At 32.7% G+C, this 204,333-nt stretch overlaps 18 protein-coding genes, 1 non-coding gene and 1 pseudogene across 20 annotated transcripts; 9 read left to right on the top strand and 11 right to left on the bottom strand.

Annotated features, from left to right (window-relative positions):
• Positions 1-8,733: 8,733 nt before the first annotated feature.
• On the top strand, positions 8,734-10,378 carry LOC100242922 (probable disease resistance protein At5g63020; annotated as a pseudogene).
• A 19,800-nt stretch (positions 10,379-30,178) lies between these two features.
• Positions 30,179-34,566, top strand: LOC100258314 (probable disease resistance protein At5g63020). The gene is made up of 2 exons (XM_002278531.4): positions 30,179-33,193; positions 34,430-34,566. The coding sequence occupies exon 1, from the start codon at positions 30,386-30,388 to the stop codon at positions 33,113-33,115; it is 2,730 nt and encodes a 909-aa protein (XP_002278567.1). The 5' UTR covers positions 30,179-30,385; the 3' UTR covers positions 33,116-33,193; positions 34,430-34,566.
• A 25,735-nt stretch (positions 34,567-60,301) lies between these two features.
• Positions 60,302-62,563, top strand: LOC109121553 (probable disease resistance protein At5g63020). The gene is made up of 2 exons (XM_019222060.2): positions 60,302-61,807; positions 62,440-62,563. Exons 1-2 carry the CDS (start codon positions 60,933-60,935, stop codon positions 62,561-62,563), a joined length of 999 nt encoding a protein of 332 aa, XP_019077605.1. The 5' UTR covers positions 60,302-60,932.
• Positions 62,564-71,684: 9,121 nt separating this feature from the next.
• LOC100261679 (probable disease resistance protein At1g52660) lies at positions 71,685-75,656 on the top strand. The gene is made up of 2 exons (XM_019222214.2): positions 71,685-72,929; positions 75,347-75,656. The coding sequence occupies exons 1-2, from the start codon at positions 71,786-71,788 to the stop codon at positions 75,349-75,351; spliced, it is 1,149 nt and encodes a 382-aa protein (XP_019077759.1). The 5' UTR covers positions 71,685-71,785; the 3' UTR covers positions 75,352-75,656.
• A 4,426-nt stretch (positions 75,657-80,082) lies between these two features.
• LOC104880301 (probable disease resistance protein At5g63020) lies at positions 80,083-84,508 on the top strand. The gene is made up of 3 exons (XM_019222213.2): positions 80,083-81,308; positions 81,408-82,978; positions 84,201-84,508. The coding sequence occupies exons 1-2, from the start codon at positions 80,168-80,170 to the stop codon at positions 82,880-82,882; spliced, it is 2,616 nt and encodes an 871-aa protein (XP_019077758.1). The 5' UTR covers positions 80,083-80,167; the 3' UTR covers positions 82,883-82,978; positions 84,201-84,508.
• Positions 84,509-86,043: 1,535 nt separating this feature from the next.
• Positions 86,044-88,070, top strand: LOC100249694 (probable disease resistance protein At5g63020). Its single transcript, XM_059739489.1, has one exon. The coding sequence runs from the start codon at positions 86,334-86,336 to the stop codon at positions 87,432-87,434; it is 1,101 nt and encodes a 366-aa protein (XP_059595472.1). The 5' UTR covers positions 86,044-86,333; the 3' UTR covers positions 87,435-88,070.
• A 1,689-nt stretch (positions 88,071-89,759) lies between these two features.
• On the bottom strand, positions 89,760-92,848 carry LOC100267002 (UPF0497 membrane protein 14). The gene is made up of 3 exons (NM_001397832.1): positions 92,352-92,848; positions 91,089-91,224; positions 89,760-90,304 (listed from the first exon to the last, which is right to left on the bottom strand). The coding sequence occupies exons 1-3, from the start codon at positions 92,630-92,632 to the stop codon at positions 90,089-90,091; spliced, it is 633 nt and encodes a 210-aa protein (NP_001384761.1). The 5' UTR covers positions 92,633-92,848; the 3' UTR covers positions 89,760-90,088.
• Positions 92,849-102,878: 10,030 nt separating this feature from the next.
• On the bottom strand, positions 102,879-108,408 carry LOC100244686 (nuclear pore complex protein NUP35). Its single transcript, XM_002283998.4, has 4 exons — positions 108,272-108,408; positions 106,726-107,293; positions 104,680-104,791; positions 102,879-103,566 (listed from the first exon to the last, which is right to left on the bottom strand). Exons 2-4 carry the CDS (start codon positions 107,259-107,261, stop codon positions 103,261-103,263), a joined length of 954 nt encoding a protein of 317 aa, XP_002284034.1. The 5' UTR covers positions 107,262-107,293; positions 108,272-108,408; the 3' UTR covers positions 102,879-103,260.
• A 902-nt stretch (positions 108,409-109,310) lies between these two features.
• On the bottom strand, positions 109,311-110,940 carry LOC100249817 (uncharacterized). The gene is made up of 3 exons (XM_002283996.4): positions 110,523-110,940; positions 109,816-109,878; positions 109,311-109,740 (listed from the first exon to the last, which is right to left on the bottom strand). The coding sequence occupies exons 1-3, from the start codon at positions 110,592-110,594 to the stop codon at positions 109,543-109,545; spliced, it is 333 nt and encodes a 110-aa protein (XP_002284032.1). The 5' UTR covers positions 110,595-110,940; the 3' UTR covers positions 109,311-109,542.
• A 7,534-nt stretch (positions 110,941-118,474) lies between these two features.
• Positions 118,475-120,091, bottom strand: LOC100254963 (GATA transcription factor 9). The gene is made up of 2 exons (XM_002283992.4): positions 119,673-120,091; positions 118,475-119,377 (listed from the first exon to the last, which is right to left on the bottom strand). The coding sequence occupies exons 1-2, from the start codon at positions 119,979-119,981 to the stop codon at positions 118,697-118,699; spliced, it is 990 nt and encodes a 329-aa protein (XP_002284028.1). The 5' UTR covers positions 119,982-120,091; the 3' UTR covers positions 118,475-118,696.
• A 13,795-nt stretch (positions 120,092-133,886) lies between these two features.
• LOC100260057 (homeobox-leucine zipper protein ATHB-15) lies at positions 133,887-144,392 on the top strand. Its single transcript, XM_002283967.4, has 18 exons — positions 133,887-135,024; positions 135,428-135,587; positions 135,971-136,071; positions 136,170-136,260; positions 136,490-136,585; positions 136,661-136,774; positions 136,861-136,944; positions 137,059-137,214; positions 137,374-137,448; positions 137,668-137,774; positions 137,850-138,042; positions 139,303-139,488; positions 139,594-139,674; positions 140,549-140,683; positions 140,780-141,105; positions 141,847-141,952; positions 143,300-143,449; positions 143,953-144,392. Exons 1-18 carry the CDS (start codon positions 134,816-134,818, stop codon positions 144,097-144,099), a joined length of 2,517 nt encoding a protein of 838 aa, XP_002284003.2. The 5' UTR covers positions 133,887-134,815; the 3' UTR covers positions 144,100-144,392.
• Positions 144,393-144,744: 352 nt separating this feature from the next.
• On the bottom strand, positions 144,745-145,725 carry LOC104880235 (uncharacterized). Its single transcript, XM_010656329.3, has 2 exons — positions 145,302-145,725; positions 144,745-145,207 (listed from the first exon to the last, which is right to left on the bottom strand). The coding sequence occupies exons 1-2, from the start codon at positions 145,302-145,304 to the stop codon at positions 144,770-144,772; spliced, it is 441 nt and encodes a 146-aa protein (XP_010654631.1). The 5' UTR covers positions 145,305-145,725; the 3' UTR covers positions 144,745-144,769.
• Positions 145,726-149,408: 3,683 nt separating this feature from the next.
• LOC100242973 (uncharacterized) lies at positions 149,409-150,481 on the bottom strand. Its single transcript, XM_002283953.4, has 2 exons — positions 150,066-150,481; positions 149,409-149,971 (listed from the first exon to the last, which is right to left on the bottom strand). The coding sequence occupies exons 1-2, from the start codon at positions 150,066-150,068 to the stop codon at positions 149,531-149,533; spliced, it is 444 nt and encodes a 147-aa protein (XP_002283989.1). The 5' UTR covers positions 150,069-150,481; the 3' UTR covers positions 149,409-149,530.
• Positions 150,482-153,130: 2,649 nt separating this feature from the next.
• On the bottom strand, positions 153,131-154,475 carry LOC100254824 (uncharacterized). Its single transcript, XM_010656327.3, has one exon. It carries the CDS (start codon positions 154,334-154,336, stop codon positions 153,758-153,760), a length of 579 nt encoding a protein of 192 aa, XP_010654629.1. The 5' UTR covers positions 154,337-154,475; the 3' UTR covers positions 153,131-153,757.
• Positions 154,476-160,884: 6,409 nt separating this feature from the next.
• LOC104880234 (uncharacterized) lies at positions 160,885-161,921 on the bottom strand. Its single transcript, XM_010656326.3, has 2 exons — positions 161,740-161,921; positions 160,885-161,474 (listed from the first exon to the last, which is right to left on the bottom strand). Exon 2 carries the CDS (start codon positions 161,466-161,468, stop codon positions 161,004-161,006), a length of 465 nt encoding a protein of 154 aa, XP_010654628.1. The 5' UTR covers positions 161,469-161,474; positions 161,740-161,921; the 3' UTR covers positions 160,885-161,003.
• Positions 161,922-164,922: 3,001 nt separating this feature from the next.
• On the top strand, positions 164,923-166,040 carry LOC100248099 (uncharacterized). Its single transcript, XM_002283940.4, has one exon. It carries the CDS (start codon positions 165,224-165,226, stop codon positions 165,848-165,850), a length of 627 nt encoding a protein of 208 aa, XP_002283976.1. The 5' UTR covers positions 164,923-165,223; the 3' UTR covers positions 165,851-166,040.
• Positions 166,041-177,286: 11,246 nt separating this feature from the next.
• Positions 177,287-177,359, bottom strand: TRNAK-CUU (transfer RNA lysine (anticodon CUU)). The gene has a single exon. It is a non-coding gene; the product is annotated as a tRNA-Lys (tRNA).
• Positions 177,360-178,976: 1,617 nt separating this feature from the next.
• Positions 178,977-186,993, top strand: LOC100253221 (casein kinase 1-like protein HD16). 2 transcript variants are annotated; one of them, XM_059739487.1, is made up of 17 exons: positions 178,977-179,208; positions 179,345-179,776; positions 182,273-182,407; positions 182,495-182,568; positions 182,656-182,725; positions 182,846-182,901; positions 183,013-183,084; positions 183,937-184,031; positions 184,123-184,189; positions 184,313-184,442; positions 184,572-184,790; positions 184,915-185,057; positions 185,296-185,470; positions 185,646-185,736; positions 185,818-185,975; positions 186,061-186,249; positions 186,378-186,993. In XM_059739487.1, the coding sequence occupies exons 2-17, from the start codon at positions 179,396-179,398 to the stop codon at positions 186,435-186,437; spliced, it is 2,115 nt and encodes a 704-aa protein (XP_059595470.1). In that variant the 5' UTR covers positions 178,977-179,208; positions 179,345-179,395; the 3' UTR covers positions 186,438-186,993. The 2 variants fall into 2 exon arrangements, with proteins under 2 accessions (XP_059595470.1, XP_059595471.1); XM_059739488.1 differs by having other exon boundaries at positions 178,987-179,189.
• Positions 186,994-189,472: 2,479 nt separating this feature from the next.
• On the bottom strand, positions 189,473-194,777 carry LOC100258357 (protein SAWADEE HOMEODOMAIN HOMOLOG 1). The gene is made up of 9 exons (XM_002283912.5): positions 194,626-194,777; positions 193,189-193,274; positions 192,982-193,027; positions 192,751-192,889; positions 191,677-191,743; positions 191,158-191,209; positions 190,737-190,880; positions 190,470-190,589; positions 189,473-189,656 (listed from the first exon to the last, which is right to left on the bottom strand). The coding sequence occupies exons 1-9, from the start codon at positions 194,668-194,670 to the stop codon at positions 189,612-189,614; spliced, it is 744 nt and encodes a 247-aa protein (XP_002283948.1). The 5' UTR covers positions 194,671-194,777; the 3' UTR covers positions 189,473-189,611.
• Positions 194,778-198,351: 3,574 nt separating this feature from the next.
• On the bottom strand, positions 198,352-200,700 carry LOC100243014 (1-aminocyclopropane-1-carboxylate oxidase). The gene is made up of 3 exons (XM_002278295.4): positions 200,104-200,700; positions 199,655-200,015; positions 198,352-198,725 (listed from the first exon to the last, which is right to left on the bottom strand). Exons 1-3 carry the CDS (start codon positions 200,634-200,636, stop codon positions 198,498-198,500), a joined length of 1,122 nt encoding a protein of 373 aa, XP_002278331.1. The 5' UTR covers positions 200,637-200,700; the 3' UTR covers positions 198,352-198,497.
• Positions 200,701-204,333: the final 3,633 nt, after the last annotated feature.

Genomic DNA, 204,333 nt, shown 5'->3' with positions numbered 1-204,333 from the left:
TCTAATTTTTTCCAAAACCAAATATTAAGGGTCTGTTTGGTTGTTGTTTTCAATAATTGTTTTACATTCTTGAAAACAGAAAACACTAAAAACATGTTTGAGAATGGGGTATGTTTTTGTTTTTTGCATTTTTCTTATTCTCAAAAACCATTGTTTTATAATAATAAAAATATATTTTTTATTGTTTTTTCATTGTTTAAATAATAGATGGCTCTCTGTGTTTTCTCTTTCTTCTTTCTATGTTTTCCTAATTGCTTTTTGTGTTTCCACAGAAGTGAGCTACACTCAACCACCACACTCCCACCCACAAGCCCTTTCTTCTTTCTTAAATTATTAAAATTAATATACTTACACATGGTTACAAAGTTATGATTTGTTTAAAAAAATTATAATTTGTGTAAAAATTTCAAAATAGAATATTTTTTTTAATTTAAATTAATTGTGCATATAAAAATTATTTATATATTTATAATATCAAGTTAATGGAATAAAATATTTTATTAATTAAAAAAAAACTACATTGAAACATGTTTTTTGTTTTACTTATTTTAAAAAACTTTTTATTAACTCAACCAAACATTTTTTTTTTTAGAATAAAAACTATTTTCCTCAATTTAGTTCCTAAACACAATTTGTTTATGAAAATACTAAAATATGTTGTCAAAATTTGTTTTCCAGAACAGTTTTCAAAAACAGCAATCAAATAGACCCTAATTTTTTTGTCTCTTGAATTTTTCAATAAAAAATTTTCAAAATTGTTTCATATATGTTTATTTTCAAAATTATTTTACACAAAGGAACTTAAACTGTGAAAAAGTATTACAATTTTTTTTTTAATTTAGTCATAAAGTCGTTAATAATGAATTTATTTTAAAAGTTAACTTCACTTACCTCCCATTGGATTTTGGCTTAATACACATAAATGTCATTTGTTTAGAATTTCATTAAATACCTCTTTTATTCTTAGTAAAAGAGGAGGCGAATAAAAATAGATATTTGATAAAATTTCAGATCAATGAGAGTTAAGTGTATTTATCTAAAACTTCATGAAAGGCAAATGAACTTAACTTTTTATTTTAAACTTCATTTATATTATTTTAGCTCCAGCATTCAACTCCGACCAACAAATTTAGATTAATTCTTTGTTTATGGCCTAATTATAAATATCAAATCAAATTTAACTTAATTTCTTTACATTTCCATATCTATTGCAATGATTGAGAAAAAATTTTGGTTGATGATGTTAATAAAATATTGTTCATGACAATTTTTAGATTAACTTCATTATTGTATAAATTTAAGAAAGAAATGAAGTTCTTTCTCATATTCATAGAAGCAAATTTGTTCTATGATTTAAATAGTAGACAAATGTCCCAATTGATTTGCTCTCTTGCTTTTGTAGGACAAGTTTTTGATGAACATTTGACTCAACTGAAACTTCTTGTAAATGTTGAATTATTGGACGCTACATGTGCATAGGATGGATTGCAAAATAATCATCTAAAAAGAAAAAGAAAAAGAAAATCCTTTCATGCTTGTATTGTGTGTAAAGTTGAGTGAGAAAATCTCTTGTATATTTGTTACACTCATTAGTTTTTGAAACAAATTTTTGGTAATACTTTCCTAAACCTGTTTTTAAAATAAAATAATTTAGACGGGTTTTAGTCTATGTTCTCAAAAAATATGAATTAGTACAGTAGATCAAAAGTTTTAGATCGAGAGATGAAGCAGAATAGCTTGTGGAAGAGAGAAGTCAAAACCTTAACAAGAATATGTCGTCCATGAAAATAAGTAGATAGAGATTTGAGCAAACCTCCCTTGACAACTCATCACTTATTCTATTCTCTTTGTAAGGAGCAAAGAAAAAGAAATGGAAACATAAAACCAATGATATTTTTTACTGGCCATGACAGATTGTAGCCCGTCACCCAGACTGTCCAAATAGTGATGCTCGTTCGGAGCATTCACCAAAGTATAACAATTCATACACAAAGGAAAAAAAAAAAAAAGCACCAAAATTTACTATAATTTTTTACTTTCTTATATAAAAATTTTAAAAAATGTAAAAACTTTTTTCAAAATTTAAAAAATTGGGGAATACTTTCCTAAATTTTTAAAAATATTTTCAGCTACTCTAGCTATGTACTTACGTTTTATATAAAACTTTCTATTCAAAAAATAAAAAATAAAAATGATAAATACATCTTAACATGCACTAATTTTTTAATGGGTTAAATACATTTTACCACAGACTTTAAAGTGTTCTACACTCCATCACGTATAAAACTTAATACTTTGTTTATAAAACTTATTATAGAATAATACTTTACTCTTCAAACTTGTTAAGAATTCAATAAACAACTTGTTAAATAAAGAAACAAGGCTAAAATGTAAAAATAAAAGTAAAAAAAAAAATACATTCTATCCAAAATTTCAAGTTGTTATACTTCGCAAATGCATACAAAAATGACAAATAATCATACTAACATTTCTCAAAATAAAAAATCAAAATTAGTCGCAATCATATTTTTAAAGTGTTTCAAAAATTCCATTTTATAGTTGTTAATTGAAAATTGGTTCAATTTAAGATTGTACTTATGGTCGAAATAGGGTGCAAAAAAGATTAATCTCTTTTCTAATTTTATAGAGTCATTAATTTGGGGCAAACTGTTACTCTTTAACAAATTTAGGAGTAAAGTATTGGATTTTGAACATAAGAAAACAAAGTGAAAAACGCGACAACAGGGTAAAGCATATTTAACCTTTTCTTAATTCTTTTCATTTGGTTTGATTTTGATTTTGATTATGCTTCTTCATGTTCATTTCCTTCTTGATTTGATTCTCATTCTCCTTTCTAATTATTCCATCAGTTTTGATTCTCTTTCTTCTTTTTGATTACTTCATCGGTTTTGATTATCTTTCTTCTTGTCCATTTCCTTTTCAATTTGATTCTCTCTTTCTTCCTTTTGGATTCCCCCACCCATGAGATGACTAGGTCATGTTTAAACATTTATATTATTTTTGTCTCTCTCGTTCCCTCTTTGCATATTCTTAAGAAGATTCCAAAGTGATTTCCAGCATTATCTCCTCTGCATTTGGGTTGCAAGCAAGATTCTTCCATTAGACAGCAAAAACAAGGGGTAATTTCGGAAGCATTCATAAATTCTCTCATCCAAAGCTGAAGTTTTCTTTCTACTTGGATTATGTTAAAAATTTCAATATATTCTATATATTTGCAAATTAATTTTGAATTTAAAGCCATAAGCAAGTTAACCAATTCCTAATTGAAATGTTAAAACCCAGACTAATCGCAACCAAAATGTGAAGGGGAAGCAGTGGCCAAATGACTTTAATCGTGTGTAGACTGCCTATTATAATCTCATGTTTGTCCTGTTTGAATTTCATCTCTCAACACAGGGAATGGACTGTGTGAGCCCAATCTTGGATGTTGTCACTCGCGTATGGAATTGCACAGCCAAGCATGTCAGCTACATCCAGGATCTACAGGAAAATATGAACTCTTTGAGAAATGCAATGCAGGAGCTGAAGAATGTACATGAAGATGTGAAGGGAAGAGTCGATCTTGAAGAGCAACGACAAATGAGGCGCACCAATGAAGTGGATGGCTGGCTTCATAGTGTACAAGTCATGGAAATAGAAGTCAACGAGATCCTACAAAAAGGCTATCAGGAAATCCAGAAGAAATGCCCTGGAACTTGTTGCCCTAGAAATGGACGGTCTAGCTACAAGCTCGGGGAGAAAGCGAGTAAAAAGCTGGGTGTTGTGACTGAATTAAGGAACAAAGGACGCTTTGATGTTGTGGCAGAGAGGTTAGCTCAAGCTCCAGTGGATGAGAGGCCGGTGAAGAAGACTGTGGGCCTAGATCTGATGTATGTGTAGAGAATTAAACTGAATTCTCAATCTATGAGAAACAAAAAATAGAGAAAAACACACGCCAAAGAAAAACAATCACACGCATAAGACAATATTTACATGGTTCGGCAATATGCCTACGTCCACGGAGTTACAGGGATATCACTATTATCAGGGAAGAATACAGAGTACAACCATGACGGCTACAATATTTTCTCTCTATATATAATACGACAACCACACCACACTAAAAAACCCTAATTACAAAAGGTGGTTCCACAATGGGCTAAACAGGCCCAACAGGCCTCAGTAAATCTCCCATTAAAAAGTCATGCAATATTATTTGGGTCGGGTCGTCAAACCGGATCAAACAAAACTAGGCTCCACAAAGCCCAACAAATCTCCCACTTGGAGACTAGTTCAATCACCAACATCAAACCGCTATCCTCCAAGAAACAATCCCTCATCCCTGCAACTTATGCTCCTGTCCTCAAGCTAGAAGACCAATTGAAGTTGCGCACAGCTTCAACTTCTCAATAGTGACACCCTTAGTCAACATGTCTGCCGGGTTCTTAGATCCATAAATCTTCTCAAGTATTACCAGTTTATCTTCAATAAGATAACGAATAAAGTGGTATTTTGTTTGTATATGCTTCGACTTTGAATGAAAAGCTGAATTTTTGGCATGAAAAATTGCACTCTGACTGTCACTATGTAAAATGCCCATCTCCTACTTCTTACCCAATTCATCTAAGAAACCATGCAGCCAAATCATCTCCTTTCCAGCTTCAGTTGTTGCAACATACTCAGCTTCTGTAGTAGACAAAGTAACAATCTTCTGTAGATTTGAAGCCCATGATATAGTTGTACCACCTAGAGTAAAAACAAACCCAGTAGTACTCTTTCTATTATCAATATCACCAACAAAATCAACATCTACATAACCCTGCAATTTCAAACTTGCACCTGTGAAGCAAAAACATGTATCTAATGAACCCTTCAGATATCTTAGAATCTACTTGACTGCCTCCCAATGCTGCTTTCCAGGCCTACTCATGAATCTGCTCACAACTCCCACTGTATGTGCAATGTCTGGCCTTGTACACACCATAACATACATCAAGCTGCCAATAGCTGAGGCATAGGGCACCTTGCTCATACGATCCCTTTCTTCTTCTGTCTTTGGTGACTGTTCTTTGCTTAGTTTGAAATGACTACCCAAGGGTGTGCTCACTGGTTTAGCTTCATTCATGTTGAACCTGCTGAGAACTTTCTTCACATACTTTGACTGTGAAAGCTTCAATGTACCATTAGTCTTGTCTCTAACGATTCTCATATCAAGGATTTGCTTTGCAGCTCCCAAATCTTTCATTGCAAACTGTTTGGACAATTGCTTCTTTAGATTATTAATCTTCTCAATGTCAAACCCTACAATAAACATATCATCCACATACAACAGTAATATGATGTAAGAATTGTCAAAGGACTTAACATAGCAACAGTGATCAGCTTCACATTTCTTGAACCCAATTCTATGCATAAAATTGTCAAACTTCTTGTATCACTGTCTAGGAGCTTGTTTAAGGCCATACAAGCTCTTTCTTAGTTTGCAGACTAGATTCTCTTGTCCCTGAACAATGAACCCTTCTGGCTGAATCATGTAAAGGTCTTCCTCTAAGTCACCATGAAGGAATGCTGTCTTCACATCTAACTGCTTAGGATGTAAGTTTTCTGCAGCCACCATTCCAAGTACAAGTCTAATTGTTGACATCTTCACAACTGGAGAAAATACCTCTGTGTAGTCAATGCTCTCCTTCTGTTGGAACCCTTTAACAACTAATCTGGCCTTGTAATGCTTGCTACCATCATGCTCATTCTTTATTCTGTATACCCACTTGTTGTGCAAAGCCTTCTTTCCTACTGGCAATTCAGTCAGTTCCCATGTCTGATTCCCCAATAAGGAATCCATCTCATCCTTCATGGCTAACTCCAATTTGCTTGAATTCTCATCTTGCAAGGCTTCATCATAACACTCTGGCTCACCACCATCAGTCAACAGGAGATAATTTAAAACAGGTGAATAACGTTGCGGAGGTATAATGTTCCTGGAAGATCTGCGAACTTCAGCTACAGGTGTACTTAGATCTACCTGTGAATTTACATTCTCCTTATCTTCTTCATCCCATTTTTGGACAGTACTTTCAGTCAATTCATCTAAGTTGACAAACTCAGATTTCTTTTGATTTATTTTTGTAACATCTGACACTACAGTTGACCTATCCTTGTACATAACGTGTTCATTAAATATCACATTTCTACTTCTGATGATTTTCCTATTTTGTTCATCCCAAAACCTATAGCCAAATTTCTCATCACCATAGCCAATGAAAAAACATATTTTTGACTTTGCATCAAGTTTACTACGAGCATCAGAATCAATATGAACATAAGAAACACAACAAAAAACTTTTAAATGTGAAAACTTCACCTCTTTACCGCTCCAAACCTCCTCAGGAAGTCTGAACTCCATGAGAACTAATAGTCCTCAGTTTATCAGGTAAGTTGTAGTGCTAACAGCATCAGCCCAAAAAGTTTTTGGTAATCCAACATGCAACCTCATATTTCTAGCACGCTCATTGAGAGTTCTGTTCATGCGCTCAGCCACACCATTTTGTTGTGGTGTCCTAGGAATGGTCTTCTCCATCCTAATTCCTTGTGCAGCACAATACTCACTGAACCTTCCATCTATGTACTCTCCTCCATTATCTGACCTCAAACATTTTACTTTCAAACATGTTTCTGTCTCAACCATGGCCTTCCACTTCTTAAAAGTTTCAAATACATCAGATTTATTTTTCAGAAAATAAACCCATACCTTTCTACTTGAGTCATCAATAAAAGTGATGTAGTACCTTGAACCTCCTAGGGATGTAACCGGAGAAGGCCCCCACAAATCAGTGTGTACTAATTCCAATTTTTCAGCCTTCGGTGTCCTGCCAGTTTTCAAGAAGCTCACCTTTTTTTGCTTTCCTAAGATGCAACTTTCACACATGTCAAAATCAATGGACTTCAATTCTAGTAGTTTTTCTTTTGACAGCAACATCTTCATCCCTTTCTCACTCATGTGACCAAGTCTGCGGTGCCATAGGCTTGTATCAGTACTTGTATCAGCAACTGCAATTGTGTCTCTTGGACATGAGGTTATGTACAGAGTACCAGTCTTCTTTCCACGAGCCAATACCCTAGCTCCCTTTGTAACCTTCCAAGTACCACCAACAAATAGTATTGCATGTCCTTCATCAAGTTGTCCAATAGAAATCAGATTCCTCCTCAGGTCAGGAATATGTCGAAACTTCTCCAGTAACCAAACAGACTCATTGGGCAACGATATCCGAACGTCTCCCAGACCCACAACATCCAAGGCTGAACCATCAGCCAAATGCACCTTACCAAAATCACCTGCAACATAATTCTGTATGATTTCTCGGTGTGGAGTGGTATGAAACGAAGCTCCTACATCCAAAACCCAATCATCAAGTGAACTATCTATTGCAATAAGTAATGCATCTTGTACCTCTTCTGTTACAGCATTAGCAGAATCATCTCCATTCTTCTTCTTAGGACTTTTGCATTGCCTTCTAAAGTGACCTATTTTCCCACAATTCCAGCATTGTACTTGTTGGCATGATCTAGATTTGCTTCTGTTCCGATTAGAATTTCTAGAATTTGATCTACCCCGATTTGAATTTCTATCATTACCTTTGCCTCTTGTCTCAAGGTTTAGGGCAGAACTAGATCCTGAGGTTTCACCTGCATCTCTTCGGCGAATCTCCTCAGCCAGAATTAAATCTCGTATATCATTGTACTTGAGCTTTTCCTTTCCCGTAGAATTGCTTACTGCCATCCTCATTGCCTCCCAACTGTTTGGCAAAGAAGCCAAAATGATCAGAGCACGAATCTCATCATCAAAATCAATTTCTACAGACGACAATTGATTTGTGATTATATTAAATCCATTCAGATGTTGTGCTACTGATGTATTCTCTACCATCTTCAAATGGAACAATTTCTTCATTAGATGCACCTTATTGTTTACGGACGGCTTTTCATACATACCGGACAAAGCCTTGATCAAATCTGTTGTGGTCTTCTCCTTTACAACATTATGTGCAACAGACCTAGACAGAGTTAACCTAATAACTCCTAGAACCTGTCTATCAAGAAGCGCCCATTCCTTAGCCTTCATACTCTCAAGTTTTGTCCCCAAAAGAGGTAGATGCAATTTCCTCCTATAGAGATAATCTTCAATTTGCATCCTCCAATACGCAAAGTCTGTGCCATCAAACTTTTCTATTCCAGACGCCTTTCCTGCTTCCTCTGCCATTGCTCCCACTCAAACCTAACCCTAGGCTCTAATACCAGTTGTAGAGAATTAAACTGAATTCCCAACCTGTGAGAAACAAAAAATAGAGAAAAACACACGCCAAAGAAAAACAATCACACGCATAAGATAGTATTACGTGGTTCGGCAATATGCCTACATTCACAGAGTTGCAGGGATATCACTATTATCAGGGAAGAATACAAAGTACAACCACGACGACTACAATATTTTCTCTCTATATATAACACGGCAACCACACCACACTAAAAAACCCTAATTACAAAAGATGGTTCCACAATGGGTTAAATGGACCCAACAGGCCTCAGTAAATCTCCCATTAAAAAGCCATGCAATATTATTCGGGTCGGGTCGTCAAATCGGATCAAATAAAACTAGGCTCCACAAAGCTCAACATTATACAGAGGTTTGCAGATGCATCCAATATGAACAACTGGGAATTATTTGGGTTGTATGGTATGGGTGGTGACGGGAAAACTACCCTTATGACCAAAGTGAATAATGAATTCATCAGAGCAAGCAAGGGCTTTGAAATCACCATTTGGGTTGTAGTGTCCAGGCTCGCAAGTGTGGGAAAAGTACAGGAAGTCATTCGCAACAAATTAGACATCCCGGATAATAGATGGAGAAATAGAAGTGAGGACGAGAAAGCAGTAGAAATTTTCAATGTCTTGAAGGCGAAAAGGTTTGTGTTGTTGTTAGATGATGTATGGGAACGACTTGATCTCCAAAAGTTGGGGGTTCCTTCTCCTAATTCCCAAAACAAGTCTGAAGTAATATTAACAACCCGATCTCTGGATGTTTGTCGTGATATATATGGAAGCTCAAAAAAGTATTAAGGTGGAGTGTTTGACACAAGGGGAGGCTATTAATTTGTTCAAGAAGAAGGTTGGAGAGACTACTCTAAATTCACATCCAGATATACCACAACTCGCTGAAATTTCTGCTAAAGAGTGCAAAGGTCTACCACTTGCACTCGTTACAATTGGGCGAGCTATGACCGGCAAGAACACACCACGAGAATGGGAGCGAGCAATACAAATATTGAAGACTTATCCATCAAAGTTTTCAGGTATGGGAGATCATGTATTTCCGGTCCTGAAATTCAGTTATGATAACTTGCCAAATGACACCATCAGGGCTTGTTTTTTATATCTTGCCATATTCCTAGAGGACTATGAAATTATAGATGATGATCTTATATTTCTTTGGATTGGAGAAGGGTTTTTGGATGAATTCAACAACATAGCTGAAGCATATAACCAAGGGCACGATATCATTGAGCATCTAAAGACAACATGTTTATTGGAGAGCGTTGGATTTGATCAAGTCAAGATGCATGATGTTATTCGTGCTATGGCTTTGTGGTTAGCTACAGTATATAGTGGCAACAAGAACAAAATTTTGGTAGAAGAAAATGATATCATGGAAGCTCACCAAGTTTCAAAGTGGAAAGAGGCACAATGTATATCCTTGTCGATGAGTAGCTTGAAAGAACTCATCATACCACCATCTTTTCCCAATCTCTTGACTTTAATTGTTAGGAGAACACCCTGGAGACTTTTCCAAGTGGATTCTTCCATTTCATTTATAAAAGTTTTGGATTTGTCATTTACTCAAATAACTGAATTACCTGTTGGAATTGGTAAATTAGTAACACTACAATATCTCGATTTGTCAGGGACAAATCTAAGAGAATTGTCTGCTGAGCTTAAGACTTTGAAAAGAATAAGATATTTGCTATTACATAGCATGTCATATCTCAAAATAATTTCCAAGGAAGTGATATCGAATCTCTTAATAATGAGATATTTTAGCATGGGACTTAATCATTTACTGGAGGAAGAAAAAGGCAATCATTCACCCAAGGAGGAGGAACCCAATTATTCAGAGGAGAATTCTAAAGCTATTTATTTATGGGAGGATAATAAAGCATTATTAGAAGATCTGGAAGGGTTGGAATACATATTTAAATTGGGTATCTTTTCCAATCGTAGGTCCTCTGTCCTTTCAAAAGTTACGAAGCTCTCAAAAATTGCAAAATGCTATAAGGCGTTTAGGCCTTGGGAACTTGGAAGATATGAGCTTTCTCCAATTGCCTAGAATGAAACATCTACAACTCCTTGGAATATCTAGATGTGGAGAATTGCAAGAGATAAAAGTAGATCTAGAAAAGAAGGGAACAGGGCAAGGGTTTGTAGTTGATCTAATCCCAAACTCAAACTTTCAGAGCCTTCGCGTGGTAATTGTTTATCAACTTCCAAAGTTGTTGGACTTGGCATGGCTTATTTACATCCCAAGACTTGAATTTCTTGTAGCAAGCACATGTGAATCCATGGAAGAAGTGATAGGTGATGCAAGTGGAATCTCAAAAAACATTGGCATATTCTCAAGACTCAAAAGTTTGAACTTGAATTATCTACCAAATCTAAAGAGTATCAGTGGTCGTGCCTTGTCATTTCCTTCCTTGACGTACCTATCAGTGGAAGAATGCCCAAACCTAAGGAAGTTGCCATTAGATTCAAACAGTGCAAGAAACAGTTTAAAGACCATTATAGGGGAATCAGAGTGGTGGGAGGGGTTGAAGTGGGAAAATGAAACCATTCAGCACACTTTCACTCCTTACTTCATTATCTGGTGAAGAAACGAGAGGATGGTAGAGAAGTTGCTCCAGCTCCTTCTCCCACCTCAATACCCTCTTCTCCCATGCTCTCTCAGGCACTCTCTAGTTTTTTCTTCTTTCTTTTTTGTCTTTCTCTCTTTTTACTTGTCTGGACAAGTTTTCGAATGTCTCCTGGGTGTTCATGTTCATATATATTTTTTTTTCTTGCCTCAAGCATTACTCATCTCAATAAATTTATTTATACTTTTAAAAAATGTATTCATAAAACTTGATATTGAGACCAAAACTCCAACAAATAATTAATAATTAATAATTAATTAAATATGATAGTTGAAGCAGAATCCGTAATTAGAAATAATAAATTTGAAATAGAGACTTAATGAATCTGCAAATGGCCATATAAAAAGGAACCTTTAGTGGATTGAAATTTGGGCAAACCATCGCTCGAGCAACTCATCACTTATTCTATTATCTTTTCTTCTTTCTGTGTCTTGGACAGCAAAAAAGATTTCTTTTTTAGTTCCATGACAGATTGTGGCGCCAATACCCAAGACTACCCACGTGATTTTTATTTATTTTTAAAATATTCTTTAAAAAATATATCTTTAAAATATAATTATTTAAAAAATAAATATACAAATATAATATTTTTCATTATTTCTTTTATTTTTGCACTAAACTCTTTTTTTTTCTTTTTAAAAGACAAATTCACTTTTTGTACCGAATTCGTTTTTTCAAAACACGAATTCTGTTTTTACCTTAAAACTTTTTATATTAAATTCGTTTTTTGAAAAAATGAGTTCATTTATATTGAACTTATTTTTTGAAAGACGAGTTCACTTTTACACTAAATTCGTCTGTGTAAAAGACGAAGCCTACTTGAAATTAAAAAATGTTGTAATTTTAAAATTACTTTTTATGTTATGGTTTTTCTCCTATAAAAAAACCCCCAAATTGTAAGTATTGATTGGTTTAGAGCATTCATTAGATACACTTTTTATTCTTTACTTTTAAAACCAATAATTCTTATATAAAATATTTACCATTTTGTTGTTCAAAAAATTTCTCAAAATTTAAAATGTGAAAAATTTTTACTTTCTTAAATTTAAAAAAAATATTTTCAACTACACAAGCTATGTACCTACTTTTTATAAAATGAAAAATAAAATTGTTTTTAAAAATTAAAATGAGAAATGTATCCATGCATTAATTTCTTAACCCTTTTTATTCAGCTTTGATGAATAAGAAATTAAATACTAATATTATTGCTGTCCCTCTCACGATATATATTCTGTCACGATTCCTCCCTTTGTAAAATCAAATAGACGGTCTTGATTGGATTTACTTATCCAACGGTGGGAATTCACGCTTCGGTACCTACCGCGTGCATGGAACCATAGAAGTCTCCTCATTGAGAGAGAGAACTGTTTTGACACAAAAAAAAAAAAAAAAGTCTGCTGCTCTCCCACAAAACCCATCCCTCCATTTTCTGTTTTTTCGTTGAATTTCATCTCTCAAGACAAGGAATGGATTGTGTGAGCCCAATCTTGGATGTTGTCACTCGCGTATGGAACTGCACAGCCAAGCATGCAGTCTACATCAGGGATCTGCAGGAAAATATGGACTCGTTAAGAAACGCAACGCAGGAGCTGAAGAGCGCATACCAGGATGTGAAGGGAAGAGTTGAACTTGAAGATCAACGGCAAATGAAGCGCACAAATGAAGTGGACGGCTGGCTCCATAGCGTACTAGCCATGGAACTAGAAGTCAACGAGATCCTGGAGAAAGGCGATCAGGAAATCCAGAAGAAATGCCCTAGAACTTGTTGTCCCAGAAACTGCTGGTCCAGCTACAAGGTTGGGAAGAAAGCGAGTAAAAAGCTGGGTGCTGTGACTGAATTAAGGAACAAGGGACGCTTTGATGTTGTGGCTGATAAGTTACCTCAAGCTCCGGTGGATGAGAGGCCGATGGAGAAGACTGTGGGCTTAGATATGATGTTTACAGAGGTTTGCAGATGCATCCAAGACGAGGAGCTGGGAATTATTGGGTTGTACGGAATGGGGGGTGCCGGGAAAACTACCCTCATGACCAAAGTCAATAATGAGTTCATCAGAGTGAGCAAGATCTTTGAAATCGCCATTTGGGTAGTAGTATCCAGGCCAGCAAGTATGGAAAAAGTACAAGAAGTCATTCACAACAAGTTAGACATTCCTGAAGACAGATGGAGAAACAGAACCGAGGATGAAAAAGCAGTAGAAATTTTCAATGTCTTGAAGGCAAAAAGATTTGTGATGCTGCTAGATGATGTATGGGAGCGGCTTGATCTCCAAAAAGTGGGGGTTCCTTCTCCTAATTCCCAAAACAAGTCCTAAGTAATATTAACAACCCGTTCTCTGGATGTTTGTCGGGATATGGAAGCTCAAAAAAGCCTTAAGGTGGAGTGTTTGACAGAAGATGAGGCTATTAATTTGTTCAAGAAGAAGGTTGGAGAGACTACTCTAAATTCACATTCGGATATACCCCAACTTGCTGAAATTGCTGCTAAAGAATGCCAAGGCTTACCACTTGCAATCGTCACTATTGGGCGAGCTATGGCTGACAAGAAGACTCCACAAGAATGGGAGCGAGCAATCCAAATGTTGAAGACTTATCCATCAAAGTTTTCAGGTATGGGAGCTCATGTATTTCCGGTCCTCAAATTCAGTTACGATAACTTGCCAAATGACACCATCAAGACTTGTTTTTTATATCTTGCTATATTCCCAGAGGACCATGAAATTTGGGATGAGGATCTTATATTCCTTTGGATTGGAGAAGGGTTTTTGGATGGATTTGTTAGCATAGATGAAGCATTAAACCATGGGCACCACATCATTGAGCATCTAAAGACAGTATGTCTATTCGAGAATGCTGAATTTGATAGGGTTAAAATGCATGATGTCATTCGTGATATGGCTTTATGGTTAGCTTCAGAATATAGGGGCAATAAGAACATAATCTTGGTAGAAGAAGTTGATACTATGGAAGTTCACCAAGTTTCAAAGGCGAAAGAGGCACAACGGATATACCTGTCGACAAGTAGTTTGGAAGAACTCACTATACCACCATCTTTTCCCAATCTCTTGACTTTAATTGTTAGGAGTAGAGGCCTGGGAACATTTCCGAGTGGATTCTTTCATTTCACGCCGGTTATAAAAGTTCTGGATTTGTCAAATGCTAGAATAACTAAATTACCTACTGGAATTGGTAAATTAGTTACATTGCAATATCTCAATTTGTTAAATACAGATCTAAGAGAATTGTCTCCGGAGCTTGCAACTTTGAAAAGACTAAGATATCTGTTATTAGAAGGTAGTCTTGAAATAATTTTTAAGGAAGTAATATCACATCTCTCACTGTTGAGAGTTTTTAGTATAAGAGTTAAATATATGTTGTCAAAAAGAAATTATATTTCGTCATCCACAGAGGAGGAAGTCAATTATTCAAGGAAGGCTGATAAGGCTATTTATTTACATGAGGATAATAAAGCATTATTAGAGGAGTTAGAAGGGTTGGAGCACATAAATTGGGTCTCTTTGCCCATTGTAGGTACTTTGTCTTTCCAAAAGTTATTGAACTCCCAAAAATTGCAGAATGCTATGAGGCGTTTACACCTTTGGAACTTGGAAGGTATAAGCATACTCCAATTGCCAAGAATCAACCATCTACATAGCCTTGCAATATATAGATGTGGGGAGCTACAAGACATAAAAGTCAATCTAGAAAATGAGAGGGGTAAACGGGGATTTGTAGCAGATTATATCCCAAACTCAATTTTCTACAACCTCCGCTCGGTACATGTTAATCAACTTCCAAAGTTGCTGGACTTGACATGGCTTATTTACATCCCAAGTCTTGAACATCTTAGTGTATATCACTGTGAATCCATGGAAGAAGTGATAGGTGATGCAAGTAGGGTCCCTGAAAATCTTGGCATATTCTCAAGACTTGAAAGTATGAACTTTTATCACCTACCAAATCTAAGGAGCATAAGTAGACGAGCCTTGCCATTTCCTTCCTTGAAAACCATCAGCGTGATGGAATGCCCAAACCTAAGGAAGCTGCCATTGGATTCAAACAGTGCAAGAAACGGTTTAAAGAGGATTCGAGGGGAATCAGAGTGGTGGCAAGGGTTGCAGTGGAAGGATGAAACCATTCAACTCACTTTCACTCCCTACTTTAAAGAGTGGTAGTGAAGATATGAGAAGATGACATTCTCCCATGCTCTCTCAGGTACTGCCTTCTTTTTTGGGACAAAGTTTCAAATGTCTCATGTGTCTTCATGTTCACATTTTTCTGTTATAAATTTCTTTTGTTTTATTTTTTTTCCTTACCTCACCCATTACTCAGCCCAATGAATTTAGTTATAATTTAAAAAGAAACTATTAATAAAACTCCAAACAAAATAACTTTTCTTAATGTTGATCCTATTTTCTTTTTCCATATCCTAAAATACATGTTTGTAAAACAGATTGAGGCATAACTTTTGGATCCAATAACATACTTGATGCATCACTACTATTATCTCAATCTTTTTATTTATTATTTGTTCTAGAGATAAGGACCTAATATTTCTGTACGTCTCTTGATTTTTTATTTTTACAATGAAACTTAATTAAAACCATCTCTTACATGCATGTTTATTTTCAAAATTATTTTACTCTTGAGAAATTTAGAACCTGAAAATACCTACTTTGGAGAATTATTATGAAAATGCTAAAAATGAACTTATTTTACACTTTGTCTACATTATCTTAACTAGGGCTTACAATTCTAAAGAATTTGGATTAGTTGTTTGTTTATGGATACGTATTTTTAAATATTACTTCAAATTTGAATTAATTTGTTTACATTTTCATTATATAAATTGTAAATAACTCTAGTTTATACTTATCCTTTGCAGCTACTTATTATAATTTGTTATGATTGATAACATTAATGAATTGTTGTTCGCATAAGTTAAATATTCAAATTCACTTTTTTTTTTTTTTTTAGATTATAGGCCAATGATCCAACTGATTTGTGTTTTTATTTTTGTAGGATAAGATTTTGAAGAATGCTCGAACTCAACTGAAACTTCTTGCAAATGTTTGAATTTCTGGATGCTAAGTGTGCACAGGGTGGATTGCAGAAATAAACATCCAAAGAGACAAAAAAAATAAAAAAAAATAATCCTTTGTGCTTATATTGTGTGTAAAGATGAGTGAAAACAGCTCTTGTATATTTGGATTGTATGTAAGGTGCCATACCATGAAGCTACTGTAATTTTTATTCGCTTTAATTGATTGGAGTGCTTGTATTAAGAATGACAATTTCTCAACTTGGGATTTGAAATAAATTTTAGGTAATACTTCACCAATCGAGTTTTTAAAAGCACATACATTAAAGAGGTTCGAGCTTTTGTCCTGCCATCTCACGATATATTTAGAGAATTTCTAGTTTATATTATAACACCTTAAGAAATGAGCATGCCTCAGTACTCTTGCCCTTAAACAAAGTGTTGTCAACATTTTCAATTATCATTTAAAATGCATGGGCCCACGGGTTGATTTGATTTTTTCTTTTTTCCTTTTTTTTTTTTTTAATAAAATTCAAACAAGCAGAGGATGAAGACCATAACCATTTATGCCATGTTGACTTTGATTATGCTTATATATACACATATTTATGTCAACACCAAACAACAAAATCATAAAGCTATAAATTTAATAAAATGTGAATAAAAATTGTAAAATATAAAGTTAATAAAGAAAAAATAAAAAAATAAAAAATTATATTTCACTCTTTAATATATAATTGATCTTTTTTAATAATAACATATTAATAACTTTTTACTTCATAAAATACAAAATATTGATACATTTGTATTTTATCATTTGTTCACTATGATATTATTAAAGATAAAACGATGAAACATTTTACGTTTTTTTAATTATTTATATATAATATTTTACTTCTTTTAACTATTTTTAGTTGTATTTATTGATGATGGAATGTCAGAATTTTATTTCACTCATACTAATTTATTATTCTTTTAAGAGAAATTAAGGTTATATGATGATACATGTTAGAAAAATTAGGCTAATCCAACTTATGGTAATCACCATAAAGGGAGAGGAGGTGAAAAGGGTGATGATTTATTTTTCCAAATTTAAACTACGTGAATATAAGAGACAATCATATACAAGTATATAATAAAACAATATAAAGACAATTGAATATAAAGTAAAAGAATAGGGAAGAGAGAATGCAAACGCAAGATTTTATAGTAGTTCTACGCAACTCGGCCTACATCCACTCTCCTTTAACTTTAATCCCAAACTTGAGATTCCACTAATTTAAGGCTTGCAAACCAAGACTTCAAGCAATACAATTGGATTATGGTTCCAATCCACCCTCTTGGACTTTTGACTCCAAGCATCCTTTACACTTCTCAAGAGATACCCCACTTTTAGACAACCCCTCAAGTGATACTTCTCACTTGAGAATTCCTAAGTGATACCTTATACTTAGATTCTTCCTCTCAAAGTATACAAATAATTTCACAAACTCCTAGTATAAAACTTTAGGCTCAAAGATTGAATGATGCACAAAAGATATGCAAGTTTTAGAACAATGGTGCACTAAAAAACACTCTTCCAAAACTCAAATATATTCAAGAAAGGTTTGGGAAGGTTAAACTCATAAAAAATGAAGATTTGGAGCCTTTTTATAAAGGAAAAAAACCAAACTAGTCGTTGGGGGTTCGACCGATCAAGCCAGAGGTCGACTAGTTGACTAGCTGTTAGCATTTAATGCTTAACAGGTGACCGTTTGATCTCAACTGGTTAATGGTCACACATTGACCGGTTGAACAACTGTTCTGGAAGAGAGAGAAGATTTTTTGCACCTCTCGATCGGTTGAGTTGAGGGGTCGACTGGTTCCTCATCCGGTTCAACTGGTTGAGCCATTTTTTGCTCAACAACCAACTTTTTCAACTTAAAACATTTTAAACAAGTTTGAAAAATATTTGACAAGGTTTTAATTGATAACATGAAATCATCCAATTTAAAACAAAATAACTCTTGGATAATTTTGGTGGATAAGTAAAGAATGTAATGCATGAAAATTCTAGTGCACCAACAACCTTACAAAAAAATCTTATGAAGCTTGGGTCTTTGAGGTCGTCTTCTTCTTCATGATTTTTATTTGGCTTGATTTGTCTTTATGATTGTCATTTTGGAAATCTTTTTGCTTAATCACACTTGAAATATAATCATTAGTTCTAAATCTTATTTTGTTATCATCAAAATCAAAATTAACCAAACCTTGGTTTTACAATATATAATTTAGAAAATTAGATGATTTTAGATATAGATTATTGATCTTGTTAATACCGATCATGATATGATTTTTTTTTTTTAAATTGACTTCATACATAGATCATAGAAATTTTATTTACTTTTTAATTTTATTAAATAAATATAGGTGAATCAGAATAAAACCCAAACAAGCATATTATATCTTTAATCTATAAAATATCCTTGAATATTTCATAAATGCCATGGAGAAGATGAAAAACATAATTGAATCTTTCTATCACTTCTTTACAAGAGTACAGTTGACTACACATTCAACTAAAATTTCTTTTATTATTGTTTTGTGTTTTTGTGTTCCTTTTTACCTTTTCACAAATTTTAACCTGGGCTCAGGGACAATTCAATGAAGGTATCAAAGTAAACATATTAATGAAAATAAATAAATAAATAAAGCAATCCAAACGCAAAAGGAATTTGAAGCGCTTCCCAATAATAAATGTTGGGAAGTATCTAAAGTTCGACTATTGAATGTGTATGGTAAGATCAAGGTCATCAAATGAGAGTATAAACAGATGAGACCAAGGTATAAAGATACAAATAAATGTGATTAGAATATGAAATAAAATAAAAAATATTTGAAGATGTATATGTGTCACCACCTAATTGATGATGTCTTTCGATACCTATAGAAAAAAATACACTTTAATACGATAGATGGATCCCTAAAAATATTCTCCAACTTATTTTCTATTTTTTTAAAATAAAAATAGAAAACATCTTAAACAAAAAGACTTAATATTTATGTCTCCTTATTTTTTTTTCCCAATGAAAAATAATTACAACTATATGGGTCCCATGCATGTTTATTTTCAAAATTATTTCATATAAATATGAAAAATTGCTAGCTTTAAAGAATCATTATGAAAATATTAATTTTCATTCTTGATTGAAGATGGTAATGGTGAATCCATTTTCAACTTTGTTTACATTCTTTTACCTTGGACATTTACTCCAATAAATTTGGATTAGTTTTTGTTTACAGGTACCTATTTCTAAAGATCAATTCAAATTTCACTTGATATGTTCACATTTCATTGTAGAAATCTCTTGGTAATTTCAGTTTTCTATCATATTTCTTCATCCATCATAATATGATATGGAGATCATAAATGAAACAAATAATTAATAATTTGATTTTAAATTATTAAATACTTGATTAAATATGATAGTTGAAGCGGAGTAGGTAAGGGGAAATAATAGATTTGGAATAGAAGCTTAATGAAACTGGTGAGTAGTGGAGTACTCGTTACTTTCCATTATTGAAGTAATGTGGGACAGGAGAATGGTAGTGGCCTTATCTCTTTCGCCACCATTAATCAAGATTGTGGGCCACTAATCACCATTATCAGATGTCATTGCACAGCACAACGCCTTCCAAAGGATTGCATATTCAGCTCCATTAATAACCAATAGCCTCCCTTGATCAATCACTTCAAAGGGATGAGGAGCAGTCTGATATATTGAAATGCTAAAGCCCAGACTAGTCAGATCCATAATGTGATCAGGGACTCAAAATAAGAAACACTCTGGAATCTTGACATCAAACTTTTTTTTTCGTTTTGGAAAGTAAAGTCCACACTGCGAATTGGAATTCCTTCATCAGGGAGATTGATCTGTTTTTGACAACCACAAGTGAAGAGCTAAAACTCTGACTAATTAATCACACCCAGAATGTGACCAGGGACTCATAACAGGAAACACTATGGGATCTTGATATGAAACGTCCTTGTCTTTTCAGAAAGTAAAGTCGACACTCAGAAAAGAAAATGAAATGCGTGGAAAAGCAGCCTTTGAATAAAATTATTGAAGTTATGTCGGAGGTGGGGTCAGGGGTGTCTTCCAACAGTGTAACTAGCAATAATGCGATCACCCATATTGGAATTCCTTAATCGGAGAGATTGAACTGTTTTCGACAACCACAAATCGTCTCTGCTCTCCCACTTTCTCTTCTTTTCTTGAATCTCACCTCTTGTTTCTTTCATCTCTCAAGATATTCTTTTCTTTTCGACAACCACTTTCTCTAAGCTAGCTGAAATTGCTGCTAAAGATTACAACAATTTCATATTGGGCGATATTCCTTTTTCTCCTAACAGATATTTATTAACCATAGGAGTAGAGGAGTAATGTTCATCACCTCTTTTGTTCTTTTCTTTCTTGTTGAGCTCACACGCTTAGCTCAAATCTGAATCCACTACAGGGTCTTTCTTTTATATTATCATTTGCAACTTCATTAAGCCTCTATGTCATATTTTATTATTTCCCATTACTTATTCTGTTTTAACTATGATATTAAATTAATTATTTAATAATTTAAAATCTAATTATTAATTGCTTGGTTGATTTAAAATGCATGGCCCCATGGGTTGATTTGATTTTTTCTTTTTTAAAATAAAATTCAAACAAGCAAAGCATTAATACCTTGACCATTTATGCCACATTGATTTTGATCACTAAACAACAAAATCATAAAACTATAAATTTAATGAATGTTAATAAAAATTGTAAAATACAAAGTTAATAAAGCAAAAAATGAAATAAATAAAAAAATTATATTTCACTCTATGATATATGATTTATCTTTTCTAATAATGAAATATTAATTAACTTTTTCATTTGATAAATTTTAGGTTTTATTATAGATGTTTTTGAAAGTATATACTTTAGACGGGGTTCTAATTTATGGTCACTAAAAATATGAGTATAGCATAGTAATTCAAAAGATTTAGGGCATGAGCATACCTCAAAACCTATGCCTTAAAATGTGTAATAATTGAAATCAAAATATAGGTGAAGTACAATACCTTATGGAAGAAGAAGTCAAAATCCTAACAAAAATGTATTTTGGTTTCCATGAAAATAAATATTTTGCTCCTATTCTCATTTCTAATTAGTTCAAACACATTAACTTATAAGAAAAAATTATAGTTTGTCTGTAACTGTTTTTTAAAATAAAATAGTTTTTTAAAATTATTTTATAATGTTTTATAAAATAAAATTTTGTTTTAAAATCTGAAATATTTTAAACATATTTTAAGAGTTTGAATATGTTTTAAAAATAATTTTTTTTTATATAATACTTTATTTTTAATTATTATCTATATTTGTATAATTAATTTTAAAAGCAATTACGAGATAGGTGAATGAATTTAACTTTTTATTTTAAATTTTGTTTACATTATCTCAGGTGCAACAATTAACACCAATAAGTTTGGATTAGTTCTTCGTTTATGGCCTAATTCTAAGTAAGGTTCAAATTCAATTAAAAAATTTTACATTTCCATTATAGAATCGCTAAATAATTAGATTCACTTCATTATTGTATAAATTTAAGAAAGAAATGAAGTTCTTTCTCATATTCAGAGAAGTAAATTTGTTCTTTGATTTATATTGTCGGCCAATGACGATCCAGTTGATTTGCTCTCTTGTCTTGGTGCAATGGTTTCTAAGTAATTTCGGCTGTATATTATATTTCTTTTGGGTTGGCATCCTTATCCATCATGGTATTGAAACCAAAAGTCCAACAAATAATTAATAATTTGATTTTAAATGATTAAATAATTAATTAAATATGATAGTTGAAGCGGTGATGGGAAATAATATATTGAAATCGAGGCTTAATGAAACTGCAAATGGCCATATAAAATAACCTTTAGGAGATAGAGATTTGAGCAAACCTCCCTTGACAACTCATCACCTACTATTCTATTCTATTCTCTTATCATCTTTCTATGTTGAATTTCGGGGTCTTATTTTTACAATGATTTCTTATTATTTTCTCAGTGGACTAAAAAACAAGGATCAAAGAAAAAGAATGGAAACATGCATAAAACTAATGATATTTTTTAGAGACCATGACAGATTGTGGCCCAAGACGCCTAGACTGTCCTAATAGTGGGTGCTGTTTTTGAGCATTCAGACAAAATATAAGAAGTCTTGGTATATTCGTAAAAGATTCCAAAGTGATTTACAACATTATCTCCTCTTCATTTGGGTTGCAAGCAAGATTCTTCTATAAACAAGGGGTAATTTTGGATAAGAGTTTTCATAGATTTTCTCTTCCAAAGTTGAAGTTTTCTTTCTACTTAGATTTTGTTAAAAATCTCAATATGTTCTATATATATATATTTGCAAATTTTAATTTAAAGCCATAAAAAAGTTAACTACTTCCAAAAGGAGAATGATACGAAGAATCCCCAATTCAAATGTTAAAACTTTTCATTTTTTGAAACATTTACATGCAAAGTGAGTTGTACAAAAATATTTGAACAAATTTACTTAGATTATGTTTGGTTCAGCACCAAGGCAAAAAATATTTAAAAAAAAAAGTTTTATTATATTTGATTTCACTATAAGAAATAGGAAAAAAAATCAAATATAACTAAATTTAATTAAAAATTTATGAATTTTAAAATTATTTAATATTTATATAATGAAAGAAAATAAGTAAAATTAATTTGAAGAAGTATATAAAATAATTTATTGATTTTGAATTTATTTTTCTTGTTTTTTATTTTTCTCATATTTTTTTTATTTTCTTTTTCTCACATTTTCTCTTAAATTTTTCGAGAAATAAACATAACATTAAAGTATAAGCAATTTTCGTTCAAATTAGTGGATTGAGATTCGGGCAAACCACTCTCAAGCAACTCATCACTTATTCTGTTATCTTTTCTTCTTGCTATGTTGAATTTCTATATCTTGGACCGCAAAAAAAAGATTTTTTTTTTTAGAGCCCATGACAGATTGTGGCGCCAATAACCAAGACTACCGACGTGATTTTTTTTTTTTTAATATTATTTTTTAAAAATATATATATTATTAAAATATAATATTTAAAAAATAAATACAAAAATACAGATTTTTTCATCATTTCTTTTATTTTTGCACTAAACTCATCTTCTAAAAAAAATAAGTTCACTTTTTTATATTGAATTCAACTTTTCAAATGATAAATTCTTTTTCTATTTGAAAACATTTTACATTAAACTCGTCTTTTTAAAAGATGAGATTTACTTGAAATTGAAAAGCATCATAATTTTAAAATTATTTTTTATGTTACGAGTTTTTTAAAAGTACTCTACTCCCATAAAAAATAAAAATAAAAAAACCCTCAAATAATGGGTGTTAGTTTAAAGCATTCATTGGATATACTTCTTATTCTTTACTTTTAAAATTAAAAATTCTTATATAAAATATAACAGCCTTATAAAAAAATAAAAATAAATAAATCATTAAAATAAAAAAGGAAATTTATCACCATGTCGTTAAAAACTTTTTTAAAATTTTAAAAAATAAAAAAAATTACTTTCTTAAATTTTAAAAAATACACTTTAGTACTTACTATTGATGGATCCCTACAAATATTCTCCAACTTATTTTCTATTTTATTTGAAAATAAAAATATAAAATATATTAAACAAAAAGACTTGGTTCCTGATTTTTTTTTTCAATGAAACTTAATTACAACTATATGGGTCCCATGTTTATTTTCAGAATTATTTCATACAACTATGAAAAATTGCTTACTTTAAAGAATCACTATGAAATTTAAATTTTCATTTTTGAAGCCTTGACGATGTTAATGGTTAATCCATTTTCAACTTTGTTTACATTATTTTACCTTGGACATTTGCTCCAATAAATTTGGATGAGTTATTTATTCATGAGTACCTAATTTCAAATATCATTTCAAATTTCACTTAATTTGTTAACGTTTCATAGTAGAAATCTCTTAACAATTTCAGTTTTCTATCATATTTCTTCCTTTTGATCCCTCATAATATGATATGAAGACCATAAATGAAACAAATAATTAATAATTTGATTTTAAATTATTAAATACTTGATTAAATATGAAAGTTGAAGCATAATAGGTAAAGGGAAATAATAGATTTGGGATAGAAGCTTAATGAAAACTAGGAATACTAGAGCCTTCACTTTGCATTGTTGAAGTAATGTGGGACAGGAGAATGGTATGGGCTTGTCTCTTTCGGCCACTATTGATAAAGGTTGTTAGTCACTAATCACCATTATCAAATGTTATTACACAACACAATGACACCATCCATCTTATTTATTTATATCTATTCAAATCCCTATTTAAAAAAACAAAACTAAATATTGCGGGGGTAGGATGGGTGTAGAAATTCTTATATTTGTCCTACTCATTTAATTTTTTTTATTTAAAAAATTTTAAATATATTAAAAATAAATACAAGTTATAAATAATAAATATTTATGACTTATTTTTATAAAAAGTAAATTTTCTATGTTATATATGTCAAAAAAATTTGAGAAATAAAAAATCAAATCAAATAAAACAAAATTTTGATTTAATATATATAATTGGGATGAGACATGATAAAGTCATACCCATCACAAATCTCATTTATAGTTATCATAAATTTATTCTATAAGGAGTGAGATGGGAAACAAAAAAAACCCATCTTATTCACATCCCTATACAATACAACACCTTCCATAATATTGAGTTGTGTGCATTCTAAACACATTAACTAAATTCTTTATTCTTTTCATTTCATTTCATCCTCTTATATTTCTCCTTGTCCATTTTCTTCTCAATTTGATTCTCTTTCTCTCTTTTCAATTGCCTTACACATAGAATGACCAACATTTACACTCTATTTGGAAAGTGTTTTCGAAAATAATGCTAAAAACTATAAGAAAACTCAACAGAGAAAGGAATTTTTCATTACCCAAGAATGAATGATTACAGCAAGGTATAAATACCCTTCTTAGTCAACTAACTGACTCTGTTTTATACTAACAAAAACAACCAACTAATTCTGTTTTATTCTAACTAAGCTATACACGTGGACAACAACCATTAACCACTATTCCTAACATCTCCCTTCAAACTCAAAGTTGTAAGGCCTTCCACTTTGAGTTTGTTCCTCATTTGATTAAACTGTCCACTGGAGATTGCTTTAGTTAGAATATCAACCACTTGTTCATTTACTGGTACATGTCTTATATCCATGTCTTTCTTCAAAACTTTTTCCCTTACAAAGTAAATATCCAATTCTATGTGCTTTGTTCGAGCATGAAGAATGGGATTGGTAGATAACAAAACTGTGCTGAGATTATCACACCATAGAACCGGTATTCTAGGTGTCTTGCACTGCAATTCAGATAGTAAGGATTGAATCCAGGTTACTTCAACAACTAATTCAGCCAAACTTCTATATTCTGCCTCTATGCTGGAACGGGAAACTGTTTGTTGTTTTCTGGAATGCCAAGACACAATATTATTGCCAAAGAAGACACAGTGACCTAAAACCGATCGTCTATCATCAGGGTTTGAACCCCAATCAGCATAAGAAAATCCAATTGAACTCAACTCAACAACTTTCTTTAAATGAATGCCATAATCCATGGTTGCTCTTAAGTACCTTAGAATGCGTTTTACAACCTTCCAATGCTCATCCGTAGGCCTTTGCATAAATTGACAAACTTTATTGACACTATATGCCAATTTAGGTCTAGTTACGGTAACATATTGTAAAGCTCCTACTGTACTTCTGTATAGCTGAGCATTTTCAATTGGTACTCCATCTTGGGAACTAATCTTTAAGCCACTAGTAATGGGAGTGGGAAAACCCTTGGCCTGCAACATTTTAGTTTTCACCAAAAGATCCCTTATATACTTTTGTTGAGAGAGATGAAACCCATTTACTGTACGAGTAACCTGAATGCCCAAAAAATAGGTTATTTCTCCTAGATCTTTCAAAGAGAACTCAACATCCAATTGTTTAATAAGAGTAGTTACTACCTCTGCATTGCTTCCAGTTACCAAAATATCATCTACATAGACAATAATGTAGGTGGTATGAGTTGATGTAATCCTGAAAAAGAGAGATTGATCTGCCTTGGAAGAGACAAATCCAAACTACAGAAGTGCTTTGTGAAGTCTCTCAAACCAAGCCCGTGGTGCCTGTTTGAGTCCATAGAGAGCTTTATGTAGTCTACAAACATATTCAGGGTGTTTCTCATCCACAAAGCCTTGAGGTTGTGACATAAACACTTCTTCTTGTAAAATACCATTCAAAAAGGCATTATTTATATCCAATTGCCTAACACTCCAACCTCTAGATAAGGCAATGGTGAGTACAATCCTGATAGTTGTTGGTTTCACAACTGGGCTAAAAGTCTCATTAAAATCAAATCCAGCTTATTGATGGAAGCCCTTGGCTACTAACCTAGCTTTGTATTTTCCGACACTACCATCAGGATTTTCTTTGACCTTATAGACACATCTACAAGCAATAGGTATTCTTTCTTCAAGCAAGGGTACTAAAGACCAAGTGTTGTTTCTTTGCAAAGCTTCAAACTTAGATATCATGGCTTGTTTCCACTCATCCTTTTGTAAAGCTAACTCAACTGTCTCTGGTTCCTTTACTGCTGCAATATACACTTTAGGTTTGGCAATGCCCTTTTTTCTTCTTGTTGTCATGACATGAGTGTTCCCTTGAACTCTTGGTTGACCTGTCATTCTATTCAAATTAGTATTACCAGAAGAACAATATCCTGCACAACAACATCAGTTACTAGAGAAATAGAATGTACATCAGGAACAGAAGGTAAATCAACCTCATTGATTGGCCTGTCAATGGGGACTGTGAGAATAGGATGAGAATGAGTTTGAGAGGGGATTGTGAGAATAGGTGGACTAGCAGATGGAGTAGAATTGGACAATGAAGAGGAATTATGGATAGAATAGGAAGATTGATCAGTTTGAGCAAATGGAAATGTTATTTCATCAAATATAACATCTCTAGAAATATATAGCTTTCCATTTGAATCCAAGCACTTATTTCCCTTGTGGTTTAAGATGTATTCCATAAAAATGCAAATAATGCTCCTAAATTCCAATTTATGTTTGTTAAAAGGACAAGTGTTAGGATAGCATGCACAACCAAACACTTTTAGAAAAAAATAGTTGGGTTTGGTTTTGAAGAGAAGTTCTAAAGGACATTTTTGTTTCAGGATAGGAGTTGGAAGTCTATTATGAAGAAACACAGCAGTTCTAAAAGCTTCATTCCAATATTTGAGAGGAATTGAAGATTTAGCTAACAAGGCTAAACCATTTTCAACAATGTGCCGATGTTTTCTTTCAGCCACTCCATTTTGTTCTTGAGTATGAGGGCAAGACACTCTATGAATGATACCATGTTGAGTAAGGATGACTGAAAAGATCTAAATTCACCACCCCAATCAGATTGAAAAGCTTTTATTTTGGAGTCAAGTTGAAATTCAACTTGAGTTTTGAAATTGATAAAGGTTTGGACGACATCAGATTTATTTTTAAGAAGATATAACCAGGTGAATTTAGAATAGGCATCCACAAAATGAACATAGTATCTATAACCACTACTTGAAGGGACAGGAGCTGGACCCCATAGATCAAAATGAATCAATTGTAGAGGAGCGGTATAAACTGTTTCAGATTTGGAAAATGGAAATTTATGAATTTTGCTTAAACAACATGATGAACAAAATGAAGGTGTCATTTTATTGATATTAGGGACATTACACTGTGAAAGAATTGTTTTTACAACTTGAATAGAAGGATGACCTAATCTGGCATGCCAAAGATCAAAGACATTTGGCTTTATTGAATCACAAGGATTTGAAACAGTACAGGTTTGAACATTGCAGCTTTTTACAATAGAGGATGATTGACAAATGTTGAAGGCAGCTTCTGGATGAGCAAGACACAAATTTGATGAATCAAACGAGTATAGACCATCTTTAACTTTCCCGGTAAGAAGAACGGTTTGAGAATCCTGATCCTTAACAAAACAAGCATCGGAATGGAATTCAAAGAAGACATTATTATCTTTTGCAAATCTGGAAACACTAAGAAGATTCTTTGTAATAGAAGGAACCAAAAGCATATGATTTAAGGAGAGCACTTTAGGAGTAAGAGAGGAAAGTAAAGAAGAATGACCAATTCGTGAAATTGACAAACCTGAACCATCACCAATGTGTACTTTGTCTTCACCAGTAAATTCAGTGTTGTGCTGAAGATTATAGCATTTGGTGTGACATGATTTGAAGCACCAGAATCAAGGTACCAAGAGTTATCATTGAACACCTCAGGTGTTGTAAACAAAGTTGAGGAATGAGGAGAGGCTTGGCTGAAATAAGCACGAGGACCACGACTATTTTGAGAAGAAGAGGTTGGACTAACAAAACTTGGATCAAGCCTGTAGTAACACCTCTTAACTTCATGTCCAAACCTTCGACAAAGTTGGCACTGAGGTTTGCCAGTATTATTCCAGTTGTTATTCCAGCCAGATCTGCCACCATTTCCTCTGCCTCCATTAAAATTTCTATCTCTACCAAAGTTTCCAGCATTGAAACGACCTCCATTACCTTGACCTCTTCCAGGACCAAAGTTGGTAGAGAAATTGCTTCTGCCACGACCTCCAAAACCATTATTAGTAAAAGACGAGGCAAAACTGACACTTGATGCAGAATCAAGAGATTTAGCATTCTTTTCAATTCTAGTTTCTTATGCCATAATCAAAGACTCAACTTCTTCTATTGTATATGATTCAGATCTAGTAAGGATGGAGGTGATGAAAGCATCATACTCATCAATGAGGCCATCTAGAATAGCATCAATATGGTCCTTATCTGTAAGTATGTGACCAACCGAGGTTAAAGAATCAACACAACTCTTGATTTTGGATAGATATTCAACAACATTCAAAGATCCCTTTTTCGTAGTCTTAAGTTGATCCTTAAACTGTCCGATTTTAGCCCTGGTTTGAGATGCAAAATATTGCTCTAATTTCACCCAAAAAGGACATTGTTAAAAAGCATATCAAATCTCTAATTACTATTGATTTATTTTTGTAAAGAATATTGTATAAAATATATTCCAAATAAATATGTTATAATATTATATTTCCTTATAGAATAAAGAAAATATTAGGAATATCTCCATGAATATTTTAAGTCATAAGTGGAAAAAGTTATGAGATTACATGGGTTTGAAGAGATCATACGAGATGGATAGAAAGATGAAGAAGAATGGGAGATATTCGTAAAGTGAGGGGACTCTTGGTTTTGGGCATAAATATAAGGAGTTGGGAAATATAAAATGTTTTGGAAACTCAATAATTATATTTAATTCTGTTATCGATAATATTCTTTATGAGATAATGAAATAATTTCTCTTATATATGGATGTATACTTGTTTAACATAATTATGTTAAAATTTCATATATCTTTATTTTATTTTTACATTCTTGAACTAACAATGTTTATATTAAAGCTTTCAGTAGCAAAACAACCACAACCGAGAAGACATTTGAAAACAATTAAAAAGTGTTTTTTAAAAACACTCTTGAATTTTTTTCTTGTTTTCAAAAAATAGAAAACTGTTTTTAAAAATTGATGCCAAACATAACCTTATATTCTCTCCATGTGTCTCACAACATATATCCTAACATGATTCCCTACATTCTAAAAAGTTTTCCGAAGTGATTTAAAACATCATCTTCCATTCATTTGGTTGCAAGCAAGATTCTCCTATTAGACAGCAAAAACGAGGGGTAATTTCTGATCAGAGAGTTCACAAACTTTCTCATCCAGAGCAAAAGGTTTTGCCAGTCAGATTCTTCAAAAATTTAATTAATTTATTCATACTTGCAAATTTTAAGTTAAACCATGATAAAGTTAACCAATTTCTGTAGAAGAGCTAAAACCCTGACTAATTAATCACACCCAGAATGTGATCAGGGAGTCATAACAGGAAACACTACGGAATCTTAATATGAAACTTCCTTGTCTTTTTAGAAAGTAAAGTCCACACTTGAGAAGAAAATGATAACGGGTGGAAAAGCAGCCTTCGAATAAAATTATCGAAGTTATGTCAGAGGTGGGGTCAGGGGTGTCCTCCAATTGTGTGACTAGCGATAACGCGATCACCCATATCGAAATTCCTTAATCGGAGAGATTGAACTGTTTTTGACCACCAGAAGTCTTCTCTGCTCTCCCACTTTCTCATCTTTCCTTGAATTTCACCCCTTCTTTCTTTCATCTCTCAAGACAAGGAATGGATTGTGTGAGCCCAATCTTGGATGTTGTAACTCGCTTATGGGACTGCACAGCCAAGCACGCAGTCTCCATCAGGGATTTGCAGCAAAATATGGACTCTTTAAGAAACGCAATGCAGGAGCTGAGGGATGTACATGACGATGTAAACAGAAGAGTTGAACGTGAGGAGCAACGACAAATGAGGCGCACAAATGAAGTGAACGGCTGGCTCCATCGTGTACAAGTCATGGAAAAAGAAGTCAATGAGATTCTGCAGAAAGGCGATCAGGAAATCCAGAAGAAATGCATAGGAACTTCTTGTCCCAGAAACTGCCGGTCCAGATACAAGCTCGGGAAGAAAGCAAGTGAAATGTTCGGTGCTCTGACTGACTTAAGGAACAAAGGACGTTTTGATGTTGTGGCTGATAGTTTACCTCAAGCTCCAGTGGATGAGAGGCCGCTGGAGAAGACCGTGGGCTTAGATCTGATGTATGCAGAGGTTTGCAGATGCATCCAAGATGAACAACTGGGAATTATTGGATTGTATGGTATGGGGGGTGCCGGGAAAACTACCCTCATGACCAAAGTGAATAACGAATTCATCAGAGCAAGCAAGGACTTTGAAATTGCCATATGGGTTGTAGTATCCAGGCCTGCAAGTGTGGGAAAAGTACAAGAAGTCATTCGCAACAAGTTAGACATCCCGGATAATAGATGGAGAGACAGAGCTGGGTATGAAAAAGCAGTAGAAATTTTCAATGTCTTGAAGGCAAAAAGGTTCGTGATGTTGCTGGATGATGTATGGGAGCGGCTTGATCTCCATAAGGTGGGTGTTCCTCCTCCTGATTCCCAAAACAAGTCCAAAGTAATATTAACAACCCGATCTCTGGATGTTTGTCGTGATATGGAAGCTCAAAAAAGCATTAAGGTGGAGTGTTTGACAGAACAGGAGGCTATGAATTTGTTCAAGGAGAAGGTTGGAGAGACCACTCTAAATTCACATCCAGATATACCCCAGTTTGCCGAAATTGCTGCTAAAGAGTGCAAAGGTTTACCACTTGCACTCGTCACAATTGGGCGAGCTATGGCCAGGAAGAACACACCACAAGAATGGGAGCGAGCCATACAAATGTTGAAGACTTATCCGTCAAAGTTTTCAGGTATGGGAGATCATGTATTTCCGATCCTAAAATTCAGTTATGATAACTTGTCAGATGACACCATCAAGGCTTGTTTTTTGTATCTTGCTATATTCCGAGAGGACTATGAAATTAGAGATGATGATCTTATATTCCTCTGGATTGGAGAAGGGTTTTTGGATGAATGTGATAACATTGATGAAGCATTTAACCAAGGGCATGACATGATTGAGCATCTAAAGACAGCATGTCTATTTGAGAGTAGTGATGAATATTATCATAAGGTTAAAATGCATGATGTTATTCGTGATATGGCTTTGTGGTTATCTACAACATATAGTGGCAATAAGAACAAAATTTTGGTAGAAGAAAATAATACTGTGAAAGCTCACCGAATTTCAAAGTGGAAAGAAGCGCAAAGGATATCTTTTTGGACTAAAAGCCCTCTAGAACTCACTGTACCATTGTATTTTCCCAAACTCTTGACTTTAATTGTTAGGAGTAAAAGTGGTAACTTCCAAACATTTACTGATAGATTCTTTTCGAGTGGATTCTTCCATTTTATGCCGATTATAAAAGTTTTGGATTTGTCAGGTACCATGATAACTGAGTTACCAACTGGAATTGGTAATTTAGTTACACTAGAGTATCTCAATTTAACAGGTACATTAGTAACAGAATTGTCGGCGGAGCTTAAAACTTTGAAAAGAATAAGATATCTGGTATTAGATGATATGCCATATCTTCAAATAATTCCGAGTGAAGTAATATCAAATCTCTCAATGATGAGAATTTTTCTAGTAGGATTTAGTTATTCATTAGTGGAGGAAAAAGCTAGTCATTCACCCAAAGAGGAGGGACCCGATTATTCAAGGGAGGATTATGAAGCTCTTTACTTGTGGGAGAATAATAAAGCATTATTGGAGGAGTTGGAAGGGTTGGAACACATAAATTGGGTCTATTTTCCCATCGTAGGTGCTTTGTCTTTCCAAAAGTTATTAAGCTCCCAGAAACTACAGAATGTTATGAGGGGTCTAGGCCTTGGGAAATTGGAAGGCATGACCTCACTCCAATTGCCAAGAATGAAACATCTAGATAATCTTAAAATATGTGAATGTCGGGAGTTGCAAAAGATAGAAGTAGATCTGGAAAAGGAGGGAGGACAGGGATTTGTAGCAGATTATATGCCAGACTCGAATTTCTACAGCCTTCGCGAGGTCAATATTGATCAACTTCCAAAGTTGTTGGACTTGACATGGATTATTTACATCCCAAGTCTTGAACAACTTTTTGTACATGAATGTGAATCCATGGAAGAAGTGATAGGTGATGCGAGTGGGGTCCCTCAAAATCTTGGCATATTCTCAAGACTCAAAGGTTTGAACTTGCATAATCTACCAAATCTAAGGAGCATCAGTAGACGGGCCTTGTCATTTCCTTCCTTGAGATACCTCCAGGTGAGAGAATGCCCAAACCTAAGAAAGTTGCCATTAGATTCAAACAGTGCAAGAAACAGTTTAAAGTCAATTAGAGGGGAATCAAAGTGGTGGCAAGGGTTGCAGTGGGAGGATGAAACCTTTCAGCTCACTTTCACTCCCTACTTCAAGTGAAGAAATGACACAATAGTGGAGAAGCTGCACTCCTTCCTTCTCCCACCCCTTTACCTGCTTTCTCCCATGCTCTCTCAGGTACTGTTTTCATTGTTTATTATTTTTTTTTTCTGCTAAGAATTTTATTTAGTTTGGAATTGGTAAGCTATATTTTCTTTTCTTTTCCTTCTTTTGTTTTATTTTTTTTATTGCCTCACCTGTTACTCATCTCAATAAATTTAGTTATGTGTTAAAAAGAAAGTATTCATAAAACATTATCATTTCCTTTTTTTTTACAGAAAAAAAAACAGACAAAATAACCTCTTTTTCTCCTGTGGCCATCTTAGTTTGTATTCTCAGATCCTAAAATTCATATTTGTAAAGCAGGTTAAGGAAGAACTTTTGGGTCCAATGAGATACTTGATGCATCATCAATATTATCTCAGTCTTTTTTCCATTTGCTTATTTTTCTATTTGTTCTCGGAGTCAAAGCCTCTTGATTTCTTTTAGTGAAACCTAATAAAAACTATTTGTTCCATGCATGTTTATTTTTAATATTATTTTACCCGAAGGAACTTAAACTACCAAAAAACTCCTTGATAGAATTATTATAAAAATTTTAAGTTGCATTGGGTTTAGAAAATGTTTTTTAGTTTTATTTTTATATTTTTACTTTTTAAAAAAGTTATCTGTTTCTTATTTTTCTTTTCTTAAAAAATGAGATTATTTAAGAAAACTAAAAATTGTTTTTTTTTAAAAAAGAAAAATGTAAAAGATTGTGAAAATAGATATAACTAAAACTTTATATAATATATATATATATATATATATATATATATATATATATATATATATATATATATATATATTTGTTATGGTTTGAGACATACTATTAATTATAAATGATGATATTACTATTTTTTCTGATGTATATAAATTGATATCATATATATAATAATTTTGTACATGTTATTTGTCACTTTATTATTTTATTGCATTTATTAATTATTATTTTTATTATTTATTTAAAATAGTTTAGAAAAATATTCTAATATGCTTGTAATTATTCAAATAAATTACTACAATATAAATATATGTACCCTCATAATAATTCATAGTTTGCACCTATCTTTTTCAAGGATCGGAAATTTTTATGATCGATAATTCTCATGAATTGTTCCTCCAATTTAATCTAAATATTCAAATTTGCTTCACTATTGTTTAGGTTTTAGAATGAGAAACAGTTTTTTCTCAGATTCATAGAAATATATTTGTCTTCAACTTAGATGATAGGCAAATGATCCAGCTGATTTGCTATATATGTTGTGTTTGTAGGAGAAGTTCCTGAAGAATACTTTGGCTCAGCTGAAACTCCTAGCAATTGTTGAATCACTGGATGCTTTGTGCGCATAGGATGGATGGGTTGCATAAATAGTCATTTAAAATATATATATATATATATATATATATATATATATATATATATATATATATATCTTGTTTGTTTGCATTGTGTAAAGTTGAGTGAAAAATTCTCTATGTGCTAAGTGTGAAGCTACTGCCCCTCAATGAATGTAAGATACCTAATTCTTACATGTTTCAAGTTCAACTGCTTAAGAGTGCTTGTATCAAGAATTGCAATTTGTTGAAGTAGTGATATAAGATCTATACATACTCAATTTTAGATTTTGTATTGGAAACTCTTGTATGTTTGAAAAGGTATCAAAAATTGGTCTAGAAACTATGCTCTAGTAGTATTTAAAAAATGAACAGTCATAAGAAGAAGATGATTTACAAGTGGACTTGGTTTTTAAAACAAATTTTACGTAATATTTTATTATGTGTTTTTGAAAGCATACACTTTGGACAGATTCTAGTTTATGTTCACTAGAAGTATGAGTTTAGCATAATAGGTCAAAAGATTTTTAGGACATGAGCATGCCTATAATTGAAATGGAAATATAGGTGAATTACAATACCTTATGGAAGAAGTCAAAATCCTAATGAGAATGCATTTTGGTTTCCATGAAATTAAATATTTTGTTCTTATTCTCATTTTTAACTAGTTCAAACACATTAACTAGTAAGAAAAAATTATGGTTCGCTTGTAACTGTTGTCTAAAACAAAATAGTTTTTGAAAATTATTTTTTAATATTTTATAAAATAAAAATTTGTTTAAAAATTCAAAATATTTTTAACATGTTTTTAAGGGTTTAAAATATATTTAAAAAATAATTTTTATATGTGATATTTTATTTTTAATTATTATTTATATAATTATTTTTAAAAAATAGTTATGAGAAATAAGTGAAAACAACCTAAAACAGTTTAAAAATATTCTTTGTTTTAACCAAAACTTATAGGGAGGTGAATGAATTTAAGTCTTTATTTTAAATTTTGTTTACATTATCTTAGTTTCAACATTCAATACCAATAAATTTGGATTAGTTCTTTGTTTATAGCCTGATTCTAAATAAGTTTGAATTCAATTAAAATATTTTACATTCCCATTTTAAAACACCTAAATAATCAGATTCACTTCATTATTGAATAAATTTAAGAAAGAAATGAAGTTCTTTCTCAAGCAAATTTGTTCTTTGATTTAGATAGTCAGCGATTGATGATCCAATTGATTTGCTCTCTTGTTTTTACCGGACAAGATTTTGATGAACACTTGACTCAATCGGAAGTTCTTGCAAATGTTGAGTTACTGAATCCTACATGTTGTCGTCTTCTCGCAGTGTTCTCTAAGTAATTTCAGTTGTATATCATAATTCCTTTTGGTTAATTGGTAACCATATCCATCATGATAGTGAGACCAAAAGTTCAACAAGTAATTAATAACTTTATTTTAAATGATTAATTAAATATGACAGTTGAAGCGGTGATGGGAAATAATATATTGAAATCAAGGCTAAATGAAACTGCAAACAGCCATATAAAATAACCTTCAATAGATACGGATTTAATGAGAAATTTATACATTTTAAAATTATTTAATTTTTATATAACAGAAAAATAAGTAAAATAAATTTAAAAAAACATTTAAAATGATTTATTAATTTTGAGTCTATTTTTATTTATTATTTATTTTTTTTCTTTTATCTTTTATTTTTCTCGTATTATTCATCATGAAATGATGTTGAGATGAGAAGTCAAACAAATAATTAATTAATAATTAATAATTAATTAAATGTGATAGTTGAGGCAGAATATATACGTAATTGGAAATGATAAATTTGAAATAGAGCCTGAATGAATCTACAAATGGCCATATAAAAAAGAATCTATTATCTTCTCTCCTTTCTATGTTGAATCTCTGTCTTGGACTGCAAAAAAGGTTTTTTTTAGAGCCCGTGACAGACTGTGGCGCCAATGACCAAGACTGCCCATGTGAATTTTTATTTTTTTTGAAAGATATTATTAAAATATAATTGTTTAAGAAATAAATGCAAAAATCAATATTTTTCATCTTGTCTTTTATTTTTGCACTAAACTTGATATTTCAAAAGACCTTGTCTTTTCAACAAACGAATTCCATTTTTATCCTAAAACCTTTTATATTGAACTCTACTTTTCAAAAAACAAATTTACTTTTTTTTTTATACTAAACTCATCGAAAAGATAAGTTCATTTTTACACTAAACTCGTTTAAAAAAAAATCCACTTAAAATTGAAAAATATCATAATTTTATAATTATTTTTTTTATTACAAATTTTTTTAAAAAATACTCTACTCTAATGGAAAACCCGCAAATAACGGATGTTCATTCGTTTAAAGCATTCATCAGATACACTTTTTATTCTTTACTTTTAAAACTAAAAATTCTTATATAAAATATAACAATTCTTATAAATAAAAATAAAAAATAAAAAAAAAGGGAAATTTACTATTATGTTATTAAAAACATTTTTCAAAATAAAAAAAATGAAAAATTTTAATTTGTTAAATTTTTAAAAATATTTTCAACTACATGAGTTATGTACTTACTTTTTATAAATAAAAAAATAAAAAAATAAATAAAAAAATAAAACTTTTATTTATCCAAACATGCATTAATTTCTTAATCCTTTTTATTCAACTTCGATGAACAAGTAGTTAAACACTTATATTATTTCTGTCCCTCTCACAATATATATTCTGACTAGGGATGGCAACGGGGCGGGTTCGGGACGGGTCGCCCCCATCCCAACCCCGCCCCATTTATTTAAAATAATTCACATCCCCGTCCCATTTAAAAAATTAAACGGGGCGAGGCAGGACAAGACGGGACGGGACGGGTATGATAAATTCTCATACCTGCCCGGCCCCGCCCCGTTTAACTTTTTTTTTGAATTTTAATTTTTTTTAAAAATTACTTTTAAAAGTTTTTACTTGGATATTCGGCGAATGTTTTCTCACTTTTCCTTTGTTTTCCATATGAAATTCGAATATGCCGAATTGGTCCCTTCTCCTTCGTCCCCACAATAGCTCGCCGTTGTTGCTTTTGCTCTGTCACTGATCCATGGCTTAACGTCCATCCAATCTTCTGATTCCTAAAGGCCCTCTGTTTGAAGCTAATTTTTGGATTCTATCATGGGCAAAAACTGAATTTTTTGGGGCAGGATTGGGGTTCAGTTCGATTTCTTCGTCACTAAAATTGAAGCAGTTGAGGACCAATCTCGGGGATGCTTCTGTGATGTAATTGAGGGATGAAGATAATATAAATGGGTATTGCAACAGCTGATTGCAGCTCCACCTTTCAATGGGCTCTCTCCTCAAGCATTTCTCGATAAAATCGCGGCCCAAATCCGATAACTGAGTTGGGAACTTCGGCAGTTCGTCGGAGAACCCAATTCAAAAGAAAGTATCAGCGCCGCAATCTTCCCATGCTGGTTTTTCGGAGACCATCTCGATGGTTGTGCATCCCAGACACCAGATCGACCATCTCGATGATTATCCTTATGAGGATATGAATGGATATGGGAGATGGGGGATGTGTCAGTAGGAATATATATTATATGTTATATATTCATTTATTTATAAACAAGGCGGGGCAGGACGGGACAATACCCAAACCCACCCCAAATCCATCCTGGATTTTAAAAAAAAATCTCAAACCCGTCCCAAACCAGTTTATTAAAATTGAACTTCGTCCCATTAGGGACGGGGCGGGATGGGTACCCTAAAAAACTCGTCCCATTGCCATCCCTAATTCTGACAAGATTCCCCCTCTGCATATTCTTAAAACCCTTTGTAAAATCAAATAGACAGTCTTGATTGGATTGACTTATCCAACGGTGGGAATTCACGCTTTGATACCTACGGCGTGCATGGGACCATAGAAGTCTCCTTATTGGAGGAGAGAGAATTGTTTTGATGAACAAAACCCATCTCTCCATTTTCTGCTTTTTCGTTCAATTTCATCTCTGAAAAACAAGGAATGGATTGTGTGAGCCCAATCTTGGATCTTGTCAGTCGCTTATGGGACTGCACAACCAAGCATGCAGTCTACATCAGGGATCTATAGGAAAATATGGACTTGCTAAGAAACGCAATGCAAGAGCTAAAAAACGTATACCAAGAGGTGAAGGGAAGAGTTGAACTTGAAGAGCAACAACAAATGAGGCGCACAAATGAAGTGGACGGTTGGCTCCATAGTGTACTAGCCATGGAAATACAAATCAACGAGATCCTACAGAAAGGCGATCGGAAAATCCAGAAGAAATGCCCTGGAACTTGTTGCCCCAGAAACTGTCGGTCTAGCTACAAGCTTGGGAAGAAAGCGAGTAAAAAGTTGGGTGTTGTGACTGAATTAAGGAACAAGGGACGCTTTGATGTTGTGGCTGATAGGTTACCTCAATCTCCAGTAGATGAGAGGCCGATGGATAAGATTGTGGGCTTAGAGCGTATGTATGCAGAGGTTTGCAGATGCATCCAAGATGAGGAACTGGGAATCATTGGGTTGTACAGTATGGGGGTGCCGGGAAAACTACGTGTTGAAAACTCCATTATCAACCCCAAAATAGAAATCTCATGTTAAATCATATAAAGAAAAAATGTCGATTATTTTAAAGGATGTAGACAAACATGAATCCATTGGCAATTTTGAAGAAATATGGTTCTTTTAAAGCAATATAGGAAGAAACCACCTTATGTTTTCTCTCTTGTGATGGGAGGCAGGAGAGGGAACGTTCTGTATTTTCAAAAGAAAATTGAATAGACACCAAACTTTTTGATTCCTTATTTATTAACTTCCTCTATGCCTTAAGGACCATACCCATTGGGTTGTTGGGCCACATGTGTCTTAGGCCCATCATGTAAGACACATGTGACTTGGGCTCTACACACAAGGTGGTCCATACTTAATAATAAATATAAATTGAATATATATGAATTGCTTAATCATAAACAATTATTAATATATGTGAGTCCAGAATTATTCTAACAATCTCCCACTTGGACCACATATATTACCGAACAATGTTCATGATAATACTTTGTTGAGCTCATCTTTGCTATCCTATTCAAATATCCTTAAACAATCTCTTCTACTAATTATGTTAACATAGGATTAAAGCGGCCTTCATTAATCATAACTATAACTAGACCCATAAATGATCACAACATTAACAAAATTAGCAACATGGATCAAGTATGGATGTATAGCATGGAAATTACATAAAATGTGATCTTTAATATGTCTATTTCCAATTGGTCCTACTTTATGACTAAAAATAGTCATAAAGTTTGTACAGATAACACAATCATAACAATACATCAAGAAAACAAACACAAAACCCAAATACAAACTCCCACTATACTGGCACATCATTAATATATACAACACACATATGTGTGGCATGATTTGATACCAGTTGTTGAAAACTCCATTATCAACCCAAAAACAGAAATCTCATGTTAAATCATATAAAGAAAACATGTCTATTATTTTAAAGGATGTAGACAAACCCAAATCCATTAGCAATCTTGAAGAAATATGGTTCTTCTAAAGCAATAGAAGAAGAAACCACCTTATATTTTCTCTCTTGTGATGGGAGGTAGAAGAGGGAACGTTCTGTATTTTCAAAAGAAAATTGAATAGATACCAAAATTTTTTATTCTTTATTTATTAACTTCCTCTATGCCTTAGAAACCATGCCTATTGGGCTATTGGGCCACATGTGTCTTAGGCCCATCATGTGAGACACATGTGACTTGGGTTCTACACACAAGGTGGCTCATACTTAATAATAAATATAAATTGAATATATATGAATAGCTTAATCATAAACAATTATTAATATATGAGAGTCCATAATTATTCTAACACTACCCTCATGACCAAAGTGAATAATGAGTTCATTAAAGCAAGTAAGAGCTTTGAAATCGCCATTTGGGTTGTAGTATCTAGACCTACAAGTGTGGAAAAAATACAAGAAGTCATTCGCAACAAGTTAGACATCCCAGATAATAGATGGAGAAACAGAACTGAGGATGAAAAAGCAGTAGAAATTTTCAATGTCTTGAAGGCAAAAAGGTTTGTGATGCTGCTAGATGATGTATGGGAGCGGCTTGATCTCCAAAAAAGTGGGGGTTCCTTCTCCTAATTCCCAAAACAAGTCCAAAGTAATATTAACAACCGCTCTTTGGATGTTTGTTGGGATATGGAAGCTCGAAAAAGCCTTAATGTGGAGTGTTTGATAAAAGATGAGGCTATTTATTTGTTCAAGAAGAAAGTTGGAGAGACTACTCTAAATTCACATCCGATTATACCCCAACTCGCTGAAATTGATGCTAAAGAATGCAAAGGCTTACCTCTTGCACTCATCACTATTGGGCGAGCTATGGCTGGCAAGAATGCTTACCTTCTTTTATTGCGTGAGGGTCTTTTATAGTGTCAGGAGCTTTGTCCCCTTTGATGGTGGGAAGACTTTTTGGCTTGTCATGATGGTGCTAAGATGGTGGTAGAGCCATCATTGTTCTACAGGCGACTGTCAGAAATTATGGGATGGATGACTTGTCGTCATCCCTGTCTTTTCGCTCTGCAGGCGGCGGGGTGCAAGTCGTGACAGGTTGCCTGAAGTGACCCAGGAGGGTCCCATCGAGCATACTTTTAGTAGTATGAATAATGATAGCCCGCGAAACACAGTCAAGACTTTTGTCTAAGACATTGGCATTGGGTCCGGACAGGACGTCCAGACAAGGGAGTGTGGATAGCACACCGGTCCCATGGTCGTCCGGATGAAGAGTTGAGAGTGCCACGTGCCCCATGAGGAAAATCCGGACAGAGGGTTGAATGTGCCATGTGTCCAATGGAGGAGTGTTCTGTGAGGCTGCCACGTGTGCGCTTAGGAGTGCTCCCTACAATAAGAACAATAGGAATAATTCCTAATTGAAATGTTAAAACCCAGAGTAATCACATCCAAAATGTGACGAGGACTCATTGCCCAAATGATTTTTATCATGTATAGAGGTTGTCTATTGCAATCTCATGTTTGCTGGGCATATAGTGCCAGTGCTGAAGAATGTACATGATGATGTGAAAGAAGAGTTGAACTTGAAGAGCAACGACAAATGACGCGCACAAATGAAGTGGACGGATGGCTCCATGGTGTACAAGTCATGGAAATACAAGTCAATGAGATGCTGCAGAATGGGATCAGGAGATCCAGAAGAAATGCCCTGGAATTTGTTGCCCCATAAACTGCTGGTGCAGCTACAAGCTCAGGAAGAAAGCAAGTAAAAAGCACAGTGCAGTGACTGAATTAAGGAAGAAAGGACGTTTTGATGTTGTGGCTCATAGGTTACCTCAAGCTCCAGTGGATGAGAGGCCGATGGAGATGACCTTGGGCTTAGATCTGATGTATGCTGAGGTTTGCAAATGCATCGAAGATGAACAACTCGGAATTATTGATTGTATGGAATGGGGGTGCCAGAAAAACTACCCTCATGAGCAAATTGAATAATGAGTTCATCAGAGCAAGCAAGGACTTTGAAGTCTCCATTGGGGTTGTAGTGTCCAGGCCTGCAAGTGTTACAAGAAGTCATTCGCAACAAGTGAGACATCTTGAATCATAAATGGAGAAACAGAACTGAGGATGAAAAAGCAGTAGAAATTTTCAATGTCTTGAAGGCAAAAAAGTTCGTGATGTTGCTAGATGATGTATGGGAGCAGCTTGATCTCCAAAAGTTGGGGGTTCCTTCTCCAAATTCCCCATGTAAGTCCAAGGTGATATTAACAACCCGGTCTCTAGATGTTTAATCGCCACAATATGGATGCTCACAAAAAGTATTAAGGTGGAGCGTTTGACACCAGATGAGGCTATTAATTTGTTTAAGGAGAAGATTGGAGAGACTACGTACTCTAAATTCACATCCAGATATACTGCAACTCGATGAAATAGCTGCCAGAGAGAGCCAAGTTTTACCACTTGCACTTGTTACTATTGGGCGAGCTATGGCTGGCAAGAACAGAGTACAAGAATGGGAGCAAGCGATACAAATGTTGAAGACTTACCCATCAAAATTTTCAGGTATGGGAGATCATGTATATCTGCTACTGAAATTTAGTTATGATAGCTTGAAAAATGACACCATCAAGACTTGTTTTCTATATCTTGCTGTATTTCAAGAGGATTATGAAATTATGAATGATGATCTTATAAACCTTTGGATCGGAGAGGGGTTTTTCGATGAATTTGACAACATGAAGCATGGGACCAGGGGCACAATATCATTGAGGATCTAAAGGTGGTGTGTCTATTTGAGTGTAGAAGATAATCAATCCTATACCCTAAATTTTATAATACTCTCTTGGATTTAACATTGGATTGTAGAACTCTCCATAACATTATTTTTTTTATTTGATTTATTTCATTAAATATTTTATAAAATCTTTATTCGTTTTTTATCCCTATTTATTTAAATTAGGATTTCATTTACTTTAATAAATAATTAATCATTTTAATCTAAAAACAAATAAACACATTAGAACTTATATTAGAAAACAACAACTTGGAATACCACAAAATTGGGCTAACTTTACCTTTGATTTTTCTTGTCCAAAGTTATCATATATATAGGCTTTAATATTTTAATTATAATAGAAATTTGCATTCAATAACTAAAGATTTTTGTTTACTTTTACGGTTATTAAAATTTTAATTGCCATTTTTTTTTAAAATTGTTCTATCCATATAAGTTTTGTCTGTTTTTTTTTTTAACAAAACTTTGGAAACCTTTTTAATATTTCATTTAAAAGATAAAAATTAAAAATTAAAATTAAAAAAAAAAAAGTGTTTCTTTATTTTTATTTAATTAATAATTTTTTACTTTTCCCTCATGTGTGATAACATAAAAGAAGTTTTAAGTAAAAATATTTTTCCTTTTGAAAAATAGAACCAATGAAGACATATGCTATTATTTTCAATTATTGAGGTGATTGAATTTTTAAAAATGTGGAAAATAATATTTTAATATTTTTTTAAAAAATAACCCATTTTCAAGATATGTTTTTTCAAAAACATGGTAAGGAACTTGTTTTTTGTATTATTTTTATGTTACAATAGAAAATGAGATTTTAATTTTGCTTATATGAAATAAGAGGCATAGATGAGACATAAACATTATGTTTGAGATTGTTTTTTAGAATAAATTTTTTTTCCTAAAATAGGTTTTTGAAAATATGATATTTTTTTAGAATATATTTAAATTATTTTTGTTCTTTCCACTTATTTTTTTCATAACTATTTTAGAAAATAATTTTACAAATATGAGAAATGACCATGGTTTTGAAAACCGGTTCAGCCACTAGTAGTCCCTATATTGAACGTTGCTGCACAGCCCATATTTGTTAGCCCACCTTACCTTAAGCCACTTGAGCCCATCAGGAGGACATGATTTCATGTGGATAAAAATGTTGTATAATAGTCACAAAAAATATTTGTTAGCCCATCAGGAGGATGGATTAGACAATACTCGTAAAAGTCGATGAGATGGATCAGGTGAAGTGGTTTTTATCTACAGAATTACACATGTTGTCTGTAACGTAATCAGTGATGAATCAAATTTTTTTTTATTGAAGTTACTATCTTATTTAAGTCTATATGTTTGTTCTTCATTGTCTATTATAATTATTCCAGATTCTACACTGGTCGGTTCAGTTATTCTATGGTGAAAATTGAGAAAATGATTATGAAAAAAGCAAAAAAAAAGACACAGAATCCATTCCAGAACAATTGTTTACAATCTAAGTAACCAGTAATGAAAAAGAAAAATCTTATTCACTTAAAAATGCACCAATTACCAAATAATGATTAATAATATCAACTCCATAATAAAAAGGAAAAATCTTACTACCTAAACAAAACTTAGATGATGAAACATATGCACATAATGGCATTCGACTAGGAAGAACTTGAAGACCAAATACACACATATTTGAAATTTCTCCAATCGATCAACCAGAAGGAAAACAAAATAAGAGATACCTTTGTGATTGTGAGGGAGAGCATCTCTGGAGAGAGTAATTGGGTGTCAAGGACTACAATCACTCCGTGATATGACTCTAGCAGCTTCAATCACCATGCTGTTAGGCCAGATCAATGTCAAATACAATATACCGAGTGAAAGTTTGGTTTAAGGATTCATCCTCCCACCAGCTTGATTCCCCTGTAATTTGCTTTAAGGTACAGGTTGAGCTGTTGGAATCCAATGGCAGCTTCCTCAGAATTGGGCAACCTATCACATGGATCTGTTTCAAGGAAGGAAATGGCAAGGCCCACACGTAGATGCTCTTTAAGTTTGGTAGATTTCCTCAAAGTTAAGAGCTGTGAGCCTTGAGAATATGCTTTTCTTATCTGCAACTTCGTGGTCATCATGCATAACTTGTTCAATTGATGAGCACCGTCGTACATAAAGCTCCTGATGGCTTGGAGCATAAATAAGCCATGTCAAATCCAACAACTCTGAGTAAAACTGAATTGTTACTCTGAGAAGGTTGTGGAACCTTAAGTATCTGATATTATCTGGGATGGCCCCCTCCCTGCCTTCACTTTCCCGATCAGCTTCTATCTTTTCCAAAGTATTACAAGACACTAATTAAATTCTCCATTCTTTTTAGCGAGGATGATAGTTTGAGTGTGGTCAAACCTTCACAGCATCCAAGTAGTTGAAGGGAATTAAGCCGAATTCCCAACCTGTGAGAAACAAAAAAAATAGAGAAAACACACGCCAAAGAAAAAACAATCACACGCACAAGACAGTATTTACGTGGTTCGGCAATTTGTCTACGTCCACGGAGTTGTAGGGATATCACTATTATCAAAGAAGAATACAAAATACTTCTATCGGCTAGAATATTTGCTCTCTATCTAAAACACGACCGCCACACCACACTAAAAAACCCTAATTACAAAAGACAGTTCCATAATGGGCTTAACGGGCCCAAAAAATATTGCACGTTAAAAAAACCACGCAATATTGTTCGGGTCGAGTCATCAAACTAGATCAAACAAAACTAGGCTCCACAAAGCCCGACAAATCTCCCACTTGGAGACTAGTTCAATCACCAACATCAAACCGCTATCCTCCAAGAAACAATCCCTCATCCCTGTAACTCATCCTCCTGTCCTCAAGCTAGAACACCAATTGAAGTTGCGTACAACTTCAACTTCTCAATAGTGACACCCTTAGTCAACATGTCTGTCAGGTTCTTAGATCCACAAATCTTCTCAAGTATTACCAGTTTATCTTCAACAAGGTAACGAATAAAGTGGTATTTTATTTGTATATGCTTTGACTTTGAATGAAAAGCCGAATTTTTGGCAAGAAAATTTACACTCTGACTGTCACTGTGTAGAATGCCCATCTCTTGCTTCTTACCCAATTCATCTAAGAAACCATGTAGCCAAATCATCTCCTTTCCAGCTTCAGTTGCTGCAACATACTCAGCTTCTGTAGTAGACAAAGTAACAATCTTCTGTAGATTTGAAGCCCATGATATAGTTGTACCACATAGAGTAAAAACAAACATAGTAGTACTCTTTCTACTATCAATATCACCAGCAAAATCAGCATCTACATAACCCTGCAATTTCAAACTTGCACCTGTGAAACAAAGACATGTATCTAATGAACCCTTCAGATATCTTAGAATCCACTTGACTGCCTCCCAGTGCTACTTTCCAGGCCTACTCATGAATCTGCTCACAACTCCCATTGCATGTGCAATGTCTGGCCTTGTACACACCATAGCATACATCATGCTGCCAATAGCTGAGGTATAGGGCACCTTGCTCATATGGTCCCTTTCTTCTTCTATCTTCGGTGACTGTTCTTTACTTAGTTTGAAATGACTACCCAATGATGTGCTCACTGGTTTAGCTTCATTCATGTTGAACCTGCTGAGAACTTTCTTCACATACTCTGACCGTGAAAGCTTCAATGTACCATTAGCCTTGTCTCTAATAATTCTCATACCAAGGATTTGCTTTGCAGCTCCCAAACCCTTCATTGCAAACTGTTTAGATAATTGCTTCTTCAGATTATTAATCTTCTCAATACCAGACCCTGCAATAAGCATATCATCCACATACAACAGTAATATGATGTAAGAATTGTCAAAAGACTTAACATAGCAACAGTGATCAGATTCACATCTCTTGAACCCAATTCTATGCATAAAACTATCAAACTTCTTGTACCACTGTCTAGAAGCTTGTTTAAGGCCATGCAAGCTCTTTCTCAGTTTGCAGACTAGATTCTCTTGTCCCTGAACAATGAACCCTTATGGCTAAATCATGTAAAGGTCTTCCTCCAAGTCACCATGAAGGAATGTTGTCTTCACATCTAACTGCTCAAGATGTAAGTTTTCTGTAGCCACCATTCCCAGTACAAGTCTGATTGTTGACATCTTCACAACTGGAGAAAATATCTTTGTGTAGTCAATGCCCTCCTTCTGTTGGAACCCTTTAACAACTAATCTGGCCTTGTAACGTTTTCTACCATCATGCTCATTCTTTATTCTGTATACCCACTTGTTGTGCAAAGCCTTCTTTCCTACTAGCAATTTAGTCAGTTCCCATGTCTGATTCCCCAACAAAGAATCCATCTCATCCTTCATGGCTAACTCCCACTTGCTTGAATTCTCATCTTGTAAGGCTTCATCATAACACTCTGGCTCACCACCATCAGTCAACAGGAGATAATTTAAAATAGGTGAATAACGCTGTGGAGGTCTAATGTTCCTGGAAGATCTGCGAACTTCAGCTACAGTTGTACTCAAATCTACTTGTGAATTTACATTGTCCTTATCTTCTTTACCCATTTTTTGGACAGTACTTTCAGTCAATTCATCTAAGTTGACAAACTCAGATTTCTTTTGATCTATCTCTGTAACATCTGACACTACAGTTGACATGTCCTTGTACATAACTTGTTCATTAAATATCACATTTCTACTTCTGATGATTTTCCTGTTTTGTTCATCCCAAAACCTATAGCCAAATTTCTCATCACCATAGCCAATGAAAAAACATATTTTAGACTTTGCATCAAGTTTACTACGAGCATCAAAATCAATATGAACATAAGAAACACAACAAAAAACTTTTAAATGTGAAAACTTTACCTCTTTACCGCTCCAAACCTTCTCAGGAAGTCTGAACTCCATGGGAACTGATGATCCTCGGTTTATTAGGTAAGTTGCAGTGCTAACAGCATCAGCCTAAAAAGTTTTTGGTAGTCCAGCATGCAACCTCATACTTCTAGCACGCTCATTGAGAGTTCTGTTCATGCACTCAGCCACACCATTCTACTATGGTGTCCCAAGAAAGGTCTTCTCCATCCTAATTCCCTATGCATCACAATACTCACTGAACCTTCCATCTATGTACTCTCCTCCATTATCTGACCTCAAACATTTTACTTTCAAACCTGTTTATGTCTCAACCATGGCCTTCCACTTCTTAAAAGTTTCAAATACATCAAATTTATTTTTCAGAAAATAAATCCATACCTTTCTACTTGAGTCATCAATAAAAGTGATGTAGTACCTTGAACCTCCAAGGGATGCAACTGAAGAAGGCTCCCACAAATCAGTGTGTACTAGTTCCAATTTTTCAGCCTTCGGTGTCCTGCCAGTTTTCAAGAAGCTCACACTTTTTTGCTTTCCTAAGATGCAACTTTCACACATGTCAAAATCAATGGACTTCAATTCTGGTAGTTTTCCTTTTAACAACAGCATCTTCATCCCTTTCTCACTCATGTGACCAAGTCTACGGTGTCATAGGCTTGTATCAGTACTTGCATCAACAACTGCAATTGTGTCTCTTGGACATGAGGTCATATATAGAGTACCAGTCTTCTTTCCACGAGCCAATACCCTAGCTCCCTTTGTAACCTTCCAAGTACTACCAACAAATAGTATTGCATGTCCTTCATCATCAAGTTGTCCAACAGAAATCAGATTCCTCCTCAGGTCAGGAATATGTCGAACTTTCTCCAGTAACCAAACAAACCCATTGGGCAACGATATCCAAACGTCTCCCAGACCCACAATATCCAAGGCTGAACCATCAACCAAATACATCTTACCAAAATCACCTGCAGCATAATTCTGTATGATTTCTCGGTGTGAAGTGGTATGAAACGAAGCTCCTGAATCCAAAACCCAATCATCAAGTGGACTGTCTACTACAAGAAGTAATGCATCTTGTACCTCTTCTGTTACAGCATTAGCAGAATCATCTTCATTCTTCTTCTTAGGACTTTTGCATTACCTTCTAAAGTGACCTGTTTTCCCACAGTTCCAACATTGTACTTGTTGGCCTGATCTAGATTTGTTTATGTTCCAATTAGAATTTCTGGATTTTGATCTACCCTGGTTTGAATATCTGTCATTACCTCTGCCTCTTATCTTAAGGTTTAGGGCAGAACCAAATCCTGAGGTTTCACCTGCATCTCTTCGGCGAATCTCCTCGGCCAAAATTAAATCTCGTATATCATTGTACTTGAGTTTTTCCTTTCCCGTAGAATTGCTTACTGCCATCCTCATTGTCTCCCAACTGTTTGGCAAAAAAGCCAAGATGATCAGAGCACGAATCTCATCATCAAAATCAATTTCTATAGCCGACAATTGATTTGTGATTGTATTAAATTCATTCAAATGTTATGCTACTGATGCATCTCTGCCATCTTCGAATTGAAAAATTTCTTCATCAGATGCACCTTATTGTTTACAAACAACTTTTCATACATACCAGACAAAGCCTTCATCAGATCTGTTGTGGTCTTCTCCTTTACAACATTGTGTGCAACAGACCTAGACAAAGTTAACCTAATAACTCCTAGAACCTGTCTGTCAAGAAGTGTCAATTCCTTAGGCTTCATACTCTCAGGTTTTGTCCCCAAAAGAGGCAGATGCAATTTCCTCCCATAGAGATAATCTTCAATCTGCATCCTCCAATACGCAAAGTATGTGCCATCAAACTTTTCTATTCCAGACACCTTTCCTGCTTCCTCTGTCATTGCTCCCACTCAAACCTAACCCTAGGCTCTGATACCAATTGAAGGAAATTAAGCTGAATTCGCAACCTATGAGAAACAAAAAAAATAGAGAAAACACACGCCAAAGAAAAAACAATTACACGCACAAGACAATATTTACATAGTTCAGCAATTTGCCTACATCCACAGAGTTGCAGGGATATCACTATTATCAGAGAAGAAAACAGAGTACTTCTATCGGCTAGAATATTTTCTCTCTATCTCAAACACGGCCGCCACACCACACTAAAAAACCCTAATTACAAAATGTGGTTCCATAATGGGCTAAACGGGCCCAAAAAATACTGCACATTAAAAAAACCACACAATATTATTCAGCTCGGGTCATCAAACCAGATCAAACAAAACTAGGCTCCACAAAGCTCGACAGTAGTAGCCATCTTAGACCCCCTTGCAACTTCCAAGAGCTCATTAACTTTTGAATGGATAGAAGACTAGTTATTGTGATGATCTCATCTATGTGTTCTAAGCAATCTAACTCACTTACTGGGTCTTCACCCTGAATATAAGATAAAATTGTCGGTAATACACATACTAAATAATTGCAATGATGAAAGCTTTGATATCAGCTGGGAAAGAATTATTCTTAGTAGAATCAAGTATCAAACACCTTATTCGTCAAATCTTTGAGCTCCATTGGCAATTCCCTTGTACCTGTCTGTAAACTAACTAATTTACCTATCCCCACAGGTAGCATAGTTAGATAAGAATGAGATAAGTCCAGAACTTTTATAACTGGAATGAATCCAGTGGGAAATATCTCTGGCACATCAGATTTGACGAGTAAAGAGATTGGGAAAATGGGGTGAAGTGAGTTTAAAACTGTTATCCCATATCAATATCCTATGCACCTCCTTCAATTTTGTGATTTTAGCAGCACTCAAAATGATGCCTTCTTGTACCAAGATTTCATTCTTCTTACCATCATATTCAGAAGCTATCCACAACGCCGTGTCACGAATCACTTTATGCATATTGACATGATGTTCAAGTTGACCTTCCTCAAATGGACATGCAAACTTTAGACTTACAATGATTCTATATCCTTGCTCTCACAGGCTTCATGTAAGCTGTCAACTTCATCTAAAAACCCTTCTCCAACCCAAAGGTCTATAAGTGTATCATTCCAAATTTGAAAATCCTCTTGGAATATTGAAAGATATTGAAAACAAGATGGGATTGCAAACCATGGCCAATTAAAGTTTTCATGAAGGAAGGAAGGTGATGGAAGAAGTAGAGGTGAAGAAGGTTTCTCTTGGTGGAAGATGCTGGTTTGGAGTTGATTCCAAATCTTTTGAAATTTCGTTGGAGTTTGTAAATGGTAAGAGGGTGGGAAAGATTGTAGAGAGGAGGGGGGGGGGGGGGGGGAGGGGTTGTCGTCGTCTTGGTTTAGATTTGGGGAAAAGAGTCTTCCTAGGTTTTTGGAGGGTGTGGAATTTTGTTATCTAGTGAAGGTGAAGGAGCCTTTTAGAAGGGTGTGGAATGAGGGTGGAAGGGCTACAAGCTGAAGTTGTGCAATAACAAAGCTGGAAGATTCTTATTGTGTTCAACTATGTCCAGAGTAGAAAAGGTTCTCACTTGTTTGTTGGGCATGTAGGGCCAGTGCTCAGGGGAAGGCTGAAGCATCCAAATAGAAACCTGTTATGCCCCTAACAGATGATGGTTGTTTTTTATCTTTTTTTTATTTTTTTTTTTCTTCCTTCTCAAAATCAAATAGACGGTCTTGATTGGATTTACTTATCCAACGGTGGGAATTCACGCTTCGGTACCTACCGCGTGCATGGGACCATAGAAGTCTCCTCATTGGAGAGAGAGAACTGTTTTGACAAACAAAAGTCTTCTGCTCTCCCACAAAACCCATCTCTCCATTTTCTGTTTGAATTTCATCTCTCAAGACAAGGAATGGATTGTGTGAGCCCAATCTTGGATGTTGTCACTCGCGTATGGAACTGCACAGCCAAGCATGCCGGCTACATCCAGGATCTGCAGGAAAATATGAACTCTTTGAGAAATGCAATGCAGGAGCTGAAGAATGTACATGAAGATGTGAAGGGAAGAGTTGATCTTGAAGAGCAACGACAAATGAGGCGCACCAATGAAGTGGATGGCTGGCTTCATAGTGTACAACAAGTCATGGAAATAGAAGTCAACGAGATCCTGCAGAAAACAACCTCTTTTTTATGGTCATCATATAATTTTTTATTCTCATGTACTAAATTTCATAATTGTAAATTGGTATAGAAAGAACTTTAGAATCCAATAACAAATTAACCTGACGCATCATTAATATTAACTCCATCTTTATTTATTTTTCTAATTGTTTCCAAAATCAAGGATTAATATCTGTGTCTCTCGATTTTTTTTTCAATGAAACTTGATCACAATTATACGTTCCATGTGTTTTTATTTCAGAAATTTTTTTTCCAAGGAACTTAAACTACAAAAAATTGCTTGCTTTAGAGAATTATTAAGAAATTTTCTTTTTTCTTCTTGAAGTGGTAAAGTTGATAATGGAGAATTTATTTTAAGGGTTAATTTTAATCACTTCCCTTTAAATTTTAGTTAAATACACCTGATCCTCATTAATTTAAAATTATATCAAATACCTTCCTTATTTTAAGTGAAAGAGAAGATGAATTAAAATAATAAATGAAAATGATATGAGAATTATTTGATAAAATTTCAAACTAATAAAAATTAGGTTTATTTAATCAAAACCTTAGAGGGGACGAATGAAATTAACATTTTATTTTAAACTTTTGTTTACATTATCCTACCTCCCATATTCAACTCAAAAAAATTTGGATTAGTTCTTTGTCTATGGGTACCTTATTCTATATAACTCTAGCTTGCACATATCTTTTCCAATGATGGGGAAATTTTTATGGGTGAATCATGTTCATAAAATATTGTCCTTTAATATTGTATAAATTTAAGAAAGAAATGAAGTTCTTCCTCAAATTCATAGAGGCAAATTTGTTCTTTGATTAGATAGTAGGCAAATGAAACTTCTTGCAAATGTTGAATTAATGAATGCAACATGTGAATAGGATGGATTGCATAAATAATCACCTAAAAAAAAAAAAAATCTTTGTGTGCTTATCTTGTGTTTGAAGTATTGGAAAATGTCTCAAATTCTAATTAAATTCATTTTTGTAAAGAATATTATATAGAATATTTATAATATTCATGTCATTATAATATTAGATTTCCTTATAGAATAAGGAAAATTATTAGGAATATCATTATAAATGTTATTGGTCATAAAAAGAAAAAGTAATGAGATGGAGATGAGTTCATAAAGACTATATGAGGTGGATAGAGATGTGCGGAAGAATGTAATACGAGAAGGTTCATGGTTTAGGGTATAAATAAAAGAAGTGTGAAAATATGTGATGTTTTGTGGAACTCAATAGTTGTATCTAGTTTAATTGTTTGTAATATTATCTATGGTATTAGAATGATTCTCTCTCATCCGTGGATGTAGGCATAGTTGATCAAACCACCTTAAAACCTCGTGTATCTTTGTGCGGGCTATTTTATCTTTGTATTCTTACACTAACATCATTTACATCAAAGCTTCCACTGGCACAACAAACTGGTATCAAAACTTCCTCATACATAACAACTGATATCAAAGCTTAAGACAATGATTTCTAGAAGAGCCAAAGAAAGCAGAGCACACAAAATGATGATAAAAGGAATTTTAGTTGAAGGTATAGTCAATTGTTCTCTTATTGGGATGTGATACAAAATGTGTATCATAGAAATATGGAAGATTGACTTAATGAAATTTGATCCAAGATGGAGATTGTTGGAAAGTGTCCCAAATTCCTAATTAGTATAGATCTCCTTTTGTAAATAATATTATATAGAACATTTCCTACATGTCATTATAATATTAGATTTTCTTATAGAATAAGAAAAGTTATTAGAAATATTTCTATAAACTTTCTAAGTCATGAGGAAAACAAGCTAATTATGAGATGAAGATGAACTTGTAAAGACTATATGATGTAGATAGAGATGTAAAGAAGAATGAGAGACATCCGGTGGAACGAGAGAGCGAGTGGCTCAAGATGTAGATACAAGGAGTGGAGAAATATGAAATGTTTCAAGAACCTAATAGTTATATCTAGTTTTGTCTTTTGTAATATTCTTTATGGTATAATAAAATGATTCTTTCTTATCTATAGATGTAGGCATGATTGGTTGAATCATATTAAAACCTTGTGTACCTTATTGGGAACTTCGAATTACTTTGTTCTTAGGCCTTGGATCATTAGGCCACATGCAATCCTATCCTAAGCTCTTTAGATCTAAGCAAAGCATGAACATGGTATTCAAAAACAAAAATAATACTACAGATCTAGAGAATAATTCCATACCTAAGATCTAAATGTTCTCATATCGATTTTTGTCAATGTATAAAGCTCTAAATCTATAAAAGGTCTCATAAACACAACAATCTTCCACTTAATGACTCTTCCTTAAGTCTAAATACTAAGATGATAGAAATCTCTTAAAGTGTGGAGGTTAGGGTTCTCTCTTTAAGAGGACTAAAGGGAGTGACAACAAGACTAAAACCTTAACCCCCAAGAAAGGGATTTATAGACTTTCTATTGGGCTTAAGTGACTTGAACCCATAATAGAGTTTGAGTCACTTAATATAACTCAAAAAGGTTACTAATTAATTAATTAATTCAATAAGACTCAAATTAATCAATTAGTCCTATTCAAAGATACCGTTCACTCACCCTTGTGCAACCTTACATAATTACCAAAATGTCATTATGCACATAAGTGAACTAAAAATCCATCAAACTCTTATAAACTATGTCATCAAAGAATATGAAGTCGGGCAAGGACCACTAAGACTTATAGGACAATAATAGTTCCCTTAGAATCCAATTCTAAAATTAACTCAACATTTCATCATAGAGAATCAATTGCACTATACTACCCTATGTATATCATAATGAGACACTAAATGATTGAGTTTGTGACTTGCTATCCACTGTATATAGTGTTCCTATGAATTGGTATCCATAATCTAACAAAGTGACAACTATTAGTCTATCAAGATTACCTCTACCATACTTGAATTATAAATCTTCTTATTATGTGATCAAATAACATACTATTACTCACTAAGAGCATGTGTCAAATTTTACTAAATAAATTACTACAACACCACAAATTTCATGATCACGCATCCTTAGAATCACCTAAGGAGACACATAGTCTCAAAGTTCATGAGATATTTTGGTGTCTCTATTAAGAATATCTATTGTTACTGACTTCCATTAGCAATGACCCAATCCATAGGGACTACATGATCACTTCAAGATCTCACCCATAAGTTAAAGTCATGGTAACTTTAACACAAGCTCAATATTCTCTCAAAGTTGAAAGACGATACAGTGTAGCATCTTGGTGAAGTCATGATTACTCGATAGCCTTATGTCTTTACTCATTATAGGTCATGTCCAATATGTAACCATACACACTAGTACACTTACCATGGGAACCCTATTTCGATGACCAAGACCATCCATCCCTCCAATTAAAAGGTGGTGTATTATAGTCTCAATTTCATGAACCAATTATAAGCAAATCAACTATTTGCAAGGAACTTATGACTTGGATCTTTTGTACAACTCCTAATGCACCCAAATCATATACAATGCAAGAGATGATAAAAGAAAATGTTCATAAAATACAATGCATAGAATAAGGATAGATAAAAGTGAAATTGAAATATCATTAAATAAATAATGAATTTCAAATCTATTACATCATGTCATATTTTTGAAGTCTCTATCCTAACATATACTTGTGTGCATTATTTTATTTTTTTTCTTGAACTAATATTTTTACATTAAAGTTTTTGTTACTACAATATAAAGTTGAGCCAAAAAATCTCTTGTATGTTTGTATTGTGTATGAAGTGCAAAGTGAAAAGTTACTACACCTCAAACCAATGTAAGATGTCCAGTAATATGCTTCAACTAGTTTGAGTGCTTGTATCAAGAATGGTTTACAACTGAACTTAGTTTTTGAAATGAACTTTAGATAATATTTTACCAACTCTGTTTTTAAAATAACATACTTTATATAGGTTCTAATATATATTCTCTAAAATTATGAATTTAGTAGAGTAGGTTAGGAGTTTTAGACCAAGAGGTCGAGGGCATTTAAAAGGGCCCCTTTTAATTGGAGAGGGTTGGATCTCAGACATCGAGGTTATTTACATTACCTAGCACCAAACTGAAACATTCTTCATCCTAACACCTTAGGACATAAGCATGCGTCAGTAACCATGTCCTCACAAGGGATTTTAAGAAAAAAAAACTCTAATTTTAAAATAAATAACAAATTGTAGGCGACTACAGTACGATTATGGAGGAAGGACTTGAAAAAATAAATAAATGAATAATTTTATTTATTTTTACTATTATTAAAATTTTAGTTGCCATTTTTTTTAAAACCATTCTATCAAAACAAATTTTGTCTACCTTTTTTTTTCTTAACAAAACTTTGAAAACCTTTCTAATATGTCATTTTAAAAGATAAAAAGAAAAAAAAATGTTTAAGATACTGCTTGAAAAATTATTTGATAGGTTTAGAGAAAAGAAAGTGTTTCTTTATTTTTATTTAATTAATAATTTTTTACTTTTCATCATATTTGTTTGATAACATAAAATAAGTTTTAATTAAAAATATTTTCATTTTGAATAATAGAAGCAATGAAGACATATGCTATTATTTTCGGTTATTGAGGTGCTTGAATTTTTAAAAATGTATTTTAACATTTTAAAAAAAAAAAAAAAAAAAAGCACTTTTCAAGATATGTTTTTAAAAAAACATGGTAAGAAACTTGTTTTTGTATTATTTTTATGTTACAATCGAAAAAATGATTTTATTTTTGCTTATCTAAAATAAGACATTCCTCATGCCATCATAAGAGGCCTAAATGAGACATAAGCATTATGTTTGAGATTGTTTTTCAGAAAAATCAAATTTCCTAAAATAGGCTCTTGAAAATATGATAGTTTTTTTTAGAATATATTTAAATTATTTTTAGTTGTTTTCATTTTGTAATATTTATTTTAAAAAATAATTTTACAAATACAAGAATGACTAAAAATAAAACATTAGAAATAAAAGTTATTTTTAAGAAATATATGGAAATACAAAAAATAAGTTAAGAGTGTTGTATGTTCCCATATAAACTTTTTTAAAAAAAAATATCACAAAATTAATTTTAAAATTTATTTTTCTGAGAATTATTTTAGAAAACCTTTCCCAATAAGCAGAATCTCTTATTATTATCCACAATTACCAACCTTCACTCCATTCAACTTTATTTCTTGTGTTTTTTTTTTCTTATAAATTAGAAATGCAAGGAGAATAATGTTTTTGGATTAAAAATAGTCACATGACTTTTGGATGTGAATGCAAATATTGTAATTTTCCATTACATTAATTTTGTTGTGACTTCTTTTCTATTTCCTTTCCAATTCATGAAATTATTTTTTTTATTTTCAAAGGGCATTTTTTCTCATGCTTGGAATCTTTTCTTTTGCATTTTTTTTTAAAGGCTCATAGATATAAGTAACTTCACTTAAGGGAATTAAGATATTCATCTAATTTAAAATATAAATTCTTAGGATAATGAGTCCACATTATAAGTTCACAATTTTGTTTTAATTATTTTCTTACTTAGAAAACTTTTTAGATATTGACTTACTCTTTATTGAAGATTTAAGGTTGTTATCTGCTCAATTGGAAAGTTATAGATATGTCTAAAAAGATTTGGTTAGTAGCAAGTTAGGCATTTAAAGGTTAGGGAAGATCGGTATTATTCTTGAACTAAAAATGATTAATTTATTATTTTAAAAAAGTAGGGGGCACTCAAGCGGTGGAAGTCGTGTTTAAGTATTGGAATCGTTCAAACGTTTATCCAGTGCTCAAGATCTTGAAGCATTCAAGTAGTAAGTGCACTTGAGCACTCATCGTGAATCTACAAGAATATGGTAGAATATTTTTTGAAAATTTGTGAAAATTGTTTTTGAAAAATTCGATATACCGATTCCTTAAAGCTTGGAGGCTTATATAAACCCTTTCAATATATCTTTCTACTTAGATTTTGTTAAAAATTTCAATATATTTCATATACTTGCAAATTTTAATTTAAAGCCATAAGAAAGTTAACTGGTTCCACCAAAAGGTGAAGTCACAAAAGAGCAAAATAGTATGAAGAATCCCTAATTGAAATGTTGAAAGCTTTCATTTTTTGAACATTTACATGCAAAGTGAATTGTATCATTATAGAAATATTTGAACAGATTTATTTACACTCTATTTGGTTTTTGGAAAATACTAAAGAAAATAATTTTCTTATGTTTAGTTTCACTATAGAAAATACGGAAAGAAAATCAAACATAACTAAATTTAGTTAGAAATTGATGCATTTTAAAATTATTTAATTTTCATATTATTAAGAAAAATAAGTTAAATGAATTTGAAGAAACATAAATATAATTTATTAATTTTAAATTTATTTTTTATTTTTCTTTACTTATTTTTCCTCTATTTCCTCTTTATTTTCTTTTTTTCATATTTTCCCTTTAATTTTATGGAACCAAACATAGTGTTAGAGTATAAGCAATTTGCTTTCAAAAATTGTTAAAGATTATGAATAGAGTAATGTTGTATTCTTGGTGCATTTATTTAGAGTATAAGCATTTTTCATTCAAAAACTGTTGGTGCACAACTTTTCTGGATGTGAGGATTTGATGACTATTCGCGGCACTAGATTGCCTCAAGCTCGACCTTCTCTTCTAATTTGTGCCTTTGGTTTTCTGTGTCAGACCAAAAAACCTCTTTTCGCTTCTTCTTCTTCTCATTTTATAGGGATTCCGAACCATCATCACCTGATTGGTCGAGTGGTGTGTCAAGAGGGCGGACATCAAAGGTTGCATGGCGTCCACAGTTGGGTGGATGGAACCGTGTCAAGCGGTGCATGGCTAAGCCCACTGGAACTTGTTGGTAACAAGACCGGTTAGAGCTTTGCTTTAGGACTTGCTCCTCATATCAATCTAGTTGCAGCCTCTTGTTCCTCATACTAATCTTGTCACTGCCCTTTTGTTCCTTCGCCTCTCGTTCCTTGTACTAGTCTTGTCGCAATTCCTTTGGTGTTTATGCCACATGAGTCAGAGTGCAAGTCGGTACGGTGCTCCCGGACATGTTCAACTCTCCCGGATCGACTAGTAGGGCTCTTGGGAGATCCAGGCCTTGATTTTTCGGGCACACTGCCCTGGTGGCTATCTCCCTTTGATCCGGGTGAGGTGGTGCCATTCTCTTTTGGCTAGCAGCTTACCGTCTCAACTTCAAGAACCATTGCATTCGGGAAAAACTACCCAGATCGCGTGATTATTCTAGTTACTCTTTCGGCAAAGGCTTTGGTTCTACAAAGGGGTATCGGCTAACCGAATGGGTTAAGCCCGGTACCTCCAAAGGGCGGACCCATGGGACCCATTAAGCCCGGTACCTCCAAAAACCCTATCCATCATGAAATGATATTAGACCAAAAGTCCAACAAATAATTAATAATTAATTAAAATGATAGTTGAAGCAGAATACGTAATTGGAAATAATAAATTTGAAATAGAGGCTTAATGAATCTGCAAATGGCCATATAAAAAGGAACCTTTAGTGGATTGAAATTTGGGCAAATCACTTATTCTATTATCTTTTCTTCTTTCTATGTCTTGGACAGCAAAAAAAATATATATATATATTTTTTTTAGAGCCCACGACAGATTGTGGCGCCAATACCCAAGACTACCCACCTGATTTTTTATTCATTTAAAAAAAATATTATTAAAATATAATTATTTAAAAAATAAATATACAAATATAATATTTTTCATTATTTCTTTTATTTTTGCATTAAACTCCTCATTTTAAAAAACAAATTCATTTTTTATATTGAATTCGGCTTTTCAAAACACAAATCCCTTTTTTATCCTAAAAATTTTTATATTAAAACCATTTTTTTAAAAAATAAATTTATTTACATTGAACTCATTGTTTGAAAAACAAGTTCACTTTTATACTGAATTTATATGTTTAAAAGACAAAGCCTACTTGAAATTGAAAAATATTATAATTTTAAAATTATTTTTTATGTTACGGTTTTTCTCGTTCACTTTTATACTCATTGGATGCACTTTTTATTCTTTACTTTATTCTTATATAAAATATTACAACTTTTATTAAAAAACGAAAATTTACCATTACGTTGTTAAAAAAATTTCTCAAAATTTAAAAAATGAAAAATTTTACTTTCAATATTTTCAACTACACAAGCTATGTAGCTACTTTTTATAAAATAAAAAATAAAATTATTTTTAAAAATTAAAATGAGAAATGTATCCATTCATTAATTTCTTAACCCTTTTTATTCAGCTTTGATGAACAAGAAATTAAATACTAATATTATTGCTGTCCCTCTAACAAATAGACGGCCTTGATTGGATTTACTTATCCAACAGAGGGAATTCACGCTTCGGTACCTACCGCGTGCATGGGACCATAGAAGTCTCTCATTGAGAGAGAGAGAACTGTTTCGACAAAAAAAAAAAAAAAAGTCTGCTGCTCTCCCACAAAACCCATCTCTCCATTTTCTGTTTTTTCGTTGAATTTCATCTCTCAAGACAAGGAATGGATTGTGTGAGCCCAATCTTGGATGTTGTCACTCGCGTATGGAACTGCACAGCCAAGCATGCAGTCTACATCAGGGATCTGCAGGAAAATATGGACTCGTTAAGAAACGCAATGCAGGAGCTGAAGAACGCATACCAGGATGTGAAGGGAAGAGTTGAACTTGAAGAGCAACGGCAAATGAAGCGCACAAATGAAGTGAACGGCTGGCTCCATAGCGTCCTAGCAATGGAACTAGAAGTCAACGAGATCCTGGAGAAAGGCGATCAGGAAATCCAGAAGAAATGCCCTGGAACTTGTTGCACCAGAAACTGCCGGTCCAGCTACAAGCTTGGGAAGAAAGCGAGTAAAAAGCTGGGTGCTGTGACTGAATTAAGGAACAAGGGACGCTTTGATGTTGTGGCTGATAGGTTACCTCAAGCTCCGGTGGATGAGAGGCCGATGGAGAAGACTGTGGGCTTAGATCTGATGTTTACAGAGGTTTGCAGATGCATCCAAGATGAGGAGCTGGGAATTATTGGGTTGTACGGTATGGGGGTGCCGGGAAAACTACCCTCATGACCAAAGTGAATAATGAGTTCATCAGAGCGAGCAAGATCTTTGAAATCGCCATTTGGGTAGTAGTATCCAGGCCAGCAAGTGTGGAAAAAGTACAAGTCATTCGCAACAAGTTAGACATTCCTGAAGACAGATGGAGAAACAGAACCGAGGATGAAAAGGCAGTAGCAATTTTCAATGTCTTGAAGGCAAAAAGGTTAGTGATGCTGCTAGATGATGTATGGGAGCGGCTTCATCTCCAAAAAGTTGGGGTTCCTTCTCCTAATTCCCAAAACAAGTCTAAAGTAATATTAACAACCCGTTCTCTGGATGTTTGTCGGGCTATGGAGGCTCAAAAAAGCCTCAAGGTGGAGTGTTTGACAGAAGATGAGGCTATTAATTTGTTCAAGAAGAAGGTTGGAGAGACTACTCTAAATTCACATTCGGATATACCCCAACTTGCTGAAATTGCTGCTAAAGAATGCCAAGGCTTACCACTTGCAATCGTCACTATTGGGAGAGCTATGGCTGACAAGAAGACTCCACAAGAATGGGAGCGAGCAATACAAATGTTGAGGACTTACCCATCAAAGTTTTCAGGTATGGGAGATCATGTATTTCCGGTCCTCAAATTCAGTTATGATAACTTGACAAATGACACCATCAAGACTTGTTTTTTACATCTTGCTATATTCCCAGAGGACCATCAAATTTTGAATCAGGATCTTATATTCCTTTGGATTGGAGAAGGGTTTTTGGATGGATTTGCTAGCATAGATGAAGCATTTAACCAAGGGCACCACATCATTGAGCATCTAAAGACAGTATGTCTATTCGAGAATGATGGATTTGATAGGGTTAAAATGCATGATGTCATTCGTGATATGGCTTTATGGTTAGCTTCAGAATATAGGGGCAATAAGAACATAATCTTGGTAGAAGAAGTTGATACTTTGGAAGTTTACCAAGTTTCAAAGTGGAAAGAGGCACATCGGCTATACCTGTCAACTAGTTTGGAAGAACTCACTATACCACTATCTTTTCCCAATCTCTTGACTTTAATTGTTGGGAATGAAGACCTGGAAACATTTCCAAGTGGATTCTTCCATTTCATGCCGGTTATAAAAGTTTTGGATTTGTCAAATACTGGAATAACTAAATTACCTGCTGGAATTGGTAAATTAGTTACACTACAATATCTCAATTTTTCAAATACAGATCTAAGAGAATTGTCTGTGGAGCTTGCGACTTTGAAAAGACTAAGATATCTGATATTAGATGGTAGTCTTGAAATAATTTCTAAGGAAGTAATATCACATCTCTCAATGTTGAGAGTTTTTAGCACAATATTTAAATATCTCTTGTCAAAAAGAAATTATATTTCGTCATCCACGGAGGAGGAGAAGGAGGAAGCCAATTATTCAAGGAAGGATGATAAGGCTATTTATTTACATGAGGATAATAAAGCATTATTAGAGGAGTTAGAAGGGTTGGAGCACATAAATTGGGTCTCTTTGCCCATTATAGGTGCTCTGTCTTTCCAAAAGTTGTTAAACTCCCAAAAATTACTGAATGCTATGAGAGATTTAGAACTTTGGAACTTGGAAGGTATGAGCATACTCCAATTGCCAAGAATCAAACATCTGCGTAGCCTTACAGTATATAGATGTGGGGAGCTACAAGACATAAAAGTCAACCTAGAAAATGAGAGGGGTAGACGGGGATTTGTAGCAAATTCTATGCCAAACTCAATTTTCTACAACCTCCACGGGGTACATGTTAATCAACTTCCAAAGTTGTTGGACTTGACATGGCTTATTTACATCCCAAGTCTTGAACGTCTTATTGTACATGGATGTGAATCCATGGAAGAAGTGATAGGTGATGCGAGTGGGGTCCCTGAAAATCTTGGCATATTCTCAAGACTTGAAGATTTGAGATTATATCTCCTACCAAATCTAAGGAGCATAAGTAGACAAGCTTTGCCATTTCCTTCCTTGAAAACCCTCTGCGTGATGGAATGCCCAAACCTAAGGAAGCTGCCATTGGATTCAAACAGTGCAAGAAACAGTTTAAAGACAATTGAAGGGACACCAGAGTGGTGGCAAGGGTTGCGGTGGGAGGATGAAACCATTGAACTCACTTTCACTCCCTACAACAAATAGAGCCTGTCTATGAAGAAATGACAGAATGGTGGAGAGAAGTTGCACTTCTTCCCTCTCCCACCCATTTACTTGCTTCTCCCACGCTCTCTCAGGTACTGTGGACAAATTTTCAAATGTCTAGCATGTTTTCATTGTTTATTATTTTTATTTTTTTTTTGCTAAGAATTTGTTTTATATTGGAATTGGTAAGGTATATTTTCTTTTCTTTCCTTTCCTTTGGTTTTATTTTTTTTTTCCTTCCTCAAATGTTACTCATCTTAATAAATTTAGTCTAGACTTATAGGTTAAAAAGAAAGTATTAATAAAACATTATATTTTTTTTTTTTACAGGAAAAAAAAAACAAAATAACCTACTTTTTTCTGGTGGTCATCGTATTTTGTATTCTCATATCCTAAAATTCATGTTTGTAAAGTTGGTTAAGGAAGAACGTTTGGTCCAACGAGGCACTTGATGCATCATTAATATTAGCTCAATCTTTTTCCATTTACTAATTTTTCTATTTGTTCCCATAGTCAAAGTCTTCTTTCAATGAAACCTAATCAAAACTATTAGTCACATACATGCTTATTTTCAAAATTATTTTACCCGGAGTAACTTAAACTATGAAAAAACTTCTTACTTTATAGAATTATTATGAAAATTTTAAGTTGCATTTGGTTGAGAAAATGTTGTCTAGTTTTATTTTTTATTTTTACTTTTCGAAAAAGTTTTTTATTTCTTATTTTTCTTTTCTAAAAAAAGTGAGATTATTTAAAGAAATTTAAAAAAAAATAGAAAAGGAAAATGTAAAATATTGTGAAAATAAATATGACTAAAATTTCATAGAATATATTTGTTATGGTATGAGATATACTATCATAAATGATGATATTACTATTTTTCATGATGTATATAATTTGATATCATATATAAAATAATTTTCCACATGTTATTTGTCACTTTATTATTTTATTTCATTTATTAATTATTATTATTTTTATAATATTTTTTATTTTAAAATAGTTTAGAAAAATATTCTAATATGCTTGTAATTATTCTACACAAAAATATTTTAATGAAAACATTCATATTGCATATTCTAGCGTTGCTAATTCTTATGAGAAGATGAGATCGTACAAGATGAGTATTAAATTGCTTGAGACACAATGGTTCAGACCAATCGATACTTCATCATACATGTTTGTAGTCACACTAATATATTTGAAAGGTGCTTTGGTCTCGTCGTCACCCCTATGTGTCATTATTTTTTCCCATTGCCCTATATCCGCTAGGCTAAGTAATGTGCATGGGTGAAAGTAATAGTGTCTTATACATTATGAGGTGGGGTGATATCATCTCATGAATGATGAATAAGGTTATGTTAGGACATATGAAAAGCCAACGCATTGGTGGTAAGAAAAATGTATTTTTTTTTTCTTTAATTTTGTTTCCTCTTATATTCAAAACTCGCGGTTTCAATCCCTACCAACAATTGGCCAATCTATGTCATTATTGGGTAATACCATTTGAGTGTATGAATGACCGGATCAAAAACATAAATGACATGTAAAAGATATTTGTGTACCGGTCGACCATCATATGAAGCGGTTGAAATTTTTTTTTGCCACTGGTAGACACTGCCCATTTTGGTGCTTCAGCATAAGAATTGGCAGTGGCTACCGGCTGAGAATATAGGCAAACCGGTAGCACTATACCGGTCAACCGCTTATTAGTTAATGAAGTAAGGTGGTAAAATGTTGGATTCATGCATAGATTGTCTCGACAAATTCAAAAAATTTTGGGACATCATATGGCTTGGATGTTGTTTAAATAGGTTCGTTACACTTAGAAGGTGGTCAAATGATTTCCAAAAAAATCGAAATCCAAAAATACTAAAAAATTAACAAGGGTACGAAGTATGTGAGGAATCCTCACATTCTTCGTAGCCTCCCAATTCTCCACTTGCTTGAAGTTTTTAAAATTTTTTGGGACATCATATGGCTTAGATGTTGTTTAAATAGATTCATTACACTTAGGAGATGGTCAAATGATATTCGAAAAAATCCATATCCAAAAATACTAAAAAATTCACAAGGGTATGAAGAATGTGAGGATTCCTCACATTCTTCGTACCCTCCCAATTCTCCACTTGTTTGAAGTTTTTAAAATTTTTTGGGACTTCATATGGCTTGTATATTGTTTAAATAGGTTCATTACACTTAGGAGGTGGTGAAATGATTTCCAGAAAAATCCAAATCCAAACATACTAAAAAATTAACAAAGGTACAAAGAATGTAAGGAATCCTCACATTCTTCGTACCCTACCAATTCTCCACTTCTTTGGAGTTTTTAAAAATTTTTGGGACATCATATGGCTTGGATGTTGTTTAAATAGGTTCATTACACTTAGAATATGGTCAAAATGATATCCGTAAAAATCCAAATCCAAAAATACTAAAAAATTAACAAGGGTACGAAGTATGTGAGGAATCCTCACATTCTTCGTACCCTTCCAATTCTTCACTTGTTTGAAGTTTTTAAAATTTTTTGGGACATCATATGGTTTGGATGTTGTTTAAATAGGTTCGTTACACTTAGGAGGTGGTCAAATGATTTCCGGAAAAATCCAAATTCAAAAATACAAAAAAATTAACAAGGGTACGAAGAATGTGAGGAATCCTCACATTCGATTCCTCACATTCTTCATACCCTCCCAATTCTCCACTTGTTTGAAGTTTTTAAAATTTTTTGGGACTTCATATGGCTTGCATATTGTTTAAATAGGTTCATTACACTTAGGAGGTGGTGAAATGATTTCCGAAAAAAATCCAAATCCAAAAATAATAAAAAATTCACAAGGGTACGAAGTATGTGAGGAATCCTCACATTCTTCGTAACCTCCCAATTCTTCACTTGTTTGAAGTTTTTAAAATTTTTTGGGACTTCATATGGCTTGCATATTGTTTAAATAGGTTCATTACACTTAGGAGGTGGTGAAATGATTTCCGAAAAAATCCAAATCCAAAAATAATAAAAAATTCACAAGGGTATGAAGTATGTGAGGAATCCTCACATTCTTCGTAACCTCCCAATTCTTCACTTGTTTGAAGTTTTTAAAAAAATTTTGGACTTCATATTACTTGGATATAGTTTAAATAGGTTCATTACACTTAGGATGTGGTGAAATGATTTCCGGAAAAATCAAAATCCAAAAATACTAAAAAATTCACAAGGGTACGAAGAGTGTGAGGAATCCTCACATTCTTTGTACCCTCCCAATTCTCCACTTGTTTAAAGTTTTTAAAATTTTTTGGGACTTCATATGGCTTGAATATTGTTTAAATAGGTTCTTTACACTTCGGAGGTGGTGAAATGATTTACGTAAAAATCCAAATTCAAAAATACTAAAAAATTAACGAGGGTACGAAGAATGTGGGGAATCCTCACATTCTTCGTACCCTACCAATTCTCCACTTCTTTGGAGTTTTTAAAATTTTTTGGGACATCATATGACTTGGATGTTGTTTAAATAGGTTCGTTACACTTAGGAGGTGGTCAAATGATATCCGGAAAAATCCAAATCCAAAAATACTAAAAAATTCACACGGGTACGAAGAATGTGAGGATTCCTCACATTCTTCGTACCCTCCCAAATTTCCATAAAATTTTTTGGGACTTCATATGACTTGGATATTGTTTAAATAGGTTCTTTACACTGAGGAAGTGGTGAAATGATTTACAGAAAAATCCAAATCCAAAAATACTAAAAAATTAACAAGGGTACGAAGAATGTGAGGATTCCTCACATTCTTCGTACCCTACTAATTCTCCACTTCATTAGAGTTTTTAAAATTTTTTGGGAAATCATATGGGTTAGATATTGTTTAAATAGGTTCGTTACACATAGGAGGTGTTGAAATGATTTCTGGAAAAATCCAAATCCAAAAATACTAAAAAAATTAACAGGGATACGAAGAATGTGAGGAATCCTCACATTCTTCGTATCCTCCCAATTCTCCACTTGTTTGAAGTTTTTAAAATTTGTTGGGACTTCATATGGTTTGGATGTTGTTTGAATAGGTTCATTACACTTAGGAGGTGGTCAAATGATTTCCGAAAAAATCCAAATTCAAATATACAAAAAAAATTAACAAGGGTACGAAGAATGTGAAGAATCCTCACATTCTTCATACCCTCCCAATTCTCCACTTGTTTGAAGTTTTTAAAATTATTTGGAACTACATATGGCTTAGATATTGTTTAAATAGGTTCTTTACACTGAGGAAGTGGTGAAATGATTTATGGAAAAATCCAAATCCAAAAATACTAAAAAATTAACAAGGGTACGAAGAATGTGAGGATTCCTCACATTCTTCGTACCCTACCAATTCTCCACTTCTTTGGAGTTTTTAAAATTTTTTGGGAAATCATATGGCTTGAATGTTGTTTGAATAGGTTCGTTACACTTAGAAGGTGGTAAAATAATATCTGAAAAAATCCAAATCCAAAAATACTAAAATATTAACAAGGGTACGAAGAATGTGAGAAATCCTCACATTCTTTGTACCCTCCCAATTCTCCACTTGTTTGAAGTTTTTAAAATTTGTTGGGACTTCATATGGTTTGGATGTTCTTTAAATAGGTTCATTACAGTTAGAAGGTTGTCAAATGATTTCCGGAAAAATCCAAATTCAAAAATATAAAAAAATTAACAAGGGTACGAAGTATGTGAGAAATCCTCACATTCTTCGTACCCTCTCAATTCTCCACTTATTTGCTCTTTTTAAAAAAATTTAGGACTTCATATGGGTTGGATGTTGTTTAAATAGGTTCATTACACTTAGGAGGTGGTCAAATGATATCTGGAAAAATCCAAATCCAATAATACTAAAAAATTCACAAGGGTACGAAGAATGTGCGGAATTCTCACATTCTTCGTACCCTCCCAATTCTCCACTTGTTTGAAGTTTTTAAAAATTTTTGGGACTTCATATAGCTTGGATATTGTTTAAATAGGTTCTTTACACTTAGGAGGTGGTGAAATGATTTCCAGAAAAATCCAAATCCAAAAATACTAAAAAATTCACAAGGGTACGAAGTATGTGAGGAATCATTACATTCTTCGTATCCTCCCAATTCTCCACTTCTTTGCACTTTTTAAAATTTTTTGGGACTTCATATGGCTTGGATGTTGTTTAAATAGGTTCGTTACACTTAGGAGGTGGTCAAATGATATCCGGAAAAATCCAAATCCAAAAATACTAAAACATTAACAAGGGTACGAAGAATGTGAGGAATCCTCACATTCTTCGTACCCTCCCAATTCTTCACTTGTTTAAAGTTTTTTAAAAAAAATTTGGACATCATATTACTTGGATATAGTTTAAATAGGTTCATTACACTTAGGAGGTGGTCAAATGATTTCCGGAAAAATCTAAATCCAAAATTACTAAAAAATTCACTAGGGTACGAAGTATGTAAGGAATCATCACATTCTTCGTACCCTCCCAATTCTAAACTTGTTTGAAGATTTTAAAATTTTTTGAGACTTCATATGGTTTGCATATTGTTTAAATAGGTTCATTACACATAGGAGGTGTTGAAATGATTTCTGGAAAAATCCAAATCCAAAAATACTAAAAAATTCACAAGGGTACGAAGTATGTGAGGAATCCTCACATTCTTTGTACCCTCCCAATTCTCCACTTCTTTGCACTTTTTAAAATTTTTTGGGACTTCATATGGCTTGGATATTGTTTAAATAGGTCCGTTATACTTAGGAGGTGGTTAAATGATATCCAAAAAAATCCAAATCCAAAAATACTAAAAAAATAACAAGGATACAAAGAATGTGAGGAATCCTCACATTCTTCGTACCCTCCCAATTCTTCACTTTTTTGAAGCTTTTTAAATTTTTTTTTGACTTCATACTACTTGGATATAGTTTAAATAGGTTCATTACACTTAGGAGGTGGTCAAATGATTTCCAGAAAAATCTAAACCCAAAAATACTAAAAAATTCACAAGGGTACGAAGTATGTGAGGAATCCTCACATTCTTCGTACCCTCCCAATTCTCCACTTCTTTGGAGTTTTTAAAATTTGTTAGGACTTCATATGGGTTGGATGTTGTTTAAATAGGTTCATTACACTTAGGAGGTGGTCAAATGATATCCGGAAAAATCCAAATCCAAAAATACTAAAAAATTCACAAGGGTACGAAGAATGTGAGGAATTCTCACATTCTTCGTACCCTACCAATTCTCCACTTCTTTGGAGTTTTTTAAATTTTTTGGGACATCATATGGCTTGGATGTTGTTGAAATAGGTTCATTACACTTAGAAGGTGATCAAATGATATCCGAAAAAATCCAAATCCAAAAATACTAAAAAATTAATAACGGTACGAAGAATGTGAGGAATCCTTACATTCTTTGTACCCTCCCAATTCTCCACTTGTTTGAAGTTTTTTAAATTTGTTGGGACTTTATATGGGTTGAATGTTGTTCAAATAGGTTCATTACACTTAGGAGGTGGTCAAATGATTTCCGGAAAAATCCAAATTCAATAATACAGAAAAATTAACAAGGGTACGAAGAGTGTGAGGAATCCTCACATTCTTCGTACCCTCCCAATTCTCCACTTCTTTGGAGTTTTTAAAATTTTTTAGGACTTCATATGGGTTGGATGTTGTTTAAATAGGTTCATTACACTTAGGAAGTGGTCAAATGATATCTGAAAAAATCCAAATCCAAAAATACTAAAAAATTCACAAAGGTACGAAGAATGTGAGGAATTCTCACATTCTTCATACCCTCCCAATTCTCCACTTGTTTGAAGTTTTTAAAATTTTTTGGGACTTAATATGGCTTGGATAATGTTTAAATAGGTTCATTACACTTAGGATGTGGTGAAATGATTTCCGGAAAAATCGAAATCCAAAAATACTAAAAAATTAACAAGGGTACGAAGTATGTGAGGAATCCTCACATTCTTCATACCCTCCCTATTCTCCACTTCTTTGCACTTTTGAAAATTTTTTGGGACTTCATATGGATTGGATGTTGTTTAAATAGGTTCGTTACACTTAGGAGGTGGTCAAATGGTATCCGGAAAAATCCAAATCCAAAAATACTAAAAAAATTAGCAAGGGTACGAAGAATGTGAGGAATCCTCACATTCTTCGTACCCTCCCAATTTTTCACTTGTTTGAAGTTTTTTTAAAATTTTTTTGGACTTCATATTACTTGGATATAGTTTAAATAGGTTTATTACACTTAGGAGACGGTCAAATGATATCCGGAAAAATCTAAATCCAAAAATATTAAAAAATTCATAAGGGTATGAAGAATGTGAGGAATTCTCACATTCTTCATACCCTCCCAATTCTCCACTTGTTTGAAGTTTTTAAAATATTTTCGAGACTTCATATGACTTAGATATTGTTTAAATAAGTTCATTACACTTAGGAGGTGGTCAAATGATTTCCGGAAAAATTCAAATCCAAAAATACTAAAAAATTCAGTACATTTTGAGGGTGTGAAATGGATCGAAAAATTCAAAATGAAAATTTACCGAAAAAATCAATTAGGGGTTTGGATTTCCATATTATTAGTAATTATACCTTTTTTCGTATTTTCAATATTTCAACCAATTTTTTTGAAAAGCTAAGAAATAATTTAGTCATATATTCTCAATTAATAATTAGTACACAACTAATTTAATTTTAATTTAATATATATTTTATAAAATTTATTTCTAGTTTACCCATTTTTTTAACTTCATAAACCAATTATATTGCTTTTCACACTTCAAATATTCATCAAATTTTGTCAACAAATTATTTGATGTTAAAATAAATTAAATTTACTTTTCCTTAATTTATAGATTATATCACCAAATTATTATTTTTTTTTTTGGTTTATTTTAAATTTAATTTTTATGTGGGGTTTAATCACTTTATAGTACAAAAATAAATAAACTATAATTTATTTTTTCAAATTTTTCTTTAGTTTTTTTGTTTCGTAAAAAAAATTTTCCAAACAAAATAATTACATTAAACAAATTTATAATTGGTTAATGTAATAGATCTAACAATGTGTGTTGCATAGGATTAATTCCCATGGCAACCGGTTGGGTGACCTGAAGAAGTGGTTTTGTTTTTTTTCTTTTTAATTTTACATGTCATGTGTCTCTACCCTATTAGCCTAAAAAAGTGGGTATGGAAAAGCACTTTTCGATAACCTAGCATAACCCTTTTAAGAAACATGATATTGAACTTGTTTTTGTATCATTTTTAGGCGAGCTTTTATTTTTGTTTATTATGAAAAAATCCTTCTTAAAAAAGATTATCATTGTGCTAAAATAAATTAAAAATGATGTCCCTTTGTGCTAATATCCTCCATAAAATTACTGGTCTTATAAAATGTCACCTAATAAAAGAGTTATCATATGATTAAAGTAGGAATTATTTGGAGATTTTTTGAATGGTTATATTGTTAAAAAAAATGTTTTTTAAAATCACTTTCAAAATCCCCTTAAAACGGTCCAAATTCATGGGTGCTGGAGTCCACGATAAGGCTGAACTCTTAAATGAAGTGCCCCACACTAGATTTTTTGCTTTGTGAACAAATTTCAACCATTCATTAGTCTCACCTCTATCAGCAACTCATCACCGATTTCTCCTCTTTCTTCTTTCTGAGTTTTGTTTCTGTGATCTCCTACAAGCCATGGATTTTGTGAGCCCAATCCTTGATGCTGCCTCTCGTTTATGGGATTGCACTGCCAAACGTGCTGCTTATCTCACTGATCTGCAAGAAACCCTTGAATCTTTGAGAAACGCCATGGAGGATCTGAAGACCGTGGCTGAAGATGTGAAGAATAAGGTGGATCGTGCTGAGGAAGACCGCGAGATGAGACGGACACATGAAGTGGATGGGTGGCTCCACAGAGTACAAGTCTTGGAAAAGGAAGTCAGGGAGATACTGCAGAAAGGTGATCAGGAAATCCAGCAGAAATGCCTCGGAACCTGCTGTCCCAAGAACTGCCGGTCAAGCAACAAGATGGGGAAGATAACAAGTAAAAAGCTTGGTGCCGTCACTAAACTGAGGAGCAAAGGGTGTTTCAGCGATGTGGCTGATAGGCTGCCTAGAGCTGCGGTGGATGAGCGGCCAATTGAGAAGACTGTAGGATTGGATCGGATGTATGCAGAGGTTTGCAGATGCATCCAAGATGAACAACTGGGAATTATTGGATTGTATGGTATGGGGGGTGCCGGGAAAACTACCCTCGTGACCAAAGTCAATAATGAGTACTTCAAAACATGCAATGACTTTGAAGTGGCCATTTGGGTTGTAGTATCCAGGCCAGCAAGTGTGGAAAAAGTACAAGAAGTCATTCGCAACAAGTTAGACATCCCGGATAAGAGATGGAGAAACAGAACTGAGGATGAAAAAGCAGCAGAAATTTTCAATGTCTTGAAGGCAAAAAGGTTTGTGATGCTGCTAGATGATGTATGGGAGCGGCTTCATCTCCAAAAAGTGGGGGTTCCTTCTCCTAATTCCCAAAACAAGTCCAAAGTAATATTAACAACCCGTTCTCTGGATGTTTGTCGCGATATGGAAGCTCAAAAAAGCATTAAGGTTGAGTGTTTGATAGAAGAGGAGGCCATCAATTTGTTCAAGGAGAAGGTTGGAGAGACCACTCTAAATTCACATCCAGATATACCCCAGCTGGCTGAAACTGCTGCTAAAGAGTGCGAAGGTTTACCACTTGCACTCATCACTATTGGGAGAGCTATGGTCGGCAAGAGCACACCACAAGAATGGGAGCGAGCCATACTAATGTTGCAGACTTATCCATCAAAGTTTTCAGGTATGGGAGATCATGTATTTCCGGTCCTCAAATTCAGTTACGATAACTTGCCAAATGACACCATCAAGACTTGTTTTTTATATCTTGCTATATTCCCGGAGGACCATGTATTTTTTTATCAGGATCTTATATTCCTTTGGATTGGAGAAGGGTTTCTGGATGAATATGTTAGCATAGATGAAGCATTAAACCAAGGGCACCACATCATTGAGCATCTAAAGACAGTATGTCTATTCGAGAATGGTGAATTTGATAGTGTTAAAATGCATGATGTCATTCGTGATATGGCTTTATGGTTAGCTTCAGAATATAGGGGCAATAAGAACATAATCTTGGTAGAAGAAGTTGATACTATGGAAGTTTACCAAGTTTCAAAGTGGAAAGAGGCACATCGGCTATACCTGTCGACAAGTAGTTTGGAAGAACTCACTATACCACCATCTTTTCCCAATCTCTTGACTTTAATTGTTAGGAATGGAGGCCTGGAAACATTTCCGAGTGGATTCTTCCATTTCATGCCGGTTATAAAAGTTCTGGATTTGTCAAATGCTAGAATAACTAAATTACCTACTGGAATTGGTAAATTAGTTTCATTGCAATATCTCAATTTGTCAAATACAGATCTAAGAGAATTGTCTGCGGAGCTTGTGACTTTGAAAAGCCTAAGATATCTTATATTACATAGTTGTCTTGAAATAATTTTTAAGGAAGTAATATCACATCTCTTAATGTTGAGAGTTTTTAGCATAAGATTTGAATATATCTTGTCAAAAAGAAATGATATTTCGTCACCCATAGACAAGGAGGAAGCCAAATATTCAAGGAAGGATGATAAGGCTATTTATTTACATGAGGATAATAAAGCATTATTAGAGGAGTTAGAAGGGTTGGACAACATAAATTGGGTCTCTTTGCCCATTGTAGGTGCTCTGTCTTTCCAAAAGTTATTGAACTCTCAAAAATTACAAAATGTTATGAGGTGTTTACACCTTTGGAACTTGGAAGGTATGAGCATACTTCAATTGCCAAGAATCAAACATCTACGTAGCCTTACAATATATAGATGTGGGGAGCTACAAGACATAAAAGTCAATCTAGAAAATGAGAGGGGTAGACGAGGATTTGTAGCAGATTATATCCCAAACTCAATTTTCTACAACCTCCAAATTGTATGTGTTGATAAACTTCCAAAGTTGTTGGACTTGACATGGATTATTTACATCCCAAGTCTTGAACATCTTTCTGTACATGAATGTGAATCCATGAAAGAAGTGATAGGTGATGCGAGTGGGGTCCCTAAAAATCTTGGCATATTCTCAAGACTCAAAGGTTTGTACTTGTATCTTGTACCAAATCTAAGGAGCATCAGCAGACGAGCTTTGTCATTCCCTTCCTTGAAAACCCTCTACGTGACAAAATGCCCAAACTTAAGGAAGCTGCCATTAGATTCAAACAGTGCAAGAAACAGTTTGAAGACAATTGAAGGGACACTGGAGTGGTGGCAATGTTTGCAGTGGGAGGATGAAAGCATTCAACTCACTTTCACTCCCTACTTCAAAGAGACCTCGTGGTTGGGAAAAAATGAGAAGATGACCTTCTTCTCCGATGCTTTCTCAGGTACTGCCTTCTTTTTTGGGACAAAGTTTCAAATGTCTCATGTGTTTTCATGTTCACGTTTTTTTTGTTATAAGTGGATAAAATTTATTTTTATTTCCACTTTTGTTTTATTTTTTTCGTTACCTCACGCATTACTCACCCCAATGAATTTAGTTATAGTTTAAAAAGAAACTATTAATAAAACTCCAAATAAAATAACTTTTCTTAATGTTGATCCTATTTTCTCTTTCCATATCCTAAAATACATGTTTGTAAAACAGATTAAGGCATAACTTTTGGATCCAATAACATACTTGATGCATCACTACTATTATCTCAATCTTTTTATTTATTATTTGTTCTAGAGATAAGGACCTAATATTTCTGTCTCTTGATTTTTTATTTTTACAATGAAACTTAATTAAAACCATCTCTTACATGCATGTTTATTTTCAAAATTATTTTACTCTTGAGAAATTTAGAACATGAAAATACCTACTTTGGAGAATTATTATGAAAATGCTAAAAATGAACTTATTTTACACTTTGTCTACATTATCTTAACTTGGGCATACAACTCTAAAGAATTTGGATTAGTTGTTTGTTTATGGGTACACATTTCTAAATATTACTTCAAATTGGAATTAATTTGTTTACATTTTCATTATATAAATTGTAAATAACTCTAGTTTACATGTATCCTTTGCAGCTACTTATTAGAATCTGTTATGATTGATAACGTTCATGAATTGTTGTTCGCATATAAGTTAAATATTTAGATTCACTTATTTTTTATTTTTTTTTTGTTTTTGTTTTTGTAGGATAAGATTTTGAAGAATGGTCGGACTCAACTGAAACTTCTTGCAAATGTTTGAATTTCTGGATGCTAAGTGTGCACAGGGTGGATTGCAGAAATAAACATCCAAATTAAAGAGACAAAAAAATAAATAAATAAATAATCCTTTGTGCTTATATTGTGTGTAAAGATGAGTATATTTGGATTGTGTGTAAGGTGCCATACCATGAAGCTACTGTAATTTTTATTGGCTTTAATTGATTGGAGTGCTTGTATTAAGAATGACAATTTCTCAACTTGAGATTTGAAATAAATTTTAGGTAATACTTCACCAATCGAGTTTTTAAAAGCACATACATTAAAGAGGTTCGAGCTTATGTCCTGCCATCTCACGATATATTTAGAGAATTTCTAGTTTATATTATAACACCTTAAGAAATGAGCACGCCTCAGTACTCTTGCCCTTAAACAAAGCGTTGTCAACATTTTCAATTATCATTTAAAATGCATGGGCCCACGGGTTGATTTGATTTTTTCTTTTTTCCTTTTTTTTTTTTTAATAAAATTCAAACAAGCAGAGGATGAAGACCATAACCATTTATGCCATGTTGACTTTGATTATGCTTATATATACACATATTTATGTCATCACCAAACAACAAAATCATAAAGCTATAAATTTAATAAAATGTGAATAAAAATTGTAAAATATAAAGTTAATAAAGAAAAAATAAAAAAAAATAAAAAAAATTATATTTCACTCTTTAATATATAATTGATCTTTTTTAATAATAACATATTAATAACTTTTTACTTCATAAAATACAAAATATTGATACATTTGTATTTTATCATTTGTTCACTATGATGTTATTAAAGATAAAACGACGAAACATTTTACTTTTTTTAATTATTTATATATAATTTTTTACTTCTTTTAACTATTTTTAGTTGTATTTATTGATGATGGAATGTCAGAATTTTATTTCACTCGTACTAATTTATTATCCTTTTAAGAGAAATTAAGGTTATATGATGATATATAATTTAGAAAATTTGATGATTTTAGGTATAGATTATTCATTTTGTTAATACCAATCATGATATGATTATTTTTTTTTTAAAAAAAAAAAATTGACTTCATACATAGACCATAGAAATTTTATTTACTCTTTAATTTTATTTAATAAACATAGGTGAATTAGAATAAAATGCAAACAAGCAGTTTATATCTTTAATATATAAAACATCCTCGAATCTTTCAGAAATGCCATGGAGAAGATGAAAAACATAATTGAATCTTTCTATCACTTCTTTACAAGAGGACAATTGACTACACATTTAACTAAAATTTCTTCTATTATCGTTTTGTGTTTTTGTGTTCCTTTTGAGCTTTTCACAAATTTTAATCTGGGCTTAGGGACCAATTGTTGTGTCAACAAAGTATCAAAGTAAACATATTAATGAAAAAAAAACATAAAATAAAGCAATTCAAACGCAAAAGGAACTTGAAGCACTTCCCAACAATGAAGTATCTCAAATTTTAAATTATTTTATTCATTTTTATCCTTTTACTTATGAGATGACTGTTTTCATTTTATTTAAAAAATTTCGAAAACATCAAAATATTATTTTCACATTATACTCAATTTCCTAAAAAATAGAAACAAAAAATAAGTATCCAAACATATAATATATATATACCTACTGAACTCTAAATCTAGACTAAGGATGAAAATATCGGTAATCATGAATATATCAATAACTTGATTTTATGGATATATTGGATATATCGGAGAAATATCGGCGGATATTTTGAAAAAAAATTTCGATATGCCAAAATTTGATCAAAATTCATGAAAATGTAAGAAAAACCTCGTAACAATGTAATTAGAAATATAATAGACAATTTAAAATTGTTTTGTTGAAGAATTTGATACATGTATGATATAATTTACAATATTAAATGTAATTATATCATGTCGATCGATAAGAAATGTGAATTTTGTAATTATACACTCATTATGAAGCTTTATGAAAAACTTGATATAAAAATAAATAACAACTACAATGATATAAGTGAGATTAAAATTGAGAATTCACTCAAGTTGGAGAATTATTTATTCTAATAAAAATACTAAAAAAATACATTAATTATTGTAGCAAATTCTTTTTTTCTTCCACTCTATTTGGGCATCTATTATATTGAAAAAAGGAAAGAAAAGAAACCTCATACATATTTAAAATAATTTATTCGAGAAGATTCTATAATTAAAAATTCCACAAAAGTTCCAACAAAAAAATGCCAGAAATAGTATGTAAGTGCAAAAGACAAAATATATATATATATATATATATATTAATTTTAATTTAAAGAGAAAAGGTAAGAGTAATAAGTCAATATTGAAAAAAAGAAAGTTTACTTTAATAAAATTAAAATCTCATAAATTAAAAACTTCAAAAGTATCCAATCAAATCCTTTAAAATTCTTTCCTCCTAAAAATTCCCTCTATTCCAAATCCATTATTTCCTTTTTCATTTAAATCCCTTCATTCTAGACTCTAATAGAAAATAATAACAATCTTCCTAATAAGTTATTAACGTATAAAATAAAAAATAAAAAATAACAATCTTTTAATAATTTAGGAATATATTAAAAAAAAATTCTTCAAGAAAAATGTAATTTTTTCTTTTATCTAAATATATTACATTTAGAAATAATTGCTCTTCTAATATCAAAAATTAAGAAATATTAGAAGAGTAATTTTTTTTAATAAATTATAAGAAGATCCAATAAAAAAAATATTTATTCCTTTATTCAGGCATATTAAAAAAAGACAAAATTCTAAAAATAGGTAATAGAAAAAAATATCATAATCAAAAGGTTTATTTCTTTTAATGGATGCCAAGACCCAATGGTGAACAAAGTCTCCAACCACCTCCAGCCATGGCACCACCTAGAAGGCAAGGTGGTCATGGTCACCCGTGCTTCCTCTGCCCTCGGCCGCGACTTCTGTCTCGACCTCGCCAAAGTCGGCTCCAACATCATCGTCGCTGCTCGTCAGACTCATCGCCTCAACTCTGTCGCTGCTCGTCAGACTCATCGCCTCAACTCTCTCTCTGCCACAAAATCAACCACTCTTCACCTGCCCTAACTCTCCTCCAAGCCTTAACACCACCGTCCGAGTCGTGGCTGTGTAACTTGACCACACCGTCGATGGTCCCGCCATTAACGCGTCCGTTCAGATTTTGGTGTTAGAGGTACAAATCTTTTTTCACAAAATCGGCGAAAAATCGCCAAAATAAAACGAAACAAAACGATTTTTCTTCGAAATTTTCCAACTGGAGGCGATTTTTTTATGTATATTTCTGCCGTTGACATTTCGCCCTCCTCTTTCGTTTCGTCACCACCCGAAACACGAAATTTCGCCTAAATTTTGGCCAAAAAAACAAAAATTTTCATCCTTGATCTAGACTATTAAATGTGTATGGTAAAATCAAGGTCATCAAATAAGAGTACAAACAAATGAGATCGGGTACAAAGATACAAATAAATGTGATTAAAATAAAAAAGAAAAAAAAAAACCAATTTGAAGATGTATATGTGTTACCACCTAGTTGATGATGTCTTTCCATACCTATAGAAAAAAAAAATACACTTTAATAGTGTAGATGGATCCCTAAAAATATTCTCCAACTTTTTTTTTATTTTCTTTGAAAATAAAAATAGAAAACATCTTAAACAAAAAGACTTGATATTTATGTCTCCTGATTTTTTTTTTCCAATGAAACTGAATTACAACTATATGGTCCCATGCATGCTTATTTTCAAAATTATTTCATATAACTATGAAAAATTGCTAGCTTTAAAGCATCATTATGAAAATTTTAATTTTTATTCTTGAAGCCTTGAAGATGTTAATGGTGAATCCATTTTCAACTTTGTTTACATTCTTTTAGCTCGGACATTTGCTCCAATAAATTTGGATTAGTTTTTGTTCATGGGTACCTATTTTTGAAGATCAATTCAAATTTCACTTAATTTGTTCACATTTTATTGTAGAAATCTCTTAGTAATTTCAGTTTTCTATCATATTACTTTCTTTTTTTGGGTAATCTGATCCATCATAATATGATATTGAGACCATAAATGAAACAAATAATTAATAATTTGATTTTAAATTATTAAATATTTGATTAAATATGATAGTTGAAGCAGAGTAGGTAAGGGGAAATAATAGATTTGGAATAGAAGCTTAATGAAACTGGTGAGTAGTGGAGTACTCGTTACTTTGCATTATTGAAGTAATGTGGGACAGGAGAATGGTAGTGGCCTTATCTCTTTCGCCACCATTAATCAAGATTGTGGGCCACTAATCACCATTATCAGATGTCATTGCACAGCACAACGCCTTCCAAAGGATTGCATATTCAGCTCCATTAATAACCAATAGCCTCCCTTGATCAATCACTTCAAAGGGATGAGGAGCAGTCTGATATATTGAAATGCTAAAGCCCAGACTAATCAGATCCATAATGTGATCAGGGACTCAAAATGAGAAACACTCTGGAATCTTGACAAGAAACTTTCTTTTCTTTTTAGAAAGTAAAGTCCACACGCCGAGAAGAAAGGGATGTGTGCAAACAAATTATATAATAAAGTAATGCGTGGTAAAGAGAAAAAGAAAAAGGTGATAACAGCCTTTGATGGGGTGTCTTCCATATTGGAATTCCTTAATCAGAGAGATTGATCTGCTTTCGACAACCACAAGGCTTCTCTGCTCTCCCACTTTCTCTTCTTTTCTTGAATCTTACCTCTTGTTTCTTTCATCTCTCAAGGGAAGGAATGGATTGTGTGAGCCCAATCTTGGATGTTGTAACTCGCGTGTGGGACTGCACAGCCAAGCATGCAGTCTACATCAGGGATCTACAGGAAAATATGGACTCTTTAAGAAACGCAATGCAGGAGCTGAAGAATGTACATGAAGATGTGAAGGGAAGAGTTGAACTTGAAGAGCAACGGCAAATGAGGCGCACGAATGAAGTGGACGGCTGGCTCCATGGTGTACTAGCCATGGAAATACAAGTCAACGAGATCCTGGAGAAAGGCGATCAGGAAATCCAGAAGAAATGCCCTGGAACTTGTTGCCCCAGAAACTGCCGGTCCAGCTACAAGCTCGGGAAGAAAGCGACTAAAAAGCTGGGTGCTGTGATTGAATTAAGGAACAAGGGACGCTTTGATGTTGTGGCTGATAGGTTACCTCAAGCTCCGGTGGATGAGAGGCCGATGGAGAAGACTGTGGGCTTAGATCTGATGTTTACAGGGGTTTGCAGATACATCCAAGATGAGGAACTCGGAATTATTGGGTTGTACGGTATGGGGGGTGCCGGGAAAACTACCCTCATGACCAAAGTGAATAATGAGTTCATTAGATCGAGCAAGAGCTTTGAAATCGCCATTTGGGTTGTAGTATCCAGGCCAGCAAGTGTGGAAAAAGTACAAGACGTCATTCGGAACAAGTTAGACATCCCGGATGATAGATGGAGAAACAGAACTGAGGATGAAAAAGCAGTAGCAATTTTCAATGTCTTGAAGGCAAAAAGGTTTGTGATGCTGCTAGATGATGTATGGGAGCGGCTTGATCTCCAAAAAGTGGGGGTTCCTTCTCCTAATTCCCAAAACAAGTCCAAAGTAATATTAACAACCCGTTCTCTGGATGTTTGTCGGGATATGGAAGCTCAAAAAAGCCTTAAGGTGGAGTGTTTGACAGAAGATGAGGCTATTAATTTGTTCAAGAAGAAGGTTGGAGAGACTACTCTAAATTCACATTCGGATATACCCCAACTTGCTGAAATTGCTGCTAAAGAATGCCAAGGCTTACCACTTGCAATCGTCACTATTGGGCGAGCTATGGCTGACAAGAAGACTCCACAAGAATGGGAGCGAGCAATCCAAATGTTGAAGACTTATCCATCAAAGTTTTCAGGTATGGGAGATCATGTATTTCCGGTCCTCAAATTCAGTTACGATAACTTGCCAAACGACACCATCAGGACTTGTTTTTTATATCTTGCTATATTCCCAGAGGACCATGAAATTTGGGATGAGGATCTTATATTCCTTTGGATTGGAGAAGGGTTTTTGGATGGATTTGCTAGCATAGATGAAGCATTAAACCAAGGGCACCACATCATTGAGCATCTAAAGACAGTATGTCTATTCGAGAATGGTCTATTTGATAGGGTTAAAATGCATGATGTCATTCGTGATATGGCTTTATGGTTAGCTTCAGAATATAGGGGCAATAAGAACATAATCTTGGTAGAAGAAGTTGATACTGTGGAAGTTTACCAAGTTTCAAAGTGGAAAGAGGCACATCGGCTACACCTGGCGACAAGTAGTTTGGAAGAACTCACTATACCACCATCTTTTCCCAATCTCTTAACTTTAATTGTTAGGAGTAGAGGCCTGGAAACATTTCCGAGTGGATTCTTCCATTTCATGCCAGTTATAAAAGTTCTGGATTTGTCAAATTCTGGAATAACTAAATTACCTACTGGAATCGAAAAATTAATTACACTGCAATATCTCAATTTGTCAAATACAACTCTAAGAGAATTGTCCGCGGAGTTTGCGACTTTGAAAAGACTAAGATATCTGATATTAAATGGTAGTCTTGAAATAATTTTTAAGGAAGTAATATCACATCTCTCAATGTTGAGAGTTTTTAGTATAAGATCTACATATCACTTGTCAGAAAGAAATGATATTTCGTCATCCACAGAGGAGGAGGAGGAGGAGGAAGCCAATTATTCAAGGAAGGATGATAAGGCTATTTATTTACATGAGGATAATAAAGCATTATTAGAGGAGTTAGAAGGGTTGGAGCACATAAATTGGGTCTCTTTGCCCATTGTAGGTACTCTGTCTTTCCAAAAGTTATTGAACTCCCAAAAACTACTGAATGCTATGAGAGATTTAGACCTTTGGAACTTGGAAGGTATGAGCATACTCCAATTGCCAAGAATCAAACATCTACGTAGCCTTACAATATATAGATGTGGGGAGCTACAAGACATAAAAGTCAATCTAGAAAATGAGAGGGGTAGACGGGGATTTGTAGCAGATTATATCCCTAACTCAATTTTCTACAACCTCCTCTCAGTACAGGTTCATCTACTTCCAAAGTTGTTGGACTTGACATGGCTTATTTACATCCCAAGTCTTAAACATCTTGGTGTATATCACTGTGAATCCATGGAAGAAGTGATAGGTGATGCGAGTGGGGTCCCTGAAAATCTTAGCATATTCTCAAGACTCAAAGGTTTGTACTTGTTTTTTGTACCAAATCTAAGGAGCATCAGCAGACGAGCTTTGCCATTTCCTTCCTTGGAAACCCTCATGGTGAGGGAATGCCCAAACCTAAGGAAGCTGCCATTGGATTCAAACAGTGCAAGAAACAGTTTAAAGACAATTGACGGGACATCAGAGTGGTGCCGAGGGTTGCAGTGGGAGGATGAAACCATTCAGCTCACTTTCACTCCCTACTTCAACAAATAGAGTCTGTCTGTGAAGAAATGACAGAATGGTGGAGAGAAGCTGCACTCCTTCCCTTTCCCACCCTTTTACCTGCTTCTCCCATGTACGCTCTCTCAGGTACTGTGGACAAATTTTCAAATGTCTAGCATGTTTTCATTGTTTATTATTTTTTTTTTCTGCTAAGAATTTGTTTTATATTGGAATTGGTAAGGTATATTTTCTTTTCTTTTCTTTCCTTTGGTTTTATTTTTTTTCCTTCCTCAAATGTTACTCATCTTAATAAATTTAGTTATAGACTTATAGGTTAAAAAGAAAGTATTTATAAAACATTATATTTTCCTTTTTTTACAGAAAACAAAATAACCTACTTTTTTCTGGTGGTCATCGTATTTTGTATTCTCATATCCTAAAATTCATGTTTGTAAAGTCGGTTAAGGAAGAACGTTTGGTCCAACGAGGTACTTGATGCATCATTAGTATTAGCTCAATCTTTTTCCATTTACTAATTTTTCTATTTGTTCCCATAATCAAAGTCTTCTTTCAATGAAACCTAATCAAAACTATTTGTTCCATGCATGCTTACCTAATCAAAACTATTAGTCACATACATGCTTATTTTCAAAATTATTTTACCCGGAGTAACTTAAACTATGAAAAAACTACTTCCTTTATAGAATTATTATGAAAATTTTAAGTTGCATTTGGTTGAGAAAATGTTGTCTAGTTTTATTTTTTATTTTTACTTTTCAAAAAAGTTTTTTATTTCTTATTTTTCTTTTCTAAAAAAAATGAGATTATTTAAAGAAATTTTAAAAAATAGAAAAGGAAAATGTAAAATTTTGTGAAAATAAATATGACTAAAATTTCATAGAATATATTTGTTATGGTATGAGATATACTATCATAAATGATGATATTACTATTTTTCATGATGTATATAATTTGATATCATATATATAATAATTTTCTACATGTTATTTGTCACTTTATTATTTTATTGCATTTATTAATTATTATTATTTTTATTATATTTTTTTATTTTAAAATAGTTTAGAAAAATATTCTAATATGCTTGTAATTATTCAAATAAATTACTACAATATAAATATATATACCCTCATAATAATTCATAGTCTACACCTATCCTTTTCGGTTATTGGAAATTTTTATGATTGATAATATTCATGAATGGTTCCTTGAATTTAATCTAAATATTAAAATTTACTTCCCTGTTGTTTAGGTTTCAGAATGAAAAGCAGTTTTTCTCAGATTTCATAGAAGTATATTTGTTCTTCAACTTAGATGATGATCCACCTGATTTGCTATGTTGTGTTTGTAGGACAAGTCTTTGAAGAATACTTGACTCAGCTGAAACTCCTCGCAATTGTTGGATCACTGGATGCTTTGTGTGCATAGGATGGATGGGTTGCATAAATAGTCATTTAAAAAGCAAAAAAAAAAAAAAAAAAATTCTTGTATGCTTGTATTGTGTGTAAAGTTGAGTGAAAAATTCTCGTGTGTAAGGTGTGAAGCTACTGCCCCTCAATAAATGTAAGATATCTAATTTTAGGTATCTAAAAGTTGGTCTTGAAACTATCCTATAGTGGTATTTAAAATGAACACTCATAAGAAGAAGATGGTTTTACAGGTGGACGTGGTTTTTGAAACAAATTTTAGGTAATATTTTATTATATGTGTTTTTGAAAGGATATAATTTAGATGGGTTCTAGTTTATGTTCACTAAAAAATATGGGTTCAGCTAGTAGGTCAAAAGATTTTGGACATGGGCATGCCTCAAAATCCATGCCCTTAAAATGTGCCATGGAAATATGGAAGAAGATGTCAAAATCCTAACTAAATCCATTTTGGTTTCCATGAAATTAAATATTTTATTCTTATTCTCATTTCTAATCTATTCAAACACATTAATTAAGAAGAAAAATAAAGTTTTATTTAGTAACTGTTTTCAATACCAACTCTAAAAAATAATTTTTAAAATTATTTTCGTGTATTTCAAACTTGAAATGTTTTGAATATGATTTTTACATTATTAATATGTTTTAAAAATAAATTTTATATATAATGTTTTATTTTTAATCATTTTTTACATAATTATTTTTTAAAATAATTATCAAAAAACGAATAAAAATAATTTAAAATTATTATTTAAAAACACCATTTTTTATTTTAAAAATAGAAAATTGTTTTATATCGTCTGCCTCCTTCTTCTTTTTTTCTATATTGTTATAGAGAACAAAAAATGGTTTTCAAAAACACCTAGGAAATATAGCCTAAATTTTTCATTTTCATTCTCTATTGTAGCATTTTAATCATACTCTCGACGAAAGAGGAAATAGCACCAAGCTCCACCAAATTATGTGCTGCTGCACTTCAAGTTAGGAATCATGTTATCAGATAAAAGTACCATTATTTTTTGCAAATATTTATATAAAATGCAAATTATATAATTAGAGAAGTATATACAATGCAAATCATATCATTGAGAAGTATTTGGACAAATTTATTTAGGTGATGTTTTTTATAGTATTTTATTTCTATTAAATATTAAAAAGTAAAAAAAAATCATTGTGTTATTTTTTCTATTTAGAAAAAGCTATATATTTTGGTGGTGTTTGTTTTTTTACTTAATTCTAAATAGAACCTTAATACTTAATAGTATTAAATATTAGGTTGTTTGTTTTTATAGTATTTTATTTTTATTAAATATTAAAAAATAAAAAAAAATCATTGTGTTATTTTTTCTATTTAGAAAAAGTTATATATTTTGGTGGTGTTTGTTTTTTTACTTAATTCTAAATAGAACCTTAATACTTAATAGTATTAAATATTAGGTTGTTTGTTTTTGTATTATTTTATTTCTATTAAGTATTAAAAAGTAAAAAAAATCATTGTGTTATTTTTTCTATTTAGAAAAAACCACATATTTTGGCTTTTTCTATTTAGTAAAAAGTTTATAATAAGTCATGAAAAAGTAAAAAAACAAACAACCTAAATTCTAAAACTAAATGGTTTTCAGCAAAAAACAAACATCACCTTTGGTTTTTTCTATTTAGTAAAAAGTTTATAATAAGTCATGAAAAAGTAAAAAAACAAACAACCTAAATTCTAAAACTAAATGATTTTCAACAAAAAACTAAAAAAACAAACACCAGCAATTTTGATTTAGAAATTGATGAAGCGTATGAATAGGGAACTGTTATAGTCTTGCTGCAGTGTTTTCTCAGTAATTTCTTGGTAGCTTAACCTGATCCATCATAATATGATATTGAGATCACAAGTCAAACAAACAATTAATAATTTGGTTTTAAATTATTAAATACTTGATAAATGTGATAGTTGAAGCATAATAGATTTGAGCAAACCTCTCTCAGCACCTCATCACCTATTCTCTGCTCTTTTCTTCTTTCCTGGTCGAATTTCTGGGTCTTGTTTCTGTGATTTCTTACCACCCATGGATTGCGTGAGCCCAATCCTTGATGTTGCCACTCGCTTATGGGATTGCACCACCAAACGCGCAGTTTATATTGGTGATCTGCAAGAAATCCTTGAATCTTTGAGCAAAGCCATGGAGGAGCTGAAGAACATAGCTGAAGATGTAAAGACCAAGGTGGAACTTGCCGAGAAAAACCGACAAATGAGACGAACACGGGAAGTTGATGGCTGGCTTCAAAGCGTACGAGTCTTGGAAAAACAAGTAGATGAAATACTGCAAAAGGGTAATCAAGAAATCCAGAGGAAATGCCTTGGAAGTTGCTGTCCCAAGAACTGCCGGTCCAGCTACAAGATCGGGAAGATAGCGAGTAAAAAGCTTGGTGCTATCGCTGATCTAAGTAAGAGCTGTATTAATGATGTAGCTAATAGATTACTTCAAGATCCGGTGGACGAGAGGCCAATGGAGAAGACTGTGGGCTTGGATCTGATGTACGCTGAGGTTTGCAGATGCATCCTAGATGAACAACTGGGAATTATTGGATTATACGGAATGGGAGGTGTTGGGAAAACTACCCTCATGACCAAAGTCAATAATGAGTTCTTCAAAACAAGCAATGATTTTGAAGTAGTCATTTGGATTGTAGTATCCAGCTCTGCAAATGTGGGAAAAGTACAAGAAGTCATTCGGAATAAATTAGACATCCCCGATGACAGATGGAGAAATAGAGCCGAGGATGAAAAGGCAGTAGAAATTTTCAATACCCTGAAGTCAAAAAGATTTGTGATATTGTTAGATGATGTATGGGAGCGACTTGATCTCCAAAAACTGGGGGTTCCTTCTCCTAATTCTCAAAACAAGTCCAAAGTAATATTAACAACTCGATCTCGGGATGTTTGTCATGATATGGATGCTCAAAAGAGCATTAAGGTGGAGTGTTTGACACAAGACGAGGCCATCAATTTGTTCAAGAAGAAGGTTGGAGAGAGTACTCTATGTTCACATCCAGACATACCTAAGCTAGCTGAAATTGCTGCTAAAGAGTGCAAAGGTTTGCCACTTGCACTCATTACTATTGGGCGAGCCATGGCTGGTAAGAGTACACTACAAGAATGGGAATGAGCCATACAAATGTTGAAGACTTATCCATCAAAGTTTTCAGGTATGGGAGATCATGTATTTCCTGTCTTGAAATTCAGTTATGATAGCTTGCAAAATGGCACCTTGAGATCTTGTTTTCTATATCTTGCTGTGTTCCAAGAGGACTATGTAATTATAGATAATGATCTTATAAACCTCTGGATTGGAGAAGGGTTTTTGGATGAATTTGACAACTTACATGAAGCACGTAACCAAGGGCATAACATCATTGAGCATCTAAAGGTTGCATGTCTATTTGAGAGTGATGAAGATAATCAAATCAAGAAGCATGATGTTATTCGTGATATGGCTTTGTGGTTAACTTCAGATTATTGTGGCAACAAGAACAAAGTTGTTGTAGAAGATGGTACTTTGGAAGCTCAGCAAATTTTAAAGTAGAAAGAGGCAAAGCAAATATCACTGTGGGATGTAAGTGTGGAAAAACTCGCAATACCACCATCTTGTCACAATCTGATAACTTTAATTTTTGGAAGTGTTATTCTGAAGACATTTCCCTATGAATTCTTTCATCTCATGCCAATCATAAAAGTTTTGGATTTGTCAGGTACTCAAATAACTGAGTTACCTGTTGGAATTGATAGATTGGTTACTTTACAATATCTCGATTTGTCATATACAAAGCTAAGAAAATTACCTACTGAGATTAAGTCTTTGATAAGAATAAGGTGTTTGATATTGGATTGGATGCCACGTCTTAAAACAATTCCTAAGGAAGTAATTTCAAAACTCTCATCATTGAATTATTTAGCATGCAAGTTGAAGGCAGAGATCATTTTTCTCAAGATCTAGATATGGAACTTAATTATTCACTTGAAGAGAGGAAGAAAGCTCATTATTCATCGAAAGAGGAGGAAGCTGCTGACTTATGGGAGGATAATAAAGCTAATTATTTATGGCAGGATAATAAAGCATTATTAGAGGTGCTCGCAGGGTTGGAACACATAAATGAGGTCAGCTTTCCCATAGAAGGTGCGTTGTCTTTTGAAAAGTTAATGAGGTCCCAAAAGCTACAGAATGCTATGAGATGTTTAAGCCTTGGGAACTTGGATGGTATGCCTCACTCCAATTGCCAAAATGAAACATCTACATATGCTAACAATAGAGAGATGTCAGGAGTTGAAAGAAATGAAAGTAGATTTGGAAAAGGTTGGGGAATGGGGTTTTGCAGCAGATGGTATCGTAAACTCAAACTTCCAATGCCTTTGCCATGTAATTATTTCTCAACTCCCAAAGTTGTTGCACTTGGCATGGCTTATTTACATCCCAAGTCTTGAATTTCTTGGAGTAACTAAATGTGAATCCATGGAAGAACTGATAGGCGATGAGGGTGGAGTTTCAGAAAACCTGGGCATATTCTCAAGACTCAAAGGAGTGATTTTGGATGATCTACCAAATCTAAGGAGCATCCCTGAACAGGCCTTGCCATTTCCTTCCCTCACAGAGATCGCAGTGTATAATTGCCCAACGCTGAGGAAGCTGCCATTGGATTCCAACAGTGCAACCAACAGTTTAAAGAAAATCGAGGGTGAATCAAGCTGGTGGGAGGAGTTGCAGTGGGAGGATGAAACCCTTAAGAGCACTTTCACTCCCTACTTCGACCCTTGAGTGCACCTTCACTCCCAACTTTCAAAGGCATCCACCATCTCTGAAGAAAGGTTAGGATGGTGGACAAGTTGCTCCTGTTCCTTACTCCTGCCCAGTTACTGTCTCCTCCCATGCTTTCTCAGGTACAATCTTTTATTTTCTATTGTTTCATGTGTGTTTATTCTTCAAGTATTTCAGCTCAAGTTTCATCATCCTAGTTTTGCTATAAGTAGATAAGCTTTCAATTTTTTATAGAGGATTGTTCTAAAATTGTTCGAGAATGGATGACTGGTTGAGTTTTAAAATCTCTCGTTTCCATCTTCCAACAAATGGATTCTCTACTTCTTTCCTTTTTCTTGCCTCGTGCACTAGCTCTCATCTCAATAAATTTAGTTACAGGTTAAAGAAACTTATCATTAAACCCTCTACTGTCCTCTTTTCATAACTTTTTTTTCAGTAGTTCTCCTATTTTCTATACTGTGCAGAACACTAATATTATTTTACAGTTGTTTTAGACTTTTAGTTATTATTCTTCATATTTCATAGATAACTTTGACAGCAATGCAACATTTTGGAATGATACAACAATAGGGTCTTCACTCTACAAAAAGGCATGTAATTCAAACTATGTCAAACAAAAACAAATGATATCAGGTTCATCAATTCCAAACACTTCATAATTTATTTTAGGAACAGCATCAACTGAAAGCTTCACTAGAAATTGAAGCTAGATTTATTCAAGAATTTAGGCATCAGAAATTTAACTTGAATAATTAACCTCACAAATTTAGTTACCAACTCAAGCCAATTATAAAATCTACAATTGCACATGCATTTTGACATTTCAGCCATCGATTATATAGTGTTTATGTGATTCACATCACAGGAGGTTGTTTCATTCTTTACAAAAGACAGTCTGTGCCCTGAACCCCAAAAATACCAGTACCCAGAAGGCTGCAGAACTGCAGGTCTTTTCTCAAATCCATATATATTCATATAGGATGCACAACATAGTTGTATGAAGTGGAAATTTAGTACTTGGATAGCCAAATTACATCTAAAATGGCAGAGGTGGCAAGCAAGAAGCAACTGAAGAAAGTGAAGGCTATTGAGGCAGCAACATGGTCGCAGAAGCTACGTAAGGGCTTACAGAAATTTGGTAGAGGTGAATGTCGAATTCCCGTGCGGTTTAGGTTGGTGACTCCTGAAGCAGCTGACCCAGCACTCAACATCGCGTATGCAAAGGCCTGCAACAACAAAATAGTCACACAAAGTTGTACTTAAGCAAGTAGTTAAACAGATTCTCTCCCCCACCCCACCCACCAAAATCCAGGCACTAATTTTTAGTTTTAGTATAGACTTAAACTGATTCGAGTTTTCACCTGCTCCGGTCATTTTGTCATATTTTCTTCAATGGTTATTACCTAAATAGTTAAATTTGGACCAATTAGTTCAATATGCATTTGTTTGGTGAGAAAAGAAGATCTAGAGAAATGCAGGGATTCAACTTTCCCAACAGAATACCATCATTTAAGGAGGCTTAACAACATTTTGTGTTCTTGATTAAGAAACATGAAATCAATGATAGAGCCAAGAAGATGGATGACAAATTCTGATGTTATCAGCTAAAGAGAACACACAAATTGTATAAAAGTCATGAAAAAAGAAGGAAAAGGCCACAACCAATTCTGCATTCTTTTGCCCTCAAAGTCCAGGCACCAATTTTCAATCTTAGTACAAACTAAAACTGATTTCAGCTTTCATCTGCTCCTATAATTCAACCATATCCTCTTAAATGTGCAGGACTTAAATAGCTAACTTTTGACCAATTAGTTCAAGATGCATTGGTTTGGTGAGAAAAGAAGGTCTAGAGAAATCCATTTATTCAATTTTCCCAACACAATATCATGACTTAGAGGAAGATTCAATAGCTTAGGTAAAGTCCTGACTTTGATTGCTCTTCAGCAAAATATAATTGTTCTGTCACAAGAAAACATTTCCAAATTCTTAAGAAAGGAAAAACAAATGTACCTGATCTCCAGCAAAAATGAGCCATGCATGATTCCGAGAGGGAATCACTGGAGACTTCCTCAACAGCCTTGATACGCTAATAATCAGTTGCAGCAAAGCGTGAGCAGCAACAGCTGCCGAAACTCCGACCAAATACCTGATAAACACAAGTCCACAGAATTCACCCACTTTTGAACATTCAAAAAAAGCTTCAACATGTATTCCTTGACAACATCAACTAAAAAAAAGCTCCACAATTTTCTATTTTTGCAATTCTATCCCATCTATTTTTAATTACAGGAAGCCAAAGGCCAAGCATGAATAGAACTGCTCATTAAACAATTGTTTTGAACACTTCCCAGTTCAAGAATAACACTAAGCTCCATCTAATTATTGTGTCCAACAATTAATATTAGCCCAATTTCAGGGTATATCTCCAATTGTAAGGGCAGTGGAGAACCAAGTCGATCCTTCAAACATGGCCAAAAGGCCTCATAATATTACTACCCCCAGTGTCAATACGCCAAAAGATAAAATAAAAAAATAAAAACATCCCAAGTTGTTTCTCTGTTAGATTCTGTAGCATGTAATGCAAAATCAGGAAAAAAAAAAAAGATTTCAATATGAAGATCATCTATATATCCAAAATCTAGTACTGTTAGCTGCATTGACTGATAGCTGAGCTTCCATAAGTCTATACAAGAAAAGAGGAAAAGGATAATTCCACAAGTCTCAAGACAAAAAAGGAGTCTTGACAAAAACAGAGTCAAACAAAAAAAAGAAACAAAAGAAAACAAGAATCATTCACGGGTATTTCTATTCATTCAAATGCCATCAAAAGTGACAAGAAGCCATTCCCCAAAATCTTGTCTCCACTCAAAAGCCACCAACCCCTAGGGTTACATGGTAAATATAACATTCAACTGCATCAGTACAGCACCCACACAACATGGCAAACTATCAAAATATCAGAGCAAAACCCAGTGAATCAACCTACACCACATGATCATTTTTGTCAGTAAAAATACAGGACACCAATACAAATCGCAGAAATCAATTAGTACAGACAGTACTTGTACCTTGTGCTTTAAGGACAGGTACCTTGAGCTAAAAAAAAGAGTTTAATGCCAAAGTATCGTTTTTGAAGAAAAAAATAATGGAAATGGATCATCTTCAAAAATATAATATTCAAATACTAATATTTGTCAAAAATATTAGTATCGTTCAACACAATAGAGAAGGGCATTTAGGTAATTTGAAGCTAACTGAACCAGAGAATCTTACTCAAAGGAGTCGGAGAAGGACCACTTGGAGGAAACCGGGAGGAGAAAACCATAGATGGAGATGGAGGCAGCTTCCTTAGCTGTGGCCATCAACGACAGAGCTATCACCGAGGTTAAAAGACAAACGAACCGGAGAACGACGTGAGCAACGTCAGTTCCCCGGCGAACACTCCGGTCAGACCTGGGAGGCACTAGCGGCCCGCTCATTGTCCCCGTCTCCGCCGCCACTTTCGCCTCCGGCAGCTGTATCCCGATTTCCGGCGGCGTTTTCAGGCCGTTCATGTTTCTCTCTATACTTCTATAGCGTGCGTGCGCGATGGATCTGTTCGTAGAGTGTGAAGTGAGGAGGTTTTAAAATGGAGGAGCCAAGTGAGAGAGAGGAAGGTAAGGGTGACGATGACGCGTGGCCGTCACTGAACAGTGAAACTGTTTCTCTTGTTACAGGGGTGTTTGGTTCAGTGAATGGGGTTGTGTTTTGGCAAGAATTGTGCTTTTCAGCCGACTAGAGGCCAAAGTTACTCCCTTCACCGGATTTTTTATAATTATAAAATTATTTTTTTTAAATACAATACATTAAAAAAATATTTTCAAATCTAGCATCCTTTTTACGGCTTTAAAAAGTGCCTTTTAAAAAAACTCTTTTCATTATTTTTATATCAATAATACACGTTAAAAAAATTAAACTTATATTAAAAATATATTTTCAAGAGACACCTTTCATAATTTTTATATCAATAACATATGTTAAAAAAATTTTAATTTACATTAAAAGTGTCTCTTCAAGAGATGCATTTTATAATTCTACAAAGTCAAATTTATATTAAAAATGTATCTTAAAGAGATACTTTTTCACAATTTTCATATCAGTTGTATAGTGAAAAAATTGAATTTATACTAAAAATGTTTCCTTAAAAGATATTTTCTATAATTTCACAAAATTAAATTTATATTAAAGATGTCTCTTGAAGAGATACCTTCAACATTTCTTATATAAGTCATCCATTAAGATAATTGAACTTATTCTAAAGGTGTCTCTTCAAAAGACATTTTCCATAATTCCACAAAATCAAATTTGTATTGAAAGGTTTTCCTTCAAAAGACACTTTTAGTATAAATTTAATTTTTTCGATAGGTGTCTAATAAAAAAATTGTGAAAAGTGTTTTTTCAAAAGACATATTTAATATAAATTCAATTTTATGGAATTGTAAAGACGTCTTCAATATACATTCAATTTTTTTTTTTTTTGTGACTAATATAAAAATTGTGGAAGATGCATTTCAAAAGACACATTTAGTATAAATTTGAAGTTATGGTATTGTGGAAATGATATTTCTTTAGTAAAAATTCAATTTTTTTTAACATATATGACTAATAAAAAAATTATGGAAAAGTGTCTTTTGAAAAGACACGTTTAATATAAATTCAATTTTATGGAATTATGAAAGATGTCTCTTCAAGAGACATGTTTAATTTTTTTATTTTTTTTAATATGTATTGTTGATATAAAAAATATGGAAATTGTCTTTTCAATAAACACCATTCAAAGTAGTAAAAAGCATTGTAGATATATCAATTGTTTTGTAACTATCATAATTTAAGATTTTTTTTCTAAAGTACCATTTTTTGAGAATTATTTTTTAAACTAGTTGTATCACCCATGCCGGCATCATAATTGGCCAAAGTTACTCCTATCACCTATGATTGATTACAATGATAGATGGTAACAACTAACAATGATATGAAATAGTAATAGATAAAAATATGCATTTGACTTATCTCATCCTTTTTGTCTCAAATAATAAATTATATTATCTTAAAAACTATCTTTTATATTGTAGAAGTAAATAATTTAATGATTAAAAGACTATTTAAAATAAAAATATTCATTATTTTCTTTTCTTTTATACTAAAAAGTATTTTAAAGTTTATTTTTTTTACTATTATAAAATAAAAAGTTTAAATTTTCTTTTAATCTTCTTCCTTCCTTATTTTAATAACTTTTTGAATATGACTTTTGCTAATAAGTTAAATGAAATGTTGCAAATTTGTTTACTAAGTTTTTTTTTAATGATTTGAATTAATTGAAAAATGATCAAAATATGGAACATATGGAAAATGTCATTTCAATAAACACCTTTTAAAGTGGCAAAAAGGGTGTAGATTTATCAATCATTTTATAACTACCATATTTTAAGAATTTTTTGAACTAATTGTAGTAGTTAAAAAAGCCCTCCTATCACCCATGTCGGCTTCATAATTGGCCAAAGTTACTCCTATCACCTGTGATCGATTACAACGATAGATAGTAACAACTAACAATGATATGAAATAGTAATAAACAAAAATATGCATTTGACTTATCTCATCCTTTTTATCTCAAATAATAAATTATATATCTTAAAAATCATGTTTTACATTTTAGAAGTAAGTAATACAATGATTAAAATAATATTTAAAATAAATATATTCATTATTTTCTTTTCTTTTATACTAAAAAGTATTTTAAAGTTTTTTTTTTTTACTATTATAAAATAAAAAGTTTAAATTTTCTTTTAATCTTCTTCCTTCTTTATTTTAATAACTTTTTGAATATGAATTTTGCTAATAAGTTAAATGAAATATTGCAAATTTGTTTACTAAGTTTTTTTTTTTTAATGATTTGAATTAATTGAAAATTTATCAAAATATGGAACATATGGAAAATGTCTTTTCAAGAAACACCTTTTAAAGTGGCAAAAAGTGTTGTAGATTTATCAATAATTTTATAACTACCATATTTTAAGATTTTTTTTTTCCAAAGTACCATTTTTTTGAGAATTTTTTTTTAAACTAGTTGTAGAAGTTAAAAAAAAAAAACCCTCCTATCACCCATGTCGGTATCATAATTGGCCAAAGTTACTCCTATCACCTATGATTGATTACAATGATAGATAGTAACAACTAACAATCATATGAAATAGTAATCGACAAAAATATGCATTTGACTTATCTCATCCTTTTTGTCTCAAATAATAAATTATATTATCTTAAAAACTATCTTTTACATTTTAGAAGTAAATAATTTAATGATTAAAAGACTATTTAAAATAAATATATTCATTATTTTCTTTTCTTTTATACTAAAAAGTATTTTAAAATTTTTTTTTTTTTACTATTATAAAATAAAAAGTTTAAATTTTCTTTTAATCTTCTTCCTTCCTTATTTTAATAACTTTTTGAACATGGCTTTTGCTAATAAGTTAAATGAAATATTACAAATTTATTTACTTAAGTATTTTTTTAATGATTTGAATTAATTGAAAATTTATCAAAAATAACAAAAGGAAAGAGGATGAATGGGTAGTTTTTATTTTAAATATCCACCTAAAAAGTTTTCGTATGACCTAATTTTAAAAGTGGATTATATCATTACATGGTATAATAAAGATTAAATTTTTCTTATATGAAAGGGTTGAATGATATATTTACTCATTTTAAATTAAAAACAAGTAGTTAAAAATTATATAAACTATGTTTGAGTTTAGTTTAAAAATATTTTTCTAGTTTTTTTTAATAATTTTTATTTACTATATTGTCTCTTTTTGAAAATACGTTTAATTAAAAAATGAAAACGGTTTTTAAAAATGAAAATTGAAAACCTTGTTAAGTATTATTTTTTATATGAAAAATTGTTAGCCCAAGGGTTCTCCTAATCGGATTTTGATGATAACAAACCATGGTTAAGTGACTAATTGTTTTAAATGGTAAAGAATCTCAGGTATAATTTTGAAAATTCATCCAAGGACCAAATGGATACAATACCGAGATTATTGGAAGTCCCTTGATCATAGGAAATGAATGTAAGATGAATGCATGGGTGCACTTAAGGTTTTCATTCCATTTCATGCATCTTTGAAAAACTCGGTTTATTCTTTAAACTTTCAAGTTCATTCAAACCCGAGTTTTATCAAATGTACCTTAGGCAAAATGTTTTAAAACTGACATATTTATTCACCTAAAGACCTTGCCTAAGTAGTAGAAAAAAAAAAGAATTTCAAAAGGAAGGTTTTCGGGGCCAAAAAGCTCAACCGGTCGAGGCTATGGCCAACCGGCTCAACCGGTTAGGGAACCGGTCGACCGGTTGACCCTGTCCGGTCGAGGACCGGTCGAGGAGTGTCAAAAAACACTCTCTCTCATCCAGTAGCCTTCTCTTCCTGGTTGAGGTTCACACCCTTCCCCGTCGAGGTCCAGTCGAGGTCTGGTCTAGGCAACGATAACCTGTCAAAGCATTTAATGCCCAACGGCTAGTGATCCGGTCGACCCATAGTTCGATCGGTCGAGAGTACCTTTTGCTGTTTCTGATGATCGAGCTTAGAAACCTATAAATTAAGAGTTCCACTTCATTTATGAATAAGAGAACACTTGCAATCAATTGTCTACCTACCTGTTCTTGATCAAAAAGCTCTCATTTATTCCTTGGTGCATTAAATCATCATTTGCATACTCCTTAGTGCACCTTTGTGAGTCATCCTAGCCTTGTTTTGTATTTGATCCATCCTTAAGCTAGGTTGAGTGTTTTATTCTTGTAAAAGCCAAGCGTTTAAGCCTTGAAGAGGTGTAATTCTTGAAGAGATTGTGTAAGAGCTCATTGGAGCCGGAATCCAAGTGTAAGAAGATTAGAAGCTTGGTTGAAGCTTCAAGTTAGTGGAACCCTCACTTGGTTAGGAGATTGAGGAAAGTGAACGTAGGCAAGGAAGTGTCGAACCACTATAAAACCCGAGTTTGAATTCTCTAACTCTATCTCTTTACTTTCATTTATATTGTGCTTGAAATTGTTGTTATTGAAAATATTTTTGAAAAACCCAATTCACCCCCCTCTTGGGTGTTTTTCTTAATTAATCATAGCCTTTATTTTCTCAAAAATAATAAAAAGAATTCAATTTCATTTATTGAGTATTTTTTAAATTTTATTATTATTTGTTTAATAATAAAAATATATATAATATGTTTACACTTAAATAAAGGAATTAGCCGATTATGTATTTTTTTCATTATAATATAATATGATCACAAAAAAAAAAAAAAAATCGAATTTATGTTTTTCGTCATTTTCTCAACCAAACTACTGGTATCATGTTTAGTACACATATAGGTACACATTCACTATAGGAATATGAAATTTGTGTCACTGTACAATGGTATTTACTAACTGTAGAAGAGAAATGTACTAAGGTGATGTTTGTTTTTTGGCTTTTTGCTGAAAACAATTTAGTTTTAGAATTTAGGTTGTTTGTTTTTCTACTTTTTCATGACTTATTATAAACTTTTTACCAAATAGAAAAAGCCAAAATATGTAGCTTTTTCTAAATAGAAAAAATAACATATTGATTTTTTTTACTTTTTAATACTTAATAGAAATAAAATACTACAAAAACAAACAACCTAATATTTAATATTATTAAGCATTAAGGTTCTATTTAGAATTAAGTAAAAAAACAAACACCACCTAAGTATATAAAGGGTATATAAGGTTACCCTTTGTGAAAGATTTCAATTGATTATAAACCATTTTTTTTTATTTTCCTTGTCACTTACAGATTTTATATCCATGTCATGTACTTTATTTAACTTCCATATTGAAATTCCAATATTTTCCCAATAATGATGTTTGGGAGAAAAAATTGATCCTAAATCATCCATCTTTTTCTCAACAAAAACCATTAGAAACATGGTTAACACACCTACATGAATACATAATTAGGAGAAATATGAAATTGCGTCACTATACAATGGTATTACACTAACTGTATAAGGGAAATGCACTAAGTATATAAGAGTGTACAAGGCTACGATTTGTGAAAGATTTCAATATATTTTGAACAACTCTTTTATTTTCTTTATCACCCACGGATTGTATACTCATGTCATGCACTTTATTTAACTCATACATGGAAATTTCAATACTTTCCCCAATAATGATGTTTGGGGAAAAAAATTTGACATTTTGTCATCCACCATTTTCTCAATAAAACCATTAGAAACATGGTTAACACACCTATGTGGACACATAACTCATGAGGGATATGAAATTTATAACATTGTACAAGGGTATTATACTAACTGTACAAAGCAAATGTACCAAGTGTACAAGGGTATTCTTTATGAAAGATTTCAATCGATTTTAAACTACTATTTTATTATCATTATCACCCACGGATTATACACCCATGTCATGTACTTTATTTAACTCCCACATCAAAATTTCAATACTTTTCCTTGTAATGATGTTTGAGAAAAAAATTTGACACTAAGTTATCCACCATTTTCTCATTCAAACCATTGAAAACATGATTAACACACCTATATAGACACATAACTTATGAGAAATATGACATTTGTGTCACTATATAAGGGTATTATAGTAACTGTACAAGAGAAATCTACTAAGTGTACAAGACTCCTAATAGGTTTTGTACGATTTGTAAATAACTTAAACTTGACATTAGGACGATTATTAATAGTTTTTTTTTTTTTTTTTTACCAAACTATGTTATTATGACCCTCCCTATCAAAATTAACACATAGGAAATAAAATCAAAATTAATTATATTTGAATTGTTCATTATAAGTAAACTAAATAAAATATATATTTTTACTATTTTACCCTTATAAACATAATTTCGTTGTTATCAGTAAAGATTAAAAAATTATATTTAAACTGAATTAAAAATAAACAAAATTTATTTTTGTGACATTTTTATTTTTTTAAAATCATTAATTTAAATTATGAAATTAGTTTTAAAATTAAAAATATTTGTTGTAATTATAATTTTGAAGATTTCATAATTTTTATCTTGTTACTTTTAAAAATTTTCTTTAATAAGGAAATATTTATTTTAATGGTTTTAAATATTTAAATCTTTATTTTAAAATATTTAGGATTAGTGTGGGGGAGCAATTAGGTAATTTTGGAATTAAGAAATTTTGAATATCTTGAAGACTTTAACTATGCCAATTACCCTATTTATACTTATAAAATTATTGGAAGGGTGGTAAATTTGTCTTAGAAATATTGTCTTCTTAATTAATATATATATATATATATATATATATGCATGTGAGTGTTTACATTATTTCTGAAATAATAAACACCATGTGTTTAATTTGCAAGTTAATAATAATAATAATAATAATAATTTATTTGGAATTTAAAAAATATTTATTATATATTCTATAAGTTTGGAAAAAAAAATTGATGATGTCTAATTTTCAAGTTAGAAAAAACAAAGAATACTAATATTTTATGAGATATTTAAAAATTGTTTAATATATATGAGAAATAATATAAGTTTGAAATAAATAATAATATTTATTATATATTATATAAGTTTTCAAGGTATTTAAAAAATATTTACTATATATAATGTAAGTTTGAAAAAAAACAAAAAAAATAATGTTTGATGAGAACTTTAAAAATTATTTACTTCAAAAATGTATTTGGTAATAATAATTTTTAACCATTTATTTCTCATATTCAATTTGTTGGAGAAAAAAGATTGAAAAATCATTTAACTTTGTCTCACTAATAAATAGGTGAGAGAAAGGTGAGAGAGCGAAAGAGAGGATGAGAGAAGGGGGGTGGTCGGTTAGTTTTTTAATTTAATAGCCAAGGGTAATTTAGGGATCTTTTTTAAAGTAATAATATCATTCACCTCAATTTCTACTCTTTCATTGGGTTTTGAGCATGATTTTAAAAATCAAACCGAACGGGTTGGTCACCATTTCGGTCTAGTTTGCACCTTTGAGTCGGACAGCTTTTGAACCTACCTCAAACCATCATAACCAATTGTTGGACGGGTGAACTATTTGACCTAGGCAATTTTGGATGAATTGAATGGTTCAAAACGCTTTTTTTTTTTTTTTTTCTTTCTTTCTTTCAAAACGACATTGTTTTTAAGCATTTTGCATCGAAACGATGACATTTTGTCCCTCAAACCTATCCCTTTTACTTTCTGCTCTACGTTGTTGTCGCCCCCTAGTTCCAATCCAACATTGTCGTCGGCTGACAACCACACCATTGTCAAAGTGACTAAATTTGTGGCTCTAATTTACTAATTTTGTGAATTTTAAATTTTGTTATTAAATAAGTCAAAAAAAATTTGATATTTGAATTGATTATCTTTAAAAGAGAAAAACTTTAAAATATTCATTATATACATATAAATCTATTATTGGTTGAAAATACTAACAAGAGGAACTTGGCCTGACCATCCAACCCAACTAACTTTAAAGCACAATTCTCCCTTATGTTTCCTCAAGAATTTACTAAGGAAACTCATACTCATGTTGATGGCGTCTCCACATTGATTTGATGAAGCTTCTGATGGCTTACCTTAACGTATCAAAACAAAGATTTATTTATTTTTAATATTTTTACTTTCTGTTTTTAATGGAATCACAGACAAATTTTAATTTTTTGCAATTATATTTTTTTATTTGGACATGTTACTAGATATATTTTCATTAAAAAAAAAAAAGCAATTAATTTTTTTTTATCAAAAAAAGCAATTAATTTTTTTTTATCAAAAAAAAAATCCATGTTTGGATTAATTCTAAAAAGTTAAAAGTGTCTTTTTAAACTTAATAAATGTTTAACTAATTTTATTTAAAAAAAATAGAATTTTAAAAAAACATTTAGTATAGAAATCGGGAAAGTGTTGTTTGTTATCAAAAGCTGTGTTTCGGCTTATATAATAATTTTTTATTTTTAATAAAAAATTTATAATATTATTATTGCATTTTAAAATTTTTGACTTTCATCAAATAGAAATAAACACTGTATTTGACAATATTTTTTATTCAAAATACTTTTAATAAAAATATTTTTCCTAAAAGTGTCTTGAAAAAATCACAATGCATCTTAAAAAACACAATGAGTGATTTTTCAATTTTTCACAAATACTTAATTTTTTTTTTTTTAAAAAAAAAACATTTTGTATGCTAGAAATGTTTTTTAAAAACATTATCAAATGAATTTTAAGAATGTATTTAAAAGTATTTTATTTGAAGTGTTTTTAGTTAAAGTAATTTTTCTAAAAATGTGTTTAGGAGAATCAATCCTAAGAATACTTCAAATGATTTTTTTTAAAAGTACTTTTTAATTTATTTTTTTCAAATACTTGATTTTTCTTTATAACACTTTCCAAAAGCGTTTTCTAATTTTCTATGCTAAAAATGTTTTCTGCAAAACGGAATTTAAATCTGGACTAGAAGTAAATGTAGGTGAGGGGACATGAAATTGAAAGATAAGCTATTAAACAAATCCTAAGCTTGGAGGCACACAGACAGATACAAAACTTTCATATTCATTGGGAAGGGAAGACCCACTTGACTTATTCACATGTGGTCCAAGTTTCTTTGGAAACATGAGCGTCTGCAAACCAGGCCCATGCCGTGCTCGTGAATTTTGAACAGGCCTAAATTTCTGGACTCCTGAACTGACATGATGCTTTTGAGTTTAGCCATCACCAGACCAAACCCAATGAAAAGTGCAGCTTCTGCAACAACCAGAGTGACTAAAAATAATGTCCCTATGCTATTCTTTGATCCAAATGAAGATAAGCATTATTCTGTAATCCAATACATCACCATTAGTTCATGGGTTATTTGATTAAAAGAATGAAATCCTCCCATCTTTAAACTTCAAATATAACCTGTATTTTACAAGAGTTTCAAAAGAAAATGTTACCTCTACAAGAAAAGATTGAGTATTTTCCATGGAAAATTAAATATGTGATGGGTTACATTTATAAATTTGAATTGTTTCATTTCTGTTTGATGCATCATCATCGGTAAGAAAGTACTATTTTTCTATTTTTATCTCAATCTGGTTGATCAAGAAAACCTCTACAAAAAGACACTAAAATTATGTTTGGTTACATAAAGTATTAGAAAAAAAAAATGATTTTCTTATATTTGATCTTACTATAAAAAAATGTGAAAAAAAATTAAATATAATTAAGATTATTAAGAAATTTGTATATTTTTAAATTATTTAATCTATATATAAAAGAGTTATATCCATTAAAAAAAAATTTGAAATAATATATAAAAATAATTTATTGACTTCAAATTTATTTTTTTATATTTTTTCTTTCCTCCTACTTTTCCTCCCAATTTTCTTTCCCTCCTAGTTTCCTTCAAACTTTAGGGAACAAACATAGCCTAAGAGAACATAAAGACAATTTGTAACCACTGAAATAACTCACCAAACACCAAACACCCAATAAATGCATGGAGCCTGGAGCCTGGAGCAGGTCACCTTCACAGAAAAATCAAAAGTTGGGACAAGTCATTAATTAATTCCACTTCTGGAGTGACTCAAGTGTGTTCAACTTCACGTACAGTATACAAAAAAAAAAACACAGGTACCTGGATTGTTCTTTCACTTTCCCTTATCCATTGATAGATCAGTGTATTGCCCCATCAACATGCCAACAGTGTTTAGCCATAAAAATAACAAAAATCTTCAGATGAGTCAGTATAGCATACTTAAATTTTGATCTCAATTGATAATCTGCTGTCACAACATTCAAGGAGTGGTCTTGTAAGACCTTATACAAGCCCCATGACCATAACAAAAAGAAATGAACAATTTCTGAACCCGGAGGAATTGGTAACATTTCTCAATCTGGAATAATAGGTCATCTATATTTTTAGCCAATAACCATAACCACAACAAGAATTTAACCTGCCGATCTGGGCCAACAATGGAACTTCCAAAAGACCCTTGTCAGAAGCCGATGAAAGCTGAAAAGATGCGCTCCTAAACCTCAATTCTAATATTACTATCTCATCATGCATGTTTTGCCATCAGAAGAAAGCACACCATAAAAGCACAAATAAGAGAGCAAGAAACCGGTTTGTTTGTCTACACACCAAACATCAAATCCATGATCTTTGACACCACTGATTTTGCTGGAGAAGCAATGGCACCAGATGACTGTCGGGCATTACTTCCATTTTGAAGATAATAAGGGCGAGGAGAGACTCTCAAAGGGTTTGACTCCAAGCTTCTACTGGATGCTGGAGGGGGTAAAGTCATAAATCCTTGATTGTTAAGCCTTTCATTCAGAGCCTGGCGCTGCATTGGATCCAATGGTTTCACGCCCACAATAAGAACTCCATTTATTTGCATCCCATTCTTGCTGAGAGCTTTCTGAGCATCAGATCGATTCTGCAGAAGGAAAATAAAAAATGAAACAGAAACAAGACAATCAAACAATAACTGTGATTCAACTAGCTCTACTTTTAACACTAGATACTCCGGTTCGCTCAAAGAAGTCCCACTGCAACCACAGTTAGCTGGAAAGGGCAGACATCCTGCCACTAAAGCAAATGCAGAGAGTAATTCATCATGAAGGGTGAGCACAATGCATGGGGGGCATATGGACAGATTAGATTGTCAAATTAAATCCCCCATGGCAGACATCACATGTAACAGTAGAACTTGAATCCCATATTACAATAATAGAATTTTTCATTCACCTAATGTGACTAATATATTTTTTGATAGGCAAAGCCTCAGTAGAGAGTATCTAATGTGACTAACATATAAAATATTAAATATAGCACTGGAGATATTTTTAAAATGCGCTAATAGGTATTTCTGGAAATCTTTTCTACAAAATGCTATGGCAGTGAAACCATGTTTTCGTTAATAAACAATTAGATAATAATGAAAAATATGTTATAACAACCCATTAATCAAAGGGAAAAAACAAAAGTCAAACCTATCAATTAAAGATAAAACATTATCATTAATATAGCCCAAAAAGAAACCAGAACACGGTAAGATGACTGCTAATTCCAAGAAATGAGAATTCAACCATCTAAAGTGGATTGTTTTAACGTTATGCACCACCAGTGTCATCAAATACATTAAAGAAAAGAGGGGATAATATATACATGCAGGGGGAATTTTTCAATCACAGAACCTCCCAGACGAGTATGAACCCAATTGGCTTTGAAGTGAAGTACATAGGGCTTTTTCACTGAAAATGCTAACCTAACACAATTTCCAAACAAGATTGAAGTCAGGTTCAACTTGCTTGTTTTCTTGGTTTCCAGGAAGGACTCATGAGTAGTTACAAGGAACAAGGATATCTTTCACTTCTATTACCCTTTTTATTCTTATTTTCACTACATATATACATCTTATGATCACGGCTGCTCACTTTTTTCTTGACAAAATGATGATAACATCTTTTAAAGAAAATGAGGATATGAATGCTTAATAATAGAAAAGCATGAACCAATCAAACTTAAAATCATGGGAAGGAAGGAGAACCTGATATAAAATGTGTATCCAATTAGCATCTCGTGGGCCTGGCACATGTTTCAAAATCACACCGCACTTTTCAAACTCTCGCAGAACTAAATTAGTATCCCCTGGGGAAAATCTGGAAAGAGAGATTGAAAATTAGTGTTAGGGGTCTAGATGGGTATTATGTATTTGATAAAACAAAATGTAAATATTGCAACTACATAAAGTACCACACCAACAATGAAGGCACTATCATAGACATAGTTCTAGATGCAGTGCGCTCAAGGTAAGTGCTTATAAGTTGTCCCTAGGCTTGAATTCTCTTAAGTTCATGCCCACAGAAGGAAGAAACATGCTTGAGTTCTTGACCCTACCACTAGGGCTTGGGCAAGTACTTCAACAGCTGTGTGGAATTGAGTTGGAAAAAATCAACATGATCCCAATCATGATTCAGGTAGGAATTGGGCTAGGTCATTGAGCAAGCCATCCTAGCCTCTATGATCAGAATATCAATGGTTGTTGAAATAAGTTTATATACGGAATAAAATGCATGGTGGGAGGGGGGGTAGAGGAGGTTCTAGGTTCAATTCCACGTAGCATGACAGCCCCAAAAGAAAGGACCACAAACAAAAGCATACATATCGGTTACCTATGAAAAGAACTCATAACCAAGAATTGAAGCATAGGATGAGACTCTTTTATGATCCACTGAAGGACCTAACCTTGATTTTCTTGGTTTTATTCCTAATGCTTGCAGTTATTACAACTAGTCCACCCTCACCTTAAATTCTCCGTTTCCTCCAGTTCTTATTCTATTCTTCGTCTCTGCTTGATCTATTAGAGTTTTCTCCTTTTTTTCTTTATAAGATCATGAATATGTATTTACTATTTAGTTCTTTTGTTTCTATTATGGACTCCGTATTAAAATTGCAGTTCCAAATATGATTTCAGTGGCATATCAATAGCCAAAAAAAAATGGAAGAACACAGCTAAAGAAAAACCAAATAAAACCTATACATACATACATACATATATACATATATGTACATTATTTAGTTCATGTGTTTCTATGATGGACTCCATGTTAAAATTGCAGTTCCAAATATGATTTCAGTGGCATATGAATAGCAACAAAAATGGAAGAAAACAGCTTAAGAAAAACCTAAATGCAAATAAAACCTATATATATACATATGATTGGTCTTAAAACAGGCACAACTTGGGTCAAGCTTGATTTGGTTTGCAGTTTACCAGTAGATTGTATTATTCAAGACAAACATGTAATCCATTGGATTGACCTTGGGTTGGCTTTCAACCCACTCAAAAATGTGAAACACTCTTTGAGCTACACGATTGCTATTTGTGACCTCAAATTAAGGAGGTGCAAACAAAAATGAAGTACCTACATTAATTTTACATAGCATCTGAAGGTGTATTCCCTCATTTAGACTCAAGTCACTACTGAACAGAATATGACTCATTGAAGAAAAATAGTACAAGGAAGAAATTAAGCTACAGAGGTTACTATAAGTAATAAAAAAAGAAGTGCATGATCGTATTTCTCAAAAATGATGGCATACATTAATGTAAGAAGAAAATAAAAATCAACTCATTTGAAGTGTCATATAACAAACAGATATCCTGTGGGACATTAAATGCCCTTAAAGAATGAAACTACTACTATATAATTTAAAAGGTCACTATTATCAAGGAAAAGGTAGAATAATCCAATGCCCCAATCAGAACCAACATTCCAAACTCCATATATTTTGAATAAGCTGCATTGCACTACTATAAAAACAACAAAAACAATAATGATAGTAATAATAACAAGCATCTGCTAATAAGGTACAGCATATTAGTATCATCTTCCATCATATAGTTCCAAAGAGTCCATGAACTAAATCTGGTGAACTTTGGAAAAGTAAACTATCTCAATCAAAACTGTTTTAAGTGACTAAAAGCGCAAAGGAAAAAGAGCTTGGAGTCACAGACAGGATACACAAGAACAAATAGACCAAAGATAATGAATAAATAAAAGAGAATGATAATAAAAAATAAATAAAGTACCCATAAACAGTAACCCATTCTTCCTCATCAAGATTCCCTGCAGGTAAGCAATTCCTCTGCATCTCAGGCCTTGCAACTTCCCTCGGGGGTGGAAGCGTTATTAAAGCACCAGGCTGAACCACACCCTCTACAGGAGAACCCTTTCCTTTCTCTTCTTGATCACCACCAGACTTAGCAGGGGACCACCAGCTCAAACTTGCTGAAGAAGTGCTTGCCTCAGATTTGCCTTTTACTGGAGTTAAAAAATCCCGACCAGAACCATGAACAGGAGTCCTCAAGTCTGACTTGATTTCAGGGGATACTGGGTAATCCAGAATTCCAGATTCAGGAGAAAAATCTGAGCGGTCTTCCAAGGTATACATAGGAGGGGGTGGAAGATCTGAACCCGCAAAATTGTCATGCCATAGTGCCGATACTGCTGCTGCCTGACCTGAACTTGTGAATTTTCCTCTCCTGGAAGAAACAGGAGATGCCAAATCCTGGAAAAACAATGACTGTCTTCCCGACCTGGGGGTTCTCTGTACTGTTGTGCTCATTGTTTTGATATTTCCAGAAGGAACTAAGGTATCTGCAATTCAATGGAGAAATAATTAACCATACATTGGCAGATGAAACACGGAGAAAAGAAAATAAAATAAAATTTTCAAATCATTATGGACCCATTTGGTATTTAAAATGAAACTGGTTTAGTGAGAAAAAGAAAAAGAAAAAAAGGCTTTCTTATCCACAAAAATGAAAATGAAGAACTTGTTAGAAAACTTTCTTATTTTTCCCATTTTCTGAAAGTTTCTAATTTTCAGATTCTTCTCAAAGAAGGATAGGAAACATGCATTCTGCACCACTTTCACCATTTTCATTTCCAGAAACAAGTAGCCGTTTCTCATTCTCTTTGCCAAGAGACTAATGATTTCTTTGTTTTGGTGAAAAAAAACTCCACTGTTGTACCCAGGGAAGTACATTACTCTATGTTGGGCGAGTCATTTTTTCTATATTCCAAATATAGGAAAAACATTAAGCATCAAAGGTTCAAATTTAGGATTCATACACTAGGTTTCATCAGAAAATAAACCGAGCATAAAATTAGCAGAAAATGAACTTTAGATACTCCGATTTTCACAAAGTGGCAAAGAATCAGTTTCCAAAACCAATCCCAGGAAGCAAAAATTTCTCAATAACGTATCAGAGTTTAACCAAAAATTTCAAAAACTAAAAATAAAAATAAATTGAAGAAATTATGCAGGCCCTCAATTTGGCTTCCAAGAAAGAAAACAGCAAAATAAAAGAAAAAATCAGACTGCAAGTTTTCTATTGTTTTCATTTCCCGATAGGAAAAGGAAAAACGACACTATACCAAATAGTTGAGTTGAGCTCCGTCAATTATATTATCTCGAATCTCAATAAATGAGACTTCTATATTCAAAATTCAAACGTCTCCTATTTTCTAGCAGCTTCTCAGCAACCAAACGGAAATTAACGTTTGTGATTCAAATTCAAAACCATATTACACACAGTTATACAGAGAGAGAGAGAGAAAAAGAGAGAGGACCTGCGTTTTACGTTTTCCCCCCGAAAGAGCCCTGAGAGATGCAGAGGAACCAAAATGAAAGAAAACGGAAACCCTAAGTATTAAGGATCAAAAACCCTAGAACTTTGATCCAAATTCAAAATTATGGACTTTGGCACCCGTCACTTAAATGACGAAAATGCCCTTATACCCTTTCCCACGTTACCGTGCATGAGCGATTACTGATGAGGGTTCTTTTCGTCATTGAGTTGTTTATTATTTTTATACCTTGGGTGCAAGTACAACCCACAACCACAAGACACAACTATTATGTATTGGCACTAGAAAAAAAAAAAAAAAACACATTTATTTAATATTTTCAAATTTACATTTTTGGGCTTCTTCCTGACATGTAAGATATTTACAGATTAAGCACTGTATTTTTTTCCTTGTCTGAACTCTGAAGCGACTTAAGATATTTTAGCTTTGTTTGATTTTTTAAATATACTTTTATTTTCAAGTATTTTATTAAATTAAAAAAATTGTCAAAAATTTTAAATTTTATCCAAAATCTTAAATCTGAATAAATACTTTGCATTCACTTCTAATTCAAATTTTTACACAAATTTCAATTTATTTGAATATAAAATGGAAAAAAAACCCAAAAAAAGAAAATTAGAAATTATGTTTTAAAATTTTTTTTATTTAAAAAAATAGAAAAATATATTAAACGAAAACAAAAAATAATTTTTTTTTTGTTTTTTAAAATAAAAATAATAATATTTTAGATAACATCTTTTAATTATTTTTATTTTATAATAACTATTTTAAAAAATAATTAAATACATAAAAATTATTTTAAAATATATTTTAAAACATAAAAAAAATAAGTTAAAAATATCTAAGTTTTAAAAAAAAATTATTTAATAGATTATAAAAACAGTTTTTTAAAACTATTTTTTGAAAACAGTTGGCAATGAAAGCAAGATATGCTTATGAAAGGATGCAAACTTGTGAAAATTGGTTTAACCTCACAAACAAATGGGACAATATGTTCTCTTTCACTAGGGACCCCCAAAAGTGAGATTAAAGGAGCCCAACTGACCCTTTTATTGAAATTACAATCAACAAGATTACAAATGTTGTTATTCATCACAAATCTAAGTTTCAATGGCTTACAGTATGGTTAAATACAAGGATTTAATGGTCAATAACCAGAACCCAACGATATTGTATGAGCCAAGCCAACCAGTCATCTAAGCCACTGGCTAATGATAGTGATGCTACCAGTGGAAAAAAAAATTAAAAAAGCTTCAGAAGGGAGCTGAAAGAGGCTCCCTAGGGCCAGCTTGATCAGGGGATTCTAAGTTGGTGGGGAAGCATGAGCACTGGCAGGGTCCTCCAATGGCCGGAGCCGTCTCATTGCACTCAGCAAGCTTCTCAAGTTGCTCTTTTTCCGCCATCTGCTCCAGCTGCTCCATCTCCTTCACTGTAACCACTTGTCTCATTCCCTGCACAATCAATTTATCAAGCAATTATTTAAAATCCTTGTTGGTAAAGAGGCTGAAAGTGTTGCAGAAGCATACATCCGCGAATACATTTGAGGCTTCCTTTGGTTCCATCTTTTGTACTATGTCCACAGCTGCTTCCTGCAACAAATAGAACAAAATTTTAGTACTTTCTTGAGACTTTTTGTATACAAATTTTATGGTGGCTAAGGTGATTGCCATGAAGCCTATGACCTGATATGAACCAGTTCACTTCAAGCCTTGTTCTTTAATCCAAATTTTGCTGCGGGTTTTGTTTGACAACTGTTTTATAAAACAGTTTTTCATCATTCAGAATGAAAGAAAAAGTAGCAAAGCATGTTCCCATTTTCTCAAAAACATAAGAAAATCTCTTTCAATTCTCAAAAATTGTTTTTCAAAACTAATTCTTATAACACTTCCCAAAAAAAAAAAGGTTCAGTTCCCATTTTCTTGGCAACAAAAAGAAGATAACATTCTAAGGGCACATAACTAATTACAATTTTTAGTAGCAAGTAAGCACTACTAGATCTAATCTAAGTAAGAATGGTGTGAAACCATCAAAGAAAAGAAAGAAGTCACCCTAATTGACAGAACTGAATATTATTGTCCTTGGTTCAAGTTCCTGGGCTCCATTTCTGTGGAGCATATCGAATTATAATTTTCAGTACAAAGTACTAGTACATCTGATCTAAGCACAAAATGGGCAACAAAGAGATTCTAAAATAAATGAAGGAAACAGCCAAGAAAAGATAGAGATTAATTACCCTAGCATGGTGGAGCTGTCCTTCATTCAAGGTCCTGGGCTCCATTTCAATGGAACAACAAACTTTAGCCATGGAAAACTCTGAACCAACAGATTGGGTTGCAGCCCATCACCAGAAACTATGTCATTTGCCATTGCCTCCTGCTTTGAATGACCTATATAGCGAGACAATCTAAGATAATTTCGCTATCCTCACGGGTTCAGTTGACTTAACTGCAGCGAATTTGAGGTCAAAAAACAAAGCAAAAAATCAGTTCATTGCTTTCCCGTGTGCCTTTCTACTTCACAAAGTGAATCTTCTTCTTTTTTCTTGACCTTACCAAGTCCATAATTTCATGGAGCCAATCACCTTTCCATTATGTACAATTTCTGGTTGGTGGAGCTGGGCCACAGGTTTATTGATCCCTCCTGTCAGAATATTTTGGCCCCCATTTTGGGTGATGGCTGTTACATCTTTATATGATATAAGCTCTTGATTTGGTGGCAGAGGGGTACTGGGATTGGGGTATCTGGAATTGATTGGATTTGGTAGCTGTAAGGTGTCCATATCCATTGATTTGATGTGCCTTCTTATATGTTGCCTGTCTTGTTTCTATGGAGACTGTGTTGTCACATTTTTTTTGTATTTAGACTTGGTTGTTTTTGGCCCCGGTAAAGCATCCTAAGCTGTCAATAATGGCTCTTAAAGAAAATTGTTTGATGGGTCACATGCTTCTGATGATCGTCTTTAGAAGCAGTAAGGTTGGCTCAGCCCACCACAGAACATGGCTGTGACCCATGCTGACTGGGTTTCACCATCAAGTCCTTTTTCACTCATCCATGCCTATAGAAAGGCACACATTCATGTAGTCATAGAGGACCATGTCATTCGTCTATTGCTTGCCTTCTCTTGTCTCACCGAACTTTGAAGATGGAATATGATATCTTAAGTTCTTGGTATAATATATGTAACAAGTTCCTCTTTAACTCTAGACATATTTTAAAAACGCAGAAGTCTATTGAATTCAGAATAAACTATATCTACCTCAAAAGGAATTAATGGTGATTCATATTAAAGTCAATCTTTGATCCTTATGTAGAACTCTATTTGTTTGATTCTATAAGGAATGTATTTATCTAAATGACCCCATGATCTCGTGACACATAAAGATAATGTTATATAAGTATGAAAGTGAATATAATATCTTACGTTGGATGATGAATTAAAGAAGTTTTTAATATTTTATATATAATAGATTCCTGAAACTATATATCTAAACATGTTTTAAAATAGAAGTAAGTCATTACATGAAATTAGAAGAAATTAATGTATATTAAGCTTAAATTATATCCAAAAAAAAACTTAAATTATCCAAGAATTGACCCATTATGTATATTAAGCTATCAGTGATCTATACCTGCAAAGTTTTCATGTATCTTATGATATAGTGGAGGGTTTGAGCATTTGCCAACTGCATACTCATATGGGCCTTCGCCTTGATTCTCATCAATTCTAACCACTTATATCATCACCACATCCCAAAAAATTGATGTGGAATGCTTTGAAATAGGGTTTATTTACGATGTCAAACAGATTTTTTTTTCGGTAGGTATGGAAAGACATCATCAATCAAATGGTATCACATAATTTAAAGTCTCATGATTTATATCCTTATGCCTTACTTTCATTTATTTCAATCATGATTCAATAATTTAAATCTCATCATATATATTTAAGAATCCATACTTGGAACGCTCTGTACCACTAGAATATTTTGGCATTTTCATTGGAAATATCTTCCCAAATAGCTACAAACCTCATTGTCCAACACTTAAAAGAGCTATAATATGATAAGATGGTGTAGTTGGTAAAAGAGACCCACTGGAAAGTTCAACAATCACTGCAACCAATCATTGTCAATGACGATATTCATGAGCTCAACAGATTTATTCATTTGCAGATTGGCCATTTTTTGCTTGGCAGCTGGTACATGTGAAATGAGCCTATGAATAGATAGCCCAACTGGCTTTTATCTAGCCATGTGACCCCTTAGCTAATGTGGAGTTGTTCAAGAGCAAAAGTTAGTTTATATAAACTCCATAGCTGTTACTTCTTTTCTTCTCCAGTAGTGTAAAGCTCTCCCACTTTCTTCACTGTTCTGTCACATTGTAATTATAATACAAGTTGTAGCAGAAAAGAAAAAGGAAGATATATGAACGTTAAACTTTCATCTAGAATAGTACTTGCACGTGAACAAGCTATGGTGTCTTCAATTATTTTCTAAACTAATCGAATTATGATGACATGAGGCCTGGTTGGACATTATTCTATATTCTCTAAGCCATGTTGATGCTTGCGTTTCTTTTTATGTCTTGATTCTTATTATGACCAGATGATTCAAACTTGAGACGTCTTATTAAAGGCTTAAGTTATTAGGATATGTTCTATTTCTGTTATCTCTCATGTAGATAATATTCTAATCAACTATAATTCTACCATAAATTAAGCTTTTAACGTTTTAAAAGTTTAAACTATTGTGATATGATTCATATTCGTTTTTTCTCGCGTAGACGTTATTTGTTCTGAGTTCAATAAAAAACTTTTTTTCATTAACCAATTAAGCTTATAATGTTTTTCAAGCTTAAACTACTAAGATATGATCATACCGACTTTCCTTTTTTTATAGATATTGTTCACTTTGAATACATTAATATGTATTCATAGCCTTGTCTATATAATTAATTAAAAAAAAGTCCATTACATATATGATGTTAAAAATATTTTTTTTCTAATCGATATAAGATATCATAGTAATCTTTCATATAGATACAATGTCATTGTTAGATCTCATAGGATTACGAGACTAAACAAATAGAATCCCTATAAACCCTTGTAGCTTAAATTCTCATCTACTCGATTAGAAGAAGCTTATCGTCAGTACCACATTTAATATGAAAAACTCTTTATCATATCTCATATCGGAGTTGAGATATCACAATTTTGTGTTTCTTCTTGGTTCTCTTTTTTATCTCCTTAACTAGTGGGAACTGAACCTAATGCCGGTGAACAATCTACTATGCCACATGAAGATGAGGTCACCAAAATGTGGCCAAGGGTGGGTGACTTTCTATTAGTTTCCATATACTTCACATACACCCAATCCCATTTGGAAAAAAGAAGCCTCAACCATGGTCCCCATTACTATTTATTATTCATTCCTATATGCCCATGTTGAATATTCAATAATGCCATCCATGTGGGGGCTCTTTTAGCATCTCATAAGACCCCCTTTTTCTGTCGCAGTTACTTGCCTTATGGCTGCAGAGTGGCCTCCAGATGCCTCCAACTTGAGGGGGCTTTTGGGGATTCAAGAGTTTGATACTTCCTAGCAGCTTAAAGGGATACTTGGGTTCCACTTGTTTCATGTCTTGAATGTGCCTTTGGGAATGTATGTTCTTTGAAAATTTTGCATGAGATGGGGAAAAGAGGATGGGTGTGTGCAGCCCATTTTTCTCAAGTGACATGCCAAAAGAGAAAAAACAAGGCCACTTTCTAGTTGTAATCAACCAAAAATCAATTCAAAGCTTTACAGTTTCCAATTACTTGAGCTTTTGCCTACTTTCTTCTCTTTATTTGGCAACTTGTCATGGTTCTAAAAAGAAGTTTACGGGCGATTTGAAAATTTTCCACTAGGTGAATGATGTCTCACCCTAATAAGTGATTTTGAAAGAGATTAAAAGTATTTCCTAATATTTGAAAACGCTCCCTATAAAAATTAGGTTGATAATTTCTTTAAAAATAATATTTTGTTATGTAATATACTAACAAAAACACGATCAAAATATTTTCTTAAGATCATGTTTAAATATTAAGTAATTCTCTTTAGAAACGTTTACGTCGAAAATGTTACTAACAAAAGCATTATACATTACAAGATTTGATGATGATCACTTCTACACAAACTCAATCTTGAGAAATCCTTTTTTTGTTAATTTTTATATTTATATATTTGGTAAAGTAAAAGTGAGAAAATCTTTTTCAACTAATAAGGGTTTGTTTAGTAATTAATTTTGAAAACAATTTTTAAAAATAGTATTTGAGAATTGTTTTCTAATATTTGAAACCTGAAATATTTTTAACATGATCTTAATATTTTTTTAAATATGTTTTAGAAATAAATTTCATGTTTAATGTTTTATTTTTAATCATTCTATATGTTAGTATAATTATTTTTTAAAGACAGTCTTGAAAAAATGATTAAAAACAATTAAAAGATATTATCTAAAAACACCAATGTTATCAAAAATGTTTTTTTTTTTTTTTTTTTATAAAAACAAATCTTGTCCTTGAAAATAATTATCAAACAAGCTTTAAGTAGTTTTTCAAAAATAAGTTTTAAAGAAATAAATTATTTACTTCAATAATATTTTCCAAATGCTAACTTCTTTCTATATTAATAATATTAGAAACAAAAATATTTAATATTGTATATAATAAATAATAATTATATTATATTATTAAATGTTTTATATTAAATTAGATTATTAGTTATGTTACATATATTAAAAATATGAAATAATTTTACAGCTAGCTATTAAATATTTTATTAGATTTTATTATACATAATAATATTGCATTAAATTACATTATCTCTTTTTCACCAATAATTTGATTTTTTGGAACAAAAATTGTGACATATGAAATCAATTATCAATTATTCAACATCCTAATAAATGAATATTTAAAAACTAATATTTTTATAACTTCAGCAATCTCGTTATACTTTGAATGATTCAACTAAAAATTTTGTTTTTTTTCAAAGATTTAAATAAAAATATTAAAAACGGTTTTTAAAAAATAAAATGATTTATTTAATGAAAAGTTGAATTTTTTGTATCAAAATAAAAGAAATTGATTCCAAATCACTACACTACAAAAATTGATAATAATTTAATAATTCAATTTACTAAATGTTTAAGCTAAAAGTGATTTATAATAATAATAATAATAATAATAATAATAACTGAATTTAATTAATTAATAAGGCTCTTAAACCCTAACAAGCCCATGGGCAAACTCTTAATTACTTTGAGTGGCATTTTCTTATGTATTGGTAAAATAGGTTGGAGCCATATCACACTACATGAAAGAAAACCACCACCCAACTTTTCCATGGAACCAAGCAATTTACTAGCTTTATGGACCATCACCTACCGATAGCGACTTCCCTCCACAAACAAAAAAAAAATGCCTCCAAACCCAATTCAAATTTGAACCAAAATTCAAATTTCCTTAATCATAAGCCGCAATTTCAACATCAAATTAGGCAAAATTGACTTGGGTTTATCAAAAAAAGAAAAAAAAATTACACCCAAGAGTCATTTTCACTAAAGGCATTTGGGCTGGTGGGAGGGGACAAGAATTATTGCATCGTCTCACCAAATAACATGGAAAGATCCCTAGACAATAGACACCAAAGCCATGCTCAGACTTTGATATATATATATATATATATATATATATATACTCTGCATAGAAGAAGAGGGTTGCAGGCATGCTAACTGATGAAGGGGCATGTGCTTAAGGGCTCCTCATCATCAGCCACATGCATGTCTAGAGTCCTCGATATCACATGTCACAAAAAATACAATTAGGCCAATGCCCCTTTCCACATAGTGACAATGTGGGCACTGCCCATGTACATATACAATGTACCTTCATGTGTACTTCTATAAAAATATTTGTGGTTTTATTTGGGGATGGTAGGGGTGGAAATGCTTCATAATACTATAGAATATAATAAATATTTGTGGGTTTTTTTGGGATGGTAGGGGTGGCATTGCTTCATAATTCTATATAATATAATAAATATTTGTGGGTTTTTTTGGGATGGTAGGGTGACATTGCTTCAACATACTATATAGTATGATATTTTATTATAGGTAAAGAGAATATGAGAGGGCATGGTTCCCTTTCCCACATGAAAAAGCATATGTATGGGTTTCTTTCCTTTTATTTTTTCCCAATATTTGCCAAACCTCCCCACCCAAAAAAAGACCCAATATTCATGTTTTGATTATTTTCTAAAATAGCTCAATTTTATTACAATTATTTCCTAAATAGTTAGTTTTAGGATTTTATTTTCCAAGCAAACTTTTTTGGGGAAGTCACTATATATTTCAATTGTCTTTCTTAGTTATCGGCAATTAATTTGTGCATTTGGCTTGATAAAAGAAAAAAATAAATAAAAAATATTTTATCTAATAAGATAATTTAATTTAGACTTTAAAATGATATTTGTTTTTTAACTGAATAAAAAAAAAGTTAAAATAGTTGGATTTTTCTATTCAAATAAAAATAATTCATTGATATCAATCAATATAATTAAACTGAATTTATTAATAACAATTTCACTTTAAGTATGTTAATTAATATTATTTTTAACTTAAATAGAAAAAATTTAAAAAATATTTAACATTTTTTATTCGGTCAAAAAAACATACCTTAAAATCCATTGTATAATGTTAGTTTAGATACACTTAATAACTTATATATAAAATATAAAAACTGTTTTTTTAAAAAAAAAAAGTTACATATAAAACTCAAAAACATTTAAAAATTTATATAAAAAAATAATGATCTTAAAACTATTAAAAATTTTGAAATATTAAAAAAAAATAGCATATAAAGTAAGTTTATAATTTTTATATTAAATTTTTTATTTTTATATAAAACCTATAGGCATTTTTTATTTTTATTTTTATTTTTAAAAAGTGCATACAAACCAAACATTAATCTTTTCTTCTTTTACTTTTAGCAAATGAGTTTGTTAAGGTAATTTACCAAATTATTTCATCAAACTTTCCCCACATTACATTTAGTCAAACAACCATTAATTGGGTTAGAACTTACAACAAAAAACCATTATCAAAGATACCCTAAAAAGGCAAAATTAACGTGCTCCATATGAAGAAATAATTAGGCCACATCATGAGTCAAAATGAAATAATCAAACCACAAACACTCAACCCACCTTGTAAAATCAATAACCTCCTATCATATGATATAATATAATATAATGTTTTATATATATATATATATATATATATATATATATATATATATATATATGTACTTATCTTCCACAATCACTCATCCTACACATTGACTCACAAGCTTGAATATAAATTAACCCAATATAAATTTACTCCACCTCTCCTATCATGAACTAAGTTTTGTCATTTTCATGCCATAAATTTGGTAACAACTATGAGATATATATACATTGTGTATGTTCAAATTATAAGGAATGGGCAACAATGAGAACATGGCACACTTATTGAATATATGGGAGGAAAGAACAATAAAGAAATCGAGGCGGACATTGGAGTGGACCCCAATACAAGGGCTGTTGTCTAGGATCAGGTGGACAGTGGTATTGCCCCAATGAATATCTCTTTTTTTTTATTTACTTTTTTCTTTTCTTTTTTTAATTTTTAATTTTGGTTGGGTCTCATTTCAATTGGGTTCTACGTTTTTAAGTTTAACCACACTTCCATCGAAGTATTACGTACGTGGTACGATGTGTATGGGTCACTGAAACCCATGCATTCCTTCCAATGTATTTTATTGAAATTACTAATAAAAAGTTGAACAAAATAATTTTTTGTATTTAAATTTTAAAAAAATTATTAAATTTATGAATTAATTTGAATTTTGGATGGAAATAAATGGGTCAACTGAAAAATGATTTGATTGGGGCCATAAAGTATTAATTCCCTTCACGTGGAGATATCAACCACATACTAACATGGGCACTAAGCTTTTGTTATGGCCCATGGCTTCATAAAAGTGGTGCACCATTTGCGTAATTGCAACCCACTTTCAAACTCCCATCTTCACGATAAATCAATTAACTATGGTTTTTTTTTTTTTTTTTTTTTTTAAGGGAGGAGAAAGGAAAATTCCCATGCTGATAAAATTGATTCTCAATTTGAAAAATGTTGGGAAAAATACAAAAATAGAAATGGGAAATGGGAAATTAGAGAACATGTGATCTTCTCACTCCTCTTTTCCTCTAATTTTGGCTTTTTTTTTTTTTTTTTGGTCCGGAAAAAGCTAGGGATTGAATTTTTAAGACAAAAGCTAGTTGTTGAACATCAAGCTCCACCCTAAATGCGCTAAACCGACAAGGATTAGATCATATGCCTGAAATCAGGCCCAGCGTGGTGATGAATCAAGTAATCGTCACCGTTAGTTGCGCTGAAAATGGAGGTTTGACCAAGAAATTGATGGTGATGAGACCTCTGAAGATCCTTTTGACGTCTGAGTTCAAGCACCTTCCGATGGGAGTTCGAGTGTTTTGCGGACACAAACGTCGGGCTCGAGGCGGGTCGGTATTCGGGTACCAACCGACCCGATTTGAATCGGACACCACATGCATTGCACAGCGTTTTGGGACCCATAGGCCCGGTTCGCCACTGCGGGGTCTTCTCGGCCGCGCAATGCAGGCACTTCCGGCCGTCACCGGCGGAGTCGGAATTCTCTTTCTTCTTCGACGACGTCGTTTTGGGCGGTTTCTTGAAGGCGTCAGACTCGGATGAAGAGGTGGCGGGGGAAAGCACGAGGAGGCGCGTGGACCAGTCACAGGGGACGGAGCGTGGCCGCTTGCTTCTGGCTTTGCCGGGGACGTTCATTGGAGGTTGTAATATCGGTTCGCTTCGGGCTGTTTCGGGTTGGAATTGCGGTTCAGGAGATTCGGTAGTGTGGAGCGGAGCTTTGATTCCGGATAACACTTGGATTTTGTGCAGGTCTTCGCTTGAGAATGATTCTTCCACGAAGTTCGAGAGCCATTCAAGCTCAGCCAATTCATCGCACTGTGATCACCGAAAACGAATTTTCAAATTCAGACAAAAGAGACTTTGAAAAGCAATTTGATACTTTTTGAAATATACGAATTCTCAAAAGCATTTTTTGAAAACAGAAACATTTTAATCAACGAAGGAATTCCGCCAAAATTAAATAATATTTTACGAGAAACCGCGAATATATAATGAAAATAAATATTTTCTTAATGATTTTTTTTTTTTTTTGAATTCAAATGTGAAAAGTTGAAAACAGCAATGTAACTGAAAACAAATTCGAATATTCAACTTCAGCTTGAGAAATTACCGGAACGCAAAGCTCGCCGGAGAATTGAGCGTCGGTGAAATTCCGACAGCCAACGTCTCCCGAGAAATGAGGCTCGTTGCCAGATAAGGAGGAATTACAACTGTCAACAACAGTGACAGTGGAAGAATCCGTAGAATTTCCGGTAACAGTGTCGAAGAACCCGTCGGTCATGATGTCGTCGTCATTGGGGAAATCGAGCAAGTCCTCGACCAGGAAATGGTCTCCAGGCTTCTGCTCTCGCTTTTCCTGCGAAAATTCGTCTGCTCCGGCACTGTAGTAGCCGCCGGGGAAAAAGCTCGAAGCTTCCATCACCGCACCAGTTGCAGAGAAAGGGGACGAAAGCAGGTGTCTTAGAAAGAGAAAAAGAGGCGTGTTTTAGAGCGAGAAAGAGGCGTGGTTGGTTCGAGAATTGAAGACGACAGCTGAGAGTGGTGCGGGTTTTGATGAGTGAGAGAGGGGTCAAAATGAAAATTTTCAAAATTTTGGGAGCATCTTCACCTGCCCATGAAAAAAATAAAAATAAAATAATCCAAGTCACTTGCAACTTCTCCAAAGTTAATTAATTGTCCCGCAAAGGGAAAAAAAAATTCGAAAATAATAATATTTTTCGTTTTCATAAAAGTAAATAAAATATCTTGAATTAAAAATAAACACAAAAAAATCCCAAAAAAAAAATGATTAATTCATATCATTTCTTTGTCAAAATTTTCATTTCAATATTTACCTTTTTCAAATTAAAAATTTATTCTTATAATTTCTAATGATGACAAAAATTATTAAATTCTTTCCTACCAACAATTTTTAAAACATTAAAAGCTTTTAAAATTAAAACAAAATTTTAAAAAAAAATTAAAGGTTGGAAAGTAAAGAAATTAAAAAACCCAACAAGAAAAAAAAATTAATTAAGACAATTAATGAGGGAAATAATAAAAATTTTAAAAAAAATAGAAAATTTAAAAAAAAAAATTAAATAGTCCAAATTCAACCCCTTAAGAATAGATCTTGCAGGCTTTGTCGCTGTGACACTTCCATTAGTGTCCAAGTTTACAGCCGGATTCCTCTGCTCTTTAATTAGTTTTTCTGGGGAATTGTGCAATTTTTTTTATTTTTTTTATTTTTATCCCTCTGATTTTTTTCTTTATTTTATTTCTTTTATTTACCTTTTCCTACCCTTATCTTACCTGTTATTATATTCTGTACACACGTTCGAGCACGACGGTTACAGCTCAACTTAATTCAACCAACGGTCCGGATTTCATACACGTGGCCCATTCGGGGTTTTCACTTTTTACCTTACCTTCCATGTAGGATTAAAAGCTTGTCCCGAGCTAAATACATGCTGTCCACGCGCGTGAAGCTTACGCCATTTGTAGGATTACAAATTTTCTAATTTTACATAAAAAATTTATTTTTAAAAATAATAAATAAATTACCTAAAATTCATGATTTAGAGTAAGTGCATAAAATAATTTTCAAAATTAAATTATAATATATTAAATCCAACTATCTTATATTTATATATACATAATGACACTCAAAAAATATTAAATTTTAATTTTCTAAATTATTTATAATAAAATTTAAAGCAAATAATTATTCATTCCATATTTTTCATATTTTTTATTTTTAAAAATAGAAAATAATAAGAATTTCTATATATTGTAATAACCCTCATATAAAAAATATGAATTTATTTTTTATAATTAAAAAATATTTTTAAATTTTGATATAATAAAAGATTTTTATACCTGATTTTTGAAAAGTTATTACAGAACAAATTCCACGCGCGTAACGTGTACGTGACACGGAACATTTTCCTACAGAGAGAGGGGAAATAGCCAGGTGGGCCCCGATTGCTAGAGGGATCCCAAGGTGAGTCGACGTTGGAGAGTGGATAAGGTTTGTTCACGGTTTAATAATTACTGTTAGATAACTTTCTCATTTTTTTTAAGAATTTCAAAATTTTTTAATTGTGGGGAATTTTTAAAAATAGTAATGGGATGTGGGGTCCACTCAGCACGTGACAAAGGTGGAGGAGGTGTCAGCAAGCATGTGAGGGGATTAGGGTGGGTGTTAAAAGGCCAACCAAGAGGTGCTCAATTCCACGTGGCTGGAATCGGTGGATTCTCAATAGTCTTTCTTTGATGCTCGCTCCCCCACCCCCACACGTGTCTTCGCCCAACTTCAAGTTTTATTGCGAACATGGCAGCACGTGTAGAGCAGTCACGTGGCTGGGAGACACCTCACGTGACTTCACCCCCTTGTGTGCCGTTTACTAGGGCAAACCAAAAAAATAATTAAGATTAAAAGGTTTATTTAGGGTAGGCTTATTTCATTTCCCACGCCTTAGGTCTTGCTTCCACGGACCGAAAAGTGTCAACGTAATATGTAGAATTATAGACATCGAAATGATAAGATTCATACAAATTTTCATACATAAATTCGTTATTTATCATATGTTGTCACCTTACAAAAATTTTTTTTTTTTCATAATTTTTTATTAAAAATTATACGCATGCTACCCTTAGGTGGATCGACATGGGCTACATTTCCTAAAGTAAATTAAGTCAATGAATCGGGTTTGACATCAATCTCAATCAATACCGATTGTGTCTAAGTCCATATGAGAAGGAAGATAACCTAATAAATTAACCCAAATAGTTGATAATAACTATAATAGCACGAATCATGCCATGTGAGTAAGTATTCAATGTCTTCTTGTTCCTCCCCTCACTCTAGTAAAATGGTACAAATTTTCACTCAAATGAAATCATTTGTATGTAGGTAAATGGGTAGAAGCTAAATATTGAAGAAAAAAATATTCTCGATTACGAGCAAAGGTTGCATTGAGTGGTTTGTGGGCCGAATTGGTCCACTTTTGATAACACGGCGCGGGACATGAGGCCCACTTTAACCAAAGATGAATAGGTCCAGAAGCCCATTTGGAATGACAAAAATTGGATGAGTCCAAATTCATAATAATCATAAGAAGGCCCAAGAACTTAAAAGGAAGCCCATTTTTTCTAGTGTTGTAAACATTTAAATGGGTCCATAACAAATAAATGAATTTGGTTTGGGCCGTATTTGACCCAATTTGAAGCAAGCATGAGCCCAATCCAATGCCAACTTTAAAAGTAAAACCCTAATCTCCCTTTCCATCGGCCAAAAGTTAATCCCGTCCGGTGGGTTTTCAACATTTTTAAAACAATTCTCAACCATTATTTTTAAAATATAATTAGCATTTAAATATGAAAAATAATTTTCTTGATTTATTCTTAATAAAATATTATCCTAACAATTTTAAAATATTCTTTGTATCTTTAATTATTACTCAAAACATTATACATAAAACAATTAAAAACATTTAAAATTTATTTTAAAAATTATATTTTCAAAACAAATTATCAAAAAAATATTTTCTATTTAAAGTTCATCAATCATGTTTTATGTATTAGAAAACTATTTTCTATTCTGAACAACATAAAATCGTATTCAATAATAGTTATCAAATAAGTCTTGATGGAATTTGTTCACTTGAATTATATTTGGTTTGACCCGAAAAGCTCACGGTGTGATATTTAAAGTAAAGGTATAATAATGAGATTATATATATGTGTGTGTGATGATCTATGATTTTAAGGTTATGTTGTTTTGATATAATGGATTTCTTTTTTCCTCTACTCGTAATTTTTCTCGTATAAGGTTTTCATATAAGTCTATGTGTTTATATTATGTTTTTCTTATTACCTATTTTCATTATTTCATAACAAGTCCAAAGAATGTAGAGAAAGAGATGTTCAACTTTTGTCTATTACAATGGTAATTTATAATAAATTATTGGTTTATAAAAATTATTTTACAAAAAACTATTTCAAAACTAATTAAAAAAAAAAATTGACCCCCAAATAAGACTATCTTCTCAAACTCTTATTATCAACCTCTCAATGAATATGGACATCAATTTACTAATAAACCCAAAATAATTACCATACCTATTTTTTTTTGTAATCATCCGATTTAAATTTCATCTCGATGTAATAACAACTATCACAATTGGTATCAGAGCTTTTCCTATTGCAAAACAATAGACAATTGCGGTTACATCTTTCTAAGTGTAGCAAACTAGAAGTGCCATGATTGCCCAAAAGGTACCTAATTTCCATATCCTCTAAGTAAGAGAGGAGGAAGGAAGCATCAACAATGACAGGTAAACTGTTTAGCAACCTTCATTTATTTAATTGCGGTCCAAAGTCTGAAACTTTTTAGCTGAATAATTTCAGCCATAACTACTTATCCAAGTGAAGTAAAGGGACATGATACTTTCCAAATGTAAGAAAATGAATAAGACCCATATCTTGGTTTTTTGGTATTACAACAGATAAAAATTTCAACTACTTGGAATGGTATTATCACAACCACCCCCACAAAAGCTACCAAGCAGGATAAAAGCAACCATGACCCACAAGACCACTCCACCTGGCCTTGGTGCCCACTAAATAGAAGTGTCACCAACTTGCATGTTCTTGGTCTACCTACATGTCGGTTCTACTATCTCATACTTAATTCCATTTTTCACCCTAGATTTTATCTCTAAGTTTATTTTATTAGTATAATATATAGTGTTGGTCCATTACTAAAGGTGATAACAATGGGTACTATTTATATCGAGTAAAAAGTCAAGCACTTAACTAGATAGATCTAGACATATACAATACAAAGCATGAACTTCGTATCGTATAACTTATTTGATAATTAAATCATATCTAATAATCAAGTCAAATTAGGTGTCATTGGAGTCAATATAATTAACCTTTCAATCTGACATATTTATGATTTAATTGACTTATTTATTCACAATTGAATTTTATGAATCAAATACTGATTGAATAAGTTATGATTATTAAATAGATTAATTCAAGTCAAATTCATATTCTACAAGTGAACACAATAACAATATGTCAATCGATAAAGTTATGCAAATTGATACGAATTTGACTCAAACATAATTATATTTGATTTAAATTAATAAAAAATTTATCAAATTTGAATTGTGTTGACAAATTATATCAAACTTTACCACTTTTATTAAAAGTTTTTAGACTAATTGAAAGTTTAACATTACATTCAAACTTTGGTATTCAAAGTCTCGAGTTCAAGTCTCTTGATTCCCTTATTTTCCATCTACTCATCAAATTATTATACTTATAATACTCCACGTTCAAGATCAACCATTTAAGCTTTTGGGTCAATCGCTAACATAATGAAGATCAAAACTTTAAAACCCTACTTCAATTCTCGAGAAAAATAATCACATCAATGGATTTCTTAAATTACTTCTACCATTTGTAAATGACATCCTCTTGTTCTTTTCTCTTTGAAAACCATTTGTATTCTACCAAAATCTATATACCTCATTCTTTCCTGATTTGTGGGTATGTTTGGGGACTAAGTTTGTGGAAATCTGCCTCCTCAAATGGTACAAATCCACTTGAACCGGTCTTAGTGCTGGAAAAACTTTTCTATTCCGAGTTGGGACCTGCAAAATGATTGGAAAACACACCACTTCTCAGAGTTTCCAATTTGTTTCCAATGAAATTTGCTTTGGGGGATAACTTTCTTGAACCAATTCTGCATAACCCAACGAATGATGAACTTGCCCACAGTTCCATTGGTACCTTATGTTAGATGAATACATGACATGCCATCATGATTTGAAGAGAAGTTGAAAATCACTATGGAGAAAGAATTGCCAAATAACCATTCAATATTTCAAAGGTTATGTCTTCTAAAAGCATCACAAAAAAGGTTTCCCACTACCTACAAAACTTTGTTGAACTTTGATTAAACTAAATAACTACCACGTTTTAGACCATGTTAGAATTCACAAAAATTCATACCAAATGGGTCCTACATGACATGATTCTAATCTTCTAGTGGGGTTTGCATTCTACAATTTTCCAAACTATTTTATTCTTATGCTATAAATTATATTCGAGCACAATTGAATTTGAAAGTTCAAACTCAACAATTTAATACTCAAGTTTGTCTTATTTGTTTGTGCCTCAATTCTGTTTTTTGAATCACCATTAAAATGTTAATGTAGTTGCACAAACGAGCAAAAATAAAATAAGAAAAAAAAGTTAATATAGTTAGACGATGAATGTGATCCTATATCCACGGATCATACTAACGCCGTAAAATCCTCTAATCAAATAAAGATAAAAAAAATTATAATAATGACTGCACATAATTTTTTCATTTGAATTATAAAAGGGTTAAAATACAACAACTATAAAAGCTTTCAACTTTCCTTGCGTAACGCAATAAGATTGATTCAAATTTCACGATCAAACCCTGAGGCTGAAGACCAACAATGTATCATGGGAGGACATGTATGAGTTGAGTCAAGAAAGTTGTACTCTATCACACAAAGCAAAAGCCATCCACCTCAAGTAGCTACTTGATGGCTTTAACTGCTTGTACACTTTTGTATAAGTCTACTGTATACTGCAGATCAGAGCCAAGGCACCTTCAAATTAGCATCATCACCATCACCCATCATCATGGAATCACTATCCAACAAGAAAATGCCCTCAATGGATTCAACACAAGAGTTAGCCAACTTTCCTTTTAGACATTTGCTCTTTGGATAGTTGATAAATTTGCTCTCAATAACTTCTAAATTTCCAAACTCATCATCATTCATCCCTCCAAATGGGAAATATTTTGTATATAATTTAATTCATATTATTGTATCATATTGTATTTCTTAAGTTTTTAATAATCATCATAACAAGAGGTTTAAGTAAGTCTGATGCTTGTAATCGATGCTCCAAAATAATCCCTATTGCAAAGCTTCGAATTGATCGATAACCTAAAAAATTCATTAAAAAATAAATAGTAAATCTAGATTAGAAAAATAAGTGAACTTTCGATTATTATAAAAGTTTAAAGTTATTCAAAATGTTTTTAGGGAATAGAGTAATAACATCTATCAAGCTACTAACTCCATTATTTGTAATTAACTTATCAACCTACTCTTATTTCCGTTTACCTTAATTTATTTTGATTTATCAAATACAATAATATCAAGGGTTTATATGGTAATTATTTTCGATAATAGTTTTTTATTTTTCGAAACAAAAAGATAAGAAAACACATATGATAACTAAAAACGGTTTTCTGTTTTCTATTCAAACATCTTTTAATTTTTTTTTCATTTGTTTTCTAAAAATTATTTTAAAAAATAATTATAAAAATATGTAGAATGATTAAAAATAAAGTATTAGATATGGAAGTTATTTTTAAAATATATTTAAAAATATGTTAAAAATATTTTAAATTATTTACCAAATATCATACAACATTTTTCAAAAACCGTATTCAAAACCAGGAGTTAAACTTTTTCCAAACACCGTTTTCCTCTTATTCTACCAATTTGCAAGACATTAAGGGCCATTTTTGCTTGTACTTCTCAATCACCTCTAGAAGCAGCCAATTCCCACGTCTGTTTCGGTTCTCACCCACCTCATCCCTGTCCAGAGAAATCCAAGGCATATCAATTATCATTTCATCACTCAAATACAGGCAAACAATGGCCAACTCTCCTCCAATCCTCTTAGCAATATATTAATATCCACACATTCTCCATATACATACCCCATTTCCCAATGCCACACTCTTTGTCTACAGGATTTCACATTCATGAATGTTGAAACATTCATTCAAACAATGTACTTACTACTTACAGAAAAAACAATAAAATAATACCATGCATGTATTTAAAAAAAAATCGAATTAAACCCGGAAAATTAACTTATTCTAAATAATAATAATTATAACAACAATAATAATAATAATAATTACTATTACTATTACTATTAATCCCAAGATCAAAGGGTCAAAAGAAAACATGAGCAAAGAAGAAATAAGGAGTTATCATCAAATAAAACAAAAACCCAACAAAACCCTAGGGAAAAAAAACACAAAAATGGATAAGAATGTATTTATAAAAGAAAAATGTCCATAAAAATGGTATTGATTTGGAGAGAAAGTGATGGAAAGTGAAGGAAAATAGAAGAGCATGAATTTAAAATTTAGAGTTAGAAATAATGTTTTGATAAGAGATTCTTTGTAAATGATATAGTGGCCCAAATATTAGGGATGACAACGGTCATCCCCATCCCAACCCGCCCCGTTTATTTGAAACAATTCTCATCCCCATCCCATTTAAAAAATTAAACGGGGCGAGACGGACGAATATGATAAATTCTAATACCCGCCCCGTTTAATTTTTTTTTTAATTTTAATTTTTTTTTTAAAGATTACTTTTAAAATTTTTAATTATATTAAAATAAATATATTTTATAAATAATTAAATTATTATATTTTTTATAACTTATTTTATTAAAAATATTTTATTATTATCTATATATTAAAAATAATAAAATAAAAATTAATTTAATTTAATTAAAAATAATAAAATTTAATTTAATTTAATTTAAATTTTATATATAATCGGGACGGGGTGGGGCAATACTCAAACCCGCCCCGAGTTTTAAAAAAAATCCCCAAACCCGTGTCAAACCCGTTTATTAAAATTAAACTCCGTCTCATTAGGGACTGGGCGGGACGGATACCCGAAAAGACCAGCCCCATTGCCATCCCTACCAAATATGTATGTTAAGATTAAAGTTTCATTTAATTCAATCTTATAGAATTCTTTGTAAAAAATATTGGAGTCCAAAAATTTGATGCATGGATTTACAAACTCAATACCAACTTAGATATTTTATTGAATCATGTCATGGAAAGATCATACTTATACCCTTTTTAAACTTTTCATACTTAGTATGTGTTTCATTATTTTTCAAAATTATGAGATGAAATTTAAAATAAGTTTAAAAATATCCGCTAGAATGGTATACAAAAGTTTTAAAATATAAAGATTTTTTTCTATTTTTTTAAACAATTTTTACAATGGATATTTAAGGAATTTTTTTAACGATTTTCAAAGGCAGTCTTTTAATCTCCATAATAGAAATATAAGAAAATACGATTTTGACAACTAAAAAACAAAATGTTTTCAAATAATATTTTTTTAGTTACTTTTACTTATTTTATAAGATTTATTTTAAAAAATAATTATATGAATATGAAAAAATGATTAAAAATAAAATATTATATATAAAAGTTATTTTTTTAAAACATGGAAAACAAGTTAAAAATATTTTAGTTTCTTAAATAGACTTTGATTATATAAAATATTAGAGAAATACATTCAAAAATCATTTTCGATAATTGTTTTTACAGTTTTCTATTTTATAAAATTGTAAACACTTTTCTAATTTAAAAAATTTCCAATAATTTTTTTTATCCCAAAAAACCTTTCAGAATTTGTTTAAAAAATTGATGGTTTTTTAGCACAACTTTAACATGTGTTTTTTTTTTTTTTTTTAAATATATATATATATATATATATATATATATTGAAAAAAAAATATTAAAATATAAAGATAACTTTATAAACCTTTTCATTGTATATAAATACATGATAACTTCAAGCATGGTTTCTTTTTTATTTATTTAATATTTGAGTTTTTAACAAAATCTTGTTCTTAAAAATGATTAAAACTGATTTAAACATCTATGGTTAACAAACATATAGTTTTAGAACTATTTATGATAATTTTGTCAAATAAGCCTTTTAATAAAATCACATGTGGTTATTGAATTATAAAGTTTGAATTAGTTTTGTTACACTTCACTTGAGATAATGAGAGTCAAGTTGTTCGATTAACTCACGGTATGACCGTAATTGAGAGATTTTTTTAGAATTTCATAGTTGTAACTCTTCTTATTTATTTTGATTAATGAATTATTGAGTGTTGGTGTATCTCGTAAATGTAGGGATTACTAACTCTTCTTATTCATTTTGATTAGTGAATCATTGAGTGTTGGTACACCTCATAGATGTAAAGATTACATTGATCATTAAACCACGTTAAAAATTTTGTTTTTTCCTTTATTTTTTGCTCGTGTATGTGCATTGTTAGGTTCATAATGCTTGTCTCATTAGTTTTTACACAAATAAGTTAGTATAAAAAAAAATGCAAAAGTCATAAAAATACCAAAATGTATATATATATATTACTATTATATCATTATCAAATATATATTTTATTTTATTTTTACATTAATAGCTACTAATAAAAATAAAAACAATCAAACATATTTAATATTTATAAAACTCAAGAACATAATTAAAAAAATATTTATATCATTGTTGATCTCTCCATCTCTATCATTGATCATGAAAAAAAAAGGCTAATTATCATTACTTATTATTTTAATATAATTACAGTAAATAATATACAAATTAATTGCATGTAGAATGTTGACAATACATTATTAAATCTCTCTTCATCACTCTGTCATTTACTAATAAATTTATTAGATTGGACCAAAAATAAATTTATGTCATAACACCAATTATTTTAATACAATCATAGTAAGTAATGTCAAAGCATATGATAAATTATTTATACATGACAAAATCAAGAAATTGTGTGAAATAATTGAAATAGGAAACATCCTCCACATGTGGTCACCCCCTTTGAATCGAAGTATGGATATGATTGAAAAAAATTGGTGCTGCCCATTGTGTAGTAGTAGTAGTCCAAATGCGTCTCTCCTTCATGGAAGTAGCCTGGATTCGACTTGGCCTGGAGGATGGGGTAGGGCCAAACCACCTCCATGATGAATCATCAATAGGCCTCTCATGGATGCTTCTCGGATCATTCTTCAGTGATTGATAATTATTGATAAAGCCCAACTGCAAATTTGTTGGGAATATGCCCATCTTCATCCATTTTTCATTAACGATTTTGGACGGTGTGGATTGAGAAAAATGTGTGACACATTTTGTTTATTGGGTTTTGTTTTATTCATCATCATTATTGTTATTAATATCTAAGGTGTAGTCCTAATCAATTTGGTATTTGTTATTGATTTAACCTATTTTATTAAATTAATGTTAAAGTCAAATCGTCATGGAATTTATTAATTAGTTTTTTGTTTAGACGGTTAGGATGTTGACTCGTAATATATACCAAACTAATACGTATCTGCACATGTCATTTAATACCATAATATAAGTCAAGTTATTATTTTCGTCGAACTTATTAATAATTTTTTCTAAAAGTTTAAACGGTTAGGATGTTGACTCGTAATATATACCAAACTAATATGTATCTGCACATGTCATTTAATACCATAATATAAGTCAAGTTATTACTTTCGTCGAGCTTATTAATAAATTTTTCTAAAAGTTTAAATGGTTAGGATATTGACTCGTAATGTATACCAAACTAACCCATACTTGCACATGACATTCTGTACCATAATATAAGTCAAGTTATCATCATTTTTCATATGCTACATAAACGGAAAAATTTGAACCTCTAATTATAATTATAATAATATGATAAAAGAATTAATTTTTTTATTACGACTTTAATTTGTATAAGATATCGAGTTTAGATTCATTGTTTTTATGTATCATTATTGGGTTATAGATTGAATATATGTTTTAAAATTAAGAATGTGCCTCAGAAATTTTAATAACTGTTGTAAAAAATTAATTTTATTTTATAATTTTTAAATTTCCAATCAATTCTCGTATTTGTATAATTATTATTTTTTAATTTTCACTTAAAAATGATTAACATTTATTATTAAAATATTCTATTAAAAAAAATTAAAAAATTTATCAAGTTTGAAAAATAAAAGGGAGGAGTAGAAAATGATAATAAATTTTCATAAAATGATTCAGTCAAGAATTTTGTTCGTTAATGTTTGAATCCAATAGACTTAATCGTGAACGGCTATTCAATAAAGACCGCCGAACTAATAATTCGTTTATCCGGTTCAACCGCTGACTCGGTCTTTATAACACTGATCTTCCCTCATCAATGCCGGAGACAACGTTGTACGGAACGAGTGAATATTACGCACCAGGTGGACTTTAGCACAGCTGCCGCTCCCGCCGCTATCATGCCTCATATCCAGCGCATGTCAGGCGTGCCCCCCATCTAAAACACGCCATACGTGTTCACGTTACAACCGTGCTCCCGCCGTCCGCCCCGATTCTCCAGAAATCTTCGCCACGTCACCCGCCATATCAGTGCCCTAAGTGGCCCCATTGGGCCCCTGTCGGCTCGTGCTTGTCCTCTCTGAAACCTCCGCCACGTCGGACATGACTTGGCATCGCATGGCATGTATGTGGAAATGTCGCATGTATGAATGTAATATTATACAGTGGTGACTGATGAGATGGTGAATTCATCGGAATGCATAGCATGTGATGCGGTGGATGGGAGCATGACGTGAGGAGATTGTGATGGGTGGACAAGCGTGAGGAGATGATCTAAGATGTCAGCGTTATGGACGGTGGATATGATTACAACTTCCCCAAATCTCGAGGACAGTGTGGGCCCCAATTAATGATGTGTTCAAGTTAATAACATAAATTATGCATATTTAAAAAATAAATTATTCCTAAAATAATTTTATTATGATTTGAATTTTTTTAATCCAATATTAAGTCCAAGTAAGAAAAAGATTTTGCAGTAAAATTTGTAATCCGGTGCAAGCGGATGTAGATTGAAGCCCTGCAACGGTGTGATATGGCAGAAGCATCGAGAGGTGATGATGCAGGTATGTGTAAGCAGTGACATGTCCCTACACACATAACATCACACCCACCATCCATCATCATCAGACGCATGTCAAACGTCTTGTCACATCACATCATGTCATGTATGCGACCATGTTATACAGTTGAATACAGATAGATGGATAGATAGGGATGATAAGATGAGTGTGATGATGACGTAGGCCTGGCCCTTATCGATAAATAATAAAATAAGATTCAATTAATAATAATAAATAATAAATAATAGAAATAAATAAAATAAAGGAAATAAGAATTTAGTATGTGACCTAAATATCGAGACGCATGCAAATTCCTCATCATTCTGTCCTCTGTGTCCCACGCAAAACCCCCCACCCTCTCTCTCTCTCCTTTTGTTTTTTTTAAGCTTCTCCTTCTTTCCTCTTTTGCCCCTCTTCTTCTCCTTATTTTCCTCCTTTTGCCCTTTTCCTTTTTTATCTGTTTGCTCCACTTTTGGTGCCGCGCTCTCTCCCAAATGCCCTTTCATCTTTTCATCTATAATGAGATGATTTCTATAAAAGAAAAAGAAAAACAAAAACAAAAACAAAAAGAAATAATTCCTATTTTTAATTTTCTCACATTTATTTTTATATAAAAATGTAAAAATTAATAAAAAATGATACATTTTAAATTTTTTAATTTGTACATTAAAAGAAAAAAATGAATAAAATAAATTTAGAATAATATATAAAAATAATTTATTAGATTTAAATTTATTATTATTATCTTTTTTCTTTTGCACTTCTTCTCCAATGTTTGTCTATAATGATAAAGGCCTTTTCCAATTTTATAAATATGTATATAACTCTGATTTTTATAAAAAAAATTTAAATGTAAAATATTTTTCTTCCTTTAAATATTTTTATCTTCTAAAATAAAAATAAAGTTATCGAGTAATATTTAGAGTGGTTTAGTCGTGATTTTATGAAACACTTTTAACTTAAAATATGTTTTAGAAAAAGAAATTTGGTGTTTAATAAATTTTAGAAAATATTTTTAAAATTTTTAAAAATATGTTGAAAAATTATGTTTTTCTAAATAAATATTTGATAAATGATCTAAAAATCTTTTGAGTAAAATCACTATCAAATATATTTTTTAAAATGTGGAATAACGATTTTAAAAAAACAAACACATAAAAAAGCATTTAACAATAAAAATGTTTTAAATATTTTTTTTAATATTTAAAATTTTTTATTTATCAAATATTAAAAATATTAGAAATGCTTTTAACTATCAATTTTAATGTAATAAAAAATATTTATTTTAAGAATTATTTTAAAAATGCGAAAAAGTAATAAACTTGTAAACAATTTTTTTTCATAATTAAATAACACAACATAAAAATATTTACAAAACATAAAAACATTTATTTGGTTACTTTCGTTGGATAAAGTCGACAACTAACTTTACCAACCAAAGGGGGGTAATTTCGGTATTACAACCGACAACGACCATCTCCAACATCCCCTTATGGTAATTCAGCAATTCCGACAACTTTCCCGGGCATTCAATTCCAAAAAAAACACAAGGGTATTTTCGGTAACGTAAAAATCTCTCTCTCCTATTTTTCCAGAACCCAGGTCTTCATTTTTTCCGCCACAGTGCAGTGAAGAGCCGAAAGTGACGATCCAATGAAAAACAGAATCCTCAGCTTCGCCACTACCACCACCCCCACCTCCCCTTCTGCTACTCAGATATGAAGAAACCTAGACACAAACCCCAAATCCACCTACTTTTTCTTGTTTTTACCTAGGATTTTCTCACAGTTTCTCCGTTCCTTCTTCTGATTCGGGGTATTGGCATAGTCATGGAAGCGGGATCGAACGTTACGAGTGTTTTCTGTGTGATATGATTCGGGGGTTAGGGACGATGGGTATCGGAGGCTGAGTCCGGGGCTCGGAGATCTCTGACTCGTTTGAGTCGGTTTTCTGGGTGGTTGTGGTTCGGGAGGTTTAGATCTGGGTGGGGGTGGATAGATTTAGGAGGGGTTTCGGATCGGGAATGGTGAGTGGTAGCTGAGTTGAGTCGGCGACTCGTTGAGGCGGTGCCTTTGGGGAGAAAGTGGTAGCGGTTGTGAGTGAAAAAAATGCTTTTGGAGGTTTTGTTTTTGGTGGTTTGAGGAAACGTTTTCAGTGCTTTGAGTAACGCTGAGATCGTTGTCGGTTTAAAGCCCTGATCTCGAAAGATTTGCATTTTCTTGTGTTTGGCGCTGCTTCGTGGTGAGAAAACAAGGATAACTGCTTACAGTTCTGGGTATTTGAACTGTTCAAATATCGAAGCTTTGGAAGAAGTTTAACTCAAAGGCTGCATAAGTATTAGGATTGGCGGTTCAGAGCTTGAAATCGCTATAGAAGAAGAGAGTTGTTTGCGTTTCGGATAATCTTCGTGGGTTTTTGGAGTTGAAGTGATGATGGCAATGTCCTGCAAGGATGGTAAAGGCATAATGGATAATGGCAAGTATGTGAGGTATACACCTGAGCAGGTTGAAGCCCTGGAGAGGCTCTATCATGAGTGCCCGAAACCCAGTTCTATTCGGCGCCAACAGCTGATTCGGGAATGTCCGATTCTGTCCAATATTGAGCCCAAGCAAATCAAAGTTTGGTTCCAGAACAGAAGGTTTGGTTTTGCTGCTGATTTAGTTTAGCTTTTTGATGCACCCCTCTGGTTGGTTGATGAGAAAATGCAGGAAAAGAAAGCAAAATTAATTTGGTTCTTAATGTTTTATGTCGCATGAAGTTGCGGTAAGTTAACACAAAGTTTGGTTTCAGAGCTATTGTTCCTTCGCCTCTACATTTTCCCGTCAACCAACCAAGTCTGTTTACATATTTACCATGGTTCGTTACAAAATTGAGGATGGGGAAGGAAATTTTATCTTTTAATATGATATTTTCTGGTATGGGAACATTATTCGTCTGAACTGGAATAGATGGTTTTATTTGAATACCCCAGTCAAGCATTAATTAATAGTCCCGCATGCTTAAGAACATTGTCATTTGCATTTCTGTTTCGCTTTTTACAGATGCCGAGAGAAGCAGAGGAAAGAGGCGTCTCGCCTCCAAGCTGTGAATAGGAAGCTGACCGCCATGAACAAGCTTTTGATGGAGGAGAATGATAGGTTGCAGAAGCAGGTGTCTCAACTGGTGTATGAGAATGGCTACTTCCGCCAACATACCCAGAACGTGAGAACTCCTTATATGCTTTCTCGTCTCCAGCCATATTGTCTCTGATGATTTTTTTCCGTTTTCTTTTTCTTTTTTTTTAAAGGTTCTGATTCTTCTGAATAAAGTAGATTTTATGATAGGAGTAGATATATGGAGAACCCTCAACTTAATTCAGATGATTATGCAAAATTTCAAGTTGATTATTTCATTTATTTGTGAACCAAAAAAGTGCAAATCTAAAGTCTTAATTTTTATTTTCCCTTGTTTTCCTGTGGTTTCTTGGCTACCAAATTCAGACTCCCCCTTTTTTTTCTTTCATAATGCTGTAGTTGTTGTCTTTTGTTTTTACTTTTGAATTATCTGGGTTTTTTGATGCGGTTGTTTTCTTGGCATTCTTGCAGACAACGCTTGCCACAAAAGACACAAGTTGTGAGTCGGTGGTGACGAGCGGTCAACACCACTTGACCCCTCAGCATCCGCCCAGGGATGCTAGTCCTGCAGGGTTAGTGGGGATATGGTTGTTAGGTCCTTTTCTGTCATCGTGCTTTGTGACCACCTTGTTGTGTGTGGCTTATAAGTTTATGCTAATATTTTTTCCAGGCTTTTGTCCATTGCAGAAGAGACTTTAACAGAGTTTCTTTCAAAGGCCACTGGAACTGCTGTAGAGTGGGTCCAAATGCCTGGAATGAAGGTATCTTTCAGTACCTTTATTTTACATATATTATCTATTAATTATTTAAATAATTAATTATTTTTATATTGGCAAAATGGAATAATTTAATACTCAATGCAACCAATATTCTCTTGAAGTGTGTGACTTATCTAAGGGGTATTCCTTTATAACTTTTGCTGCCGAAATTTCTCTCTCCATGACTTGGTTGATAGTATTTTCCTTTGAAAACTTTGTATGACGTGTGCAGCCTGGTCCGGATTCCATTGGAATCGTTGCTATTTCTCATGGTTGCACTGGAGTGGCAGCACGAGCCTGCGGCCTGGTGGGTCTAGAGCCTACAAGGGTAAGTTGGGTTTTATCTTTTTGTTTCTTCCTTTCTGCAGCTTATTAAATAATTAATTGGCTTCATTCCATTCAGGTTGCAGAGATCCTCAAGGATCGGCCATCCTGGTTTCGCGATTGCCGAGCTGTGGATGTGCTGAATGTGTTGCCCACTGCAAATGGTGGAACTATTGAGCTGCTTTACATGCAGGTAGGTGATCATTGTTAAATAATTGTTCAACTGGTTGAGGTTTTATGCACAACTGCTTATTATGCTTTTGAAATTTTGTGACTTAGCTCTATGCGCCTACTACGTTGGCGCCTGCTCGTGACTTCTGGTTGTTACGTTATACTTCTGTTATGGAGGATGGAAGTCTTGTGGTATGTGTTCATAAAGTCGTCTTGACTGAATTGTCCTCTTAGCCTTGTTCTATTGTTTTCCTCCCATCAATCAACTATCTTGAAGTCATTCAAATTTTCTGATGTAATGCTCAGGTCTGTGAAAGATCACTTAAAAATACTCAGAATGGTCCAAGCATGCCACCAGTGCAGCATTTTGTGAGAGCAGAAATGCTGCCAAGTGGCTACTTGATAAGACCTTGTGAAGGGGGTGGTTCAATCATACATATTGTTGATCATATGGATTTAGAGGTAAGAAACCTCATCCTTATTTTTATGTAGTTTTTTATTAGTTGATACACAAATGTTAACCTTATATGTTTAGTTCATCATGTTTCCTGTACTTGATTATGAAACATTTGACTATCAAAAACTGGATGATGACTTTATCATGTTCATTTCATCTCCTAGCCATGGAGTGTGCCTGAAGTGTTGCGTCCTCTGTATGAATCATCAACAGTGCTTGCTCAAAAAACAACAATGGCGGTATGACTATTTTTTTTCCTGTGGGTGAATTTATAACTTTTAACTGCTACTCTCAGATACGATGTATGTGTTAGCTAACCAGTGATATCCTGAATGATCTTTTATCTTCAAGGACATTTGTAATCAGCCAAAAGAGATACTTTCATACTTAAAAATGATGCTTTTGTAAATTGGTCTGGTAGGAGGGTCTCCTATTTTAATAGTCTCATTTTTTTGCAGGCTTTGCGCCAGCTGAGACAAATAGCTCAGGAGGTTTCTCAGTCTAATGTCACTGGTTGGGGTAGACGACCTGCAGCACTGCGAGCGCTTAGCCAGAGGCTGAGCAGGTGGTTGCATTTTTAGTCATTTGATGGTGGCTTGCACATTTCTTGTTTCAGATTCTAATATATGATTTCTTGCAGAGGTTTTAATGAGGCTCTCAATGGGTTTACTGATGAAGGGTGGTCAATGATGGGAAATGATGGCATTGATGACGTTACCATCCTTGTGAACTCATCTCCTGAGAAACTAACAGGCTTAAATCTTTCCTTTGCTAATGGATTTCCTGCAGTCAGCAATGCTGTGTTATGCGCTAAAGCATCAATGCTTTTGCAGGTTAGTACACTGAAAATTTTCAAATGTTCTGGATGATTAATGGGAACTATTGATAAAAAGTTCATTGAATTCTATATTTCTTTGTTGTGTTTATATAATGCCACATTGGATTTGTAAATTCACCTATCAATTTGACAAATGCTGTCCAAGCATTATTGAGGAAGTTTACTATGGTTCTATCCTTTCATTTAATTTAGCAAATTAAAACAAGTAAATGTAAATTTGGTCCATAAGTCTTTTCCTGGGCCTTCTCTTAAAGCACGTGCCATTGCATATGTAGCTCAGTGTTAAGACGTGTTCCCTATCATACTAGAGGAAGAAGTTCATAATTTGCTTACATGGGGAAACCAACATTTGTCTTTGTTCCACTTGCTTGTAGAATTTACTTTTCTTTTCCTCATCCAACAGGTTATTGCTGAGTTTTCAGACCTTGTATTATCTAATCTGTCTTGCAAGTGTTGCAGTAATCATTATCTTGCCCTCTAAATTGTCAAAGCTGTCTTTGTAGTTATCTATGCTGGATATCCGACTGGCAGCAAATAAGAACTTATTTGACCAAAAGCTGGCTTGTTGATATTTTTTTTTCATTCGAACCAGACCATGAATTTGTGTTTTCCAAAACAAACCATGTAGTAGATTAAATGAAACCAAATAAGAATAATAGCAATTACTTAACTAAGTAAAGAGTACGCCAATTATTGTTAAAAGGTAGGAGTAAATAACCAAGCTCATGTCTCAACCTTTCCCTTGGAAGTCATTAACGAACTCATATCCAAGTAGCATGATATTGGGTTGATGTGAAGTCCTACTAAATTTACTGTGAAAAGCTTGGGGAGGTTGGGGTAGTATTAATTTATACTGGATGGCAGAGGGGAGGTTTCTCTGTACAGTGAATATGAGACAGTACCCACAATGTAATGTTTTTGCTTTAGCACCTTTTGTGCACCTTGTGTCTAGGAAGGGAAATCCTGGTTCCTATATCTGCTAACTCTTTTTGCTCCTTTTTAGCACAAGCATAATGGTCCATTTCTAGTGTTGATTCCAATTACCCTAGTTCTCAATTGAGAACCAAACCAAACAAGTTTGGTTTGGTTCTTGGGTTGCAGAAGGCTGGGTTGCATCCCCTTGTGAAAAATACGAAGACATTGATTGTGGCTCAATTGGTCATGGTTGGGGGCCTCCATTTTCTTGATATTAATCTTTTTGTTTAAAGGCTTTATATCTTGTTCTGATGTTCTGTTCACTATTTATCATTTTCAGAATGTGCCTCCAGCAATACTTCTTAGGTTTCTGCGGGAGCACAGATCAGAATGGGCAGACAACAATATTGATGCTTACTCAGCTGCAGCTGTAAAAGTTGGTCCCTGTAGTTTGCCAGGGTCTCGAGTTGGAAGTTTTGGGAGCCAAGTCATACTTCCACTGGCTCACACTATTGAGCATGAAGAGGCAAGCAATCTATTCATAGTTTGTTATTTTAAAAGCTAATTCAAGATTATTGAAGAATGTTTGCTTCAGACTTGTGAATGAGATATTTGTTTTTGTGCTTATTAGTTCTTGGAGGTCATTAAGCTGGAAGGTGTCGGCCATTGTCCTGAAGATGCAATGATGCCTAGAGACATGTTTCTCTTGCAAGTAAGCATTATTTCTCCAAATTGCTTGTCTTGTATTTATATTTGTTGTCCTATATTAGGAAAAAAAAAGAGGCTGAGGCTATTTTAAGCTATAACCTACTTGTCCAGAGCCCCTTCTTCTGAACTAGCATAGATTCAGAGTTCCAAATGGATTTTCTGCAAACAGGTTTTAACACACTCAATTTAGTGCTACATTTAGGTGCAATTTCCTCTCTTAGAATGCCCAAGTTGGATTTCCTGGAAGATGGTGTGTGTCTCATTAGTCACAATTGGTGCTGCGACTTGGCTGGGTTGTTGGATGTGCTTTGACAAGTTTTTATACACTTAAGGTTACAGTTGGGTTGAAAAATTCTATTTGATCTCAATTGGGTTAGATTTGGCTCCAGCAGTGCATTAAAATGTGTAAGAGGAGATAACTCCTAAACCACACATGTAGAGTTTTGAAATTAAATGGTAATTTGTGTCTTTTGGATCTTATTTGGATTTTCTTTGTTGAGTTCCAATCATGTGTACTTGGGATATGATGCTTGTTTATCTTGGAGTGAGTGTAATTATTCTGAATGTTAGAGAACTTTGATTGCAGTGCCAGTTTGTTGCTGAGATTAGCTTTTCTTCTGTTTAAATATGGAATCACAGGTTTTATTTATGCTGTCACTTCTTATGGTGCTAGTGTTAAACCAAAGTCATACCTTTCCATATGTTTTCCTGTTTCAAAGTTTTTGGTTGTGCCTTTGCACTACCAGATATGTGACAATTCATGCTGTTGAGATTTCTGAAGTTCGTTGAACATGCTATCTTAGTAGGTATCTTCTTTTGTTATCATGACCTGTTAGTTGTTGACATTATTGATGTCTCTGTTTACACTGTTTCAACAGCTATGCAGTGGAATGGATGAGAATGCTGTTGGCACCTGTGCTGAACTCATATTTGCTCCCATTGACGCTTCTTTTGCTGATGATGCACCTCTTTTGCCTTCTGGTTTTCGCATCATCCCTCTTGATTCTGGGAAGGTTAGCATTTAAATCACATTAACTGTTGTATTCCTTTAGTTTCTCTTGCCTTTTTCTTTGACTTTTCTTTAATCAATGAATTGTCCAATGATGCAGGAAGCCTCCAGTCCAAATCGCACCCTAGACCTTGCATCTGCTCTTGAGATTGGGCCAGCTGGGAATAGATCATCAAATGATTATTCTGTTAATGGTGGCAATACTAGATCTGTTATGACAATTGCATTTGAATTTGCATTTGAAAGCCACCTACAAGAAAATGTAGCATCCATGGCTCGGCAGTATGTCCGCAGCATTATATCATCTGTTCAGAGGGTGGCATTAGCTCTCTCTCCTTCGCATTTAAGTTCCCATGCTGGTCTTCGACCACCACTGGGCACTCCTGAAGCGCACACACTTGCTCGTTGGATCAGTCACAGCTATAGGTGTGCCTCTTTAATTCTCTACCTTGCATGTATGGAATCTTGATGACAGCAACACTTTGCTATTGATGTTTTAGGAGATAGAGGGAGTCATTATGCCAGATTAAGATTTTGTTTATCAATTTAAACTTTAAGAGGATATTGAAAGAGATAAAAATGTGACTGCTTGATTAAGGTGGTGCATATTCCTCTCTCAAAGTATTAATCTCCTTTTATTTTCTTTATTTGTGAGGGATTTATTTATCTCAGTTTTGAAAGGTTAATTAAAAAAAATTAAGGTATAACGTTTTCAGTGCATAACAAGATGGACTTAATAGTTGCTGGTTATATTCCTTTTGGGAACAAGTTCTATCCAATGGTGTTGATTAAATGCTTTCATTATAACCTATTAGCATGTCCTTTCCACCTTAACTAAAACCAAACAATCTATGAACTTGATGGAGCATTGCCACATTGATATGCTTAATAGCTTTGTGTTTTCTCCTGCCAAAATGAAAATAAATATAGCACACTGTTCATGATTTTACACTATTTTAGGATATTATTGTTGGTTTAATCACAAGGATATGGAACTTTTGGACTCCGCTTTCTGAATTGTGGGAATCAAGCTAAAAGGTTGCTGTAGTTTTCAATTTGAGTAGATCTGTCTGTTGGTCACAATGTAACCTAACCCTGACACGCACTGTAAAACTTTTGCTATATTTCATAAAATGGTCAGCTGAATACTTCTTCCTTGTTTCACAGGTGCTACCTGGGTGTGGAGCTACTCAAATCCAGTGGTGAAGGGAGTGAGACCATCCTAAAAACACTGTGGCATCTCTCAGATGCTATCATGTGCTGCTCTCTGAAGGTGTGCTTTCTAATATACTACTTTGGTTTTTAACCTTCGTTTTTTCCATCAAAAAAATTTATGGTAATGTAAGTGACTGTTCTATATATATCCATTCAGATATTGCAGTAGTTTTATGCATGACCATGGCAATTAGGTCTTCTAGTGGTGATTTGATACTTATCATAATCTATGCCACAGGCAGTAATTGTTTTGGAGTTTAGCATATATCATAAGGGGTATGAATGTGTTGTCAGGCTTCTGCTTCTACATGTGGTGCATTGCATAGACATTTTTAGATTATTTTTAGTGGTTTGACACCCAGTTCCAACAATATAATTATTGATTCTGAAAACTCGTGGAAGCTCTCTAACAATAGATCTGATTTAAGTAGACTTTTGAAACAGTGTTAATACTTCGATTGTCCTTCTGACATGACAGTAAAGGAGGTGCTGTGAAATGTGTTCCACAATTTCAATCTAGTCTTCCTCCTGATTTTCAGTAGGATGATAATAGGGCTTCTGACAATATTATTTGCCTCATGGAGTCTGGAAGTATGTAGCTTCCTTACTGTTATGACTTAGTGTTTGCCTCTTTTAATGTAATATGATTCTCTGTACTCTTGAGAACATATAAGAGATCTAATGGTTCATTTTAGGCATGAATATGGATATCTTAAGCAGCCACAAAACCCTTCTAGGGATCTTTAACTAAATTAGTTAAATTCTTACATGTTTTTATTTAGTTTCGACGGTATGTGCACATAGAGAAGATCAATTCCTATGTATGGGTATGCATTATACACATGGAATATAGCATTTCTACTCTGTTCTATTCCTTGTCTAACCCATGTTAAATTTTACATGGGACTACAAGAGGAATGCTTGGGGCAGTAATCCTACTCTGGATCTGATGGGAGTCCAATTGAAGTTTCTGATTTGTAGGACCTTTTGTTGTATTTGACTGAGTAGACCATAGTTGTTACAGCATTAACAAGTTAGACACAATAAAATGAATTTCTGATGATGCGTTTTGTTGGTTCAGTTTATCCATGCAAGGAAATGCCTAAGCATCTGGAGGGTTTTGTGTTGAAACATTGGTGATTTTATCCAGAATTTATTATTTGATGTGGTACCAAACCGTCTATTTTTTAGCATCGTACTAGACACAAATGTCGACTTCTCTGTCTTTAGATCGCCGGGATGAGCTTTATAGATCCAGTTTTTTGGCTATCTCATCTGTGTATCTCTAGCCATATTTGTAGCATTTAGTTTTTCCATTGATATGCTTATCATGTTAAGATACTTTTATGGTTTTACCTTGATTTTTCAAAAAGCCAGCATAACTTTTAGTGCTTAATTCCTGCAGGCATTACCTGTATTCACCTTCGCAAACCAGGCTGGTCTTGATATGCTTGAGACAACCTTGGTTGCCCTGCAAGACATTACTTTGGAGAAGATATTCGATGATCATGGACGCAAGACTCTCTGCTCAGAGTTCCCTCAGATAATGCAACAGGTCTTCCAGTAGCTTTTATATGGGATTTCCTTTTATTTTATTTTTCCACGTTGGGTTTGATGTGGGGGAGTTTGATTCGCTGTGGCAATTTCATTTCATTTTCAGTTGCCTCACTCTGACTAGCATCAGTCACAAATGAAGTGTTTACAAAGTATTGGAGTCCTACAATATAATGAAAAACATGATCTCTTTCCTTGAAATCCCGCCATTGATGCTATGAGTTATTAAGGAGACACTTTGGATACAAAAAAAAACTAAATAAAGGTTTTATTTCCATGGATATTCAAATGCCTGTTTCCAGTTACATGTCCCCATTTCTTTCAGAAAATGTGGAGCACTTCTTCCTAATTTCTGCTTGGGAGAAAAATTAGTTATTTCCTTGCATGAGAGTTGGGTATTTCAGACTTTTTTAGTCTTTTGCTTTAACCATCTTTTGTGAAAGTGCACCAAACATTAGATATTAATGGATAGATAACAGCTGTGTTTTGATTCTTTATGTGCAGGGTTTTGCTTGCCTTCAAGGTGGTATCTGTTTGTCAAGCATGGGCCGTCCTGTCTCATATGAAAGAGCTGTGGCATGGAAGGTGCTGAATGAGGAAGAGAACGCCCATTGTGTCTGTTTTATGTTTATGAACTGGTCTTTTGTCTGACCTTCTGACCAGAACTAAAAGTACAGTGTATGAAGAGTACTAGAACACTCTTAAGACCATTATTCTCGTCTTTTCTTTTTTCTTTTTTGTTCCTTGTTTGTCTTTTTGTTGTGGAAACCCTGGAGTACTGATTAGGACCAATGTTCCCATGTTTTTAGGCCTGCTGTTGAGATATTTACCCTGAAACTACCTTGTGTTCCATTTTGGGTAATTTCATGATCTCTTCAGTTCCTGAATAGAAGAATTATCTCTGATGTAATTATTTGTTAAAATGGAGGAAATGCTTGAAACCAGGAACTGATTCAATGCTAAAAACTTCTAACACTCAATGCTCAGCTGATACCCACCTGCTTTCCTGAATGCTCATTCTTTCACTTCAGAGTAGGTCTGTCCCCAAAAGTGGATAACCCAAACCCCAGAATTGGGTTTGTAAGAAAAAAAAAAAAACCCAATACTCCTGTAGGTGGTCGGTTTGGGCTTTGCCTTAGCCTTTGAATTTTTGAAGCAATTCCATCACCATAATCACTTTATAAATACAAATACCTGGTAGTGGCGGATGGTGTTTGCTCAATTTATATTATAGACAAGGGTTTTTTCTTCAATTTATTACCTTAGAATGAACAAAAGCAATTTATATTTCACACTTACTACACAATCCCATTCAACCGGTCTATTCAATCCTGGGAGCACAGCTGCTGGTTCGACCAATTCTGGGTTTCATGGAGCTGTGGTCATTCCTTTGGTGAGCACTTCTCCTGGCCAACTCCCTCATTGTCATAGTCAAAGACAGCTTGGGATTCAGCCTAGTAGTGTTAAATCTTTCACACAAATCCTTGTGAGAGCTCAGTGCTTCTTCCATGGCTGTTCTCGGAACTCGCTTAATCCTTTCTTTCACCGCTTCTGAACAGATACCGCAAACCCATTTCCCAGAATGAGAATAGCTGACTAGCTGGATGTAACTAGCTGTACACTCCTCCATGAATCCACAGCACTCGCACCGGGACTGTTCAACCTGAGTAGCTTCACTTCTGGTGTCGCCTTCCTCGATTGTCATCCTCTGTGACTCAGCAGAAACATCGGATATGGCCCTTCGAATGCACTTCTCGCTCTGTTAAACAATGGATTGCATGAAAAACAGTTAACAAGCAAGAAAAGAAAGTAAAAGACAGCACCATATATAATCTATAGTGCATGCAACTCACCATGTTTGATGGAAGCTATGATCCTATCAATAGCAGTGAACAGATACATAAATAGGGAGAGGGGGAGGTGGAAGGTTACTAACACAGCCAAATATCCATTAATCTCCCGAAAAGAAAATATCTAAATTCTGAAAGAGAGTAGAGAGGTTTAGGGAGGGTTTATAGGGGCAATGGAGTCGAGCAAAGGGGTGGAATGCAGTGCAGATATAGGTGGTGAACAAGTTGCTCAAACTTGGAAGTCAGAATTGCAATGGAAATGGAATATTCCACTTGTCATGGCCCCCGTGATGATTCACGAGCTCTGATATCAACCTACTGAGAGCAGACGAACACGGTGTTCTGAATGGATGAGTCTGGTTGGATTTGGGCTGACTAGTGACAAGGCGAAATGGGTTCCCAAGTCCCAACTTCTGACGGAAGCTTCATCAACCATAATGCAAGAGCCAGTGGCATGTTGGAGATGGATAAGCCCCTTCAAAGCTCAGGGGTTAGCCAAAAGTGGCACGTATGGTGAAGGATGGAGAAAAGGACAAAATCTGGTTAGCCAAAAGTGGCACGTATGGTGGAGGATGGAGAAAAGGACAAAATCTCTCTCTCTCCCTCTCTCTCTCTCTCTTATCCGGTTATGCAGAGAGGGATGACAGGAGTAAGTGCCCTATTCTTATCTATTTTTATTTTTGCCTAAGGACTTAAATTTTATCATACATTTTTAGTGGTTAAAATTGCTAGGGGATTTTTAGTGGTTATTTTTGTATTTTTAGAATTATCATGTATCCTCGAGCATTTATGATGCTTCCTCGTAAAATTTTGGAAATGACTCGTAATAATGTTGAGAAAAGATGTGGCTCACTCAAAGATAGCGATGGTATACCAACTATACCATATCAAGGGTACAATATTAAGGGTTTCGAATATGAGCTAGGTGTAATAGCGACTTGTTATTGGTCATGGTGCAATCCGTGGATGCAATGCACGGGCTACGGTTTTTACATATGATATGAGCATAGTTACCTCGGGTTGGAAGATCTATATAGTTGATACATACATGGACCAACACAACAACGGAGCTTAATTAACAAATAAGAAAAGAAATCAAAGACAACACCATAAATCTCTAATACTTAACCGAGACATAATAATAGGAGGCGGAGGTCCATTGACAAGCCGACCATTAAACCAAATATTGCTTTTTGACTCATAATTGGCCCCCCTAAAAATAATCTCTCCCCCCTCTTAATCCTATTTCTAGCTCTGCCGGTGAGGGAGGCGGTAATTAAGTTATCAACACAGCCAAATATTCATTCTCCCGGAAAGAAAATATCTAAATTCCGTTTGCCAAGGGTTTGTCGTGGCAATAGTGTCAAGCAAAAGCATAGAATGCAGTGCAGTCATAGGTGGTGAAAAGTTGTTCAAACTTGGACTCAGGATTGTGATGGAAATAGAATGTTCCACTTGTCATGGCCTCGTTATAATTCACGAGCTCTTATATCAACCTGCGAGAGCAGACGAACATCGCCGCTCTGAATCGATGTGGGAGGTTGGATTTGGACTGACTAGTGACTAGCCCAAATGTGGGTTCCCAACTGGTAATATAACATGGGCAAAGAGGGGATCAATTTTAATGTCATGTATTTGTATTTCGTCTCTTTCTATTTATATTTGTTTTATTTGTCCATATTTAGTTTGCATCTAGGTACTTATATTTTTCAATTATCTTGATTTTATTTTTCATAAAAACAAAAGGGGTTGTTATTCATAACATCTCTTTTACTAAACGTAACACTTTTTTATCATTTTTTTTTTCATATATGCCCCTTTTAATAAAGAACTCTCTCTAACCTCCTCTCAACATATTAAACCTAAATTTTAATAATAATTTTTATTTAAAAAAATTGAGTTATGAATTTCACATTAAAATATTGAATATAATAAAATCATTTTACATAATATATTTTGGTGAAAAAATCATTTTATAATTTATTATTTTAAGAAAATATTTTGTTTTAAAATATAAGAAGAATATGAAAAACAATTAAGTGTGAAAAAATAAAAGAAATGAAAAGAAAAAAAAAAACTAAGTTTACCTGGGGTGGGTAGAGATGAAAAGGAAGATAAAAATAAAAGAAAAAAAATGTTAAAATGTGGGTTGAGGATTGGAAAATAAAAAATAAAAAAGGGTACAATTGGGACGTGGGGTTAGGGAGAAGAGAAGGGAGAGAGGAGAGGAGAGAGGAAAGAGGGAGTAGGAATAAGGGAGGGTAGTTCAGAAATGTAAAATACTGCATTAGTAAAAATTGTGTTGTAAATTGGAATTGGGAAAATAAATTATAAATATTTATTTATTTATAAAATATTTTTATTTTTAATAAAATTTAAAATTAAAAAATTAAATAAGGCAAAATGGATATTAGAATTTTCTATGTTAGGCACGCTCCATCTAATTTATTTTTGGATAAAGCTGAAAATAAATATAAATAAATAAAACAGCGTTGGGAGGGGGTGATCCATCATCCCGAAACCACCCCTTTATCCCTACCTGTTGGGTTGGAATTTCGTTATCTTTTAACATAATTTGTACTAATCGACATGAAATTAATAAAAAAAAAACTCTATGAAAAATGGGCCGAAGCAGCTCTTTGGTCTGGGCCTGACTCATGTGGCTTTTGCTTTGTTACACTGCGGCCCAGCTTTTTGTCACAGAGGAAAGAAAATTCTTCTTTTCATGGCTCCAGCTTGAAACTCGTAAACTTTTGTCCTCCTAGTAACAATATGATACAATTCATTAAGAACGCAGGCCCAACCCATATTATTGACAGTGAGTCCAACAAAGAAGTTGAAAAACCATTGGCCCCACCCCACGTAAAATTGATAATAGAAGAAGATTGTTTTTTCTTGGATCAAATGAAAATTGAATCTGAAGAAAGGTTTCCCACCATTTCTTAACCAGAAAGATGTGGGTGCGTGTGCTAGACACCCGTCTAGGCCAACCTTTCGAAACCCATATGAGATTACATCAAAAGAACTCACATAAGCACACACCGAATTATAGGGCACCAACCTCAACTTGTATGAATAAGAATACAAGACACAAATTGACAAGACTCCCATAATAGTGTCAGCAAGCTCATGTTCTTTTTAAATCTCCCTCTTTAAATTCTTCTGTATGAACCTGTAAATGTACATGTTCTCAAAAAGGCTATGATGAAGTTAGATCAAATTGATTGGGTGGTAGAGTGGTGTATACACGTATTTCTTCCATATTTTTGTACATATGTACCATGAAAAATATGCTACTTCTTAAACATGAAATAATTCAAATACTTAATTTTTAGAAAATAATTATGTGATGTTTTTTAAATGCATTACCCAAAATCTTGCAACAAAATACATAATTTTGTTTATTTAATTACTTTAAATATCTCTATGATAAACTCATGAATCCATTTTTTAATGTCTTTTTTTTTTTCCTTTCTTTTCGATTGCAAATTGGGGTTTTTTTGGCCTTTTTGTTTATGGAGTAATTAGAGGTTCTTGAATACACACAAGTATAAAACAATAGAACAATTAATTTATTGAAACCTTATACATGTCCACATACATGACTGCAATACTTGAAATAAATGGTATCACAGATTACAAATAAAGACCCTCAGGTTAGAGTGGAGGTGAAGATCATAGCCATGACAACTCTTCACAACATCTAACAACTATGCCCCATTACATGCAATGGCTAGAGATAGATAGATAAATAGAGAGAGAGAGAGAGAGAGAGAGAGAGATCATACTGCACATGCATATTAATCAACTCTGCCATGCATTTGCAGTAATGGGTAAGAGAAAGCATGGACCAACCCAAAAAACCCTAATGACCTAGTTTCAATACCATAGCCCTAATTCAGGAAACCCACCTGCTTTCCTGAATGCTCATTCTTTCAGTTCAGACTAGGTCTGTCCCCAGAAGTGGATAACCCAAACCCTAGAATTGGGTTTGAAAGAAAAAAAAACCCAATACTCCTGTAGGTGGTCAGTTTGGGCTTTGCCTTAGCCTTTGAATTTTTGAAGCAATTCCATCACCATAATAACTTTATAAATACAAAGACCTGGTAGTGGCCGATGGTGTTTGCTCAATTTATATTATAGACAAGGGTTTTTTCTTCAATTTATTACCTTAGAATGAACAAAAGCAATTTATATTTCACACTTACTACACATAATCCCATTCAACCGGTCTATTCAATCCTGGGAGCACAGCTGCTGGTTCGACCAATTCTGGGTTTCATGGAGCTGTGGTCATTCCTTTGGTGAGCACTTCTTCTGGCCAACTCCCTCATTGTCATAGTCAAAGACAGCTTGGGATTCAGCCTAGTAGTAGTGTTAAATCTTTCACACAAATCCTTGTGAGAGCTCAGTGCTTCTTCCATGGCTGTTCTCGGAACTCGCTTAATCCTTTCTTTCACCGCTTCTGAACAGATACCGCAAACCCATTTCCCAGAATGAGAATCGCTGACTTGCTGGATGTAACTAGCTGTACACTCCTCCATGAATCCACAGCACTCGCACCGGGACTGTTCAACCTGAGTAGCTTCACTTCTGGTGTCGCCTTCCTCGATTGTCATCCTCTGTGACTCAGCAGAAACATCGGATATGGCCCTTCGAATGCACTTCTCGCTCTGTTAAACGATGGATTGCATGAAAAACAGTTAACAAGCAAGAAAAGAAAGTAAAAGACAGCACCATATATAATCTATAGTGCATGCAACTCACCATGTTTGATGGAAGCTATGATCCTATCAATAGCAGTGAACAGAGATACATAAATAGGGAGAGGGGGAGGTGGAAGGTTACTAACACAGCCAAATATCCATTAATCTCCCGAAAAGAAAATATCTAAATTCTGAAAGAGAGTAGAGAGGTTTAGGGAGGGTTTATAGGGGCAATGGAGTCGAGCAAAGGGGTGGAATGCAGTGCAGATATAGGTGGTGAACAAGTTGCTCAAACTTGGAAGTCAGAATTGCAATGGAAATAGAATATTCCACTTGTCATGGCCCCCGTGATGATTCACGAGCTCTGATATCAACCTACTGAGAGCAGACGAACACGGTGTTCTGAATGGATGAGTCTGGTTGGATTTGGGCTGACTAGTGACAAGGCGAAATGGGTTCCCAAGTCCCAACTTCTGATGGAAGCTTCATCAACCATAATGCAGGTGCCAGTGGCATGTTGGAGACGGATAAGCCTCTTCAAAGCTCAGGGGTTAGCCAAAAGTGGCACGTATGGTGAAGGATGGAGAAAAGGACAAAACCTCTCTCTCTCTCATCCAGTTATGCAGAGAGGTGATGACAGGAGTAAGCGCCCTATTCTTATCTATTTTTATTTTTGCCTAAGGACTTAAATTTTACATTTTTAATAGTTAAAATTGCTAGCGGGATGGTTAGTGAATTAGTGCCTTGAATTTTTCCTATACATGTAGCACATCTTTAGGGCATTTTAAGCTCCAGGCTTATTGTCAATACTTCGACTCAAATGATATGGTACCATACGAGATAGCATGTGGGGGTGGTTCAACTATGCTAAAATTGAAGTGTTGAATTTTTTATGGTTAGTAAGGAGGTCTTAGGTTTTTGAAGTGGAAAAAGGATTTTTTGAATTTTTTTGTTTTTATTTTCAAAACTATCATGTATCCTGAAACACTTATAATGCTTCCTAGTAAGATTTTGAAAATGACTCATAATGATGTTGAGAGAAGATGTGACTCACTCAAAGATAGCGATGATGTACCAACTATACCATATCAAGGGTACAATATTAAGGGTTTTGAATATGAGCAAGGTGTAATAGCGACTTGTCATTGGTCATGGTGCAACCCGTGGATGCAATGCACGGGCTATGGTTTTTACATATGATATGAGCATATTTGCCTCGGGTTGGAAGACCTGTATGGTTGATACATACATAGACCAACACAACAACAGAGCTTAATTAACAAATAAGAAAAGAAATCAAAGAAAACACCGTAAATCTATAATACTTAACCGAGACATAATAATAGGAGGGGGAGGTCCATTGACAAACCGACCATTAAACCAAATATTGCTTTTTGACTCATAATTGCCGCCCCCTAAAAATAATCTCCCCCCCCCCCCCCCCCCCCCCCTCTTAATCCTATTTCTAGCTCTGCCGATGAGGGAGGCGGTAATTAAGTTATCAACACAGCCAAATATTCATTCTCCTGGAAAGAAAATATCTAAATTCCGTTTGCCAAGGGTTTGTCGTGGCAATAGTGTCAAGCAAAGCATAGAATGCGGTGCAGTAATAGGTTGTGAAAAGTTGTTCAAACTTGGACTCAGGATTGTGATGGAAATAGAATGTTCCACTTGTCATGGCCCCGTGATAATTCACGAGCTCTTATATCAACCTCCGAGATTAGACGAACATCGCGGCTCTGAATCGATGTGGGAGGTTGGATTTGGACTGACTAGTGACTAGGCCAAATGTGGGTTCCCAACTGGTAATGTAACAAAGGCAAAGAGGGGATTAATTTTAATGTCATGTATTTGTATTTCCGGGCCCTGAGAAAGAGAGGATTACATACAAAATGATTTTTGTTAGGGATAACAATGATGTGAGTTTGAGACCTTTAGGCTTGGGGTGGGTTTGAAAAAGATTTTAAAATTAAGAAAGAATCTGCTATGACTTTGTCCAACCCCAATTGTATATAATATTAAATAAAAATTATTTTAATTAAATTTTTTTAACATATATAAAATATTATTTTTTATAAAAATAAATTATAAATATTTATTTATTTATAAATTATATTATTTTTAATAAAATTTAAAATTAAATAAGGTAAAATGAGTGTAAGAATTTTCTAGGCACGCTCCATCTAATTTACTTTTGAATAAAGTTGAAAATAGTTGAAACTCTGAGGGGTAGCTCAGTTGGTCTGGCCTTTGGTTTGCTCTCAATGGTCACTAGTTCGAGTTTCCTCAAGACCACTGGAGATTTATCAGATCGTTAAGCCTCATGGGATTAGTCGAGGAACACGTAAAATAGAGAAGAGAAGAAGATGGCTTTTCCTTGGATCAAATGAAAATTGAATTTGAAGAAATTAAGATTTCCACCATTTCTTAACCAAAAAGATGCTCGTCCGTGTGCTAGACACCCATCTAGGCCAACCTTTCGAAACCCATATGAGATTACATCAAAAGAACTCACATAAGCACACACCGAATTATAGGGCAACAACCTCAACTTGTATTTAATTGATACTCTGAATAAGAATACAAAACACATATTGACAAGACTCCCGCAATAATGTGGGTAAGCTAATGTTCTTTTTAAATCTCCCTCTTTAAATTCCTCTCTATGAATGTGTAAATGTGCGTGTTCTCAAAAAGGCTGTAATGAAGTTAGATCAAAGTGATTGGATGGTAGAGTGGTGTATACACGAATTTCTTCCATATTTTGTACTTATGTACCATGAAAAATATGCTACTTCTTAAACATGAAATAATTCAAATCATATCAAGTCTATTTGGGAGAGTTTTTAAAAAAAGTTCTCAAAAAATGGATTGTAAGAATAATTTTTAGAAAATAATTATGTGATGTTTTTTAAATGCATTACCCAAAATCTTGGAACAAAATACTTAATTTTGTTTATTTAGTTACTTTAAATATCTCTATGATAAACTCATGAATCCATTTTTTAATGTCTTTCTTTTTTACTTTCTTGTTCGATAGCAAATCAAGAGGGTGTTCCCCTTTTTTTTTTTTTTTTGACCTTTTTGTTTATGGAGTAATTAGAGGTTCTTGAATACACACAAGTATAAAACAATATAACAATTAATTTATTGAAACCTTATACATGTCCACATACATGACTTCAATACTTGAAATAAATGGTGTCACATATTACAAATAAAGACCCTCAGGTTAGAGTGGAGTGAAGATCATAGCCATGACAACTCTTCACAACATCTAACAACTATGCCTTATTACATTCAATAGATAGAGATAGAGATAGATAGATAGATAGATAGAGAGAGAGAGAGAGAGATCATACTGCACATGCATATTAATCAACTCTGCCATGCATTTGCAGTAATGGGTAAGAGAAAGCATGGACCAACCCGAAAAACCCTAATGACCTAGTTTCAATAACATAGCCCTAATTTAGGGGGAAAAGTTGGTGGTTTTTGTACTAAAAAAAAGGGAAATAAGAAAAAGCCCAACTGAAAGATTGAAAGGAAACCCTAGAAATGATAAGAGGTTAACCCAAAAAATCATGGGAGGGTAAATCAAAGACTGATCCTATCCATTGGAGGAAACATATGCAAGCTTAAGGGGTGTTCGGAAATGGACTAATTTCCAAAAGGAAAACCTAATAATTAGAGAAGATGAATAGAGAAATGTAGACAAACATAAAATTAAACATGTCCGAACACTTGGGAAAATCAATTACTCTTTGTCAGATCGTTCATCTCTCTTGTAATAGCCGGAATGCAGCTTGAACTCCTTGCAATGCCGCCGACTTTTTGCCCGGTTTTATCAATCCTAGGGCTAATAGATTTACCCCTAGCTCCTCTCCCATCCAACCTTGTGCTCTTCTTCAATATCTCCCTCATGGCCTCAGCTTGGAATAAAACTGGATAAGCCCTGCCAAGCTTGTTAAACCTAGAACAAGCATTCATATGCGTGCTTAATGCTTCTTCTTTTTTTCCTCCGTTCTTCTCTATCTCTTCCTTCACAGCTTCTGTACACAGCCCACATATCCACTTCCCCAAGAACTTGTCCCGGACCCGCTTAATGTATTCTGGGGTGCACTCTTCGCTCATGCCACAGCACTCACATTTCGCGTCTTCAACCTCAGATATTGGAGGAAGTGTCAAGTCTCCGATGGCCTCCTTGCTAAGCTCGAAGGAAATGTCAGAAATGGTTCGTTGGAGGTTATCGGTTGAAATTTTCGGTGGCTTGCAGAAGGTGTTAGCCCTAGCGTAGGAGCTAACAATGGCTTCTCCATGTGGGGGCGCCATGGACAAGAATAAGGGAAACCCTAACGAGGAAATTGGAAGGAAGTTGGAAATTTTTATAGCTAAGCGATGAAATGGTAGAGGAACTTGATGATTATCTCATGGTGAGGAGAAGGTAAGGATTCTACTTAATTTATACTGGTTCACTCACCTTCCTCTAGAAACCTATCTGTGGGTTTTGTGGACAATGGAAGCTTGCAAGTCAATTATCATCTGAAACTTCAACAGCCATGAACTTGCTAGATTTTTCAGGAGAGGTCTGAAAGAAAAGTTGTTTTCCTTTTAGTTTGAAATAAATGTGGACTGATTTTGACATGGAAAATGACTCTTTCAATGAAGATCTCGATGCCTAAAAGCTTTTCATGCAAAATTTTCCCGCCAAGTAGATGGGTAGAAATCATCATATATGTAATATATAAATAACCCTGGTTTTATTTTTTTAATAGAAAAAGTCCAAAAAAAAATTTTATGAATTTAAAAATAAGACTACAAAATAAAATCCTTTAAAAATAATTCAAATTTCATAAATCCGTTAATAAAAGATAATACCTAAGATGATCAAAAGTATTACATTTGATTAAAAAGTACATAAAATTTTAATTATTTTTAGATATTTAGTGTAGATTCAAATCTATGTTGGATTCCTAAATATGATAAAAATAATGCAAATCCAAAAAAAAACTTCTAATGAAATAAGAGAAATGGAGAACCCCGTGATGCATGCAGAGGAAGAGGGTTGTTTGGTTTCTAGGAAAAAGTTTTCCTTATTTTGACATTATTATTTGTTTTATTAGGTTTGTATCCTAAAATAAGATGAGTCTGGATTTCACGTGTAGGCCTACTGCTACCATATACTGCTGATTCCTGTATAGGTTCAGCTCTCCCTTGATCTATGTAGCCCGTGTAGGTGAGAAAATGAAAGAAAGGGAATATTCATCAAATAATGGGCAACTTTCTCTACAGCCACAAACCTACATTTCACGAGAAGAAAAATCACGCATGCAAGTATGAGGGAAAGGGTGACATAAGAAAGTTTCTTTAGGTTACGTTCTGCTGCAAATAAAGAAATAAAGAGACATGGCATTGATGATTCACAGGCATCTTGAAATATTGAAGAAGAAAAGGTGGCTTTAATTGATGAATATGTGAGAATGTGAATCATATAGCTTTTTGAAAACCCCTACCTGCCACAGGTTTAACCTAGGGCTGTAATTCCAAAGCCTTTGTATCCAAGTACTTAATTCATTATTATTATTATTATTATTATTATTATTATTTGGCATTAATGCTCAAGCAGGCTGCATGTGCACAGCCCAAATTACTAAGTCAAGGCTAAGCCAATTAAGAAGTTGTCAAACCTACCTTCCCATGTTGAAAATATCTATGATTTTTACATGCATGTATAGTTCTTGCATTGATCTATGTGTGTCTACATATATAAACAATGAAGAAAATTTTGTTGGTCCAAATCCCAAATTTATATAAAGACTTAATGAAAAAAATGTAATAATAAGAAATAACAATGAAATAATAAAATAAAAATTAAAGAGATATGAAAAAGAAAATGCAAAAAAGGATTTTATCATGGTTTAGAAACTATTAATATAGCTTACGTCCTTATTCCCCAGTTTCCTTCAAGGCTCGAGAAATTTTCATTATTTTTTTTAAAGTTTTCTAAACAAGATTCTGGTACGATTTGCTCAAGATTACAAGAAAAGATAGGAAGAAGAAACTCTTCTTGAAGGGTGGATATACAAATAAAAGGACTTAGATTTCATTGCAATAAAAAATCACTTAGATTTGGGTTTGATGCATATCAATGCTCAAAAAAAGTTTGACCTCAAAGTAATAATAATTTGCAAGTTATTGGTCCATCATGAATGAGTTTTGGTAAACATACTTATAGCATTGTGTGGAAAACTAGTTGTCACATTTTTCACTTAACCAGTCAATTGTTTGATAGACTACTTTTTGACTACTAACATTTATAAGTGACCATTGAGATTCAACTAATTAATTGATTGCGCAGATGATCAACTAATTGCTCAACCATTTAGCCAATTGACATAGCAATTGTTCAACATGTAGACATTGCACGCCAAGTTGAATCGGTCTACCACTTTGGTTAACCAATCTAAAGCTTTGGTTAATCACTAATTAACTATAAAAGAAACATAAACAAAAAAAAACAAAAAAACAAAACAAAACAAAACAAGAAGTTTTATCTTTCAAAGAATTAATCTCCCTTTTTATAAAAAAAATTAAAAGACAAAAGAAAAAAAAAAAACCCTTTTAAAAAGTTCATTCTTTTTTGTTCAATGAGACTTAGTTTTTAAAAATCATTTTTAAGACATATTGGGAGTCCTTATTTAATTGTACAAGCCTAAAACTACTAACTTGTAATCTAGACCTTCCACAAGTTTTCTATGTTTTTATGAAAACCTTTTAACCTCCTTATATAACTTCTTCTTGATTGATCTATGGAAATCTTTTTATGTATATATATAAGGTTAATTTCACTCATCTTCCTTGAGATTTAAGCTAAATAATTTGGTTATCATTAAATAGTTTGAAATTTCATCAAATACTTTATCTATTATTCTTATTTATTAATTTCACTCATCTCTCTTTTAACTCAAAGTACAAAAGATATTTGATGATTTTTTTTTTACAATTAAGCATATATATATATATGTAGTTTAAGATTGACAATTTTATTCCATTGACTCTACCTTAAGATTTTTCTAAAATGTGTCTTATTTCCGCTTAATACTTGAAGTTGTTGATTGTTCAATCATGACGGCATGGATAAGTATATAAAGGTTTGAGAAAGACAAATTAATGGTTAGTATAGCTTGGTATGGATTGAGGTGTTTAAAACTATGTAAAGTGTTTTCTAATTGTTTGAAAGAATTGCCCTGAGTGCTACAGTGCTAGTAATAGCACTCAAACACTTGTGACAGAATTCCCTAGAATTTCAGAGATCTATCTTTCTACCTTTTTTTTTAAAGGATTTCTTTTGAGGAATTTTTAAGAATCGATCTACTAGGTCCCTAGGCTTATATATACTTTGTCTAAAAAGGTTTTTGGTTTGACGCAAACACGTTGGAAAAAACTTAGTTTGTTTTCCCGTTCCCAAAACTTTCCAAAAAGGTTGTCGTACTTCTATTGGGTTATGAAGGAAATTTGTATCCCTCAGATGCTGAGGTGAGATCTATTAGGAGCACACGAAGTGTTTTATTGCAAATGTGAAATACAATATAGTTACAAAAGGGTAAGTCTTAAAAATAACGTCTATGTGGAAGTTTTCTACGTAAAAAATCCATTATCTTGTGTGTTGGTTGGTTTTGAATCTTTTCTATATTATCAAAGAACTTAACTTGATTAAAAATAATCAATTTGTGACCAATAAGACTCAAATCATTTATTTAACAAATTCTAAGTGTTACCCTTCTAGATTATTGTTAGAAAAATTAGGTTAATCCAACGTATGGTAATCATCCTAAAAGGGGGGATAAATAGGGTGATGGTCTTTTTTTGCAAATTTAAACTATGTGAATGTAAGAAACAAATATATGCAAATATATAATAAAACAATATAAAGACAATTGCATATAAAGTAAAAGAGTAGGGAAGAGAGAATGCAAACACAAGATTTTATAGTGGTTCGGCGTAACCCGATCTACATCCACTCTCCTTTAACTTCACTCCCAAGCTTGAGGTTCTACTAATTCAAGGCTTCAAAACCAAGCCTTCAAGCAATACAATTGGATTATGGTTCCAATCCACCCTCTTGGACTTTTGACTCTAAGCACCCTTTACAATCCTCAAGAGATATCCCACTCTTGAACAACATCTCAAATGATACCCCACACTTGAGAAACTTCCTCTCAAAGATTTATAAATAAATGATCTCACAAAATCCTAATATAAAAACTTTAAGCTCAAATGATACAAGAAAACTAGGATTGAAATGTGCACTAATGATATGCAAGTTTTAGAACAATGGTGCACTCAAAACACTTTTCCAAGACTCAAATATATTCAAGAAATGTTTGAGAAAGTTGAGCTCATAAACAATGAAGATTCAAAGCATTCTTATAGAGGAAAAAAGTCAAACTAGCCGTTGGGGGTTCGATCGATTGAGCTAGGGGTCGATCGGTTGACTAGCCGTTAGCATTTAATGCTTGGCAGGTGACCGTTAGACACAAGGTTTTAGTTGAAAACATGAAATCATCCAATTTTAAAATATTTAAAACAAAATAACCCTTAAATGATTTTGGTGTATAAATAAAGAATGTAATGCATGAAAATCATAGTGCACCAACAACCTTACAAAGAGATCTTATAAAACTTGAGTATTGAAAAACACTTTTCTTTGAGGTGATCTTCTTCTTTATGATTTCTCCTTGACTTGTTTTGTCTTTGTGATTGCCACTTTAAAAATCGTCTTACCTAATTACACTTGAAATATAATTATTAGCTTTAAACTTTGTTTTGTTATCATCAAAATCGAGATTAACTTAACATTGATTTCACAATTACATATAAAGAAAGACTATAGACGTGAGTGCACGTGCATCGTATAAAAGATGAATAAAATTAAAAACCCTCGACGTTTATAATTTTATGGCCTAGGTTTGGTTGGTTTTGACTTCCCAATATTGGTTTAAGACATTATCAAGCATAATTTTGGGGGGCAGTTGATTTATGATATACATGGAAGGACAGTTTGAATCATGTTGAAAAGTAATTACATTAAGAAGTAACTGCTTATAACCATAAAGTAACTTGGTCTCGTTACCTATCTTAATCAACTAAAAATGTAATTTGATCACATTCGAAAAATAATTATAGAGATACCTTGATCGGCTACTCTCCAATATTATTAAATATGAACACAATAGTGAAGACCTAAAATTGAATTATCATTCAATCCAATGGTTGAAAGTATAGATCCCTTAACTCTATTAATTTTTGTTAAACTTAAACTAGTCGGAAAAGTTGATCAAATTGTATTGAGTTAAAATTAGATTGGGTTGGATTGAACTCACCCATAATGTTATTTTAAAACTTTTTTCTGCATACTTATACAAAGCTTAAATAGTAAATAGGATAAGATTTCAAAATAATTAAAAAAATAAAAATAAATATATGGATATTTCTAGAAAAATGGAATAGGACATGATATAACTATGGTATTTTTTTTTTAGAAAATTAAAAAGTCAATTTAACCAATATTATTACATTGAATATTTAAATTGTCAATATTATAAAAATATTGGAATGGGATTCGGTTAAGCTTAATGTATTTGAATCTTGGATCAAACCCGACCCAAATTCAATTTTGATAGGAAAAAATAATAATAATTTAAACCTAATTTGAATATTAAAAATATTTGTACTAGCCCATCAGAGATTCGGATTGGGTCTGACGAACCCAAGTTGAACCCTTGGACCCATCATAAGGAGAGTTAGAAAAGGCCCTCAAGCCCAGCCCAGACCAAGGCCTTAAATTGAGGCTTGAACCATTCCAGTTTAGAGACCATCTAGAACGAAAAGGGCTCCACTTCAATGCCATAGAATGACTTGACTTTAAAAGTCAGATTGGTTAACAAAAAGTCATTGGCCGCAGAAATAATTTCTGAATTCTTCTGCAATTTTGTTTTTGCCATTTTTCACATGCATTTCACTATATTTGATTATTTGGTTCTCAATAAATATCTAAGAAAAAAAATTAAGAAAGTTTAAAGATGTTTTTTCTAGAAATTAATTTTTTTTAGCTTTTTACCAAAACAATTTACTTTCACACTTTACGTTATTTGTTTTTCTACTTTTTCATGATTTATTATAAATTTTTAATTAAATAGAAAAAATCAAAATATTTGATTTTTTTCAATTTAAAAAAAATAATATATTAGTTTTTCTTTACTTTTTAATATTTAATAAAAATAAAATATTAAAAAATAAACAATTTAACATTTAAAACTATTGAGCTCTATTTAATAAATAAATAAAAAAACAAATATCACCTTAAACTTCGTAAAGGAGTCCGAAGAATTAGGAGTGATTATAGTTAATTAGGAGTAATTATAGTTAAAATATTTTTATTTTTTTCTGCTATTTGGATATATAAACTATATAAAAAAAAAGTATTTTAATAATATTTTTGGTAATATATTATATAATTAGACATGATTTTCGATTCTCCATATTGAAAATCATTTATGTAAGAAACACGTCTTTTTCAAAATCACTTCCAAATCCATAGAAAGGCAGGAAAAGCAAGTTTGTGATTGTGAAATATTCCTCTAATTGGTCATTTTCTAGTACATCGACGTTATGCCACAAAGTTGTAATATACTAATTTGAGGATATTTTTTTTAGAAGATTTAGATGGAATTTGTTTTTTTGGTTCAATATTTGACTTTTTCTATTAACAACTATTAATAAAATCAGTATATTAATTAACATTAATATAATATTTTTAATTAAATAAAAAAAATTAAATATTTTAATTTTTTCTATCAAATCGAAAACCAAACACCATCTACACATATAATTGTCAGAACTCCACTAAATTTTGGGTTATTATGCATTTTACAAATCAAATAATCAAACACCTTTCATCTTGTGAAGTTTTTGTCAATCTTCAACCTTCTCTTCCTTGTCATTGAGAAACATCTCTACTAGAATAATCTGAAGCTTGTGCCTGATCATACTGTCTACGCTCATAAGGAGTCGAGTTCACAAGCTCGAACCCATCCGGTGGAACCCCATTCTCGTCACGAAATCCATGAACTCCACCCCCGATTTCACTCTCATCAGACCCATCTTCAAGCCCTCCATCCTCTTTCCCTTCCACCTCTCTCAACCCTTTTCCATTTTCAGATTCTGGGTCCCCTCCATCCACCAACCCCACCTTCCATTTTCGTCCCAGAAGCATGGTTCCATGTTCTTTGACCAACTGGTTCGGCCTATGCATATCATGGTTGGATGTTTCTTTAATATGGTATAGTAACCAAATGCAAACTGCCAATGCCATTGCCAACTGTAGTCCTTTCTTAAGCCTAAGCCCACGGGGTCTATGACTCCCAACAGTACTAGACTGGTAAGACACCAGGTTATGTTCCATTTTTCCCTAGAATCAAACAGAAAAAGCTTGAAAAACACCATACAAGTATACTACAAAGACGAAAGATATACCAGTAACATAGAATCTAGATTCTTGCACCAAATCTTCAAAAAGAAGAAAGATCAGTAGCTTTCCAAAGGTTCTATCTCATAATTGATCCACAAAGAAGAAAACAGATGGTCCTTTTTCAGTAATGGACCAGAAAAAACTCAAAAAGAGAAAAAATCAATCAAGAAATATAAAATGTTCAGAAAAGAACAGTGTAAATTACCTGTTTGGATGATTCCCAGTGGAGAAGAATAGGAATTGAACAGATGATCCAAAAATCCAAGATTTCAGAGGAATCAACGAAGATAGCAAGCAAAATTTGAATCAACTTTCTCTTCTCTTTGAAGAGTCTGCTTTGTTTAAAGTCAGAGTTCTGCCTTCGTTTGTGGGCTAAGAAAATATTAGTTTTTGAATTGAAGATCGGATGGTGGTTGAGAACCCAATGAGACCGTTATTTTCTATGGACATTTTACCGGGACTGCCCTCGTTCTTTCTCACGGTGCCTTCCATGGCTTTGTATAATAGGAGACGTATGAGGGTATTCTGGGAACATAAATTCTGTAGGCCGCCAAAATAGGCTCTTTAGATGGGCATGATAGTGGATTTTGGCTTGTAATCCGGCTCTCTCGGCCAATGGTTGACTGCCACTTGGAAAAAAAATTATCTAATATAATGGAACTACCTAAAAGGTTGGTGAATATGTAGTTTTCGAATTATACCCCAAATTAATATTTTATTACTTATTATATATTAATTCTTTGGAAACAACGAAAATCAATCCCATAAATAAACATGAAAAAATCACCGAACAATCTAGTAAATGTAAAAACCCACGATAGTCATTGACCTCTAAATATAATAAAATAGTACACAATTTTATTTGAATATATCTACTCCCTAAAGTCGCACTTACACTCATTTTCCACATTATTAATTTAATACTCCCCTTTAGTGAATCCCACGAAACCTTTATTGAAGTTTTACAATAAAATCTTTGATATTTATTTTAGTCGAAAGTCACTTTAAAAAAATATTTTAAAAGTCTTAATAATTGAGTTTTTAATAAATGAATATGCTATGTTAGATTTCATAAAAGCTCTTGGCCACACCTTTTCAAAAAAAATATTTCTATTTATATTTATAAAATATTTTCTTAAAATTATGGAGAATTTCTCAATTTTAAAATATTTTAAAGATTTTTTTTAGAATCAAATCTCAATTTAAAGGTAATCACATTTTTAAAATGAATAATTGTGTTTTGGATCTAGTTGGACCAAAAAATTAAATTTTGGTTCATATAAGTTCATTATTTAAACTCATGAGCTAGTATGAAAAATGAAAAGAAGGATATGAAGTCTTTATCTTTTAAAAAATGACATTTATTGACTATGAAAAAAATGCATTGATTTAAATTTTATTCATTTTACAAAACTCAATAAAATTTAATATAATTTAGTGATTTGAAAAAAAATACACCATTTTCCAAAAAAATTAAAATAAATTATTATTATTTAAAAATCAAACATCTTGGAAAACATATATTTTTAAAATTGTGTATATAAAAAATAACTAAAAATATGTCAAATTTATTTTTTTTAAATGATATATTTTTATAATATATTTTTAAAAAAAAATTAGTTTTCTAAAAATAATAAATTTTCAGAATTATTATTAAAAAAAATTTAAGATAAAAAAGTTTCTCAAACATTATAATAGAAAATAGTTTTAAAGGGTATATTAGTCTCTTCATATTTAATATCATCTCCATCAATTATGCAACTTTTTAGAATCAAACATAATTTTAAAGCTTATCAAAAATATTTTTTGAAATTAAAAAAATAGTTGAAATCAAATTAAGAAATAGAAAATGTTCTTTTCCTAATTTCTTCTATTAACCAACCAAAAATTTTTACCAACTATCAATACATATTTATTTTAAATTTTACAAATCTGAATAACTTGATTCGAATTTGATGAAGTCCGAATAATAACTTAGAAAAAAATTTACATCTTATTAATAAGGAAGGAATAAAATTACCGATTAAATAAAATACTTTAACAATCTAATTCAACTTGATTTTAAATAGGACCCGATAATTAAATAAACTCTATGATGTGTTATTTATTTAATAATTAAGTCGTTTACGTATTCTTAGTTAAATTATAATTTGAATTGAGATATTTAATGAAGTGTTTGATTTGCAGATAATACAAACACGACCCACCGAACACAAGTTGTCGTTATTGAAGTAAAGTTGAGTATGGAAAAAAGCATATGAAGAATCAACACAAAGAAGCAAAGGGTCAAGAAAAACCACCACCACATCTTCCTATCATGTGAACTGAATGGGCCTGCCATGTGTCCGGGTCGTGGTCCAGTGGGGCGGGCCCAATGTTTAAAAGTATCTCCAACCAAGGAAGCAAAGAGGATAAGCTCAAGTCATTACGTACAGATCCAAGTGTATTCAAATCGATTAATCACCAAAATATCACAAAAGCATAAAGTGATTATATGGGCTAATGGTAGATGCGTGGAAGTTTCACAATTTTACGGTTGCGACACGTGTCCGAAATCTTTGCCACTAAGAAACCTCTCTGGAAAGGCAGGTGGTTTGGTGATTTTGGAGGTACAGATTTTTCGTGCTTCCGTTCCACTATCAGATTTCGAACTGTACGGACGTGCAGCCGCTCGTGGTTTTCATTCCTCACGTGCCGGCTGAAGAAGGTGAATAATGAGCTCCAATTATAAAGAAGGGCACGTGTCTTTCTAAAGTTTTTTAATTTTTTTTTTCATATTTTAAGTGTGTGAAATAGAAAGTAATTCCTTTATACACCCATCAAAGGTGGTAAAAATATGCTTTGTCGAATTTTAAATTTATGTTGTACGGATGAGTTTTATTAGAAATTTATTGATATTATTAGATTTCGAATAAATTAAAATAGCTTGTGGATGAGGAACTATTTCTACGACTCTATTTATAATATTTCAAATTTAAAATTTTATTATCTTATTTGATGGGATTTCAATAAATTAGATCCAAAAGATTACAAGGTCCTTGTCTTTTCAATATAAAGTGAATCATTTAGAACTCATATTTGACAGTTCAATTATAGAATTCTTTTGTTTCTAAATTTGAGGAATATGAATATTGGTTTGTTACAAAAATGAGAAAATAAAAAAATTAATAGAAATAATTTAATTCTATTATAAAAAATAATATATATATATATATATATATATATAATTAAAATTTTGAAAATAAATAAAATAAAAGTTTATTTTAATTTAGAGTTTTTAAATGCTAAAAAAACATTGTTTTAAGTTTCAAGAGGAAGAACATGCAAAATGAAAAAACAAATATTTGTCAAATCCTGATTGGGTTAAAAACTCATAAAAGTCAAAAAGAAAGATTGAAAAACTCCTCATTTCAACCAATTACATGATCAGAGCCTCGGAGAGCTGGAGCCAGCTGCCAGCTGACCACAAGCCCCACTAATCATTCAACTAATAATTTAAACCCTCAAAGACACGCAAAATCCATACACCCAACGGTTGTTCTAGCTCAAATCTCGAAATCCAATAATTCCACTTTCTCTCCTTTAAATACCCCTCTCTCTCGCTTCTCCTCCAATCAAACCAAAATCCTCTCTTTCTAGAGTCTCTCTACCCACTTCTTCTTCTCTGGAACCCCTCTAAAATCTAGAAAATGGAGCCAAATCCACCAGTGAAAATGGAACCAAATCTACCAGGGATTGCTAAGAGATTATGGGGCATAGTACGTGTGATGTTCTTCATGCTCAGAAAAGGCATTTCAAAGAGAAAGCTGCTGCTCGATCTCAACATGATGATGAAGCGCGGCAAGATCGCCGGAAAAGCCATCGGGAACCTCATGTTCCACCACCACAGCTCCTCCGCCGCCCGCCGCTCTGCTGACGGCCACATCTCCTTCGCTGCACCACGTGAGTACGAGTTCAGCTGCAGCAACAGCCCCGCGTATCCTTACCACTTTCCCTTCAACTTCAACAAAAGAAAACACAACCACCACAACATCTTTTCTTGTGTTTTCCAAACGCCGCCAACCTCCGACGATGACTTCACCACAGTGAACGCCGTCAAGGCGGTGCTGGAGATGCTGAACAGCGAGGTGGCGTCTCCGGCGCTTCCGGGGTTCGGCCGGAGCCCCATGGTGCGGCAGCTGAGGATAACGGACTCACCGTTCCCACTGAAGGACATCGACGAGGACAGCGAAGTGGACAAGGCAGCTGAGGAGTTTATCGAGAGGTTCTATAATGACTTGAAGAAGCAAAAGATGGATGGAAGTTTGTCACGTTGAATTTTCCGGCCATCCTGGCCCGATTCCGGCGGCATTTAGAAGCTTATTGTTGTTGTTCATACCAAAAATTTTAAAAAAATTGCACGAGTTTTGCTGTGTACTTGAAAAAGCTTGTAAGGGTTGACAGTTGTGCATACAACCAAGAGTTTAAATGCAGAATTTGTGTTAATGCAAGTCTCCATTTTCAATACATTGAAAGCTTTTATTCTTTCAAACTCAGTCCTTCCCTACTTTGCCTTTCCCTGGTTTGATTGAGCTGGCCTTTGCCAAAAACTTCAAGCGTCTTGAGTTGTCTAACTACGATAGCATAATGCTAGCCACAACCCACCTAAGTACGATAACAACAAAGTATTGTTAATTTCTTATGAATATTTAACTCTGTCTGCTTCAAGCATTTGAGCTAAAACTAGAGACATGGCATGATCTGATTCAGCTCTGCTAAAGCCATGTTGTAGGTCCCTATCCAATCCAAAGCACAACCCTCATTTTGTTTCTATGTTTTCTCTTTTGCTTCTGTTTTTGCTTGAAAAAGCAACTTCTCTTCTTTTTAGGTTAGTGGCTTGGGTTTGCATACTTGTATTCTAACCAGAAAGCAAACAAATTATACAACTCACTGGATTTTACAGTTGTATTCTATAATCTATAAAAGCAAAGAAAGTAAGGGAGCATGCTGAAGATTATTAGTCATAGTGAATGATTTGTTTGTCTTTTTCAATAAGTTCTTCAGTATTAGAACAAGTAGATGTAGTAACTAGTAAGTTGATATTCCATTAGTCAAAATTATTTTTACTAAAAATGAACATTTTTAATTGAATAAACTCAAATGAACCTTTCGTTTCCTTCTTACCCAAAAATTAGTGACGATGAGTAGATAGAGAAGGACGTGTTGATTGATTAATAATGCATTTGATAGTAATTTTAAAAAATGTTTTTAATATTTTAAACAGATTAAAAATATCTTTTAGAATTACTGTCAAACATATTATAAGAAAAGAATAGTTAAATTAGGTAAATAAATGAGAGAAGTTGCATTATGATTTTCCAATAATTGTGACAGAATGGTTAAAAAATTAATAGCTTTTTTAGTTAGCTAATCTACATGGCACATAAATTGCTTAGTCAATCAGGAATTTGTTGCGGCTGGTTTGACAAACCATGATATTGGATCTTGCTCCATTTTTGCAACTTTGAAGGAAATTTGGTTAAAATGGTAAGTCAAAAGACTCAAAACTTCTTAATGCTTTGATAGGTCAAAATCCGCCTCCAATTCTCGACTTATTAATTATTAAATTACAAAGTCATTTTGTTTAATCACCCATCACGGGAAAGAGAATAATTTGCATACATACACAATCATAATGTTGACCGATTTATTTTCATGTATTGTAAACAAGAAGGACGAAAATGATTTAAAGATTATTATTTCTTGGGGGAAAGATATTTTTAGAATGTGTATAGCGTGAGGATAACTTAAACCCATAAAGCCAAAAAACTTAGGTAAAATATTAGGTAAGTGGGAGAAAATGCGACAATTTTGAGACACTTGTCACTTTTAGGCCACATCTTTGGCTTCTCGGACACCTTTATTATGTCCCGACCCTCAATAATTTGATTATTTGAAAACAACCCTTTTTATTTTATACTATGAAACATTTGTATGTATCAGGCAAGTAATTCAGTAGATTTGTTTGTAAATGAGAGGGGAAAAAAAATGATTGAAGTCCCATGTCATTAAATTTGGGCCATGTTGCTTTCATATAGATATTTATCTTATATTTTAGTAGTATTATAATTGGGAGCAGTTGGAAATGTCGGTTGACCGTACTCAAAAGCAAAGTCACATCAAAATTATTGTTGTGCATGTAATTGTAGATGCATTTGGGCCTAGTGATTCCATAGATTTATAGTGGGTTTATCTTAATTGTTAGTGTTATTTTTTTATGAAAAAAAAAAAGTTAAAAAAAAGAGCTTTTCACGAAGTTTTGGTTGGTATTTGGACAGAGGGTTTTTTTTTTTTTAATATTGTGTAGTACATATATGGGTTATTTTAATAATTATTTTTAAAGTTTTAGCAAAAGTTTAATTTATATAAGAGAAATATTTTTAGTTAAATATTAAAAAAAAAACACAATGCTTTTTAAAGTGGTTTGCTTTATTTTTACATTGTGTTTTGAAATACTAATTTTCGCGTCAATATATATATATCATGTTTCTTAATATCACTTTTCACGTGCAACTTCAAATTCGTACATGAAAGGTAAATATATCAAAGACCGTAAATTCACCTATGACCTCCCATCAGATTATGATTTAATGCTATATTAAATTACCAATTTTTCTAATTACTTAAACCCGTAGGATTTAGATTCACTATATATATATATATATATATATCCTCAATAAAATCTTGAATGATTGATATGTCAAATGATGAATACATACATGCAATTATCCATGTACAAATTAAAACACGTACCCTCTTATAAAGTAGCATAAAATTCATCCCATTTAGATCATTCTCCATCCTATATTAATTTTCAGTGCCCTCCACTTTAGGGGCTATCTCTTTGGTACTAGGAATTTAAGAAAGCACAGATATTATAATGGGTCATAGACCCACAACTTCACATTTGAGAAAAGAATCATCCTATCTTTTGATGCTTAAGTGCCCCTTTTTGAGATTTGGGTTTTGTCGTATAACTTCACCAACTAGATTGTTGTTTCATCAATGCCCATAAGGAAAAGGAGGAAAAGGGTGCCCAAAATCAATGGCCTTGAAGTTGAACCACTTTCATAGAAAACTAGGTGCCCCTCTATGGGCACAAGTGCTCCTCTATGGGCACAAGTGCTTTCAAAAACCATGAGTTTGGAAGGCCACTTGGAGGTGGTGGAGCTGGTGGGCAAAGGAAAGCTTTGCAAAAAGTTGAATTTCTTTCAACCCAAGCTTTGTCCAAATCTCCACTAACAAAGGGTCTTATTATATAATAATTAAAAGTACATTTTTGCTTTCTATTAATCATTGATACGTGCCCTTATATGAAAGATTTAGATAGGTTTAAATCAACTTCATTCAGTGCCATTATTTTAATTTTGAAAAATCTATAAATTAGTAGAGGAGATGATCTTATTAGGGGACTTCATCCACTCATGGTTTACTATTATAGATATATGCTTTTTTGATCAAGGAAAGCATGCTTTTTGAAATTATGTAAGAAAACAAAATCGACAATCAAATCCATTTCTTACTTTAGACAAAAATCAAATTCGACGATCAAATCTATTTCTTGATTCAATAAAAGTTTAATGACATTGATGGAGTTCTAAATAAAAGGAAATATGTAAAAGATAAGTCTTATCATGCCTATTTTTAATCTTAGATGAAATGTACCATGTTCCTAGTCTTAGATGGAATGTATCCATCTATACCAATTTCTCTTTTTATACTTATAATATTATAATTTAAGGCTTTTGAAAAAGTATAATAATTTTTTAAAATATTTCTAAACTTTAAATTTATGTTTGAATCTTGAAAAATTATGAAAATAAAAATAAAAGAAAAGAAAGTAAAATAAAAAAAAAAATAGATATAAAGTTATTAATTTATTTTGATATATTATTTCAAAAAAAAAATCACTTATTTAACTTTTTTATGTAAATATTAAATAATTTAAAAACATATAAAATATTTAATAATTTTAATTATATTTGATTTTTTTTTCTTTCTCTTATACTTTTCAAAACCAAATATAACTTAAAGAAGTTCAGATAAAAGCCACTTTCAAAAGAAGCAATTTTTATTGAATTTTAAAACTTTCGATTGAATCATCTCTTCCAAAAATAACTTTAACTAATATATAAAAAAATTGTGGTAAATTTGAAATGATTCTAAAATGGTCATATTTTAATAATTATTTTAAAAAATGGTTTTTTTTTTTTTTTTTTTTTGTAAAAATCCCTTTAATTAGGTATTTGAAGACAAGCACGTCAAGGGTTGGTTTAAAATAAAGAAGTTAGGTTTGAAAGTAAACAAATGTAGTGCTAGATTCAACTATTTGAGTGATAAAGTGAGCTAAGAAAATGACCCCCAAAGAAAGTGGGTGGAGGGCTAATGGAGGGTAGTGCTCAATTATTGAGATCTCTCTCTCTCTCTCTTGTGTATATGCTCAGAAGGTACTTGTCATTGTTATTTTTGGCCCTTGAGGCTTCCTCCATTATTCTACACTTGGTAGTCAAAACTCATGTTGTCCACGAGCTTATGTTTTAGACCGTTTAATTTACGGCATGCCGACGGCCCAACGCCTACCGAAATACTTAGCGAGTAAGAAAGGAACGATGGATGATTCTTGAATGACGACTATATACCAAACTTAGGGTTATTAAAGTTTGATTACAAGATACCGTTGAGGTCATTTTATGATATGAATTTGGTATTAAACCCTATTTTTCATCAATGAAAATCAAACATGTGTAAAGGGTTTTGACTCTTTAGTTTAAATTATCGAACTAAGTTTTACTTCATTTATGATGTGGACTAATCCCAACCCTCTGAACTTATTATGTGGTTTTTTATTTTATTTTATTTTTTTTACTTTGAAAAATTTAAGATATATCTAAAAGTTGTTTTCAAAAAAAAAAAATTCTATTTCCAAAAACAAATAAATAGAAAAATAAAAGCTTATTTGCCGGTGTGATTTAAAAATAATTTTTTGTTTTTAAAAATAGAAAATTATTTTTAATATTTTTAATATTATTTGACCGCTGTTCTTTGAAAATAATTTTTAAAAATAAAGTGAAATGAAAAACAATTTTTAGAGAACAAATAGAAGTTGTTTTCATTAATTTTTGACAAGCAAAATGAAAACATGAACTCATTTGACCTTTTTTTAAAACTTGTTTATAAAAACTGTTTTCAAGTTAAAGAATAAAAAACAATTTTTAAAAATAAGTTTAAGAAAACATGGTTAATCAGACCCTAAGTTTAACGAGTTTTTAACAAAAAAAATACTTTTTTTATTCTTAAAAACATAACATATGTTCTCTTTAATGATATGTTTTATTTGTTTTCACTTATTTTATAAAAATTATTTTAGACTACATAATTATATAAATATAAGAAATAACTGAAAATAAAGTATTATAAGTAAAAATTATTATTTTTAAATATATAAAATATGTTAAATATTAACCAAAATCACACACGTATAAGAGTAGAAAATAAAATAAAAAAACACATGATTTTTAAAATAGTTTGATGATCAATGTGATTTTTATGTTTATGGGTGCACCAACTCTCAAAATTTACTAATCAAAGGAAAGAGAATGGGTATATGGTAAAACTCTCACTCTCCTTTCAATTGTAATCACACTCTTAAAATAAAAATTCTAAATCATAACAAGGCTACATATATAATATGGACAAACTAGTCATTCTTCATATAAAAATAATAAATAAATAAATAAATAAACACTCAAAGGGTCTCCTTCAACCTTGAAAACAGATCAGACAACTTGATCCTCAAAACCTTAACAAAGAACTCGACTTCCGACAACTTATACAAAATGCAATAAAACTAATTCAAGCTTATCAATCCAATATAAAAAACGTAAACAAGCTTTTATACATGACAACTTTTTTAAAAAACAGCTTTCAAATACTATTTTTTAAAATCGTTATCAAAAACACTTTCTAATCAAAGTAATAGTTATCATTTAAAAAACAAAAAGTTAGGGGAAGTGAAGCTAGCTTTCTCTTTTGCATACTTCAAACATTGTATTGCATGTTAAAAGAGTCTTTAGGGTTCATTTATACTTTATAGCCACTGAGAATATAGAGTTCTATATTTACACGTGGATTGCTGAAAAGAGCTGCCACTTTGGTTATTAATTAATTATTATAAGGAAAAAAAAGAATGGGACAAGAGAAGGCAAATTTGAATCAATCCGCCACCTCATCTGAATGATTAATATTTTATAATATATAAAAATAAAAATATTTAATTTTCAATAAAGTAGAATTTTTTTTTCTCATTCTTTATATTCATGCTGGCTTGGAATTATTAATTGGAATGGCAAAGTCAAGAAAATTGAATCTAATAAATAAATAAAATAAATATCATTAATATATTTTTATGGAATAAAATATTAGCTGATAATTGCCCTCCACTCAGGAAACTATAACCTTTTGTTACAAATAAATAAATAAATAAATAAACACAAATGTTAAAATAAGCCTCTGATCCACCCCACAAATTTTCTACCCTTCATGAAAGGGAAAGGGAAAGGGTAACCCAACACTTAAATCAATGGCTATCAAATAAAATTGATTTTTTTAATAAATATTCTTAATTTTAATTAAAATTAAAATAACAAAAACATTCATTTTCAGAACCTTTTTTTTCAAGAAATAATTTTTAAAAACATGTTTGATATGTTATTAGACATATTTTTTATATTTATTTTTTCATATTTATCAAAATACATTTTTAAATTCCAAAGAAATAGGTGATCTGTGTGGCCAAATTTGATTCCAAGGACCAAGAAGTGGGGAGCCGGTGTGCAAAAGGAAGCTTTAGAAAAAGTTGAACCTCTTTCATGCCAAGGCTTTCTCCAAATCTCCACTAACAACAGTCTTTGTCATGTATAAAAATAATTAAAGGTACACTTCTACTTTCCAAGCAGCCATATGTATAGCCTTACCCCCAAGCAAATTGTCATATATATTCATACATCAACTCATAGGGAGAAGGGTAAGGCATGTTTGGATACATTTTCAAAAATTAATCTTTGACAACATTTTTTGAATTTGAAAATGATTCCAAATTATTTTCTCAAATCGTTTAAGAATAGAATTATGATTGAAAACTCAAACATGAAAAATAAAGGTTTATTTGACAACTATTTTCGAAAATAGTTTTTTATTTTATGTTCGTAAAATAAAAAAATAAGATATTTAAAAAAAAATATTATTTTAGTTGTTTTTTATTATTTTCACTTGTTTTCTAAAAATCGATATAGAAAATAATTATATAAATATGTAAAATGATTAAAAATAAAATATTAGATATAAAACTTATTTTTTAAATATATTTAAAATATTAAAAACATTTAAAAAAATTATTTTTAAAAACTACTTTTCAGAATTGTTTTTGAATATAATTACCAAATAGGGTTTAATTTTCTTAATTTACTTTTCATTAAAGTACCACAGACTCATGTACAATACAAAAATTTTCAAAATGTTTTTCTTCTTTTTAGGTATTACTCAAAATATTATATCGTAAAAATTTATTTTCTATTTAAAATTGGCCAACTATGTTTTTTGAGTTAGAAAACCTTTTTTTTTTTTTTTTTTGGTTTTAAATAACAAAAGACTGTTTTTCTGAACAATTTTCGACCCGAGCTAAACAGTTTCCATCATTTAACCGGATTAGTTTTTGTTGAGAGAGAGAGAGATGGGTGAAAGGGTGAAGATATTTTCTTGTAGACTAAACTTACATGAATGTATATATTCATATGCATGTACCATGCATGCAATTTTGTAATGGAAGACAACTGTTCGTTTGTGAAATAGAAATTGGGTTTGGAAGTAAACAAAACATATTGCTGGATTCAGATCTTTCGAAAATTTAAACGCAGAAAATGACCTCAATGGAAGTTGGTGAAAAAGTGGATGACAGTAGTGCTCCATTATCGAACTCCCTCTGTATGCCATTTCCTCTTATTCTCACGTTTTTATTTGTTATTCATTTTTTTACTTTTTTTTTTTTTTTTTTTCAAATTTTCGTATTGGGTTTTGTTATAATATGTAACTCATATTGAGTGAAAGACTTATGGAGAAGAATAGACAAATACTGGAGTAGAGTGGAACGACGATATTTGTCATTCAAATTTGTATTTTTATTGTTAAGGGTGAACGATAGGTTGGGAGTATACGGGGTAATGCCCCCCAAGGTACGACTCAGGTATATTTTTGGAATTTCAATACCTAAGAATTAATATAAATACCTAACCCTAATTAAAATATAGTAAAGGTCTTTATCCCAGTTACCGTGGATGGAGGTAATTTGTCGAGTCATGTTAAATTTATGTGTTTTCTTTTATTTTTCTCTAATTTATTTATCAGGAATCGTTGCACGAAAATCAACATGTTCAAACCCTATAAATTTAAGTTTTAAAAAAAATTGGTAAATTTGATATGCTTTAAGAACTTGTTTGGTAGAAGGTCATGGGTTCCATCTCTCCTTAAGCATGTTTGCCTCTCGGTAATTTCTATAGGACTAAAACTTCTCATCTTCAATATCCAAATATAATCATCTATATATGATATGCTAAAGAAATCCTTTCTCACTGTCATTAAAAATGGTGAAAAAAACACCGTCCACTTTCGTCATTCAAACCAGTAGTGGACGCAAAGGAAAGCTTTCTGAGTCTTTAAAAAACCAATCCAAACAAGGCATAAACCCAGCTGCTAAACACCCATTAACATATGACAAGTGAGTTTTGTCCTTTAGATGATTTAATTTACAATGAAATATATCATTAACAAACAAGGCAGGATCTCAGCCATGGAAGGTCAACCATGTCGATCACATGCATTTTAGCTTATTGCAGGCCACCAAAAGTACTATATGTATAGGAGCTAGGATTCATTAGATTCGCAATTTGGACTAAGTTCAAAATAATAATGTGGCTTGCTTCTATGTTTGGTTTGCTGAAAAGCCAACTTTTCTTGTCTTTGTCTCAAGACTCTTGGCAACCAAACAGAAGATACCAAAAAAGGAGGAAAAAAAGTAGAAGAAAATGAAATATTTTAGGCTTTTCCTTTTGCTTTTGCCTTTTTGCCTTTGCCTTTGCCTTGAACCATTGTATTCAATGGTAAAGGGAATTTGGCGTGCATTTTTCTCATTGTTTATGAGAACAAGGAGTTGTTTACTAAAAGGGGTTACCACTTTGGTACTCATTCAAAGAATAAAAGATGGGTTTTAGAGTCGGCATTTTTGAATTCTACTTAGTCTTACGTTACCGCTAGGGCAATAATCCTAAAAAAATTTAAGACCGGGGATCAATTTATTTATTTATATTAAAAGAGTATGATATGGATATTGAAGTCAAATTCTACAAGTTTAATTTTTTAAGAAAATTAATAATTTATTATAAAATCAAAACTTGATTTGATGGGAGATCATATGTTAGAGTCACTTTTTCGTAATTTACTTTCAGACTTTAAGTTGTTTGATTTTTAATTTTTCATGACATATTATAAATTTTTTACTAAATAGAAAAAGTTAAAATGTTTAATTTTTTCTAAATAAAAAATAAAAAATTAATTTTTTTAATACTTAATAAAAATAAAATATTATAAAAATAAACAATCTTATACTTAACATTATTACTATTTAAATACTATTTAATTTTAAGTTACATTTAGAATTAAGTGACAAAAATGAACACCACAAGTCTTTATTATTTTTATAAGGGATCCTATTATTTTTTATTTTTTAAAAAGGAAAATATATTAAAATATTACTCTCTTTTTTTAGTAATTATTGACAATCATATCTTACAATCTTGTAATTATGCATCTAACAATCTCATAGGAATTTATGTATGAAAATAAATAAAATATAGATGATAATAATTTATGACACATGCAAATACTTTTGTTTCATCATTATAACCCAATGAAAACTTTTATTTAATAAGAGAATTAAATCATATCATATTCTTATTATTAAAATAGGATTTGAGTATTTTATAAATATTTAAACCAAAGAGAAGGGTGTGTCGATTTTTATTTTTATTTATTTTTTAAATTTTTTTAATTTTTTTAATTTATGGTATCATATTTTTAATTATGATTAATTATTTATTGTTCATAATTCTTAAACTAATTTATTGACAGCTAGGGAGAAGGAAATTATGTAGTTATTTTTATTTTTGGTTTCCTTCTCTATGAGATCTAAAGGGGGAGAAATAGAAAAAGACAGCAACTACATATTGGGCTTTTATAAATTTAGGGGAATTTGAATAAGAAAGCCCACGTCCTCCTGGCCCAGATAAGGAAACTAACTATACGGTGGGGTTGAAAACTAATAATCCCCCCTATGAACTTATGGGAATCAAAGGATTTTGGGCCTTGAAAAGAGGCCCATGAAAGCAAATGTTCTGATTTGAAAAAATTTGGACTTCGCCTAATAGGCGATTGTGGGCAAAAGACACCACAAGCTATTTGGATATTCATAACTTATCAAAATAAAAAATTTTGGGCCTCTTACGCTCTAGTGACTGAATTAGATAGGCTTGGATGTTCTTAACTTATTAAACCAAAAAGATTTTGGACATCTTTTTAGAGTTTCTATGAAGAACAAAAAAGGGCCCATGAATAAAGAAGAACAAAAAAGGGCCCATGACTATGGAAGATTTGAAAAATTTTAGGCCTCACTTATTAGGAAGGGGAAAGCAAACCAATGGAACCAATTAACAATTACACGCCCACCGTGGGACTCAAACATATGATCACAAGGTTACAAGCCTTGCTCTTTACCAGCTAAGCTAGACGGGCTTGGATATTCTTAACTTATTGAACCAAAAGATTTTAGGTCTCTTACACTCTATTGATTGAATTAAATAGGTTTGGATGTTCTAACTTGTTGAACCAAAAGATTTTGAACCTCTTTTTAGAATTTCTGTGAAAAGAAAGCGTGACACCAGATAACAATTACACGCTCACTGTGGGGCTCGAACCCAGGATCACAAGGTTAAAAGCCTTATGCTCTACGAACTAAACTAGACAGGTTTGGATAGTCTTGTTTTATTTAACTAAAAGATTTTGGGCCTCTTACGCTCTATTAATTGAATTAGATGGGCTTGACTGTTTTTAACTTATTGAATCAAAAGATTTTGGATCTCTTTTTAGAGTTTCTATGAAACTCACATAAACAAAGGCCCATGAGTATGAAAGATATGAAAAAAAATTGGTTTTATCTATTAGAAAACATAATTACAATTACTCACCCACGGTGGGGCTTAAACCCATGATCTCAAGGTTAAGAGCCTTGTGCTCTACTGACTAAGCTAGACGGGCTTGAACATCTTTAACTTATTGAATTGTTTTCATGAAACTCATCTAACCAATGGTTGATTACATGTTGGGCCTAGGAAAAGGCCCATGAGTATAAAAAAATTGAACAAATACACGTCCATGAATTAGATGGGCTTGAATGTCCTTAACTTATTGAACCAAAAGTTTTTGGACCTCTTTTTAGAGTTTCTATGAAACTCACATAAACAAAGGCCCATGAATGAGGAAAACAAAAAAAGGCCCACGAGTATGGAATATATGAAAGCTCAAATGTAACGCTCTACTGACTAAGCTAGGGTTGATTACATGTTGGGCCTAAGGAAAGGCCTGTAGGTAAAAAATAGATAAACAAATCACGCCCACCGTGGGGCTCAAACCCACGACCACAAGGTTAAGAGCCTTGCGCTCTACCAACTGAGCTAGACGGGCTTGTATGCTCACATTTTGCAGATTTTTAAGTTTTATAATTTTTTATGGGACAACTCTTTGTCATTTTAAAGCTTACCCAATGACTTAGTATGGTTTGGATACACATTTTTTTTTTCCAGTTCTTTTTAAAATAATTTTTTTATATTATAGTAAAATATCTTATTTTAAAAAAATATGGATTTATCTTATGTTTTCAAAAATCACTTTTAAAACTTGTAAATTTTGAAATAATATTTTTCTTTTAAATTATCAAATTTTCAACATAAAGCCTCCAAGAATTATTTATTCACGTACTGTTTCTTAAGGAGCACATTTTCAATGATCCACTATAAGTACCAAACAATTAAATAAAAGTTTATATGTACAATTAAATATAAAATAAAATAAAAAATGAAAATTGAAACAAGTCATTGAGTTACAATGACAATGACAATCAAACAAATCCGATAAAAAATAAGAAATGTATCCAAATTATACCTTAATAAATAAATTAAATTACCAATTCTTAAAATTAATTATAAAAAAAATTAAATGCATTATATTAAAAAATTTGCCTATTTTAGATTTTTTTGTCATAAAATAGGATCGGTGGATTTCATATTTTAGACTTTTTTCGCCCGTTAGGTAGAATACCCTATAGCTAATTTATGAAAAAAATTCTTAAAAAGGTGTACTTGTGAAATTATCAATAAATTTGCGATAAAATTTAGAACTTTTCACATTTTTCATGTAAATCATTTATTGAAAAAAAAATGAATTTATACTAAAATTGTTTTTTAAGAGATATTTTTAAAATTTTATAAAATTGAATTTATATTAAACGTATCTTTTAAAAAAACAATTTTCAATGTGACGTAAATTGTTGTAAATTTGAAAATATTTTTTAATATACAATATTTTAAAAGAAATTAATTTAAAATTAATTGTAATTTATCAAATATCTGTTAAATGTATAATATATATATATATATATATATATATATATATATAACCTATAATAAATACTTTAGATTTTATAATTAATTGAGTGGATATTTTTACACTCACTAAATGAGACTCAATATCTAAGAGAATCAAAATGGATCATATTAAATTTTTTTTATTTAATTGAAGAGGATTGTTTTGATAAGAAAAAATAATCCTAGTTTTTGTGAAACGGTCCAGGGGTCAAATGCCCTTCATTTTACGCGAAATTACAATGGAGGTAAGGTATAAACGTCGGAGAACTGATTATTTGATGGGCACATTTGTAAAACTGAATTAGTGGGCCGGACTGTTACGGCTACGCCCAGCCCATTAACGTAAAGCAGTGGGCCCGAAACTCCATCAACCACAGATTAATCCAACGGCTGGAAGCTACAGAAAACGTTTCCGTTACGCAGTGGCACTTGTACACTGGAGTACTACTGCGTGTCAAAAATGTCAGTAGCGCAACAACCCCAGTGCGGGGGTCCTCTTCGGTAATTTCATCTGCAATTCCCTCTTATCTGATTTCCCCACCACCGTATACAACGCCCAAATCCTCACCGTCCATACTTCCGCTTGGACGTCGGATATTTACCCACGTGTAGACAGACAATTTTCTTTCTAGTTTTCCCAACAATAATATAAATGGAAATCATTTGCCCCTTTTCTCTATCGCTGTGAGAGTAGTCGAAGCCCCCCCCCTCGCTCTTTCTCTCTCTATTACATTTTTCTGTCTCTCTCTAAAGATCCCTAAAACATCGTCGATCTTCGGAACCCTAATTTCGCTGTAGCGATATCACATTCTTCGATTTCGGTGAGGTTTGGTGGATTTCTGTGATCAGAGTCTGCGGAGGAGGACGTCAGGTTTGGGGCATTTGAAACGGTGACGATTTTAGTGTTGAATTTCGTCTGATTGTTGTGATACATTTGTTATTGTTATCCGCGTGATTCTGATAGTGTTTTTTGGCTGATCTGTGGCGGTGATGGTGGTGTTGGTGGCGATGGTGTTGGAAATGAAGGTCGAAAGAGGAAAAAACTGGGTTTTGAGGATGAGATTTGAAGGATGAACGATGCCTGTACTGCGTAGTGGAGTGCGCAGGGGTCGGCCAGCAGGAGCAGCGAACCAGCAGGAGCAGCGGGAGGCGAATCCGATTGAAGGTGAGGCGATTGCGACGAGGACACGGCGGCGGCGAGCGGCAGCAGAGGCGCCGAAAAACAGGCAGCAGCCGGCGATCGATGAGAACTTAGTCGCGGCAGGGGCGGCGGCACAAGTGCGGGGGAAGGAGGAGGACGGTAGGCGCTTGGACGAAGCTCGTGTTGGTGGTGCCGGTGGGGCCCAGAACGACGAGGTAGGGAAAAAGAAAATGGACGATTTCGATAGTGGGGGTCGGAGCGCAGAGAAGGCACATGTCGGTGAAGATGAGGGAAGCACTGCTCCCCTTCCCGAGAAGGTCTGGTCTTTACTTTTGTTTTTGTTCTTGTTTTGGTTATTTTTTATTGTTTTTGTTTGAGTTGTGTTTAGTTGATCGGAGATGATGTTTGATTGTATAGCTGGCGAATTACATTTACTCTTTCATAAACTGCATTTTGGATTTTCCATGAAGTAGAGGAAGTGGAATTCTGAGGATTTTTGGGGTTCAATTCTAGGATTACATGAAACGGAGGATATGTACTTTTGTTACTGCAGATGATGTTCTAAATTTTATAATGCTGCATAATTTGGTGTTTTTAGTGGTGAACACTTGCATATGGTGCTCTAAATTTTATAACGTTTTATGTTTGGTATTTTTTTGTGGTGAAAGCTCGAGGGTAGGGAAGGACTTACCTTGTTCTGATATGTTTTATGAGGGAAACCTTTGCACTGGGTCTTATTGCTTTTTCTGATATTATGTTTGAAACTGCAAATGGGTGTTCTAGACGTGCATGACATTGGTGTTTTTAGTAGTGATTGCCAGATGACTCAGAAGGACTTACCTTCTTCCAATATTTTTTTGGAGGACATTTTTGCATTGGGTTTTGATTGTCTTTTCTTATTGTTGTATAATTCACCTCTGGTTTGTTGTCTTTTGTTTTTCTAATATGGGGGTTCAACTATTGAAATGAGGAAATTTTCCAGAATTTTAAGTTAGATACTTATGTAAGAAGGTAATTATTATTATCTTTAGTTGTTTTCTCTTTTCTTTTCTATTTTTTTTGGAACAATCTATATATGTGTGTGTGTGTACCCTATTGAAAATATACAAGGTTCTGGTGCTGAATGACCCTTTTAGTAATTTAATTTTTTTTTTTGGAGTTCTTATGGGGACCTAGATTTTTTTCTTAGTCACACCTATCTTATATTGGGAGTTCTTTGCTATGAAAATGAACAGTTTTGACATTTTGCTGAATTGCTATTCGTTCACAAAGAAATTATCAATATGATAGGCAAGAGAGAAAAAGTGCTGAATACACTATGGACTTGTTTTGGTAGCAGAAATGAAAATGATGCATCTAGAGATGTTAACGCCTTTAGAATAAAAATAATGAACATATTCATTTTTGGATGGTTTTCTATTGTCAACATGTTTGGAATTTTGAAAACATGGAAACTGATAATTTGATGAATGATCTTTTTAATGAAATATTCTGGAAATAGTCTTTGAAAACATGTTGCCAGACATGGTTAGTGTGTTCTTTCATATTTTCCATTTTCAGGAACAGAAAGCAGTTCTTGTTTGTGCCATGAGACAGGCACTATGTTTTCTTTATGTGCTGGTTTTCCTTTCTTCTGCTCATTATTAGTTCAATATGTGCTTCATTTGTGTTTAGAGTTTTTTTGGCTGTTTTAAAGTATAATTCTTGTCTGCCAGAAATTTTTTACATTGCCGCGTGGCTTGCCACGCGGCCTTTTTTTTATTTAATTATTTTTTTGAACTCGCATTCAGGGGATGCGAGTTCAGGTTGCACATCAAATTGCATTTTAAAGAAAAAAGAATTTTAACCGCATTCTATAGATGCGGTTCTGACATTTAAAGAAGCTGGAGGACTCATGTCTCTTGCTAGCTTTAGTAATTTCATCTTCTTTTTCAAGCTGAATGTAATGCACGCAATGGTAAAAGTGGTTTTGTAGTAATTAATAGCAAAATTCATCTCTTCTTCATGTCTCTCCTTTGCCTTGTCTCCTTTATTAACTGTATCTGATTTGCAACTTTAGCTGTCAAAGCGTCATTCTCCTCCAAGTCTTTACTATCCTCTCCTGGTACCTTAATTATAGATAAATCATAAGTGTAGTTGAAGTTTCCATCAAGAGGTCTCAGAGTGCAAGTTTGAATTTTTCATACAATTCCTAAAAAGTTTTGGAAGTGGACGCCAAGATTCATTAAAATATGTTGTTGATTCAGGTAACTTAAAACCATTTTGCTTTGGAAACACATATGGGTTAACCAGGCAGTTGTAGGCTTAAGCGAATCTACTTTTTTTTATTACCTAGACTTTTGGCAGCATGTTCACTGGCCTCACACCTTGGGCTTGTTTGTTATTTCTTTTTTGGCACAATGTTAATTAGTATTTGCATTGTACTAATAAACTATATTTATCTTATCAATTAGGTTTGCCAATAAGGGGAGGGTTTTCTTGTTTTTTTCTTGGAGTGCACATGTATGCTTCCTGTGTACTTGGTGTAGCCTTTTTTTGACTCTTTTATCCATATTGCTCTTTTGCCTATCAAAAAAAAAAAAAAAAAAAAAAGAAATTTATCTTATTAATTAATGAGAATGGCTTGGGTTTACTTTATGGTCATTCATTTTATATTTTGTTAAATATTCATAAAAAGCGACTCATGATCTTTGTTTTGCTGATAGCAACCTATCAAATGATGTATGCTAAGAGTTCTGTAGCTGCGAATATGTTGCCTTATTTTCATTGCATCTCCACACAATGTATTTAAGCCCTTGTCTTCTGGACTACAGGTTCAGGTTGGAGGATCCCCGTTGTATAGGATGGAAAGGAAGTTGGGAAAGGGAGGATTTGGGCAAGTGTATGTTGGCCGTCGTGTGTCTCCTATAAATCCAAGTGACCGAACTACTGGCCCTGGGGCTCTGGAGGTATATTTTGGTTTTATTTTTTGATTATTGTGTTGATCTGTTTCTTTTCTTTTTTTCTGAAACATATCTATCTCCTATTGATTTTAGGTGGCCCTGAAATTTGAACACAGAAGTAGCAAGGGCTGTAATTATGGGCCACCATACGAGTGGCAAGTGTACAAGTATGGTTCTGTTATTCCTACTCTCATGATTTTTGGATTTTCATAATATGCGTGAAACTTTTTTCATTTGTTGATATAATTGAACAGCACTTTGGGTGGAAGTCATGGTGTACCGAGAGTCCACTTTAAGGGTCGACAGGGAGACTACTATGTCATGGTATGCTATCATTTGCTGTCTTGTTGGTTATGAATTTATGGTGGTCAACTGTGGAGTTTCTTTAGTCTGTTTCTCCTTAATTTAGAATGTCTGTGTGATAGAAAACCTGAATGGTTGCAGGTTATGGACATGCTTGGACCAAGCTTGTGGGATGTTTGGAATAATAACTCTCACACGTGAGTGAGATGAAAATATGATTTATTATTTTTTATATGCTACAAATGGTTCTGTTGCTTTTACCATTTTGTGCTTGTATTTGCCTAATGAAGATATTTGCTTAATTCCAGTATGTCCATTGAAATGGTTGCATGCATTGCTATTGAAGCAATATCCATATTGGAGAAGATGCACTCCAGAGGGTAAGAATTTTCTGCCACAAACCACAAATTTTGTTTCCTTCTTGTTTTTTTTTTTTTCCTTTTTTCTTTTGCGTTTTATTTTAATAATATGAAGGATCTTATTTTGGAAATGTTGAGGTGTGTTGTTCTTTCTGCATAGTTTTTCATGTCATTTGGAAGGTTCACTTTCTGCCATGTTCAAGGGCGGAAATACTTGATGTGTGGCTTCTCCTCAGTCCAATTACTCCCATTTGAAATTTTTGGGCTTTAATAGCATTAGATAGTTTTGGGCTAAGCAAAAGCTTTCTATAAATGTATAGGAACTCAAGGTAAAACTTGCTTGGGAAACTAATGGGAGATGCTTTTGTATGTGAATCTCTATTTTCTTAATTTCTTTTTATATTCCATTAAGTTTACTTTCCATGCTTTTTCCTAAGGTTTTATGTAGTTGTTTCCCTGCTTCACATTACTGTATTCTTCTATACCATGTTTTCTTCTTCTGTTTCCCATGCTGTAGACTGCTTCTGCCTTCTATACCGATGCTATGATTTTACCTATAAAGGAAGTAATGGGAGGATGAGATCTTTCTTTTTTCTATGCTGTTGCTGCCCTTCCATAGGACATTTTCCTTGTGTGTGGCATTGGAAAAAAGGCATCATTTGGAAGATCTGGTGGAACAATTTGGTTTGTTTATATAAATTTCTATTTGAGGAATCCTATAAGACTTGCTCGTAAGTCTACCTGTCACCTAAATGGCTGCTTAGATTTTGACTATCCTGCAAATGCATTATTTCCTCTGTTCAGATGCAATCTAGTGTTTTGAGATCTTTGAAATATATTGCCCTTATATTGGATGATCACAACTTTTGGCAGGTATGTGCATGGTGATGTCAAGCCTGAAAACTTCCTGCTTGGTCCTCCGGGAACGGCTGATGAGAAAAAATTATTTCTTGTTGATCTTGGGCTAGGTATTGCACTTCATAGTATTTGTTATTTTAAACATTTATCCTATAACAGCATTGAGCATCTCATCATTTTGTACCTATTTTGAACTGTTAGCCACCCGATGGCGGGAAACCACAACTGGTCTTCATGTCGACTATGACCAAAGGCCAGATGTTTTTAGGTACAATCATTGACAATTTCTTGTTTTATAAATATTTATGTACTTTCCTTCTACCCTGTTTCTTTATTATATTTGCATATTAAAACCTCCTACTTCTGACTCATTAGAATAATGGTCTTATAGGGGAACTGTGCGATATGCTAGTGTGCACGCTCATTTGGGGAGAACTGGCAGTAGGAGAGATGATTTGGAATCTCTTGCTTACACTCTTATTTTCCTCCTCCGTGGTCGTCTACCTTGGCAAGGTTATCAGGTTGGCTCCATTCGAAGTTCCGATAAAATTTGTTCCTTCTCTTCAATTTGAAGTTCCGATAAAATTTGTTCCTTGTCTTCCTTTCAAGTTTTTGACTTGATTTTTTTGTTCTTAAAATCCCATATATAGGGAGAGAACAAGGGGTTCCTTGTTTGCAAGAAGAAGATGGCAACATCTCCGGAAGCTCTGTGTTGCTTCTGTCCAATGCCTTTCAGACAGTTTGTTGAATATGTGGTGAATTTGAAGTTTGATGAAGAACCTAATTATGCAAAATATATTTCCCTCTTTGATGGGATTGTAGGTCCAAACCCAGATATCAGGCCAATTAACACAGATGGTGCTCAGAAGGTAACTACTATGCTCTTGCTTCTAGGCCGTGTGATGGTTCATTATTGAGCTGGAGTTCTTATTTGTTTATTGTTTAACAGACTTTCTGAATGGAGATCTAATTTATACTCTTTTTCTTGTGAAGCTTATCTATCAGGTTGGTCATAAGAGAGGCCGGTTGACTATAGAAGAAGAGGAAGATGAGCAGCCGAAGAAGAAGGTCCGTATGGGGATGCCTGCAACACAATGGATTAGTGTTTACAATGCTCGTCGACCTATGAAACAGAGGTATATTAATGTTGGTCATTCATCATGCCATACCTGGAGGATGTTGTGGGACTGTGAAACTATTTTGGCTTTCTTGCTTTGTGCCCCTATTGTCTTTCCTTGTTCTGTTTTGTATCTTTATCTGTTGTGCGTTTTTTTCCATAGCTTCACTTCCCTTGTTCCAAAGAAAACAATTTTTTTTTTTTTTTGAAAATTAAGTGGAAAGGATAAAAAGTTTGTTGTTGCCATGCTGCTGTAGGTATCACTATAATGTGGCAGATGCGAGACTTGCCCAACATATCGACAAGGGCAATGAAGATGGCTTATTTATCAGCAGTGTAGCGTCTTGTCAAAATTTGTGGGCGCTAATTATGGATGCAGGCACTGGTTTTACTGCACAAGTTTATGAGCTTTCACCCTATTTTCTTCACAAGGTGCGTCTCATTTCTTTTGTTTAACCCATGGCATACATATTTATCTTTACATGTGTCATGCAATTAAATTTCATCAGTATGATCGAGGCATATTACAAGGCTACTTCTTTCAGCTTACTGTTATACATTTAATTTTAACAAGTGATCAATTAATCTTTTTTTGTTCTGTCTATAGGAATGGATAATGGAACAGTGGGAGAAAAACTTCTATATCAGTGCAATAGCAGGAGCTACTAATGGGAGCTCACTAGTTGTAATGTCTAAGGGTTAGTCTAACATATTTGGCTGATGGATTTCTATGACAAAATTTATCTATATTTTGCTTGACTTCATTTCATTGACTCCAGGTACACAATACTTGCAACAGTCTTACAAAGTTAGTGATTCATTTCCCTTCAAGTGGATAAATAAAAAATGGAGGGAGGGTTTCTATGTCACCTCTATGGCCACCTCAGGGAGTAGATGGGGGGTTGTTATGTCTCGTGGTGCAGGATTTTCAGAACAGGTTATCTGGATTTTACTATGTTCTCCTAATTTGTTATATGGCTCCTAAGCCTTTATTCTTCACTGATTCTGTTGATTAATTTCAGGTTGTTGAGCTGGATTTTCTTTACCCTAGCGAAGGTATTCATCGACGGTGGGATAATGGTTTCCGTATTACAGCAACTGCAGCAACTTGGGATCAGGCTGCTTTTGTTCTTAGTGTTCCGAGAAGAAAACCTGTAGATGAAACACAGGAGACACTTCGAACTTCAGCATTTCCTAGTACACATGTTAAGGTGGTTTTTTTTTTTTTAATATATTGTTCCCAGATTCTGATAAAAAGAATATTGTAGTTCCTAGATTTTGTCTGGTTACTGAATTCTTCTTTCTTCAATTCTGAAATTATTTGGATGATTCTTTGCAGGAGAAATGGGCAAAAAATCTCTATATTGCGTCCGTTTGTTATGGCCGTACAGTTTCATGAGTTGCCTAACATTTTCTTGAGGTGTTCCCTGACACCATTGAAGATGCTGTCAGCTCTACTCATTTGGGGACCTGGTGGGAAGCCTAAAACCCCGGTTTTCTGAAGTGGCATGCTGGCTTAAGAGAAATTTTGATGAGAAAAAACCTTAATTAATTGTAAGCAAAAGTATAGAAGCTGTTAGTAAGATCTCATGTTGTGTCTGTCAGTCATGTTGAAATTCCTTTTGCTAATGTCCATTATGGACCAAAGCCCAAAGGAATGGTGGCTGTCTTTACTTATTTCTGTTAAGTTTGTATAGTTTTGAACATTAAGGACTTGTTGAGGGACATCGTCCATGTCATGTTTTTGTTTTTTCTAGTGTCTGTACTATGACATGGCATTGGACTGGTAACTGGATCATTGATGTTGCTCTGTGTGGTTCATGCCCCCTTTTACCACCCTTGTTTTTTTTTTTTCCTTTTATGTCCTTGAATCAGATACCTGAAAACTTTAATGTTCCTTAGTTGGAGTTATTTAATACAATCAGATGCAACGGCTGTTGTTGTATTCTACCTTACTGATTTTACAGCGATTTAATGATTTTAATTTGGTTTTCTTTCCGTTTGGTGTGCATGCACATTTTGAGAGATTGTTTAGTGCTTAAGTACAGTGCCTTTTGTTGCTCTATGCCCTATGCATGTCAATGAACTCATGAGCACTCAACTTGCATGATAAGGAGTGAAATTAAGTTGTGGCCTTGTATCCTATTACCACTTTCAAGACAGCTTTGATGCACGATTGGTTGGTGGAATCTAACTGAGTAATTTTGTTACCTTGCTCATTTTATTTTGGGTTTCTGGTGCTTGAAAAAATTGTTGGCTTATTTGTAAAATTGAATTGCAACTTGCTTGTTTGGAGCATGGATTGAATGGAACGCTATTCTTGAAATATGGGTTCTGAAATGTGTTGTCACCTACAATAATGCATGCTTTCGAGGCCTTAAGGTTTGCCTTATACCCCTTCTGATCAAACTGGTAGGTTTGTCCACTGGTATTATTATATTGTGTGATTCGTTTTGATATGTTTGGGATGTAAATGATTATTCTTTTTGTGGACTAATCTCATTGACTTTTGTTTGATTATCTTAGACAAGGTATCGGATCTCACAGATGGTTGCTCACTTGAAAAAATTGTTGGCTTATTTGTAAAATTGAACTGCAACATGCTTGTTTGGAGCATGAATTGAGTGGAATACTATTCTTGAAATATGGGTTCTGAAATGTGTTGTCACCTACAATAATGCATGCTTTTGAGACCTTAAGGTTTGCCTTACCCCTTCTGATCAAACTGGTAGGTTTGTCCACTGGTATTATTATATTGTGTGATTCGTTTTGATATGTTTGGGGTGTAAATGATTATTCTTTTTGTGGACTAATCTCATTGACTTTTGTTTGATTATCTTAGACAAGGTATCGGATCTCACAGATGGTTGCTAAAGTTTTGAATGTATATATTTTGCATTGACGATGATCTACCTGGAACTGGATTACTCCTTGTGGTGAGTCTGCCAACTATGATTTGGAGCCTATAAATTCTACTGTGAAAATTATGTATCATTCTTGTTCTTTGCCTTACATAAGTTGTAATTGCAGTTGTATCACTTTTAATTCCTGGTGTAGAAACCAGTTGTTCATAGTTTGGCCTCTCTCTTCTTTGTTTTCATTTATTTGTTTTCTTTGGTGGCTTGCTTGGATGTTTTCCCGTATATTTGCCAGTATTTTATACAGATCTTAAATAGTGAGGTCTTAGGTGGTGTTTGCCTTATTCTCCATCATAGGGAACAACTTTAATTGCTTTGATGTTTCTTCTATGTTACCATTGAAGACATAAAATCTTAAATGGCAAGGTTCAATTGGTTTTTCCCCATTTTCTACTTTCATATGCGATAGTTTCAACTGTTAATGTGTTTTTTCTATGTATGCTCCTTTCTGCGGTTTATTTGCATGCCCTTTTGTGGTATAGTTCCTCCAGTGAACCAAACCAATCTCTAAAGAAGAAAATGTGCCATTTCTTCTGATTGGGTTAAGATTAATTAATTGTTTTAATTAAAATTTATACTTTGTGTGAAATGTTCACCTGCGAGTTATATTTATATTAGTAGTTAGAGGTTTGGAAAGTAATCAAACTGCTATGATGAAAAAGGGAAAATGTAGCAAATGAGTTTAAACCAGTGACATGATGCTGAAGTTTTTGACCTAGATTTTGGCTTGTTTCCATTTTTGGAAGTTAATCTGTGTATGTTGGGTTTCTTGATCACTGACTCTGAGCATTGGCATACACTGACTATATAACTCAGCGTGAAGGTTTTTTTTTTTGCAGTTTGTTCCACATTTCACTTACTGGGATCTGATATTCATGGAAGGTCATAAACTGTTGATATTCTTTGTGTCCATTATTGTGCTTTCTGTAGCTTTAGGTGGCTTCTTAATGTAACAAACATGACCATTTTTTGTTCTTTTCTTGGCACAGATCTTAGTTCCCAAATAACTGCCACAACCTGAAAAGAACTGAATTCTGCAGGAAAAAAAAAAAATTATTATTTTGTTTGCTGTTGTAAGGGAAGTTGTTTCTTACGAAGTTTTTCTTGTTTGGCAGCTTAATCACATGCCTTGGCTTTGCTGCATCATGTCTTCTGGATTTTTTAAGGGGCCGCCTACAGCTGAGTGTGTATTTGGTTCCTTAATTTTGTAGCAAATTTGTTATATAATTTGACCATTGTTGTACAAGCACTATATATTCCATTTCCAAGTTGCCATCAAATTCTTGCATGTCAAATCTTGGAGAAAAATGAGATGAGAGTTACATGTCCAGATTTTTTGGAAGTTGCCTATATTTTGTAATTTGATGAGGTTTTTCTCTTTTTTTTTTCATTTATTTCTTTGATAAAAATATGATTGTTTGCAGGGGGCAAGGGTATGTTCATTCATGAAGGGAAGCCATGGTGATGTATCTACTACCATCCCTAGTGTCTCAGGTCCTGGTAGTTTCTATGTGGATTACATAATAGAAGTTTCTATTGATATTTCAGTAGAATTGTTTACAACAACAGAGAAATAAAAGAAAAAAAAAAGGGAACAGAAAAGAAAGAGATGTTTGATTTTGATATCTCATCCCCCCCATTTCCAGCTTAGCAGTCTACAGTGTTGGTCTGCAACATAATCTCTTCAAGTTAACCTTTTCCTGGCATAGGGCAAAGTAAATGACATCAAGGAGCATACATGGATAGACTGCTTTTCTCAAATACTTAGGGGTTGTTTGAGAGCATTTCATGAACAGTTCTCCAATATGTTCTAAAACAAAAAAAAACAAAAGTGTGTTGGGGAATTTGAATGTTTTCAATTTGTTTTTTTGTGTTTGTAAATATTTCATAAAAATATTTTTTATTTATAGCATTTTATTTTCAATCAATTTTTTTTTTTAATATTTAGACAACTAGTTTTTAATACAATCCACAAAAATTGAATGAAAAATTTTAATTATTAAATATGATAGAAGAAATCACCTTTTCAGAAAAAGACCTCAAAAAATAGTTTTGAATAGAAAAAAATTGTCAGATGTATTTTAGTTGTTCCCATCTTTTCAAAAACCAGCTTTAAGGAAAAACAGTTTTTGAAAATAGATTCATAATATTTTTTTAAAACAAAAATCTGTTTGGAACTAGGAATGTTTTCATCTTGCTTTTTGTATTTTCGAAGATTTTAATCATTCTCTATATTTCTATAATTATTTTTAAAAATAGTCACCAAAAATAAGTAAAAACAATTAAAACATATTCTAAAAAAAAATAAAAAATCCTATTTTCAGAATTAGTTCTCAGAGACCTGTTTTTATTTTTTTTAAAAAAATTATCAAACGTGTTTTCAAATTCAAAAAATAGTTTTTAAAAACAGTTTTCAACTCTAATTTTGTTGATTGTTTATTTTGTCTTATTGAATATATCTGCAGAAACAATAAAAAGAATGGGTCTACTTGCTCAGTGTAAACCAAATTTACCTCGCCATGGTCATGATCATAGCGAACCACGAAGATGCACCTGCAGCCCTTAATGTCATGTAACCTCCTTTGGATTTCTATAATGTGGGCATCACAGTAGACTGCTTGATCTGATCTTTCCTGAGAAAAATATTAAACCATAATGGGAAAATGTTAGAAGGCCTATTTTTTTTATATTTGAACTAGGACACTACCAACATTTGCCTGTGTTTTTGTTCTCGTTGCACAGCTTTGAACATGTCCAAAAATGGTGCTAGGACAGATTACCTGGAAGCATAACACCAAATCTCCAACTCTGACCCTGTAACACTCTGAAGGCTCTAGAGGAATCGACCGCTTTCGTATTCCCTTTTTGACATTCACCCACTCGTCCTCCTCATTGCCAAATCCAGAAAATCTTACACGAGCTTCCTGTAAAATGTAACAGGACTTGGTTGCAGGTTCAAACCCAGTGAAGTACTAATAGGATTTCAAAACCATCCATGACATCAAAGGATGGAAAGAAGGCTCTAAACGTAGATCTTTGATTAAAGATGTAATATGGAAGCAAGCAAGGCAAGGAAAATTGAAATGAATACCAAATTGAAAATCAGCATGGAGGAATATGGGTTTTTTTGAAGCAAACAAATAGCTCCAGAAACATTATTGTGATTCCTGAGAGAATAATACTAGAAAAGAAGGATCTTACAAGTTCACCAGAGCTAAGAACTCTGTAGGTGAGGAATGCAGCAACGTCGTACCTGGAAAGCCAAGAAAAAGTTGGCCATTGTTGTCATTTCTGTTGAAAAGAAGATCATCAAGTTCATAACCAAGGTTATAAATCTCAAGATTGACATGAGCCTTGCTTAAACTCGAACACCCCTCATCCCCAATAATGTCAGAATAACCAAAACTGCATAATTTTCGGTAATATATCTTACATGTTTTCCTTGGAGGAAAAATCATGAATTTCGGAACATTTGATATTCCATGGAATTGGAAATGTTCCAGTTTGTCTAAAATGGCAACTGAAGGCGCATTTATCCTCAGAATGGGATCATTATAAGCAGGGAATAATCATCACAACATGTTGGAGATGCAGCTATAAATGACTTCAAAAATTTATATTTTGCCACTGCTTTTGTCCTAAATTTTATCCACTACATCATAGAGAACAGACACATTCAATCCCAAATAACATAAAAGTGAATGCTATAGGCATGCTCACCATGCATCATCTTTTGATGATTTAGCCTCATACGTCAACTCTGAAAGATCTGCTGCAACCATGTCCCCTGTATTAGAATTGATATTGTCAATTTTCCAACTTATATCATATTGAGAAAATAAAGATGATTTCCAAGCAGATGTTCTTTTCATTGTATGTGAAAAGCGTACTTCTTCATTGTGATTACTTGTCACAGCTTAGCAATCCAGTTTCATCATAAAGCTTCATCAAATGGTTAGGGAAAAATATGACATGAGCACAAGATAAAATTCTAGATATGGCTGAAAAAATCCGTGAAAATAGGTATCGTCTATGACTAAGCCATCTCAAATGATCACAAAATTCTTTATCTCTATGCTATGCTACAAGCAGTAGCGTAGCAGCACTTGGCAGTGCCATGCCACACACGTAAGGCATCCATTGTGTCGGAAGCCTTGCACCAGCCATTGTGTCATCCCTTTTGAATGACATTTAGGCAGGATATAAAAAAACCCTGAACCATCAAGTGAGGAAGATGATTGAACAAAACTGCCATAAAACTTCCCTCTTTGTCTCTATCTCCCTAAGAAGTTTCTTTTCACTGTCAAGGATTTGGAGAAAGGATATACAGGAGCAGCAAATGCCGGTTATAAGAAGATCAATGCAGGACTCCCCTGGAAAACATTGGTGCGAGTAAATGAGGTGCTGTACCTAACTGAGCAATAGCCCTGAGCTTGTGGTAAATATTTTATTATGTAGATGATTTCTTGTCAAGGTGATTATTCCATGATTATCGCTCTTTGGTCTCTTTTGATTGGTACTGCTTATAAATAATATCTTTCCTACTTCAGGCATTATTGGGTTTACAGAGCATCAGCTCCAACTGATCCCTACTGCTACGAATATTACCGAAACCTACATGGATTAGGGGTTTAGATACTGTTACGGTTTTTTAGCATAGTTACAACTGTTGGTTAGAGTGAAACATAACCCAACTTTATGAGAGTGACCTCACACTGTGTTAAAAAAATCGGTACCAAGTGTAGAAAATCCATTAGATTTTACAATTCCAGGTGAGCTGATAAAGATGAGAACCTCTTGGAACTATAGAATTTTGAGGTGCATTGTTTGACATGGGTGCTTCTGGAAGAGCATCGATTCCTCTGGGAGCAACAGGTGAGGAAGTGACTCTAGCAACCAACTCTTTTTGCTTAGTTTGGAACCAATCTCGCACCTAAAATACAACAAGAACGAAACAAGAGTTAAGAAAGAATTAAAAAAGTAGAGAACAGAAGAGAGTTTTGATGAGAAAAGAAAAAGAAAAACCTCTTTCCATCCTACGGGCATATTCCCAGAACAACCTGGTGAGGCACTGCAGAAGGTAGTGCAAGCCAGAAGAGAAGAATAGTTAATGTTTTATTTAGACACGATCCTTTCCTATTAATCTATTAAAAGGACAGAATGAGATTTTAAGTACTGAGAATTAGTTCTGTTCATTTAAGGCAAACGAGATAAATTGAGGATGGAGTTTACCTAAAGCTGGTGGCAAGATCTTGGCAGAATTCCTGGCCTAGCGTTTCTTCTCCAAATTCCTCAAATAAATTCTCCATTTCCAAGATCTATAAGAGAATGCAAAATTATCAGTTTGATATAGCCATTGACATGAGCAAAGAAACATAGATAAACACAATAATATCATAGCAACAGGAACACGACAATTGATGTACAACTGAAATTAAGAACAAAACCAAATCTCAGTTCCTGACTAGATGGGTCAGCTAGTGTTAAAGTTGAACCCGAGTTCAAATCACAATTCAAGAATCAAGGTGCTGCATTGAGTCCAATGGTTGCAGGAGCATGGCACATTACTTTGCCAATTGTGAGGCATCCAGAAACTCGGGGAATGATATTATTCCAATGTGATTGGCCACTGTATACCAATTGAGTAGCCACACCTAAGAGAATACTCAACAAACACCCAAAAATTTGAAATTACTGATCCAACAATTGAGATTAAGCTTGAATTGGATTCTGAGGAGAAATGAAAAAGGGAAAAAGAAAAATCCTTTTCCTTTTTCTTCTCTCTCATTTTTAAGGAGAAGCAAATCAAGACTAAATTCAGTATTAAACAAAATAGAGAGCAAACTATTAGAGAGCACCCAAACAATCAACCATTAGAACAACACAGAGAATGAGAGGCAGAGTGGAAATTCTGGGATTGAAGTATCCTGTAACGAACCCAAATGGTTAATCAACACACATACCAAAAGCAATCCATCTCATTTTTATTATCTCTCATATTCCTGAGAACCAAACAGAAGATAAATGCAGTATTTTTTATTTTTTTTTAAAAGGTAGAGAGAGAGCAAAAGAAAAAAAAAAAAAAACAGAAGGCAGCCCATTAAAGAACGTCCAAATTCTTAATTGTTGAAAAACACAAAAGGTGAGAAGCAGGGTGGAGTTTCTGCAGATTGACGGTTAATCAACACAAATAAAAAAAAAAGGAGTCGTTTCATCTTCCTCTCATTTTCCCCAGACCCAAACAAAATCTAAATGCAGTGTTCCCAAAAAACAAAAAAAAAAAAAAAAAGAAAAAGAAAAAACCCGCAAAACAAAACAAAAGGCAACCCATTAAAGACCACCAGAAGAACAACCATTACAACCACATAAAATAAGAGGGAAAATAAACATTTTTCAGATTGAGGTGTCCAATAACAGAGTCACATGATTAATCAACATAAAAGCAAAACGGAGCCACTTTCATTTTCATTTTCTCTAATTTTCCCGAGAGCCAAATAGAGGCTAAATGCAGCATGGAACAACAAAAAATGCAGAAATCAGAAAGCAACCCATTAAAGAAATCGGCTATAAGAACAACACAGAGAGTGAGGGGGAGAGTGTAAATTTTGCAGATTGGTGTCCAGTGAAGACCCACATGGTTAATCAACATAAATACCAGAGAAAACATACCTCAGATTGTGTAAAACAAGCAATAGGAACAGGGGCATCATCCATTTCTCAGTGATTTGGTCGAAACATCTCAACACCCTTTCTTTTGGTTACAGAAATGGGTTTGAAAGACGTTCTTCTCAGGGGGGGTTCTGTGGCTTTAATTCTGGTTCCTCTCAGGTGAGTGAAGGTCCGGTGCTTTCATTAGCCACTTATATCGTGCCACGTTAGAATAGAAAAAATTGTCAGAATCCACTGTTAATAGGTATTAAAGGAAAAAACAAACACTACGATCAGTTGGTACAAAAATTTATATTTTAAAATTGGAATCTTCTCAATTTATTTTATTTATTTTAAAATATTTTTAAACAATAATTTTTTTATATATAATAATTTATTTTCCATCATTTTTCGTATTTATGTAATTAGTTTTTAAAACAAACAATAGAAAATAATTAAAAAAATATTTTCAAAAAATACCTATTATTAAAACAACTTATTAAAGAATTAATAAATATGTCTTCAAATCTAGAAAATAGCTCCCAAATAAATTTTAAGTTATAGATTCTATAAGTATGGAACTTTGTATTTTAATCGTTGAAGTGTATGAACAATGGAATTAAGTTACAAAAGAATTATATCGAAGAAATCAAAAAAATGGAACAAGGTATAAAAAAAAGGACTAAAGAGGTATTTGTAAAACTTAATACTTATTACTTAATAAATTAAATTAACTTTAAGTTGTTGACTTAAAATTTACTACTTAATTCTTATTTTAATTATTAAGGTTGTTTGATATAATTAACCTAAAATTTATTTTAAATCATCAAATTTACATATTTATCATCATAAATTACAATTAGAGTAAAAGAGATTGAGTAACAGTAAAGGTTGTGGAATAGAAAAGGAGATCACGGAGGTAATTAGGGCAAAATAAGGGTAAAAATGTAAAATGAAGATGTAGACTTAAGAATAAATTAGTTGTTTTTACTTATTACTTAAATTATTTTTTACTTTAATTTATATTATTAAGTTATTTTACCAAATATACTTAATTTACTTAATAACTTAAATTATTAATTTGGTTTACAAAACAAGTGCTTAATTTTGGTATAAAACAATAAGATCATAATTTATATGTAATATGACCTAATTAATTGTACTTTTTTTATATCTGCCTATTTTGTATTTTAATCAACCATTTAAAAAATATATATATAGCTTAAATAAAGTTAAATAACTCACTTTTAATAAAAAATGGTTTGAAGTTTTGAAAAGAAAATTTATCTTTGAGAAAAAAAAAATTAACAATATTTATCCATAGGGGATACAATGGTTTAGAAAAGGAGATCACATATGGATGAAGTTTATTGTTCTTATTATTAAGAGGATTAAATATGATTTGGGGAATATTTTGGTTAGGGACTTTGGTCCAAAAAAAATGAGAAAGAGAAAAAATGGAATAAACAAAATAGAAACTTGTTTACCTATAACTAGATTTATTTCTATAAAATTTGAAAATATTTAGGTGTTAAGAGCCTCTTTGTTGGTGAAATTTAAAAATGGTTTATATTTTTACAAATTAAAAACTACATTTTTGTGGGACCCCCTTTGTAAGGTTGTCCTGTAGTCCTCCACTCTCTCACAATCGTCTGGGTGGGCAAGTCGTATGGAAGATCGTCTTCAGTCGTATGACCCAACAGCCCTAAGGTCGAGTGACTGATCTGTCCCAAAGTAGGTCAGACAGACAAATCCTACACAAATACAACCCAACTGACACCCGATTGTTCATCATGGATTTACTCACCCATTAATGCGTAGATTGCGTGCTAGACACACTTCATATTAAATACAATCGCTGCTATAAAACATTTCATCCTCAACGACTCATCATGGTAAGACAACCGTTATACATCGACAGTCAATTCCATAATATCGCGCAATCAAGTGCAATTAAGATGTTATTAAGACACTTGGAAAGATGTTACATTGCAAAAAATATAAATAACCATGCAGACTCTACAAATGGTATGTGCTTTCTTTTTAACAAATTTTCTTACTTGCTTAAGCTACTTACTGACTTTAGCATTAGAGGGGCGTGTCTGGACAAACCATCTGGATAACATTTTGTGCAGATACCATAGTCGTTTGCATTTTGAGTGACTTAGATGAAATTGTTGGCTGTACCATTCATCCAACTCTTGGCGGCTAGACAAAACCACTCATTTGGATTGTGGAACAACACCTTTAAAATTTTATAGAATAATTGATTTGAAAATAGTTTTTAAAACCAAAGTGACTTCCTATACAACCTTCTTTTTTGTTTTTGTTGGAATATATGAACCATTTTGAATGATTTCCCATGATCACAATCAATTAATTTTAAAAATTAAGTCATTTTTGTTTGTTAATTTTTACAAATTACTAAATTATTAAATTAATGAATATTTTATAGGCTTAGGTAGTGTTTGTTTTTTTACTTAATTTTAAATAGAATTTTAATACTTAATAGTGTTAAGTATTATGTAGTTTGTTTGTTTTTTTAATATTTTATTTCTATTAAATTTTCAAAAGTAAAGCAAAACCAACATGTCACTTTTTCCATTAAAAAAAAGCTAAATATTTTGGCTTTTTTTATAAAAGGTTTATAATAAATTATGAAAAAGTGGAACAACAAACAACCTAAAGTTTGGAAACAAATTACATTCAGCAAAAAGTTGAAAAAACAAACGTCATCTTAATTAAGATGCATTGAAACAAATATAAAGTAAATAAGTAAAAGATAAAGGTAAAAACATGTGACCTAAGATATAGTGTGGTTCGATGCAATTTTGTTTATATTCATGACTCTATGCTTTAATCCAAGCTTCGAGAAAATCCACTAGGAATCAAAGATTCTTTCAACTTGAACATTTGGTTTGGGGTATCAATTGACTTTTACAAATCTTAAGAAATAAAAGTCCACTCACTTGAAAGCTCAATTTCATGCATTCTAAGGAAAATCGATACCAATAAGTACAAGAGCTAGCTTTTGCAATGGATTATAAGAGACAATTGACTTTTACAAATCTTAAGAAATAAAAGTCCACTCACTTGAAAGCTCAATTTCATGCATTCTAAGGAAAATCGGTACCAAGTACAAGAGCTAGCTTTTGCAATGGATTACAAGAGAAAATAGCTAGACACTAATAGTAAATTAAAAAGGGCATGCAAATTTTGGAATAAATATGCAAAAGATATAATAATTGAAGTTTATAAGTTTTAAATAAGGATTTTTTGCATAGATTAGTTATTACTTGTTAGAGATGCTTTCTTATGTTGTTGGTTGATGACCCAATCAACCAAATGATTAGCTAGTAATAAATGAATATTGTAAGTAATCGTTAAAAACAACTATTCAGTCGATTACTTGACCAATGAACCAATTACTTAGTCCATAGACATTGTCAAAGCCTTCACTTTTAGTGTTACTACTCTGAGTCGGATCCATTGCGACTTCATCCAAGCTCTGACTAAACATACATTTGTCTTTCAAATTTGAAAACCTTTCTACCTTTAAAAACTATTTTACTTAAAAAGTTCTTTGGTAAAATAAGTTGTGAGAAACCTTTTGCTAACTATCTAAAACCCATGGTAGGAAATTAGGCAATACATTCCATTCAAATCAAATTACTATCCAAAACAAAAGTGAGTGTTTATGCAATTGTACCTCAACAAAATAAAATCATCATTTTCTTTTCAAGAACATTCTGAAATATCTGTACAAATATAAACCCACAAACGTATGATACCCATCAAGCAACAATCTAATACCAAAACGTGTATAAGTTGACATTAAAAAATATATATATATAAAGAACAAACTTGTGATTTTGTTTTGAATGGTGGGAACATCAAAACTTCTTATAAATATAAACCAAAAAATAGTATGCAAGACTCAAAAGAATAGCCAATATGGCTTGGTGGCCAAGAGAAATAGTCTTTTCCCTCTTGATCACATTGGAGCTCTTGGAGATGGTTGGAGGAGAATAGAGGAAAGCCATTGAGATGCCATCCTTATGATTCTCACCTTTAAAGATTGGCCTTCCTATCACATGCTTGTACTGCCCTCCACTCCATGCCTGCCCAAGTAAGAATAAAGGGAAAAGGAGAATGACTGAGAATGATGAAGAAGAGTCATCCATGTTAAGAAAGAAAGAGAGGTCATCATTTTCTCCAATAACTTGTTCTTGAGTAGATTATTTACCACCCCACCACTACCACATGGGTTCATGTTCATGGGATTTTATGATGGCCCAAAAAGATGGTTGGGATAGATTTAAAATAAAGTGGGTTTGGATCATGAAAGTAGGCTTTTGTCATACAAGTGGCTAGATGTATAGTCTTTTCTTTGTTAAAATACTATTTCAATATGATAGGTGTCTTAATAGTATACCAATAAATTTGATGCAACCATAGTTATCACATTGGTGACTTTTTGAATGAGTAATTCAAACTCCAAATGTAATTCTCGTTTGTAAAGTAAAAAATGACAGGATGATGGTGAAGATGATAATGGTTTATTCAAAATAATTGTTTAAATACTTTATAAAGTCACCTTTCAAACTAAATCAAGGATTTCACATATAACATGCCGCAATTTATCTTCTTTCCGTTATTTTTTGGTTCTGAAAAATTTGAGGGAAAATACAAGAAAAATAAAATAAAAAGGAAAGAAAAAATGAAAAATAGATTTAAAATTAATAAATTATATTTATACGTCACTTCAAACTTATTTTAATTCTTCGATATAAAGATCAAATAATTTGAAAATATATAAATTTTTCTGATTTTCTTTAATATTTTTCATCATATAATCAAATATGAGAAAATTATTTTCTTTAACATTTTTTTTTTACACTTTCAAGAAACCAAATATAACCTTACGATAGTTTATGTTTCTTTTTGTATATTTATTAAAATAATTTCCAACTTTAGATAAATATTGAATGGCATGAAACAAATAAATATGCGGAAGTTCATGGTTTTTGAGTAGTGAAACTAAATTTACCTGCATTTGATCTCCAATCGTGACCAGTAATGCATCTTTGTCGGGGCAAAAAGAGATCCATCCTTTCTTGGAATAAATATGAAACTCTGAGGACTCATTGCATACATGTAAACACAAGCTATGGGAGCAATCAAACCCTCTTATCAGCATTCTGATCACATCATATCTCAAAGAGCCAGCCCATCGATCACTCGAAGCAGTTTTATAGTGCTTGTAAAGATGACATATTGTGCCGATCACTTCTTGCTCCGGAATCATTTCATTTCCAAATTTTGAATTTTTCAAAGAAGTTTCTTTAAGAATTAACAAAATTTTGTTGGCGACCTTCTCAATATCCGATAAGAGGATTTCCATTTTCTCACTGCAAGTTAAGAAATTTGGTATTAGACATTTCTAAAAAAAAAAAAAAAAAAAGGAAAATAGAAGACATGAAAATTCACGGTTATTACCTGAAATTTGAATAAGCGAGAGGCCAAATTCCCTCCATTTCCAATTTCAAATTCTCATCTCTACCCCAGACAAACTCTTCGCTGCTCATTTCACTCTCGTCTTCTTCATGGATTTCCTCAAATCCATAAATCTTTTCCTGCGACCTGGACACCGTCGCCTTCTTCTCCGGCGAAATCCGGAAAACTCCTGCCGCGGCGGTCGTCACGGATCGGATCAGATTGCACGGAATTCCGTGGTTTACCAGCTGAAAGCAGCCGGTTCCGGAAAATGATTCCAGAATTCTCGCGACGGAGTCGGTTTCCGTGGAATCCAATGTCTGGAAGTCGATTTTCGGCGGGGCATCCACGGATCGCTGGCGAGGGAAGACGCGGTCAGGCAGTATGAGATCGGGAACGCGGAGCGAGTGCTCGAGGAATTCAGCGAGGACGTCGTCGTTCGTGACAGAGGAGCGGCGACCGGTGGCGATCGGAGAAGGTGGCGGCGCCCGGAAATCGAGGCGGTTATCGTGCAAATTTTCCGGTGAATTTGCCATTGAGGATTTGTGAGACAGGTAAGTGAAAATCAGTCAGTGATTTTGGTTCTGTTTGTTTGGCTATATGAATGCACACTGAGATACGCTTTGGTTTTGATTCGATGAGAAAGAAAAAGCAGAGGAAGAAGCAATGATGACATGTCTGGAACAGCAGTGACATTCCGAGAATCATGACGACGTCGTTTGCTTTTTTGCTCTGCTTTTTCTCTCCTCCTTTACACCCTCCTCTTATTCTTCCTCTCTCTCAGGACTGAGCATTCACTGTTACCTTTGCATACTTTGAATTCTTTAATTTTTATAAACAAATATTCCTCTTACCAATTTTTTTTACTTTACAAGAAACTGTACCCTTTTTGACACTCAAATTTATCTTCTTATATTCTAAATTCCAGCCATTGAAAAGAGACAAATTATAATGATTTTTGAAAGTTTGTTCAGATAATAGAAAGTATTAGGAAAATGAAACGAAGGGTAAGAATTCCTTCAGGCTTGATTTAGTGTAACAATGATGTTCATCGGAAGAATGACTCCAAGATAGTGTGTAAAGCCATGAGATGATTAGGCTCTATTATAAGCCTCGGGATGAGTCAAGGCCCTAGGATTGGTACATTATGCAGAATGGTTCATGCTCTAACAAGTTATATAAGAGTTTGGTCATGATTCAAGTTTTAGGAGTCTTACGTTGGAGATGATTATATTGTTGATTCTAGCAAGTGATATAAGAGTTTGATCATATGATTCGAGTTTTAGGAGCCTTGCGTTAAAGATGATTAAATTCTTGATTCTAACAAGTAATATAAGAGTTTGGTCATGATTCAAAGTTCTAGGAGCCCTAGAGTTTGGTCATGATTCGAGTTCTTGGAGCCCTGTATTGGGGAAGGGATTGTTATATACGCAATAGTATTATCTTCAGAAAAATGATAATTGAAAAATGACACTCAGATCTCCTTGATCCTAATAAAAAAAATGGTAAAAATATATATAATAAAAATTATATATTTTTAGAGGAAAAAAAGAAAGAAAAATAAATTTAATAATCACTTCCAATTTTATAAAGTTAATAAATTATGAAAACAAATTTTAAAAATAATTTGAAAAACTTAAGCATTTGTAATGATGGTTTCTCGATAAATCTAGAAGGCTTTTGGTACAAGAAACAAGGGTCAAAATCCAAGGAAGGCTTTTCGTGCAAGAACCACAGAAAGCCCAAGCCTGCCTTTGGAAGACATCCCCAACAAAGAGCAATGACTTGGCCCCATTATGGCTCGCAGCTCTTCTTATTAATAAACCTTTATCATCGGGACTTACTAACAATAATGTTATAGGGGTGTTGCCCAAATTTAAACCTTTATCATGCGGGTCCTCTCTAGTACAATCCAATGGGTTCACGGTTCATTATTAAAAGCTTCAAAATAAATCATATGATAATAGAGCAAGCATTGAAGAATTTGATTTTCAATGCAACTGCGCTATTACTATTGAGATGTAAGAATTGGGAGGTACTATGGTTAACATTGTCATATTTGGAATGATTTTGTTGGATTTGAGAAGTAATTTGGTTATATTTGGAAGATAATTTGGTCCAATTATTATAACATGACCAAATTGATGGAGGATATTGTAATAAATTATAAGACCCCCTTTAATATCCGGGTTTTGAATATTTTGTAGATTTTTTGGATAGAATGTTTACAAAAATTATTGGTAAGTTATAAAAGTAATTTGGAATATATGACCGTTTGTGTCACATAGATTTTAAAATAAATTTTGGATGGAATTCTTTTAATTTAACGTCTTGCTGTCATACACTTAGGCAATGTTTGGTTCCTAGAAAATTTGAGGAAAAATGTAAGAGAAAGAAAATGGAGAGGAAAAGTGGAAGAAAAGAAAAAATGAAGGAAAATAAAAAATAGATTCAAAATTAATAAATTATTTTTATATGTTTCTTTAAATTCATTTCACTTATTTTTCTCTATTATATAAAGATTAAATAATTTTAAAATGTATAAATTTCTAAGTAATTTGAATTACATTTAATTTTTTTTTAAAAAATTTGTGTTAAAACCAAACATGAGAAAATCATTTTCTTTAACATTTTTTTTCCTTTCCTTAATACTTTTTAGGAACCAAATATAGCATTAGAAATAGTTTTCAAGTGTTATTTATGAAAAACTAAAAACCAGAAATAGTATTTGGTTGAAATTCCCTTTCAATACCTTATTCAACAAATGAAATAAGGTTTAGCCTTATTCATACTTTCTAAGGTTTAAGGTAAATACAATAAGTTATCATTGATTTCAAATTTCATCAACTAGTAATCATGTATTTCATATATTAATTTTATGTTTTAGAGTTGTTAAAAACATTTACCTAAAATCTTTATACTTAGAATTTCTTGACAAAATAAACTTCATGAATGAAATAAATGGTCAAGAATTTTATACCAAAAATGCAAATATCATAAAGATTAAGGCTTTGTGTGGTTTCTGAAACTACTAAGAAAAAAAATTAAAGAAAACGATTTTCTTATATTTGATTTCACTTATGAAAATATATATAAAAAAGAAAAAAAAGAAAAAAAATCAAATATAATTATAATTATTAAATTTTTTTTATATATTTTTAAATTATTTAATCTTTATATAATAGAGATAAGTGAAATGAGTTTCAAGAAATATATAATAATAATTTATTGAGTTTCAACCAATTTTTATTTTTTTTATATCACTTTTTATCTTCTTTTATTTTTTTTTTCTCTAATTTCTTTCCCTTATATTTTTCCTCAAATTTCCCAACAACGGAACATAACATAAGTGAAATTAACCCTATGGATAAAGCCAGTCTGGGCTCTAGTCTGCCTTGCCGGGCAAGTTGGGCTAGATTAAGGCCTGATCCGTTATATTAGTTCAAGGCCCATTCTCGTCCAACTTCTATCCACAAAACCTAAAGCCCAACCTAGTTCAACTCATCAACGAAGCCATTAATCACATCAGAGGCCCAGGAGTGGACTGATCCAATAGAATGGGTCAAGGCTTGGGGAAATGAGAATGCTTAATCTTAGGTACGAGGTAGCTCAACTTTCTTGAACTAACTTTTATGTATATAATATTATGAAATTAAGTACATAATGAGAGATTAAAACATAGTTTTATTATTATATATATATAATTTTTTTAAATGCTTTGTAATACATTTTTAATTTACTTCAATCAAGAGTCTACGACAAACTTATATAAAATAAACATTGTTGGAATCTCGGTCACCAACTTGGCCTATTCCAATATTTTTTTTGGCTCCTCAACAACTTGATAGTTACATTAAAAATAAAAAATAAATAAATAAATCATTTCATAATGTGTATGAAGTATACGTTGCATGAGTATAAAGAAAAATAATCAAGTTTGAATTGACTTTAATTTTATAATAAATGAGTGTTTGGTAAATTCACATAATAATTTAAAGTGACTTTATAATTTAATTTAAGTCATTAAATAAATTAAATATATTTTATAAAATAACTTATTGGTATGACTTAAAGTAAAAAATAATTAATTTATTATTAAGTCTATATCTTCATTTTAGATTTTTTATCATCAATTACCTTAATTATCTTCACGATTTTTTTTGTTACTTCACCATCTCCATTATTATTTTATAATTTATAATAAATTTTAAGTTAATTTTATCAAATAATTTA

The sequence above is a fragment of the Vitis vinifera genome, chromosome 9, assembly GCF_030704535.1.
Source record: "Vitis vinifera cultivar Pinot Noir 40024 chromosome 9, ASM3070453v1".
NCBI lineage: Eukaryota > Viridiplantae > Streptophyta > Magnoliopsida > Vitales > Vitaceae > Vitis > Vitis vinifera.
This window is presented reverse-complemented; position numbering and strand designations above follow the sequence as displayed.

Excerpts from the sequence above, each read along its gene's own strand:
- LOC100258314 (XM_002278531.4), top strand. The coding sequence starts at position 30,386 with ATGGATTGTGTGAGCCCAATCTTGGATGTTGTAACTCGCTTATGGGAC.
- LOC109121553 (XM_019222060.2), top strand. The coding sequence starts at position 60,933 with ATGACCAAAGTGAATAATGAGTTCATCAGAGCGAGCAAGATCTTTGAA. Across the intron at positions 61,808-62,439 it reads ATTCGTGATATGGCTTTATG|GTGCTCTGTCTTTCCAAAAG; the intron begins GTTAGCTTCAGA and ends TGCCCATTATAG.
- LOC100261679 (XM_019222214.2), top strand. The coding sequence starts at position 71,786 with ATGGATTTTGTGAGCCCAATCCTTGATGCTGCCTCTCGTTTATGGGAT.
- LOC104880301 (XM_019222213.2), top strand. The coding sequence starts at position 80,168 with ATGGATTGTGTGAGCCCAATCTTGGATGTTGTAACTCGCGTGTGGGAC. Across the intron at positions 81,309-81,407 it reads TTATCCATCAAAGTTTTCAG|AGGACCATGAAATTTGGGAT; the intron begins GTATGGGAGATC and ends CTATATTCCCAG.
- LOC100249694 (XM_059739489.1), top strand. The coding sequence starts at position 86,334 with ATGGATTGCGTGAGCCCAATCCTTGATGTTGCCACTCGCTTATGGGAT.
- LOC100267002 (NM_001397832.1), bottom strand. The coding sequence starts at position 92,632 with ATGAACGGCCTGAAAACGCCGCCGGAAATCGGGATACAGCTGCCGGAG. Across the intron at positions 91,225-92,351 it reads TCCTTCTCCGACTCCTTTGA|GTATTTGGTCGGAGTTTCGG; the intron begins GTAAGATTCTCT and ends TGTGTTTATCAG. Across the intron at positions 90,305-91,088 it reads TCATTTTTGCTGGAGATCAG|GCCTTTGCATACGCGATGTT; the intron begins GTACATTTGTTT and ends TTGTTGTTGCAG.
- LOC100244686 (XM_002283998.4), bottom strand. The coding sequence starts at position 107,261 with ATGAGCACAACAGTACAGAGAACCCCCAGGTCGGGAAGACAGTCATTG. Across the intron at positions 104,792-106,725 it reads GAATGGGTTACTGTTTATGG|ATTTTCCCCAGGGGATACTA; the intron begins GTACTTTATTTA and ends CTCTCTTTCCAG. Across the intron at positions 103,567-104,679 it reads GGATACACATTTTATATCAG|AATCGATCTGATGCTCAGAA; the intron begins GTTCTCCTTCCT and ends TTCCTTCTGCAG.
- LOC100249817 (XM_002283996.4), bottom strand. The coding sequence starts at position 110,594 with ATGGCTAAAGTTTGTTGTTCCATTGAAATGGAGCCCAGGACCTTGAAT. Across the intron at positions 109,879-110,522 it reads GACAGCTCCACCATGCTAGG|GAAGCAGCTGTGGACATAGT; the intron begins GTAATTAATCTC and ends TATTTGTTGCAG. Across the intron at positions 109,741-109,815 it reads CCTCAAATGTATTCGCGGAT|GGAATGAGACAAGTGGTTAC; the intron begins GTATGCTTCTGC and ends TTGATTGTGCAG.
- LOC100254963 (XM_002283992.4), bottom strand. The coding sequence starts at position 119,981 with ATGGAAGCTTCGAGCTTTTTCCCCGGCGGCTACTACAGTGCCGGAGCA. Across the intron at positions 119,378-119,672 it reads CCGGCGAGCTTTGCGTTCCG|TGCGATGAATTGGCTGAGCT; the intron begins GTAATTTCTCAA and ends CGGTGATCACAG.
- LOC100260057 (XM_002283967.4), top strand. The coding sequence starts at position 134,816 with ATGATGGCAATGTCCTGCAAGGATGGTAAAGGCATAATGGATAATGGC. Across the intron at positions 135,588-135,970 it reads TCCGCCAACATACCCAGAAC|ACAACGCTTGCCACAAAAGA; the intron begins GTGAGAACTCCT and ends GCATTCTTGCAG. Across the intron at positions 141,106-141,846 it reads TGGATCAGTCACAGCTATAG|GTGCTACCTGGGTGTGGAGC; the intron begins GTGTGCCTCTTT and ends CTTGTTTCACAG.
- LOC100254824 (XM_010656327.3), bottom strand. The coding sequence starts at position 154,336 with ATGGCGCCCCCACATGGAGAAGCCATTGTTAGCTCCTACGCTAGGGCT.
- LOC104880234 (XM_010656326.3), bottom strand. The coding sequence starts at position 161,468 with ATGGAACATAACCTGGTGTCTTACCAGTCTAGTACTGTTGGGAGTCAT.
- LOC100248099 (XM_002283940.4), top strand. The coding sequence starts at position 165,224 with ATGGAGCCAAATCCACCAGTGAAAATGGAACCAAATCTACCAGGGATT.
- LOC100253221 (XM_059739487.1), top strand. The coding sequence starts at position 179,396 with ATGCCTGTACTGCGTAGTGGAGTGCGCAGGGGTCGGCCAGCAGGAGCA. Across the intron at positions 184,190-184,312 it reads CAAAGGCCAGATGTTTTTAG|GGGAACTGTGCGATATGCTA; the intron begins GTACAATCATTG and ends ATGGTCTTATAG. Across the intron at positions 184,443-184,571 it reads TACCTTGGCAAGGTTATCAG|GGAGAGAACAAGGGGTTCCT; the intron begins GTTGGCTCCATT and ends TCCCATATATAG.
- LOC100258357 (XM_002283912.5), bottom strand. The coding sequence starts at position 194,670 with ATGGATGATGCCCCTGTTCCTATTGCTTGTTTTACACAATCTGAG. Across the intron at positions 193,275-194,625 it reads CTTGTTTTACACAATCTGAG|ATCTTGGAAATGGAGAATTT; the intron begins GTATGTTTTCTC and ends ATTCTCTTATAG. Across the intron at positions 192,890-192,981 it reads TGCCCGTAGGATGGAAAGAG|GTGCGAGATTGGTTCCAAAC; the intron begins GTTTTTCTTTTT and ends GTTGTATTTTAG.
- LOC100243014 (XM_002278295.4), bottom strand. The coding sequence starts at position 200,636 with ATGGCAAATTCACCGGAAAATTTGCACGATAACCGCCTCGATTTCCGG. Across the intron at positions 200,016-200,103 it reads CTCGCTTATTCAAATTTCAG|TGAGAAAATGGAAATCCTCT; the intron begins GTAATAACCGTG and ends CTTAACTTGCAG. Across the intron at positions 198,726-199,654 it reads CGATTGGAGATCAAATGCAG|GCATGGAGTGGAGGGCAGTA; the intron begins GTAAATTTAGTT and ends TTACTTGGGCAG.